Source organism: Scomber japonicus, chromosome 8 (genome assembly GCF_027409825.1).
Source record: "Scomber japonicus isolate fScoJap1 chromosome 8, fScoJap1.pri, whole genome shotgun sequence".
Classification (NCBI taxonomy): Eukaryota; Metazoa; Chordata; class Actinopteri; order Scombriformes; family Scombridae; genus Scomber; species Scomber japonicus.
This window is the reverse complement of record NC_070585.1, coordinates 15,256,554-15,475,493: the sequence shown is the minus strand read 5'-3', so window position 1 is coordinate 15,475,493 and position 218,940 is coordinate 15,256,554. Positions and strand designations below refer to the sequence as shown.

The following is a 218,940-nucleotide window of genomic DNA, read 5'->3' as shown; positions in this document are numbered from 1 at the left end:
CATATGTGGATGCTTGATGAAGTTGAAAATAGTTGAAATATTCAGTGTTAGGTTGAATTGCAGCCATTTCATTTGTGTCTTTTTTGATAAGAGAGGGAAAAAATCTTTGCAAAAGCACCAATTTATTGTTTTTTAGAGGCTTTAAGTTACATCTTGTGTTCTTCCTCAGTAGATTGAGTTTGCTATGTTGTCATGGACAGTTGTTAACAGGGGACATAAGTAAGGAGATTTGGTGACATGTTAATATGAACTTTTACTATTTTTCATTACAATAATAAACCTTGAAACTAAATATCTCTATTCATGATGTGAATAAGTTAAACTGATATATTTATTGTTTAACAGTCTTGTAATAAATGCTTATGAAATGTAACCTGTATGGCTGTTAATAGTTCATGGAGTTGATATATTGGACTGTATCATATTTTTAGATATTAACAGTATTTTTTCTATGTCAGACCAAATGTCATCTGAGTGATTGATGTCAGTGATGGATGCCTTTCTGCTCCTGTGAGGGCAGGGACAGTCCTCTGTACAGCTGGACAGTGACAGAACCTACTGAGAAACACATAGAGAGAGAGGGAGAGGACGACATGATGAATATTACTGGTGAACTTATACCAGGCTTTAACCACCTGATCAACAAGACACATCTTTCTCTTGACTTTTTGGAAGGATATATGACACTTCCCACAACTGTTTCTATTCTGATTTAGGAACTGGATCTGTGGTCAGTCTGAGACAAAACCAATCACTCAAACCAGTATCTTCAGAAAAGCTTTGAAGGTGAACATTTTGAAGTTTGAAGGAGTTGGGTTTTTTTGTAAAGCAGTGAGGATAATTCATTTTATATTCAGCTGTGATGCAAACATGATGATCCAGAGATGTATTTGTGCTAAAATGACATTTAATCTTTTCCTCATGAGAATAAATAGACAGTTTACATGTAAAACTACCAGCTGTTGTTCTAAAAAAAAACAGAATACGGCCTCATTCACTAAAATCAATGTTTTTTTTTGCATGTGTCTTATGTTTTCAGTTGTCCTGACGTCCTTTGACCATCATTAACATGAACTGAAATGCAGTAGAAAACAGCTGCTAGGTACTGCATGACTGAGATCAAACATCACTGTCACCTGTAGCTTGGATTGTATCTCATGTGTGTTCCACTTTGGACAAAATCACCTGCCAAGTGAAATGTAAATGTCAGTGTAGAATGTAGGATCCGAGTTTTGTTTGTCATATGCTAAATACTATGTCAGTAACTGTAGAGAAGTATAAGAAGGAAACATAAAAATAGGATTAGCTAACCCTAACCTTAACCAAGTACGTGACGATGTCAAGTTTCATTTCCTTTCCCCCTCTCCATTTATAAAAAGTGTAGCGGAAACAGAATTCTGTTTTTCACACCTTATTATCAGAGGTTGACAGAAAACATTTCAGGCTGATCAGTGTAGGATGTTCATGTTTTCTACTGAATAAAGTAAAGAAGTTGGTTTCAAAGCTGCTGACTGGGTCAACAGAGGCTGAACAGTGAGGAGACATGAAAGCTGTGGTTGGATTGTTGGTGATGCTGCTGGGAGTCTCTCATGGTGAGCTGTTTCACTATCTGACATGTTAATATTGGATTTAACATTTTGTGAGTAACATGTCATGCAGATATGACTTTTTATGCAGTTGTAGGATCAAGTACAGTGAGAAGCTTTTCAGTGACGTGCAATGCAGCTCAAACTGACTAGAGTCTGTGGTTTCTTCATCACTTCAAAATATAAATGCAGTCGTAGAGTCAATTGACAGCTGCAGCAATTTAAAACTGACATTTCTATTTTTCTTTGGTCTATCATGTTTTTAATAATTGTTGAAAAACAAATCAAACAAAAGAGCAAGAAACAAGAGCAATAGTATATTTGAGATCAATTTAACAGTAAAAAATAGTTAGAAACTAAAGATGAATCTATTAAATCAGAAATGTAAGTAAAAAATTAAATAAAACAACAAACAAAAAAACCTCAATTATATCGTGCTCATACTAACTGTGTGTGTATGTGTGTATGTTTTTGCTGGAAGCACTACAGGGGCCTGTTTCAGGAAGCAGGTTTAACAAACTCTGAGTTAAAACCTTAACTCTAGGTTGACCAACTCTGAGCTGTCAAACTCAGTTTCAGAACAAGTGATAACAGTTAGTTCAATCAACTCTGAGTCAAAGTAACTCTGAGTGAAGCTCGTACATGAGGAGATACCAAGCCCTCATCAATGGAGCACAGATAACATGATTCACCATGACAACAGGAGAAACAAAGGTCTCAGTCCTCCTACTTCTCCCCAAAGGAGTTAGAAATATTAATGAATACATTCAGATGGTGAGTATATATTTAAGAAAAAAAGCAATACAGTAGCAGCAGCAAAAGAACATGAGCTGATGTGGCAGAAAATGACTGACAGTCAACAGTGAGTATTAATGAAAAAAAAGTATAGCTCAAACAAGTGAGGCATTGATTACAAGCAATTGTGGTGTTGTTTAGCCTGCCCTACCTCATTAAACATCATTTAAATGCTACATTCAACATGATATATATTTCAGTAGGCTAGTTGATGAAATCTTCTAAGCAAAAAAGAAAGTCAATTTTTCAGCCATTCCAACACTGCCAGTATTTAATATTGTCTATTTGAAAGCAACACCTATGCCTTTATACATACAACACTACAAAAGTGTAAATGTTTAAGTGCAATAGTCAAGTTTAGTTTTATTTTTGGGCACTTTCACCTTAATTTAACAGTAGCTGGTATAGAGAGAAAGTTCCTCACTGGTATCAAACCAGCGACACTGTTACTACAAAGCATGCGCAGTAACCACTTGGCTATCAATCATCTTCAAATGCTGCGTGTGTGAGAGCCCGACAGATGGTTGCCTTGGAAACATGAACTTGAACAGAGAACTTGTTTTGAACTGAGAGCATGTCCATGTGGTGTCGTACAGACGATACGAGGGCTGAGAATATTGTTCAGATAAATTATCGATTGTACAGAAAAATGGAAACACTCAAACAGAACATCATCAGAGAATGATAAAACATCCCAGCTGGGTCAGATCACCCTCTGACGGAGATTTATGCTTCGTATTTGTGCTTCAATATTAACTGACTCTTTAAGAAAAGGACACACCATGTCTGACACCTCCTTCAGTCTGCGGGCTTCAACTAAAAAGGAGGAGAAACTCAGGGTTAGTTGAAGAAAACCTGCCAGCGAGCAGGTTAGGTTCACGGAGTATGTTGCCAGGGTAACTGACTCAGAGTTAAGCTGAACTGGTTTTGTGAAACCGAAAAACCAGAGTTTCCCTCATCTCAGGGTTAACTAACTCAGAGTTTTCACTGAACCTGCTTTTTGAAACAGGCCCCTGAAACAGGCCCCTGGACAGTTACACTCCCACCAAATTACGATGATTTATAACAACATTTATGGAAACATGAATGAATACATCTGGTAATTTTCAGAAATAAACAACAGGCATTTTATAGCTCACATGTCAACACTGATACTTTAAACTCTCCTTAGTGGTAGGTTCTTTAAGATTTGTGACTTTACAACACAACAACAACAACAACAACAACATTTTAGTTATTTTCAACAAGAACAACTTATTTATGAATAGGTTGTTCAAGAATGGATGAACTGGTGAGTCTTTGTCCCTCTTTCCTGAGCTTTCTGTTTCCCATTTGTACTATGGTTTTGCGCACCAATCCATCTTCATCTTTGCAAACATCTAGCACCCTCCCAATTCTCCACTGATTATGGGGCACCTCATCCTCTTTGAGAATGACAATATCTCCAATCTTCACATTACGCCTTGTAGAGTGCCAGCATTGTCTGAGGGTAATATTTTCTAGATACTCCTTCCTCCATCTGCTCCAGAATTGCTCTGTCAGGTATTGTACCCGGCGCCACCTTTCCCTGGCATATACGTCTTCCGCCACAAATTCTCCTGGAGGAGGAAGCGGCAAAGAGCTTTTCGTGGTCAGCAAGTGGTTTGGGGTAAGTGGCTCTAGACTTTTGGGATCATTGATGCTGTCAGTAGTGAGGGGGCGGCTGTTTACAATTGCCATCGCTTCATAGAAAAATGTTCTTAGAGAAGCATCATCTAATCTTCCAGCACTCTTGGAAAGGACCCAGCTTAAAACACTCCTAACTGTCCTTATCTGCCATTCCCAAACCCCTCCCACTGGCATCAGGTACGTTCATGATGAAATCACAATGCTTCTCTACCAGGTAAGATGTCAGCCTGTCTTTATCAACTTCTGTTAAAGCTTTCGTCAGCTCATTTTTTGCTCCCATGAAATTTGTCCCTTGGTCTGACCTGATTTGTCTTACAGCTCCACGAATAGCTATAAAACACTGCAGTGCGTTTATGAATGCATCCGTTGTCAGGTCGTCCAATATCTCAATGTGGATTGCCCTTGAGGATAGACAGGTGAATATCAGTCCGTACCGCTTATTCTTTTTACGACCCTGCTTAGTCAGATGGCAGTAACCTAAGATCAGACGTGTGATCACTCCATTTTTGGTAAAATTACAGGGTGTTTCAAGGTGTGAGGCAAGGAGGCCTTCTTTAATCACCTTCCCACTCTGAGAACACTATCTTGCAATACTGGGTCAAGCTGGAACAACTGATGGTTCTGTGGCAGCTTACCACCACTCAACATATGTATGTCCTCTTTGAAGGCATCCTTTTGTGCTCGCTTCACAAGAAGAAGACTGGCTGTCCTTTTGTCTTCTACATTTATGGGATCTGACATTTTGCGAAACGCTCAAATCTCTCTAGAAAGGAAGCCCAGCAGGTCAAACACTGAAGCGACTGTGGAGAGAATTCCCTGCTGTGTTGCTGGCTTCTCATCCAGGGTGACATTAAAGGAGAATGTATCACTGTTCACACTCCACTTCACTCCCAACACCGTGTGTATTGGGAGTTCTTCACGACTGAGATCCACATCCTGTACTCCACTAGCTCGTTCACTGTCAGGAATAGACTCCAAGACTTCTCTGTTGTTAGAGATAAACTTGTGTAGGTGTAGTCTGCCCTTTGCACACAACTTTTGCGCTTCTTTGACTAGTTTGATGGCTGTGTCCACATAGTCTACGCTGATCATCCCGTCATCAACATAAAAATGTTTCTTGTAAAATTGGCTGCTGCGGGGTAATCTTCTCCTCCTGGCTTGCAAGGTACTTCATTCCATAATTCGAGCAGCCTGGAGAAGATGCTGTTCCAAACAGATGTACCCGCATGCAATACTCTTTTGGTTCTGTTTTTGAATCACCGCCTTCCCACCACAGGAATCGTAAGTAGTCTCTGTCCTCTAAACTTACATGAAACCTATGAAACATTTTTTCACCGTCACAGATGAGTGCAATCAAGTGTTAGCGGAACCTGCAGAGTACTCCTGTCAGTCCATTTGTGAGGTCGGGTCCGGCTAACAAGTGATTATTCAGAGCTGTGCCATCATACTTGGCGGAACAATCAAACACAACCCTGATTTTTTCTGGCTTTCTAGAGTGATATACTCCCTAATGAGGAATATACCAGACAGATCCTGCTCTGGGTTGGTTCTCAGCTCTTTCTGCATCCCCGTCTTTAAAGACATTGTCCATGAACTTAACATAGTCATTCTTGAATCTGGGATTTTTGTCAAATTTTCTTTTCAGCTGCTTTAGCTGCACCAGAGCCAGATGCTTATTTTCTGCAGTTGTGGGCATGTCTTAAAAGGGAGAGGCATCTCCAAGTGTCCATCTGCATTCTGCTTTATTCTTTCATTCAGCAACTGCATAAACTGTATATCATCTTGTGATATACTCTTTTCCCCAGGGTTAGTATCTTTAAAGTCAGCTTCAAGGGCTCTGATGACATCGGCTCGTGTCAAAGGTGGAAGTTCTTTGACAGAGACACAATGGCACAGACCTGTCACTTCTGTTGACTTTGTGACCTGAGATGAGTTGCCAACGATGCTCCAACCCAGGTCCGTTTTGATACCATACGGCTCAAAGTCACCTCCTGTTATGACTTGTCGTGGGGCCAAGGCTCTGGGACAGTCATAGCCTCTTAGCGCGCCTCTTGAACCATGCAAATCACTTTCTGGCTGTATGTCTTCTCTGTAGCCACATTGTCGTTCTCTGTTTACATCTCTTCTCATACCCATAATACAACACCCCTCCCCAAACACTGGCCCCTTGACCTATGACCTTAACTTTCAAAATAAAAGATGAAATTATTCTCCAAACAAAATAAATACAGAGATGAAATCTGTCTCCCAGACAGTTACATACATAGAACATTGTTATGGTTTTAGTAGAAATGAAATGATCACATTTGTGATAATAACATTTTTTAATAATGTATTTTTCTATGTTTCCAGGTGTTGAAAGTCACTGTGACGGCAGACAGGATGGAGCTCAGTGTTATGGAGCTCTGGGAGGAACTGTGGTGATCCAGCTGATGGACAGTGCGTCAGAAATACTGAGATACCAATGGTTTAAAAACAAAACATTAATAATACTTGATGTGAAAAATAATAAGATTGTGTCTAATCTGATGGAGGACAGATCTGTCTTTACTCACAGTAATGGAGCATTTAGGATAAATAATCTGAACCGGTCTGATGGTGCTGAATATGAACTTAGAATCATGGATTCAAATGGAAAGGACTCAGAACAGCGGACTCTTCAGTTGTCTATTCAAGGTAAATAACTTACAATTTAATTTGTATTATTCACAATAAACCAAAAGATTTATCATTTGAAATAAAGATAAAACAATTCAAAATACAAATCATGTTGGGAAATGAAACAACACTTTTACACATACTACAATACAAATACTATTTCTTCATTTTACCTTTGTAAAAAATATAAAATATTTCAGATGAAATACTCAAAGTCTTCTGCTGTTACATAACTACAGTTTAACGCTGCACTTCCTGAAGCTTTTACTTGTGTACTTCTCTATATGAATTTACATTGTAAACACTGAATATGTTTATGGCCACATTAAACAAAAGTAATCTGTGTGTGTGTCTCTCAGCTCCTGTGTCCTCTGTCCGTCTGGCCTCTGAGTGTCTGTCCTAGCGAGAGATGAGCGTGTCCTGCTCCTCTGAGGGAGGAGCAGGACACGCTCATCGCTTTTTTCTAAATGAAAAAATGCTCTACAGGGAAATAAACTATTAACTAACAGACCTGTGTAACACCAACTGTGGTCTGAGACAGACAGAGCTGTTTTTGTTTTAAAACATGAGTTTATATGAAATATTATGATGGTTGTTCATTTAGTAGAAATGGAATTATCACATTTGTGATAATAACATTTTTTAATAATGTATTTTTCTATGTTTCCAGGTGTTGAAAGTCACTGTGACGGCAGACAGGATGGAGCTCAGTGTTATGGAGCTCTGGGAGGAACTGTGGTGATCCAGCTGATGGACAGTGCCTCAGAAATACCGAAATACGAATTGTTTAAAAACAAAACATTAAAAATACTTTATGTGAGAAGAAATATAATTTTGTCTAATCTGATGGAGGACAGATTTGTCTTTACTCCCAGTGATGGAACATTTAGGATAAATAATCTGAACTGGTCTGATGGTGTTGAATATACACTTATAATCCTTGATTCAAATGGAAAGATATCAGAACATCGGACTCTTCAGTTGTCTATTCAAGGTAAATAACTTACAATTTAATTTGTATTATTCACAATAAACCAAAAGATCATTTGATATAAAGATAAAATAATTCAAAATACAAATCATATTGGAAAATTAAACAACACTTTCACACATACTACAATACAAATACTATTTCTTCATTTTACCTTTGTAAAAAATATAAAATATTTCAGATGAAATACTCAAAGTCTTCTGCTGTTACATAACTACAGTTTAACGCTGCACTTCCTGAAGCTTTTAATTCTGTACTTCTCTATATGAATTTACATTGTAAACACTGAATATGTTTATGGCCACATTAAACAAAAGTAATCTGTGTGTGTGTCTCTCAGCTCCTGTGTCCTCTGTCCGTCTGGCCTCTGAGTGTCTGTCCCAGGGAGAGATGAGCGTGTCCTGCTCCTCTGAGGGAGGAGACAGTCCTCAGTACAGCTGGACTCTGAATGGACACACACTGACAGACCATCAGCTCCTCTCTGGAAGTAATGAGACCAACATCATCACTCTGAAACAAGATGTGTCAGGACTCCTGGTTTGCTCGGTCAGGAATCACATCAGTAGTGTCTCGAAAGAAGAGATGATACCTACCTGTGGTGAGACACAACGTAACTAGAAATCAACTTGATAATTAATGATCATACTGTACATTATTCACTGTTGATCTTTTTGTTTGCCTTTAGGCTTCATATTCATCAACTGTACCTCATCCAATGGGACAAATATATCACAGTGGGTGTACGCAGCCAATAACACCCTGTGTATTGAGCCAACAACACCTCCAATCACGAGCACAGACTCTAAGACCTCCACTGAGGGTAAGGAGACAGTGAACTCTCCCTGTCTTGACAGAGACACTGTGGGTAAGCACAGTGACATTAAATTGTCCATTAAACCCTCCACTCACATCACACATGCCGATAACAATTGTTTTTCACCAAACAGACACTGCTTGTTGTACTTTTTTTTAGTGAATATAAACTTTGTTGTCAACGTGCAAACCTGACATGTGATTTTTGTGTCTCTGTATCTGAACAGATAACTCGCTGCTTATATGTAGTTTACAAGCAGTTGTGGGTCTTTTTCTGTTAGCTCAAACAGACTAGAAATCATCCGTGGTTTCTTGATCACTTCTAAATATAAATGCAGTCGTAGAGTCAATTGACAGCTGCAGTAATTTGAAACTGATGTTTCTGTTTGTCCTTGGTCCATCAAGTTTTTAATAAATGTAAAAATTCAACAGTAAAAATGACAGTTGTTAGATACTAAAGGTGAATGTTTTAAATGTTACTTTTAGGGTGAACGTAGGCAGAGGCGGTCCTGGCTAGTTTTGCGCCCTGGGCGGACCGACTATTGGCGCCCCTCCCCACAAATCCTTCATCACACAAAAAATAAGATAAATAAATGAAATATAGTATGTAAACACCAAAGTAAATTACACACATCCGTCATCATACAAATGAATAAAATAAAATAAATGAATGAAAAATACTAATAATTAACGTAATCTGACAGACTTTCACCCTTTTTACAACTGGCATTAAAATGTTTTCTGGGTGATTAGATTGTTATCAGGGAGTTCTTGACCACATGAAAGTGCAGGTGTAAAGTTATTTATTTATTGCATTTTCACATAACCCAATAACTTACATGTAGCTATAACGGGTCTGTATTAATTTCATAAATGTATTGCTATTTATTTGGAAGCAGCAGTTTGTGTTGTGTGGCCTGGGATCATAATCATCACAGGTCAGTCTATCCCCCGCCCCCCTCCCCCCTTTGCTTTTCCGCTGAGAGTGAGACTCACTGACAACCTGCTCACCATAGAAATATATACGTACGTATATATGTCTATGCTGCTCACAGCCTCTGCAGTCGCAAGTTGATCCCCCCCTTTGCTTTTCCGCTGAGAGTGAGACTCACAACCACAACCTGCTCATAGCCTCTGCACTCGCAAGTTGACAACCCCCCCCCCCCCCTTTGCCTTTTCTTCTGACACACACAACCTGTATACGTGACTCTCAGCAGCCAGTTGACGTGATAATAGAGGCGCCTCATCGCCCACTGAAATGAGCAGTATTAGTCTAGAAAACTGGCGATTTTTTTTTGAGGGCGCGCTTTTCTTTTTTTGAGGACGGACTTTTTTTTCCTTTTTTTGAGAGCGCTCGTGCGCCCCCAAGTAGATTGCGCCCTGGGCGGTTGCCCACATTGCCCATAGCAAAAACCGCCACTGAACGTAGGCAACTTCTTTCCTGAGGATTCAGAAATTTAAGTTAAAAAAATTAATAAAATAAACAAAAACACACTCAATTATATCATGCTCTTACTAACTGTGTGTGTTTTAATGGAAGCACTACAGGAATTAATGAGGGTTTAACTTAAGATGTGTTGTGTATCATTTTATACAAATTCCCCATAAATATATAATTTACTATTTTTGGAAAAGTTTAGATCTCAAAGAATAAAGCTTTGTATATGTGTAAAAACATACAAAATGAGTTTGTGATGAATATATGAGGTTAATTTAGTAACACTAGACTAATCTAAATGACAAAATGCTCTACAGGGAAATAAACTATTAACTAACAGACCTGTGTAACACTAACTGTGGTCTGAGACAGACAGAGCTGTTTCTCTTTTAAAACATGAATTTATATAAAATATTATCATGGTTGTTAATTCAGTTATCACATTTGTGATAATAACATTTTTTAATAATGTATTTTTCTATGTTTCCAGGTGTTGAAAGTCACTGTGACGGCAGACAGGATGGAGCTCAGTGTTATGGAGCTCTGGGAGGAACTGTGGTGATCCAGCTGATGGACAACGCCTCAGAAATACTGAAATACGAATTGTATAAAAACAAAACATTAAAAATACTTTATGTGAGAAATAATAAGATTTGGTCTAATCTGATGGGGAACAGATCTGTCTTTACTCCCAGTGATGGAACATTTAGGATAAATAATCTGAACTGGTCTGATGGTGCTGAATATGAACTTAGAGTCCGTGATTCAAATGGAAAGGAATCAGAACGTCGGACTCTTCAGTTGTCTATTCAAGGTAAATAACTTACAATTTAATTTGTATTATTCACAATAAACCAAAAGATATATCATTTGAAATAAAGATAAAATAATTCAAAATACAAATCATGTTGGAAAATGAAACAACACTTTCACACATACTACAATACAAATATATTTTTTGTAAAAAATATAAAATATTTCAGATGAAATACTCAAAGTCTTCTGCTGTTACATAACTACAGTTTAACGCTGCACTTCCTGAAGCTTTTAATTCTGTACTTCTCTATATGAATTTACATTGTAAACACTGAATATGTTTATGGCCACATTAAACAAAAGTAATCTGTGTGTGTGTCTCTCAGCTCCTGTGTCCTCTGTCCGTCTGGCATCTGAGTGTCTGTCCCAGGGAGAGATGAGCGTGTCCTGCTCCTCTGAGGGAGGAGACAGTCCTCAGTACAGCTGGACTCTGGATGGACACACACTGACAGACCATCAGCTCCTCTCTGGAAGTAATGAGACCAACATCATCACTCTGAAACAAGATGTGTCAGGACTCCTGGTCTGCTCGGTCAGGAATCACATCAGTAATGTCTCGAAAGAAAAGATGATATCTACCTGTGGTGAGACACAACGTAACTAGAAATCAACTTGATAATTAATGATCATACTGTACATTATTCACTGTTGATCTTTTTGTTTGCCTTTAGGCTTCATATTCATCAAGTGCACCTCATCCGATGGGACAAATATATCACAGTGGGTGTACGCAGCCAATAACACCCTGTGTATTGAGCCAACAACACCTCCAACCAGGAGCACAGACCTTAAGACCTCCACTGAGGGTAAGGAGACAGTGTCAAACATATCACAGTGGTTGTTTTCAGCCAAAAACTCACCCTGTCTTGACAGAGACACTGTGGGTAAGCAGAGTGACATTAAATTGTCCATTAAACCCTCCACTCACATCACACATGCCAATAACAATTGTTTTTCACCAAACAGACACTGCTTGTTGTACTTTTGTTAGTGAATATAAACTTTGTTGTCAACGTGCAAACCTGACATGTGATTTTTGTGTCTCTGTATCTGAACAGATAACTCGCTGCGTGTATGTAGTTTAAATGCAGTTGTGGGTCTTTTTCTGTTAGCTCAAACAGACTAGAAACCATCCGTGGTTTCTTGATCACTTCTAAATATAAATGCAGTCGTAGAGTCAATTGACAGCTGCAGCAATTTGAAACTGATGTTTCTGTTTGTCCTTGGTCCATCAGGTTTTTAATAAATGAAAAAATTCAACAGTAAAAATGACAGTTGTTAGATACTACAGGTCAATGTTTTAAATTATACTTTTAGGGTGAACGTAGGCAACTTCTTTCCTGAGAATTAAAAAATTAAAAAAAATAATTCAATAACAAACAAAAACACACTCAATTATATCATGCTCTTACTAACTGTGTGTGTTTTAATGGAAGCACTACAGGAATTAATGAGGGTTTAACTTAAGATGTGTTGTGTATCATTTTATACAAATTCCCCATAAATATATAATTTACTATTTTTGGAAAAGTTTAGATCTCAAAGAATAAAGCTTTGTATATGTGGAAAAACATACAAAATGAGTTTGTGATGAATATATGAGGTTAATTTAGTAACACTAGACTAATCTAAATGAAAAAATGCTCTACAGGGAAATAAACTATTAACTAACAGACCTGTGTAACACTAACTGTGGTCTGAGACAGACAGAGCTGTTTCTGTTTTAAAACATGAGTTTATATAAAATATTATCATGGTTGTTAATTCAGTTATCACATTTGTGATAATAACATTTTTTAATAATGTATTTTTCTATGTTTCCAGGTGTTGAAATTCACTGTGACGGCAGACAGGATGGAGCTCAGTGTTATGGAGCTCTGGGAGGAACTGTGATGATCCAGCTGATGGACAACGCCTCAGAAATACTGAGATACCAATGGTTTAAAAACAAAACATTGAAAATACTTGATGTGAAAAAAAATAAGATTGTGTCTAATCTGATGGAGGACAGATCTGTCTTTACTCCCAGTGATGGAACATTTAGGATAAATAATCTGAACCGGTCTGATGGTGCTGAATATGAACTTAGAATCAGTGATTCAAATGGAAAGGAATCAGGACAGCGGACTCTTCAGTTGTCTATTCAAGGTAAATAACTTACAATTTAATTTGTATTATTCACAATAAACCAAAATATTTATCATTTGAAATAAAGATAAAACAATTCAAAATACAAATCATGTTGGAAAATGAAACAACACTTTCACACATACTACAATACAAATATATTTTTTGTAAAAAATATAAAATATTTCACATGAAATACTCAAAGTCTTCTGCTGTTACATAACTACAGTTTAACGCTGCACTTTCTGAAGCTTTTACTTGTGTACTTCTCTATATGAATTTACATTGTAAACACTGAATATGTTTATGGCCACATTAAACAAAAGTAATCTGTGTGTGTGTCTCTCAGCTCCTGTGTCCTCTGTCCGTCTGGCATCTGAGTGTCTGTCCCAGGGAGAGATGAGCGTGTCCTGCTCCTCTGAGGGAGGAGACAGTCCTCAGTACAGCTGGACTCTGGATGGACACACACTGACAGACCATCAGCTCCTCTCTGGAAGTAATGAGACCAACAACATCACTCTGAAACAAGATGTGTCAGGACTCCTGGTTTGCTCAGTCAGGAATCACATCAGTAGTGTCTCGAAAGAAGAGATGATACCTACCTGTGGTGAGACACAACGTAACTAGAAATCAACTTGATAATTAATGATCATACTGTACATTATTCACTGTTGATCTTTTTGTTTGCCTTTAGGCTTCATATTCATCAACTGTACCTCATCCAATGGGACAAATATATCACAGTGGTTGTTTCTAGCCAAAAATTCGCCCTGTCTTGACGGAGACACTAACCCTAACTGTCCACTCACATCACACATGCCAATAACAATTGTTTTTCACCAAACAGACACTGCTTGTTGTACTTTTGTTAGTGAATATAAACTTTGTTGTCAACGTGAAAACCTGACATGTGATTTTTGTGTCTCTGTATCTGAACAGATAACTCGCTGCTTGTATGTAGTTTACAAGCGGTTGTGGGTCTTTTCCTGTTAGCTGGGATTTGGATCTATTTTACTTGGAAGAAGAAGAAATACAAGAAAGCTGAAACCTCCACCGTACCACCAACGATGGACCATCCAGAGGACTCCTTTGCAATGGTTGAATTGTGAAGTTCTGCATCTGAATGTTAACTTTGTGAAACTATCACGATAGTTTTCTCTGCTCACCTTCTGCAGTGATTGGCCATGTGTCTGTGTAGCTATAAATATATAAAATGTATAAAATGTAATTGTAAAATCTTTCACCTGTTGTTAATCTTTAAAAACTATTTCTGCCACAGTGTTCACAGCTCAGCAGCTCACTGTGAACCTTCATGAGCAAATGAGTGTCAGCTGAATTGATCACAGTAACCTAGGCTCTAGTATCACAAATGGAGCCTAATTACACTTTTTTCTCAGGTCACTTCAGTAGTTGTTGACTTGGTGAAAGTGGGCTCAGTGCATCTTTTTTTAAATAAAGATTTAAAAGTAAACAGACTTGTTGTGAAATCATCAGTGTACTGCTGCCTTTAGTGATAAATCCTACAGATCTGCACGGCTCTGCCTGTGATCATAGAATGAAGAAGACATTTGTGTACTTTGTAATGTAAATCATTTTTTAGAACTTGTGTTTAGATTTTTCTTTTCTGTCACTGCATTAGTGCTGAAAATATATTTTAATAGGAAAGACTGATGTGTGGCTTTGCTGAAATGATATGTACTGCATGTTGATCTAATTACAGCAACAGTGGTGTAACCATAAAGGACAGTTTGTACATTTAATCAATTTCAAAATACATCTGCTTTCTCTTTTTTCTGAACATCTTGTCAAAGTGTTTCCAATGTAAATGAGAAAAATGTAAGAGCCAGAAGTATGACTCATGAATTATATCTCATTTTTACAAATGCTTGGTGAAGTTGATAGTAGTTAAAATCTTCAGTGTTAAGTTGAATTACAGCCATTTTATTTGCAGCTTTTGACATATTTAACCAAAACAAAAATAAAATCTTTGCAAAAGGGACAATGAATTGATAATTTTTTTAGATGCTTCGTTGTCATGGAGATTGTTCAGTTGTTAACAGGGGACTGATGAAGGATGAACTTTCACTATTCTTCAGTAAAATAATAAACCTTAAAGTTCAATATCTCTATTCATGATGTGAATAAGTTAGATATATTTATTGTTTAACGTAACTTGTATGGTAGTTGCTAATTCATGGAGTTCATATATTGGACTGTATTATATTGTTAGATATTAAAAATGTTCTTTTCTATGTCAAACCAAAGATCATCTGAGTGGTTGATGTCAGTGATGGATGCTTTCCTGCTCCTGTGAGGGCAGGGACAGTCCTCTGTACAGCTGGATAGTGACAGAATCCACTCAGATACACAAAGAGAGAGAGGGAGAGGACGACATGACAAATATTACTGGTGAACTTTAAACAAGCTTTCAACCACCTGACCAACAAGACACATCCGACTTTCTCATGACTTTTTGGAGCATTACGTGACACCTCCCACAAGTGTTTCCGTTTTGAACAAGGAACTCGACCTGTGGCCAGTCTGAGACAAAAACCAAATTGTTGAGGTCATCAGAATAAAATGGTGTGAATTATCTTATTTGTGATCTGCAAAACAACTGTGAATGACAGATGCTTAAAATTTACATAATTTGTCTTATACGTCTAATGTATCAGTTATGGTAACTTCAGCAAGAACAGTTTGTACATTTAATACATTTCAAATAAATCTGCTTTTATCTTTTTTTCTGTATTTTTCAGTGGTCTGCTTATTTTGTTCTCCTACACTCTGGATATAAGTTCTTAATAGAAACGGGACTTAAATATTAGTGCTGAAACCCAGAGACTAAATTTTACTGGTGTAAAGAAACACTTAATACCACCATAAAACACTGATAACTTAGAAATAGTTTCTATTTAATGTTACCAATGGACTTTTTCATCATATAAGAAACATTAATGCTTCATATGTCATATACTGTATTAATTACAGCAACAATGAAGTGTTCACACCCAAGTAGCGTTGTAATTGCTGTGATGTAATTGTGTGTGTGTGCATGTGTGTGTGAGTGCATGTTGGATCATTTGTGATTTTGATACACACATTGGTACATACAATGGCACAGAGCCAAAGATGACCTTGTATTGAGTTTTTATATAGTGTGTCAGCCACTTAGGGATGGGGGGCTCATAAAGTCCTGTAGCGGGGGTGCGGGGTGGGGGCTCATAAAGTTCTGTAGCCCAGGGGCCTCCAGTGATGTTAATGCGCCCCTGAGCAGGAGGACCCAAATGCAGCAGACTGAACTGGAACTCGGGACTAAAATAGTTACTGAACTAACGAAGGCTGAAGTGCAGGTGGGGAGATAAGTGGAGAAGCTCAGGTGAGTGGAGTGAGGTGATGAAACAGGAGAACAGACAGCTGATAGGCTGAGGGAAACACGGGGAGCAGGCCGGGGCAGATGAGACTGATGCAGGATAGGTGTATAGGGGGGGCGGGGGGAAAAACAGACTGGGGAGGAGCAACGAAACACAGAAGGAAAATCAGAGCAACAGAAAGTCATAAACCACAATCCTCTTAATAATAAACTGACATACATAAAACCAGCACAGAATACACATGAATGAAACTCAAATACACAAACAACACTACAACCTCTCTTATCTGTAATAAAAAGAAAGCCAACAATCATCTTAATAAGTGAGCTGAGTATAATATGAGAGAGTACAGACCAGAATGAAAACAAAGACACACTAACCACACAGTTTAGCATTACTGATAATAGGTAGAAAAGTCTGGGGGCCTCTGGAGGACTGGTGGAGAATGGCAGCTGGTGACAAAGAGCCAGACTTTGACATTTACAGTAGATGTTGACTGTTTTACATATGTGGATGTTGATGAAGTTGAAAATAGTTGAAATATTCAGTGTTAGGTTGAATTGCAGCCATTTCATTTGTGTCTTTTTTGATAAGAGAGGAAAAAAATCTTTGCAAAAGCACCAATTTATTGGTAATTTTTTAGAGGCTTTAAGCTACATCTTGTGTTCTTCCTCAGTAGATTGAGTTTGCTATGTTGTCATGGACAGTTGTTAACAGGGGACATAAGTAAGGAGATTTGGTGACATGTTAATATGAACTTTTACTATTTTTCATTACAATAATAAACCTTGAAACTAAATATCTCTATTCATGATGTGAATAAGTTGAACTGATATATTTATTGTTTAACAGTCTTGTAATAAATGCTCACGAAATGTAACCTGTATGGCTGTTAATAGTTCATGGAGTTGATATATTGGACTGTATCATATTTTTAGATATTAACAGTATTTTTTCTATGTCAGACCAAATGTCATCTGAGTGATTGATGTCAGTGATGGATGCCTCTCTGCTCCTGTGAGGGCAGGGACAGTCCTCTGTACAGCTGGAGAGTGACAGAACCTACTGAGAAACACATAGAGAGAGAGAGAGGGAGAGGATGACATGATGAATATTACTGGTGAACTTCGACCAGGCTTTAACCACCTGATCAACAAGACACATCTTTCTCTTGACTTTTTGGAAGGATATATGACACTTCCCACAACTGTTTCTATTCTGATTTAGGAACTGGATCTGTGGTCAGTCTGAGACAAAAACAATCACTCAAACCAGTATCTTCAGAAAAGCTTTGAAGGTGAACATGTTGAAGTTTGAAGGAGTTGGGTTTTTTTGTAAAGCAGTGAGGATAATTCATTTTATATTCAGCTGTCATGCAAACATGATGATCCAGAGATGTATTTGTGCTAAAATGACATTTAATCTTTTCCTCATGAGAATAAATAGACAGTTTACATGTAAAACTACCAGCTGTTGTTCTAAAAAAAAAAACAGAATACGGCCTCATTCACTAAAATCTATGTTTTTTTTTGCATGTGTCTTATGTTTTCAGTTGTCCTGACGTCCTTTGACCATCATTAACATGAACTGAAATGCAGTAGAAAACAGCTGCTAGGAACTGCATGACTGAGATCAAACATCACTGTCACCTGTAGCTTGGATTGTATCTCATGTGTGTGCCACTTTGGACAAAATCACCTGCCAAGTGAAATGTAAATGTCAGTGTAAAATGTAGGATCAGAGTTTTGTTTGTCATATGCTAAATACTATGTCTGTAACTGTAGAGAAGTACAAGAAGAAAACATAAAAATAGAACAACTAATTATACAGATGGAGGAGATAAGGAAGTCTTGGCAACATAACGACCAGTAAAAAAAGATGGTGTCTGGCTTTTTGTCCGGTGAGTAGCTAAGTAAGTGACAATTTCAAGTTTCATTTCCTTTCCCCCTCTCCATTTATAAAAAGTATAGCTGAATACAGAACTCGGTTTTTCACCCCATCTTATCAGAGATTGACGACTGTTTTCTACTGAATAAAGTAAAGACGTTGGTTTCAAAGCTGCTGACTGGGTCAACAGAGGCTGAACAGTGAGGAGACATGAAAACTGTGGTTGGATTGTTGGTGATGCTGCTGGGAGTCTCTCATGGTGAGCTGTTTCACTATCTGACATGTTAATATTGGATTTAACATTTTGTGAGTAACATGTCATGCAGATATGACTTTTTATGCAGTTGTAGGATCAAGTACAGTGAGAAGCTTTTCAGTGATGTGCAATGCAGCTCAAATAGACTAGAAACCATCCATGGTTTCTTGATCACTTCTAAATATAAATGCAGTCGTAGAGTCAATTGACAGCTGCAGCAATGTGAAACTGATGTTTCTGTTTGTCCTTGGTCCATCAGGTTTTTAATAAATGTAAAAATTCAACAGTAAAAATGACAGTTGTTAGATACTAAAGGTGAATGTTTTAAATTATACTTTTAGGGTGAACGTAGGCAACTTCTTTACTGAGGTTTCAGAAATTTAAGTTAAAAAAAATTAATAAAATAACAAACAAAAACACACTCAATTATATCATGCTCTTACTAACTGCGTGTGTGTGTGTGTGTGTGTTTTTAATGGAAGCACTACAGGAATTAATGTTCTTAAGATGTGTTGTGCATCATTTTATACAAATTCCCCATAAATATATAATTTACTACTTTTGGAAAAGTTTAGATCTCAAAGAATAAAGCTCTGTATATGTGTAAAAACATACAAAATGAGTTTGTGATGAATATATGAGGTTAATTTAGTAACACTAGACTAATCTAAATGAAAAAATGCTCTACAGGGAAATAAACTATTAACTAACAGACCTGTGTAACACTAACTGTGGTCTGAGACAGACAGAGCTGTTTCTGTTTTAAAACATGAGTTTATATAAAATATTATCATGGTTGTTAATTCAGTTATCACATTTGTGATTATAACATTTTTTAATAATGTATTTTTCTATTTTTCCAGGTGTTGAAAGTCACTGTGACGGCAGACAGGATGGAGCTCAGTGTTATGGAGCTCTGGGAGGAACTGTGGTGATCCAGCTGATGGACAACGCCTCAGAAATACTGAGATACAAATGGATTAAAAACAAACCATCAATAATACTTGATGTGAAAAAAAATATGATTTTGTTTAATCTGATGGAGGACAGATTTGTCTTTACTCCCAGTAATGGAGCATTTAGGATAAATAATCTGAACTGGTCTGATGGTGCTGAATATAAACTTATAATCAGTGATTCAAATGGAAAGGACTCAGAACAGCGGACTCTTCAGTTGTCTATTCAAGGTAAATAACTTACAATTTAATTTGTATTATTCACAATAAACCAAAAGATATATCATTTGAAATAAAGATAAAATAATTCAAAATACAAATCATGTTGGAAAATGAAACAACACTTCCACACATACTACTATACAAATACTATTTCTTCATTTTACCTTTATAAAAAATATAAAATGTTTCAGATGAAATACTCAAAGTCTTCTGCTGTTACATAACTACAGTTTAACGCTGCACTTCCTGAAGCTTTTAATTCTGTACTTCTCTATATGAATTTACATTGTAAACACTGAATATGTTTATGGCCACATTAAACAAAAGTAATCTGTGTGTGTGTCTCTCAGCTCCTGTGTCCTCTGTCCATCTGGCCTCTGAGTGTCTGTCCCAGGGAGAGATTAGAGTGTCCTGCTCCTCTGAGGGAGGAGACAGTCCTCAGTACAACTGGACTCTGGATGGACACACACTGATAGACCATCAGCTCCTCTCTGGAAGTAAAGAGACCAACATCATCACTCTGAAACAAGATGTGTCAGGACTCCTGGTCTGCTCAGTCAGGAATCACATCAGTAATGTCTCGAAAGAAAAGATGATATCTACCTGTGGTGAGACACAACGTAACTAGAAATCAACTTGATAATTAATGATCATACTGTACATTATTCACTGTTGATCTTTTTGTTTGCCTTTAGGCTTCATATTCATCAACTGTACCTCATCCAATGGGACAAATATATCACAGTGGGTGTACGCAGCCAATAACACCCTGTGTATTGAGCCAACAACACCTCCAATCACGAGCACAGACCTTAAGACCTCCACTGAGGGTAAGGAGACAGTGTCAAACATATCACAGTGGTTGTTTTCAGCCAAAAACTCTCCCTGTCTTGACAGAGACACTGTGGGTAAGCAGAGTGACATTAAATTGTCCATTAAACCCTCCACTCACATCACACATGCCAATAACAATTGTTTTTCACCAAACAGACACTGCTTGTTGTACTTTTGTTAGTGAATATAAACTTTGTTGTCAACGTGCAAACCTGACATGTGATTTTTGTGTCTCTGTATCTGAACAGATAACTCGCTGCTTGTATGTAGTTTACGAGCAGTTGTGGGTCTTTTCCTGTTTGCTGGGATTTGCATCTATTTTACTTGGAAGAAGAAGAAATACAAGAAAGCTGAAACCTCCACCGTACCACCAACGATGGACCATCCAGAGGACTCCTTTGCAATGGTTGAATTGTGAAGTTCTGCATCTGAATGTTAACTTTGTGAAACTATCACCATAGTTTTCTCTGCTCACCTTCTGCAGTGATTGGCCATGTGTCTGTGTAGATATAAATATATAAAATGTATAAAATGTAATTGAAAATCTTTCACCTGTTGTTAAGCTTTACAAAACTATTTCTGCCACAGTGTTCACAGCTCAGCAGCTCACTGTGAACCTTCATGAACAAATGAGTGTCAGCTGAATTGATCACAGTAACCTAGGCTCTAGTATCACAAATGGAGCCTAATTACACTTTTTTCTCAGGTCACTTCAGTAGTTGTTGACTTGGTTAAAGTGGGCTCAGTGTATCTTTATTTAAAAAAAGATTTAAAAGTAAACAGACTTGTTGTGAAATCATCAGTGTACTGCTGCCTTTAGTGATAAATCCTACAGATCTGCACGGCTCTGCCTGTGATCATAGAATGAAGAAGACATTTGTGTACTTTGTAATGTAAATCATTTTTTAGAACTTGTTAAGTGTTTAGATTTTTCTTTTCTGTCACTGCATTAGTGCTGAAAATATATTTTAATAGGAAAGACTGATGTGTGGCTTTGCTGAAATGATATGTACTGCATGTTGATCTAATTACAGCAACAGTGGTGTAACCATAAAGGACAGTTTGTACATTTAATCAATTTCAAAATACATCTGCTTTCTCTTTTTTCTGAACATCTTGTCAAAGTGTTTCCAATGTAAATGAGAAAAATGTAAGAGCCAGAAGTATGACTCATGAATTATATCTCATTTTTACAGATGCTTGGTGAAGTTGATAGTAGTTAAAATCTTCAGTGTTAAGTTGAATTACAGCCATTTTATTTGCAGCTTTTGACATATTTAACCAAAACAAAAATAAAATCTTTGCAAAAGGACCAATGAATTAATTTTTTAGATGCTTCGTTGTCATGGAGATTGTTCAATTGTTAACAGGGGACTGATGAAGGATGAACTTTCACTATTCTTCAGTAAAATAATAAACCTTAAAGTTCAATATCTCTATTCTGCCCTACAAAGCAAAAAGGCAGTAACTACGCAGAGTGCAGAACTGAGAAAAATGACTTTAAAGCTATGCGGTTGTCCAGCCCAAGTAGTTGTAGGTAGATTAATGGACATGTGGCCGTTTTGTTACTTTATATTAGCTTATTCTTTGTAAATATTAATCTTCATATTTGATTTGATGTTTTACCCCTATTTTGCAGTTACTGTATTCTTGCTTTGTATTACTTACCAAAAATGTGGCACCATACAAAGGAAAAGGGCAGTAACTGCAGATTCTTCAAGAACTATTTTGTCACAACTTGGGCTCTAGGTGTGTTAGATACACTGTATTTGGACTAATTGGAACTATTTGTTTTCCTGAACATGAATATAACAAACTCAAAGTAATTTGACCATTTTAGGCCACCCGGAAGCTGTTCTGGTGCTGAATTTGCTGCTTAAAGTATCTCACATTGCTAAGCTGTATCAAGGCCCAAATGGGGACAATTTATTTTGAATAGGACCACATTATTATGTGTAAGTATTCGATTTATGTGTATCTGGGTGTGTTTCTGTATCTGTAATGTATCTGCTATACATATAACAAATCACATTAACGTTAAAGCACTGCAAAACAACTCCAATTCAACAGAGCAAAACAAAATAATTTTGCCTTGATTTTTCTAAGGCTTTTCAGACTCTTGCGAAGATAACTAAGATGAACAAGTTGATGATTTTATGTGGTGCAGTATATTATATATTACAAAGACAACTCTATCTCTACTCTAACTCTATCTACAATAATCATTGGATTAGGAAATAATACATAAATTGATGAACACCTAAAACGATTCTCTTTGTAGTAGACCTATCATTAACATTTGCCAACAATCAATAGTTAACATATTTAAAAGATTGAAATATCTTATCTCAAATGTGTGTTGTTATGGAGAAAAATGGTAGTCGTTTGTACAGTAACTGCAAAAAGCCCTAGTAAAACAAAGCAAAAGTACAGTAACTGACATAAAAACAAAGCAAGAATACAGTAATGTCAGTTACTGTACTTTTGCTTTGTTTTACTAGGGCTTTTTGCAGTTACTGTACAAACGACTACCATTTTTCTCCATAACAACACACATTTGAGATAAGATATTTCATCACATAACAAAGGATGCCTTGAATGTAATGAAAATGATAATAACTCATTTTCGACCAAAAATGCAGTTACTGCCTTTTTGCTTTGTAGGGCAGTATTCATGATGTGAATAAGTTAGATATATTTAGTGTTAAACGTAACTTGTATGGTAGTTGCTAATTCATGGAGTTCATATATTGGACTGTATTATATTGTTAGATATTAAACATGTTTTTTTCTATGTCAAACCAAAGATCATCTGAGTGATTGATGTCAGTGATGGATGCCTCTCTGCTCCTGTGAGGGCAGGGACAGTCCTCTGTACAGCTGGATAGTGACAGAATCCACTCAGATACACAAAGAGAGAGAGGGAGAGGACGACATGACAAATATTACTAGTGAACTTTAAACAAGCTTTCAACCACCTGACCAACAAGACACATCCGACTTTCTCATGACTTTTTGGAGCATTACGTGACACCTCCCACAAGTGTTTCCGTTTTGAACAAGGAACTCGACCTGTGGCCAGTCTGAGACAAAAACCAAATTGTTGAGGTCATCAGAATAAAATGGTGTGAATTATTTTATTTGTGATCTGCAAAACAACTGTGAATGACAGATGCTCATAATTTACATAATTTGTCTTATACGTCTAATGTATCAGTTATGGTAACTTCAGCAAGAACAGTTTGTACATTTAATACATTTGAAATACATCTGCTTTTATCTTTTTTCTGTATTTTTCAGTGGTCTGCTTATTTTGTTCTCCTACACTCTGGATATAAGTTCTTAATAGAAATGGGACTTAAATATTAGTGCTGAAACCCAGAGACCAAATTTTACTGGTGTAAAGAAACACTTAATACCACCATAAAACACTGATAACTTAAAAATAGTTTCTATTTAATGTTACCAATGGACTTTTTCATCATATAAGAAACATTAATGCTTCATATGTCATATACTGTATTAATTACAGTGGCTTCATGATTATATACTTCAATACACAGTATATACACTGGAAATAATATATCTACAATATAAATGTCTCATTCAATCTCTTATTACTTAAAAGATAGAAAGATTTCACATACTTTGTACCTGGAAAGTGTTTTCATCATAATTTATGACAAATGAATGGGAAGAATATGTAACAGACTGAAGAGAAGTGAAAAGATCTTTGTAGGAAAAGTGGTGTATGTGGTTTATTGTCTTGTCTTGGAGGTTGGAGCAGGAGCAGGGGTGCATTAATGAACGGGCTAACCTGGGTTACAGCCCCAGATCCTCCACCATGGGGGGGCCTCTAAAAATTGAGAATAATTATGTAGGCTAATGAACACTCGACCGTAACGCACATGACGCTGCACTACAGTGACATCTGGTGGTAAAAGTGATAGGGATGGTGCGACACCGAGAGGCCCCTCCCCTCCTCCTCCCATATCTTTCATTTTTATACAATGTAACAAAATCACACCATATATATCCAACACAGCTTAGTAGATGGCACACAAAGCGGCAGGCAAGACGACACATAGACTAATAGTTAGCAACAATGAAGCGCTCATAAAGTTCTGTAGCCCAGGGGTCTCCAGTGATGTTAATGCGCCCCTGAGCAGAAGCTGAAGTGCAGGTGGGGAGATAAGTGGAGAAGCTCAGGTGAGTGGAGTGAGGTGATGAAACAGGAGAACAGACAGCTGATAGGTTGAGGGAAACAGAGGGAGAAGGGCGGGGCAGATGAGACTGATGCAGGACAGGTGTATAGGGGGACGGAGGGAAAAATAGGCTGGGGAGGAGCAACGAAACACAGAAGGAAAATCAGAGCAACAGAAAGTCATAAACCAAGAAACACAATCCTCTTAGTAATAAACTGACATACATAAAAGCAGCACAGAATACACATGAATGAAACTCAAATACACAAACAACACTACAACCTCTCTTATCTGTTTTCTATGTCAGACCAAATGTCATCTGAGTGATTGATGTCAGTGATGGATGCCTCTCTGCTCCTGTGAGGGCAGGGACAGTCCTCTGTACAGCTGGAGAGTGACAGAACCTACTGAGAAACACATAGAGAGAGAGGGAGAGGATGACATGATGAATATTACTGGTGAACTTCGAACAGGCTTTAACCACTTGACCAACAAGACACATCTTTCTCTTGACTTTTTGGAAGGATATATGACACTTCCCACAACTGTTTCTATTCTGATTTAGGAACTGGATCTGTGGTCAGTCTGAGACAAAAACAATCACTCAAACCAGTATCTTCAGAAAAGCTTTGAAGGTGAACATTTTGAAGTTTGAAGGAGTTGGGGTTTTTTGTAAAGCAGTGAGGATAATTCATTTTATATTCAGCTGTGATGCAAACATGATGATCCAGAGATGTATTTGTGCTAAAATGACATTTAATCTTTTCCTCATGAGAATAAATAGACAGTTTACATGTAAAACTACCAGCTGTTGTTCTAAAAAAACAGAATATGGCCTCATTCACTAAAATCAATGTTGTTTTTTTGCATACAAAAAGACCAATCAGTCTTGCAGTTTGTGTCTTATGTTTTCAGTTGTCCTGACGTCCTTTGACCATCATTAAAATGAACTGAAATGCAGTAGAAAACAGCTGCTAGGTACTGCATGACTGAGATCAAACATCACTGTCACCTGTAGCTTGGATTGTATCTCATGTGTGTGCCACTTTGGACAAAATCACCTGCCAAGTGAAATGTAAATGTCAGTGTAAAATGTAGGATCAGAGTTTTGTTTGTCATATGCTAAATACTATGTCGGCAACTGTAGAGAAGTACAAGAAGGAAACATAAAAATAGACCAACTAATTATACAGATGGAGGAGATAAGGAAGTCATGGCAACATAACGACCAGTAAAAGAAGATGGTGTCTGGCTTTTTGTCCGGTGAGTACGTGACAATGTCAAGTGTTATTTCCCTTCCCCCTCTCCATTTATAAAAAGTGTAGCTTAATACAGAAGTCTGTTTTTCACACCTTCTTATCAGAGGTTGACAGAAAACATTTCAGGCTGATCAGTGTAGGATGTTCATGTTTTCTACTGAATAAAGTAAAGACGTTTGTAAGAAAGCTGCTCACTGGGTCAACAGAGGCTGAACAGTGAGGAGACATGAAAGCTGTGGTTGGATTGTTGGTGATGCTGCTGGGAGTCTCTCATGGTGAGCTGTTTCACTATCTGACATGTTAATATTGGATTTAACATTTTGTGAGTAACATGTCATGCAGATATGACTTTTTATGCAGTTGTAGGATCAAGTACAGTGAGAAGCTTTTCAGTGATGTACAATGCAGCTCAAATAGACTAGAAACCATCCATGGTTTCTTGATCACTTCTAAATATGAATGCAGTTGTAGAGTCAATTGACAGCTGCAGCAATTTGAAACTGATGTTTCTGTTTGTCCTTGGTCCATCAAGTTTTTAATAAATTGCAGCAGTTCAAAAAATTCAACAGTAAAAATGACAGTTGTTAGATACTAAAGGTGAATGTTTTAAATGATACTTTTAGGGTGAACGTAGGCAACTTCTTTCCTGAGGTTTCAGAAATTTAAGTAAAAAAAAATTAATAAAATAACAAACAAAAACACACTCAATTATATCATGCTCTTACTAACTGCGTGTGTGTGTGTGTGTGTGTGTTTTTAATGGAAGCACTACAGGAATTAATGTTCTTAAGATGTGTTGTGGATCATTTTATACAAATTCCCCATAAATATATAATTTACTATTTTTGGAAAAGTTTAGATCTGAAAAAATAAAGCTCTGTATATGTGGAAAAACATACAAAATGAGTTTGTGATGAATATATGAGGTTAATTTAGTAACACTAGACTAATCTAAATGACAAAATGCTCTACAGGGAAATAAACTATTAACTAACAGACCTGTGTAACACTAACTGTGGTCTGAGACAGACAGAGCTGTTCCTGTTTTAAAACATGAGTTTATATAAAATATTATCATGGTTGTTAATTCAGTTATCACATTTGTGATAATAACATTTTTTAATAATGTATTTTTCTATGTTTCCAGGTGTTGAAAGTCACTGTGACGGCAGACAGGATGGAGCTCAGTGTTATGGAGCTCTGGGAGGAACTGTGGTGATCCAGCTGATGGACAGTGCCTCAGAAATACTGAGATACGAATGGTTTAAAAAGAAAACATTAAGAATACTTGATGTGAAAAATAATAAGATTTTGTCTAATCTGATGGAGGACAGATCTGTCTTTACTCCCAGTGATGGAACATTTAGGATAAATAATCTGAACCGGTCTGATGGTGCTGAATATGAACTTAGAATCATGGATTCAAATGGAAAGGACTCAGAACATCGGACTCTTCAGTTGTCTATTCAAGGTAAATAACTTACAATTTAATTTGTATTATTCACAATAAACCAAAAGATATATCATTTGAAATGAAGATAAAATAATAAAAAGTTATGTTATTACTGAAACTCATTTTGATGATATTTAGAAATGTTTGTACTGTAGATTTCCATCTAGTGATATTCCAGTGAAAACCATGTATCTCCAAATTTCCAAATCAAATTCCAAACAGTTTTAACATCTCTAAATTTAGTGATTTAGATGTTTTTACATAAAGTACAGGATTAATATCACTTGTTCCTTCGTTTATATGAAACATTTTATAATTCTTAAGTTTAAACAATTTTCACACGATTGAAATATGCATTTTCAAAGGTTGATGTTTTGGAGATATTTGGTTTTCACTTTTGTATAGGTACACTGAATTTAGTAACTTTTGAAAAATTGCAGTTTTGTATTCAAAGTTTTTTACTGACAAATTATTTGTATTAAATGCCAACACGTGATTTTACAATATTTAAAATGCTGGCATGTGAATATGACTGAAGTCTTAAAGTTAGAAAATAGTGACATCATATGTTTTTGTGTTTCTGTTTGATCAGAATTTAATATATATAATATATGTTTAGAGTGTTGTAAAAACAGTAATTTGACACAGTGTTTTAAAGGTGTTATACTGCCCACTACTGACTGCTTTTGTAACATGTTTTTTGTTCTGAAACACGTGAAACAACAATATAGTCTATTTTTAAAGGGTGACAAAATTGAGCTTCATACAGGAAACATAACAGAGTAATATTGTAACACCACTGCAGGTCAACAGTGCTATGCGGCAGTGTGAATGTTATCTTAGGGTGTGTTTCCGTAAAAATGAGGAACTGAAGCAATCAGTAGAGTTAAATAATCTTTTCCATGTAATGAACAACACTTAAAACAACTGTTACATAAACAAAAAGCTCTTAAAGTGAAGTTGACAGTTATAATAATTCAAATATTTTCTTATACTAAACACTTTCAAGTACAAATTAATGGTCAATATGTTGAACAGCTGTCATCATCGAATCCCAGTTTGATGGCAGAATAATGTTTTGTTCAGTCTGTCCATCAATTAGGGAATTATGGCATATTGCTGCTTTTCTTGAACAACAGATCAGTATCAATGACCAACTAACCTTTATGTCTCACATGGCCTTAATTCGTCAGTACTCCCTGTACAACATCAGAATAATCAGACTCTTCCTGTCTGAGCATGCAGCATAACTGGGGCTGGCTCTCATAATATCATGCATTGACTATTGCAACTCGTTACTGGCAGACCTCCCTGCATGTATGTTCAGACCTCTGCAGACGATCCAAAACACAGCAGCTATATCCTCACTTGTTTTATATTAAGTCTCTGATGTACATCACTAAATTGCAAATGGTCTTTAAGTTGATCAAGTTCCTTAATTTTATATAACGTAGTATTTAACTGTTTAAACTTCAGTGTTTCCTGTGTAGCTTTTAAGTGGAACTGAATATTATTCTCCATCACTCAAATACAAGCTTGCACTCTGCATAAATCACACTGTGTTTTTATGACTGGAGACTTCAATGACTTTATCTGAATTTAAATAACAGTTTGTTGTGTTTTTGTGTGCTCAACATGCTGTTATAATAATGAGCTGTCAGTGGGTTCGAGGACATTTGAGAGGTGGAGACAGCATGTTTCAATTAAATCTGACTTATCATTGATTTTGAGATGAGCATTATGTGCTACAATATGTAATATATATACTTATTTTGTCTAAATGGTGATATAGAGAGACAACAAGTTTCACAGTTTCACTTGAACATAATATGATGTATTTTTGTGACTATTGATTATATATTGGACTTTTCTATTGGAAAAGTCAGCTTTTCAGTCTCAAATCTTTTTTTTCAGTAGGAAGGAGGGACATTTCTTTTTCTTCCACAGAGTCCAACACACACATACGAAGGCTCTCTGTCATGTTGGAGCTAAAAAGAGAAGTGACACAAAGAACCACTTCCTTTTCCCCTCTCTGCCTCTAAAAAGATGAATATAAACGACGCTCTGCTTGGTCAAAGTTTCCACACATTCTCCTCTGAGGGTAATTACATACATGATTGTATTTCAGGCTGATCGATGTAGGATTGTTATGTTTTTTACTGAATAAAGTAAAGACGTTTGTAAGAAAGCTGCTGACTGGGTCAACAGAGGCTGAACAGTGAGGAGACATGAAAGCTGTGGTTGGATTGTTGGTGATGCTGCTGGGAGTCTCTCATGGTGAGCTGTTTCACTATCTGACATGTTAATATTGGATTTAACATTTTGTGAGTAACATGTCATGCAGATATGACTTTTTATGCAGTTGTAGGATCAAGTACAGTGAGAAGCTTTTCAGTGATGTGCAATGCAGCTCAAACAGACTAGAAACCATCCGTGGTTTCTTGATCGCTTCTAAATATAAATGCAGTCGTAGAGTCAATTGACAGCTGCAGCAATTTGAAACTGATGTTTCTGTTTGTCCTTGGTCCATCAGGTTTTTAATAAATATAAAAATTCAACAGTAAAAATGACAGTTGTTAGATACTAAAGGTGAATGTTTTAAATGATACTTTTAGGGTGAACGTAGGCAACTTCTTTCTTGAGGATTCAGACATTTAAGTTAAAAAGTATTAATAAAATAAACAAAAACACACTCAATTATATCATGCTCTTACTAACTGTGTGTGTGTGTGTTTTAATGGAAGCACTACAGGAATTAATGAGGGTTTAACTTAAGATGTGTTGTGGATCATTTTATACAAATTCCCCATAAATATATAATTTACTATTTTTGGAAAAGTTTAGATCTGAAAGAATAAAGCTTTGTATATGTGTAAAAACATACAAAATGAGTTTGTGATGAATATATGAGGTTAATTTAGTAACACTAGACTAATCTAAATGACAAAATGCTCTACAGTTAAATAAACTATTAACTAACAGACCTGTGTAACACTAACTGTGGTCTGAGACAGACAGAGCTGTTTCTGTTTTAAAACATGAGTTTATATAAAATATTATCATGGTTGTTAATTCAGTTATCACATTTGTGATAATAACATTTTTTAATAATGTATTTTTCTATGTTTCCAGGTGTTGAAAGTCACTGTGACGGCAGACAGGATGGAGCTCAGTGTTATGGAGCTCTGGGAGGAACTGTGGTGATCCAGCTGATGGACAACGCCTCAGAAATACTGAGATACAAATGGCATAAAAACAAAACATTAATAATACTTGATGTGAAAAAAAATAAGATTTTGTCTAATCTGATGGGGAACAGATCTGTCTTTACTCCCAGTAATGGAACATTTAGGATAAATAATCTGAACTGGTCTGATGGTGCTGAATATGAACTTAAAATCATTGATTCAAATGGAAAGGAATCAGAACAGCGGACTCTTCAGTTGTCTATTCAAGGTAAATAACTTACAATTTAATTTGTATTATTAACAATAAACCAAAAGATATATCATTTGAAATAAAGATAAAATAATTCAAAATACATGTTGGAAAATGAAACAACACTTCCACACATACTACAATACAAATACTATTTCTTCATTTTACCTTTATAAAAAATATAAAATATTTCAGATGAAATACTCAAAGTCTTCTGCTGTTACATAACTACAGTTTAAAGCTGCACTTCCTGAAGCTTTTAATTCTGTACTTCTCTATATGGATTTACATTGTAAACACTGAATATGTTTATGGCCACATTAAACAAAAGTAATCTGTGTGTGTGTCTCTCAGCTCCTGTGTCCTCAGTCCGTCTGGCCTCTGAGTGTCTGTCCCAGGGAGAGATGAGCGTGTCCTGCTCCTCTGAGGGAGGAGACAGTCCTCAGTACAACTGGACTCTGAATGGACACACACTGACAGACCATCAGCTCATCTCTGGAAGTAATGAGACCAACATCATCACTCTGAAACAAGATGTGTCAGGACTCCTGGTCTGCTCGGTCAGGAATCACATCAGTAGTGTCTCGAAAGCAGAGAACATATCTACCTGTGGTGAGACACAACGTAACTAGAAATCAACTTGATAATTAATGATCATAATGTACATTATTCACTGTTGATCTTTTTGTTTGCCTTTAGGCTTCAAATTCATCAACTGTACCTCATCCAATGGGACAAACATATCACAGTGGGTGTACGAAGCCAATAACACCCTGTGTATTGAGCCAACAACACCTCCAATCACGAGCACAGACCTTCAGACCTCCACTGAGGGTAAGGAGACAGTGTCAATTAGACCCTCCACTAATATCACACCCTCCAATCAAACCAGCTGCAACAAAGATGACCCATGGTGCATTAGTAAGTGAAAACTAACTCTGCTGCAGTGGATTCCTTTATGTCATTTTCTCTTTTTGTTTCGTTTATGTCTACATAAAAAACACCATTAAGTCATTAATAACTTTAATTACTTTGGTTACTGACAGATCTGTTTGTCTCTTGTGTCTTTTATCACTATAGCAACTCATCTGCCAATAATTGGTGGAGTCCTCACAGCGTTGGTTATTCTGTTAATCATGGGGGTGGCAGTTGTCTGCTCTCAAAGGAAAAAACAAAGCAACAAACCTAAAGGTACAACGTTTATTTCTCCACCACTCATAGATTATTTGTGGCTACTTAAAAGAATAGATTGACATGTTAGGAAATTGACTGATTCGCTTTCTTGTTGAGAGTTAGATGAGAAGATTGATATCAGTCATATACTCATTAAATATCAGCATTAGCTTAGCAAAAAGGAAAAAGGCGAAACAGCAAACACCTATAAAGTTCAGTCATTCACATTATATCCTCTTAATTTGTGAACTTTAGTGGCGGAAGTATTTCTTTTGAACCTTTTTGACTGAGTCAGACTGGCTGTGTCCAGTCTTTATGCTAAGCTAACTGTCTCCCAGGCTATCACTTCATATTCAATATACAAAAAGCAGAGAGATATCAATCCTTTAAAATCTACTGCCCAAAATGTTAAATAATTTATAATCCAATGTTTGAACTTTAGTATGTGCACTCAGGCAGTGTTTAATGTGTTCCTCCTTCCACTCTGCAGAAGAAGAAGATGGGCAAGAACTGACCTATGCTGAAGTCAATGTTGTGCAGCGGCAGGGGAGGCAGATGCATCGGAGGGAAGAGACAGAGGTGGAGTATGGCCAGGTCAACTTTTCAAGGCGACCTCAGTCATCTGTTGTTCCCACACAAGATGAATGTGTGTACTCTGAGGTCCGTAAGAACAAGTGATCTGCAGTGTCCACTATTTTTTTTTTTTTTTTACAAAGACTGTTAAAGGTGGATGGAGGAGGTTTTTGTTAAGATGCCTTTCTCATCTTTATTTCATAAGAGTTTCAATGAGAACAGTACAAGCCATCAGAGTTTATGGGTATTATTATAATTATTCATCACTTCTACTGTTCTCCTGGGTTATGGATGACATCAGTATCATTTAGGATGAAAACCTAGCAAAGGAGCTCAGGTGCATCACTTGAGCGACACTTTGACTTTTTTTGTATATTAATGAATATATTTTTTAAATATATATATTTAAATCCACTTTTTTTATCTTTACATGATGTAATATATTTTCTTTTCTAATTTATAAGCATATTTACATTTAATTAATTGTTAAAACACTGTAAACTTGCAGTACACATATTCTTACAGTGGTTTATGAAAGGTTTTGTTATGTCTGGTCTCTTAGGAAATGTCAATTTGTTTCCATCACGTAAGCACTTCTGCTTTTTCTGAGGTGTGACTATTTTATCTTTATTTATTACAGGGTGTTCAAATAATTTGTGTCAGTGGGTGAAATATTCCTTTAATGCAGGGATAAGTATGAATGGGTTGTGTTGTCCTGCTTACTCTTACATTAATGTTACAGTACTTCACAGGGAAATTTGTAGATGGAGAAAAGAGTTGTTTCATTGCTAATTATATTATGACTTCCCAGAATTGCTTTTGTTTTAGGTTTGAATTACCAGAAAAAGAGGAAGACTTTTTTTAAAACAGTGTATGAATGCAGTTTTTTTGTGCTGCTTTATTAAAACAGGAGAGAAGTGAGAGAGCCAAGAGACGGGTAGTGGAAAATTCAGTGTGGTGCAAAAGGAAATAACATTTCAGTTTCTTATCAAGATGTGCTTATCGTTTCGCACCATCGAGTTATGTTTCCTATATTAGCATGACGTGCTTCCTATGTCTTTGTGGATTGCAATTAACAAAGTGCCTTACGAAACTAAAAGCTAGATATTTATATTTCTTTACTTTTTTAAATTAAGAAATTATTTGAATAATTCAGAGCTTGAGTTGTATAAGCACCAACTTTCAAATCTGAAAGAGAAACAAAACCACAACGTTGGTAACTTAAAATCTTTATTATCCTGTGTTAACCACCCTCTTAAGACCTATAATCAGACTGTGATGTAAAAATTAGCCAAATTCTCCTTGTACTACTGTGCAATTCATGCGTTCAGACCTAAAAGAGGGTAAGCCTGACTGCACAAGGGAAATTATGAACACTGAGGGTAGCAACTTCTTCAATCTCATGGTGAACATTTTGGAGAAATAACTTTACATTCCCACACTTGTAAATAGATGCGGGTAAAAACTCAGTTTCCTTGAATCTGCCAACTGCCTTTTGGCATGGGTGTGACTAAACCTTTGATCCCTTGTTTTTTCCAACACACCATGGCCATCCGAAACATGAAACATGACCCATTCATATATATATGTAAAAAAAAAAAACTTTTTAGAAAATGTCTTTCATCAGTAATGCCAAATTTAATTTAATTTAGCTTGACTTTCGTTTTGTTCAATGCAGTATTGTTTTTTGTATATTGCTGTTATTCTTCATCTTCGTGTCTTTATCAAAATGCTTTTTAACTTTGGTTGAGCTTTACAAACCAATGTGAATTTTGGATATTTTCTTCTCTTTTTCCATATAAAATGACATTTTGTGTTTAAATCTGGCCTAAGCAGTTTTACTATTTACCTGCCATGAGTTTAATCAAAGATAGAGGTTACATGATTGATTTGATATGAGAGTTTTGGGGTTAAAGGTTGATGGCCATTCAGCTGATTCACAGTGCCATAAAATGAGCATTTATGAGCGTTTTCGTGCTCTAAAACAACCACCTCAGATAATCTTTCAGTTGAACTCACTTCTTAAAACACAGTTGAACTTCTGACTGACATAACCTACTGAGCAAATAATTGACAGCATAAAGGCAGGATAATAAAGCTGCCCCAACAATCTGATATCCTTTAATCATCTGATCAAAAAGCAATTTCTACTTTGCTCAATACACTTATTATGTGTGTATACTTATTGTATTATGTTTAATATGTGTGTAACACAAACGATCCAAAGAGATTTGACTGCTGTACTTGAGCTCTGAAAGGTTAGACTGTACCACAATTCAACTTTTATTTTTTACCCATAAAAAAACTGGTGGTTTTATTCTTGTCATGACCCATTCATGTGATGCTACTTTACCATGCCAAAGTTATATAACTATAAAAACCTAGGGGCTCCAGTCCATTCGATTTCTAATTGAAGGAATGCTTTGGCTTTGGTTTAATATTCATAGAATATGTCAATAAATTGTAGGATAGGTATTTTAAGCAGTGACCCATATTTATTGTATAAATAAAAAATAAAAAAAGGTTAAAAATGAAGTCATTTCAGGACGCAATTTAATTAAACTACTTTATTAGTTAAGTAAGTTTGTATGGGGTAGATATATGCCATTGGTACATTTCTTCTGCATAAACTTATCAAGCTTTCCTTTGCGGAAATGTTTAATCAGATTGGTGATTGTGGTCAGTGCTAATGAACAGAAAATGCATACCAAATCAATACACTGCTGTGTTGCTCTCATATAACGTTCAGTAAAACCTATTTTACAAACAGCAAGACCAGCATAAAGTTCAACTTTAACAAAGAAAAATATGACTGCATTATTTTAACAAGCATTCAAAGTGAAAACAAGGAAACAGACAGTTGAACAAGGTTAGTGGCTCTTTGGATTACTTTTACAGCTACATTTAGATTTGACACATTGCCACGCATTGTTCCTATTTTTACCAGAAGATATTAATGTTCTATTAGGTATGGTACAAACTCTAAAATTTAGGACATGCATAGGTTATTATTATAAGACAAGATAAGCAAGGACCAAGCTAGGCGTCCGTGTTCATCAGCATAAGGTACTGTAGATTATGAGTCATGTGGTTCAGTCTGCAGCTTCTTTTCAGGATGTGGCCTAGCACTTCTTCTTATTTCTGTCATTTTTAAACTGTTCTGTTTTTTGCTATTACAGCATAAAAACATTATGGCTCAAAAGAGAAGGAAAAAAAAAATCTTTTCACCAAATGTTTTTCCATGTCATAGTATACACCTACTAAAAAATAAATGCCAAATGACAACATTGCTGTTTTCATACCAAAATACAACTGCTTTTACTGTATTTGCTAGTTGTTAGCATTTCTGTACCATCGCTCCTCCTATCATGCTACATACAGTTCCGTATAGCTGCCTTTTACTCCCCAACCGAAAGTGTACATGTTTTTGCTTTACAATGTTACATCCTGCATCGATTTTCAACATAGCAGCAACAAACGTAACACTTTCTGTTCTGTTTCCAGTAAATACAAAGGGTGATGTAAAATGATGAATTAGCATCATTTTATGTTCCTAAAAGAAAGTGTCAGGACTGTTTTAGTTTAATAATCTGCATCATTCTTTTCTATTTTTATGCTCAAGTATGATTTGGACCTTTGACATACAGTTAGAGCAATCTGAAAGAGAGAAAAACAGAAGGACACACTTCCTTTTTCTCGCAGATGTGGCATAGATTAGAATGTGTCAACTAATAGTGTATCACGCTATCATTGTGATGTGGGCAAAAACCGTTAGAAAAAGAGGAAATTACAAAATTGCTTTTAAATTGTGGCTTACACGTAAGCCACACTATACATTAAATTCCTGTGAATGGCAAATGCTCATTTCAGGCAATCAGTGCAAGAGACATGCAGTGCTTGTCATTGTAAAAGGCAGGTACGGGGTACATCATTATAACATCACATTGATGTGAATCATCTTCATTCATTCTATGGTGAACTTATAAAAACAAAACAGAAAAAACACTATGTACATTTCCCATGCTGCATCAGTCTTTCATACAGTACAGGATCCACCTAGTATTTCTCTGATATCGTATCAGACAAAATGTTCCTGCTTTGGCTGGCTGTGATGTGGGTGTCAGTAGGTCCTCCCAGCACGGGTGGGGTAGGCGTGGTAGTAGAGGCCTGCTGGGAATGCTGCAACTTCTTCCTGTTTATCTTCCTCTCTTTGGCACGTCTGTTTTGAAACCAGATCTTCACCTGAGCCACAGATGCGAGATGCATGAGAGATCAACATTGAAAATATATTTATTATGTAAAAACTCTTATTGTGAGTTAAAAAAACATCCATAAAAACAGAAAATACTGACTACTGAATACTGTCTTGCCTCATCTGGCCTCATACTTATTTCCTTCCTATTTCCTACTTTTCAAGAATGATTTTAGTTGCAGCAACAGGTCGCCCTAAACTGTGGCTCGAATGACCAAAATGGGTGGGGGCTGAAAACAGTCATGAGACTCACGACAATAATAGCATCATGAGAACAAGAGTGACACTTGCACCATTAACCCAACAAAATGGTTTTCTACTGCAATGCTGCTGTTTCTTTTAAAGCAGTAAAAACAAGAACAACAAAAATAGCATCACGAGAACAGAAGTGAGGGTTTTACCATTAACGTAATTTCTGCAAAACTGGGGCTTTTTGGCAGCTTTGCATCATGTTCTATTAAAGTTGCTGCTGTTTCTTTCTAAAACAGGTTTTTCCCTCTATATGGGATTTCTGAAGAACTCTGAAAAGCTTCTGTGTTGTAATTATCTCAACATGAGTGTTGAAATAGGAGAGATGTACAAAATTACCTAAAACAAAAAAAGTTATTAGCCAACATTAGCCGACAGGAGTAAACAGAGCATTAGGTCTATTTTCAGCTGTGGATTAATACACACTTGGTGTTCGAGTGTGTATTAATGTCAATGGGAAGATGTACGTGCACTGACCATGTTCATTGTAATAATTTTAACAATTTAATGTTTATGGCAAAAAAGATTAAGCTTTATCTGGTTAAAACAATACCTGTAGGGATCAATTTATTGTCGACAATAAGAAAAATGCTGAATATTACCATATTATCTTTTCACCTGCTTTTCATCCTTTCTGTGCTTTCTTCCTCGTCCCTACCTCTTACCGTTATGCCTTTAATTCATTTGCTCCAGCCCTCTCACCTGTCTTTCGGAGAGGCCCAGCGTCACAGACAGCTCAGTCTTTCGCCTCATTGTGATGTAGCGGTTGCACTGAAACTCCTTCTCCAGCTCCATGCGCTGCTGGTCAGTGTATACTACTCTGTACTTGTCCTTGGTGCGAGTCTTCCCTGCTGAATCACATAAAATAAGCGTGAATTAGTGAAACTTAAATTATTGATGTGTAGATGTGTCAATTATTCCTTTGTATTTGTCTTCATTCCTACCAGTACTGCTAACAGGAGTGATTGTAGTGTCAGTGAGTCATGTGCGGGGCAAGTCGCGACCTGACAGACGACTAATTTGAAGATGCCTGGTGCCATGTTCAAGTTCAGGCGCCACTTAAAGCCTCATCAACTCTATTAATCATACTAACTATAAGTAAAGACTCCCCACTGCATTGCTTCAGTGGTTCTCCTTATCGGCATGAGTAGTGTGTCTACATAGGTGTTTACATAGGCAGGACACATTCATGGACACACATGTTCACATACACACTCCCAGGGAAGAGTGAGTCAGAGTTATTGATCTGAAATCTTGACCATGTGACAGCATCGATCATGGCCGAGCAAAAGACACACACACACACACACACACAATTCTGTCAGGCCTAAGAATTTGCCTTCACACTTGGTTTGACTTCTGCAGACTTCCTGCATTGCCAGTGTTATCTAGCCAGTTTGTCACCCTTTTGCACCCACCCAGTGGACAGAGAGGGTGGGGAGCGTCACTTCTGCAGACTCCACGGCCTCCACTGTTAGCTTTGCATTGACATCTTATGCCTCACTGGCGGAAGGGAGAGGCGAAAGGACTGATGAATGTGTGTGTGCAGTCAGTCTGACTTAACTGTGTCTACATGTTGAAATTGTCCCAGTCTATGAAACTGTTTTTTTGTCATCTGCACACCCACTGCTGCAGTTTAGTTTGTCATGTGACAGCATAGAGGAGTGTAATAATTAATAACCAAAAATGATGTTAGTTTAAGCCTCCTTAATAGTAGATAGACTATATGACCATGTTTCTTGTTTGTTTAACTTGTTAATTTGTCTGATTAATCCAAGATAGACCTTTAAACAATTTGTGACAATGGTTGTCTGTGTCAAAAACTAGTAAAACAAAATGAAGTGTTTACATTTTTAATGATATGGTAACAGGATTATTTATAATGCACCTAAGTATTTCATTGCATAAAGCCTGCAATAAGTCTCACCTCTATGTCCAGTACATTACAATGTTTATCAGTAAAGAAGTCCTACCTGAAACGGACGGTCTGATGCATTCATGTGGTTTTCTGCTGGGGTAGAAGGGGTCCTGGCCGGAGATAATGTTGTAGGGGGTGAACGACCCCCCTCCAGCTGCGGTGGGCGTGCCGCTCAGCTCCGGGGAGGTGAAACTAACCTGCCCGGTGCTGGGGCTTGACCCCGGGAAGCTGTACGGATACTCCTCCCGGGGAGCGTAAACGCTGTTCCAGACACTTGTCGACGGGTCGGCGTGACGATAACCGGTGAAATCATAGGTAGGCGGGATGTACTGACTGTTCAGTGACAGTGTCTGAGCCGGGTGTCTGGCCGGCTGTGAGTTGGGGTACATACCGGTGTCTGACAGGTAGGGTGACTCTCAGGTGAACCTCAGTGAATCAAACCAGCTGGCGCATGTTAGGCCTCCGTGGTTTATTCCCAGCAGGATCTGGCGCTCTGTTTTCACTGCAGTCTAAGGTTCAGGCTTAGAGGAGCAAGACTACACACCTTTATAGATTTACTGCCAAGGAGTTCAAAAGTATCATCTTGACGTCACGCTTTACCTGAGACCCACCTGCCTGCTCGTTTTGGCGACAAGAGTGCATTGACCCTAATTTACCCAGTCTGTCCTTAATCATTTTGATAAGGCCATGTATAAAAGAAACCTGTGTGTGCACGCGCTTGTGCACATGTAAGTGTTGAGCTCATGTGATTTCCCGCACAGAGACTGTAAATGAAAATGTGATTTGGCACAGTGATCCAAAAAGTATTCAGATCCTTTAAGTAAAAGTGGCAATGAGAAATATTACAAATCTTACCTAAGTTGAATTACAAAAGATAAAAGTATTGAGCAGAACAGCCTCTGCAGTAGTTCTTGCATATATTGTGTTTATAATAATAATTCCTGATAATTACTTTGTGAGCAGCATTTTTATGTTGTGCATAGTTGAGGTGGAGCTAATTTTAAGTGATACTGTTAGGTAGTTTAATCTTTAATAACACATTTGATAAGATATGTTATATATGTAAAATGTAGTAACATGAAAGTACTAACATGAAATACCTAAAAACTTTGGTTAGGTACAGTTTATAGGCTAAATGTACCTATTCATCAATTGGTTTACATGGTTGTATCAATCCAGGTTCGTGTCTGTGTGTGTGTGTGTGTGTGTGTGTGTGTGGAAGATGAGGGTTGGCATAGGGGGCATGAATATTATATGCATGTATTTTGCATATTGATATGTTGTGTGAATATCTGAATGTTTCTGTGTGGAATAGCAGGCTCCATTGGGACAATACAGACTATCTATGTATCTAATGTGTGACCTCCAAGAGGGGGTGTTGGTTGATGGTGTCCCATCCCATGTGTCTTTAACAAGGACAATACAGCTGACTTCCCCTATTCATTATCTAAACAGGATATTTTCAGTAAGATACTGGTGATTTTGTTATGACTTTTTATATGATAATTGTTTAAAGTGACTGTCTCTATGGTGTGACAGTGAGCTTAAGAAACCAGGGGAAACAGATGCAGTATAGACAAAATAGTATTGATGATTTCGGCTTACAGTAAAATGCTATCTTTAATGTATAATCTTTAACAAATATGTGGAAACTGATTACGTTTAAAGTGTAGAGGCAGGTAAGTGTTTTGTCCAAATTGGTTCCTGCTCACATTGACCACTTGAGGGCAGCAACAAATTAAGTACTGGCAGGTAACTTACCCTCTTCCTTCAGACACAAATCTGCTGTTTCAAAACTTTTCAATAATAAGCACAAAGTTTATTTTAAGCTGATGTACTGAGAATATCATGTAATAGACTGTATATTCCACTTGTCAAGCTCATCAGAGTCCATCTAGATATAAATCTGCCAAACATTCATAAAAGATTCATGTTAGTGTATTGGTCAAAACATCATTATCAGCTGTCAGTTGCTAGCATGAAGTGGGCTCATGTTAATGGAGATGAAAGTGCTGCAGGCCTGAACATTAAGGCAAGTGCAACGTAAACAGTGCATCACACAAATGTTGGATATACAGTACATGGGATCTTAGCAACCTAACAACTTGGCTAAAAGAAAAGGAACGGGGAGTCAGCACTTACAGTATGTATTACATAATACTTTAATGTACAAACTTTTCTGCACAAACTGTCTGGTCATAATCCAAAAACTGGCACTAAAATGTCCTTAAACATTCAAATGCCAGAAAAGATATACATAGTTTAAGTTTAAAGCACTTCTCTGCTGCTACAGTATGTGCCAAAATGAACCCATGAGCTTTTTTCAGACATTATAAATCTGTAATATTTGTCTAAATGAGGGGTTGCTGTAGGGAACAATCCATGTATAGAGATTCAGTTTAAACAGTGCAGTGTAAACAGTGTTCCCACTGGTCTCCTTGTAGCTGGCGAGACGTTCAAGTTCACTGAGGGGGAACTAATAAGAGGTTTGTATTCTCTTTTCACCAAATCTAAAAGCTCACATGTGTTAGAAAGAGGGCTGCTTTAGGTGCCCAGACACACCCAGGGCTTTCATCTTCCACAGTCATGTTTCCTCTTACAAATACAGTCCACAAAAAACCTGCAAACAGTAATCATTAGGCTCCCATAACATTTCTATACTGAAGATCATGCTGCAATGAGACAGTTAGAAATTGAAAGGTGGATAACTTCATGTCATTTTGATGCTGATAAACAAGCAGGCATCTGCCTTCTTTGCCATCATGATGTGCTCATAGAAAAAAGAGTTGTGATTGTGTAACTCACTGCATCTCAACAGTCCCGGTTGTTAAACTGGCTCTTGTTTTTCTTCCAAATTCAGTTGTTTAATTGAATAAAGAGTGGGAGGTGGTATGTGCACACTCACCCACTATGTCCTGAGTTCAGGATCGCCTAATTTATAAAACAGGTCACAAATTTTGATTTAAGTAATGACTGCAGCAGCAGAGCAATATTTTATCACACAGGACTGCATCAGGTTACTGTTAAAGGTGCACAACATTTCTTTTTGGAAATTGTTATTGACTCCTTAAAATCAGATTAGTCAAATCAGCACAATGAAGAGATAAGAGAGTAGGAGAAAAGGAGTGCAGTCTTATGTTTCCCGAATCTGGATGTATAAAACACTTTTTTCATAATCAGTCTCTACTTTTAGGGAGTAGGGAAGTAGAACAGATTGGGACATTTTTTGCCTTTATTGGTGAGGACAGAAGAGAGAGCTTACAGGAAATGAAGGAAGATAGAGAGGAGTGATGACATGCAACAAGCATGGTCAGTGTCAGGCCACCAGGACAGTTGATTTTGGTTTTGTCATATTATGTTGGTCCTTTTACATTTTAAATAGATCCAGTATGAACAGAACTAACAATTACAGAAAGAAAAACGTGCTGGTATTGATGGGAGCATCTGACCACTGTTTTAGGAAAGACTTGAAAGAATTGTGAAGTGACTTTAAAGTTACTATTTAAACAAATTATGATGATTATAATTATTGTTTGTTTGGTTTTTTTTGTCTGTGTTTTTGTGGCTCAGTTTCAGGTTTGGACCACAATGACATCTGAATGTCTTGAGGAGCATCTGACTCAAATCCTTTATCAGTATAATTTGTAATAGCTCTGACTCCAGATCAAACACTTCATCCATCTTCATCTATCAGTGGTGAGTAGGGTTCAGCTGAAGGTCCAGGCCTAAGCCCGGTGTTTACGGCATCTTGTTCCCTACGTGTCTTTTGACTGGAAGACACTGAGCGATAACTTCCAGTTATATCTAAAGAGCAAAACACAAATAGTGGAGCAGAAAACACATAGTAGTTGCACTGGCTGCACTCCAGCTATGGCAACAATCCAAATCAGCTATGATAGAAAAAAACACTCTTGTAGTTGTTCAGATAGGCTGAATAGACTGGGTATTGTTGCAGCATAATGATTTGGAGTCCAGTTTGTTAAGTGGTTTGCCACTCTGTCAAGCGGTATGAATACACAAGGACAGCTGCCAAATATAAAGCAAAACACAGCCCCTTGTTTTCTCTTTCACCAGCACTTCGTAATACTTTGCCAATGCAACAACATCGAGCCATGCTGAAATTATAAATGTTGATAAAAATGCTTTTCTATCTTATCATTCTTGAGATATCAGATATTTCTAAGCAGTGTCCTGTTGGAGCTTTGGGTTGCTGCAGGATGTTTAGATAGTGTGTGTCTTATCTCCAGCTGATAAGAGATTGTGTGTGGGGGAGTATTTGCATCCATGAATGAAATGTCTACTACTGCTGGATTATTACCTATGTCTTGTGGCAAGATTTTAATGGACTTTGCAAACACTAAAAATATATGAGAGTCGATCCATGGAGTTAAATATGGTGGATTTATTGCAAAGAGGTGTTAATTACATAAGGTGGGACTGTCCTGTGCGGTGTTGCTCCCCTCCTATCTAATTACTGGGGCTTCACTGGCTCTCTAATTAATGCTAGCAGGGCCTTTAGATTTGCCCTCACAATTAGAGGAGAGCATGGTTATAGTCCAATTCAGCCCCTGTTCCCTCCTCCCCTCTGTCTGCACCCCGCTCCCCTTTCTTAATGCCCCGGAGTCCCCTTGTTAGAGAGAAAAAGGCCTTCGTCAGCTGCAGATTTGTGTTATGAATCTCAAGCCATCCAGTCATATCCTGGGAAAGGAAGAAGTTAGGAAGAGGGCCAATACAGAAAACAGATCTGCACGGCATGTGTTTGAAAGAGAGAAAGAGGAACAAAAGAAAGAAGACACTTACGTTATTTGTACTGAAAAAGAAAAGAGAAGACAAAAAGAGATGGAACATGTGAGAAAAACAGGTTCACCCAAACTTTAAATCCATTTTCTCTTTTACACCTGATTCTAGATGTGAAGTTATTTTCCTGAGAAACTGAGACTTCCATGTTTGTTTCCAAAGCAGGCTGCTGTGAGCTCTGCCAAAACCTTTTTTCTCTCCCCTGGACCTCTCACTCTCTCACTCTTTCTCTTCCTTTTTATTGTGTTTGTTGTTTTATGGAGGGTTAGATGCGGTCCAGATTGCTGTTGCCAATAGAGACAGTCTCTGTTCACCTCCAGTTGCTCGCTGCTCCATTCATAAACAAATTACTCCAGCTTGGGACCTCTGAGCTGCTACCTAACAACAACAAGCAGAACTCGATCTGTATTTTGAAGTTTTCTCCCTCTGCTTTTCCCCACTTCACTCCTTTTTTTTTGAAACTTCCCTCTCTTCCTTTTTGCTCAACTCCCCCTTCATAGTTCCCTCCCTCTTCTCCCTCCCTGCTCACTGTTACTCCAGCTTCATCAGGGCCAGACCACTGACAGTCTCCTCTGTGTGAGTCTGTCAGGGAAGGAGCTTGTATGTCTTCCCATTGAGAACACTTAAAAAAACAAACTTATAGCACTCTTTAGGAGCTTTTTCAGAGTGTGAGAGAGGAGAGGATACCCCCATGGTTCTGTGATTTGACTAAACAAACAGCCGGGCTCAGCACAGTGCCTCCTCCAGCGGACTCCCGGGACAGCAGAGATTAACCTCGAAGCCCTTTGACTCTGAACATCTGAGGCATCTGTACATCTGAGGCAGCAGTCCCTGTAGAGAGAAGCCGCTGGAAATCTCTCCTCTGACTTCAGAAGGAGGACACCAACTGCTGTACAGAGAGGAAGCAGAGGGAAGACCTGTCTGTGTTTCTAGGATCACTCTGAAGGTAAGAGGTCTTACTTCTCCCTCACTGTCAGGGATTTTACTTTTAGTCACGGCTGCTTGGCAGCTGTTGGCAGGAGTCAAGATGTACTGTACAAAATGGTGAAAATTCACTTAGCCTGCATGGGAAGCCCTCTGTGACAGATTACATTTCACAGCTGTCTGTCACAGAGCAGACCTCATCCTTACAACACTGGACTAAACTGTTAAGATGAGCAAATATAAATAGGTGTCACATAAATGTCTGGTATGACCACTTTAGCTGGAACTTTTGTTGTGTGAAACTGTTGCTAGTCGTCAGTGTTGAGGTGGTAATGAGTCTGTGTTGGTGGAATTTGCTACCCACATGTGTGTGTACACACTAGGGATTACAATGTGAAAGAGTGTGAGCAACCTGTTCAAACATCAACATGGTGACAATTTGCTTCTCTGTCCATAGACACCTTTTCAGTCTTTACATGGTGAAATTTTAACAATGTTTATCCTCTCGCTAAGACAATATATCCAACAAGGTAACCCGGGGTGTCCACACACACACATACACGCACACACACACACACACACACACACACACACAACACACACACACACACACACACACACACACACACACACACACACACACACACACACACACACACACACACACACACACACACACACACACACACACAGAGTGGGCTTTATAGCATAAGCTGTTTGTATGCTCCCCACTTTTTGCTCCACTGCTAAAGGGCTTGTTTATACAGCCCTCCTCAGTCACCCTGAGTGAACCGGCGGTCCTCACCGCTAAACCATCAGTCTCTCTCCTCCCTTGTGAATGGCCCTAACAGAATCAATCTTCTCTGCATATCTCAACCCACTGAAAAGCCATGGCTGTGCAGTGATATCAGACCTGGCATCAGTCACTGTCACCAGCATCCTCTTTAACTGTGGATGGATCCAGTTAGTGGCAACACATACAAGCTCATGTAACAGCGATTTATAGCTTCATGCCTTGGTCACCCTTTTGTAAATGTAAATCTCTCATAAACCAGTGACTCGGTCTAGTCTGAGGAACGTAGACATAAACAGTCAGTTGAAACATCTCTTTGCATTTATCACAGGAGAAGGTTTTAGTACCTGGAATGAGTTACATTACAGCAATGCGAGCTATTTCATGGCTGAGACAAATGTGGCATGCATGTCTTTTCACTCTAATCTGCCATATGTTTTGCACCTGAAAGCGCTCCCACTTCCCTACCATGTACGGTTGCTGTGGTGTTTAGTTGTGGGGTTGGTTAACTGCACATCAATCTTCCGTATCCTGATGACCTTTTTGATATCAGAGCATCTGAATTAGCATCAGTATCAGTTGTAATCTAAACAATGTTGGCATGTGTTTTGTGTTAACTGCTCTCCTCCTCTACAATTAGTTGTTTTGTTTTTTTTATCTCCTCTGTCCATCTTGTTTGGAGATGGCTCTGTGATATTTTGGTACAGGCATTATCTAGTGCTGTTATTGCAGATGAGCTGTTGGAAAATTGCATGCATGTCATATTCTTACTATCAACCATCATCATGGTAGACTATTGCATTCATTGCATTCATTTCATAGTTTTACCGCCAGCAGGATATCTCTTGCAGAACATTTCACAGAACCTTAAAAACACACCCTGACAATCTTAACAGGGGGATTTGTAAAAGAAACTGAAAATTCATTTGTCTCCTGGCTGGTGGGGATTTTTCTCTCTGTGCGTCAGTCTGCTGGTATGTGCTGCAGAAGAGCTGTTCTCCCCCGGCCCTGATGCAGCAAGGCCCAGTCGGCTCCATTCCCCTGGCCCAGACCTAATCCTTCGTCATCAGCTGTTTCCTGGCTCTCCGGCCTCACCGCATGCCAGCCGAGGAAATGTGCTTCACATTATGACCATGCAGAAAACATGCCAGAAGTTTGATTCAGCTCACATGTGCTTCGGAGTGGCGATGTGTAACAGTTTGAGCTCCGCAACAACTTTTGAAACACACTGATCCCATTCTGTCCTCTTGTGATTTATCCTCCGTTGGCTCAACACACAGCTGTTCAACAACCGTGCTCTGTAAACTAGTGTGAAGTTGTTTACATCTGGATAAAGTTTAAAAAGGAATTTACTCAGACATCTTATCACGTGATTATACTTATCAATGTATGTATGTTGTTTTTGATATTTAAAAATAGCAGCGTCTGACTCATTCTCGGGTGGTCGGCTGATTCATAATTCATCACTCATACTTTTTGACTGAGCTGTTTTCTGTAATATGGTCATCAGCCACATGCCCCTCTATAGATCACTGCTTCTTTACTGCTCCCTTATACTTTTATTTGAGACATATAGCTTCAATTAAGAGCACTAAGTGGTGCTGCAATACAGCATCCTGTATGGCTCAACGTCCATCTGGGCTCCCCCCTCATTCCCTCCTTCTTTCCCTCCAACCCACTCACACAGAGCTGACAGGCAGCTGCATCTCATCTTCAGTCAGAGAGCACAGCCACTCCTGCAGGACAACTAGTGGAGGAAATGTTTTGTTTATAACACCAGACTTTTAGGAGGAATTCAGACAGAAAATGTAAAGAAAGGTGTCATTCTCACACATGTAATACAGAGAAATTGTCAGTGCAGTACAACAAACCGAGGCACACAATTTACTCAAGTCCACTTGTACACGTTTGCCCATAAAGTTGGAATAAAATATTTTTTACCTCTTTCCATGAAATGATTGTGAAAATGTGATTTATTCTTGATAGATAAAGAGTATATATTCTCAAAATTGTATTGATCAATCTCATTACACCCGGTCAAAGGTGATTACTGATGTGTATATAAATATAAAATAAAAAGAGGAATGTGTCTGACAACAAAATTATTCCAACTTTATGGGCGACCAGGTACATGAGTATTTCCATTTTATGCCACTTTATTTTTTCACTCCACTACATTTATTTGACAATTTACTAGTTATTTTCTGAGATTAAGATTTGACATACAAAACATATCAAAAAGTATGGTGTGTTGTTTAAAGAGTTACCTCTCCAGAAGCATTGACATTAATATAGATATGAATTCAAATAAGCTTACTCAACCAGCTACATTTTGAAAAAGGGGGTTATATTTACTTATCAATAATAATGATCCAATTCTGCAAATTACTCCTGTACTCTTTACTCCTTTAAACACCCACATTTGTCTGCCAAAGTTAAAACAGTTTCAGTTATTTCACAAGAGATTTCTGTTTGTTTGTTTTTGCCTACTCTTCGTGTTGATTTGAAGAGGGCGGGGTTCTATTGGAAAATTATGATATCATGTCGGTCAGTGCAATCAGAGTTGCAGCATCTTAATCAAAATGCAATGACAATTTGTGTTTATTTTGCCACACAGAACAGATTATCTGTGTTTTCCACTGTTAAACTTTCAATAAATATAATCTAAATTGTTTTTTATTTAAAATTTTAACTTCAGTATTTCACATTGTAGACTAATAGTTGAGACCAAGTTTTCGGGGTCTTTAAATACAATTTTAAATGCAGGACTTACTAAGACTGTGTTACTTAAATAAAGGATTACAAGGATTATATATTACTCTATTTATAATATTATACTATTATAGTTTACTGTATTAGGAGGATTGGCCTCCATCAGGTTCTTTTTAGGCACCACTCTTTTTCTGTGGTCCGTGCTCTCCTCGCTCCAACAAAAAGATACTGGAATTGGTGATACAGTGCAGTAAGACTGGAGGACAAAGAAAAACAGTCTTTTGCTTTTACAAGATAAGAATATTCCACACAATGGAAAACTGAGACTAATTCAAATTTCTTCACTTTCTCTGTTTGCTTCAGCTGCCTTCAGAATTAGCATCTATTAGATACATTGATGTTTGTGTCAAAAGCATAGCCTCCGATTTATTATCGCTCATGTATGGGAAATTATACTTAAATATTAAGAGCTATTTTAAGCTTATTTTAATCCACTCTGATAATGTCAAAGTTAATCAGTAAAGGTGATAAAACTTTTGCCAGAACTGTACAAACAATAGAAATCACCCAAACTGATGCTTCTCTGTCGCTGTTATCCCTCCTTTCCCCCCTTCCTTCCAGCTTTATCGTATTTAGAGAAACGAGCAGCTTTTAAATCCAGTCAGTCTTAATTGTGTTCAGCTGTTTCTGTTTCTTTCTTTTTGAGGGGGTTGCGGGTGTGTTAGAGCCAAGGGACTGGAAGTGTGTGTAGGCGTCCTCCATTTCTCACGAGGTAGGTTGAGGGGCTCATACCCTCCAGTATTTGTGGGCCGGCCGGTGTGCAGAAAGAAGGAGGGGAGGTGGGGTGTTGCACCGTACAGATGGATTGGAAGGTCTTAAAAGAAAATAACATGGGAGGATGTGGTGCTGCTTATGCTAGCAACTATATATGACATCCTTTTATTTCCTGTGAGCACCAACAGTTTGCATTGGCTGGGCTTTTGTTTTTTAAGGTATGATCATTGCACACATACCTGTACTACATAACTACTGGTGAAGGCTTTTAAAGAACTACAAAGCACATAAATATGTGTAACTGGTAAAAAAAAAAACGTAAAGATTTACTGCTCGAGGAAAAGAGGAACATTTACATGACTTCAATGACTACAGCTGCTTTAATTTTCTTTTTTTCCCCTTCATTTAGGTTCTCAAATGAGTAGAAAATTAGATCATTAAACCAGTATCAAACACCAGCCACATCCAAGGCTATCATTCTTCAACTGTCAGTTTTACCCAGAAGCTCTTTAGATCCCCCCCACCACCACAACAAACAGCATTTACAACTCAGTTTGAAAGGGAGCAAACCAAAATGCACAGTTTCCCAAACATGTGTTGCCTCAGCATGAGTACAAAGTCATTTTGGTTGCTGAGGCAAGACCACTCACAGTCACTGTATCCTAAAGGTGAACTGAGTAAGACCAGTAGAGGGTTTATGTGCAGACGTATTAGAATTAATTTCATTGCAGGTAAATCTGATCATGCAAAAGTGAGATGGCTTCAGTGCTGCTTTAAACTCTCAAATTACAACATACAAACAGCTTTCTGCTGATTCAGTTTTCAGCGTCCTGTGTCCAGCTGTGAAACTGCAGCCTCTTGTCGAGGGCTGGTGAGTGAGCCAAAAATCCCGACAAACTGTTTCTGTCAGATATTGTAATAACACATGATGAAAACCTCTCTCCAGCCCCAGCCTGTCCAAAAAAATATTTGCCAAAAATATAATGGCACATCATTTTGTGGGTTATTTCTGTGATGTTCGTATATTCCGTTGTTTTAAAAAAAAACAAGACTGTAAGACTATGAAGTGACTTAAAGCAGCAGAGGTTGAATTTGGATCAAATTCCTACTTTTAACATGAAAAGGGTCAGTCATAATGATAGACCCACAGTTATCACCCTCAGCTCTACTAAGCATTTTAGTGCCTTTTATCTTATTGTCTTGGTTTTATGGACCACAACTTTACTGTTTGGACTCTATCAGTAACAGCAGGCAGCTCTTTGCAAAAAAAGCTCTGATGAATCCACTGCACACTGCTTGCCCACCAGATGACAGACAAAGTTAGCAACTAGCTAACAAGCATACATGAACATTTAGCAACTAAAAATACCAAAAGAGATGGTTCTGTGCCAATGTTGTGTTTACAACTTGTTCTGCTGCCCCCAAGTGGTTAAAAATTCATAAAATCAAAGTTTTAAACTAATGTCGTGCGCCACCATGAGTAGAAACAAAACAAAAAGCTAGCTGTGTTGCAGTGATATTTTTACATAAGTGAATGTTAACATGCTAGAGGTCTAACTGTTTTCTGTCTTTTACAGTCTGAAATATGTATCATTATGATACAAACACAGGCTTCATAAACAGGCAGCACACCTACGCATTTCCTGCATACAGTATTCACATATTTAGACAGCGTGTTGGTGACATTTATGCTATCCCAGCTGAGGTTGCTTTCGACTCATGAGCCTGCAGTTCATCCATCATTATTACAGCTCTGCTAATGTACAGTATGCATATAAGTCATGTTGTGGGGCGGTGAGGCCGCCTGGGGTGGGAGCAGTGCATCGTGGGTCTGTTGCCGAGGGACCAGAAGGTTTCCCTCAGGGGGGTTTGTCTGTCCAAGACAAGTGATAAAAATGGACGTTTGTTTTAACAAAGACACACAGGGTCATTTTTTCCCACAGAGCTTGCCAAATTCATGCTGTTCAGAAATACGTCACGAAACCTTGACATCCTTCTAAAAACAGTTAAAAAACTTGGATGACGAATATGGCATGTACATTCATTCTGCATTGCAGCTATTCCAGTACATGATTTAGTACATGTCCTAAAAGAATTGGTCAGTGATAGTTCATAGTCATAGCTATAATTGTTTGCTTTGGAAAAAACTGACCACTAAATTGGAATTGTTTTTTTTGCAGATCACAGCTTCCTGTACACTTCAGCAGAGTAAACATCACTGTCTGTGATGTAAGGCTATGCATGCGCTCCTTCTGCTGTCCCACTCTGTCTGCTTTGATGTGGTGTTTCTTATAAGTTGTATCCCATATGTCTGCAAGCTCCCCTTGCTGTTTTTTCCACTGTCTGGTGCTGTGTGCAGTATTCTTGTGGTGTGCCGCTGGTTTGTCATGCTTTGTCATTGGCAATTTGCATGTTGATTTTTTTTTCTGTTTGTTTTTTTCTTTTTCTAAACTCTTCGTTCTTAGTTTTCATGCTTTCTGGTTGGGAGTTTACATCTTTTCTGTGCAGCTTGTTATTTAAAGGTATTTTCTTCTTTGTAGAAATTTCATTATGTGCAGTTGGCCGTCCACTCATTGTGGCATCTTTTGTCTCCGTCAGTTTCTGGTTAGTGGTGGAGGTGGTCTGCTATGTCACTGATGCATCACTGCTTTACACCCACACAAGACCAGAAATTTTCCCCATACAGGAAGTCAGAGCGCTACAGCTGCTCTTCGGGAGGCTTTTTGGACATCTTTCTTTTGTTATAAATTGCACTTTTTTACTTCTTGTTCCAAGTGCAATCTTCCCCCCCCCCTTGGGACTCTATGAGGCAAACAGAAAATGTGATTTGGAAAAAGCAGTTCCCACCTCAACACAGACTGCTTCATCATTGCCAGATGTTTGAATCAAACATGCAGCTACAGTGTATATATATAGATAATCCCAGAAGTAGGATTACAAACTGCTGAGGGACTTGAGTTTACGCATTTGAGCTGTATCCTGAAGCTGTGCGTGGGCTGCGTGCGTCCCGCTGAGGTCGATTTTAGCATTCATTCTCGTTACTGGTGACACTTTGAGTGCTGCAGGGTTGTTTATGAAAACCAGGAAGGGTCAATCAGCCACCAAATTCCCAGAATCGCTGAGAAAAACCATGGGATAACAGTTTATCCATCATGGTGATTACTGTGCCATCACTTACATAAACACTGGTTCTCTCTCAGACCTCCACGGTCATTGCAGGGATGGAATATCCCATTTCAAAGAAAAAAAAAGACAACAATAAACATCTGTGTTAGAATAATGTTTTTCAGATCCTTTAAGTCATCCTATAGACCCTCTACAATATCTTATGCTCAAGAACAACCTGATTTGATTTATGGATACTGTCAATGTTTCTTACTGTAAACTGTCTCAAACATCATGTTATTGTCTTCATGGTTTAAGCAGAAATCAGCTTTGTGTTTAAGGGGCCATGCTGCTACTAAGTGTTTTTAATAAGTGGGAAAGAAAGTCACTGCAATGCTGCCAAACCTTCTTGACAGATTCACTAGTGTCCTGACCCTTTTAATGCCTCATAACATGCTCTGTTCCCTATGTGCTCAAAGACTGGACCAGGACACAAGAACAGCTGTGTTTAAAACTACAATACATTTAATTGTCTCCTTACTTAAGAGGAGACACTTGAATCTTGGATGAATCTACTGCAGTAGCGTCCACTCTCTGAACTCTTTTTGAAGTGGTCTACTGGCTCCTTTGGCTCTCTGGTCCTAGTCAGCACATCCCATTTTAAGGGTCAGATTCCTTCAAAGTCCCCCACTGCCAATCTGTCAACATAAAATCTCATCATATTACAAAAACCAAACATTATTTTTCCGTCCCTTTCAAAGACCTAAAATAAGACTTGAATGCACCTATATTCTTGTTCAACAAGGAAGGTTTTATGGTGTTTGATCTCAGAAGTATTAATATCCTGCAGTAACCCTAATGTAGCTGTTGTTTTTAGCAAGAACAACATCAGCAGCCAGTCACAATAAGATATTTTAGTTCTCATACTGCCAAGTCTTTGGCGTCAACATGTTTGGTTGTTGTCTCTCAAAGCCATCATCAGTGACACTAAGGTTATTGGTACTCCTAAGTGTTGATGTATGTTTTCCTAGTAGATGGTCCCTCGTTGCTGGGGGCCCTCAGGGATGAGTGCGACCCCTCTGCTCACACCATCATCACCAGCAGGGTCCCAAGTGTATCAGCGGTCCTGGGAAAGTTCCAGAGAAGTACTGTGGGAACGTGAACTGTACAGTCACCAGCGACAAAAAAAAGAAGGGGGGAGAGATTTGTTTGTTTGTGTGTGTGTGTGTGTGTGTGTGTGTGTGTGTGTGTGTGTGTGTGTGTGAGTGAGAGAGTGAGAGAGTGAGAGAGAGAGAGAGAGAGAGTGTGTGTGGGTGAAGGAATGGGGGGTTGGGGTATAATATAGCGTGTGCCTGTGTGTACAGTATGTGCGCTTTAGCATATGCTGTCAGGCAGTGTGTGCCAATAAGGATGTGTATGAACTGTGACACAAAGAAAAAAAAAGTCCACCCCACTCTCTCTCTCTCTCACTTGCTTTCCATCTGTCTCTCCTTCACCTCTTTTTATTAGAACCAGGAGGCGGGGGAGGAAATGGACTAGTCATGTTTTTGGAGCAACTCAAGAACTCTTCGTTTTGGGAGCGGAAGTGCCGAAGGCAGTTAATTTAGAGAGACACTGTGTATCTGGTTTGAGTAACCAGCTTTGGGTTAGTCATAGAACTTCTTGAAACTGACCACCATTTCCAAACTAATCAGGTCATGAATCTCTTTAATTATCCATTAAAAGATAAATAACTTCAATAGAGTTTATGTTGTAGGTTCTGATCTTAAAGGTGATGCTGGCAAAGAAGTTCCACTAACAAAACTGAGTAATTTCAGATAACATGGAGAAATGTAATCTTAAAAACATGTCTTCAATTACATAATGTATAAACATAGTCCAAGTTCTTAAAATAGAGATTGTAAAATTGGATTGCATTATCAAGTAAAAACGCTAAATGGGGCAAGATTTCTCAAGATACATTTCACAATTTTTCCACTGGCTCTCCTCCTTCACTTCCTCCTCCACCCTCGCTCTTCCCAAGGCTCACTCTTCCGCCCTCTCCGTCTTTCCCACCCTCTTGCGTAGAGGCCTGTGATCCATCCTTAACTGTTTCCAGACGTCTGTGTGCTGCAGGCCTTAACCCCCATCCCAAACATAACAACAAACCACCCCTCCCCTCCTCAATCATTTTCTCTGGCTTCTGACTTTGCAGCAAAATTCAAACATTTGAAGTTCTTGACAAATGGTGCTTAATGTTGAGGATGTGGAGGATGATAAGCATCGGTCAACTTTGACCTTGATAGCTGTTGAATAAATTCTGAGAGGCTGATATCAGCTCAGAGTACAACTTGATATCCCATTAGTATTACCAAACCATTTCAACCTTTGAAAACCCTAAGTATACTTCTGCGTCAGTGGCTTATGCGAATGCCCTCATTTTCACTGTTGTTTACACCAAAACCAATTAATGGCTCAGCACGGTGCTAGAATAACTCGGACGCAGCATTGTTGCTAGTGAGTGTGTTCCAAAGCTGCACACAGTGACCCGTTTGTTAGTGGGCAGAATGCTGGTGAACCAGGAACAATAAGAGCCAGACATTGTCGCTCTGTCCTGGTGCAGCAAGGCATCAAATACCTCCAGAACGAGCTGCTTCTGCACCTTAGACTGTGTGCTGGCCAGAAACCATTAAAAAACAAGCTAAATACTTTGTCTTGTTACTGCTTGTGTGAGTAGAGCAGAGTTTGAAGTCATTTTCTGTGATTACAAACAGATTGCGCTGACATGCAACTCTCCCTTAACCTTGCCCCCATGAGGGCAAGGACCCATTCATCATGATATAAAGCCCAACTCATTTGGAGAGATATGCTGGTGTTGTGTGGTAATTGGGTTGAACACAAACTAGATGTTCATGCCGTTTTGTTCCTGAGTTTTACTAAATGTTTACATTCATCACAAAATTATATTTTCTGAAATATTATTCAAGACAATGTGTGAAGCAATATATCTCCAAAAAATCCCACTCAAAAATGTTTTCTGCTTATTGTTGCTTCACATGGTTGAGCTTCATGATGCAGATTGATGAATATGCAGAGCATAACACTAGAAGGGTGTTTTCAATTGTCTGTTGAGGTGGAAAGTTTCTCTGTGCTCACATATTATCTGAGTTTAAGATACAGTATGTTTCTATGAACATGTTTGGTGACATCAGAACTAGTTTGAAAGCCAGTCAAGGTCCCGCATGCATTTTCATTTAAAAACCACATCAGACGCACGTTATTATTCAGAATATTCTTATGTGACTTATAACATGTATTATTTGATCTGTTTGTGTGCAGAATTGTTTGAAGGCATCCACTATGAGGAGTGTCACCATCTGCACGCTCCATCTGGCCATCACAGTCACAGGTGAGAAATCAGTTTCAATAAATAAGCAAAGAAGGAAAATCTGTAACAGCACCACAGGTGGTTTTGCAGGGAAATCTGGAGTGTGATGCCAAATGTAGGTAGGCTATTCCACACAGAAAGAAAAGTAATATTGGCAAATAAGTTTTTTCCTTTTTATTACATGCCAATTTTCACTTTTTATGACTGAAAATAGAAATTGGTCAGTGAGGGGAAAATGTATTTCAAAATGTTTTATTTCCTTTACAGACAATACAGAACCTTCCATCTTGCCTGTAGATAACAAAACCTTGATGTAAAGGACAACTGATACATCCAAACTGACCTCTGTCATTTTAAATACATTTGTCACTGACAACGTGTCATTATCCTCCCGCTTACCCACTCCAGACAACTCATATCCTTCATCATTTAAAGAAAGAACAGGATCTGGCTTGTACTGTTGATGTAACCTCTGACCTCATGCTGCTGTCCTTTTGACCTCCAACCTGACCTCTTCCTTGTTGTGTCAACCACAGCTCTCCTGTATCTCTGCACTGAGTCATGTTGCTTGGAGATCTCACCTGGCAACACAACGCTCATCCTGGCTGAGGGCTCCCAACTCACTCTTACCTGCTCTGGCTCAGAAAAGACAACTTGGGAGTTTAAGAGGAGCGACGCGTCGACTTCTCTCAGGAAACAAGATGCATATGATGGTCACTATGACATCAAGCAAATCAGCACCACGTCTAGCGTTTTGAATGTATGGCAGTTGACGTGGAAGGACACAGGGGTTTATGAGTGCCTTGATGAAACCACTGATGAAACGAAGGAGGTAGCGGTTTTTGTCCCAAGTAAGACCTGGTTTACCCTTGATTCTGTGACATATTTTAAAGACTTAGTGGGTTTTGTCAGTTGGAAATGTTACAGTATCCCATTCACAAAACAGCCAAAATGGTTTATACAAAATGCAAAACAAATAAAAGCATGTTTCTGTCTGCAGATCCTGACGTGTGGTTCATTGGGAACGCTCATGGTATGGTGACAAAGACCAGTGAAGAGAGTACCATACCCTGTGTGGTCACTAACCCAGACATCAATGTCACCCTATATGACAGGGACACTGAACTCCCCGTCAAGGGGCAGTATGTTCCTACTGAAGGGTTTAAAGCACGGCTGGAGGACAGGACCTACGTGTGTCGTGGGGAGCTGAACGGAGAAGTTAGGGAGTCTGATGCTTTTAACGTCCTCAGTGTTGTTGGTAAGTGTTCAATTAGAGAAACAGATCTCCCTAATTTGTGCTGAAACGCCACCTAATATTTGCAGAACTCACACACACACACACGCTCACACACACACACACACACACACACAAACTGTTGATTGAACATTTGATCAAATATGCTTTGGTCTACCTACAACTCTCATTTGGAAGAGTTGCTATTGGAGGGTATGCAGGAGTTCTTTTAGTGAGGTGATAATAACCTAAATAATAGACATCTGGTCCCAAAGTTTGGCTAGCTAGCCTTAATCCTAACGACTAGGGTACCCACTTTTTGTCATATCCCACAGGTGCTTTATTCCATCATTACAATTTTTCATGAATTGGTGTATCAGTTTGTTTCTAAAGACTTCATATCAGTGTTTTCTGTTTCTGTATTAATTAGTGCTTTTTACTTACCAATGTATTGGGGATCTGGGGGACCCCAGTATAAAGCACCCAATTTCACCCATACATTTTTAATAGATGGAACAATTTATTGAGTTATCGTTTGCCGTGTGTCCTAATTTAAAATATCACACACAACTCTAGTCATGAGTCATTTCCCTAACTCTAACGTAAAAATGTAAAAATGTTGTGTTAAAAAAATGTTTTTTAAGATGACCGACTAATAATGTTTTGAGAAGATATAAGTTGACATTTTGCTATGATGGTTATTTTGTCACATTATTAAGATTCTTGTATGTTAAATATGTTGGCAGGATGAGGGTTAAAAACACACTGAACAGTGCAAAAGAAGAAATTTGAGGAACATTTTGTCCTTTTGTGGAGCTGTAAAGTTTTTGTTTACACAAGACAGCTACCAAGTTCAGCTTTGACTCATATTGTGGTGATTAGATATTATTATTATATGCATATTAATATTATTTTTGAACAATGTAATGATTGATTAGTAGTTAGGGAGTTGAATGATCACCACCTCCTCTTTCTTATCACCCCCACACTCTCTCTTCCCGTACCAGTCCCTGAGGCCATGGACGCCTACATTAATGCATCAAAGACCGTTCTGAAGAAGGGAGAACCGCTGACAGTAAACTGCACAGTGCCTGGAGTGGAGCTGGTGACTTTTTTCTGGGATATCCCCAACAGAGAGGTGAGTAGGAGTGGAGCAGAACAAGTGCTTTTGTTCAGCATTCCCTCCGTGATCATTCTCAAGACTCATGGCCGAGCCCAAATTGCATCAAGATGTAGAGACACACCTCAGTTTTTAATCCCCCTGTGAAATTCTACTCAGGACATATGGCGGTTGGTGTTGTGATAACTGGTTCTTAAATGTGGAAAAATAAAATGTGGGTTCATTTTTGAATCATTATGAAAATTCTCTCTGCAGGTAATCTTACACCACTCTGTTGCTCTGTTGTACTTTACTAAGGCGTTTGACCAAGGGACTACAGATAAATGGTCTTTTTACTCATGTATTACCATGTGTTTTATTAATTTGCACTGTCCCGTCTTAATTAAAATAAGGTAAACAAAAAAAAAGATATCAGCAAACTTTTGGCAAATTTCCTGACATTTTTACTGAAAATAGTGTTACTTAAGATGGAAGCTTCATCATGTTTAATTGTATCAATGAAATGTGATGAAGCTGCTGGATCAGCAACTGTGTGGTAGTATCTAGTGGAATATAAATGTAAACAAAAAAGCATCTTGTTTCATAAAGCCTCACTGTTCAGATGTTTGATCACTTGTACTTGATTAATACTAGGTGTGATATTAAAATGATTGTTTTCCTCTGTCTTTGAGGTTGAGCCGGAGACAGTTGTCTTGTCTGCCACAAACATGCGGTCCAGTATAATCTACCCAGTTGCCACAATAGCCAACAGTGGAAACTACATCTGCAGTGTCCATGAGGGGGTCCTAGATCTGACTGCCTCTACTAGCATCAACATCACTGTGCTTGGTAAGTCTCACACACACGCACACGCACACACACACACACACACACACACACACACAAAAACAAACTTCAGACAGGAGATTATTATTATGTTTTGCCCACAGAAAGAAGAGTGCTTATTATATAAACCTTTGAAAATGAAGGTGAGAGAAGCACATCTTTTGAAGGAAATGAAGATCAGTTTTATTTATTTCTGTTTGAAGTGTAGGGTTAGGGTTAGGGTTGCTCACTTTATTTATGCCATGAGTGAAAACTTGAAAAAATTAATCATCAAACTAGGGGGCACAGTACTCTACAGGTAACCAAATAGCATTTAAGTACATATTAACTTCAATCATTAACATATAAAATAACAATGTAATGCAAGCTCAGTAACATACAGTACATTCAGCATCTAAACAATTAAGCCATCTTACAGCAACTGAAGAGTCATGAGGATTCATCATACAGAGCTCTCCCTCCTTATTCTGTCTCCTGACAGCCATTGACGGTGTTTGGGTTTGTGAATGCTTATTCTATCTGCAGCGAGGTGTGCTATGTTTATGAAATCCTTGAATAGCTTGAACCGCCATGCTCCTTGCAGACAGGCAAGGACAGTTTAGTAGAGCCTTTTGGACGTCTCAGTGGAAAAGACACATATTATCTGGGCACAGAAGTTCAACAGTGAATAGCAGCACAGTCCACTGTGTCCAGTCTGGTGTCAAGTGAAATAAGATGTCACACAATAATAAAATGCTGCATGAATACTTGGTTGATTTAAGTTGTTTCATCCAAAATAAATAAGATACAGTGCAGAAGATCAAGTGTACGGTATGTACAGTATGTGGCTGACAATATGAACATTTGCCCCTTCAGAGCGAGGTTTTGTGGACATAAGGCCTGCTCAGCGACAAAACATTTCAGCCAAGGTGCAAGAGAATGTGGAGTTGAGAGTGGAGATTGAGGCCTACCCTCCCCCTCAGGTCAATTGGAGCAAAGACGGCACCATCATCAAGGGAGACAAAATCATCAGAACCAGACAAGACAATGAGATCAGGTGAGACTCATTAGCTGAGATTTAAAATACCCTACATACCATAAAGAAACTAATGACCATATACACTTTGATATATTTAAACAAGTAACACTGGACTTTTGTTTGGGTGACAGCCTCTGGAGGCGTCTAGCTCTTGTCAGTCATCACCAGATAAGGCTTTTGCAGAAAGAAACACAATGCTCTCCAGAGGGCAGGACTCCATCCTTCATCACATATGAACCATAAACACAAGATCCTGTCAGAAGTGACAAATATTTTTCAGGAAAAACAAAAACAGATCATGTTTTAGTTGGAGGACCAAGCACATAGTCCAGAAGCTAAAATTTTAATTTTCAAAATCATTAATCAGAAAACTTTATTGTCCACATGGCAACAGAACCATGCACATAAAGCAAAAATATACATGTAGCAAACAAATATAGATAGCATTAAAAATAGACACATATACACAAAGACCATGTAGAAAATCTGTAATTCTTTACTACAGACTTGATCATTTTACATATTATCAAAGATGCTGATTCACAGATAGAAAAACTAGCCTTCTTTCCACAAACACGCTAAACTTTTCTTCATTATTTCTTCCCCTCAGGCATGTCAGTATTCTCACTTTGGTGAGAGTGAGGACGGAGCAGAGAGGACTCTACACTGTTCTTGTCACCAACGGAGATGACACAAAGGAAGTGACCTTTGACCTGGAGGTGCAAGGTTAGGTTCTGTTCTAAGAAATGTAAAATTATTACAGCGTAGAGGCAGATGTAGTTCTTTTTGCCCACAGGACTCATTACTGGTCTTGAAACAGACAAATCAGGCACAGACTTTATTTTTATCCATGTCAGAAGTGATTAATGACTGTTGCACCCCCTGTGTGTAGTTCCCTCTCAGATTAAAGACCTGACTGACCACCACCTCCCAGGAAAGAGACACTTGGTGACCTGCTTAGCTGAGGGGGTCCCAACCCCGATCATACAGTGGTACAGCTGTGACAGCATGCTCAAGTAAGTCGCACCACCCCTTCATCAATGCTGAACCATCACACAGTGAACACTAGGGGGCTGACCATACATAGGAGTTTATTTTACTTTCAGATTCTGTGCATCTGCTTTGACTTTACACTATTACCAGTGATTCCACCTGCTGATCCCATGTCCTGCTGCAGGTGTAGCAACCAGACAGCGATATGGCACCCACTGACACCAGAGCCAGAGGTGCTGAACATCCAGACAAACGTCAGCTATAGTAAGACTCATAAAATCAGCCAGGTGCGGAGCCGCTTGACCTTCCACAAGCCCCAGCAGGTCACAGTTCGCTGTGAAACCAGCAATCAAGCAGGGCTCATTGACAGGAGAGACGTCAAACTGGTATCCAGCAGTAAGTGCCATTTTAGTCATCATCATGAAATCATGATAATAATTTTTAAGTAAAAGAAAGTAATTTAGACATGAGCTTGACAAACACTTGGTGGTCAAGCTTAAAGCCTTAGTTGTGAAGTTTCAGTTCTGAAAGTTTATATTTTATAAAACACACTCTGTAGCTTCCATCAAACAATAATACTGTCTATGTTGTTGCTGAGCTATAAACATCAGTCCTTACTCCTCTGTTGAACATATTTCTTTCTTCTAACTATAACATTCTCTAGTAAAGTATTGCCAAAGTGTAGTTTCATGCATGGTCAGAATTTGAGATAACTTGGTTAAATGTGGAGAAATATGCAGCATGTATATGCTAAATGAAAAGAAACAAATCCAGGGTAATGTTCTGTGTCCTCTTGCCTGTTGCAGCTCTGTTCTCCCAGGTGGCAGTATTGGCTGCAGTTCTAGCCTTAGTGGTCATCATCATCATGTCTATCATCATCCTCATCGCTGTGTGGAGGAAGGTAAGACAAACAGATTCATGTTAGCCTGTTTTCGAGTTTCTTTTTTTCATATTTTTTTATGTATGGTGAATGAAAATGTTGAAAATAATTTTCCTCTTATGTATGTGTGGGTTTTTTTTTCTTTCATTTGTCTGTGCTGTTAGAAACCTCGGTATGAGATCAGATGGAAGGTCATAGAGTCTGTGAGTCAGGACGGGCATGAGTACATCTACGTGGACCCCATCCACCTGCCCTATGACCTGGCCTGGGAAATGCCCAGAGACAACTTGGTTCTGGGTGAGTCCTCAGCCAGACAGAGCTGGCATTGGTCACACACTGATGCTAACAGGGGCCAGTGAAGCCCACTGAGACACTGTATATGATATTCTACAAATGAGCTAGACCTGACTCAAATGTGCTACTCGTAATATGCAATTAACAGAGAGTGCAGTCATTAGTCTAATCAAAAATATTGCCAGTTTTATATATACATAGAATAAATACAAAATGTGTGTGTGTGAAAAATATTTCATGCCAATTTTCTATGATAAATAAGGATTTATTTATTTTTTATTTTATTTTTTTTTTTTTACAAATATCCGGTGATCAGTTATCTGTAATTAGTTAATTAACAAACCTGTCAAATTAAAAAAAAGTACTTATAAATAACTAAATAACACAATTGATAAATATGTAAACTAACTTTTCTTTTTAGGGAATTTGAAAATACAGGTTTTGAAAGGAAAATATGAAGCTATAAATTAGAATAGATTTTGAAAAAGGAAATTAAAATCTTAAAAACTGAGTACAAATGTTTTGTTTAGTATGTTATTGATTGATTGGCTTTTATTGTTTTTCATCAATCCTTCTTTAAAAGGTCTAAGGTCCTTAAATATCAATGTAGCTTTTTACTTTGCTTTTTGCAACCTAGACAGATTTTTGATTAGTAGTCTTGTGCTCAGGCGAGAACAAACTGCCATCACCAGGTGACCTTAGTGCTGTGGGTGGTTTGGGTTGTCTGGGCGTACAGTAGTTGAGCCTGGAATACTAAATGAGGTTTGTTAAACCGTCTTCTTGGCTGTATTCCCACCACATTTACAAAGCTCTTTTTAAGCTTTTGTCTCTGATGACATGTTGTTGGTAGTCAGCTGCTCTTTACAAAGCTTCCCAAACCCACTCAGGACTACCATATGACGACACCTTTGTAAAAAGGATCTGGACTGTCATATATAACCTGCTTCAAATCAGTTTATAAGCTCACCTTTAATGAGAAAACAATAAAAATGTGTTCAGAGTAATATTTATTGAACAGAAATGTTCTCCCTTCCATTTCAGGTCTAATGTGTGCTCTATTCAGACTTTGTCTTACTGAGCCCTTCTTTGTGTTTCAGGTCGCACTCTTGGATCGGGAGCCTTTGGCAGGGTGGTCGAAGCAACTGCATATGGTCTCACCCATTCCCAGTCCAGTACAAAAGTGGCAGTGAAAATGCTGAAATGTAAGACATACAACGCAAAAGCACAGTAGAAAGACATGTGTGAACAATGCAGAGACCACAGTTGAGTCTCCTGCATAGCTGTCAAATATTGTGACACCAGTGCCATATTCCTGCGAGAACAGAGAGAGCAGCACCCAGCTGAGATTTAGTCTGGTTGCCAGCCTGGTTTGGGTTTCAGCCAACAGGTCATTGAGCAGTTTGGCAAGGTTTCAGTGTGTCCTGTTCTCCATATGTTTAGGTCTCCTGTTCTCATACCGCCTCACTTTAAAGCGAATATATTATGCTTTTCCTTATTTTAAATCACATATATAATGTTACAATGTCAGATATTTATATTAAACATGGCAACATTGACAAATGACAAGATAAACTTCTGTAGAAGTAATCATTGTAACCAAAAAACACCATCTTCAGACTTTTGTGAATGCTCAGTTTTCCTCAGTTTCCAGCATTTTGCATTGTTTTGGGTTTTGTCAGGCTGAGCCATGACTCGAGTCAAGCTGGCACGCTGTGAGGGTTTTTCTATTACACAGCATTGCAATGTAAAATAAATAGTTTACCTGTTGGAGGTGTGCTGGTGTCAGATGCACTTTATCAAACATCATTATCACTGTGGCTGTTTCTGCTTGAACTATTCCTCCCTGTAATACTTCTAACTGATCCACTAAACAAACCTTCAAATCTTGTTGTTTCAACTGGTTTTTAGCATCTCTTTTAACAAATCTCTGCTAATTCGGTGAGGAATATGTTTAATTTCCTGTAAATGTTGCAATTTAAAAGCTTTTAATGTGAATCAGTAAAGCAGGAAATGTTGGGTTTGCATTTTGGGTCAACACACTCTTTTGGAATGTAAATAATGTAAACCTACTCTAGTGAAGTTCCCAGACTAAAAATATGGAGCTGGAACTGAGCATAACACATCTATTTCTCTTTCTGTCTTTATCCAGCCACAGCCAGGAGGAGTGAGACTCAGGCTTTGATGTCAGAGTTGAAGATCATGAGTCACCTGGGTCCTCACCTCAACATTGTGAACTTGCTGGGAGCTTGCACCAAACATGGTGGGTACCAATCCAATCCAATCCACATTTATATAGCATGATTTTGACAAACACAAGGTTTTCCAAAGTGCTGCACAACAAGATCAAACACAATAATTAGATAACACAATAGAAGCACAATAAAAAGTAAACAATAGAAAGATAGAAAGATATGAACATAGCATTATATTTTGTTTACATAATAACAGTCCCTGAAATCAGTGGAGAGGAGTATAAAAAAGGAGGAGAGTGTTTTCTTCACAGGAAACACATTTTATTGTTCAGTTGGCTTGACATATGGAAGCTCATAGATGAATCTCTATTTCTTTTGTACTTTGAATCATGAAACATTCACCATCAAAATTACTTGCTGCTATGGCAGGAAAAGAAAATGTAATACTCACCGAATTCTGACCTCCTACAGAGAGTATGTGATGTGTTTCCAAGATAAAATTGCATGTAATGCTTTTTATATTAGATTATGCAGGTTTGCATAAAGTAGTGAATGTTGGAACTCACTTCAAAGTTACAAAGTGCAGAGTTGTTATATTTGTGCAATTATTTTGACAATTAAACACACTGCACTGTTTCAGAATGTCAGCCAAAAATATGAACAAATGCCCACAGTTCATGGTGTATAAAATAGATTTTGTCTGTCTTGTAACATTTTGTTGAACTGCTGCTCTATAAATGTCATTTAGACTGAAACACTTAGTTCTTTGTTCCATCAAGTGATAAATGTCTGCCCTACATCAGGCATCTATGCATGATCCAAATCTTTAATTACATTTTTTAAAAACCTTTTTATTAATCACTGTGGTGGTAATGTCATTTATACATTTAATAGCAGCGCTAGTAAAAGTTATTTGTATTTTACAAAACCCTGTTTAATAATGAAGTCTTTCATTTTATTTAAAAAAAGAACATCTTGAATAAAAACAAGTGTATAACTAAGGTATTCAAAAATCATAACATAACATACTGAAATGCATGACTTATGACATTAATTGACAAATCTTGAATATTTAATAAAATGTAAACACATTTAATTGTTAATAATGAACCCTCTTATTGTTTTAATTATTGTAAAGGCTTTCCTAAATATTAGAATCGAGAGAACCATTACTTTTCCTTTTTTTGTCTGTTTTTGGCCATTGCTAAATTTAATTTAATTTTCCTCTGTCCTTGTAATCCACCAATTAGGTCCTCTATATCTGGTGACTGAGTACTGTCGTTATGGTGACCTAGTGGATTACCTGCATAGAAACAAGCACACCTTCTTGCAGTACTACGCAGAGAAGAACCAAGATGACGGCGGCCTCATCTCAGCCGGAAGTACTCCACTCAGCCAAAGGAAAGGGTGAGAAGAACAAATAAGACACAACTGTACAAAGAAACATTTTGTACAGCATATGTCGGGGGAATCTCTCTGCTGTCACATACCAACAGATTTCTTTTGGATATAAAGCTTTATATGATAAGGGACCGTGAATAAATATGGATTTAGGTCAGTACATTCCATGTTTTCACACTCTGTGTATCTCTGCAGCTATGTGTCATTTGGAAGTGAGAGTGATGGAGGATACATGGATATGAGTAAAGATGAACCCTCAGTCTACGTGCCCATGCAGGAGCAAATAGACTCCATCAAGTATGCAGACATCCAGCCCTCTCCATATGAGTCTCCCTACCAGCAGGACGTCTACCAGGAACAAGGTTTGTTGTGTGTCATTGTTGATGTAAGTCTGTAGACTCTCTCGAGTGTTGACAATAATTAATTTTCCGGTGTTATGAATGAAAATACGTGTGAAGAATTTTGCATGGTGAGCCCAAGAAACAAAGCGGGATAAGATCAACTCAATGTACACTATAATCTAAAGCCAACCAATAACCATCTGCCTGCAAAACATGTGGTCACTAAGGAGAAACTCTGGAAAAATCTACATTTATGTGTGGAAAATACCATTTTTAATCATTGAGCTGGACATAGCCAAATTCATGAATTGATTAATTGTTTTAGCTTCATAAATCAATAATACAGTTTTCTTTTTGATCAAAGAGCGGAGAGAATGTACAGACAAATGTTGGAGCATATAAAGGGCATGAGCTTCATTTCAGTCCATGCAGTCACAGGACAGCTGGATTTTCCCCAACAACAAGACAATGTCTTGATTCATGAGTCGCACCTCACCATCTCCTCTTCTCCTGATTGTTGTCTCACCTTGTCATCATGTTTAGTTGGCGATAGATTGGACCTGGTCATCAGCGACTCTTCCACTCTCACCTATGACGATCTGTTGGGCTTCAGCTACCAAGTGGCAAAGGGGATGGAGTTCCTCGCCTCCAAGAATGTAAGATAATTAAAATATCAAATCTGTAGATTCAGCAAATTTGTTTCCATTCAAAGGAAAAGTTACACAATTTAAGAAATACCCTTACTTGCTGTCTTGCCACGGTTAAATGAGAATATACCACTTCTCACTCAACAGGAGACAGTTAGCTCAGTGTAGCATAAAGTCAAGAAACAGGTGGAAACATATGTTTGCAAAGGTTAAAAAAAATCTAGTAACAGGACTTAAACTAAAGCTTACAAATTAACACAAGGACAAAGCCAAGAAGTAGTTATACCATTCCTTGAATAACAGGTGTGATTTAATTTTGTTTAACTTTATTCCCTAACAGTGCGTCCATCGTGATCTTGCTGCTAGGAATGTCTTGATCTGTGAGGGCAAACTGGTGAAGATCTGCGACTTTGGCCTGGCCAGAGACATCATGCATGATTCCAACTACATCTCTAAAGGCAGCGTGAGTAGCAGTCATGCAAAGATCAAGGATTAATAAACAGTAATAAGTTGTATGGTAGCTCTTTGACCATGATTTGAGTTGATTGTCTGATTAGATTTAGCTCTTGTTCTTGTTGAGTTTGAATGACAAAAGAAAATAAGGTAATGTATCAATCTACTAAAGGAAGGGCTCTCTGTATGTATGTCCTTTGTGTATATCAAGAACCATTCATCTGATTAATGGTATATGGCTCGCGACCCATGGTAGTGCAGTGTCGAATTTGGTGCAATTGGATACGGGGTACGCCTAATGTTAATAAACTTTGACTATACCAACGACTAGTGAGCCACTCCACTCTGTGCAGTGGTACGGCAGAGCTTCAGTGCTCTGCAAACTGACTCCAGTGTGTCATGAAGAGACCAGACATGAGTTGGTAGAAAAGTACTCTAAAAAGAAAATAGACGGCAAAAACAGAGCTTTTAATAAAGAATGGACATGCTTACCCAGTGTCTAGACAGAAAGTGAAGTGTCAGCAGCATGTTAAGTGGAGCAGCACCAGCAGCAGCCATGGACTGTATAAAAATAATGGACATAGACACTGTGACATCACCCTTTGGTTTGTGGACTCGTGTTTAGAAGCCTTGAGTTTTGACGTTTCTTTCTTTCATTTCTTCTTTCTTTGGAGATGAAGATAGTATTTGTCACTGGAAATGTTACAAAAAGCAGGTTGACAGGCTGAAGTGAAAAAGGTGATATTAATTAACAAAAATATAAAGAAACAGGCAAAACAAAAACAAACTCAATCTGCAGCATAGTATTTTACTAACTGGAACACACCACCTGTTCAGGAAAGTATGGTGGTGAGCTACACAGACACTAGGCTTTCAAAGTATGCAGAACACCACACAATTATAAGCACTGGATTCTTATGTTACTGCTGACAATAACAATCTACCTTAAGCACACAAACAGTTCAACCAAACGTCATTTACTTCAGAACAGTTTTACCGTTCATTTTTCCACATCCTAACAATGACCAGTCCTTCACTGCAAAGCTGTATCCACTGCCCACAACTGAGCTAAAAGATAAACCAAAAATATCAGCCAGTGTATTCACTTAATAAAAGACCGTGATCAAAAACTGAATGGAAACACTGACGGAAAATAATAATGATTTAACGTGCCAAACCATGATAATGTTGATGAACAGGGCCTAGTGAAACGGGAGAGGAGCAGCTTGTGTCATAGATGATTGTTTTAAGTGTATCATAGATAAATATACAGAAAAAAGGGTCCATGGAGCTACAGTGTTTGCAATAAATAAATAAATAAATACCCTGCAGACTGGACTGTTATAACCCTGTAGACAATCTCACTTTAAAAATTCAACTTTCTCACATGGAGTGTGTTTTTCCTTCATTCAGACCTTCCTGCCCCTGAAGTGGATGGCACCAGAAAGTATTTTCCATAATTTGTACACAACCTTGAGCGATGTGTGGTCATATGGCATCCTTCTTTGGGAAATTTTCACACTGGGTGAGTCTAAACACACAGATGCACACAAACACAAACACACACACAGACACATACGCCCTAACCCTAACCACTACTTGCCTAACCCTTCCTTATCCTAACCTTAACCAATGACCTAAAGATCAGCTTTTGTCCAATGGAGGACATACATTTTTGTCCCCAGTTGGACTGACCATCCCCAATCAACTGGTCTTCAGTCTGACATATGTCCCCTTAAGTAGACTAAGTCAGAAACGTACACACATACACACACACATACATGCAAAAAGAAGCCAGAACTCAAAGTCAAAAGAGGGATGGCTCATGTAGGTCACACTGAACCTAACAAGCTTCACCTTTTTTATTAGTTTCGCTTCATGAAGTCAACACTCCTGGACTCCTCCTTTACTCCTCTTGCAGATTAGGAATTACAAAAAAACAAGTTTGCAGGAGTATAAAACGACAAGAAAATGAAAGTATGAAACAAGGCTATAGCAAATTTCAAATTCCATGTCTGATTGCAAGTGCTAACCAGTTTGTTTGAAGACTCATATGAGGTCTAAATCTTATTAGGCACAGTCAAGCTTTGAAATCAGTATTTCCTTGCTGAGGGTATTGTGAGCTTATTTTTTTTAAAAACCCTCTTCCCACGATTTTTTGAAACTACCATGAAAACAAAGGGGACAGTTTATAGCATATGCACCGTAAGCCTGAGTGGTTGCAAACAAACTCACAATCCAGCCTCTGTAAGCGATAACCAAAGATTCTCTGTGCTTCCCGGCCTCAGTCTGACATTCATTGGACTTTTCAGACCCATCTTGCTCTCCGATCTGGGTCAGCACGACAATTTCATTGCACAACAAATGGGATTCAAATGATCATTCAGTGCCATTCTTATTGGAAAATAAATAAAATTGATTTAACATCTTTAATGTTTTGTTATTTCTATGAAGGAATCGTTTTTAATATGCATGAGCTCACACGCCTTGTTCAGTTAAGATTTACTTTAGATGTTGACTAAGTTCAGGTTTCCAGTCTGTACATGGTGTCAGACCATTAGATTAGCTTCTAAATGACCTGAGATGCTTTCTGCAGGTGGGACCCCCTATCCTGATCTGCCCATGAATGAGTTGTTCTACAGTGCTTTGAAGAGAGGCTACCGAATGACCAAACCTGCCCACGCCTCCGATGAAGTGTGAGTGTCGCCTCAGTTGATATCACCTCTCCAAGAACTCTGACATGTACATTACGATTGAGAAATGAACTTAATTATGTTGTTTGTGTTGCAGCTACGACATCATGAAGAAGTGCTGGGATGAGAAGTTTGAGAAGAGGCCTGAGTTCTCCTTTCTTGTGAACAGTGTGGGGAATATGCTGACAGAGAGCTATAAAAAGGTGATGCTTCAGCTCTCTCATTTAAACTATACCGCATCTATACTGAGTATTCATGACCTTTAAATGCTACTTCATTTAGGCGTGATGTTATCCCATTCATTAAGTTATCCATATACTCACTAATTCACTTGCTCACAGTTAGCTTATCTGCCTCCTAGTGGCTGATTAGAGACCTGTAATCATAGAGACATATAGAGAGTATATTTACTCCGTCTCTATGATTACAGTACTGTATAAGTATGATTTTAAGGCCCGTGTGCTTAGTATTTCCATTTTCTGCTACTTCATTCTTCCACTTAACTACATTTCAGATTGAAACATTGTACTTTTGATACTGCTAAATGTATTTGACAGTTGTAGTTCTTTGCAGGTTCGCAAAGGTTTATACCAATCAATGAATAATGATGCATATTTATAGATTAAACCTCTCAATAGTACATACAATTGTTAGTTCCAACTGCCATATTAATATGTATAAGAGTATTATTACATTATTTCAATAGTAATGAGAATCCAATGATATAATATAAATAATAATATATTACTCTTAATGGAGCCACTTTTTATTGATACTTGAAGTATATTTATAATACAGAAGTACTCTTAGAAACTGTGAGTAAAACTTTGAGTACAGGAATCATAAGGGAGTATTTTTACACTTTTTATACTGATATTCCTAGTTTTACTTAAATAAAAGATATGAGTAATTGCTCTTTTTATTTATTTATAATAATAAAAATATTATCAACAACTGTACATATTTTTACAGTGTGATATATACTTAAAGGATATGAGCTTGATGCTAATTGTCTATGATGCACTTGTACTTCTTAGATAACTTTTTTGTATTGAATTTTTAAATAGAAAGTATACAATGTAGGTATACATGTAAGTTACAGTATAACAGTAGTACAACACATACTTATAATTGTTGAATAAAAGTCATTAAGTACAACAATTTAGATGCACAACATTCACATAAAGTTTTCTTTTGAAATTAAGATATAAGAATATACAATCAGTAAAACTGAAAGGAAATCAGAAAACCTGAATAATAAAGTAGATAAAATAAACTGCTATATTAGCTGTGATGTAAAATGTTTGATGTTCATCAATCAAACTATTGTCTCCTCACAACAGAGATACAGCCAAGTCAACGATAACTTCCTGAAGAGTGACCATCCGGCAGTCGCCCGCACCAAGCCCCAACTCTCCTCACCGTTTCCCATTGCCAACCCAGCTTTTGGCTCCCCCTCGCCCATCACCTTCCCTGTGGATCCCTACAATCAGAGCTCCAGCCCTGGAGACTTCAGACAAGAGGCAGACACTCAGGAAATCATAACTTCATACAACGAGTACATCATCCCCATCCCAGACCCTAAGCCGGAGGAGGCTTATACAGAGGAAAGCCCTGCAAGGTATAGAACCACTGAAAAGATGCTTACCAATGCCTACAAATGCTGGGGTTGCAAGAAATATGAGGATGTATTTGCTTAACAAGACCATTTTTTTCCACCACACACCCACACATCCAGATGTTGAGTGAGACAATAACTGTATTATGGACTGAGGCATGAAGACATGTTTTTATAGAGTATATAAACACGCAGCAAAGTAAAAATGTCTTTGAAGGCCAAACCAATTTTTTTGGTATTTAATTCCCTTATTAGATAGCACCAATAAAGAGACGACAGGAATAGGGAGAGAGAGAGAGAGAGAGAGAGAGAGAGAGAGAGAGAGAGAGAGAGAGAGAGAGAGAGAGAGAGAGAGAGAGAGAGAGAGAGAGAGAGAGAGAGAGAGAGAGAGAGAGAGAGAGAGAGAGAGAGAGAGAGAGAGAGAGGGAGAGAGAGAGAGAGAGAGAGAGAGAGAGAGGTCCCAATCCCCACATACATTTTTGTAAAGCAAATTTCAAGCATATTCACATACAGTATATAATCAAATAGATGTTTTTTCATAATCCATAATTAACACAGATGTAGTTGTTTATAAACCCTGCTAGTCAGATTGAAAGTGATGAATGTGTTTTAGATTTCGGCACCACAGTGATTCTTTTGGGTACATCTGGATCACAGATTGTACCTTTAACATTATGGTTTGGATTTGATGTCTTTGGCCCCTTTGTGAAAGAAAACAGAGCAGCACTGTTGTCCAGGACCACAGACTGATATCCATGAATAGCTCATGGACACATCAGGCTGCATCTTAATGTCCCCTACATGGGCCAGTCATTAATAAGCTTATTCAACAATCATCCCTCTAATTTTCTTTAAGGATTTTTAAAGTTATAGCTAGAGCTGAAACCATTAATTAAGTAATTGAGTAATAGTAATTCATCAGCAATTATTCTGATAATCAACTAATTGTTAAAGCTTTTTTTGGTGAAAATGTTTAATTGTTGTTTTTTGTTGATTTGCTGCATTTGTTAATCTTATGTGATCATTAACTGAACCTCTGGGTTTTATATTTTAATAGGTCAAAATAAGAAATTTAAAGGTGAACTTTTTATTTATTTATTTTAGACTAAATGATTTACCGGAGTAAATTGACAAAATGACGACCAACAATAAAAATGAACATCAATTGCAGTTATGGCTTTCTGAGTAAGAAAAAAAAGGTTTTGTTACTTCCATGAAAGGCAATTTATTTAAGTCTTTTAAAACTCTTTTAGGAAGAAGTAAGCAGATGCTGCTTAATATCCTAAAGAAGTAAGAAGTACTGCTATACATTACTAGGACAAAAACATCAAATGATCATAGCTGCAAATTCATTCATCCCACTAATTTAGTGCAAGTGCAAAAATATACACAAGTGCAACAGATACACATGAAGAACTCAACATTTAAGTTTCACTGACAGACTTCCACTGAGCACCTAGTCCAGACTTAAGTGTGTGCTTGAGTGTGTAAAGTATTGTATATGTTCACTACGTATTTTCCACAGAGCAGGCAAGTGCACATTTTCTGATGGCATTTTACACATGTCAACATTTCAACACGCCTCTGAAGTGTAACAAAGTACATGAGAGCTAGTCACAGTAAACTCTATACAAGCAACTGTATTGGAAAAACTTTTCTAAGCCTTTATTTATATAGCGCATTTCATACACAATGGTAACTCAATGTGCTTTACATAAAACAGAAAAACATGTTATTTGAGAAACATTAAAACATACAATTAAACCCCCCACCCTCCACACCACACACTAATAATAAAAACAAAGTACAGACAAATAGAAAGAGAGAAATAAAATGCTAGAATAGAGCATTAAATATAAGATTGCAGCATAAAATAATAATTGTAATCCAAATGTGTTTTGTGATGAAAAATTGAGAAAAGATGACAAGATCAGTACCAGACATTAGTGTCTGTTCGTGACTCATACGTGACTAAGTGCAGCTTTGTTTCCCTGAACTCAGCTCTCTGGCTCTGGAGGAGACAGACTCCATGTCGCAGGACACGACTGACACCCTTCCAGAAGAGGACAGACTGGAGGAGACCAGCGAGAGAGACGCTCTGCTGGGCTCTTCTGGGACACCTGAGGTAGAAGACAGCTTCCTGTAGCCACATGTAGGATCCTTGTGAATATTTTCTGGGGCTTTTTTGTAAACACTCCTGAAAAAAAGGGAACATGACTAAACTAGAATGTAGCAAAATTGAGACTGAGCAGGCAATCTTTGTATGTCCACTAAGCACTCTAAATGTTTTACCCTTTTTTGCCCTCTATGTACCTCTGATACAGAACAATTAAAAATAATGAGCATGATGCTATCCAATCAGTGTTGGAAACTTGCCAGGATATTAATACGGTACTCTTCTTCTAGATTCAGTTTATTATAAGCACAGATGTCTGATACAATGTTTTTAGATGTGCTTCATTTAGCTGTATGTTGGTTTTTTGGTTCTTTTTGTTAAAGAATAAAAAGCAGTGTTCACGAATGGTATTATAGTGAGAAGTGGGTACTTTTTTTGGGTGTTTTTTTGTAAACTAGAGTGAATATGACAGGAGTTTGAGTTTAAAAGGTATGAGTTTTTATATAAAAAAAACAATAAAAAACAAAAACCATAAAGAAATATACTCATAAAAACAAAACACCATCCAGACAGGAACTAAATCAACACAGCCTCCTTGTATATGCAATTTTTTTTCATTTTTTGTTTAGTTTTTTTTTCCAAAAACATGAAATGCAGACAGATTCTACATGCACTGTTTTAATATGAGACATGGCGCCTTTGTAGTACAGGTTTCTTTTGTGAGAACAGTATGATTTTTTTTTTTTTTATCTTCTGTGAATTTTGAATATCATATTGATTTTTGAACTGGCTTAATTCATAGTTATGTGCCCAATTTGCACTTTATGTAGAAGAACGTGGATATTCATGTTAAAGATATATATGTACACTATGTTAAAAATAACATGCAAATTAGAATCACTGAGGACTTCATGATATGTGTATGTGTTAAATATTCATGATATGTGTGTATGTTACAGTGAATATGACACCAAGTTTCTGTGATGACTCTTAAGTGACAAATATTACTTACAGCGTATCACTGCCTGAGCACAAGATGGCACAAATGAGTGCCTTTGTATAGATTGGATAGGACAGATTTTTGTCTTGCAGCTACTGTATTGTTGCTTGCTAATGCGAAGGGCTACTGTTGTCAAAAAAACCTAGATAGCCATATGTGTACATGTACCTAAAAATTACACTTTCTGTTTTCTGTTGCATTGTATAACATTCACTTACACAATGTCTACTTTGAACACTTTAGACACACAAATTCCAAGTATTTCTTATTGCAATTTTAAATGCACAAGATCACTGTAAGCTATGGTACCAAAGCTCAACTTTATGTTGACCAATGTATTTTTATATGTGTCCTTTTGTATGTTGTAAATGTGACAATAAACATGTATTATCGTATTATGGAAATGATTAATCTTTTATGATGACAATACTAAAATAAAACAAATAAAAATACTAATTATGGTGGAAAAGAGTTCCTAAAGTCCCACTAATATCAAATTAAATGATTGTCTTACAGACAGTGATGTCCAGCTGAATCTTCATATAACTTCGTCTCAGCACCAGTCCTTTCCACCATACCTATAATGACTTTTCTCACTCTGCACTGTCATATCTCCCTTCTCTGATTTCTTTGTCAGATTTCTAAGAGTCCTTTGATTTTCCTCCCATCTCCCACGCGTCCACACTTTCCCGGCTAGAAAAGCCTGGCAGCCATGGTTCAGCAGTGAAGGAGGTGATTAGTCTCACCTCCATGGATGTCTTAGGAGAATTGCTCCTTTCTGTGGCAAATTGGCACTGACTCATTAATTTGTTGAGCTTGATATGCTGATCCGCCTCTCCGCACACTCGGCTCCCCCCACCTTCCACTTGCTGTCTGAAAGATTGCATGTTTGCTGTGTGACTTCTGTCTAAGAGACTGTAAACAAGCAGAAGGGAGAAGAAGGGCAGAGGCAAACAGAAAGGGAAGAGGGGACTCTTTTGTCGGCTCTGGATGCTGGAAACATCAAACTCAGGGAAGTTATTATACCCCTCTGTTAAGCTGAATACAACTGCAGGTGAGTACATTTAAAATAAATGAATGATGCTTCCACACTGCGTGATGATTCAATGTAGTGTGTAGGTGTAGTTTATTTATTAGTTTTATTAATTCTTTAAGTGTAAAAATGGAGGACTTCCTCAAAGTGAGTCATACATTTCCTGAATTCAACATACACAAACCAAGACAACAATATAGCAGAATAGATTCAACACTGCTCTGACCACTCAGAAAAGAGAAGCCAGTGAGGGACATGACAGATAGCACGTGTTTGATGCGGTTTTCTCATTTCTCTCTCCTACATTACAGAGAGAAAGCAGAGTGTTTGGTAGCTCTCAAACACATCAAGACTCAAACTGCAGGTTTGAAGTTGATCCAGGATGCAGTCCTGGCTCACGCTGCTGCTGGGGGTTGTGGCCTCTGCTGCTTCAGGTAAGGCATTGTCAAATTCTGGCTATTAAATATGCAGCTGCAGCGTAGTTAGTGTCTTTTCTTTTCACTCTGGTTTTTTCTTTGCCTAATTTTGTAGTAGAATCTGACTTTAAAGTGTAATAAATAATCTGAAACCAAATGCAAATGACGATGAGCTAAAGCCAAAATAATATATGAGTGAACTATTTTAGCATTTTCAAAGGACAGGCAATATGTGGTTTCAAAGTTTTTTCAAAAGATTTTTAATTTGTTTAATTTTGGATTAAATCTGAATGTTAAAGTAAATTAAATTGCAGTAACTTTTTTAAAATTATAAATATTATTTGCACTTCACCTCACCAATTATTCATACACTCTAACACTCTAAAAATATCTGTATAAACTCTATGATTAATATTGGACGTTTCATGGCATAAAACTCGTGGTCATTGCTGCTGAGAAGAAAAAATGCTGCATCTGACTCTATTGTGCTGAGTGAGCAGGACAATCATCTGCAACGTTGTTTGTTTTTTTGGGTGTTGGGTGTTTGGGGGGCTAGTTCAGATCATCTCAGCTGCTAGCAGTCTATGGCGAGTGGATTGTGACCATGGATGCGTAGAGAAAAGTGGATACAGCGTTAGAGGCAGGGTCCAGAATGGGGATAAAATTATTAAATCATGCCGCTCTTCTAGACATTTGAGTCATTGAGTTGTGACACTCAAAAAAAAGAAAGAAAAAGAATTACAGATGTTTCTTTTACCATGTAAGTTCATCAGAAAAAGTTTTTTTGGGCTCCAATACCATCACGTGACGGACCCGAAAGTTGTAATTATACACTTTGGTTGCTATGTCCAATTGGCTTCAAAGCTTGGGGCTCTTCCTGGAGGCTTGATGGTGTCACCATTACCTACATGTGACATTTACTTACTATCATCTTTTGCACATTACATGCACATTACTGCTGTGTTCACGGCAAATAACAAATACATTTACAAATGCAAACTTTACATACACACTGCATTTGGGGACATTTACTCTTAGTTTTAATGATTATTTTGATGGTTACTGCATTAAAACTATTTTTGGGTTGTATGTAAGTGATTTAATTTATAAAACATATTTTTAAAAAACCCATAAAAAAACAGCCTAAATCTTAACTCAACCCTTCTTACCACAGCACCATATAGTCTACCCCCAAAGTCAGCTGCATGCATTGTAATTACTTTTAATGTTATTCTTATGTAAACCACACCTTGAGTTACAATGTATCTAATGGCAACCAGATGACATACAAATTAAAAGCCCCTCAACATTATATACAGTAATCTAGATTTTGAATGCCACATACTGTATATGACTGTGTATTTGCATTTGAGAACATAAAAGCATCTGTTGTTTGGTTTAATTATGGCTGAATTGATTAGCTTTTCTTTCTGTTGAAAAACTGTATGATGTGTAATTGGTGGTCATTTTGAGGTTGGATGAATAGTACATTTAGATGATTGAAGAGGGGCTGACTGCAGTGCTCGGTCAGGATATTCTGAACTGAAATACTGATTGAAACTACATTACAAGGCTTGAAACTACATCTCTCTACATTATTTTGTGCACTGTAGTGAATAGAAAATGCTGAACATGGAGTCTCAGTTCTGCTTCAGACTTTTAAAACAAACTGTTCAAAAACCTACAAGGAAACTATTATGACCGCAAGTGCTCCATTAAATGAGCAACACTAGCAAGTTGAGAAGAAAGGTCTTCTCAGTCTCTCGAATAACTTTAAGAAATAAAACAGAAGCTGTCCAAACCCCACATAAAGCTTAGATGTAATGATGTGTCAAGTTGAGGTACATAAGCTTCCAATTTCTCAACAAAGTCATAAAAGAGAGCACTGTTCTTCATAACTAAAAATCTTTTCCCTTAGGGGTCCGTGTCTTTTTAGCCTTTTCTCCCTCAAGGATGTCTGCTTTTTCGGTACAGACAATATTACTCCCTTTTCATGACTATAATTCTTGAATGTGTATTAATGTGCATCTCTCATTTCTAGCAGCACAACAGTAACAGTTATTTACAGTTTTTCCATATTCTAACCTCAGTCTCAAGATAGCAAGACTGTAAAAAGCAGAAGTGAGAAGGACAGAGGGATGTTTTTTAGGTCCAAGTCTTCAATCTGTTTCCTGAATTCACCAGAATATTTCCAAAATAAATCTGAATCCCAAAGCAGATGAGACAGCTCTGAATTATCTTAATATGACCAAAACAACAACAAGAACTTTGGCAATAAAGTCTATTTTGACTAATTGCTCTCACACTTTTCTTGCAATGTGTTTTGTGTTAATACATGTATTCTATCATTCATATTTTCATTTCTTCTCAGTGGAATGGAGGCGTCCAGTGATCAAGTTCAACTCTAAAGTGGTGGGTCCTGAGGTGGTGGTCAAACCTGGAACTCCTCTGGATCTGAGGTGTGAGGGTGATGGGCCTGTTAACTGGCAAACAAGACTTTCCAAACATAGGCGCTATGTGTCCAAGGGCAATGGGAACATCCGCACCTTAAAGGTGGAGCGTCCTTCTGCAGAATTCACTGGAACATACAAGTGTGTTTACACACAGCATCGTGAGCTGACCTCCTCAGTGCATGTGTACGTAAAAGGTGAGCTCGGAGAAAAGAGAGTCCTACTGTTTTGTGTACAGAACAGAGGGACAACCTTCCTAATGTTGTTTTGTAAGTGCTTGGGTGGATCATTGTTCACACTGGTTGTACCGTTCTGTTCGTAGATTTTATAAAAACTCAAATTATTCCAGTGATCTATAGATGCTCTCAATTCTCTTCTCCACCAGATCCAAATCGTGTTTTCTGGACCAGCAGCACATCTCTGCAGGTGGTGAAAAAGGAGGGTGAGTTTTACATGCTGCCCTGCCTTCTGACTGACCCATCAGCCACAGACCTGGGCCTCCGTATGGACAACGGCACCACTGTACCACCAGGAATGAACTTCACTGTCGACCGACACCGTGGTATTCTCATCCACAGCCTCCACCCCAGTTTCAATGCAGATTATGTCTGCACAGCCAGGGTCAATGGAGTGGAGAGGACCTCCAAGGCCTTTTCCATCAATGTCATTCAGAGTGAGACAATTTGATTGTTAGGAATAATTGATTACAACAGTCATCAAGTTGAGTGATATGTGCATCCAGTTTGACACTCATATATGATTTTCTCTTTCTCTAGAGCTTCGTTTCCCTCCATATGTCTTCTTGGAGACAGATGAGTATGTGCGCATTGTTGGGGAAGAGCTCAAGATTCGCTGCACCACACACAATCCCAACTTCAACTACAACGTCACCTGGAAATATGCCACCAAATCGGTCAGTGTGAGGAATTCTGGGAGTCCTCTCTTGACCATGACAATATTCATCATTTTAACAGTTCTTTTTCCTCATATTGTTTTCAGAAACCAACTGTAGAGGAAAGGGTTCGCTCCAGTGGAGAAAACCGGCTGGACATACAGAGCATACTGACCATCCCCGCTGTGGACCTCGCAGACACGGGGAACATTTCCTGCATCGGCACTAATGAAGCAGGGGTCAATAGTTCAACCACATACCTGCTGGTTGTAGGTGAGCCACAGACAAAGACTGTCATGATTGATTCATTCAAGAATTGATCATTTCTAACAAACTTTATTCTCATGAACAGATAAGCCATACATCCGACTGCTGCCACAGCTGTCTCCAAAGCTAGCCCACCAGGGTCTTTCAGTTGAGGTGAACGAAGGGGAAGATCTGGAGCTTAGTGTGCTCATAGAGGCATACCCTCACATTACAGAGCACAGATGGCACACCCCAACATCTCCCAACACGTCAACGCAGGAGCAAAAGTTCATCCGATACAACAACAGGTACAATGCAGTCTCATGTTTCAGCTGCTTACTTAAAAAAAACAATAAAATGTACTACAGGAAGAGGAAGTTACTCTGGATTTGAAATCTGCTGTCAGTGCATATTGGGTGAATTTGACAGGGAACATTAAGGTCATTATATTTCCTCAGGTCATGAAACTGTTGCTAGAGGGAAGAGCAGTGTTCTTTTTTTATTGTGGCGATGATGCATAGGAAGCGTCTGAATTCAAACCACAGAATTAGTCACTTCACATTTTGTAGACATTCCTCTTTTCCTCTGTTTAAAGACCCTTTATGTTTTGTGTTTCCCACCATCAGATACCACGCTACTCTGCAGCTGAAGCGAATGAATGCCCAGGAACAGGGCCAGTACACCTTCTACGCCAGAAGTGACTTGGCAAATGCATCCATCACATTCCAAGTCCAAATGTATCGTAAGTGGTATATTCAACACAAATCAAAGCAGTAAACACATTCATAGTGGTGCAGTGTAATTAGGTTTTTCTTGAATAAAAGGAACATTTCTTCTTACTAACCAGATAATTGATGTTGGTCTTTCTTTTCCCTATTTTTACCCTCACTGGTAGAGAGGCCTGTTGCTGTGGTGAGATGGGAAAACATAACAACTCTGACTTGCACTTCATTTGGCTATCCTGCCCCCAGAATCATTTGGTACCAGTGTTTTGGAATACGGCCCACGTAAGTATTACTGCATAGGGGGCTGTGACCGCACGTACAATTTTACAGCAAACAAGGGTGTAAAAGTTTAGTAGTGTTCATGTAAGAGTGTGTGCCTTCGTCTGACCGCATATTTGTTTCAATGAGGCAGGTGCAATGAAAACACCACAGGGATGCAGATGGCCATTCCCCTCCAAGCTCCAACGGTGGAGGTCCAGAGGGAGGAGTATGGGGCTGTGGAGGTGGAGAGTGTCCTCACCGTGGGGCCATCCAACCGGAGGATGACAGTCGAGTGTGTGGCCTTTAACCTCGTTGGCATCAGCAGCGACACGTTTGCCATGGAGGTTTCTGGTCAGTATTGGATAATTGTTCACTTTCAGGATCTGATCACAGTTGTTATTGTACGGTTACATGGATGGAGCTCAAACCAAATCTAATATCTGGCTTATAAAATGATGTTCTCATGGTCAGCTGCTCCCTTTCTTTGGAAGCTGAATATGTTGTAAAACTGTGCAACTCTATTTTATGTATAGATGTATTTGCAGCCATTTTAATACATTTTATATATTTTCTGCAAATGCAGACAAATATCTACACAAATTTCCAAGAGAGACATTAGATAAATGATCTTGCATAGTACACAGTCAGTCTATGAGTTAAATTATGTAGTAATACTTATCTTTCTGTAATTGCACAGACAAACTCTTCACTTCCACCTTGACTGGAGCAGCAGGCATTCTGGCCATCCTCCTTGTGCTTTTGGTTTTTCTGTTTTACAAATATAAGCAGGTAAAGCACACTTTCATTGCAAAAGTAACCACTATATACATTGTGGTAGTACAAATTATATTTATATTTATATATTTATGACATCCAAATAAAGACATTGGTTGATACAGTGTTTTCTCTATATTTTAATCTTCAGAAACCAAGGTATGAGATTCGTTGGAAGATCATTGAGGCAAGAGATGGAAACAATTACACCTTCATCGACCCCACTCAGCTGCCTTACAACGAAAAGTGGGAGTTCCCACGAGATAAGCTCAAACTTGGTGTGCATCATAGTTTTCCTAAATTGATTCAAATGCACGTAAATGTTCACATTTTGAATTACCTGCCATTTTTAGTAATTATAAATTTATTATATATAGAAATGAATAGAATATTAGAATATAAGATATCCATACAATAATAAGTAATAACAACTAGAAATGAAAATGTAATTACTTTCTCAAATTTTCCATCCATCCAGGAAAGATTCTGGGTGCTGGAGCTTTTGGGAAGGTCGTTGAGGCCACAGCCTTCGGTCTGGGAAAGGAAGACAATGTGATGCGTGTGGCTGTGAAAATGTTAAAAGGTAAGACGATGTTAAGATCTTCGATTGAACAGAGAGAACATTGTTTGCATGAGCGAGTCAGAGTGACTGGCAAATCTGAAAATGTTCCAGATAACGTGAATAATATGTCTGATTTAGGCATCACTTAGTTTAAAATCCTAAAACATTTGTTTCACATGATCAGGTAGGATGATGGTATGATGACAGTCAGTGTTGTCTGTCCCTGCAGCAAGTGCCCATTCAGATGAGAGGGAAGCTCTGATGTCAGAACTGAAGATCTTGAGCCACCTGGGACACCACGAGAACATTGTCAATCTACTGGGAGCCTGCACCTATGGAGGTAAGCATTTAGTTTTCCTGTATTTTGTTTGGTAAAACTCTCATAAAACGAAAAAAAAATGTGTATATGAAATTTCTCAGTCATGCTGGTCATGGAAAATGTAGTGTAAAGAATCCATTTGCATGTAAACACGTTTTCTTTGTTCAGAGGGTCATAGCATAGTGTGTTTCCTCATCAGGACCGGTGCTTGTGATCACGGAGTACTGCATCCTTGGTGACCTCCTGAACTTCCTTCGCCAGAAGGCAGAGACATTCGTGAACTTTGTTATGAACATGCCAGATATCATGGAGAAGTCGAATGACTACAAGAACGTCTGTAATCAGAAACAGTTCATTAGGAGGTAAATCACAAAAAATATGAAGTCTGAAACATCCACTCAATGTTGTCTGTCTCTTCTGACATCCTGCTCTATCTTTTTCTTTTCATCCAACAGTGACAGCGGGATCTCTAGTGCGTCCTCGAGCAGCTACTTAGAGATGAGACCCAGCCAACTTCCAAACATAGAATCAACTCGAGGTAAAATGCTTTTTGACTCAATCTCAGTTGAATTTACACAAATGCATTCAGTATGCAGAAGCGTGCTAATGAAAAGCGTTCTTTGTGTGATTCATTTCCCAGAATCTGTGTGTGAGGAGACTGGCGAATGGCCGCTGGACCTTGATGATTTGCTGAGGTTTTCCTTTCAAGTGGCTCAAGGACTTGACTTTCTGGCTGCCAAAAATGTGAGTGGTATCATCAGTATAAGGATACAAGTGCACTGACATCTAAAATGTGAAACACTGCAGCAGCTACTGTCCCTAGAGAGTAGACCATCAAGTTTCAGAAAAAGGCAACCACATTGTATGAAAAAATGTTGCGTTTTATAAATGAAGGGTGTGAAATCTGTTCATAGGGGGGTGATGAGGGGTATTTCCCATCACATTCTTCAACATTCACTTTGCATTTGATCATAATTTTTCACACCACATCAAGACGCACTCCATCTACAGATGTTATTGTCTTTTATGGTGCATGACCATACACAAACTGTGCGCCTGTGTGCAGTGTATTCACAGAGACGTGGCTGCTAGGAATGTTCTCTTGACCGACCACCGAGTCGCCAAGATTTGTGACTTTGGCTTGGCGCGTGACATCATGAATGACTCCAACTACGTGGTGAAGGGCAATGTAAGTAACATGTCAAAAAATCAACTAGCTATACCGTTGTTAGATGAACAATTACCTCACATTAGCTTTTTGTCCTTTTGGCTTTGTTTTTGAAGGCGCGTCTGCCAGTGAAGTGGATGGCCCCAGAGAGTATTTTTGAATGTGTGTACACCATCCAGAGTGATGTCTGGTCCTATGGCATCCTCCTGTGGGAGATCTTCTCTCTAGGTGAAAAGATAAACCCAATGTTGCCTACATTTACTCATATTTGTTCCATCATTTGCTCTCTAAAATAACATCCTTCTCTATCAGGTAAGAGTCCTTACCCCAGCATGGCTGTGGACTCGAGGTTCTACAAGATGGTGAAACGTGGATACCAGATGTCTCAACCAGACTTTGCTCCACCTGAGATGTAAGCTTCATACTTGAATAACGTAAAGCCTGGTGCATACAAAGGATGTTTTTTGCCCACATCCCTTTTGTGAACATTGTATGTGTACCAGCCAATGTTAATACTCTAGTTAGTGTCACCTGATTATCAGTTGAGTTTTACTAGAGTATCAAGTGACTCTCAGCTGGGTTTGTACAGTTGAGTCAATAGTAATAGGTGCCTTATTATCAGGCATTCAACTCATCAGATTAGTGGTATTAATGCTAGCAGCTGCTAACATGTAGTAACCAATAACTGTTTAAATTGATATAAGTATTAGCAATGCCTGAATTATAAAGATAGCTCATCCTAAATTGACTTTAACACTGTGCAGTTCAAATAGCATGCTTCCCAAATGTTCATCATGACTGAACAAAGATCCCTTTTTTCTTTGCCAGTCTTCCACCCTATCTGACATCTGAAATAACTGACACATGAGGTAACCTCATGAAGTACTTCCATTATTCCTCTTTTTAATTTACTTGCTTTGGGTTATCTTTTAACCCCAAACTCAAAACTTAACAAGCCACCAAAATGAGAAAATAAAGAGGGTGTTTTTCCCAATATCTCAGAGGGCCCTAACATCTGTGTGTGCTGATTTGGCGTGGCTGTCACACCACCCGGAATAACTGTGCTGTGGAAACGGAGAGGGACTAAATCTGAGTCAGGGCCCAATCATCTGTTGTTCTGCTGTGAGTCAGGCCTCAGTTCTGCCTGTTAGCCACATGATCTCAAAGCTAGGAACCCATGTAACTGCTATTTCACGGCAGCAAAATGAGACTGGAGGGGCAGGGGTTCTTATGAACAAGTCTCTCTTATTAAACTGCGTCACCACCTCCACCACCGCCTTTCCTTATTTGTCAAATTTGGTTTTTACACCACAAAGTTGAAGCAGTTTTTAGTGAAATACAGTGGAATGTAAATGCCTGAAAATTCAGCAAACAATGAAGGCACTCTGTCTTAAACAGATCTGTTTACTGTCAGCTTTACTCAAGCATGTTTCACGTCTGTTTCAGCTACATGATCATGAAAATGTGCTGGAATCTGGAGCCGACAGAGCGTCCAACTTTCAGCAAGATCAGTCAGATGATAGAAAGACTACTTGGGGACCAACCTGAGCAGGAGCAGGTGAGTTGTACTGTATGCGGCAAGCTATAAAAGTTTGAGTCTGGCTTTGCCAAAACTATCTAAGGAATCAAACATGTGATTCTTCAGCAAATATGTCCTCAGGAAACCTTCTTTTTTCCACTTAATTCTTCTGAAGAGACAACACAGGTTTAGTTGTACTGACAAACCCATTAAATTAATTTTCTTTTCTTTTCTTTTTTTTCAGATAAAATCTTATTTGGGTGTTCAAAAAAAAATATATATATACTTAAGTGATTCTGTCACTAAAAACAGAAAAATCCTCTGCTACATATTAGATGAATGCCATCAAATGATGCTTGAATTAAAGGATTATTTCACTCATCACACCATTGTATCAAGACAGAACAGATAGAGATTTTGGCTGTCTTGGATCAAATTTCACCATCCTAATTGTGCTTCTCCACAGCTAATTTACCAGAATGTGCAGCAGCAGGTCACAGAGGGTGAAGTGTGTGATGAGCCCAAGCTCTGCGATGGCCCCTGTGACCAGTCTTGTGACCATGAGGAAGAGGAGCAGCCTCTGATGAAGACCAACAACTATCAGTTTTGTTGAAAGCTGTCCTTACCAATCAATCAATAAAGCAATCACACATTAAAACAACAACAACAACAACAACAACAGAAGCATGGGATCAGCTATAGTTCATGGCTAAAGAGCCACAGCTTCTACTGCCGGACAGTTGCGGAGAATCGACTTCACAGCTATTTTTTGCCTGCCGTGCCTTCTTGCCAGACAGACAAGCAGCTGCAGCAAGCATGTGACTTGCTTCTTTGCAGACCATGACTAGAAATTGCCACGTCTAACACAGACTGCAAGGCATGAAAGGAGGAAACATGTCAACAAACCACACAAGCATCCAAAGCTGTATGCCTACCCTTTCCTTAACTACTTACTCCCTATGTGGACTGTTTATCATTACTTCCATTTGAGGTATCTGTATGATTCGCCAGAAATAATCTGCTACAGTATATCAAGAGGAGTTTGTTTGTTTTATTATATATTGTACACTATGTTTATTATAGTTTTTTTTTATTACCCTCCTTGAAAATGAATGTCATGTTTGTCAGCAGGTTCAGTTCCTTTTCATCAATTCCGAGCATATAAGGTTTTTCTCAGAGGAAGCAAACCCAGCAGTCAAAAACAATGAATCTGAAACTAAGTGAGCAACTCATATTTATGTGCTGTAACCAAGTTATGTTTTATTTTCTGATCATCTTAATTCAGAATCCTAACAGTGTTTTTTCCCCCCCTGGTTTAAATTAAATTGACCATGGTCAAGGCAAAGAATCATCATGTTGTTTTCCTCTCTGCGCTTTTGGTTATAGCTGTATTTCTTGTGACACACTTACAGTATGTGTCAGTTGGCGGTGGCAACATGTGATTGTTCCACTTCAATCTAATTAATTATCCAGTGTTCCGTGTGATTTAGGAGCAGGGAATAGGCTACAAGTGAGCTGAGCAGGGAAATCTGTGGACCAGTTATGGATCAAATGAACAATGTTTTACAATGTGAACGTTTTTTTTTTTTTTTTGTTTTCTTTGTTTGTTTGTTTTGCGTAGCACAATTTAATCTTTTCATTTCCTGTAGCATTAGACGAATGTTAAGATGTAAGCTTCACTGATGTCTGTTATGTAGCAGTCAGCCTACACTGCCAACTGTATGAAAATGTTAGAATAAGATATAAGCTACGTGAGAGATAAAGACTGCAAATATATGCGACTTCAGGCATTTCAAATGTGCTTGCATCTGAGTGAAATGTGAGTGAGATGTCTAATAATGTATATATCTCATGATGTAAATCAAGAATTATCTTTATTTTCGCTGAAATGTTGTAGAGTAGTAAATCAGTGTTTCATACATGTGTTGTGTGTTTCCGTGCAAATGAGACAATCAATGCAAAAGCTGCACATTAAATCACTGTAAAACTGCAGAGGCGTTGAATAAAGCTTTACCATTGAAGCTCCAGAGTCTAATGTGAAGTTTATATGAATACATCCTGCTGCATTTTGATGTGAGACATGAGTGTGGTGGCCTTGATGTTCTCTCCTTACTTCCTATTTTCTATTGGATATTGTCCAATCTGCATTTCCTCTGGTTAATTTCCCACAGTATCTGTCATCATTGCACAACTCTAAAGTTTTTTTGGGGAAGTATTCATCACACCACTGAGACTACAGAAAATCTAAAGGCTTTTCCTCCTTTGTGCAGTTTTAGCTAGAATAATATTGCTTTTTTTATTAGCTCATGTCTCTTAAACACTTGTTTTTATTTAATGAGAAGTAAATTCAGTCTCTGTTCCAGTGTCTACCAAGAAACTGAATTATTGAATTTGAGTAAAGTATAACATTCCCGTCAGTGCTGAGTCCTACTCTACTCTTTCCCTTTTTTCTGTCCTGTTTCACTTCATCTTAAAATATGTTTGTCCAAAGAAAGATCCCTAAGCATTTCTTAGCAACAGCACAGTCTTGGGCTTCGTGTTGATGTTTGTCTTCAATATGCTGGTTGTTCTGGTCCGAAACATTGCATTTTATTAGATAAGTAATGTGCAGCTCCATAACGAACTCCGTGAAAAAATGAAAGGTCTGTGTTGAATAGTTAAAAAAGACTGATAGAGTCAATTCAGTTAATTTAACCTGTGTGATAAAGCCAAGAATATCCTCCCTCATGTCAAACAAGTGGAAGGCATTATTAGTTAAGTGTTGGGTATCAAAGGTTTCAGGTCATTGTGACAAATGTTACAATTCAGTCTTAAAATATCAATATAGTGACATATAACCAGTATTTTAAGCTAGCTGGTCCAGCTTGTGCTGAGCCTTACTTTACATTTTTGGGTATTTTCAACTGTGTAATATTTCCCTTTGACACAGTTTACGCTCAATTCCTGTAAATCCGCAATCCCAATGACATTGCTTGCGGCACCTCTACAATTAGAGGTACTGTTAAAAATGTTGTTTTTTATTGCAGAGTCCAAGCTTAAAAAAGACAGACAAAAAACAGAGTGGAAATGGAAATAAAAGGAATAGTGTTAATGTTAGCATATCAGCCAATATAACTAGCCTATATTTGGGTTATGAGGGCAAGACAGTGATTTTTATATTGGATCTAATTCAACAGAGGCATGCTTCTTAAAGGGTTAGGGTTACAAAAAGTTCTGCAAATGCCTGACTTTACTGTATCGAAGGTTTCTCTGCTTCAACTCTCATCCATCTGTCCAAGTCTTCACTGTTAGGAGCTCTTGCGTTCTGTGGCGTTCACGATAACCATGTCATCGATGGCATCTGAAGCCTCTTTTCATACCACATGACTGGTACGGGAATGTTAGTAATTCTGCCGGGTAGTTTGGATGAAGACATGAATAAGAAAAGACTCATAGTAGATTAAACACGATTGTGTTTTTCCCCTTCACTGCTGTTATAAATTATATTTGTGGTCAAAGTCCAGTTAAAAGAAGCTTAATCACTTTATCGCAAAGTCTATTTATATTTATTTGTTGCATCAGCAGTTTAATTTAAAGGTCCAACTATTTGCAGACATTGCAACATTTTCTTTATTTACGATACACTTGGCTGCTGTAATATCTTTTGACCAACAGATGTCCTTATTGAATACTTGAGGTTTCAGTAAATGTGCAGATTTTCAACACAGCACTCCAAGAGTCTTGTTAGTGCACCATTAAGCTTAACATTAGTGACCAGTCCTAACAAACTAAAAAACAATCATCAGATTCATTTCTAACGCACTTTGTGCTGCAGGTATTCTAGATCTCTTCAGTTTGCGCTCAGAGGCTGGCTGCTGATTGGTTAACTGGAGTTGAGACAATTCATTGAATGCATCCTAAACTGGGTCTCTGTTGAAAAGATATTTTGAGCCTAAATAAAACAAAGGCCACAGAGTTCATCAACACATTAAGATACAGTACAATCAACAGACACACGTCATCATCCCCTTTTAAAAGCAAACCTCAGTCCAAAAGGCAACAAGTGAGAGGTAAGAGTATGAAACATAAAGCAGAGCTGTCTCATAAAAACAACAATAAATACAGCATTGGTAAACATTTATATTCAGGCAAGAAGCAGCTGAGTTATTAAAAATCCTGTATACATTCTTTCAAGTAACAGGAAAACATAACTTATACTTTCAAGTGTATGTCTCACACACACACACACACACACACACACACACACACACTTAACTTACTGGTTAAAAAACACAAAATACTTACATTCTTTTAGTCATTTGAAGTGGTAAGTTTTGACAGTCTCCATTATCTGTGTATTTATTTTTACACTGACGTAGAAATGGTTATAATGACCTTATAACCTGCAATCTGAAATGTAATTCTTTAGTTTCTGACAACTGCACTTTACATGAAGGTCCACTTCTGCCAAAATGAACACACTTTATCCATATTCAATATATAAAATCTGTAAATTCAGTATAGCTGATCAAATATGCTCCCTCACAGGCAAGCAGTCCTTATTAACAGTTAAATACTGTACAGCACTAAAACTCTTCATTATTCAGTTTCCATAGTCATTGGATTAGGGTAAGGGTTAACACCACATCTCTCCCTTCTGGTAGTACTTTCATCTCTCTTAAGGGCACTCCTCTCTTTTCAGTCAGTGATTTTTATATTCCGTCCACCCCTCTACCTGCATGTCAATCCATCTGTCCATCCTGATATTTTTTCATTCAGGCAGGACAACCTCATATGTAGTCTCTGCCCCCTCCTCTTGTTTCTGTCCCCCCGTATCCATTCCTTCATCTTCCTCTGTGTTGATCTGGGCCACTCCCAGTCGGTACAGCGCGTCTCTGATCACTACCTCTCCAGGTTGGCAGGCCTTCACCACTTGGTTGATCTGATCGTTCACAATGTCCCTGCTGGAGAGAAAATCCACCAGACGGTTGAAAAGGTAGTAATAGGCTGTGTTGTTGAAAACCACAGGTTGCTGCCGTGCATGGCTCACTGAGGGACAGTCCTCTGGTTTCTCTGTGGAGTCTTTCTCAGCTTCATCTGTCTGTTTATCCTGTTCTAATCCTTCCTCCTCCTCTCTCTCCAGCTCAGCCACCAGGCTGATGTAGGGCTCCAGGTCTCTGCAGAGGGCAAAGGAGTGGTGTTCTGGAGCAAGGGGTTCATGGGCCTGAGACGCTCCAGGAGGATGCACCAGCCAGCAAGAAGAAGACTTGGTGATGGGGTGGACATGCTGGTTCTCTCCCACCAATGACTGGTCAGCGCTGTACAGCTGGTCCTCCAGCTCAGAGCACGACACAAACTAAAGAACAAAAGAGATGGTGGATTTTTGGATTAAATTCAACTGCAATGCATCCAACTAAAATGTAACTTTTAGGACATGGACTAACACTAAGAAAATTACCATTTTCTGTTTTATAGCTTTAATGCGTGTAAACAGTAATGACCCTGAGATTTCTTTTTTCAAGCTACTTTTCAATTATATATTTGAATATACTTACAATTTATCTGTTCCAAAAAAATTAAATACTAATAAGGTCTTTAATTAATTTTGTTTTCCATTTAAAAAAGCACATACTAAAGTTTCTCAACAGATAACTAAATTTGATTGAAATCACTCACCACAGGCTTCTCAAAGGGGTCAGAAAAACAGCCTTGGTTCCTGCCCCACATCTGGGCTGCCAGCTCTGGGTACTGCATGTCAGTGAACAGAGCCACCTGACGAGCGCAGTCATTCACGTAGACTGGGGGCCAGTAGCGTGAGGACAGCAGCAGGTCAACATGGTCTCGAGCCGTCTCTCCTCTCACCAAGTACTTAGAGCCACAGACCACCTGAACACAGGGAAGGGACAGACGTGGACAATTGAAGACTGAAAACCCTTTTAAAGTTTTGCAGAATAACAGACTCAGTGTGATGAATAAAAACTTTTGAAGCTTTAAAAGAGTTTCAAAAGTTTGGTGTTTCAAGTAGGACTGGTTTACAATTTCAGTTTGAAATGCTAAATTTTGAACAGTATCACACACAGAGCTTTTTGGTTTGGTTTTGAACTGTCAAGTCAACTCATGATTAGGATGACTAGTTAAAACAATGGTTGTGCTGCTGTTTTTACCTTGTGGGGGCAGACCTTGGTCAGCTTTCCAGCAGTGAGGTGTTGAGGGGGCTGGGGGGCCGTGGAGAGACCACTATGAACAAGCGTGTACAAGGAGATGAGGGAGGCCAGCAGCTCATTCTAACACAGAAGGAGAGACCAAGGAGGCTTTTATTTAAACAAACTCCCACACAGATTTGAGTATCTTATAGTAAGCAAAGATAAGATGAACAAAAACATGGAGTAATGATTAAGAAAACATTCTGTCAAACTATTTCAGGTTTCCACCACAGAAAGCAAGCTATCTTCCTAAAATGGGTTAGGGTTAGGGTTAGACATTTAGCCACTATCAGCCTCAGGGTAAAGGGCAGGGGAGGGAATTTCCTGTGCTGTAGACCAATAACTTATCACATGATTGGTGTGTTTGCTTGAACAGCAACACTTGTATTTTTGCTAACTTTTTGCAGTCAACATGTTTACTTTAACATTAAAAAGCTAAAAGGTGCTTGCATAATAAGCACAAAAGCCCAGGCCTCACACCTTGTTAGAGCCTGGGGTGATGTTCACCCCACAGCGGTCCAGTATTGTTTTCAGCTCGTCCTCACTGTGATCTTCAATCTTGTCGAGTCTCAGCTGACCGTCATGAATGAGACGTACCAAAACTGATGGATCTCCTGCAACAGTTAAGCAAAAGATTACATATCAGGGATGGAGACAGATTTCTGACTTCAAAAGAAAACCCTTTTCAAGGATTAACAGTAAGTGTGTACAAATGCTGAAATGAAGTCGTAGTTTATAACACACTTGTACCTGAGGGCTTCTCTGTGTGTGCCAGGACTTTATCCTTCTCTGTGTTGATTACAGTGGGGCTCCTCATCAGTGGGGGAATGAAGGGAGCAATAATAGAAGCATCTACCCGTGTGATGGGGATGTCTGTGGGGAAAGCTGCCTGTTCGATTGCCTCACTTTCCATGGTCAGCCAAAAGTCATCCACGTGCACCTCATCCGAGATTGAAAACTCAGGCCATGTAAACTACAGAGAAGAATAAAACGTTATCACTGCAAAAAAGCTCTGTAAGTGTTTTAATTACAATCTTTTGGTCTGAATCTGTCACCTCCACATTCTTGAGCTCCAGAACATTCTTTGTGTATCTCTGTGCGATCTCCAGCTTTGGAGCGACGCCACAAATGCCGCAGATCATATCGTTGTAATCTCGCACTGTCAGACACTCAAAGGCCCAGTAGCCACTCAGGAGAAGCTCTTGAATTTGAGATGACTCATCTGGATTCAGAACGTGGACTGATGCAAAGACAAAAACAGAAGTGATAAAAGTGCCATTCAAAAGGACTAAATTGAACTATGATGGTAGCAGCATCATTGTGGTCCCAGAGTAATCCACAGTGTTTACCAGGGTGATTGGGGACATGGTCCAGTAGGGTCCTAGCAACCTGAGAGGGTGGGAGGCCCAGTTTAAGATTGGCCCTGATCTTCAGAAACAGGTCAATACTGACCAGCAGTTTGTTCCCAATGTTGAACAAACCTGTCAACAAACAAAACAAATCCACAGAAAGAACTGGTTATAGGTCACACAGCCGTAAATATCTTGAAAGAACTGTTACCATTAACTAACTGACAAATACTATCTCATGCAAATAAAGCAAAAAAATGATGAAAACCCTGTAAAAACCTGAACAGAAAGAGATGATAGTGACGCCATTAAGTACTGCCTCATTAAGCAGCTGAATATCAGAATAAACCAAGCATTGATGTGGTTTCACTGAAATTCTTCTGTTGATATTTGCTGATATTCTCCTAAAGCATGTAAAACCGTGTGACCTGCATTTACTGCCACGAAAGGGGGTCACGCATTATTAACTGTTGTGGTGCCCCCTTCTGGCCAAGGAACATTATCCTGAATATGCCCAAAATGAATAAAATGATCTTTTGCTTAAATTTAGGTCATATCTAATCAGCAGAGGTTATATATATATATATATATGTCGGGGCATGTTGGAGAAATGGCAGGAAATAAGGGGGGAGAAAGATGGGGGACAACATGCAACAAAGATCCAGAATCAAACCACAGAGCAATGAGTGTAGTTTTGAAGGGTAAGATAAAGTCACACACATGATTTCTTAGAGTTTACCCGCAATCTCAACTGTTGTGTTGATAACTCTGTCTCCTGACTACATGATGAAGGACAACTAAACATAGGCAACAGAGAGCTGTCTGCCATGGGGAACTTCACGTTTGACGAAAAGTTAAATGAACAATATAGAAGACACAAGGGTTTGTTGTCAACCAAAAATTAAACGCTGTTTACCTGGATGCAGGTCAGTGAAGCTGTGCAGGGCCAGACACTGAACGTTGAGACACACCTTGAGCTGGAGAGAAGCCGTCTGGATCAATGTCTCAGTCAGCAACCAGCAGTCCTCCTGTCCTGCAACAGTACTACGATGTGCACACAAATACGGACAAAAAAAGTGCATTCATTAGAAAACCAGACATCAACACAACATGACTGCTGAAATACAAAAACAGAAGTACAGAAATGAAGATGAGCTTGTGATTAAATGTCTGCTTAATTATCTAGACCTCGTTATCCCCATTCCTATCTACTCACCTCTGATCTCCTTTGAAAAGAGGGTAGTTACACTGGCTACAATGAGTAGCTGCTGATTCATAGAACTGAGGCCAGCCAGACTCGACCAGCGTCTCTGCCTCAGTGCCGTCCTCCTGTTCCTGGTCCCCTGGCTGAACCAAGACAATCTGAAGACTGTTGAGCTCCTGGATGAGGGTCAGCGTCTCCTGGAGCTCAGTCTCGCTCTCGGGAATAAGAAGGGAACGGCGCAGTAGCTGCAGGGTAGACTGGCGCTGGAGGTCTTTCTGAGCAGTAGTCAGGGCCTGGTATGGATCCAGCAGAGTCTCAGACTGCAAAAGAGGGACAATATGAGAACAATTGATCCAAATTCAATTATTGAAGCTTTTAAAGAGGGACGAGGTGAGAGGTTTAATAATCAACACATTAAGGTGGGGACGCGCAGGTGGTCGAGTGATTAGAGAGCATGCCATATACGCAGCCGACCCTGGTTCGAATCCCGATCGGAGGTCCTTTGCTGCATGTCACCCCCCCCCCCCCCCTCTCTCCCATGTTTCCTGTCTGTCTACTGCTTAATAAAGGTGTCTATGCCAACAAAATCTTTAAAAAAAAAATCAACACATTAACTCATTGGCTGTCATTGACATCAATTATGTTTTTCTCTCTTTCTTTTGGTACCTTCGGTGTTTACATAGTCATAGAACAAAATATTCAGTGGGTCTTGAAAGATCGGTCAAAATGCTGGCAGTATGGGGCTCTGCTCTGAAAATGGCTGGCAGCCAATGAGTTAAGGTGAACAAGGAGCAAAAAATATCTAACAATAAGCAATTAGCAATAAGCATGCCGAGGGAGAAATACAGTGCTACCACGGTTATTAAAACTGGTAAGAGAAGAAAATCCGAATAGAACCTAAAATACAGTGAAACAAAATGACATAAAGAGAAGAAACAGACTATTAAGGATGAAAAAGATGACACCAATTCTGAAAACTGCAAAGATGAATGACTTCATATTGCAGACCAAAGAAGCCAAGATTTATGATTGCTAAAAGGCAACTGCTCACGTTTGTGTTGAGACTCAAAAAGGAGGTCAAGAGGTCAGAGAAACAGCTGGAGATTACAGTAATTCTACAGTATGTGAAGGAAGTATGCTTTCACCTTTGTTCCTTTGGTGTTCCTCTGCGTCAGCTCGCAGCCACATTTAGGGCACACTGCAGGTTTGTGTCTGTTTTTATACATATAGTCACAGAATGGGTTCTTACAGCGACCCCTGCCTCGAGCTGTAGACAGCCCCAAATCCTAAGAGAAGAAAGAAGACCAACTTATCAAAAAATGAAACGGATTAAATTATTTTGCAGGAAAACACTGAAGAATTTCATTAAGACACAGCAGTAAAACTCTAAATTCGAGCAAGCTAAATTTAAACAAGAAACAGAAATATACTAACAAAGTTGGAGACTGTGTGCTGTTTGAAAGGCACGACTGACACGATATTCACTCTCCTATCAGTCAGTGAAGCAACAGGCTGACTTCCTTCTGCTTCAATTGGAGGATCCTATGAAAAAAAATATATACATTGAGTGAGGACACCTAATGAAATCTGTAGTTTTATTATCTATTTGTGTGTGCTTGTGTTTTTACCTGCTTGGCTGTGGTTGTGACTGCCTGACCAAGCTGTTTTAAGGTGCTGGGTTTGAGACCTGTGAAACTCTCTCGCGGCACTGCGGTTGCAAAAAGAAAACATCCTCATCAGAGAGCAAAAACCTCAAAGGTACAGTCCCCTCTACAGACATCTCACTTCCTCTGAGTGTAACCAAATACATTCATAGTGGTCTGCACTTCCGAGTGGTAAGCACTGAATGAACATACAATCAAACTGTATGCAAGCTAGGACTAAAAAGAAAAGTCTCATTAAAAAGCAAAAAGCAAATGATGCACAATACCAGAGGAGGATTTATTGTTGTTTGCAGTTGGAAATTTTCCTTTGTCAGGTGGGACAGTTATGATCTGGAACAATGCTCGGCCTGGAAATACAGACACAAGCAATTATGTTAATTCATATTAGCATGGTCTATTTTAACACTGCAACAGAACATTACCCGTGAACCGTATGTCTTATCTCACCTGTGCTATAATAGGCAGGGAGGATGGGTCTTACAGGTCTCTTCTGCACAGCTGCACTGCTTCTGCTTTGACTTTGGGCTGTCACACTTTTCACACTGTCTTTCAGTTGCCTATTCAATGAGAGAGGGAAAGTATGTTGACTCTTATACAAGCTGTTGTCAAACTTAGGATAAAAACATTTAGTAAAATCATTTTAAGAAGGCCACTGTGTGTATTTATTGTTACTGATATGCTCACTCTGTTTGTTCCTGTGATTTGGTGCCGCTGCCCTCTGGTGGCTTTACAGCTGGAACTGCACGCTGCTTTTTGGCACACCGTTGAACTTGCCCTTCTTTTTCACTCCCAGTGGTGTTTGTTTTACTGATAGCAGCGTTCCCATCCTGAGCACAGAGCAATGTAGGTTGGCAGCTTTCCTTAGACTTGGTTTCAGCTTTCTCTGGCAATTGCTTGGATGCAGCTTCTTTCTCTTGTGTTTTCTTTGCCTGATATATAAATGCAGCCAAAATTACTTAACCTAAATGGCAGGTCTTAATGACATTTAATGAAAAAAAGAGATACCTCTGTATGTTCATGAAAGATTCAACATCACAAAATGTTTGTGCATATATTTCTTGATACTTACAGCAGGTATCCATTTGCCACCAAGGTGGCTCCCACATTCAGGGCATGTCGGTGGTTTGTGGCGGGTAACATACACAAAAGAACAGCCAGGATTTAGACACCTCCCTCGACCTCTTCTGGTGTATGTCTTCACAGACTGCAACAAACAGGCAAATGTATAAATTCCTGTCTATCAACTCTTTTTACCACAGCCACTCGTGTGATTTCTCAGTTTTTTCTTTTGACTTTTTTTCTGTGTATTCTGTGCTTACTAATTTAGTATTGACTTTTCTAAGCTGGGTGGAAAGTGTGGGTGCTTACCATTTTATACGAAGAAGTAGAACTTCGTTCTGCACTGGCTCCTACAGAGACCATCATTACTGGGCCCACAGAGCTGATACCTGCCAAAGACTTGGGCTCCAGCAGGTTCTGAAGTGAAATGAGGAAAAAAATGTGTCACTGCATTAGTAAAAACAGTGTTTTAAATGGTGAACCTTTCTGCCACAGCAACTGTTAGAAGGACATTCAATTCTTACCTGGGTGGGTATGATGGCAACCACCTGTGCCGTTTCCCCCTGTATTTGCTGCATCATTGCCCCGCCATAACCGCCACCAGCAACTCTTGTCTCATTTCCTTTCAGTGAGACCATGTTTGCTTTAAGGTTAACAGCACTCTGTGAGACTTGGGCATCTGTGGAAGCCGGGGCTTTGGAGGAGACGGAGGAGGACGAAGAAGGTGGGTTTCCTTGTAAGGTCGTGAGAAGAGACGCTGCTGCCGTTTCCTCTGCTACATCATTGACAACAATAAGTTGCTCGGAAAGTTCTACTTCACCAGCCAAGTTGAGAGGTTGAAAATGAGGCTCTTGGGCGAGAGAGGCAGAGGGCAAACCTCCCTCCACTGGAGGATCAAGAGACTCCACGCTGACCTCTGGCTGAGAGAGCCCTGGCTGGTGATTCGAGGAGCAGCCTTTAGCCAAGAGGAAGTAGCTGGCTCTGGGGAGGATCTTGCGGAAGCCTGGCAGGTCTTTGGAGGGACTGAGAGAGGACTGAGAGAAAAAAAACATGGAGAGTAATTGTGAAATTATTGTAGTATACACTAGTATGTACATTAGGCTGATGCAGATGACAAAGATCCTCTGCTATGATAATTGAGGCTAATGACTGGGTCACTTCACTCTGTAGTTACATGAGCCAAATGTATTCATTACAACTGAAATCAATCAAGTTGACAGCGTGAGTGCTCTGCGGTGCATAATCATAAAGAAAAACTAGAGCTAAAGCTCTATCTTATGAAAACCTGTTAGCACCTGTGATGGGAATTCTTATTATTAATCTTCTCTGATACAAATGAGCAACTATGTTATATGATTAGGTGTATGTGTGTGTCATCATCTGCTGACCATGACACCACTTATGTTACATGAAATGCAGATTGAGTGAACATCATTGAACACTGAGTGAACATCATGTATGTTATAATCTACTGACTAATCATTGTCCTGATTGTACACACATTATGACATAACTATTGTGCTTACATCATTCTGATGGTAGAACAAGGTCATCCTTTCACAAGATAATGTATTGTATATAAATCTGACAATTTCCTCTGCTCTGGGCTCACTCGTGCCATCTCACGCTTGAGACAGCAAGGAGTCTGTTTGCAGACAACTGAATAAACTAGAGAAAGACAACGAATGACTTTGTGACTTTCTTGATACAAAATACTGCCAGAACACACCATTATTAATTTACGGCTGTGCATCCTACTGACACAACAGTTTTATCAGAATACATGTTAACGTCTCTACAGTTTTTATATGTATTAACCAGGAGAGTTTAGCAGATGAAAATGAGAGTTCCTGTAATCGGTTTATCAAAGACTTTCATAACTCATTGTTGGGTACTTTTTGATTAAGGTGACCAGTGATTCTTAAATTAAATTAATTTGTGTAAGCATTGATGAGTTTTAATGGGTAACAAACCATGATTCAGATTCACATTCACATGGAAAGTACTCTCAATGGGCCAGATGCAAGAACATGTTCGTATTCTTTTTCTTAAATCTGCCATATTTTTTTCATAAGTTGGAATTTACGAGGGTGCCGGATTCATCAAACACTCGTATCACCAGGAAACAGTCGTAAATGACATTCTTGAATATGATGAATCCCACCTGTTGTAAATTAATGCACGTTCCTGAGAATAGTAAATTAACATGAATGAGGCCCCTCAAAATAGGTTGTTCTGATTTTTAAATGAGGAATTCTTCTTCTGAGTACTTTTGAAGTTTAATCAGGAAGTTTTATTCTGAATATATATACTCACTTCATAAGCTACACCTACGCACTTTTATGAAATCCAATACAACAGCCCTGCCATGACTTCTACTTTTACAAATCTTATACATTTCAAGTTTTTGTGACATTGTCAGAAAAGCGATAGTTACACTTTATGTTTATTATGTGAAGTGGCCAGTGAGTGTATAATCTCCATGAATTTTCAGTCACCTAGATAAAAACAAACTAAAAAAAAGAGTCAAGGATGTAGCTTACTGTATCTATGCCCTCTTTCTCCGACTTGGCCTTCTCGAGGTAGTAGCTTTTCTCAGCTACGCTGAGCCTTTTCCAGCTCTCACTGATACGCTTGTTGATCTCTGACTGTGGCAGATTAGGGATTTCTTGTTGCATAATCTGATGGACATCAAAGTAGTATAGCAGGTAGGCAGACCTAAAACAGACAGATAACATGTCTACAGTCAGTATGTGACAATGGGCCAGAATTGTAGGCTCAGTCTGTTTTGGGCCGTACTTAATGCTGTGAGATTTTGACAGCTGGCCTTTGGGCTATGTAAATTACCTGGGTTTCTTAGGTTTCTCCACATTGTCTTCCTGAGCTTTGCTTTTCCTCTTTTTTGGAGGAGTCACTTCCATTTGGTTGTAGCAGCTCTCCCCCTCCTCAGTCACTTTCACCACCTCATACACCTTCACTTTCTCCATGACTTTCTCCAGATTCCTAGAATCTACAGACCAGTCTGAAAAATAGTATGACATTAGTTTGTGGTTCAAGAACCTTCTTGAAGGGTTTATGAGGTGGTGTTGTATTAGAATACATTAGTTTTAACTGAAGTGAAGTGAACAATAAAATTATACAATAAATATAAATATATATAATATAAATATTACAATAAAAACTGTAGACTGTATCTATATAACATTACATGATAATATGCATTTAACACCATCATTAGTAAATGTTACAGTGGTGCAGCAGTAAAGCATAATCGTGCAACGCCACTCTTCTGTGTTGTGATGAAAGCACTGAATTTCTGCAGTTTAGGATAGCTGAGTGGGTAAATCTCAACTTATGAGAGGCAAATAAAAATACTTTTCAATGTTTGTCTGATAAAAAGCCACTTAAAGTAGGACAGCGTAACTGAGCTGGTACTCTGAACAAAGAGACATAGGAGGACAATGTCTTGATCATAATAACATTATACTAGACATGCGAAGACATGCGAAGGACTGGCTGAAGGGGCAATAAAGCGCTAACATGTTAAAAACACTGGTTAAACGCAGCTTTAATGGCGTGTGTTTATACTGCTTACACGGTCAGTGGTTTATCCAATGAAATGCCTCCTTATTGAAGCCTTACCTACGACAGGCCGAGGCTCTACAAACTGCTCAGAAAGACCTTTAAAAGACGCCAAAAAAGTCGGACATGGTACAGACGGTAAACAATACTGAAATGGGTATATGCTTCATATCAAACCTGAAATTCACGACGCATAAATGTCTGTAAAGTATCTCCGTTTGTCGTCGATTTGTGGAAGAAAAAAATTACATGGCGGTTTGTTGCTATGGTCCTAAACCAATCAAATGGCGGAATAAACAAGGATGGGCCAATCACGGTAGACGTTTTTGACACGTGAAGGTAACGCTTGCGTCCTGACTGTAGACCTTCGGAATACAGATAGGTGCAGTTCAAGTGCTCAGTAAAGTTCACTGATCGCATGAAAAGAATCAGTGGTTAAGTGACATAAAGCTCATTCCGTAAAATAGTCACTGTTTCAATCATGGTCAACGTTTTTTCTCTTTATAGGATTCTTTAACAGCTAAAAAGAGGTTTCTATTAAATCGGAAGGGTGGCGTTTTATACTAAAGCAGATCTATCCTCTTAAAGAATACTGCTAAAAGTTACATATTTAATCATAGGACAGAGACATTAAAAACACATGTCTAAATACACAAAGGTGAAGGCAGCAGTGGCAAAACAAGTGTAAGTGTTTTTGTTACTGTCGCCGTGGCCTGTGCGCCCGGGTATATTTTTCAACTATCCGCGGGGCCATAAACACACCGCTACACACTCAGACCAAACTAATCGCACCAGCCAAAATATGCAGCCCAGGCGTATGAGCCGAACACTGATAACCCCACTGAGCAAAGATGGCAAATGACAAGGTGAGTGTCTTACTGTGCTCTGGCTGTAATTGTATTATTTTCACGTGTCTCGTCAGATGACAGCAGCTGCAAGAGGAGGCCGAAGAAATCCTCTCAGCAGCGGTTTGCTCTTTGCTAAAATGAACGTTTCTGTAGCGATAAACTCTTCTTACGCTCACTTGATCTGGCTAAGTTAGGGTGCTAACAGCTAGCCAGCGAACTTAAACTGAACTATTTAACTCTCATTTAACTGTTCTGTCAGAGAAGGACTTTATGCCAAATTATATCAGTAACTTAAAGATTGTAGGCAGTGTTGTATAGCATCGTTAGCTATCCTAATTGACATCAAAGTCGGAATTTTCAGTTTCTTGATTCAAAGGTGAAACACGGTTTCTATTTTAGGATCCACTGAAACAGTTGAAAGATCTGACACAGCTCAAAAACCAGCTGGAGGAGATCCAAAGGCGAGTGGAGAACGAAGTCTCCGTGGGAATCCCTCAGGTAAGTTATCATTGTGCTCCTGATAGCTGATCACATGAGGACATCAAGTCACAAGTTGTTTTCAGATGTTCCCCTCCTCTACCAACCTCTGATGGTTTTTTTTCAGTGATAGTTTTGATGGTAAATGCAATAAATGTTATTCTCATGAGGAATGTATATAATGAAATTAAAACATATTTCTCCTGACTGAAGGCGATGAACTAATAGAATAAAGAGAATCACACAATATGAGACCATCTTAATTTAAATGCTCTTTCACTGTCATATCTTTGCACTTTGCTTAGTTTTATCATAGGACTGTCTTATCGACCCCCTTGTGATTAATTTGTGTTGTTGTATTATTGGTAATATGATGTTTTACCACTGACAATATTACCCTCCTTAGCCTTTATTTAACTAGGTTAAAGGTTAAATTCTCCTTTTCAAGAGTGAGCAGTGAGAGATTCACATTTGAGAAATTGGAACCAGAAAATTAGACTTTTTTTCTTATAACATGACTTAAATCAAGTAGTCAGTAATCACTGCAGCTCTAGTTGGGATTATTTAGCCATCTGTCCTTTCCTGTGATGGTACAGTGCTGTAAACTCTGCTGTCTTGCTGTTGTAGGGAGGCTCAGTGTTGGGATCTCCATTTCTAAAGGGCTTCCTGGCTGGCTATGTGGTGGCTAAGCTACGCTCCTCTGCCATCCTGGGAGTGCTGCTGGGAACAATCACTGGCATCTATGCAGCACAGAACTATCAAGTGCCCAATATTGAAAGGACTGTGAAAGATTATATGAACAGCTTGAAAAAAGGACCAAAGTAATTTGGGCTGACTACTAGTCTTGCCAGTTGTACAACGGGCACAACCAAAACAAACACTGCTGCAGCTGCTGGCTTGTGAGCGGCCTGTTACAGAACCATCTTCAAGATTTCTGTGTAGAGTGAACTATGGACATGATATAACTGAAATTTCATATGGGACTCGGACTGAAAGACTTTCTTTCTCTTTTTTTTTGTTTGTATTTTTGTGTAAGTTTCAGATTCACTTAAAAACAGCTCTTCATTTTCACTTGTTTCTGTTCAAAGTTGATACAAGATGTAAGACTGAAAGGTTTTAAGGTTTGGTCCCTCAAATTTCATAACTTGTCTTAGTTTTGTTGCTGCTGTCTAAATCCGTTAGATTTTGAATTGGTCATGTGTAAAACAGGCAGTATATTCCTGCAAATGTGTCCCACACCTTTTATTGTCATACAGAGAATTATGTATCTAAATATTTTATAATTGATATTTAAATGATTGAGCTTTATAAGATTAAATAGATTATCCTAAAGTAAGGAGTTTTTGCACTATAGCTAGTATTCAGATTTGTTAGGAATTAAAAGTGTTCATTTTGCATCATTGAGGATGATTGTGATCCAGAATGTGGGGAGCTCTTCCCCAGTGAAGTACAGGAGAAAGTGTGTTAAGAGGCTTCAGTGGGGCGTCCTCTTGGTCTTGATGGTACTCATCTATGGCTCTCATGCACCACTCATCACCCTGACCAAAGTAAACGGTCAAGTCCCTTTCGACCCCTCCTCATGTGTCGTCATAATTGAATTAATCAAACTCCTGATCTCTCTGGCGACTCTTGTTCTAACTGGGGGTATATCCGCCTTACATTCTTCTCCACCTGTAGTCCTTGTGGCTCCATATGCAATCCCTGCCATACTTTACGCCCTCAACAACAACCTGGTAGTTGTTATGCAGGACTACATGGACCCAAGCTCATACCAAGTCCTCAGCAACCTAAAAATTGCCTCCACTGCCCTGCTGTACTCCTTTTGCCTGGGCAAGAGGCTCAGGCGTGGTCAGTGGTTAGCTTTGGGGCTCCTCATGGGAGCTGGTGTGTGCCACAGCTACAGCAGCCTGGATCTAGGAGACCCTGACAGAGATGAAGTGGAGCAAGGCCCAAAGCTTCATATTACAGCTTGGGGGCTTTTCCTTGTGCTAGTGTACTGCTGTGTTTCAGGGCTGGCAGCAATTTACACAGAGAGGGTGCTGAAGAGCCAAAAGCTGCCCCTCAGTCTGCAGAATCTCTACCTCTATATGTTTGGTGTGGCCATCAATGGGCTGTCCTCCTTCTCTGCTGTAACAAGTGAAAAGAGCTTCCTGGAGGGATACTCAGGGGCGGTTTGGGCGATTATAGCAGGGCAGGCAGCTAACGGACTCCTGATGTCTGTGGTGCTAAAGCATGGCAGCGGGATCACCAGACTGTTTGTCATTTCCTGCTCCATGCTAGTTAATGCTCTGTTGTCCTGGGCCATCTTAGGGCTGCAGCTCACTCCTTTTTTCCTCCTACCAGTTTCTATGATTGGACTGGCAGCTTACCTTTATTACAGATAGTGGAGTCTTCACCAAACAAATCACAAGGATCAACTGACCTGAAACGAACTCCCATTACAAACTGTTCATCTCCCAGTTCTTGAGATTTTGTTTCAAATGTGATTTTGTTTTCTGCCTTCTGTCGATCTGCCTTTTTTAGTCTAATTTTTTCATCCAAAATCCAACATGTGTCTAATTTGTAACCATATTACCATGTCATGTCAACTGAAGCATAATTTGACCATCTGCATCACATTTAAAGGTCCAGTTTATAAGTTTATTACAGTATTGCAAGTACATTGAAATAATAATGCAAGTAAAGATAATTATATGTTTCAGTTACACATTTCTGAAGAATGCTGCTATTGTCATCTTGATGTTTTTTTGTTTTTTATCACATTCTCTACCAAGAATAATATTCAAAGATAAAATAAAAGTGTTCAGTGTGTTAACTGTGTGATAACTAATAAATTGTTTAAACAGTTTTATTTCTCATCACTTACACTCGAATTCATAAACATCTTATCATCATATATTCACTGCTGTTGGGATCACAGTTAAGCTTTAGGATCACCTCGCACAGCTAGAGCATCCTTTAACTCTCCCAGTGCTGTAAAGACAAGTAGAAGGAGTTAACATGCAGGTGGAAGGAACTAGCATCTCTTGGTATTCCTGTCACATACAATGTTAGAGGTTAAGCTTTATTTGTAGTATAACCTCCAGTCTGGTAGAGGTTGAGAAACATATACTGACCTTTGTGGAGTTGTTTGTTGTCAGCCTGCAGCTGCTGGTTCTGGGCAGACAGGTAGACGGCGTCCTGCACGGCCTCCAGCAGCACACTTCTGTATCTGCCCTCTGACATCTTCCTCTGCTCCTCACATACCTGACGAAACACGCTGAACACCTGACGAGCAGAAAGGGAGATAATTGTATAAACACGGGTGAAGTCAGAGATGCTTCCTTTATTTAAATATTTGGCCCAAAAGCTGTTCAATTATCTAATTGAGGTTTTTTGTATCAGATATCTATTATGAACAACCTCTTTTTCCTGATGGTATGCACAGTCTGTGTCCCTGATACAAGGTGACACTCACAAAATTCACTTTGTTTTATTGCACCCATTGCTGTCCCATTTTCAGATTTAATAAAAAAATTAAAAAAAAGACTTACTTGATGTCATGGCCGGCTTACGTAAACCTGACAGAAATGTTTCAAACTGCAGTGACCTGTCAGTGTGGTAAAATATGGACTATAATTATGTTGCCTCCAGGCACTGAATCAGTCAATACTGGGACTCCAGAGGAGATATGTCAGAGCTGCATCACGGCAGTGATCAAGCTTTATGCAGATGTTATCATGAGTAAGATTTCAATATATTGAGCCATGCAAAAAGAAAGCTTATTGAAGATATTTCCCCAATAGTTATGTTGAAAATATCAATGTTATTTTACATGCTGTAAACACCAGAAATGATAGTAGGATACTAAAAAAACATCACTAGATAACAGAGATCTAAAAATGAAACATTTGCATTTAAAAATGTTGTCAAGTGTATTGTTACTAAATGTCTCTAAAACTCTCTAGAATTCTTGTATTTCACAGATCAGTTAAAGGTGCAGTGTGTAGCATCTGGCAGAAATAGAATATGATATTCATAAGTATGTTTTAATAAGTGTATAATCACCTAAAAATCAGAATCGTGTTTTCTTTGCTATAGCATGAGCCCTTTATATCTACATACAGAGCAGGTCTTCCTCCACGGCCACCATAGGTTCTACATGTGCAGAGGGGTATTCAGTTGGTTGCAATCTGCAACCTCACCACTAGATGCCACTAAATCTTCAACATTGGACCTTTATTAAATGTATATACGTATACAGTCTATGGTATATATATATATATTTATATATTGATATAATTGTGTTTACTGTGCACATGAGGAATGCATATGTAAACATTTGATTGTATTTTCACTCCTACTCCTGACCAAGGAGTAGGAGCTGAGACCAATTCTTGAAAGTTAGAAAATGTTATGCATGGCACTCATTCTTAAATCAGTCTAAGTGTAAAACAAATTTCAACATACTTTAGACCAAAATCTTACCCTGTGTAGCTTCATACATACTGACCCAGGTGTTCTGATTAGCAAAACGCATGCAAACACATTAACTGTCCATATGCAGACCGAATCACTCTTACTATCTACAGAGCCTAAAGTTCTCAGTATCCATCCCTGATTTCAAGCATAGAACAACTTTAAATTCATATGATATTCATTTCCATTATGCTACTTCAAAAGAGATCAGCAAAAGCAAATAATAAACTAATTAATGAAAATGTATTATTACTTGAGTCAGTGTTCTCTCACTGACCCAAAAAACCTCTCACCTGCAGGCTCTCCTCCCTCAGACAATGTAGCTCTGCTTGGTGTTTGTGATATTGATCCTGCAGGTCTCTCTCAGCCTGCTGGGCCTCAGCGCGCAGGGCTTCTATCTGCAGCACCAAGACCCGCCTCTCTCTGGTCAGCACCCGCAGCTCTCTCTGGGGGTCCTCTGTCTAGCAGATGAATAAATGAAACCATAAAAAATGCAAAGGAATAACGGAATTAAGTTGCAAATGCCGTGGTTTCCACTCTGCACAATAAATCCAGCCTTGCATTAATTTGAACTGACTCAGCACCCTCTGCTAAGATAGATCACAAACTGAATAATGTTAAACAACAGTATATCTCATTATCTTACTGGTAGCTGTTGCTGTGCCAAGTCTCGCTGCATCGTCTCCACCTCTTCCTGAATTAATCTCCCATGGTCCTCTTTAAGTTGCCTCCTCCGCTCCAGGGCTTTGCTGTACTCCAACTGAGACTGATCATTAAACTGACAAAATAAATGTCTTAGTGTGGGTTGCTGGCTGTCACTCACATAAATCTTATCTATATGTTTAACAGGGTATGCACAAAGACTTGTACACAGTCAGTCAGATGCATGGGTGTTCTGTATAGTTAAAATGGCAAGATTTAGATACTTGATGGCAGAGGTCAGATTTCTCTGCAGCAGCCCCATTCTTTGCTGTTTCCTCTTCGAGAGTCTCCCTCAGCTGATTTATTCTTGTTACCCTGTCCTGGACTTTCTCCACATTCCCTTTACCCTCTGAGGAAATGAAGAATACACACATAACACAAGTCATGGGTTTCCCTATATGTAAGAGTCGACTTTCTTTTTTTTTTTTTTTTTAAATCAAGCATATTACCTTTGATGTGATCTTCCATTTCCTGTCTCAACTGTTCCTGTAAATATTTTAAGGCGTCTGTACTCTCTCCGTGATTAACGCTGTGATCTCCAGTAAAGTGCCAATTGCTATTCAGGGACTGAAAGCTCTGCCAAAGCAAATGCAAAACATGGTGCTCACTTCATCATGTTGGAAAAACACGCTTTTTTGTGTCTGTTTGTTATCGTTTGCCAAACTTGTGTGGAAAAGTAATCTGTTCACATCTGTTAAAACCTTAATTTTGTCTTTCATCTTCTGTGACTTTTCCCTCCTCTTCTCCCATGACTGATCTTTCACAATCTGTTTGAGAGATCACAGGATGTGTTTCAGTTATGAACTCAGTAGAGTCCCTAAAGCAGATGCTGTTTAGTATCAGTGTCATCCTACAAAATATACCTGCAGGTTTTGGACCAGCTCTGCTAGCCTGTAGGTGTTGTGCACTGCATTTTCCCCCTGTGACATCATTGCATTTCTTACATCCATGATGCAACCTCTGATCTCTTGCTCAGTTGCCTTCGGACACCAGCATCCAATAGCAGCCTTAGTTACCAAACTACTCACTTTTTGGGCAAAGGCTAAAGCAGAGGGTGTCTCGTCATCTAAAAGACCCACATGAGGAGGACAGTCAGTTTTGCATCAATAAGTCACCCACTTTTATTTGAAAGGATTAAGCTTTGATAAAGATGGTGTGTTTGGGAGCAGTGGATCTTACCTTGAGGGTGGATACAGTAGATAAGAACCGTCTTACTGTTTCCTGTTAAGGCGTCATTTAGGAGGAAAGGCAGGAGCTTGTCGGTTGTTGTGGCCTCATGTTGGATTTGGTCTACAACTTTCATCAGTGGGCTGACTCTGGAAAGTAATCAGCTGTTATGACTGAGTCCAACACACACTATGGATTACAAGATGCTGCTACCAGTCCAGTTATATGGTATTTTAATATTCCTATATGTTCAGAGTTTTGCTCTGTGGTCATCAGTACTGTATGTGACGAGACAACAGGCTGGAAAAATCATCTGTACATGCTAGAAGTTGAAGCTGTGTAAAATTCAATATATATAACTTAATATAAACACTTTGTAGTACTAATCTTTATTATATGCTGTTTTTGCGCGCATATACAAGAAATCAATACTTTACTGTCATATACTAACAGGAAATGATGAATAGCAGTCAAACAGCCACTTTAGGATGTTATTGCTAACCTCACAAAGTGGCAGCAAAATGTTTTTATTATTCAGTAGCTTAGTTATTTTTTGCTTTCTGAGGTGTTACTGGAGCTGTTGCTCCACTATTAACACTTAGTTTGAATGTTTTCTAGCTGTCAGTAGCTCTGCAATGAGTGTACCTCAACACACACTTAAAAATCAAGTTTTCATCAAGTGTGTATACTGACTATTTAGAATGTAATCTTTTGGCACTCCTCCAGTGTGAACAGACTACATACTTAAAAACCTGCTTAGAATAATTTTGTTGTATGGATTCTGGACACGGGGTGAGTTGAAAATTGTCGTATTCTATGTAGGATAACTGTGGACCATGTGTTCATTTTAATCTTACATCAAGCTGCCAGATTCATTGAAGTGGTTGGTACAATAGAAGAAAATGACTGAAATAGAGCCTTTTTGTGGCAGAAAACATTGCAATGATTATATTGTAGATGGCCCTGTCTATTCAAGTGTCACAGTAAGTCATGACTGTGTGACAGTGAGCCAGCATGCACAACACCACAGCCCATCCTTCCTTCCTTATTATATTGATGCTTATACATACCCTTGTAAGGTACGTTTTAGAAAATTGTATGAAAAGGTCAAAATAGTCTTTTCATAAGTCCTGAATGATTGTTTTGAATGTTAGTCATATAACCAGCTCACAGGACAGAGTTATACCAGAGACATAATAATGACTTCAGTACCAATCCGTTGTTCAGGTATTTGGCAATGAGCCTGATGGTTCCCACAGAAAGAACAGTTTTTAAACACGTAGCTGAACATTAGAAAATTATTTTTAGTGCCTCTGTCCCATGTAATGGATAGGTTGCTGTATAACTGACCCTCGGAGGTCAGTCCTGCCGACTCCTCCTGTCAGGCTGAACAGCTGCAGTCTGCTGCGGCAGACCTCGGACTCCACTTCCTCTGGGTGGTATTTTCTCTCAACAGTCACTAAGAACAGGGAACTACATCTGTGAGAAACACATGCCATGAACAAGTAACCACAATCCAACCACTCATGCAAGAGTACGACACTTAATTCCATTGTGTTTAACCATTCAAGGTTATTCAGTAAATGGATTACATAATAAGAGTTTATGTGACCTACCTACTGGAAATGGACCCTGCACTGGCCTTCAGTGTTTCTCTGCATGTTTCATAAAGAGTATATGCCTCCTGTGCTGAGTCCACACACACCTCACTTAAACCTCCTATAAGACTGAGACAAACAGGTGCACATGAAATTTAAGTGTTGCCAGCATAAAGCATTTCAATATGTATTTATTTTTACTGCATGAAATCACCTTCCAAGGACTGGGTGCATCACAAGTTTTAGAGTCTGTCTGCTGGAGCTCAGGAGATCCACAGCACTGCCATCTGGATGAAACTGACATCAAAAAACATCTAAAGTTATCCTTTATCATATTGTGCCCATTATGATTTGTGATTATGTTGTTAAATAGAAGGGCAGACCTGAAGGAATGACACAGAGATGAGCAACGTCTCTTTCACTTGTGATGACATGTGACTAAACAGATTTGTCAAAACCTGCAATCAGAGTCAAGATTAACAGTAAGAATATATAAAAATTGTCAGAATTGGTTGTAGCTTTGTTTTGGTCTCCACCTGTTTGATGATACTTTGGTCAATCAGAGTGCTCATCCTCTCAGTGGAGGCTCCACATATAAGCAGTGCTCCATTATAACCACTAGATATGGACTCAGTGAGAGGCTGCAGGAGCCCAGAGTGGAAATTCTGTGGATTAATATTCAGACTTTCAGCTTCTAGACATCACATCAGTAGATTGAGGCAGTAGAGAGGCTTTGTGGAGTAACTCAAATTAAAAAAAACACATTGGTATAAATCAGAGGTCACAAGGTCCTCTGTACCTGTATGCTGTCATCAGTCACAACTTGGTCAAATAAGAACGACTTTTTTTCCTGTTTGAGAAATACATACAGGATTTAGAGCCTGGAGAGCAAAAAAACAGTACAGTAAATGGCGACAATGACTTGCCATTTTTTTACCTCATCATTCCCTGATATGTAGGTCACAGTATGTCCATCTTCACCAGTAACTACACAGTTTTTACCCTCTGAGTGCACAAAAAGATACAGAACAGAAGTTTTCAAAGTGAGAGGCAGGCTTGACCAGGGGGATTCCAAACAGGGGAAGCTCAGTGAATGGAAAAAATATTACATTAGCTATTACATAAGTTATCAGTAAGGTCATGTAGAATAGCCTTACTATGTGTGATTTGGTTAAAGAGTCAGTTCAGAGATAGTCAATCTGGGGAATTTTACTGGTTTTTCCCATTTTCACAGACACTAATAATTGCCATAGGACAGACTTCTTCATGTATTTGGTGTAGTCTGAAGTTATATTAAACAGCAATGTTACATTATCTTGGCTCAATTGTTGAGTGTCTATGGGATCAAATATTATAATCATGATCCCATCCAGGCATCCAGGAACTGAGCAGAACTATGCAAGTAGACTGATAGGGTAAGCTTTGTCTGAGGAGGCCCACAGTCACAGACTTTGAAAACCTCTGACATTAGAAACACATCTCTCTAATGATACCATAGAAGATTTATAGATTTTACATTTTCCCTCTTGCTTTACCTGGAACTGTAGTAAGTACAACACCGACTCTCACTGTTTCACCTCCCTCAAACAGCTGCAGAAAGATGGAAATCAGTCAGAGATCACCACCTGCCAGTCTTCATTCACTTAAATTCTATTTTTTGTCATTTTTACAATGTAACGGTTGTTAAAATAATTGGTACTTACAGGTGCATTCATGTTCCCAGTGTCCATCCTGTGCTTATGTCTACCATAGCTGTTCGGTCACCTGGATTTCATTACACTGAGCTGAATTATTAATGAGACAGAATCTACTTTCACTGGTTTAAGTGATCAGATTACGGTTACCAGGATGGACAGAGAGGTCAAAACCAGTGGTGTGCACAGGCTTTTTGAAGGGCAGGGGCGAAAAGGAAAAAAGGGCACATACAGCACATTCTCGCCACTGAAGAGGGCACTTTAGCATGCATATTTGCCACCCAAGAGGGCAGTTGTATTTGTGCACACCACTGGTCAAAACTGAGGAATAACCATCCTAGGTCATTTTGAATCATGGAAAAGTCACAGAACTGGTTTATTCTTTATTAATTTTCCATTTTATTACAAACAATGATGTTTTGTTGTTTTTCTAATAGTGGACACAGAAGCAAAATACAGATGAGAAATCAACAGTGAAACAGTATATATTGAAACATAAGGTAATTGAAGGTAGAGTCTCAACTGCGACAGTGGTGGAGCAGGCAGGCGTGAATGGAACTGGGCTCAAGGTTGTGGTGAAGTGAGCAGGCAAGAAGAGACTGAACTGTGGGGCAGGAAGGCGGGCTGATGTAGACCTAAGGGACAGGAAGATGTGGATTAGATGAGCGTTCAGAATCAGTTGAAAACAAGTAGAGAAAGCACTGTATTTGTGAACTGGATTGGTCTGAATGTTACCTCATAGGTGAACTGATGAAGAGTGGAGTTTGGAGTCAGGGTAGATATACTGTTGATTCTTGACTAATGGATTAGTTGCAGGTGGGTGGATTGATTGAGAGACACAACCAGTGACAGACAAACAAGGAACAAACCAGATAGAAGAGGGAGAGAAAAATGGCCAGAAACAACCTTGGCATGTTTACGGCAAACATTAACGAAAAGAAATCAGTCGTGAGAATACACCAATAAACACCATCAAACAGAGAGGAGAGCTGTGGTGGGGTGTCCCATTGGGAGAATTTACACACATTTGAAGAGAAAAATGTGTTACAGGAGTCCCATTCTCTGTTACTGGAGTGGCACACACAAATTCTTTGGGCCAGTCCTCCACATAAACAGTGTATGAGTTCAGGAAGGTGACAGTCTCTTTCAGGTCACAGTCACACTGATAGGGGTTCCTACCCGCATGGAGGATATCCAGCTGCTCCAGTGAGCTCAAACTGTTCCCTGTCTCATGTATCAAGACGGTTAGCTGGTTATTATCCACCTTTAGCTCCTGAAGTTGGGCCAAGCTTGCCAGAGAGGGGATACGTTTGAGGCGGTTGTTAGACAAATCAAGCTTTTTTAGGGCCTGCAGTGTGTTATTGAATACTTCCAAATAATTATAGCTAAGATCCAGCTCTTCCAGAGATGTAGATAATAATGAGTTAACCTCAGTGATCCCTGAGTGAGATAGATTGAGCACCCTGATCGGCGCCACCTCCTGGAGGCAGTGTGGATAGTGGAAGATGGAGAAATTATTTCTGCTGACATCAAGTTCAGTGAGGGCAGGGGTGAGACTCAGGAGCGTGCAGAGAGGCTGGAGGGAGGTTACGTTGCTGCCACTCAGACGGAAAGATGTGAGGTACTTGAACGAAAGAGAGGAGCATTGTGATATGCTCTGCAGGCTGGTCCAAGAGAGGGGGTTCTCCGACAGATCCAGATGAGTCAGGTTCCCTAACATTCCAGCCCAGTAGCACTCAATCTCAGCCAAGCCAGAATCAACAAGACTAAGAGATTCCAGGGAGCCAAACAGCCAACGGTGGAGCACCTGGAAAGAGGGCTGGAGGAGTGAGGGCTCCACTGTTAACTTGTTCAGATGAAGGTCTTGAATTTTAGATCTGACACGTAAGGCTGGATATAGCAAAGGTTGGACATCTTCTATAGTGGATGAAATTAAGCTAATGCTCCTCAAGTTAGACAATGTCATAAATGGCAAAAGTTTATTCATAAATGGAAAGGAAATTGTGAGGTTGTTAAAGATTAATTTATTGATCTGGATGAATGTAAAACTAAATTCTTTATCGACGACTATTCCAGATTCATCCAGTTTACCATCTTTCAGTTCCACTTCCGAAGCTTGAAAACAAAGAAAACGTTGTGGGTTGCGGATCACATCTATGTTGCATTCACAATGAGTCCCATCCTTGTTTACGCTGCAAAGAGAAGGGGCCACTTCTGAAGTGACAGCGAGTCCCAAAAGCAAGAGCAGAACTACTCTCGTGGCAGGCAGGAGGACAGTCAGTGACATCTGAAAATATCAAGAAAAGAAAGAAAAAGTTATATATCACAGCTTTAGTGTGACTCTTGAAGAGCTTTTTGTAGCGTAAGGCTCTAAATAGAACAAGACATGATTTTGAGTGCCTGCTTGTATGAGTTTTCTGGTATTAGACTTTGTACATTGATGACTAAAACATACAAATGCAGAATCGGTGTTGTTTGAATGTTTTGAATGTTGAATGTTTTTGAGTGGAAAGCTGTTTTGTCTATTACTATTACTATTACTATTATATAGTATCCCCAGCCATAAGACCATGGAAATCACAGCATCCCCACCCTAATCAACCAACACTAATTAGCAAAATGCAGGAAATAAATACCCACAAAATGAGCCATAGAAAAATCTAAATTACTCTCTATTGTATTACAAAACTGTAATAAAAAAATAAAATAAAAAAAAGAGGTTAGAGATATGCAGAACAGCAACTAAAATGTTTCCTTTTCCAAAATGTTATATAATTATAAAATATCCAAAGCTACATCTAAACATGCATTTCTGTTCTGAAAGGGTAAACAACAATGGAGAGTATATCTTTAAGTCACTTACCCTTAATCAGTCAGTTGAGCTGTAGATGTTTGCGTGTTGCAGAGTGAGTGGCTAAGTGAGAAGTGGAGATCTATACTGTATTTATTCTCATCTGAATCACTGATTTTCTGATGTAGGTATTACCACTTCCTTCCTTTTTGTTGGTTTAAAGGGGCGTTAACAGAACTTCCTCTGACCACTACTAAACTTCCCAAATTGCAATTTTACCCATCAAATGTTGTATGTCATCAGTACTAGGCAGAGAAAGAGGAACCAAAACTTGGTTACTCATCAAATGACGCAGACAGCTATGCATCCCTAAGGACAGGGATGTGCACAGACATTTTGAGGGGCTGTTGCTCTAACCAAAAAAAAAGGCACTGCCCACCCTGATTTTAGGTTTCACCTGGTCATTTAACTAACCACTTAACAATTTTAAGTGCTTAACAATTTAAAATTTGTAAATTTGTAATAATTGTAATTTGTAATAGTTTTAAATTCTAAATATTAATGAAATAATAAAAACAGCATGTTGTTTGTGTAAGCTAGCATATTATTGCTCATACAGGTTCTTGTAACTAGGTTAAGCAACAATATGATTTTGCTTCTTGAGCTTAACACTACCACAGTCCTCACATGGTTGTTCATTTCACTACTTAACAACAGCAGAAGCTTGTTCCTTTGAAGAAACATTTTTTTAAAAAGTGAAAACCACAATATTCAATCTTCAAACATAAACTATTTGAAATCAGATGATTATGAGTTGATGTTATATTCATCATGTAAAGTAAAAATTCAAATGTAGATTTAGCAAATTTTAATAATTAGAAATTTAATATAAACCAAGTATTTGATTGTACTTATATGACCATAAATACATTGCCAGTCCAACAGTTCTTATCATTTCAATTCCAAACATCTGACTAAATCATCAGCTTTCATCCCTCAATGCAGATAATGCACTCAGACAGTGTAGCCAGTTGAATTTTCATGAACACTGACAATGGCTTCAATCAATGATTCCTGGTGAAGCCCAGGACCTAGACTTGAGTAGGGTATATGTAGTTTTGTATGTAAAAATATGTACTAGAACACAGAAATTACATAAAGGATTTCAAGAAACATCTTCTTCACCTGCTGGTCTGCTGGTCTGAATTGAGCTCTGTAAAGTTGCACTGCCCTGTGCTGCCTCCCTCAGCTCTTTCTCCCGCTGTTGGAGTCTCCTCTTTTGAGAGGGCATTGTAGCCTATAAGCACTTACAATTAACATTAAACACCTTAATTAAGCCACATTTGAACCAATTTGAACATTACAAATGATCATCTCATAATGGGGTGAATAAGAATATGAATAATAAGGCGACTATCAGCAGGGCTGCATTAATGAACGGGCTAACCTGGGTTACAGCCCCAGGGCCTCCACCATGGGGGGGCCTCTAAAGATTGAAAATAATTATGTAGGCTAATGAACACTCGAACGTAACTCACATGACGCTGCACTACAGTGACATCTGGTGGTAAAAGTGATGGGGATGGTGTGACACCGAGAGGCCCCCCCCCATATCTTTCATTTTGATACAATGTAACAAAATCACACCATATATATCCAACACGCAGTTTAGTAGACGGCACACAAAGCGACAGGCAAGACGACACATAGCCTAATAGTTAGCAACAATGAAGCGTTCACACCCAAGTGGCATTGTAATTTCACCACATTTACAGCAATATTTGTGACCTTACAAATATATTAAATAGTTAAATCTAAATATTAAATGTTACATCTAAATGTTAAATCAAAATAAAAATCTAAATGTTAAATCTAAATGTTCGGGGTGAAACTAAATATTTAGCTAAAATGCAAATTCACGCTGACGGTAACCGGAAGTACCGAAATAAAAGCGCAAGATGGTCAGACTGTGTTTATAGAATTAAAAAAAACGAATTCACATCAACTTATTGGGGAAATGAACACTTAAACATACATTAGCATGATAATAACTACGTAAAATAACAAAAATCATGTTTGGAGAAATTTCATTTGACGCAGGATTTATGACCTGTACTACAGGCAGCACTTTGGCCAGCACGATCCTGCCCCCGCACCCAGTGAACCACTCCACTTGTCTTGCGTCTCGCATGGCCCTTCCAATGTTTTCGGCTAAATTGCCGGACATACTGACATGATGGTGACGGATCAAAACCAAACTCTTCTGTCCATTAGGCCTTTAGCTGGCTGCGTTTCCATCAGCCATCTGAAGCGGAACAGAAAGTAAAAATGGGTTTCTGCTTTGCTGATCGGGCTCTTTAGGCCTACTTTAATTTGATGATGAACACAACCTTGATTCAATCTGGACCGAGTGCCAGCATGTGACTTTGCAACTTTTGCCGTTGCTTAATAATGATCTATCAACATGTATGAGAAAAAAGGGACGGACAGGCGGTTGTAATGTTTGTAGAGGAGAATAATGAGACATTAGAATTAAAATACTAAAGGACAATTCAATGTATAATCATGAAATCTAAGGTTTTTTGAACTGAAGATGTCTTGAATGTGGAGGTGAATTAACTGTTTACATGAGTGAAATCAGAAACAGATGCCAGTAAATACAGGAAAAAGCAGCATCACGGAATCTAATCATCTTAAAGTTTATTAAGGCTTTATTTAGCTGTAAAGTTAAACAATTATGTCATCTGAGACGACCATGATATTAGTTTATCATACACAACATTGCAAACAGTGTTGTTAGGAAAACTTTATTTCACCCTCATAGAAAAATGACCTCCTCCTACGTTCACAACCTTTAAAGGGCTGGTGCACCCAAACTACACACTAGCATTTTCTCATTAATTTCTCATAGTATCTAGTCATGTAGACAATTTTGGCTTTATATGGCCAGCAGGCTTTTGTTTGTACCACTTACAGCATTAAAAATACATTATATACAAACAGTGTTCCCATTGCAGTAATCCAGAGACCTCACTGTGGATAGTTTTCGTCTGAACTTCTCTCCATAAAGAGAAACAAACCGTATAAAATCGGTTCATAGTCAGGTCTGTGGATTATCAGAATAACAGGGGACACTTTCTGGAAAGAATTTTGTCTGTTTACATTTTTAAATGTGATTTTTTTTAATGCTATCTGCTCCGCAAAGAAACATCCACTCCCCTCCTTTGTGTTGGGTCAAATAAAAACAGAACTATCTCCATGATTAAATACTACTGGGATAATCAGCTTTTGTCACTTAAAGCATTCATCAGAAGCAAACAGCAATATTCACAAACAATATACTGTAGATTATATGAATATGCAGGTTAAATGAGAACACTCCAAAGTTACATCTGAGATGAAAAAGCAGTTTACTGTAACAGGCCACTATTGATTTGATGCAGCCAGTGAAAAGGTTTAAATCAAAGAGAGTACATTAAAGACTGATCAGCAGTTAGCTCTTTTACTGAATGAGAGTCAGCAGCTAGCTCAAAGTAATTATGCTTGTGACGATCACTTGACGATCACAGTTTGCTTCACTTGCTTGCTTGCATTCACTTATCTGGAAAACAAAGAAGAAACACAAGTGATTATGTGTAGCATGTTTAACAAAATGTTAAATCTTTTCAAAATGTTGTAATCTTTCAATCCGCTAAAATAGTTAATTTTATGCCCTCACCATCAACGCTGATGGTCTTCTGCATCACCCTGGGTGCAAACATCATGCGACGAGGATAGGTGCCTAAAATGAACACAAAAAAGAAGAAGAAGAAGAAGAGGTGATTCAGTTTTTTTCATCACTCATGACAGCCTTGCATGAAAAGCTTCAGATGCACGTTTGGATCAAAAGTTTTGGAATCAACTTCTACCTCTCTGACAGTCGGGGCGGCCGCGCATGGTGGTGCCCTCGATCATTGTGCCGTCCTTGTCGACACACCAGCAGAAGCCAGTGGCGTGCCAGCACTGCATGGGCATGTAGTTGCCCTGGGCGTCACACTGAGGCTTGTAGGCGCCGATCTTGCTGCCACCAGGTGCTGCCTCCGTCTGGCATTTGGTCATGATAGATAAAGCTGAGGGATGGAAATAATAAAAAGGATGATATTAAAGGCATGTTTGGTTTTAATTGCTGGTGACTGTAGTACAGAGTTGACAATAGTTGTTATTGGAGGTTAAGTGTAGAAATAAAAATTCCCCCGTTAAATCTCTGTTTGTAAAACTGGCTGAAGTTTCACCATGAGCAGAAGAGAGGAAAGTCAGAAGAGAGGAAATGTAATGTCTTACATTAATAGTGTCATGGTAAAATATTACAAACATAGCCCATAAACCTCCAGCTGGAAATGTAGGAAATCCTGTCATCACCAGCAGAGGGATCAGTGCATGAACTAAATGCTCAAATATAAAGGAGCAGATGTGAGAAAGTTGCAGTAACCTGGCTGAGCTGTGGGTGGTGCAGGCTTCTGCTGGGCCATCTGGAAGAGCAGCCAGTAGCGCATCCAGGTCTCAAAGCTCTGCAGGGTACAAAATGTTTAGAAACCATGACTAAGAAGATAATTAAAATGTATTCATTTCTATTTTCATCTTATTAGTCTCCATTTGAGCGTGTGAATAGGCTTCACCTTCCACTCGCTCTCATTCATCTGCTTCTCCACGCTCTGCAGGTTGGCCAGGAAGGTCTCGTTGATGTGTGGCAGCTCGGAGACCTGCGCAAAAAATGACCTAACTTAGCAATCAACAAACATCAGCGAAGTGAAGACAAACATATTACTGAGAGCAACATACCTGCAGGAGATCCTTCAGCTGTTTCTCCACACTAACAACAGCGATGTCCTGCAGTTTCTGGTGGGAGAGAACGGAGGGTATTAAAATAATATCTACTACTTTCGGATTCAAGCAGATGCTATTTATTATACACCATTAAAGGGAATATTTTAAGACATAAATGAGATGGTTGCTGCCACTTAGACATAGTGGCTCTCAGATTTTTCAAGGAAGGAGGTGTAAACGTACTGCCAGAGGAGTCTTCTTGGGATCCTCATTGGAAGTGAAGTCCATCAGCAGAGGGAGGCTGTTCATTGGCATGTGCATCCTCATCGGAGCAGCAGCTGGGAAAAAAGCAGAACTGATAATTAGCTTGGGGATTTCATCACTTTAAAAATCAATCTGATTAAAACTATGACAAGAGATAATCATTTAAAAAACTGGAAAAGAATATAATGGAACCTTGTGAGTAAATTAGAAGGATTTAGGTTTTTTTTGTAGTTTTACTGAAAATGATTTAAAAAGAAAAAGAATTCACGCTCCATCAATAAGCAGCAATACTTTCACTTCCCTGTTGTCTGTCTCTGTTCCTGAAAGCAAATTCACTTCCCTCTCTCCCTCCTCATTTTTACATCCTCCTCCTCCTCCTCAGATGAAGATTATTTCCCAATAATGACACACTCCCTTGTTTCATCATAAGGAATTTATTGCCCCTTTTTTACCCTGGGATGAGCGGGTCAGCTGTTTGCCCATTTTCTCTGAGTTCCTCTGCAGCGAGTGGATCTGCTGCTTCTGGTCAAACACCATGTAGGCGGTGAAGACCTGGCTGGCCAGCAGCAGACATGCCAAGGTTGTCAGGCCTGCCACCTTCAGGGCACGGCTGTTGGATCCTCTGAGAGAGTGAAAGAAATGTATGCGTCACTTGAAGAGCATAAAGCAGTGAGAGGGGGGTATATGGGGGAGAAGAATATCACAACACACAGCCAAGTTTAGAAAAATTAAGAGTGGGATTTTACAAAAAAATACAGAAGTAGTGCATGGTATTTAAGTAATTTGAAGGGGATTTCCTAGCTGTGTGTGTCAAAGCACTGGCCTTTTGTTTTGACACTCATGCCCGAGAGTCCAGAAAACAAAAAAGCCCCATATGTAAAACTAAAATCCTAGTAGTATCCATTTACAAAGAAATAAAATCCACACAAATTCTCCTTAATGTTACATAAAGTAACAAAAGCCTTGAGAGAAAAATATAAACAGTGAATACAATGTTTTTCTCTGCTGCTCAATATCAGCCAATAGAAAGTGATCATCACTAGTTACTAGGCAGATGTCTTCTCCAGGTGCTATAAGGAAGTACACATCCAGTCATTATTTAGAGCCAGTTTAAAACAATCAAACACGTATTCAGTTATTTTTTTTCTTTTAAAAAGGCACAAGACCTCAGTAACTGTACTTTCTCTTATTTGATAAACAATTTTGTTCAAATAAAAAGTGAAACTTCAACCCAGAGACTTTTTAGTATTTCCTTGTACTACATGTAAATCATATTTTCGGATGTCATCATTTTTATTAAGATATTAGTTCTAATTTGTCTTAAAAGGTCAATTTTAGAAAATCAGATTTCTGTATTACAGCACTATAGGAAGAGTTTTGAGGGGAGACAGCAATCTTCCTTTATTCCTCACATCGAACTCAAAAATATGTTTCATACACTGGAGATATTGTGGGCTTATAATAGACATACATCATATTAATTTAAAGCTTATATTATCTTTTCATATACTATAAATATTTTTCTTATTTTTCTTATATATTTTTTATTCTGTTGTTAACTATGAACCAATAGCAGTGACAGCATCACCAGTTACTAGGCAGAGCATATCAGCATAGGTTTTGGTGTAAAGGATGCAAGTTACAAAAGATGCTTAAAAAATGTATTAAAATCAATAAAATATCAAGTTATTTTACATATAGTTATAAAACAATACCTACACAAACTTGTTATGCTATACTGAGTAATTAACTGATCTGAAAAAAATCCTGATAAAAAACACATTTAAGGATAATATAAGCCCAACCAAAAACAATATTCTGTTACAAGACTTAAACTGACATTGCTGTATTAACTTATAAGTTTTAAATGTGATTAATTGCTCATTTTAATTCAGCTCTACGTAGAGGAACATGCACATTATTGGTAAATATTACATTTAGGAGCTACTACTAAGCAAACTAAACAACTGTTAGAATAAGTAAAAAAGTTCATTTATGATAGGATCCTCTCACCCTCTGAGTGTTGCAGGGGCAACAAGCACCTCTTCACTGCCTGCCAGGCTTCCTCTGGCCAGGGGAGCATCTTCTGGAGACTGAGCCATCTGTTTTGGAAGTTTCTCTGCGCTCTTCAAAGCAACAAACTGAACCAAGTCAGGGATGTCAAGAAGATTAAGTGGCTTGAAAATGAGGAAGAAAAACCAGACAGGTTCATAAGAAAGGTATGGGATGTGGAAAGTCCCTCTCATCAAAATGCTCTGGGAGGGCTCAGTGCAGCTGGGGCTGTCTGATTGGTCAGAATAAAACACCATCACTTGTTGATAGAGGCAGACCGTAGTGAAAGGAGTGCGAGTGTATTTATGATCAGGATTTCATCTTAATGTGTATGGTACTTTATTTGCAATTATTCATTTTATTGTTAACAGGGTGTTGCTGTTAAAGATCATACGTACTTATCTGACTTAACTATGAATAAAGTTGAAATTAAATAAATTCCAAGGTAACATTATCTAGTCAATACAATTATAAACTCAGGCTTTCTTGTGCTGAGATTTATCATAGTTTATTGTTCTTTTGGATCCTGATTTGTTATTACCTTGACAACAACTCTTCTTTTTGAATATTAATAATAATAATGGTTAATGTTCTTAATGCAGCAGTTCATTAATGGTCATTATTAATATTGGTAACTGTTTAGTACCTGGAACAAAGAAGTCTTCTATGGCAGATTTTTGGTGGATTCCCAACCAGGAAACAACCTGACCCAGATGTTAAATATGCATTTGGTTTAGGAGAAACAGCAGGGGAATAAATAAGGATAAATTCATTGTATTCTTAAATAGACCTTTGCTTCATGCAATCTTAAGAGATTCAGATTGTTTGGTTCACGTAGCTCATCACTAAGTGAAACCAAAAGATAACCTGATCTTGCTTTCGGCCAGATGACCGATACTGACATTGATTTAAATTTGTAGAAACATCATTTCTGCATGTCTGAGGATAAAAAGACTCTTCTTTGAAATATAGAGTACATATGATTGAATTCAAGTTTGTGCGTGACTGACAAAAGAGGAAAGAAAACATGTGACTACTGAAAAATACAGTGGTGTTTTATTTGCAAATTAAAAAGCACTGACAATATTAGTTACACTGTAAAAATTATTGACAACAATTACAAATCTTTATCATACAGTCCAGGAGATTAGTACCATCGTTGCTGTTATGTGTTATCACTTAATACTTTATATGGTGAGACTCAGTACCTCTGTACAATAGTTGGCAGTGAGAGGACATGAGAGGAAACAATCTTATCGACGCGCCTCTGTACAACGCGTTTAACCAAACTCCCTTCAGCGCTGACATCTCACACCATGGGAATGGGCTGATGGAGAGTGTAAACCCAAACACATTCAATAATTTAGGTCTACCAAGGGTTGCGTATTATGTACATTACAAAGTCAGGAAATAAAAGGACCACCATGTGCATTGTTATTACATCAGAACATTGTACAAAACTATTGCAATAAGAGCAGCTTCTTGTTATCTATGCTTGACATCTAGTCGCAGTGGTAACACCTCGACCCACCAACCAAATGTCTGTATGGTCTCACTGGGCATACTGTTGGTTCGCCTGGCAACTTTACACGTTTTTCCCAGAGACAGCTTTTTTTTATCCCCCGAACTCATTTACTAAATGAAATGAAACAAAACAAAATATAATACAAAATATACAGTTTTGACAAAAAAAACAAACAAAAAACAAACCCAATCTAAAAACTGAATTGAAATGCACAGTCTTGTTCTGTACACTATCTGAATCTCTCGGACCATATAGTCTTATTAACATACAGTAGCTAGCTTATGATCTTTTTCACAGATTGTAGTAGGATCCTTTTTATTAGTGTGCTTTCCAGTAACCTGTATGTCCAGATTCGATGTTCACTTGAGTGCCTTTAAATATTGTGCTTTCAACATCTATCCTTCTGTTCCTGCTTTAGCCAATTCACTTGGTCTGAACTGACTAAAAGAGGAAGCTGAGCTGAACACTTCAGCAAACCAGACTACTGTCCTGTACATCTGCCCTGTAGGAGGAAACTGAGCTAAAATGTTTAGTTTTGGTACATTCTACAATAATGCATTGCCAACAGCATTATAAAAAACGTTAAAACAAAATCTGTGTAAAGGAAAAAATAAAACATAAATCTTTAAAAATAAAAAACAAAACCCTCAAAAAAGTCCATGTGGTAATATTTTAAAGATTCTGTCCTGACACATCCTGTAAATGCGATAACTAGATTCTACCAAGGCCTATCAAATAAGGCTACAACATGCAGCCTGAGTCAAGACTCCAGATGTCCCATTTTCCTCACATACAAACTTCACTTATCACAGGCATTTGCAACAAATGTCTCTCTGTCAGTCAGTCTGTTACCTATTACAGTCAATGTTACGTTGCCTGTTTTTAATGTGCTCCAAACACCACAACTCATAGCTGTGTGATCAATTCTTCCACCTGTTTTCCAGAGTTGAATCTGTGGCAGCCTTCAGGCTTTTTCCTTCCTTTGATTTTCAAGATGAAGTTCATGTGGCAAAGAGAAGGTTTGCTTAAGGAGAGCAGGGATGTGATTATTAAACACTGACGGTCCCTGCTGTACGTCACTGAGCCTTCCCTTCTTCTTCAGGACACAGTGGAGGCCATCGTTAAGGCTCCCATGTTCCTGTTTAGTCCTGCAAGGAGGACATCTCGAAGCTCAGGGGAGAGAGGGGAGCGCTATTAGCTGCTGTTGGCAGCTGTGCTAACTAGTTAGCACTGATGCTCTCCTCTTGCTTACCATCCAGAAGATCACAGTAAGTTTTGAGATGCAGCTGGGCATCGCATCCTATCCTCAAATCCAAATATATTTTTGTCACTTTCAAAAACCATTTGGGATCTTCAACATTGGACACTCGGCCAGTGTCTCCCCCCTCTCCCCCTGCAGGGTCGAGCAGTGGTTCAGGATGTGGAGCTGTGGTCTCTTCTGGTAGTGTTGCTACCTGGTGTGGACCAGCTCTTCTCTTAGCCAGCTGGGCAATGGCTGACCCATTCGGTAGAGCAGCTTGGACAGCTCAATGTTGTGATCCCTATAGTACTCCCTGAGGAACCCCTGGGACTGAAGCAGAGATAAAAAGGTGTGATGAAACCTCATCAAAATCAAATACTGTAAAATAAACAACCTATAATGAATGGTAGAATGTACATTCTCATACCTCAGGGTCCATATCAGGGTACCTGCGTCCTTTACTCTTTCCCAAACATTTTGTCTTTCCTCCCTCCAGCAGCTGACACCAGAAGCCTTTCTTAGGGTCAAACCTGCACATAATAGATACATAAAAAGATATATTGTGAACCAGCAGAATACTCAATTAATAATTCAAATTTAAAGTCACCAATTAAACATTCCTAGAGTCAACTTTAGATAATATTTTAGAGGATAATTTGGGTTATTTTGATAATCAAGAGTTGAAACTGATTCCAACAAGTTTACCCTGAAGTAACTTTGTTAAAACCGGTTTGGTCACATTAACATCTAGTGAGCAGTGACTGGTTGTTGCCAGCTCCAATGAACCAACTATGTAACCCACACAGTCTAAAGCTGTAAATCAATCCCTACATTCATGTGTAAAATTAGCAGAAAGAAGCGATTAGACTGTGAGTGATTTCACATGAAGGTGGAAACTCACGCTAGAATCTTGTGGTAGTTGATGATGTTGGCCAGGCTTAAAAACTTCTGGATTTTATCCATGACTGAGGCAGGCTCAGTCTTTAGCATCTGTCCGTCCAGGACTAACAGCTGGGTCAGACACACAAACAGTAGCAAACATCAGAAGAATAACAATGACATTCCTCACATTAAAAATCATGATGAGTTATTATCTTTATTACAACTTAATTTTTTATATCTCTGGTACAAGAAAGACATATTTACTTTTTGCTGCTACAGCAGCTTAAAAGTAGTCAGTAAATCTTGCATGTGCAGATGACAGATTTGACCAGTGTCGGGTGACAGTTGCTTGTTATTCACCTCTGTGTGTGTCCCTCATAGGCAGTTACCATTTTCTTATGGTCATATGGATTTAAAGCATCACCAGTAATGGCACACAGAGGAGTAAAACAAGCATCCCTTACCTTCTTAGGAACAAAATGCCTGCCAGCCACCCATAAAAATTGATTTATAAAGTGGGGGAAAGTTCTCAGATCCTGACATGAGCTAAATCAGAACATTAGCTACACACTGCCCACTAGTATGTGTATGAATACACATGGTACCTGGCTGGAGTGGTAGTAGTTGAGCCAGCGCTCCAGGTGAATGGCGTACCAGCCTGGCACCAGACAGCGATTCTGGAGAACCCGTAGTTTGACTGGTGCCTCGTGGCCTGCGGTGATGACATCATGGAAGGAGTATTTCAACGCCACCGGGTCATCATGGGCTCTTTGGTGCTGTTGGAAGACAGAGAAGAAGACAGTCATTTAAGGACATTTACTGTATCATAGCTGTAATCCAGAGCATCCAGTCACTGTCTACCTACGCTCAAGAGAAGGCTACAATGAATTCTTTATTACCACAGAACAGTGGTGTTTAATCTTACACTGAATTATTTATGTAGTGTCGTGTTGCCTATGACAGACCTGGTACCAAGAGTAAGCTCTGTCAGCTGGGTTGATGAGGATGGTGATGATTTTTGCTTTGGGCAGGAGAGCCGCAGCCCTCTGAGCAGCCACCTCAGAGTCGAAGTAGTTGGCACTCTTCTCAAAGTAGTAGTCTGAACTGGTGTTGGAGGGCAGAGGGAAGTACTCCATATACCTGGCACACAACAAACACAAAAATACAAAGTGTTACCGGCAGCCATAGTTGACTGGGTCCAATTTGCTCTCTGTGGATAAGGATCATTTCTCTGCATGCTGTGTGGGTGATCGCCCATGTGCAATAGCTTGGCACACCTAATACAATAAATGAATAAATAAATAAATAAAACATTTAGCAACACCACTCAGTGTTAATATTTGGACAGCCCACTCACATACAGACCCAGCCTGCCAAGTAAATTTTGTGTTGGATTCTTTTCAGGTGCTGTGATGTGTGAAGCGGTTGGTTCTCATTGATGCAGTTTTCAAATCAATTAAACCTACAGGAAACTCAAAACTTTGTGAATGTGCACTGAAATGTCAATTGTGTTGGTGGTCTCGCTCCTAGAAATGCCATCACTTACTGGATGTGCTCTTGTGAGTAGGCCCCCAATGTAATTTGCATTTTTAATATGGCCTTCATGATTTCATTTGCATAGAACAGAAAAACCCCTGTCTGCATTTCCCTGAAATAATATTTCTTTTGAACCAACTTTGAGGTTTTCTGTAGCTTTACACGGTGTGCACAGTACATAACATATACTGAAGATGTGGGATTAACAAGATTTTAGATGTTTCCTGCACAATAAAGTGTCAAATGGCTGAATTTATGTTCATTAGGACTACATTGGCCATAATTCATGTACAGTGCATCTGTCTTCCATAAGTGACAATATAATAACTAATAATAACTAAATTATATGTTTTAAACATTACTGATAAATTGTCAGCTGCAATATCAATCTATCTTATATACAAGCCAGAAAGATGTTTATGCATAATGAGAAAGTGATGAGAGTCAAAGGGAAAGACTGCACAGACAAACATGAAGCAAAATGAAACTCATTAATTACATGATGGGGGCGTTTCTGAATATATGATGTAATACGTTGCTTGCTGCTGCCATATGAGGGTTCTTACCAGTCGATGCCTCTGTGGTAGTTGTGCCCATTGAAGAACTGGATCTCCTCAAAGGTCTCCTTACTGGGGTAGTTACTGGTCAGATCAGGGTGCATGCCAAGAAACAGGTAGAGTGCTGTTGTGCCTGAGAGGAGAGAAAGAGTGAGTGGATTAGGCAGGAGGGAGAAAATGAAGAAATAGAAAAGAAGATTACCATGTACCTGGCAATGCAACTACAAAAGCAACAGTAAGGTCTGAAAATAAATCACAGTCTAACAATATCATCAGTGACTTACTGAGAACAAATCAAAACCTCATTTGAACCACAGAGAGCACGACAAATGACATCGCCTTTGAATGGAGTTGACACGTCAGATTTAGTTTCCAACTATGTCCTGTAGGGGGTGTTGAAGCACCGTGTCTCACCTGTCTTCTGAGGCCCGATGACGAGCAGTTTGGGGAAGCGGTCACATGTTTTCTCTTTGGACCAGATGTCCTTGTGCCTTTTGTCCTCACAAGGATCCTGGAGCCGCAAAAAAAAAAAAAGATAAGATAAACAAGGCTTTGTTTTAAGTCTGGTTCTGACAAATTGCTAACAAACATGTAATGTTACAACAAACACTAATATATTTAAAAAGAGCAAGAGAATCAAGGTTGATATTTAACTCAAATGTTCTCCAGGTACAAAGGTGAAAAAAATATTAGGAAATGTAATGACATCCATCAGTTAAAGTGTGTTGCTCATTACCAAGTCATACAAACAGGGTCCACAAATATATTGCTACAGGTATAAGCTAAAGCACCTTATTTTAAAAAGGAATAGTACATAAAACAACAGTATTATATGATTTGCACCTTTACAGTGTCCTTACAGAATTATGGTATACAAGTAATGGGTGCAAAATTTAGCATATCTGTCAGACAAACAAAAAAAAAAAAAAGTTAAATATGCAAATTAAAGTTATCTTCATCAACATCATCTTGTTTCTCACCTGCCAGAGTGGATCTCTCTCAGAAGGGAACAGGCTGAAATATTTCTGGGCCAGCTGCACAGGCGGCAGAGTCTGCATCTTCAGGTTGGTCCACGTCTGGACGAACATCACCAGACTTTTAAAGGTGTACAGGCCGAGGCGATCGTTCCCGTAGTTGGACAAATGGGTCATGAAGATACTTATCTGTGAACAGAAAGGAGGAGAGCGTAAGAGCGCTAAATTATTATTCAATATGGTGGAGATGAGTTGGGGGTTGGCTGCGATTTACATTTTTTAAAAACCAGTTCATCGGTTAGGTTGGACAATGTCACTGATGACTAGCTACTAAAAATATGTGGGTGGATGCTTCCCTTTCAGGCCAAAAAAGATTGACATTAGGAAAAGGGGGATAAAAAGAAAAAACCAAATGATGAGGAATTTGCTTAAATAATGCGTGTTATATCCATAGTTTGGTTTTGATTGGTTAGACATGAAGAAAGATGCAGTCATCTGCAGAGTGTATTGGGTGATAGCTATTTGAAGGGACATTTTTATCATCTCAAGAGAAAACATGGTGACGAATATGAAAAAAATGCTTTCTGGTTCTGATAAAAGGGGCTTTCACAGCAGTGTACAAAGAGAAACCCCAATGCAGACATTACTGCATGAGTCACAGAGTAGTCTTTGTCCCACCCCTGCTTTAAAATTTCAATTTACACCACCACTTAAATGGGTTTCCAAGTGTGCAAAACAAATGCTGTGCTGTATTGACTCACAGGGTTCAGTAGAACAGTGAGGAAGAGTTCTCCTCCATTGATGAGCTTGTCCAGTTCATTAGGACTGCCCGGGTAGTCTTTGTAGAAGATGGTGTGTGTGAAGAGACCACACGTCTGCCTGGGCAGCACCTGTGATATAAACAAACACAAAGTCATCAAACTGAAAGTGGGAAATAAAAAAAATCACACACAAACACACAGAATTACAAACAAATGCACTCCCACTCCCACTCCCCCACACACACACACACACACACACACATACACACATACACACACACATACTCATGCACACACACACACACCTGTCAGTACTCCAGGCGGTTACCCCACACATTGTTTGCTTTCAATAAAATTCATATTATGCAGCTCATCTAGCCAAAGCAAACCTCTTATTCACTCTGAGTCTATATGGAAATTCATGGAAATGCGTATACAGTTTGGAGTGTCTGGGGAACTGAATATCAATCATCAGTAAGCAGTGGAGACTGTCCATTCAGACTGCTCTATCTCAAGGACGGGAATAGAGCACTGAGACCACACAGGCTGTCTGAATGCCAACACTACAAAGGAACCAGACTGAGACTGTACTGTTTCCTATCAGCACTGAAGGTCAACCTGGCAAAGAAACAGATAAGATGTTTTTTTCTCTATTTTGAACCTCTTGAATGTAATCTATTCAACTTTAATTTTCCTCTCACTGTATTGTTCAGTTGCACTAGCTAGCGCTGTGAAGCAGAATAAAGCGCAACATTTTTTGGGGTGTTGACATTTTAGTGATTGGTTGTGTGCAGACACTTGTAATGCTGTTGCCAGAGATGTCAGTCTTCGTTAAGGTGCTGAGGCCTGCAAGGCAGCTCTACTCAGACAGGTGTCTCATGCTAGACTGCTTCACTTGACTACATTATCATCTCACACTCCGTAGAGGAAAACAACAGTCCAGCAAGACTAATGAGATGATTGTCTTTCTTAGGACTTGTGTAGCCTGGGTGAAATATCGTAAATGAAAATTAGAGTCTGCTCAGAGTCTTTGGGGGCAATCTCTAAAAAGCAGAGGCAGAAAAGGAAAGGAGGATGATTGGCAAAAGCAGGACGGAGAGTAACCGCTGGCCATCAGAGAAGAGAATGAATGAATGAAGAACAGCATATGTAAATTATAGAGAAGAACCCTGAAAGGGATTATTGGCTTTAAAGGTAATGGATGTTGAGAAGCCAAGTGGAGGGAAAGCAGGGGGCCAGAGGTAACAAGATAATGAGGCCTTATGGATGCTTGGGTGTAAGTGCTCTTACGCTAATGCCGCTGTGGATGAAACCTCGCCGGAAGCGGGCAGGCTTCAGGTGCGGGTACTCCTCTGTGCTGGTCACCTTGATGCCCCACACTTTCTTCCAGGCGTCATACAGCTGTATGTGGACAGGGTAGACACCTGAGTGGTGGGGTGCCACCGCATAGCCCATGTTAGTGGGGATCCCATGCTCCTGAACAGTGGGGGAAACAGGAGAGAGCGTTAGGAGAAAAGACTGGAAAATTTTAATGGTGCAGTCCATTAATACCCTACATGTGAAAAAAACATCACACTTTTCCTCTGTCTGCTGGTTTGAAGACATAAAATTAGATGGATAACTAAAAACTCCTTCTAAATTTAACTTAGCAAAACCTCAGGAAGAGTGACAGAGGGATCCCTCTTCTAGGACTGACATGTCAAAGATCTGATCCGACCTTTGGCCCCCTGCGACTCACCATGGCAAATTTCTTGTTGAGCAACATCTGCTCAGCCAGCACGGACTGATTGTGGAATAGATGGGGCTGCATGTGGCTCCACATGTGAGGGAACCACCAGAACTCCTTCACATAGGAAAGCAGCAGGTCATCTCCCAGGTCCTCCTCATCAGATCCTGGACACGAGACAGAGGAAGAAGGGATGGAGGAGGGGGGGGGGGGGCAAAAAGCAGGTGATGAAGGAAGGAGTTGGGAGGAGGGAAAGAAAAAAAAAGCATGATAGTTTGAGAGGAAATAGAATAGAGGAGATAAAAATGGGAACAGTGACAAAGGCGAGGGGAAGGTAAAACAAGGTCAGTGATGAGAAAAGGAGGAAATGAAAGTCAGAGGAGGAAAGTTAAAAAATATTAGAGTGAGACATGAGGGAGAAAAGCAGGAGAAGAAATAAGATTAGGGCATGAAGTACAATAAGAGGAGTAGAGAGATTAAAATAATATGAACCTAAACTTTACAATCTTTACAAGTGTCATCTATTTCAGATTAGTGCCTGCTCTTATCCCTGCTTGACTTAAAAGAGGCAAAGGTTCTCGTTACGGGCCGTTTCTTACCAGCATGAAAGAATTTCCCTGAGAAGCCCAGATTGAAGGTAAAGTTGGGCACATGGGTTCGCAGCTCCCTCTGTGTCTCCAGCAGGGCCTGAAACAGTAGGAGGAAGGGAGAGGTAGTCAATTGAAGATGTGCTCGTACTAGTGCACGAGTGCATTAATGAGGATGCATGAACACCCAGGCGCACACGTGCCCACATGCATATTTCATTCTGCAAGGTTCTTTCGGTAAACATCCAACATCCACTCCCAGTTGCCTCACTCCTCTCCTTCATTCTGTTTGATATTTTGCTCTCCTCTGATTCGGGTGTTTGTTTCATTTGATCTCCACGCTGGATGAGACTCCCAGCACACACCCTCTCTCACTCGCTCAGATTTCTCCATCTTGTCAGTGTGATTCGTTCCTAAAAGCTAGCTATTGCGCTGCTAGTGAGGAGGCCTTGATGCTTCTTCCATAACTTCTTCTATACCCTATGCCTCCACATGTGAAGGGGGGTCTGTTCAACTCTGAAGAGATGCAAGCAAAGGAGCTTTTCAACATTCTTTGTATATCTCTGGGCCCCTGAAATATTCATTGCTGTGGAGCTTCTGTGACAGTGTGAGCACTGGGACCTGTCAGCTTTGAGTGGCCTATTGGGACGAATGCATTCAAAAGGAGAAGTGGAGGGAGAAGAAGGGCTTTCTGTGTGACTGGCAGAGGATAGCACATGCTATATGTGAGGCAATACCTATATCTCAGCAAAGGGACAGTTGAGAACTACTGGTTGATGAATACATAATTGTGTTCAGTTTATATTTGGATAAAGTTCTTCCACTCTGAAACATGCAAAGACTCACCTTTACATCAGGCACCTTCATGCGGGTGCCCTCCTTGCCCACAAAGATGTCATCTATATCCACCAGGATGTAGCGCTCCAGGGACAACGAGAGCCTCTTCCCCGTCAGAAAGGCCACAGCATCCACAAACACCAGTTTGTGCAGCCAGAAGACCAGATTATTCCCGAACAGGACCCTCTGAATACCATCATGGAGCCCCAAGTCCTGCACCACTGATGGGAGCAGAGCAGCATTCTGCCCCATCGATGCAATGCTCTCAGCTGATTGGGTCTTGGCTAGCAACACAGGCTCATATGTAGAGTGGTTGGACTGGAAAACAGTCCAGTCATCCCCAGGCAGAGGACCTGGCAGGGGCTGCCCAGATCGAGTGATAAAGAGCAAGGGGGACTTGGGGTTGACCGTGCAGTCCTTCAGACCCAAGTTCGAGTGGAGGAAAAGGGGGAAGCCTTTCAGCTGCGCACTGAGCAGACTGTTTTCATTGGCCTAATCAACACAGAGACAGGGAGAGAAATCACACAGATTCATCATAAACCGTGGTGATGAAGACAGAAATGTATTGCATATAATTCCCCAATTTCTCCAATCATGTGTGAAATAAGGAATGTCAGGCCTACTCAAATGTGAAGGCATGAGGCAGCTTCTACCTGCTATGCTCAATCATGAAATACTCTGAGATTGCAGTCAAAATGAATAACCTCCCGCTGTGTCCTCCAACATTCAAAGGGCTGAGGGCTTTGTGATTATTCATTGAAATTTCTCCTTCCAAATTTGTCATTCTCTGATTCTCTCACATCTCTGCAGTCGTGGATACAGAAGTCCTTTCACTTGCACTTTTACTGAAGTCTTACTTAAAATGTCACCAGTGTCTGTGTGCATTAGACACAGCATCAGAAAGCTAACTATGACATGCACTGTGAGATGTCCACATGATGCCTGCTGATTGCTTGTTCACTGTTACCTGTAGAGCTGAAACAATTATTTTATGGCTGCAACTAATAGTTATTTTAATTATCAATATCTTTACTGTTCTCTTGATTAATTGTTTGGTCTACTAAATGCCTGTCCGTCACAGTCTGTCCAACAGCCCAACGTGATGTAATCAAATTGCCTGTTTTATTCAACTTATTGTCTGATATCCAAACATATTGAATAAACTATCACACAAGACCCCAAAATGAGCAGTAATTTCTCACAAGCAACATACATTTTGGCCATTTACTACTTGTAAAATTATTATTCAGACTAATCAACTAATCATTACAGCTCTAAATTATCTGATCAATCAATCAGTTGATCGACCAAAAAAGATCATGTAAACTGAGTATCTTTAGGTTTTTTTTCCCAACCAAAAGTCCAAAACCTCAACATGTAATTTGGGGATTCAGAAAATTGTAATGGGTATTCTCACTATTGACACCTTTCAGGGGAAAAAAAGAATGCTGAGAAAATAAGTTAGCTGCAACCCTGCAAACTAGTCTGGATTCTGCAACACACAGCAATAGATGAGAGTTAAAAAGAAATAAGACAACAATGTCAGTTGCTACGTATTGTTTAAGCATAAATGCATAATAAATATGATCCATTACCACTTTGTCATTGAAATTGAAAGCAAACTACACATTACAAACTATGAAATACTTCTAATTGACTTTAAATATATCTTTGACACAGTTACTACAATTTCTTCTCATGGGTTCTTCTGTTGGCTCTGGTTTTGGCTCTGGCTTTGGTTCAGATAGCAGAGCACTGACGTGTGTCCAGGTCATTGGGATGCACACCCTCACTCTTCTTCCTACTCTCCCAGTAGATGGTAAATCCCACCAGGCTTTCCTTACCTTCTCCTACAATGCCTAACATTCACTGCCCTACCATCCATGCCTCCACCTCTCTTTCTATATTCTTTCCATGGCTCAGAGATGGTGATTAAAACCATAAGACCTGAAAACTGGCCTTGGGCAAACAGGCTCAGTGAGGGATTACTGAGAAAGAGAAAGAAAGAGAGAGCGGTAGAAAGAGGTAGAAAGGACGAGGACTGAAAAGCTAGAGAAACTAAAACAAAGAGAGTGAAAGAGAAACAAGAATGAAAGAGGCCAGGTTGCAGAATAAATAAAAGCAAAATAAGAGATAGAACATAAAAGAAACAGTGCAGTGTGATATTGAACCAGGCAGGTCTTTCCAACCCTGTGAATCCTGTCTCCTTAGAGACGATACAGCCAGATGGACAGGGCAGAAGGTGTGAGTGAGAGGAGGGAGAGGAGAGGAGGGAGTGTGGTGTTGTCCTAACCTTGAAGAAGCCAATGATGCCCACTCCATATTCCACACAGTATTTGTCCAGCAGCTCTCGGTTCCAGGCGTCCAAGTTAACATACTTGAGAATGTTCTCATAAATCACCAGTGTGAAACGCCCTCTCTCTTTGTCTGTCAATGTGGGCATGTCCCCTTTACCGGGAGAGATCTCAGTCCGGTAGCGGAACCGGCCAGACTCCAATATGGCCACAATCTCCTGACCCAGTTGAGAATACTGGCTTTCCACAAACACCAGAACCACAGGATCTGTCCTGGCCCCTCCAGGATCCACCCCGGGGCCACCCGAGACGCTTCGCAAGGGCAGAAGCCGGGATGGAGTGACCCTCGGGTCATCGGAGTCGGCGGATGCTCCCTCTGCCCCGGACACACCCCCTCCCGAGGGCTCCAGGTCCCGCTTGACGCCATACAGGAAGTAGGCGGAGATGAAGACACTGACGGTGCAGAAGATGAAGAGGAGGAGGAGTGAGGTCTGCAGGGGGAGGAGACGGACCAGCCGACGGAGGCGAGTCATGCATCCCAGCATCGTCTCGTGCCACACCACTCCGCCCCACAGGCCCAGCAACACGCCTTTGGAGACAGTCTCTCTCTCTCGGTGTGGGTAGAAAACGGTGAGCAGGGATTATTCACAACAAAGTCAGTCTTGCTATGGAGGTAAATACAAACGGCATTAAGGTAGCAGCTGAAGCAGCTACTGGAGAAAGAAATGAGACGGTCTCACGTTGGCTCTCCCTCATATTGCAGCACTGCTTATGTCACCATGGCAGAGAAATAGAGGGCCTTGGACCGCTGGTACACACTTGTGCCTCAAAGGGAGGGCTAGCAGGTCGGATCACTGGTGGAGAAAGATGATGGAAGACTCCATCACCTGTCCATCATGTGAACCTGCCAACCATGTCCTGGCTTGATTTCGCACCGTCCTTTTGATTGGAGAATGATCTCTTGAGGAAAGGAAGGTCACACAGGTCATCTCAGCAGCACCATTCCCTCAGGATAGAATCTCCTGACCTAGAAAAACAGCAACAAAGAAGAAAATAATGTTAAAATCTGAAAGCATTGCATGGGCTCCTATAGAACAAAGGACATATTGCACGCTTTGGTTGTGTGGGTTTTGCGGTGTGTGGGAGATGTGTGTGTGTGTGTGTGTGTGTGTGTGTACTGCCAGTGCCAGCACTCTAAAAGTTCATTGCGAAGTAGTCCTTGCATTCACCTACACAAAGTGAGAGCTGCCAATTCCTCCCTAGACACACACCTAACCCCTTAGAGCGCAAACATTAACACACACACACACACACACACACACACACACACAAAAAGTCATTTGCTCATGCAGCCTCCACACAATCAATAGGCTGAATGTGAGTGACAACAAAGCCTCGAGGCGAGCCAATTCCCTGATTCAGTCCAGTACAACTGTGTGACTGCATACAAGTGAAGCCATCACCCGCGGGGACACTCGCCTTCTATTTTCCTCAAATCCCCGAGACCAAAAATGGAGTGCAGGAGAGGGGAGGAAAAAAAACAAGCTGATAGAAGGGAAGCGATCCAAGAACAGAGGAGTGGATGACAGTGACAGACAGAGCTGGCAACAATAGGATCTTTTACTCCAGGAAAGAACCCCTTATCACACTCAATATACACCTCCCATACCCTCTGCAGACCTATCGTAATATACCAGCCCTTTAGTCAATCTCCATCAAGCCAAGTGTGAAAAGTACAAGATGCAGCATGGGAACTGGTGTCAGCTAGTCCCTTATGAAAACATAATTTCTCCATTTAGAGGCATGGTGGAGAAATGAGACAGAGCATCATTACCTTTGCATGGAAATGCTCCGTCCATTAAGCTGGAGAGCTATTGAGACACACACACACACACACACACACACACACACACACACACACACACACACACACACACACACACACACACACACTAGAGTCACAGCCCTCTCAACCCAAAGACATTAAACAGAGGCCACCAAACCCATCAAGACTCATCACACACAAATCAGACATAAAATGGATTTGATAATGCCATCAAAGGGTTTATCAGTAACACTATAAACCAAGCTTTAATTAAATGTGAGTAACATTAAAAATACAAGAGAGGCCATACGGTGCTGCTCAGCACAGTGGATCACATGGGCAACAATCATCCAGCTGACTTTAGTGCAATCAATAAATTATTGATTTTTCACAGCCTGATAAGACAGAAACTTCAGATCATTCAATATATCATTAAAAACACAATTCCATATGGATAACCATTTTATCATCAGTTATCTTTAATGTACACACAGTATTAAATGGGGAAAACTAAATGTCCCCTTTAATGTTATCAAGGTCAACTTTCTGGCAAGTAGCTCTGCCCCTTCTTGCCTTCCAGCTAAGCTTAACGGGATGCCTAAATCTCACTGCAAGTACAGCGGAAGAAAAAATATCACACTTCTTTCTCTCTGAGTCATGTCCAAGTTTCCTCTTCACAGGGAGGCTGATTCTAATGTAAAGAGAGGCCGTGAAAAAACAGTGGGCGTTGAGAGAATGTATCGCAGCCGAGCAGACAAAAAAAACCCCAATAGCCCTGGTCGCTTGAAGTCCCCTTTCTGTACCTTGTTTGTTCATTTCTGAAGGAGCCACAGTTCATGCCATTGCATATCAAAGTATGATTAGCCACAGGAAGTGATGGCTGCTGAAAACAATGAAGCAGAAGAGAAGATAAGGGACACAACTTTTAACACGACACTGGGTCCTAACAGTTTTCAGGCTTCTGTGGTGAGGCGTTTTTGCTGCCCCTTTAAGAAACCTCTCGCCTTATCATGAGGTTTCTCATCAACAAGTTCTGGTGATAAAGGCTGGATGATGAGTCAGTTATCAGTAATTGACTTTTAGCAGAATCTAGGGCTGCAACTAATGATTATGTTCACCATGGATAAATCTGTTGATTGCCTTTTTGATTTAACAATTAGTTTTTGGCGTGAGCCTAAGATGACTCCTTCGAACTGTTTGTTTTGTTTGATCAAGAATCCAAAACAGAGACAAATTACTTTGACAATGATATGAAAATAGTTATGAGCAGCAAATCCTCACATTTGAGAATCTGGGACCAGATAATGTTTTGTAGTTTTTCCTTGATAAGGGACTTGATTATCAGAATTGATTTTTTTGTTGATCTGCTAATTTATGAACTGTTTCAGCAGTAACAGAGAAATATTGTGCTGATATGATCATAACATAATTTCCAAATTCCTGTTGCTAAAATTAAGATTTATAAGGCTAATTCAATTTTTTTTTCAAGATTTAGATGCAAAGTGATATAAATTATCTTTGCTAATGGTGCAATACTAACATCACCCTGCCACAACTTCTAAGAAAGAGGCTATCTCAAATTCATTCTCTGTTAATGTTTAATCAGAATGAAGACGTGTTATCTTTGGACAACCCTTTCAGGGAACAATAAGTTCCTCCCCGACTCTAATGACACCGTTGACATGCAATGGTAGCAGATTAAATGGTAACAGATTAAATGGTAACACAACAGAAACAGAGCCCTCTCTTCTTGCCCAATTCTCAGCAGCAATGACCGCCTCCTAATGTTGACCTACAGACTGTGATACAGAGACCTACCACTGAAGGGAGGGAGGGGGAGGGAGAGGGAGAGGGAGAGGGAGAGAGAGAGAGAGAGAGAGAGAGAGAGAGAGAGAGAGAGAGAGAGAGAGAGAGAGAGAGAGAGAGAGAGAGAGAGAGAGAGAGAGAGAGAGAGAGAGAGAGAGAGAGAGAGTGTATGATGATGAATATGGGGGATATGGACTGAAGGCTTTGAGTGTGAAGTTACAACGGTGAGATCAGGCAAACTAAATAGAGAGTACAATACATTAGACTATAATGAGGGTGAGGATATGACTAATGGATCTCAAATGCCTGCACACCCATCTCACCTAATGTGTCTTCTACCCTTTGTGCCATGTACACCTTCATAGAAGCCAACATCTAACCGCGAATATCTCTATACTCCAAAATAACAGATGCAAAAATGCAGAAGAGGAAGAAAAGAGAACATGAATATTTCATGTTTAGAGGCTGATGAGAGGTATAGCCAGCAGACATATCTGTAAGGTAAAGAGCAGCCAAAAAGTGCGCAGAGACCCGGGTGTTTCAGTCTGCCAGAGAGAGTCAGTGTGTTAACTCATGCATAAAGGAGAGGCAGATGGAGACTAATGCATATCCGATAGCCAACCTTTTCCTTCTCAATGATAGAAAGAGCTCTGGATTAGCATGAGCTCTATAACTGCACACGTGGACAAAAAAAGTATCCCTAAATAGAGGTGGCAGACAGGCCAATAAGAGTGAAAAAAATAGGCAAAAAAGGGACAAAATCAGAGCAAAGAACAAGGTGATCAACTACTATACCAGATCAGTGAGAGAAATTCACCTGAGGGCGACAATCAATCTCAAAGCTTTGAAAACAACAATTAAAATACCCCCTTGTTTTTTTTTATAGCAGCTGAATGATGGTGACAGAATGAAGCGGTGGCATAAACATTAGCTGGTGATGGCAGAAAGGACAGACTAATGCTTTTCCTCTGGGTGGGTGGTCATTCAAACCTGCTCCCTCTGCATCATGGGAAGCAGGCCAGAACCATACTGCTAGATTAATGAGAGACGATGAGGAACAGGGGGACTGAGCCCGGTCCTCAGCTGTAACAACTCTCTGGATAAACAACGCTAAGGTTGGCCATATGTAGCCTCACATGTCCTGTTCTTGCTTTCCCCTCCCTCCCCAACACTGCTTCTGCGCTTCTTTTAATGTGTGAATAAGATTAAGCATCCCAGGATTTGTGAGGAGAGTCAGTACATTAATACTGTCAACCAGACTCGGACTAGCCGTAGGTGATCCCTTCACCAAATAAACTTTTAAAGGAGAGCTCTGAGGCCCTCAGGACCCGAGAGTGCCCCCTTTCCCCCCATTTTCTGCCCCTCTCCTGATCTGACCCCTTGCCGTTGACTGACAGAAATAAATGATGACCCTCTGTGTTCAATCACCACAGGCCTTGGCAACCGCACGTTCACCATGGTAACGCCAGAGCTGCATCATGTTCAGAGGCAACTGCAGGCAACTGTGCAAAAGGAAATAGAGGGAGGGTGGTAATCCATAGGACAGTCATTAAAAGGCTACTGTTGTTGTCACTTTTTGGTCTTTGTGTGTGCATGTGCCGAAGTGGCAACAGACCTGTGAAGATCTACAATCCAAATCATCTCACAACAAAGCACACAACCCTTTGTTTGCATGTGTTCCTGAACAAATATGACTCAGCTTGTGCAAACAACATGGCCACAAAAACAAGTATGGCCTGAACATCTGAACTGTGCAGAGGGGCATGGGTCAAGGTTAAATGGGTAAGAATGAGACCAGTGTAATCCTCTATCTGTAATCCTGTTAATCTCAACACTGCAAACAGTACCAAATGTGCGTATGTCAGCTCTGTCACTGTGCAAGATGCCTTGAAGGGATTAAGAAATGAGACACAATGGAGTGACAGAAGATCCAACAGTATGTTGGGAGAGAGATGAAAATGTTATGTGTCATCCCTCTGAGTCTGTCCCAAACCACTAATGTGTTACTCATTTAGAGGCCTGAATGTACAACCAAAGGTGATCAATTCTGAATCTACTAAGAGAGATGTTGTGACCATCGTCAATAGCTACAAGACCACTGCGTTGGAATTCTCTACCAGGCGCAGTAAGAGGTAAAGCTAAAGCAAATTTCTCCATTTGCATTCAGCCTCCTACCCTTTCTTGCGAGAGATTAAACTTCAAAAAGCGAGAATTTTCATATTTCTTTTGAAGCACGTCTATGGCAATAAACAGACACATGAGAAGAGCAAGGACTCGCCTTCTTAAAGAGGGTACATTTATAAGCCACAGACGCAGGGTTTTTTTCCCTTTTAAGACAGCCTTGGCATTCATCAATATAGAATCAATCAATCTGAAATATGAATTCCATTTTATGCATCCATTGTTGCTGCTGCGATTAAAGGCTTAGGCTGTGAAATAGCGTGGAATGTGGTGCTGTATCCTCACTCCAGCTTCCGCCTCCCACCCTTCAGCCAATCTGAATGCACAAGCAGGCAGCTTCATTTTAGCTGCAAACATTTACACCGACACTTCCTCTCCCTCTGTCTCATCAATTCATTTCACGCCACTGCGTGAAGGACAGTGGACTCGGGAGGGAAATGTAGTTTTGCCTTCTAATTCTCCAGAAAGTGACTTTCAGACCATTTCCCCTATCAAACTGTGCGGCTGAATTATCACATCATTTTTCAGCACCTCAATTTACTGTCCCAAAGACTGAGGCAATTTCACACAAGGAAAATGCCTTTCCTCAATTCGCCTGTGCCCCTCCAATTACATCTCAAGGCCCTACTTGAAGATCTCCATCTCAGCGCTGTCGTAATTGAAATGATTGCAACGTTATTCGTTGACACAGTAATGGGACAAAGAGGCAGACACATGTCCTAAAAATCCAGACAAGGGAGTGCAATCTTTTCTTAAGACCTATTAGGAATAGAATGGGAGGACAGCAAAAGTGCGTTCAAAGACAATTAGAGAGAATTGAGGCATTTCTGCACCACTACTGTATGTTGTCCAGCAACAGAGAAGAGCAAGATCCCACACCCTTAAACTTCCATTAGAGGGATCATGTCAGATCCCATCACACCAATATCAGCCTCCATGATGATAATCTGAAAAGGCACTTGCATAATGGCATGATTACACATTCATATTATGTGGGGACGATTAGGACTGAGATGAATAAAAACACAGGCCAGAGAATAAAATATACATGGCACTCTCAGAATCTTTTTCATCTTCAGCTCCCAAACCTCCTGTCTTCTTAAGATCTGGGATCTCAAGCAGGAGCTATAAGGGCAGGGGGCTCTGAGAATGGCAGGAGTGTAAAATGGATTACCTCACAGTAGGAAAAACAGCTTGGATGAGCTGTGTGAGCCATGGGAAAACTGTGGCAAGGTGGAGATGGGGGGTCATTAGGAAACGGTGGAGCCGAGATGGAGACTTTCCTCAATGGTATTACTCCCCTGGGCGGTGGGTAGAGTGGCGAGAGTGAAACCAACACCTTCATCAATAGACTCGATCACCTCAATGCAGGACATAAAAAGCACTGCGCGCACACACACACACACACACTCCCCACCCCTATCACCCACTCCTGCTGATAACCACCGGCAGCTCGCTACCACAGTATATCTATTTATAGACACTCTGTGCCCCATTTACAGGCATGGGGACACTGGATCTGTACAATAAAACACAGTTGAGAACATGGAAGACATTATTTGTATACAGTAGACCTTTATTAGCAGCTGGAAAAGCACATAGAAAAGAGAGGACACACAGAAAATACTGCTGTACACTCCATTAGGAGGGACAACCAGAGCCGTTATCATTCGCAAATGACAACATGTCCAAAACAGCCAATGTGTCATGTCTGATTAATTACTAATAATTCATGTTAATTCATGATTTCATGCTAGACCGATTAATCCGATACATAATAAGAGAATAGACTGATTAAGCCAATGAGAGAGAAATAATTGACCCCACTTTGGAGGCTCCACGTATGATTTCATCTTTGAGTGACATCACACACTATTAGCCAGCAGCCACAGGAAAGCAGATCCTACGGTGTGTGCCATTGAAATACATAATAATTTGCTTCATTCGTCTTTTTTCAGGGCTTGACATCATGCATATGGATGTCCTGTGGGGCTTAAATCATGCCAGTGACATGTTTATGTGTGGAAATTATAGGAACCTGAAGCAATCAATAACCCTCCTCTTGGGAAAAAAATAAAAAATAAAAATTACAATGTACACTACTGAGAAAAGTCTATTGGATTTCTGCAGGGAGAAATAGGCTTGTAGTGCCTCAGACAGCAAACGCAAGGCACAGGGAGGTGGCGGCAGAGGGAGGACGGGGTTGATCATTTATCATTTTTGTCAGTCCTGGTAGAAAAAGGGAGGTGGTGCAGGGGGGCTTTCATATAAATTGTGTGTAGGTGGAATCAATGTGGCGTTGTTGGTAAGAGCAGGGAGGGGCGCAGGAGCCAGATCAATGCTGGTGGGAGTGACTGTTTGTTCCCATTGTTTATCTATCGTCATTTCAGGATGCCGGTGAAGGACAAGGGAGCACAGTGGGCAGCACAATGTCTCCATTGGTACTGAGGATTCGTAATGGGTCTCTCCTCATTCAGACAATAGCCATCACTCAGAGGTGAAAGTCATACTGCTCATGGATAAGTCACGTCTGTGTGAGTGAGTGTGGAAGTTGGGGGGGAGGGGGGGTTATGAGAGAAAAGGGGCAAGTAGAGATAACAGTACTTGTTGTCAGTGTGTTTTCACACTGCAGGGTCTGCCGATCACCGTGGGGAAAACCTATCGGGGCACCACAGAATCTCTGACTAAAGCACAACACTTTTATTAAGTCTTTTACACCTGTAGTGGAACAGCAATAACAGATTTGCTGACCTGACGTGAACCAGAGATACTATCAAACAACAATGTTCATGATGACCGCAGATGAATAAAAGAAAACGATCAAACTAATAATAAAATCCCCAGGCATGCTGTAAATCTGGCTGCGGCACACACATAAACAATATAACTGTCTAATCTGCTCGATCAATCTGGAGGAGACTGAAACGAAACAGCCGAGCAGAGGATGTATCTTGGACTGTAATAGGGATAAGTACAATACCTGCTCATGAAATGATGATGAGATAGATTCCAGAGGCCGCCCACTGAATTTCAGGTATTATCATTCCCAGGGGAGCCCTGCCTCTCCACTCCCCTTTCCCTTTCTCTCCCCCTCCTTTTTACACCTCCCTCTTCCATCTTCCCTTCTTTCATGTCCAGATAAGAAACGGCCCGCACTGATCTGACTGTGATTCGCGCAGCAGAAATGCGTTCCCATGGGAATATCATGGTGCAGAAGAATAGCTGACACAAGAGATGAGATTCTGTTGTGCTGCCCATATTTTTGCCTGTGAGATCAAACCGATAGGATTTTTCCTCCTGCATGAAAATGTGCTCATAATCATTAGCCTGCTTTCAAAGCACAATCAAGAACAACAGATAAATGGATGGAAGTGGAAATTTGTCTAGAGGGCTGTGTACAGTATGCTTTACATAAACAAACAGTGCACACTTGACACGTGCCCTCGTCATGGTAATTGTAGGCACTAAATGTGTGAAATTTCAAACTGCAGAGAAATGCCCAGGCTCATGATTGGCTTATCACAGTAACGATAATTACACTCCTAATTGTAGCCCCAGTCATGAATCCTATTACAAATTCTGTGCTTTTTTGAAGCTGAGGCTCAGCTACAGCTTTTCTCTCCTGTCTCTCTTATACTTTCTGCCTCATCCACTGATTAAAACACAACTACAGCCCTGCAGTCATGGTCCTTTATACTCTACACTTTTCCAATGTGGCAGCTTTCAACCCCCTTGGACTGTTTCTTTGCTGTTTTAAGAAACAGACATTAATTTTACCGGAAAAAAACATGGAAGCCAATTTCTACAAACTGAGACAAATAAAAGTATAGATATAAGGCTTATTTTACATGCAAATTGCTGTATCTGAAATTGCTGTGGATTCAACAGCTAATTAGACATCTTTCTGTCAAAATCTAGTCAATGAAGACAAAGAAACATTGAAAACAAACAAGAAAAATCTGCACTGATTTATCTCTTGTTGTTGAGTCACTAAACTTAATCTAGCACACCTGTGTATCCACTAGGAGAAAGCAGTCCTTAAGAGCATCTCTGCAGAAGAGAGCAATGGTGTGAATGCCATCCTGAGGCCTGCGGCAGCTCTGAAGGAGCTACAGGGTTTTACGGCTGAGAGATGGCAGACAGTGTGTATTCAACAACTGTTGCCTGGGTGATTCACCAGTCGCAGTTTTATGGCAGAGTGGCAAAGAGAAAGTCGCTGTTAAAAAAACTGACATGTCAGTTCATCTAGCATTTGCCAGAAGGCATGTGGGAGAATTTGAAACAAATGTGAAGAAGGCTCTTTAGAATGATGAGATGCTGCTGGTGTAAGCCAAACACTGTACATTACCAGAGACTCATTATCCACACCATGAAGCCTGCTGCAGTCTGACACAACACTGTGACTTGGAAGATGCATCACCAGTAAGACAACAATCCCAAACATTAAGCCAAAGGCTACATGGGATTGAATTCAAACAAGTAGTGTTAATGTCCTGAAGTGGCCAAGTGAGGCTCCAGACGACCTCTTTTGGTTTCATTTATAGAGCTTTGTTTTCTCCTTCATCTTACACAGCTCAGTATCTGTTGATCAGTATGAAATGTCAAAAAATGGGGGAAAAGTTTTACAAAGCACAGAATGCAATCTAAAATGTCTTCTTTTGACAGAACCAACAGTCTATAACCAAAAGATAAGTTTACTGTCACAGAAGACTAAAGTAACTTCCCCTAAAAATCACTCAGTCTAGACAATCAACCAATTATCACAATAGTTTCTTATTAATTTTCTATGGATCAACTAATCAATTAGTCATTGCAGCTCTCGCTGATATATACTTAACATGTACATAAGCCTGACAAAGGCGTCTCTACTAAATACTGACTTGAAGGGGAGTAATACTTGTGCAATCAATTCTTAATTTAGGTTATTTAGGTTGTAGAGCTACATTTAAACTTAAACATAAATAAGTATTTAGAAAAAAGATACAATAAACATTAAGTGATGAGTTTTTTCAGGCGTTGTACCTGCCAGGTTTTCTATCCCCTCACTCTCTAGTCTCCCTGTGTTGCCCAAAATAACACTCTGCCACAGTTATCCCTCTCACAGTCTTAGTCTTAACTGCTACTGCTACAGTCTCCGTCTATGTCAGCCCCTCACTGAAGCGCTCTACCTGTCCTCAGCCGAGGTGCTTTCCCATACTCCGTTCCTGTTGTGGACCAGAGGGTGAGGCATGTGTGGGTGTCACAGAACTGACAGGTCTATCTGGGCTCTGTCTACTGTGCTGGCTCTTCCCATTTCCCCTCTTCACTGCCGTCTCTGCAGCTGCTGTGTATCCTACCATGACACCAGAAGCACACACACGCACACACACACACACACACACACACAGAAGGGTTGCTGGTGGTCAAGCCGCCAGCCAGCACAAGGCTGCATGCATGGTGCATGTCCTAGAACACTACACTAAAATCTAAACAATATTTCATTTTATCAAAGAGGGAAACAGGCCAACAGAGAGAGAGAGGAAGAAGTACATGTCTATTTATGTAACAAGAGAGCTTTGTTTTTTACCCTGTCAGTTCAAGGAAAGCCTGTCAGAGTTATGTTGTAAATGCCATTGTGTACACACACACACACACACACACACACACACACACACACACACTGACATGTAATGTGTATATGTGCGCACTCATGCAGATGTGTGCATGTGGCTCGGTGGTGGGTTACCAGTCCAAACCACTGAATGTAAAAAATAATCAATGTAGCCATCATGGCGACACTCACTGGTTTGCAGACTCCTGTTTTGAAGTCTTGAATTTGGCATTTTGACCTCTGCCATCTTGGAATTTTGGAGCCAGAAAAGACCATATTTGGACAATAAGGTGGAGCTACGCCTATACTCTGTGAATCTGAGGTTACGCCATAGTTACAGTGGGGAGAACAAGTATTTGATACACTGCCGAGGTTTTCCCACTTACAATACAATACAAATGAATTACTTAAAAATCATACAATTTGATTTTCTGGATTTTTGTTTTAGATTCTGTCACTCACAGTTGAAGAGTACCTATGATAAGATTACAGACTTCTATGCTTTGTAAGTGGGAAAACCTGCAAAATCGGCAGTGTATCAAATACTTGTTCTCCCCACTGTATGTTACCTAACCAACATTGTCGCTGTGGTAGTAACCTGCCTGTGACCGCACCAACCTGTCAGCCAAAGTGGCCACGCCTGTAATTATGCATAAATGTAAGCCCTCAAGCTGTAAAGACTGATAATTACACCTTGAGGTGGACCAGTCCATGCTTTTACTTGAAGCGTTTCCCAACTACTGTGTTAACAGTGTCAGTGCTGTTTATTTCTGCTGTAAAGATGGGCATATTAACATGGGAGTGTATGAGAATTTACTCGCTTTTGGGGCCAGAGTTGGTGCTTCCATGTTGGCTTCATTTTTCAGCCCTCAGTATTGCCACTTGGTCCAAACACCCAATCCAAAAAGCAGACTGTCACATAGTGTGTTAGCCTTGTAAAATCTAAAATCCATCTCCTGTCATCCATCCATAACAGGCCAGCAGCTGCCAAAGTCAATGTGGTTCAGACACACGCCATCATCGTAAACCCTATGTAACACATTTCTAATTTGATACGCCTCTCAGCCATTTGCTCTCCTGAGCCATTTCCACTCTCTCACACGTGATCAATTTATGCACACACACATACTTCCACACACAGATTGGTGGCGTGTTTGTGCTCCCCTCTGGCTGTAACAGGTGTGCTGACGGAAGTGGGGGGTAGGTAAGTAGTAAGCTGATCCAGCCATGAAGACCAGCTTCCTTCTCCACTCTTGCCAAAACATCCCTGGTCCCACTGCTATCCTTCACCTCCTGAAGGGAAACTTCCAATCACTCCAGAAGATCAATACACCCTAGCCTCAGGATATGAGGCTCTAAAGCTAACTAGAAGCACTTAAGGAGAGGGGAATCTGTATTGATTACAAAGGGTTAATGAGACCTGGTGTGCTGGCTCCGCTTTTTTTTCTTTTTTTTTTTTTGGAGATTGCGCGATTCGATCAGTTAATTGATACAAATTGGTCACACGTGTCCAACTTGACTGCTGTTGAGGATTTAATACAACTATTCTACTGCCTGTGGCCTTGTGTTTTGACACGCAACAGTATACGCAAAAAGTGAAATAAGGCTGAATGAAATAATGATGCTAGCTCCTCAGTCAGAGGAGAGTACTGTGCCACAATGAATCAGTGCAGACTGAACTAGATGACCAGAAAGAAAGCAAACTGGTAAATCTTTTATTTGTACTGCAAGTAAAAATACTGAGGAGGAGTACGATAAGATTCAGGATGCCATGACATATTTGTTCCAATATCAATTATTCATAAACACCTTTTCTAACCCTTTAATTATACATCAGCGTTAGAATAACAAAGGCTAGAGATGCTCACTTTGTTCCTGCTCGCAAAGGCCATGACAAAGAAACCGGATGGGGGAACTTTAGCCTTTAGGTACAGGTTGGAGGAAGACGGAAGGAAAAAGGGCTTCAGGCTGCTTTGCCCTGCTGTCGAACTGTCATTTATGATGTGTCCGCCTCACCCACTGTGTGATCAGAGATCAAAGGGTTAACTGAAACTCTGGCCTATAGCCCTGTGCTTACATTATTCAACAGCTTGTTACAACAGCCTGCTCCCTGATCTCACACCCAGGGAGACGGAGCTGGAAACTCCAGGGAGGGGAACACAAGGGACGAATAGCCGGATTAAGAAAAAGGGATGACAGAAGCAGGAGGCTGGAGAGAAGAAAGATAGGAGAGAATGAGGGGTGGACCTGCAGGATGTGGAAAAAAAGCTGAGGCATGGAGAAAAAAAGCGACAGTCAATGCGATGAAAAGAGGTATTGAGAAAAGGGAAGGATGAGAAAGTGGTGAAAGACAGAAAGAGAGCACAGGTGGATGAAATGGAGTGGGGTTGTCTGTCCAAATATGGTTGTTGCCAGGGCTGACTGATCAGAATCACTCAATATGGATGTTTAACCTTTGACCACCTATCTAACTTGTAAGCATTTGTTAACATTTTGTCAAGGGAAACACTGTACACATCTACACTATGTTGGCGTTTGGTGTAAATACAGGTGATTCTTCCAACAATGCAAATAAAAATTTGCTGATTTTGTCTGCTTGGATTTGAAAATTTGGTTAAGATACATTTGATGGCTCCTCCCTAACTGTGACGAAATAGGCTAGCCTCTGAGGTCTATTTCATGTATCAGCTACCATACCAATATCAAAACACTGGTTAAGTGTACCCTCAGTTTGAACAGATTGCTGGTAGCATTAGCAAGTCTGACGTTGTGATACTCAGAACAGTGGTGTACAAATAACTCAAAGATTTATTTATTTTCTGTGGCAGTCAACAGAACACATGTGCCCGCCTAACACCGACTATATTCAGAGCTTAAAAAGATAATCAGGGCTGACGGCTGTAACATTGTCTATGATAAACAGCAGGGCTAGGGTCATGTATTGACAATCTCCACAGACACACAGGCACCAGAGAGTCTCTTGTAGTAAAGCCGCTAGCTCAGCTACAACCAAGCAGGTAGTTCTGGGTCTGAAAAGTGAAGCCAGTACAGAAGTGCCTTAAACTTGCATTTTTTCTCATGGTCAGCAGGGGGCAACTCCACTACCTCCAAAAAGAAGAACTTCTCACTTGATTTATTACCTCAGTAAAAAACTTTCATAATTAATTTATTGTCTCAATCAGTAGTTTCCAGTCTTCTTCAACACAGAATGATTTTCTACATTATGGTCCCATTTACAGCAGATTACAACAGATGATCAAACAAGGTGGTTTAGGGTGTGGCTATCTTGTGATAAACAAGTCTCTACCACAGTGAGGTGTGAGGTCCTCCTCAGCAAAATGCCAAACCAGAAGATTCAAAATGAGAGACCACAAACCAATGGGTGATGTCACAATGACAACGTCCGTTACTTTTTATAAAGTCTAGGTCTACAACACAGGCACCACACAGAAAGTTTACAAAGCGCCATGCATATGCTTCTAGTGACTGTCAAAGCAGGAATCTCCACAGTCATACTCTCCACTTCTCTACTGCATTTTTCAAATATGCTGGGATGAAGAGAGGTAGCAGAATCAACAAACAATGCAATTTAGTTACATTTCAGATCTCAGAAACATAATGGTGATGGAAGCTTTCCTGACAACAATGTTTAAATCCATTGCTTTCTATCATTCGTCATTCTCAATAAACGTAAGCTGAATATCAGCTTGTCGTGTCGTCAAACAGGTAACATCGCAGTTACCATTGGATTTGGACATCTCTGAAAAGACACACACACATACACACATACACACACACAAACAAAACAACAAAGCAAAACAATATCAGATGAGCACTGAACTGACAACGACCATGTTTTGGGAGCGCCCTGTTTATAGTCCCAGACTCGCGCCGCTGCTCAGTGAGCGGGCTCCTTTGTTCATTAATTGATTGGCCTCCCCTGCTGGGCCTCAGTAACTAGGTTACACAGATCCATGAAAAGAAGAGGATTGCTGCCCGCCCCCCCACCCCCGGTGAAAGGCGGAGGATAGATAGACGACTCCAGGGCAGAAATCCGAGTGTTAATATAACTAATGGAGTGAGGACGACAGTAACTTTATTGAAATCACCCTCATCTAATTAGAGCAAGCAGCTGATGAGAGCAAAGAGGGACGGGAAGAAAGGTTGGATTCCATTATGCAAGGGTGATGTTACTGTTGTACGAACTGAATGGGCGATGCTGCGGTAAGGTGAAGTGATGGCTGTGAGATAGAGACCGTGTGATGTTCATTACCCAGCTGTCACAGACATATCTTTCTTACAATCAGACTGACAGGAACTTGTACTGAGCTCACTCTGTCACCTCTCCTCACAAAGGAAGGGGATTTTGCTGAACAATGTGGACAGGTTAGGTAAAGTGCTGAGGAGATGGTTGTGAACTTCCAGATCTGGAAGACTTTCAGTTGAACTGAAGCACTTGGCTTTCAGCACCATGCTACTTGATAAGACTAAAGGGCAGTCCACACTGAGAATGATAACTATAACAATAACTATAAATATATTAGAATCACCTTCAGAGCGATTTGATGAACGATAAAAATACTGGCTGTCAATCAAAATCCTTATTTATTTATTTGGATAATTATTCATTATTATTATTTTAGATCGGTCCTAATTATTACAAAGATGCTGGAACTTTTTTTCTCCATTATAATGTAAAAAAAACTAAGTTAGCAGATCTTTGTAAGTGGATCTGTGCTCATACTGTGTCACTGCTGCAGCGGTGCACTTTTACACACACCGCTTCAACATCTGCTGCAGGTCAGTCTGGTCTGTAAATACTGAAACATCACAGCGACTCATGTCTGAAATCCTTCTGATCAACACACTGAATCAGCTACCACCTCTGAACTCTTCTGCTTTTCTTTTCATTTCTCCGTACAACATACAGTAATAACAGCTCATCAATAATTAGCTGCAGACACAGCTGGAGTGCACAGCGAGTACTGGACACCGCTGTTTACAGGATTGCAACGATCACAGTATGGACGGCCCTTCTAGTTATCTTTAGAGCCGGTTCAATATGACTCTAGTTAATTGGGACAGATCTGGATGGAACACAGCAATTTTACTCATATGTATACCCAAACAACTGTGCCAAAACCCTTTGAGGATGTGGTCTCAGTCTGGTCCTCAACAAACTATGGACAGTTTATTTGTGCTGGACCATGATCGAACTGTGACCTGACCTAACAACAAGGCATACTCTTGCAAATTTAAGCTAAACAGCTCCTCTAGCCAGGTGCGCTTTACATACTGGGATGAGGATGAGTGAAATTAACTGTTGACAGCTGACCTCAGACAAAATACCATATCCAAAAAAAAAACCCTAACAACCAATCAATGTATTTGAACAACTCTCACACAAGAGGTTAAAGGACCAGTATGTAGGATTTAGTGGCATCTAAGTGGTGAGACCGCAAATTGCAACTAGGGCTGTGCAATGTGATATCTTGCGATGAATTTAAAAAAAAAGTTTCATATTATGCTCTTTTGTTTAATGTGTAGTGTCACTAATTCCAATCTTTATGGCAATATTTTTCATCATTTGGAGTCTGTTTATCTTTTGTGCCAGTTGCATTAATACATTCTTCTTCTTGGCTTTTTAGTCATGAAGCTTTTATTGTACTAGTAATATAACTAGAGAAGACCATACCAGAAAACATTTATTAACTGAATTTACAGAAATTGTGCTGTATTGTGATATGTATCATTATCTGGAAATAATATTACCTGTATCAGGATATTACATGTGGTCATATTACACAGCCCAATGTTTGGTTTGTCTGTTCTGAGCTACTGTAGAAACATGGCAGTGCAGCATGGCAGCCTCCATGGAAAAGGACCTACTGTTTGATTCTTATTTTCATATGATTATACACACAAATTAAAACTTACTCATGAATATTATATTCCATTTATGGCAATATTTCTGCCAATAGATCTGCCTAAATCTTACAGACTGGTCCTTTAAAGATTGGCTGTTAAGAGGAAGCCTGTTTTGGTTTTTTGCAGTGGAATAGAGGATCAAAAAATTGCTAGAGGCTGAAACTGGATGTTTACAAGCAAATAGGCAATCCAAATGAATTAAAACATTGTTAAATAAAATTGCCCCTGCAACAGGACCACCATATTCTAAATTCAGATTTAAAGAGGCATGGAAAACTCCTTGCAAACAGTACATTTCTCACTTAGCTCTATAACTTCTCCAGTAACAGAGATGGAGACATGCTGGGCCCTTCCTGTCTGCACAGGGCACAACAGCTGAACCAACGGTGGATCTGCCCTGCATACTTTAGAGGGGACAAATTTCAACTGCACAGTTTGTCCCTCAGATGACAGGACTGACCACCCTTCAATAACAGAGATGGACATGGGTGGTGGCCAATATGGCAAATAATGACAATATCACACTGACGGATATGGGCACTGTGTGTTCTAATGACAATCAATATGGGGAAGAGCAGTGTGGATGTCATTGGACAGGTCAGGATCCAAAACAAAAGTCAAACAAGGCCTCAGGCAGTCTTGGAAAAAAAATCAGTATGACGCTGCACAATTTTTTTGCTGGCATAAGTTGTTTTCAATCCACGGGGGTGTGACGGCTCGCAACATAATCTTAATATATTATTTGATCCTCCCACCCCCCCAAGCGATGCAGTCGTACTGCATTACGAGCCCCAGCGAGGCTCGAGACCCTGAGCGGCATAACAGTTGACCACTACTCACAAGAGTTGAGTCCCAGGTCACATGAGGACAGCACAGCGGAGATGAGGTTAATATTACTGTCACCAGTAGCCAGAGGGAGAGAGAGTAGCAGAAGAGAGGAGAGAAAATGAAAAAGAAATCCAAAGCATTTCACTTGTATTCCTTTAGACTCCAAATTACCTACTCTGCAAATTGCAGGGAAAAGGAAGTCCACCTCCTCCCGACAGCCCCTTTAATGGTGTTGTCTTTAAAGCCTTTATCACTAATTCATTACTTCTGATCTTCCAGCAGCAAGGGTTGAAGCTTTGTCTTCTGTCTAATTGAGAGCCAGAGGCTTCAGGCCCTAATCAGTCAAACCTACTAACAGCTTTCCTCGGGGGAGGATGAAGTCAAAAAACAGCCTTATTGTACCAGTAGGCCATTTACTATGTCTGCAACTTCAAATTACTTTAATTTCAGATGCTCCAAGATGGTGATTTGTGGAGTGGGTAAAATGCCAAGCTATAATGAATGTTAAGGTTTCACCAAGTTGTCCCTTGTCAGAAAGTGGATGCTGTCATGCAGCGTGACATTCAAAGAAAATGTCATATGTTTAAGACATGTTTTCTTAAGTAACTTTCAGAACTTTCGAAAGGGGGACAGTGGCATTTTCTTTCTTTGCATCAATTCCCACTGAATCCGTTCGCACCCAACTCTACCCTCACATATGGAAGCATACACAAGTCTAATTGGCTGTGTCGTACCCCTTGATGACTCTGCCATTTCCTCTCACTAGGAAGATTAACCACCACAACACTAATATCAGCTTCCGCATTAACACAATTAGGTGAAGAGTGAAATGCAAGGCATGTTGTCACATCTCTGCGGCTTCATTAGGGCACACAAAAGACAGCTTGACGACAGACAGGCCGCTGCGTCTGCAGGTTGGGGAGGCACTGAGCAGGTGTACTTAGTAACCCAGACTGTCGCCATGGGATGTGGTTAGAGCTTGTCCTAGATAACACAATATGGCCAGGTTTATTCATGGAAGTAGAGGTCATAAAAAGCGCTCAAAGGCTACTCCTACCTGAACCGCTGCTGTAGTTTTCACTTGGCTTATCTGTTTACTAGAGCAAAGCAGTGAGCACTGAAACTAACTATTTAAATATTCTCTTAAGTCTAAAACAGGACTTTGGGTCTTTGTGGTGTTAATAACTCATATTGATGCATATTTTCAAGCTCCTTATTTAGCTGACATAGCAAAGCATACTGTACTGTGTCTTCTGATAACATGGGTGTATGAATCTTTCAGGCCAGAGTGAGACCTGTGCATCTAAGTGATTAGATTAGACATTCAGTAAAAATCCAATATTATTAGGCCAATGCTAACCACTGCTGACATGACTGAAGTGAGGATATGATTTTTAAGTCAGGAGCCTGTCTCAACATTCTCCCAATCCACCAAAAGTATTTGAGTATGTATGAGGTTCAGTGATGAGTTTTGAGGTGAATATCAAATCAAAGAATGCTAACTCAATCTTTCTATGGCAAGTCTTCTCTGGAGGCTGAAACTCAAGAAAAGCCAGAAAGAAAGGCATCCATACAGTTTGAAATGGGGCCTGTTGAAGACAATCCATTGTTCCAAATGGTTTCCAGATGCTCTGTTGCATTTTCTGACCACGGTTTGTCATTCTTTCAGTTAGTCTTAAGGGGCTTACTATTAGTTCTCTTCAGCCAAGTCACCACCCAATGCATCCTCGGTGAGCAAGTTAACTTGCTGGACCTTAGGGTATGATTGTCTTCCGCTCGGTTACAAGAAATATTTAAACAACTACTGGAAATCATGTTATGCTGAGAAGAGAACAGTGCTCACATAGACATACTGAGTAAAACCCACTATTCCCCACGGTAAACATGGTGTTTAATAAACAGCATGCTGATGCCAAGAATAAAATTCAAGAAGAACGCTGAGTATTTGTCATTTCCTGTTGTTTCTGTTGTTTTTTTTGGCAGGTTAATCATCAAAATTACATATCAGGCTTAGAGAGACAATCTGAAAAACAACAGGTATTTTATCTGCATGATATTACCCCCATTACAAACATTATATATTATGAAACACAACCACTTATACTAATAATGTTAATCAAAAGGCACCATTTGTCACTCAAAAACATGTAGTGGCTCCATCATTAAAACTCAAAAAACTGAAGAGAAACCTGCTATAATTCATACCGAGCATCTAAATATGACCTACCAGTATTTTGAGATGCCATTTTGTTTAAATCACGAATGTAAAACTGAAACTCTTAGACAACAAATTAGAGGATAAAAAAAATAACTGCAACAATTCTCATTTATTAATTGTTCCATCAAGATTTCCAAACATTTAGTGGATCTAGTTTCTTAGATATGAAGACTTTGTTTTTCTTTGTCACATAAATGTAAAAATCTTAAGATAAGATGAAATGTAAAGTAATTTGAAGACATCGCCTTGGGCTCTGTGAACTTGTGAAGAAGTTTAGGCTATTTTCCATCATTTTACACACCAAACAATTCTTTGATCGAAAAAATGTTGGCAGATTCCAATTGTGTGCACTGTGATTACACCCGTTATGCAAATTTTTAAATACCTGCTTTGTCATCAAAACCCAGTCTGAAACCCTAAATACATGCAGCAAAACACGCCATAATTGATTCCCATCTAGCTATAGTAGAAACCTGTGCTTTCTCCCATGTTTTCTTTCAGAAATAGATACCACAGTGACAACATAAAGTCCTGCTATGTACTATAATGTTGGCAAAAATATCCAGATCAGCCTTCAAAAGTGGATGTTGCTGGATCCTTATGTGATGTTTTCATTTAGGCACTCAGACCACCTAACAAGGTTTGCTGGTCGGGAAAACAGTTTTTTGCCACACGAAGGATACACACATACAGGAAAAGAGAGATATCCGTATGATCGGATAGGCTGTCAACCGACATCAGAACACACGGCAGATATTTACAGCTTTCTGGAAACATCTGTAGACTCATACAGGACTGTCAGGCAGGCAGGGTAAACAACATGCTTACTAGCATCTCACACCCCCATGCTAACCAGGCCTGTCAATCACAAGAATCAGGCTAGTGGCTGCGGTTCAGATGTGGATGAAAAGCGCCTGTGCAACGGATGGTACAATAGCACGACAAGCGGCTGTGCCACAAGAGCACAAAATATGGCAATTTACAGCAAGTAGAGTTTAAGACTCAAAGAAACAAACAAAAACACAACAAATAGTTAATTGAGATGTTCTGCTCAAAGAGCTGCAGCAGATCGTTTCGTGATAGCTTGAGCAGCAAGTTCAAAAATATAAAACAGCAGAGAGAAATCTGCAGAACAGTAGCATACAGAGCAGAGAAGAAAACACGCAGAGGGGAAAACAAGAGAGCTAGAACAGAGGAACGCTAACAAAAGACAGAAGAACATAGTCGGAACACAGCGGAGCTTGAGCACAACACACCAGAACAGGCTGTAATTGTGTTGTGCGGGACTGACCCCAGCGCATCCCAGCAGGCATTGCATGATGAATGGGCCTGGCGATGACTACATCCCACATCCCTCCTCCTCCTCCTCACATGCTCTTTTCTCTCCCTCTCTTCTCTGTTGCCACTATTAGCCCTCCTTCTGTCCCTCCCTTTGCTCCCCTCTTTCCCCAAAACCACACTCTATTCAGCTGCTGCCATCCCACAAGATTAATTTGCATTCAGTGCACTTAGTCCTCGTATTGTGTTCTGACACAATGACATATTACAGTGCACAGCATAGTGAGCACACCTATTAAACATATAGTCTAGCTTGAGGGATGATGCTTTTTTTGCAAGATGGTTATGATAGAGTACAAATGTGTAGAGCAAGAAGCGTGAGGGTACAGCTTGATCAGTTTTGAACACAGAGGCTCTGACACACAAATCACAGTGGAATCATTACAGGAACAGTTAGATAACCTCGATTAATGATTCACTAGACCCAAACTAATAAACTGGGTCAGATTTTGTTAGCAGTGGTAGCAAGAGCAGAGGGACCTTCAGGTTAGGCCGCGTAAGAAGAAATAGTAGCAGAGAGAGCAAGATGGGGAGAGAGCGAGAAAAAGAAAATTAAAGAGCGAAAAAAAGGCGAGAGAGGTGTTGGTGTTACTCCACTATAGACCCTGAGGAAAGAGACAGTAATGCATGGAAAATGGGCTTTTTCCTCCAGCTTTCTTTGCTCCTGTTCTCCTTCTACTGTTCCATCGTGCCAACGTCCAAGGGGAGCAAAAGAGGGAGACCAAATTTAATTTGCTACACCGTCTCCAGCCATCACCCTTTGCGTCTGGGGGCAAAAGAAATGGGTTCTGGAATTTAAAAAGATGAGTGAAATAAAGAAATAAAACAGGGCACTCAAGAGAGGGCGTTAGAGACAATAGCACAGAGGGTGGTGGAGAGAAATGAGAACAGAGTTTAAGCGGAGCTGAAGAGGGAGGTGGAGGGGGGGGGGGGTGAGGGGCAGGAAGCTGGGAGAGCGTTATGTGGGCCAGATATTAACTGTATGGTTATCATAAACCAGCTCAGAGGCCTGGCCATCTGGGGAGGCCACGGGGTTACTCAAACAATCAGATCAGGGCCCTGATAGCAGCCACTGCTGACAGTACTGCATCCAAACATGGAGGTGGCTGAGGGGTTAACAACCCATTACCTCACCCTGCTGCGCTCCCTTAGGGGGAGACACCGTATGAGGTTGTGGTGGCGGTGTGCAAGTCTTCCTCAGAGCCTAAAGCACACCTTTGGGCTGTGACTCAACAAAGGGGAGCTCAGCAGAGTGACATCACCACAGAGACGGTGCCTGTGTGCGGGAAGCAAGTGGGAGACAAGGGCGTGGAGGATGGAGACTGGAAAGGCTGTGGACTATGTGGGAGTCACATTACTCCCCTCGAGCTCTTCTCTACCTGTCACATAAGCACTTTGAGCACTCAACAGTAAAGCCAGTGCCTTGACAACTTCAAACGCCTGCTTTGCTGGGGTAGATCAGAGGCAACGGAGGGATAAAGGGAAGAATAAAGGAAGAAAGAGGATTCTAAAAAGCACCGGGCTTGCTCAAAGTGTAGCTTCAACATTGTATTGTGGGATGTCTTGAATTTCATTATCAGATTCTTGACTCAAATTCATCCACTTCTCAGTTCCACAGTAGAGGAAGGAAAAAAAAAAGATAAGGGGGTGAGGGGGTGAGGGGCTGTGCTCCGGGCCATTGAGAGCCAATGAGTTCTGGTCAAGCTGCAGCAGAGAGTTGGGGGCCATTATAGGGAGAAAACAAACATGGACCTCTGGCCAGGCACAGTCAGTGCGGCCCAGACACCTGTGTCCCATTCACCAAACATATCCGGCCACTTAACACTTCACAGAGGGGGTAGGGTGTTGTTTGTGTTTGCAGGCTTGCACACCCCACTATGGTTCCTTTAGTTTTGCTTCTTTACCCAAATAGACTCTGAGCCTCTCTGTGAGGACCAAATGCTTGCGGCTGTAGCACGTCCCACTGAGAGCAGCCAGCCGTTACACCACCTGACCATCACAAGTGACCCTGTTCAAAGCTGAACCTCCTCAAGAAAACTGGCCAAAACCTGGCTAAACAAAGCTCATTCATCCTGCTGTCATTTGCAGTCTCCAGCCATCCTCCAGTCTAGGTGCCCCAGCTGCGTCTGTACTGACCTGCGGGTTTCCAACACCTGTCCTGCACACACAGGGACATGCGCATATGCCACACACTCTCTCTACCACCCAGGATGGATGTGAGACAGCAGGACGGGCCGACATGGCACCGCCTCGGATCAGTGGAGGGGTACACTTGGAGCTGCCAGCAGCTAAACCTCGGGTCGGCACCAATACAATTCTTTCCACCTCGGCAATTTAAAATGGAGAAGAGGTATGCCATCAGCTGTGGCCAGTTTGTCACAATGGATTCTCAATGCCCCGATAAAATTTAATGAATTGAAATGGAGATGACCCATAACACTGGCAATGCACTCATAGTTTCCATCCAAAGATTAAGCTTGATAGCGAGGCTGAGCTGCGATGCTTTGTTTGCAGCAAGGCCAAATGCACTCACAGATGGGAGCCGACTGGGCACCAGATGACTTGTGGTGGTGGTGTGGCGTGGTCAGCTTTGGGGCTAAGAGACAGGGGATAGAGGGAGAGAGAAGAGAACAGGCGCACTGGGAGCCAGATGTCCTCCTAAAGTTTACTCAGTCCTGGTGGGATGCCATGACGCGCTGGCCTGCTCGGCTCTCAAGTATCAGGAAAGGGAAGAGGAAGACTGTGTCACAGACACGACTGTTTTTATGTTGCACTGTTGTTCTTGCTAACAACTGTCTCTTTTATCATAGCCGAACGAAGGAAAACTGAGACCTGAGTGACCTAGTGTAGGTGTTCGCTAAACATCGCTACCCATCATGACAGCGCTGTAAACACAGACACTCGAGTCGGAAAAAGAAAACATGATTTTAAAGAGAGCATCAGGTCACAGCTGTGATCTTGTTTAAGCGTCATGAAGAACAAGTGTGAGCAAAGACAGCTTCAGTTGTTAGCGAGATATGGACGCAGATTAAGCACTCTGTTGTCACTTTATTAGGAACACCAAGTGATATGTGCTAAAGCAGTCTATTACAGACTGACGTGTGGTTATTATTTTCTCCAACCTAAAACTAAATACTAGAAACACCTTTTTGGTCTAACAATATAATTCAACAGCAACACAAACAACTTCCAAAATTACACTTCTCTAAAACAGTTTTAATAAATATTGACTATAACCTTTATGAAAATATGACTATGTGTACTTAATTGGAACAGTGTATTTCAAACAGAGCTGCAACGATTAGTTGGTTAATCAATTAGCTGATCAACAGAAACATATTCACCAGCTATTTTGATAATTGAAAAAAAGAGGCCCAAATTCTTTGATTTCAGAGATTTTTCTGTTTTCTAAAGTCTACGTCTAAAGTGTTTTCTGTAATTAAAAAAACAAAAAACTTTTGATTGTGGACTATTGGTCATGGCATAAAAACATCCTGGGCTTTTTCACAATTTTATGACCAAACAATCGAGAAAATAACTAACTTGTAATGAAAACAATTGTTAGTCATTGTTAGCCTTATTTTGATCAATGCTTACCTGACACTGATAATAAAAAGGTTCTGTGGTGTGTGGATATTTTATATATATACTTAATAAAAATATATAATTAATCATAATTTCAGCTTTGATATTACACTGAGAAAAACTAAAGAACATTCTTTGCTCCAACTTTCCACCCACACATTGAGTTACGAAACTCACTAGATTGTAATACAGTTTGTTTCCCAAAATATGCAAACAGCTCAGCCTTTCCATTTACTCATGTTGTATACACCTACATAAACAAAAACACTGTATACAAGTTGTGGCACACATAACTGAAGGAGTACACGTCATTGCTTCAGTAGGTGAGAAAATGAATGTGTGTGGTATCTGTGGTGTGGTCAGAGCCAGCTGAGGCCACCAGACAACTGAGTAAACAAACCCAGCCCCCTCTCCTCCACCTGTCTGACCTCCACACTCACATCAGTGACCTTTTAGCACTAAGCGATTGGTCTTATGATACAATGAAGTCACAGTGCCTTGCAAAAGTATTCATACCCCTTGAACTTTTCTACATTTTGTCACGTTACAACCACAAACTTAAATGTATTTTATTGGGATTTTATGTGATAGACCAACATACAGTAGCACATAATTGTGAAGTGGAAGGAAAATGATAGGTGGTGGTGTTTTTACAAATAAAAATCTGAAAAGTGTGGCATACATATGTATCCAGCCCCCCTGAGTCAATACTTTGTCCAACCACCTTTCGCTGCAATTACAGCTGCAAGTCTTTTGGGGTATGTCTCTACCAGCTTTGAACATCTACAGACTGCAATTTTTGCCCATTCTTCTTTGCAAAATAGCTTAAGTTCAGTCAGACTGGATGGAGAGCGTCTGTGAACAGCAATTTTCAAGTCTTGCCACAGATTCTCAATAGGATTTAGGTCTGGACTTTGACTAGGCCATTCTAACATATTAATATGCTTTGATCTGAACCATTCTATTGTAGCTCTGGCGGTATGTTTAGGATCGTTGTCCTGCCTGAAGGTGAACCTCCGTCCCAGTCTCAAGTCTTTTGCAGCCTCTAACAGGTTTTCCTCCAGGATTGCCCTGTATTTAGCTCCATCCATCTTCCCATCAACTCTGACCAGCTTCCCTGTCCCTGCTGAAGAAAAAGCATCCTCACAGCATGATGCTGCCACCACCATGTTTTACGGGGGGGGGGGGGGGGGGGGTGTTCAGGTTGATGTGCAGTGTTAGGTTTCCGCCACACACAGAGTTTTGCATGTAGGCCAAAAAGTTCAATTTTGGTCTCATCTGAACAGGGCACCTTCTTCCACATGTTTGCCGTGTCCCCTACATGGCTTGTGGCAAACTGCAAGGGGACTTCTTATTACTTTCTTTCAACAAAGGCTTTCTTCTTGCCACTCTTCCATAAAAGCCAGATTTGTGGAGTACACGACTAATAGTTGTCCTGTGGACAGATTCTCCCACCTGGGCTGTGGATCTCTGCAGCTCCTCCAGAGTTACCATGGGCCTCTTGGCTGCTTCTCTGACTAATGCTCTCCTAGTCCAGCCTGTCAGTTTAGGTGGGCGGCCATGTCTTGGTAGGTTTGCGGTTGTGCCATACGCTTTCCATTTTCGGATGATGGATAGAACAGTGCTCTGTGAGATGTTCAAAGCTTGGGAAATATTTTTATAACCTAACCCTGCTTTATACTTCTCCACAACTTTATCCCTGACCTGTCTGGTGTGTTCCTTAGTCTTCATGATGCTGTTTGTTCACTAATGTTCTCTAACAAACCTCTTCACAGCCTTCACAGAACAGCTGTATTTATATTGAGATTGAAGTACACACAGGTGCACTCTATTCACTAATTAGGTGACTTATGAAGGCAGTTGGTTGTACTGGATTTTATTTAGGGGTATCAGAGTAAAGGGGGCTGAATACATATGCACACCACACTTTTCAGTTTTTATTTGTGAACACCACGTATTATTGTCCTTCCACTTCACAATTATGCGCTACTTTGTGTTGGTCTATCACATAAAATCCCAATAAAATACATTTCAGTTTGTGGTTGGGACAAAATGTGGAAAAGTTTAAGGGGTATGAATACTTTTGCAAGGCACTGTATATATTTCATAAGGTTTCTATATGCTGAGAGTACTATTTAAACATACACTGACATGACACTTTATAACAGATTGTTGTTGTTTTCCTGACCCCTGCTCAAAGTTCCTTAATGTAAATCAATGTATGTCAAGAGTGCCTGACACACACACACACACACACACACACACACACACACACACACACACACACACACACACACACACACACACACACACACACACACACAGAGCTATGGAAAAAAACCAAATGGCTAAATGGACAAAGTGGAAAAAAATCTAATCATATCCAATGACTGATAGCACTTATGATGAGGACGGGGTTAGAATATCCCACAGTGAAGTGGTGCGTTCCCATTACTGCATCTCTCCATCTCTGAAAATGGCTTCATTAACAGGCCAGTGCCGAGAGCTCCCTTGCTGAGTGTATGAACGCGCTGTACCCCAAGGGTCCGTCGGAATGGCTGAGGTGAAGTCCATTAACAGCCGACAGCTTGTTTTTTGACCACTAAATAAAACAGGGTATTTTTCTATGTCTGCAGTATAAATAGCTATGAGCTTAGGAGTGAGGGAACACAAATTTCTAGCCTTGAAAACTTCCACTCAGAGAAGAATAATTGAGCTCGTCGATTCAGTTGCTGATACTGCATCATCACGGGTGTTGATCTGGAAAACCCCAGAAGAAGAGCAACGTAACACAGTTCACAGAAATGCACGGACCTAGAAAACAGCCTCATGCCACAACAGAGATCAGTGAAACAAGATGTAATAACTTTTTGGTTATTTGTCAGAAGTAACTTATTTGTAAATGCTAAGCCTTAGCTAGTGTAACCGCCACTATGGGCCTAATCTGATTACAATAAAGTGTAATGGACTTAAGACAATTGAGGGGTATTCCAACTGCGCCATTCTGGATCAGTGTCACCTAAATGCCCAAAATGATGTAAATGTCTGTGTCAAAACGGTGGCAAGAGCTGGGCGGGTGTTGAGCAGAAGAGATATAAAAACCAGGCTGCATTCTACTGGGGATAAATCCATATCTCAAATAACCTGTGCAGCTTTTCTGGCATACTTCCTGATCCTTCAGGCAACCAGAGCTACCTCTAAGCCCATGACATAGCTCTTACTTTCCCAGCACTTAGGCTCCAATCATGTGTCATCTGATGAAATGCTACACCCTAGTCACCATTATTCGTCTGGATACAGGAGCCTCTGGAATGTATCGGATTCCTGCCTCAGGGGGTAGGCACCTTGGAAACATGGCCCTACCTCCACCGGCTTGCCTCTCCCACTTACCCCCCCTTTCCCCTTCCCCTTTCTCTGTCAGTCTATCTTTCCATTCAGCAAAATTCCACGAGAGGCCTACTAGATTTACATCGCCTCATTGCCCGTCTGACATGTGCTCACATTTTTTGACGTACATCTCACAATAGGAGGACATGCGAGGCACAGTTTAGAGTTTCATAACTGTTTTCTGATAGTCTCCTGACTCTTTTAAGTCAAAGGGTAAACACCACAATGAACATCACCCTTTGCCCAACCACTGCAGGGTCACACTACCATAACATGCTAGGAAGCCAACACTGGAGCCAGAAATTCTAATTAGGAAATTATTTTCTTCTCTGGTGCACCCATGGCACAGCCACTCTCAACCGATCTCGCCTCACCAGAGAGCAACAGTGTTATGTCGTGCCATCCTCAGGCCTGTAGTATTGACAATCTCTGAGTCACTGGCCTGCGTAATTCAGTCTAGGGAATTATGACAGTGGAAAATCATTTCCCTGGGCCGGCATAGGAGGCCATGGCTAATCGTTCAGTAATCTGATCTGCCTGCATACTGTAGCATTCAGCCGCACGGCTAGCCTAGCCAGCCAGTCACACATGTGGACACCCCTGTTGCCTGCCAACTAACCTATCTGATGGAGGATTGCACTACTCAAAAACAACTCTCCAGGTTTTCCCGAGGATTACTGATGCTATCAGATCATTTGCTAATACTCAGTTGTGCTGTGCTGTTTGAAATGTATTTACTCTGTTCCTATTCTCCAATACCGCCTGCGATAGCACAGCCTAAGCCAAAAAAATGCCACAGCTACATTCCAGGCGGAAAAAAGACATTTCAATACAAACTACTTTGCAGCCTACAAATGGTATAATCTGCCTCTTGCATTCTGCTATATTAATCCAAAAGCTTGACTTAATGAGGAAACATCTGAGTTTGTCTGTCAAACAGCGTTCTATTTTGGGTACAATTCCAATTAGATTCCACTATCTCGTGGAGCCACTGCTGTTGTAGTAGTATATGAATAAGAACCATAGGGAGCAGTAGGCTACTGTGGCACAAAGCATTGCTTATACCCAGCAGAGAGGGCTGGGGGTCTCGAGTTTTGGAAAAATGCCTGGCTTCGGCCCCACTCTAAAGAGAGGTCAGGCCCCCGCACACTGAGTATGGCTACAAGGGGCACTGACATGGAAAAATACAAGAGCTGGCATGTTGTTGGGCACTGCAGTTCCCAATAGCCTACAGTTACCTTGTGTAGCATTATGTGTGATGGGATAGCTACTGTGGTACAATTAAGTTTGCATTCTCTTCAAGGTAGATTTAAGTAACAATAAAACCATCTGTGGTGTGATCGATGACAAACAACATTCTACTTACTGTTTCCACGCTCAAGCCTAAAATCTAAAATGACAAATTGTCTGTGATCATGTCTCATTCTGATAAACGCCCAAACACTGTTTGGTGACATGATCTGTCAAATACTGTCATGCCTACAGTATTTTATCAACCTCCATGTGTAGGCATTGTAGCTGAGCTGCAGCATTTCAGAGGCATATCTAAGTGAAGAGATGCTGATATACGATCAAATGGCTGTGGCAGCAGTGGCAGCCTTCATCAACTGAAAGCGCTAGATCACAGCATGTTTGGCAGCCAGTGGGAGCAGTCAGATGGAGGGTTAGAACAACCAGACAAACAGTTGGCATGGATAAATAGAAAGCAACTTAAGATTCAGCTCTCCACAAAATTGACAAACAAATGACAGAAACCACAGTCTTTTTTAATCTAATCTGCAAATGGAATAAGCCCTACATTTTTTCCTTTTTTTCTACACAAACGCGCATTGGGATATGTGATAAACAACACATGGGTTGGGAATGGGAAGAAAAAATATGAAGCACTGGTCAAATAAATCTCACGATGCATAAAACCAGAAGGACAGTACTTTTCAGCAACAAGAATGTCTTCTGCAGCTGAGGCGAAATGCAGGGAAAGTCCTTATGACTTTGGCAAACGCATTCTGATCGTGAGTCATTCTCCTTTAGTAATCTCTTATTCACGTAGGTGCACGCTCACATGCGCGCACGCCCCAAGGCAACAGATTTCAGGCAGGTCTGGACTGCCCTTTCTGCTACAGAGCAGAGTCAAATGTTTATAATACTTAATAGATGCAGCCATCATGGTGGAGAAAGACATTTGCTCCAAAAAAACACCACAAAGAGTAACAAAAGGGACTGATGCAGTTAAAATTGACTGATCATATGTAGAAAATTCACTGCATCACTGGTGCATTGTACAATAGCCAAATCCGAGAAGGGGGGGGGGGGCAAATGCAAGTGGGTACATGTATACACCCCAAACTGTCCTACTTTCTCAAAACTTCATTTGGAAAAATGATTTTGCAAAGTCAGCTGTTTCTATGCGTTTCCTCCCACAAACAGATGATTAATTAATGCAAAGCTTTTAAAAATCTTATTAGTACCAATCAGCCTGCAGGTGATTCCTACAGGTAAGCTACATTCACTACAGCCTGATGCATCATCTGTCCTAACACAAAATCCTGTCACCATTGGTGATAATTAACCCAAGTCCCACATAATAATCTGGACAAACTGAGTTGAAGCAATCATTGCATTGCTGTGGAGATCTTTTGTCCACCTCTGTCATGTGCAGTGCTATTAGATTAGGTGGCAGACAGCTGTATCGACCTTTAATTATATTTTGCACACAAAAATCGTTTGGCCTTTCCAAGTCCTTCAATTGCAACAGACACATTATTACACTATAACATTTGGAGGTGAAGTGCTACATTGTTGCCGCATTCTTAAAGCTAATTTAATGCGAGCATTTGGTGATACTCTCTCTGTAGGCTACGACGCACCCGCTACAAAGTTAGAAAAACAAGTTGTCGCTGGTACTGGACTGCATTACGGGATATGGCTGGATAAAGGAATTCCGATATAAAATCACAGACCCGAGCAGCCGGACGAAGCTCTATCCTGGGCACAAACTTCGAACAAATAACGTTAGCCTCCTCTCGTTGTTGCCGTATGGACGAGCTGGAAGCTGCACCGACCCTCCACTATACCGCCGGGGCTTTCTGTTTCCAGCCTGGGGGATAGTCAGGCCGAAAAACTGGCCTCATTCTCCGTCTGCGCCAGACAACATTCACTAGCCTGGCCTGGGAGACCGAGCGGCGGGGCTCTCGGTCGTTCTCGCCGAACATGTGAGAAAACACGGCGACGACGAGACTTGTTGTGTTGTGTCAATGTAGCTACTCACCTTGTCTGAGTCTAGGTGAATTTGGGACAGTGCAGGACGGCTGCAGTGACTGCGAGGTTGAAGCACGCTGGGCGCATGTCGTCGTCGTCGTCTCGCTTTGCTGTCGGCCGTGATGTGGAAGCAGCACAGCGGCTCGGAGAAATCGGGAAATCTGAGAATGCCCCTCTCTTTCTGCAGCTCTGTGCACCGGCAATGGCCCATAACTGTCGATAGGAGGCGCCAGTGCAGCGCATTTTTTTTTTGTCTCTGATATGCGCATACATGCATATAGCCTACAACACACACAAGTCCTCAAAGAAATCACTATGCGATCACATTCCTGCCGGGGTTCATCTGTGTCTGTGCTCTTCAGTAGTGAGATTACAGTGGCCTTGAAGTGCTGCTCACTCTACTCGGAAATTAATTGCGCAGTGATTTTGGGATTATATCCTGAAAGTTTTTTTAAATTAAAAAAAAATAATAATTTATCTTTCATTGGAATGGGTGCACAGGGGTGAGTGTGATTAGTCACCATTGTGCAGATTACACAACAAGGGCCCATGCACAGCATTGTTTTCAAAGGACTAAACAATGGCCATATAAATTAAGTCTCTATTTCCTAATGAAAAAAATCAATCCAATATCCCTAGAATATTACTATGGGAATAGTATCGTTGGTACTCAATCATAGTGACTTTATAATACTCATTACTGTGACTCTACGGTTCCACTAGAGGAAAATATTTTTTAAAAATATTGCTCAAATGAATGGACACCAGCCTAGAATTACAAGGCAACTGGGCTTTACTAATCATAGTTAAATGACAACAAATAGCCTAAAAATAGAAATGAAATATGATTATAAATGAACTGGAATAGAAAAAATATATAGTTACTCAAATGAGAACTAATGTGACAGTGCAGCACATAACAAAGAACACAGACTGAAGTGTTAACACCAATCTAAGAATAGCCTTTAATTTCTTGAATGAAGTTTGGAAACGTGGAGCAACAGTGAGGTAGTACCTACACATCCTCTGACCTTGTGACTCATGAGGTTGGTGATTTTGATTACAGAGTGGTTAAATCCAAGACAAAGCCGCCCTTCAAAAACAGCTTTGGCTGTCTCCTCCACATCACATGATAGAGGAGACAGGGTCACACGACTCATTAGACAAAGAAAAGCGATGCCCAGAAGGTTTACTTTGGTGTCCCACTAAACATGGGGCACAAGACAGACTGTGCACCCTGCTGTAAGGGAAACAGGAGGAGGCAGAGTGCAAGTCAACCCTTTTTCATGGAAATATGATCATTTAGGAGCAAATGATCTGTTAAAAAAATCCCATCTAATAAGCACAGAGCTATTGATTCATCAGAAGTGACAAATGAAGATGTTATTTACCTAAAAGTAGCTTATAATTACAGCATGTTTGCCTATCTGACCTCCTGGATGGCGGCTTCAGTAAGAAAGTATACCAAGCTCGTCAAGCCTGCATCTAATCCGTGTTCTTTGACTCTAAAGCCTCACCTTGACCTTAAATAAACATTAGTTACTTAATACCAATCTGTTATCTCAAGCATCCTCTGCCCCACTAATTGGAGTTTCACACAGCAAAGACACTTTGACCTGAATTAGAACAGGTGGGTAGCTGAACTGTAAGTGGACTACACAATTGGCTTATAAGCTCTCTCACACAGCCGATCTGTCTCTCACTAACACACACATACAGTAGTGGAGGAAGCATTCACATCCTTTGTCATTTCAATCATGTCATGATGTCAGTGTGCATGCATTTAATCCCCACTATAACACATATATTCTTTGTAATTTACTGTCCCTTTCTTTCTTACACTTTATGTGTATTGTTTAATATTCATGTTTATTGCACTTTCTGGTGACAGCTGGACCACACTGAACTCCTTGTGCTTGCTTCTTTAATAAATCTGATTTCTAACTCAAGCGATAATAGTATTTCTATGATGTAAAAAAACTGTTTAAACAAATATGCATTGAAAACTTTATATTCTGAGGTAATATAGACAAGTATTGTATTAAACAAATAGAATTATGACTATGAATAGCCCATCTCAGAGTGTTATCATATTATTGAATAAGTTATTAATGTATTACTGTTGCATTTACATCGTTGTACTTTAGCTGGAGTTGAACTGTGAAACTGAATTTCATATAGCCTACATAATATTGATTGCATGTCAGTCTGTTCTGGGAGAAGGATCCCTCCTCCACTGCTCTTGAGTTTTTTAGGGAGATTTTTCTTATATGAATCAAGCGTCTTAGCACAGAGGATATTGTAATTGCTGTACAAACTGAGGAGAATTGGTGATATTGGGCTGTGCAAAAAAATGACTTGACTTATAGGCCTATGCTTGACATAAAAGTAGCTACAGTTCAAGTAGCCTAGTACAACAATGAATTTAAGCGCACACAGAATCTCTTCTCTCTTTACTTCTTTATAAATGTTAGACACCAGAACAGTTACCTAAACTGTATTCTGTGTTGCTTCTTTGTACCTGCTTCATAATTATAGTGATGTTCAGTATATCAATATATTATCTTGAAATAGGGCGACACCCTAAGGTGAAACGTGGCTTTCTGGCGCGTTGCATTGTGGTCTGATACCTCCGGTGGTGGCCCGTTTGGCTCAAAATGGCGACATCACTGGGCTCCAACACCTACAACAGACAGAACTGGGAAGACGCGGTACGTTTCATTGGCATTGTTTATATAGCGCAGAGACTGTCGCTATAGAACATGTACTTCAAGTTATCTCCTGGGAGTTAACAAGATGACAAAATTGACCCAGTGCCACCAACCCGACCAGATTGCTAGGCAGCTAGTTAGCCCTACTGCTAAAGCGTGGCTGCTACCTCCGTTAGCATGTCTGTGCTTATCCGCATTAACGACAGCGTGAATGCGTGAAACATCATAATTTGTATCTGCAGTGTCGTTAGTGGGCTTTAGTTGACGTACGCTAGATATCACTTGTCTTACAATGTCGGGCTATTTAGATTCAGCGGTTAAACACGCATTGTTGTGTCAGCTTGCTAAGCTAATGTAGCTAGCGCTAGGATGCTATCAACAATGATGTGACGTGACTAGCGACCAATTTCTAGTCACAATTGAGAAATGTATAATCGAGCCGCTCCGTCGCATTGTTAAGCATCTAACTGTGACTGTGTTGGATGGATGTCGAATTAAATGTTATAAATTGGACACTAAAAGTATCCGCTATCCGCACGCCATATTTTATTCCTAGGATGGTGAAGTCATGACCCCTTTTCCTCTGTCTCTGATTGGCTTGTACGTAGACGTCGCTTTGACCGCTGGATCATACGTCAGCGTCGCCTCCATATTGGACCGTTCAACACTGCCTGTAAACAAACACAAATACTGCGGTTTTCTGCATAAAATGCACTGTTTACATCTCTCAACCGACTTCATTTTTATATTTCTAGAGTCTATGACCTACGTGGAGTACAAAAAAGTTACTTCTCGATAGTTAGGCTATAATTTTCCAGATGCTCGAGAGGTGCGTCAGGAGCTGAATTCATTGTCAGAAGTAATTGAAAAAAATAACGATCGTCAAGCATGGATTTGGCTTATTGTCCTTAATCTAATTTAATGTACATGAAATAACGTTATACTGTCATCGTTTTAGCTTTTATTGTGCTTCACTCATTCATTCATCTTTGCTAACCAATGTCAGTCCTCATGTCTAAACCAAGCCAACCACAGACATGTGAACCCAACCAACAAAGGCAACGAGTATCAGCCAATCAGAGGCAGAGCAGGGCGGGTCATGACTTTGCCGTCCTAGGAGAAAGAAATTGGCTAACCGCACAGGTCCAATTGTCTTTAGTTTATATTGTCTGAAAAGCTCAACAGTACATATGCATACATTACAATGCAAAACTCAATGCATACAAAGCAGCATGATATGAAATAATAAGCACCATTTAAATAATAAGCACCAAACACTGCTTGACTACTTGACTGATCCCTCTTTAAAAGCTGTTTCAGTCTGAGTTTTAATTGGTGTCGTGGTCTATTTTGAGTAAAGAGTTTTCACATGTTGATCCAAAAAGCCGCCTGTCCAAGTGAGGATTTACGAAAGGGCACCTTTCAATTCCCAGGAGAGACACCTCATGTCACTGATTATTACTTGAGCTGTGATAGTGTTCATGATATTAATGTTGGTTATTGCTGTGGGGATTTGTATTATTTATCCAAGCAATATTTGAGTTGATTTGAAGTTGACAGATATCTGCCTAGTTTAAAATTTGTGCATGAAGCAACTATTTTTGTGGCTCTACTATAAAAGGTAACAAATCAGTTTCCTCTCTTGAGCCATGACACAAGCCGGCTTTTGGCCAATGTTAGTTTTATCAAGACACCAGAATATAAACTTGGCAACCGTAGACTATGTAGTTGACATTCGTGCTACATGAGCTGCTCATATTTAGATGTTTGGCTGATGCTGTAGACAGGAGCACTCACTTGTTACTTTTAATAATATCTCAGTAACCAACTTATGCAGCAACATACTTAAACTTTCCTGCAGCACACTGTTCAGTCACTTGTCAAGGAACTTATGTTATATTTCACTTTCCAAAAAATGATAAAAGTGATATTTTATTTATGTACGTATTTATCTAATAAATTTACAAACCACTCTTGAGTGTTTTAGTGGGTGCTCTGTTGACTCTCGTCCTATCACAAGCTATGTAATAAGCTGAACCAGTGATGGTCTTAAAATGGCATATCGCTGATTTATAAATATGATAGGAGAGATCTATGCTGTGTCCTGAGCATTTACAAATCTGCTGCAACACTGAATTGACCTTCAGAGACTAAATAATGTGTCAAGATGGTTAACTAAAGTTTGTTCAGCCATGTAAAGACCAGTCCAGTTAAAAAACAACAACATAAAAACAGACCAAGGAATGAATATGGACAGTTGTAATAAAAATCTAGAGTTTTGTTTTTCAGTGTAATAGAGACTTTGTGAATACAGATGTTGTGTTTTTTATTTATTTCATCAGAGGCCTTGACCACAAATGTGGAAACGGCAAACATTAGCACAGTTGTGTGTTGTTTAAAATCACCCAGAAGCAAATATTAACAATTGTGATACAAATGAAAATAGTTCTGTTTTCTGTGTAATAGAGTTTTTTTTTCGTTTGTTTGTTTTTCTTTTTACCTAAGTCCTTGGGCTACAAAATGTGAAGATGGTAATCATTTGCACATAGAGTAATAGGAAAAAAATGTCTCAGACCCCAGAGGGTTATGGCAAGGTCGTTTTATAAGCAGCGAGCACTTGGACTGAAACAACATCCTTCAACAGATGGCAATGTCGGTCCCACAGCACTCAGTGTATTCACACATGCAACTTCATCAAGGTGCAGAGAGTAGCAAGTAAAATAGAGATTGTAGGTCAAGTTACAGCTTCAGACACTTATATCTGAGTGCTGATGGATGATGGTATGGACAGATCTGCTGCTTTTTTTTTTTTTTTTTTTAACTAAATGAGCATCTGCTTTCTTTGTCTTTCAGGATTTCCCAATTCTGTGTCAGACATGTTTAGGAGAAAACCCTTACATCCGTATGGTGAGTGAGCATTAATGTCTCATTGTAATGAATTTGAGGTTATCTTGTGTTTTTTGTAAAGTTGACATAATTCAGTGTGTGTGTTCTAATTTATCCATGCTTTTGTTTTACAGACCAAAGAGAAATATGGGAAAGAATGCAAAGTATGTTTTATAAAATACTTCAAAATCCTGATCTTGCAACACACAACATAATTTGAACTTATGTAACACTATTTTCAAAGTAAGAATATTTGTACTTTTTTTTTCTCCATTCTTTGCCAGATCTGTGCTCGACCCTTTACCGTGTTCCGGTGGTGTCCAGGAACACGGATGCGTTTCAAGAAGACGGAAGTCTGTCAGACATGCAGTAAAATGAAGAATGTTTGTCAGACATGTTTGCTTGACTTGGAGTATGGTGAGTCTGTGACCGTTTGTTTCTGATTTGGCTCATGTACATGTTTTATGTGTCTCTCTCCATCAAACAGTACCTATCTGAGTTTAACCCCCCCCCCCCCCCCCCCCCCCATCACATATTGTGTTTTACAGGTTTGCCCATCCAGGTCAGAGACACTGGCCTTTCTGTTAAAGATGAAGTTCCTAAGTCAGATGTGAACAAGGAGTACTACACACAGAACATGGAGAGAGAGGTATGTTTGATTTTATTGATGCCTGCAGATCAGTACAGTGGTTGCTGGACAGTGTTGTTTTTTGTTTTTTTTAATCCCAGATCTGAGTTTTTAAATATTGAATATTTGTTGAGGCAATTATTTTACATGAACTTTTACCCTATCTTTTTTAAAGCTATATACTTTAGCTTACTGTGCATACTTGGTTTACAGCTCTGCAGTTAGCCAATATTTATACAGGTTAAGCAGTATAAGCAAATAAACCCTGTATTCTAGCTTTCCTTTTAAGAATTGCTTATACTATTTTGTGTGGTGTAGGCGGTTAGGACAGGATTTAGTTAGACTGTCTTCATCTCTGTCACCTTAAAGTTTTGCTTGACCTGTAACATCGTAATGAGTCAAATCAGGACCTCCCTCACTAGTTCATATTCCTTGCTAATATTGGGATTTTCCTGTCATCAGCCCCTCATGTCTGTTTCAACCTCTGTGTTCTCAGATAGCCAATTCTGATGGCACACGGCCAGTGGGCCAGCTAGGTAAAGCTCCCAGCTCTAGTGATATGCTGTTGAAACTGGCCCGGACAACACCATACTACAAGAGGAACCGTCCACACATCTGCTCCTTCTGGGTGAAGGGAGAGTGTAAGAGAGGAGAAGAGTGTCCCTACAGGTGAGGGCCACTTCACACAACAGCTAACTGTTGTAGTGCCTTCAGGGCTCAAACCTGGTGCTGTGATAACATCCAGAGTTTTACATGTATCTCTTGACTACTAATTACTATAATAGGCAAAATACTTTCTGCTTAGAATCTCAACTGTATGTTGTAGCTCTGTGTGAACATTTTGTCTTTGTGGTTTCACAGACACGAGAAGCCAACAGATCCTGATGACCCACTTGCTGACCAAAACATAAAGGACCGTTATTATGGTATCAACGATCCAGTGGCTGATAAGCTGCTGAAGCGAGCCTCGACCATGCCCCGACTGGATCCACCAGAGGACAAGTCCATCACCACCCTCTACATAGGGGGTCTGGGAGATACTGTTACAGATGGAGATCTCAAGTAAGGCTTTGGTTTCCTCAGAAACTCTTGTATCACTTCCTACTGCCAGTTTTGTTTTGTTTTTTAAACTTTGATTCAAGTGTTTTAGGTCATTCGAGCTGGTATTTCTGTTTTCTGCAGGAGTCACTTCTACCAGTTTGGTGAGATCCGTACCATTACCATAGTCCAGAGGCAGCAGTGTGCCTTTATCCAGTTTGCCACACGGCAGTCGGCTGAAATGGCTGCTGAGAAGTCCTTCAACAAGCTTATTATCAATGGACGGAGGCTCACTGTCAAGTGGGGAAGGTAGGAAGCTGATCCAGAAGTTAAACATATTAACAGCAGCAGTCATTCAGTGTATGGATACAACCCAAAAAATGATGAAAATTCTCAGCTTCTGTGTTTTTCCAGTATGTGGAGCCATTTATGAGGAGATAGAAATATTTATAGTAATTTTCTTATTAAATGCCAGGTGGTGTTAGAAAGTGACAACCTGACATAATGCTACTGTCACAGTCACAACTTATAGTCAAATGTTGAATGCTGTGCTTTTGAATTATGAATTATTAAGAGTTTTACCTCACAGAATTTAAGAAGGGAAGGACACTTGAAATTTTCGATCCTGGACACACTTCTGCTGCTACACAATTCCGTTGTATTTAACAAAGTAAGTGATGTTATTTAATATACTGTATATAACTGACTTGGTTTGTTCCTTTAGGTCTCAGGCTGCAAGAGGAAAGGAGGGCATAAAAGATGGTGTTAGTGAGATGGGTACCAGACTTGATCCTGTACCTGGGCTGCCTGGAGGTAAGTGCAATCACGCAAAAGAGTTGAAGTGTGTGTGTGTGTGTGTGTGTGCGTGCGTGCTGAGAGATCTAGCCATGTGAGCATTGTTTTGTTGAAGTTAGTATTTAATTTCCAAATTCTATCATTTTATTGTTGATTCCTTCACTTCACTTTCTGATGATGTTTAAGATCATACCTATTGGGATTGATGGTGGAAATCAAGATTGGAATTATTGTGGACATTCTTTTATTTGTCTTTAATTCTGTTTCTCTTTGTACTGTAGCTTTACCACCACCACCAGCGCTTGATGAAGAGGCTCCTGCAAACTACTTCAACCTGGACCCAAGTACCTCTCCTGCTGTCATGAACATCGCTCTGCCCCCACCTCCAGGCATCAACCCGCCTCCTCCTGGTAAAATCACAGCTATAAATAGATGCTGCTTACACATGTATAATGTTTATGCTGCATAGTGAATTGAATTGTATCAAATATGAAGTAAATGTAATAATCCTAATTAGTTTATTGTTGGATTAACTGAAAATTGGAACTGCAATCTGTTATGTCTTGAGTGAGAATTAATAATTAATTCATACATAATCCTTTTTGGTCCATCAGGTTTCGGTCCACCAATATTCCACCCCATGGGCCCCATGGCTCCACCTATGCCCCCTCCCATGAGCATGAGACCTCCAGGTCAGATCCACTACCCCTCCCAGGATCCTCAGCGCATGGGTGCTCATGCTGCACACGGCTCACGCCATGGCGATTAGCTGCCAGAGTGGAATCGTGCTATTATTAGGTGTTATTCTTTTCTTTACATCAGTCCTGGTCTGGTGCTTTCATTTGAGATGCTGTTGGTGAGCCTGAAGCCTGCAGACAACTTCTGGTAGAAATACAGGATAACATCAGATTTGTTGTGCCACCTGCAGTGCTGTGAATGAATTGATGGAACACCATCTGTCTGGAAAGAAAACCAGCATCTTACATGAAGACTTTGTCGCTACTTGCAGTTATGAAAGTACTACAACAGAACAGCATCCAAACAGTGGACGTTAACATGAGTACTGGCCAGTGTGATCAGAGCCATATGGTTATAAAGGGCTCCTATGGTGGGAGTTGTTGTACATATGAAAATGTATGCTTTAGGTGAAACTTGTATTTGTCACATTGCTTAAAGTATCGGGGAGGGAAAATCTGAGGGCTTTTTAAATCTGTTCATTTTTCAGTGACATTGACCTTTTTGTTTTTTTTTTTATTGACACAATCTTAATATTCCACAGCATAATGACTTAGTTTATTGTAAAGCTTTCTTTGATTGTTGTTTTCACTTTTCATTAAAATGACTAAATTGTCATTCATCATCTCAGAGTGTACATTATTCAGCAGTATTCATGCACCTTGGTGAGGGGAGATACAGAAATGTGGAGCCACAGTGTTAACAGAAGGGGGGTCGGGGGGGGGGGGGGGGTCTGGTCATCGACAGGATAAGATACTGCAAAGAGCAAAAGAAGGATAGGCAAGAGTGATTGGCCTGTGGCGGTGTTGTCCTGCCTGGACTCGACTGTGGTAATGAACTGTTGATTCCATTAGCCTGAGTTTGCCTCAGCTGGCTAAACCACTCAGCAGTAGCAAAACCACTTGCAATATCATGCAGGAGTGATTTAGTTATTTATTTATTTTCCCTCTCTTCTGCTGAATCCACAAATAAACGGATCTGTGTAGGAGGCGAGGAGCAAGCAAATATCAGTCTTTAGCTTATCAGTCCTTTTTCATAGTTGGTCGGATTCTGGGCAGTAATCGCCTCCCCATCCCCGGGGTGCTCTGTTGAAGTTGGGCCGCCGACACATTCTGTCCAGAGCCTCACCGGGCAGGTTTTGGGATTGAACTGCCTCAAAGCCAATCACTGGGATCACCCTCTTGCTGGCCATAGCCCCACCAAATGGCATGGGAGATCTGAGAGACAAAGAAGAGTCCTTACTAAGTGGGCTGAAAGCATTGTGTTTCATATTCCTGGATCAAGTATCACATGGCTCACACTCCTTCCCATAAAGGGGGAAAACCTTCGGAGGGTACATGATATCTTGCCATCTCTGATTTAACTCTATGTCCACTGGGGATTTCAGGATGACTGTGTGGTGAACTCAACCTCTTCCACTCGTATAGCTGCCCTAACCATTAGTTGAGTTCAGATTTAATTAAGGCTTCATAATACCTTAATAATCTTTAGGGTGTAAACAGATCCCTCCACAGGGGGTACACATCCAGACTGTCTGGCAGAAAGCGAGTGACTGTCTGAGTTTGTCTTTTATATATTCTCTGTTTCTCCATCTGCCCAAGCTTAACCTGTGTTCTCCTTCACCAGTGTGACGCAATTCCTAGTGTGCCATGAGAAAGGTGATTCCCGTTCGTGCGCAATCAGTCTTGTGTCGGGGCATTAAAAACTCGCAACCCCCCCCTCACCCCAGTGGATCATCTTTCAAGAACCAGGGTTCAAAATAGCTGTCACGCAGCTACAGTCCAAGGAGGTGCAAGCCAAACACTAGATTATTTTTCAAACTGTGGAAAGATGGAGTGGAGCCGAGGGAAGAGATGATTGTGATGGATAACATGGTTAGGTCATCTGCTTGTCTATTTGAAGATGGGTGGGTCTCAAAGCCCATGTTCCTCACAGAACAGGATTTATTCACTTAGTCTGGGTGGACATGTCATTCTCTAGAACTACAGACTGATGCTATGTTCCCCAAGTTCTCTCGAGACACATCTGTTTGTTTAGTTGAACTGAAACTCAACTGGAAATGCAGATATGAAGATGGGATTGTACCTGTTGAAGCACCTGTAGTTGGCAATCTGTGGGGCCTGGGGCAGCTGGGTACTGAGGGCAGCCAGGAGGTCTTCCTTGTCTCCCAAAGCTTCCGTCCAAGGAGAGCAGTAAGATTTGGGGATTACTGTTGTGTTGAATTTCTCATGAGGAATTTCCTTCAGAGGACCAGAATATCCTAACAGGGGGAAATAATTCAACATAAGGGCATACATTTCTTGGCAAAGTGATAGCTGTGTTTCTTCAATTGTGTGCTTTCAATCCCAACTAAGCAATACCTACAACCCTCCACCCCCCAACACACACACATACACATACACACATTGAGAAAAACGATTAATCCTTGCACTTTTGGAACTAATTACAAAACCCATTAACTAAAAAAAAAAGCAATCCCCAACAAAGCACAAACAGATCTAATACGAATAAATCTCTTTGATGTCATTCCTGTCAACAATAGGAACTACAGTAATTAGATCTCAGTGTGAATCCCAGATAATAAACAGAGCTTATCCCACTGTCAGTCACACTGTAAGCAGTGCCTTCTGTCTGGCCGAACACACAACAGCATTCAGCTAAGATTCTAACAAAAAGAAAAGATAATTGCTTTCTGCATACTGCCAACTCTCCTGACACCGGTGGAAATAAAACAAACTCATTTGTTCACATATGAAAAGTGAATACTAGCAGAGCACAGTGTCCATGCATTGCCCAAGCATTGCACTGACATTGCTCAAGCATTTGCTATTACACTGAACTAGTCCTATGGCTTGTAGAAGTCTGTGGCAATCCTTCTTTTAACCTAATGCATTAGCATTTACCTGGAGCGAGGACATCGGGACTGCCTTTCTTTGCTACAGTCTTCTGAAGGTTCATGACCAGGCTATGCTTACCCGGGATGGAGAAAGCCTGGTTCTCTTTCCCTCCCTGTGGCCCTTGGATGATCTGCGGGGGAGGAACGGCCTCTGGATGGGCCTGGGAAAGAGACCTAGTTAGACTTGTGTGAATGTAGTTACTCCCCAAATACTTTGCTTCTGAGATTTTAGTCATGAAGTTCATTTCAGTTTACTCATCGCTCAGTTTGTGAAAACAGCTGCATAATGTCTTCTGTGGCTCCGGAGGGAGCTTCCCAAAGTTTGACAGGAATCAGAGCTATCTCAGCTCGGCCTTGAGACTTTTTATCAGAAAGCCTAAAGTATAAATTGAAGATTTGCAAGGAGTGGGAGGCATTAAGGAAGCATGGAGGAAACTAATAAAAGATGCTACTGTATTGCGTTACAGTGTATCTGAAGCTTGACTTATGCGAGAGACTATATGTGAGGATAACCAGGCCCCTTTGGCTGAAATCTCTTTCGGTTATCTCCTTTCGGTTATCAGCCATATTGAAAATAAAGTTGGTACATATTCAGGGTGTAAACTCGATCTTGTTGCTATAATAGTTTTTTTTGTGGTGAAAGAAAACCTTCAAAGAGTTTTTAAATATCTTTAAATATACAAATGACCTTTTGATTTACACACTGTGCACTCAGTTGTAGTAAAAATGCAAAAATGTTAATTACAAAGCAACACTATCCCTTCTTCTAAATTCAGATATTCATAGTTTATGAGTTGCTAATAATGCTAAAACCCACATTTAAACAATACTTGTTTTCCATGTTAACATATTTTTGGATGCCTTTGTCCACACGTCAGGGATCTGCAAAAAGGGGTTGAAAAAATAAGTCTCTTATGGGTCCACTAATTTTGTGAAAAGGCCTGTAACATCTTCTCTTACAGGGGTCATTTTTTATTCATCTTCTTACAATGGTCATTTTGCTTTTCTTAATCTGTTACCCGTTCATTAAGGTGGTAGGAAGTACGCAACTCCATTAACTATGGTTATGTGATAAATCCAGCACACTAACAGGCTGCAATTAAGCATTAACTTAATGTCAGAAATACAGGTTGATCATTTTGTCTGTTCAAGTTGCATTAAGTGCAGTGGGTATAAGTCACTGTGTATTATGTTCCGTCCCTGTCAGCACCTTACATTGACAATGTTGTGAGAACCATTAGCAGCGTTCTCCACTGTGAACCTCTCCACCCTCTTCTGTCTCTCCTGAAACATGCGAGAGCCTCGATTAGATGGAAGATTGAGCTCCTCCATCATCACATCTCTTGGAACGCTGATCTTCTTCCCCAGATTCAGACCCTCTGGCACAACATGACACATAAATGGAAGTGCTTTAATAAGTGATTCTGCTGAATATTGCCATGCATGTTGAAAATTGCAGTATTAGAATAGAGAAATGTATTTGCCAGAGGTTTGTTCATTGACTATTCGTGCTGTGTGGCATGGCATGAGGTGACTCTTACCCTGCATAAATACATCATGACATTAAATTGTGAGAGAAAAAGCAATGACAGCAGCAACTTCCAGACATTTGGAAAGAGAAGAAAGTAACACAGACTAATAAGGACCTTTGGCAAATCATAATGTCTCCTCTGATCTTCTTGTTTCTGTCGACTCAAACAGCTGAGGGGCACCCTGTTCAAAAAGCTAAACCATGTGTAGCATCACTAAGTTGGAATCCACACGGCGTTTGCTCAGGGTCTCTGCTCATGTTATATCATGGCGCAGCGGGGGGGCCTGAAATAGCGTCGTGATGATGTTAAGGGGTGTGTAATGTTTGTTGTGGTCCAGGGTTGCATGGGTAACTGGGCATATAAATAGGATCTTTGGATGAAAGACTCATGTAAGAGCGGATGGCCCTCTTTCTTACAAATGATAAGTGTTTGGAGGAGTCTGGGCATACGCCACCCTTGAGGAGCTGCCTTTGATCGGCCTGTGTTAAATTCACTGGTGGGAGTCACATTTTGCTGAGTTAAGGGGACTCGGTTTCAAAGCCTAGCTGGCAGACAGCGTTGGAAAACAAACAGTGTGCAACTAGGATGGTCCCTGCTGGAATGTTTGGAGAATTTCAACAACACACATGCACTCCTGGGATTTGGGTGTACCACACTGCATGTGGACTAACACACTTTGATGTTTGTCTGTATAACATCTGACAGACATGGCTGTAATCACAGAATGTAGCAGTTTGAATACGAGTGTACACACACAAGTTGTTGACGCAATGTGTAAACCAACATCTGTACATCTGCAGTTCTACCTCATTATGTATGAATGTGTGTCAGTTCAGTACATATAGACTCACCTCCTCTGGCCTCCTTTGACAGAGCCTTTGCCTGCAACATCCTCAGCTTAGTGGTGTCATCCAGGCCTGATTGCATCATCATCATCATTGTCCTCTGATAGATACAGATGTTTCATATTATTTATATTCCAGGCATTTTTATAAATAACAACTTGTTTTTTGATGTTACTTCCACTTTAAAATACCGTATAATCTATCACTGCTTCAAAAATATCTTCTGATCTTGTGGTAAAGTAAGAAAAGAAACTTCTAACAACTTACTTACTTATAATTTAATTATGTTTATAAAATTATAATTCTTCTCATGTTTTTAATCCTCTTTTTCAATAACTTCACCTATTAGTAGATCAAAAGTTTCACATTGCAGGCAATGAATAGTGATGTTTTAAAGCAGTCTCTCCAGCATCACAGAGCATTATAGCAATGTTTGATTTCAGCTGTTCCCTCATTACCATTTGTAAAAAAGATATTTTTTCTCCTTTAGGTTTAGAACATCATGAGACACATTATTTTTTCCCTGCTGATGATGTGTTGTTGCAATAGTAATTATGTGTCTTTACTGCCCTCACCTTAGTCCTTACCTGTGTGTCCCACCTGTCCGTGTGTCGGGGGTCGGATCCGGTCTGGATGGCAGTGTGGTTTATCCTGCACTGGAGCCGGGATGCTTCCACACTCCACTCTCCACTCTGACACTCCTCAGCAGAGAAGGAACAGTCTGTATAAAACTCCCAGGATGCCTTGAGCACTTACCTCACTGGGTTATTTTAGCAGGGGGTAAAGTGAGGGAGGATGGATGGAGGGAGTGTTGGGGTGGGTGGGTATAAAAGGGTGATTAGGGGGAAGGGGCAAGTATAAAGATTTACATCCTCTAGCCGCTTTGATAATAAAAATCTGATCCCCTCGTGTGTGTGTGTGTGTGTGTGTGTGTTGGGGGGGGGGGGGGGGGGGTGCATAATAACAGCTGTTGCCCAGACAGTGACACTAAACTCTCAGAGAGGCCAGGCATCCAACCTCTCTTCTGCAAAAATACACACAAACACAGTTTGTACTTCTATTTTCTCATCTTTTTTCTTCTCACTTTTCTTACAATGTGATATATATATACTACTGTGATTACTTACTTGCTTACAAATACAACCACCTGTGCTCCCCATGTACAGCTATAAATTGATGGGGTCACTGCGATCAGAGGTTGTGGTTCCGTTTACCAGTTTAGGGTCAAAGATTAAACTCTTTGGCAGTTTGTTCTTCCATTCTGGTTGGTGTTAGACCGTTAAATGTCCTTTTCTTTCACACTGCTGTGTGTTATGGATATCCTACACGTCTTTTATTACACACTTGTCAGACAGATTCTCATAAATAACAATAAAAAGTTTTTCCCATTGTTGTTATTTTATCCGCCAGCCTACCAACTGCTGAGAAACTTGAGTTGTGATTTCTGCATAAACCCTTATTTTGTGCCACTCTAGAAGCAATGCCCTTTAACTCTATATTTGGTTGCCCTTTTTGGACTCAAGTTAGTATTTATTGAGCAGCTTTTTCCCCCACAAATTGATTCATTGAGCACAGCGGAAGCCCAGAGGAAAAAAAAACTTTTCTTTATCCCTGTTGAGATTGGATATCGATTTTGCACCTGCCCTGCTCCACAATACCCCTTTCCCCTAGTGGGGAGCCTCTGGCCTCAGAAAGAAATGTGGAGTCATTCTGAGTCGTGGAAAAACATCTGCAGACACACTTTGGAAGTTGACCAGTTGTTTGGTATAAGAAACAATATTGTATTATGGAGAGAAACCAGAGTAGGTGAGTAGCCTCCCTTTAACACTTTTGTTATATCACACAAAACCTTAGTGATTAGAATCAATCTATGCACTTTCATACATGCAGTTATAATTTTCAGTATCTATTAATAATTCAGCGATTTTAAAAGTGTTTTTCTTGAAAGAACAATAGCAAGAATATAGGACAAAGTCCCGTCATCTGTGCTTGAGAGGTGGTTCCTGTGGTGTGTTCATGTCACATAGAGAGAGGTGCATAGCCACCAGGAGCTGACAGCTGACACAAGAACAATAGAGGCCCATTCAAAATCAGGGGCTTGTGCAATAAGAGTACCTTTAAAACTGTTTGCCAAACCTTATTTGGCTGGCTTGTCTGAGGAAATTCAAAACTCCACAGGTAGATTTGAGAGCAGGAGAAAAATATCACAATGCAGTTTAGCCTTAGTATAGCTTCATGCTGAGAGCTACAGGCATTAAAAGTCAACTTACAAAGCTGAAAAAGTTATAATTCTAAACTTTTCTTATTCACTTGCAGGTGCCTTTGGGAGGACTGTTGGAAGTCAATCAGTTGGGGAGCTGTCTTTGCAGTGCTCAGTGTGAGCTTCAATCCAGAGGGAGACATTATGTACGGACTGCTGTGTGAGAGTCTTCATGACTTCATCAAGGAGTCGTATGGAGACGATGTGTGGAAGCTGGTCAGAGAGAGAGCAGATGTCAGGTTACACTCCTTTGTCACCCACCAGGTATTTCTGAAATCAATGATAACACATAATACTGAATGTACGAGTAGATTAAAGTGTGCTGTCTTTGATCATTCAAGTTAAGAACAGTCAACACTTTTTTCTATCCGTGTCTGAAACTTGTCTAAAACTTTACAGTCAATATATTTCTACATATGTGTACATGTAGGTGTACAGCGAGAGTGTGATTCCCCGTATTGCAAAGGCAGCCAGTGGAGTGACAGGCACGCCCTACAATGAGCTGATGAACTCCTGGGGAGTTTACTTCCTGGGCTTTGTGGGGAAATACGGCTATGACAGGATCCTCAAGGTGAGAAAAAAATCTCAGACTCGAAACTGTCAAAACTGTGCTGTCTTGTGAGAAAATTACTACATGCTCACACTGTGCTATGGTAATGTCTTGACAGAGTATCTCATATACGGTATACCGTTCAACACTAAATCTGCCATCCTAGTCGATCTAGTCTAAAATGATTATTGTGATTACAGGCATTGCCTTTTATGTAGTTCTTACACAAAGTAATAAATAATATGTAACTGTAGTACATATGACTCAGATTCTATTAAAGTTAGTAGAAAATTATGACTTTTCATACAAATTTACAACCATTAAGATTTTGCACATTTTCAAAAATCAGGTGTGATCAATGATTTATAGAAATAATCCAGTATAATTATCCATGCAAACATTGAAATTTGGTGTATTATTAACGGTTTTGCAGTAACTTATGTCCAGCCCTTATCAATAGAAAAAATGCTATTTTTAATGTTTCTCTGGAGCTGTTTGGAGAAATTATTAAAAAGAAAAAAACATTTTCTCATAAAACACTTTTCTGGGAAAATAGGAGTAAAAATATGAAATACTTTTAAAAGGAGTCTGGCGATTTAGTATTGGCAAGATATTCATATTTTTATTTCCTAGTTTTGGTCCCCCTCCATAAATGGTGGATCATAGACATGTTACATTTGAAGTCTCCAAACGCAAACTAAGATTAATTTCTCAGAGTTGACCTCATGCCACATTTTACAATAGTTTTTACAGCCTTTTGACATCCCATGATGAGTGAGCTGACCATTTTATATTACAGTGGTGTGTCTCTTTAAGAATATTATGATATACAACTTATTATAAGTAGGGAAGATGTGATGTGCCATCTTTTGTCTCTGAATTCAGGTGCTAGGCCGTCATGTTCGTGACTTTGTCAATGGCCTGGACAACCTTCATGAATACCTGCGCTTTAGCTACCCAAAAGTGCAGCCCCCAACCTTCTTCTGCCAGGAGGAGTCTGCCACTGGAGTCACCCTCCACTACAGGTCTGAGAATTTGATGTAGGATGTGGGTTGATAGACTATCGGGGATCAAACATAACAGTGGACTAAGACCAGAGCAAAAAGACCGAAAGCTGTGCCATTAATCTCTGTAGAAAGATATTGGATTTTGTTTCTCCTTTGTGACCGGCAGGAGTAAACGTAAGGGCTACCTGCACTATGCCATGGGTCAGCTGAGGCAGATGGGGAAGCAGTTCTATGACACAGACATCCATGTGGAGGTGCTGTCTGAGCAGATGGTGGGAGACTACTCTCATGTCACCATGAGGTACACACACACACACACACACACACACACACACACACACACACATGTACACACACACACAGGTGCGTACAGATCCTCTATACTCAACTTTAGAAAGTGTATTTATCTGTATGTCCATGCAGGCTGAACTTTGACAACTCGGCTTACCGCTACATCATGAAGGAAGATGAGGAAGAGCAGGAGATTCTGCCAATTACCTCAGACTTCTTCTTTGAGGTTTTCCCATTTAACATCGTCTTCAGACAGGTAATAGTTTTGAGGTGCATTTGTAAACTCATCATGGGCAGTTAATAAATTAAATAAAAGTGTTCAATTCAGAAACAATCCTGGTAATTCCCTGATTCTTTAGGACATGGTGGTGCACAATGTAGGTTCGGGCCTGGCCACAGTCTTCCCTGATCTGGATGGGAAGAAGATCAATGATGCTTTTTTGCTAGCTCGCCCCCTAGTGGAGTTCACCTGGAACATGGTGAGACTTCACTTCACATGGGGGCAAATTTTGTTTAACCAAGCTTCAGTGCAATTAAGGGCAAACTACAACTTTAACATTTTACAATAAACAAGAATGGATCAAATTTAAAATATTAACTAATAAGTTTTGTGGAACAATATTCACAGATCATCTCCCACCCCAACAACCTGTTTGAGATCATGTCCAAGGAGCCTGTGAAGAGAGAGAGAAACCTCCACAACCGAGTCCAGAGTAAGAGTGGGAGCCATGTAAACACTCACAGGGGTGTGTGTCTAGTGGGCAAGGACTCGCTGATTTGTGGTCAGATCAGTTTTACTGTAGTCACTTGCAAAAGACACATTCAATTTCAATTTTGATTAAATAAGGAACAGAGCAGGTGTGCAGCAAAATGGCTGTCTGTTGTTTTGTGAGAGCTTGAAAAGGAATATTTAACCTTGAATGTAGTGCTGGATTAATGTAGATAGTTCAGGAGGTCCCACAGTTACTGAAATTGAATTGTTTGATGTCTTGATTCAACTGCAATTAATTGAATTCAGTGGAGCTGATCCCAGCCCTGGTGGTCATGGATGAAGGGTGTAAATGTGTATTTTAGGGTCTTTGTTTCAGGCTCTGATAGTTTACCTTGTTTTCCACAGATTCTGACTATGAAAATGCCAATCGCTCTGCTGACGTAGATGTGGAGCTCATGGCTTTCCAGTCCATCATTGGAGATGATTACAAAGGTCATGACCTCTCTATTATCTAAAAATACATACAGTAAGACCTGAGTATACAGACAGTGAACTAGTCAGGCTGACAATGACAAAAAAAACAATGATTAAAGATGCAGACACATTAAACTACAAAAGAAACCTATTTTTAAATTCATTTGGATGACATCTTTAACACAGCAAAGTTATTATCTAAAGCTGAAATCCAGGCTGAAACTCCTCTTTAAATGTTTGTCTTGTTGGCATTTGATTGTGCTCCGCTTTTAGATGGCAACAGCGCTAATGCAATGGAGAGCTGGGGTGATGGTAGCCGCTGCTTGAAACTAAAAGGACAAATGAGATACATGCCAGAGTGGGAGTCCATCATCTTCCTGGGAACCCCTGTGTAAGACCTTCACACACAAACACACATACACACACACACACACACTTAGACAAAGATCTTTATTAAAAAGCTGCAGTTGAAAAGTAAAACACTGAAAAAAGCAGCAAGCGCTAAACTGAATTACGAGGCTGGAAATAAAAGCCTGGGCAGTGAATCAAATCAGGGGCCCATTCTAACAGCACTTACCATGCATGAAATGAGCTGCTAATTAGCTTGTAATCAGACAGTGCAGCTCTTGTGAGCCTAATGGGAACCCATTTGCAACTGAGAGTGTTTTCCACCAAGTACATTACCAAAACATCTCCCTCCTCTTCTAAAACATTTTGATTATCAAGCAAAAGCACTTATGTCTCTATTGAAAAAAACTACTGAAATGTAAATGCCATATCACACCTCTTCCATTACAACATTATATTTTTGTTGCCCAATATTATAGACACCACTGTTGTGACTAGAATCAATCTCTGATTATTTCAGTACATCTTATTAATTGCTCTGATCTCTCCTTGCTCTCTCTTTAACTGTGTGTATGTGTGTCTGTAAATGTGTAGGATGGAGAGTCTAAGTGCTATGTTTAAGACTGGCCTGTACATCAATGACCTGAGCATGCACGACTCCAGCAGAGACCTGGTGCTGGCGGGCACGCAACAGTCAGAAGAGCTGAAGAGAGCTCTCATACAGGTTCACTGCACCAAAGTGCAGCTTCATTTTATATGTGTGATCAGCTCACTTGTCACTCTGCATTATGCAAAATCGCTCTGAAGCTCTTCTTTCCGTCTAGCAGCCCCGGAGCACCTACCGCCTGCAGACCTGAGATGAAAGAAAGAGATTCAGACTTAGTGTTTTTCTGTCCCCATTCCCTGTTACGAATGCAGGAGCAAAAGAAGTCCAGTAAGCTGGAGGAGAGCATGAAGATGTTGGACTACGAAATGAAGAAGACTGATGACCTTTTGTACAGGATGATTCCCAAGCCTGTGGCAAAAAGGCTGCGCAAAGGAGAGCCGGCTGTAAACACTTGTGAGGTCAGGAATGGAGAGCAGAGATGACCCTAAAAGAATAACGTGTGTGTTGTGACAAAGACAATATGCCTCAATACAAGAATTAAAAGTAGAGCAATCTGCTGGGAACATGTCTGACTAAAGACCTTTGTTGCATTTCTCTCTTCCCTCACTATTTCTCTACTTTGAGCTATCAAATGTGCATCAAGTACCTTAAAAATATCAATAAAAGGAAGGTGGAGCAATCTGTACAATACCAAGCATAGTTCATGTCAAAAACAATAGAAACAACTGTTCTAGTGCTTCAACATCTGCTCTTCTTTAACTCACATACACCCAAGCACCCAAGTCTTGTTTTTAGTCTCATATAAGCAGATTTTATTTTGCACCCATCACAACTTACAAACTCTAAGGCTTGAGGCATTTTCTTGCCCACACTAGATAGTAATGTAACACACACATTCATATATTTATATAAATCCTAGAATTTCTTACTGCTTGCCTGGGCATGCTGGATCATATAGGGCACACTGGAGATTTCATGCTATTATGTGTGTTTGCAGTACATCTACTTGCTTGCTCGTCAACTATGTTATCACTTCTCTCCCAGGTGTTCCCAGATGTTACTATTCTTTTCAGTGATGTGGTGGGGTTCACCCGCATTTGCAGCCACATTACCCCAATGCAGGTGGTCTCAATGCTCAACACTATGTACACTCTGTTTGACACGCTCAGTGAGAAGCACAGAGTCTTCAAGGTTTGAATCTATGTTTTTTTTTCTCTGTAATGTGCTTTCAATGCAGTATAAGTGCTGCTGTATATGAACTGCTGCCTCTCTCCTTTCCAGGTTGAGACCATTGGAGATGCCTACATGGTGGTAGCTGGGGCTCCAGAGAAGACCAAGTATCATGCCCATAACATCTGTGACATGGCTTTGGACATGGTGCGCTCCATTGATCATCTGAAAGATCCCTCAAATGGCAACAACATACAAATCCGTGTTGGTGGGTTGAATATGTGTGGATGTGTTTGAGTGTTTATGTCAGTGTTTGACTGAGTGAAGTGACCTTTTGCTGTGGTTTCAGGTATTCACTCCGGGATGGTTGTTGCAGGTGTGGTAGGGCATAAGATGCCACGTTACGGTCTGCATGGTGACACGGTCCACACTGCGTCTGCCATGGAGAGCAACGGAAAAGTACGGAAGAATGAGAGAGAAAATAATGTTAAAAAAATGTCATAATGTGTATATATAACTTCTGAAGTTTGTGAGTGGTCTCTCTCTGTATCAATCAGGAGATGCACATCCAGCTCAGCAGTGCCACCTACGAGCACCTGAAAGGAAGTCACTTCATTTTTGAAAGGAGGGGCATCATTACTATCAAGGTCAGGGGTCAAAACCGTTACCACAGCAACTGGTACCCACCACATTAATTGTATTTCTTCAGCTACTAGGACTATATTTAAAAAATGCTAATTACTTGCTGGAGGAAATATGAGTAACATAGTGAAAAGGCATACTACATGTTATCAGCACGCTACAACCTTCCTGAGACCCAACACTGAGACTGTAACTGGTGTCAGTGGAATTTGTGTATCAGCATTCCAACAAATATTTATGAATTTTAAAGAAATATAAAATAATAATAACTCACAATGTTTTGGCTCTGGGGAGCTAGCACACTTAGTATTCAGAGCTGGTAATTGCAGCTTGCTTGTTGATTTGCCAGTCTATTTATCATATATCAGCGGGTCTGACTTTGAGACTGTACATCCAGTGATAATGCCAGCAAAGTGACTCCCGAAGGTTTCTGAGGCAGTTGATTACAGTTGCCAATCTTAAGAGAGCAACAATTTTTCATCAGGGACTTTTGGCTATTGAAAATCTGCCACTTGCCTTTTTACTCCCCCACAGTAGAGAAATTGTGCCTGTGAGCACAACTTTGAATATGTGTGCATATGTTAGTCATCTTTATAACAAACTCCAGATCCCTCTTTTACCTCTTCCTTCATCTGTCCATCTTTTAGGGGAATGTTGAAATTGAGACCTACTGGCTTAAGGGAAAGAGAGATAAGGATGGGAATGCTCAAGCAGCGTGTCCTCAGTTTGAGACCCAGACCATCAGTAAGGCCATCAGCAAGGCCACCATCTCAGGGCCTGAGGCCACCGGGGATGAGGAGGGACTGGTACGAATTTAGCCAGGACGGTCATGCTTGGCTTGCACACACTCTCATTTGCTTTATTGCCATCATTGTCATCTCTGATTCTGTGAGTTCTCCTTCTGTCTTTGCCCCTAGGTTTTCCCACTGGTTGCAGGGGAGGATGAGGATGATGTCAAGTCCATTCGCTCTCACCGAATAAAGATGGAGATTTCAGGCCATTCTCTGGAGGAGTCAATGGAGGAGTGCCGGGTGGAGGAGATGTCTGTTCATAAGGTGAGATGAAATATCTGGTGCCAGAAGTGCTTTTAAATGACTCTGTCAAGGAATTTGATGAATGAACAAACACTTTTAATGACACACATTTTATTAAACCGCGATTGGTTTAATGTTTTGATGTAATTAGCTGCTAGTGTTGTTTTATTGTTGCTTTTTTGTGATAAAATACACCTGTTTCTTCTCCAGTCCCATTATAAGGATGCTTTGCACGATGGCCTCCAGGATCCTCTCCTGGAATTGGACTCGCCTGAGTCCAATGGCAGAGACTCCATGATGGAGTCCCATGACAGTTCCTGTGACTCCCGCTGCTCCAAGAGTGCCATGTGCTCTGTATCATGAACTGTGACATGCTAATGGTGCCCAAACGCCAGTTGATGCTATAGCCAGTAAATCATATTTACTACTGTTTCTAAAGTGCTTTTTTATGCCTCACTCAAGCACTGAATGTTAGGCCACATAAGAATGCTGTTATTTTGTCTTTTTGACCACTGATGCTAGAGGTAAAGAAGAGTTTTTGTGTTGATCCCAACACAATCTCTAATGATGTTATTTGTGTATGGACTAGTTTGTACTGCTTTAAATTTCCAGTGGCCTCCAAAACTCTGACAGTATAGAAATCAACCGCAGCCAAGAGTGTTAATCGCTTTGAACAGGTGTGTCAGAGCTCTGCCAACCAAGAGTGAGCAGATCTGTCACCAATTAATACCTCACACCAGCACCTGAAAGCCACTAAAAAGTCAACACTGGGAAATTTGCTGTGTACTCTTTGTGTAATTTGTTTTAGCACCCAGAAGTGTTCACTGCCATGTGGTTCAGCTGGACACAAACTCAATTATCCCCTGTACTGTTTGTTGTGCTGCACCTTGTAGGTTTGACGTCTTTTTTTGTCCTGTGAAGAAATGACTCTGAATCTCGCCTCCATTCCTCTCCTTGCTCCCTCCTTCATCTTGCATGTCTGAATTCATTGTTCTATCAAGTCTGTCAAATACACGCAGCCACGGTAAAATGTAAACGCTTGTCAGCTCAGTGAAAATAAAGAGAGATGACTGCTGAGCTGTGTGCCAGCCTGTTTGTTGTTTATCTTGTCACTCAAAGGCATTGGCATTCAGATTTACATTTACATTTGCATATATTTGGCACCTTTCTTTCCTGAACACATTTTTCTTTGGAAACATGGGTGTGTTTTTATTGTCTGTATGTGTGCTCATGTGATATGTAAAGTATGTGCCTGCATGTTAGTTCCAGTGAACCTAATATCAAACAAAGTCAAGTAAAGTCAGGTCAGTTTTATTTATATAGCAACAAATCACAAGTTATCTCTGAGCACTTTTCACATTGGGCAGCTTACAGACCATACAGAGCCCCAACATTCCTCCATGAGCAAGCACTTGGCGACAGTGGCAAGGAAAAACTCCCCTTTAATGGGAAGAAACCTTGAGCAGAACTGTACTTTAGGTAGGCGGACATCTGTCTTGACCAAAGAATACTTATTTTAGCTTCTAAATGTATTTTTGGTGATTGTTCACAAATCCTGCTCCAAAAATAAATCAATATGAATTCAACTCGGTTTACAGGTACTGTGACAAACATCCACTAAACTAAGAATACTGTAATTCTTACATTATTACATTGATAGACAGTCAAATATCAACAATCCTGGTCCTAGTTAGACAACATTCCCAACTGACTGGCCATCAGATGAGCTTAGCTTAAAGGTGGCATCCTCACGATCTAGACTGCATCTATTAGCTGGAGGTGAGTCTTTAGTTGACGTACTGATGGAGCAGTGGAAGCACAAGGCGTAGAAGAGGGTCAGCAGGAGTAGGAAAATGACCACACAAAAAATGACCACAATCAAAATTGTGTGCACTTGCATGTTCACCTCCTCCCATGGGAGCAGTGTGGTGGTGGTCAGGAGGCTGAAGGTCTTCTGGGTGACGTTGAAATTTGGGGATGGGGTCACTGTGAGTAAGTCTGGTTGCATGGAGGCCAGGTGGGCAACTTCTGCCATGATAGGAGGAATGAGTCCCCTAAGTGATTAAAGAATATTTTGTTAAATATTGTTTTATAATTGTCTTATGAAAAGAATAACATGAACAACACACTAATAAAATATAAGAATCATTTTGAGATACTCAACTAGTTGGTCAAGTTCGATAATTATGTTTAGTGATAATAACGGATGAAAACTTCATGATTTGTATATCACATTCTTAACAAAATTGTCTTTCCAATGTTCATCCATGGTAACAAAAATATAATGTCATTATACATCAATTTTAAGTACATCACATCCATATATTTAAAAGCAGCAGGTTCATTTCCTTCCTTACACACAGACAATCAAACATAGATGTTTCTTTTGTTCTTACCTGGACTGTGTTGGCGCAATTGTGTGTAGTCTCTCTCTCTGCTGGACTCAAGGGTTTCTTTTGATGAGCAGAGGTTGGGAAAGAAAAAAGAAATGGAGGAAAAGAGAGGGAGGGATGGACTGGAAGAGATAGGTAGCTGATAAATCAAGAATGGGGGAGTGGGGGGGGGGGGGGGGGGTTGCCATGGAAACACTTGCTGTGGGGCCACTAGCAAGGGAGTGACATCATATCGTTAAGATTAAGAATGCTTTTTAAAATCTTTAAATGCATGTATTAGGAGATATTTAATAGATGATAGTGGCATTCATTTAGGATATGACAGATCTGAGGTACAACCCTGCAGCCTAAGGACAGTTTAGTATTTACAGGTTGTAACAGGATGCTCTTCTAATGTTTTCCAGGCATAAGACAAAGGATTTTACCCAATCAACCTGTGTCTTTGGAAAAATTAGCAAAATTAGTGGAACAAGTGCATGTCAAATCACTTATTTGCTAAGAGAGGAGCCTCATCACCAGCCCTGAGATTAATCAGGCTGTCTAACACTGCCACCTGTTGGTTACAGAAGCATCACTGGACAACACATTGTAAAATGCAAACTCATCTTGCCAGCAGCCCAGCTTCTGTGCCGTCTGGTCCTTTCAATCGGCCATAATAATCCTTTAGTAAAACTTGTGATTGGGCCTACACCCCCTGCTGAGCTCCCTCAACGGGGAATGATGCCTAAAAAGTGCTTTAGGACTTGTTCCAAATTTAAGTTGCCATGGAGATGACTCAATTAAAGTACAGATTTTCTGTCATTTCATTAACACCTATCAAGTTAACCAGAAAGCTGTTTTGTTTAATCAAAACATGCAATATCATATGAAAGAAGAGAAAAAAATGTTCAATTGCATACTTTCATATAGAGGGGGACACAGAACAAAGCCTGCTAGATGATGTGATTTTAGAGTGCTTTCAGATGGTTAATTATGGCTCCAGACAATACAAACAAAAGATCCATTAAACCTAACTGAAGCTGAGAGGAGCCAAAATGGCTGAATGGAGGATTTAGCTGACACCAAGGTCAGTCTAAAGGACAAATGTGTGGGCCTCCAAGCCTGGAGGGTCTTCTGATTGCTGTTATCCCAGAAGAGATGGGCTGTCTGTGGGTAAAGACTGAGGAAGTTTATAAGAGTCAGTTATCATTTTGTTGATCTCAGAATGTGAAGAATGATATTTCCCATAAGTTCTCCCACAAAGTAGACTGTATATCTGCTGGGAAAACACATGGAGCTCACAGCTGGACTTGAGATGTGCCACGTGGTTAACTACTACAAGAAGACATCCTGACAAACTCTAACAGATGTGCACATTGTTGCAGGAGACTGCGTGCCATGTTATAGTCCCAGAATTAACATATGAAACTAAGACTTTAAGGAAAAGTCTCCTGCTGCAAATTAGTCAACCTCTCTGCATGTAATTCCCTGCAATGTTTGTTCTGCTGTGACTTGAAGATTTGATATCTTGTTCTGCCATGCAAGAATATAATTGTAAACACTCCTCTTTCTCTTTCTTTCTCTTTAGTTGTCTCTCTCGCTGAACAGTGGAAGTGCTCATCGTGGCGTTGAAATAAAACAAGATGACAGCCTAGAAAGAGCGGATCAGCTTCTTGTCACTCAGGGAAGCGTTTGCATGCGCATTCATATGTTTTCTGTCATCCACTGACAGTTTTTCAAAACTATTATTTCACCATAAACATTCCTGTTGGGATTGTTTGTGTATGTAGCCATGCACTGTGGTGCAAAGATGGTGATGGCTACATAAGATCAGAAAACCAAAAAAAGCAAAATAGCACAAACGACTAAGTATTTTATTGTCAAAAATCTCAAAACACATATTTTACACTCACACTGACCTGGTGTCTGTGTATCTGACAAACCCCAAGAGTTCTACATGGCTACACACTCATCTTGTTTTTTTTCTGTATTCAAGAAAAGCACACAGATTCACCAGACAAAGGATCCTTGTGACGAGGGGAACAAAAAAATACATTTTGATGACAGTACAGTGATTTATAAGTGCCTAATTCAGAAATTTCTTTAAATTAGCTACATTTGCAAAATATTCATAAAAATGACACAAATTGTAAAAACAAAATTATCATTCAAATCTGTTAGGGGGACAAGGATCAGTCATGAGGTGTATTGACATTAAATGAGGTGAATTCTTTTTCTTCAATGCCTCATGTGAAAATAATGTTGTTTGGGATGCTGGTTCACTTCTTTTTCTTCTTATTCACAATGTTGTTGCAAATCCAGTTCATGCCATCCTGTCAGGGTAAACAAAAACAAAATTATAATCTAGATATTCAAAACAATTAACAAAGTCTTGCAAGTTACTGATAGAAATAAAGTCTTAATAAAAACATATCAGACTGATATTCAGTTTTAAGTGCTTAAATAGGTCTCATTTGCAGTGGGACTAGGGTCTGACCTGAACTCCCTCCCCGGACACAGCTGAGCAGGCCTGAATCTGCCACTCACGGTCCCGGTATGTATGCAAGTTGAGTCCCTCGGCAATCTCACTGGCTGGTGATGCTGTGGCCAGATCCTGCTTATTGGCAAAGATGAGCACTGGAACGCCCTTTAGATTCTCCTCATCGATCAGCTCGGACAGCTCCTGCATACACACACACACACACACACACACACACACACACACACACACACACACATGTTTAGTTCTTTCTATTTTCTCTTACAGAACAATGCACTTCATATATATTACTTTTTCATTAAGGGTAAAACTCACCAGTCCCGTCTCCTCAAACCGCTTCTTGTCTGCACTGTCAATAACATAAATCTGAAAGAACAAAAACAATAAAACTAAACTCAATATTTGGCTATTTGCATGGTAACCCCAGAAGCTGCCAGTGACTCTTGGGATTAGCATATAACTGCTGAGAATTAAAAAATATATAGTTTTCAAATCTTTCCAAAAAAGTCATAGGGCCTGATTTACTAAGATCCCAAATAAAGTGTACTAAATTGCGTGCACAGTGCAATAGATTGCACATTTAGTTTGCATGCATTTTGTGGGTGATCAAAGAATAACTTCGTAAATGAAAAAAGGTGCAACAGGGTGGAGACGAGCAGAAAGCTGCAAGCGCAAAATGAAATGTGATCAGGTTCTAGTGGAAGAAGTTAACAAATATATTGAGTTATAACAAAAACTGATATTGCCAGAAAAAACCGACATATGGGAGAATATTTGTGAATATTAGTAAAACCAAAAATATTCCACTCCAAAATATTAACACTTGTGGAAAAACTCCATCCTGTGTGTATTCTGTCATTGTGCCTCCGTCTCTTCCTCTCCACAGTGACAAAAGTCATCTGTGCTCAGTGAGCAGCCGGTTAATACCTGCCCTTCAAAGGTTTTATTTATAGATGCAGTTAGCCTCAGAAATAATACCTTCAGGTTTGGTAAATCACAATGCATGTGCTAAATAACATATTTGCATTTTCTCCTCCCTGTATTTTGCACACTGGGGTTGAAACGCCCCATTTTACATATTCATTATGGCAAATGTACTAAATGGACAGCGCGTATTATCTTACACTGTTGAAAGACGCAAACCTCAGTGCACTGCGTTAGTAGATCAGCTTGCACATTTTTTGCGGGGGATGTCAAGTTTGCACACGTTTTTACACACTCAAAGTAAATCAGGCCCATACAGTATTAAAGTTTTTGCATAATAATTCAAGATACAATCATAGTGCTAAACCTTTGCATGTCGTTTTATATATAACATTTTTTGTCCAAATGTATGCATTTTATCAGGATTTTGTGCTTCCATCATGGGCTTTTTGATATATATGTCCAGTGAAGACCTGTGTGGACCCCAGGAATTGACTGATAGATTGATTTCATTCAATAAATTAAAATGTAGTACTGGAATGTGAATACGCTACTAAAATTCAACAGGGTATCGCAGTAAAGTCCCCTGACCTTTTTCCATTGCTGTCCTGAAGTCTAGGCTAGGAGGCACGCAGGAAAAGGGAGTGACATGTATGTGCTACTTATCACATTTTTACACAACTACACCTAAAACAAGGAAGACTTGCAACCACTTTGTACAAGCTTATGGGGATTCAATTAAAATACATATCAGCTGTGTCCCAGGAGAAAATTACATTTGAAATGATTCAAAATCAGTTTAATCACTCACCAACAGGTCTGTGTTCTCCAGGTACTTTTTCCAGAAGGGTCTGATCTTCCTCTGGCCTCCAATGTCCCAGACATTGAGTTTCATGCCATGAGAGGCAACACTCTTTATGTTGAAGCCCTGAAGTGAAACACATATTGTAGCTGGAGTTACTCTTCTTCCTGTCAGTGCATTCAATTTAACACAGTTCCAGAAAGCTTTGCAAATGTACCAGTGTACCAGAACACAGGTGTATGTATTGAATTAATTACTTTGTCTCTGTATTATATCGTTGTTATGCATCAGCAGGAGTCCAACATGTGCTCGAAGTATAAGGAAATGATCACTGTGTTAATCTGCTGCTTTTTTCATAACACAGCTCCTTTCTGTTTTAGTCGGCAGGGTTGTATAACAACTTCATCCTGAGGGCAAGCTGAGGAGCAAATCTGAGGATAAGACTGGGAGGATCAACCGCAGTCTATGTGTTTATGTGTCAAGTCTGATTTGGATTTGTGGTGACTATTGCCATGTCGTACTAGACTGCATCCTCTATGACTGGAGTCTGATGAGCTGTCAGATCCATCCAGGACCTGGCAATACATCTGGTTTATGTCTTGTCTTGTGAGAGTAATTCTAGGCTATTAGATAATCATATTAGAGGTTAGACAATCCTGTCGGAAGAGGGTGAGAAGAAAGAAAAAGATCTCATGGCAACACAAGGATCTTCTCAGAAAATGTGTTGAGAGCATGCAAATCAGGAAGGTCACATAAGGCTGTGGCTTATCTCGTGGTGATGGTTATTTAACATAGAGTGTGATCTAACCTCCTCACGTCATTATTTTACTGATGAGTGGTTACAGGGTGTGTTGCTGTAAGACCAATCATTTCATTTCACAGTGTGTTAGAAAAGGAAAGGTCATCTGAATCTCATTACTTTGAGTGAGAGCGTGCGATGGTCCATCTGGTTTCACAAGATTAGATACAATCCCACTGTGCTTTATAAAGTGGGACTACAGTACTGTAAAAACACTAACTGTCCTATGAAAAGCTGAAATCACAGAAGATCACTATGATTGTCAAAAAGTGGCATGTGCTTTTTACAAATTGTGCTGGTCTTTAAAGAACAGCTGGTAAGTTATTGGTTAACACAATACTGACCAAATATTTATGGCAGATTGCATACTGTATATCTAAAATACACTTAAGGATGAACATCAGGTAATTGTTCCTCAGCTGTTCATAGTAAGACTAATTCAATCAAAATGAAGGACATTTGAGTGTTCCACACATCTGCGAGCATGTGGTGTGTCTTGTTTAATTATGCAATGAAGTAACCAACTTTCCTTGAGGTCATGATGTAAGAGTGTGCGTGAGGTTTTAACTTCCCCTTACCTGTGTAGGCGTGATGGTGTTCACATCCTCAGAGGCGAGGCTCTTCAACAGGGTGGTCTTGCCAGCATTGTCCAACCCCAAAAGCACTATCCTGACCTCCTGCTCTGTGGATCCCTTCAGTTTCTCGATGACAGAGAGTAAGCCCTGCATAATGGGATAAGACAAGACAATGTTTGACCAAAATTTTACTATATACTATACTATCTTATTTCCTTCTCCTTGATAATACACTTTGAAACATCCAAGATTATATCAGAGGGTAAATGGAAGACAAACACAGTTCTTAGACATACTTTCCATTTGAAAACTGATGAAAATCCCACTGACCTCTTTCTGATTTGAGGTCAAAGCTCCCCTTACATACAGCATTGCTGTGCACATCACCTACCTCCCAACCCCATTCTGTTGCTTCATTTAGAAAAGCACAAGTGTTGATTGTAGCTCCATTCATATAAAGGTGCATTGGTTAATGTGATTAGTCTGAAGCAAGGTTGCGCAACCACACAGACTGTGCTAAACAAAGACGCACTGTAGCTTTAAATACGTGATTCCAGGTAAGAGACACTCTAGTGTATGAGTGGTTAACCGACAATCAAGGTGAATTAGAGGTTCAGTTTAGATGTCTATTCACAGTTATTACTCTATGCCAAGACTATTTGACAAACCAAGGAATTTATATAATCCAGGTATCAGAGCAGAGTTCCATCCAGTTACAGACAAAACAGTAAAACACTTGATGGTAGATACTTTTGGAGTCATAGTGACCTGTGAATAGTTCTGTTTATCAAACAAATGCTGAAGGCTCACATTTGCTTTTATAAGTCCTGTGCTCCAGATCAGGCCACTTACCTTTTGAGCTTCTCCCATGGTGGCGTCTTTCCTGTTGCTTGGCTGAAGGGCCGCAGCTACATTCTCCAGTGAGGCTCACACAGATGTGTTAGCTATCCAGGTCACCCAGGTTAGCTATCCAGAAAGGTACCAACAGCCTCTTGCCTTTTCCTCTGTTCCTCCTCAATAAACTTGAGTGGGTTCAGCACTGTGTGTGTATGTGATTGTTATGTCTACCTGGGCGTCAATTGCTCCTAACTGCCGCAGTGGAGTTAGCAAGCAGGAAGAGGGGGAGGGTGGATGGGACCAGGATTAGGAGGCCAGAATTAGCCCTAGTCATCCATGCAAAGGCCACCCCATCCACCCTCCCCCTTCCTCTGTACATCCCTACATCTCCACTTTGCAGTGGCTTTACCTGGATTATCCCTTAGCCACCTGCTATAGGAAGAAACTCAATAGACACACTCACACACGGATATTATAGGAGGGGGAAAAAGGACAATATTCCAAGAATTTTGCCATATGGCTGGGGTGGGTGGGTGGGTGGGTGTCTGCAGAAAAAACAAAGACAATCTGTAGCATGAGGATTGACAGTTTGCATGGAGTTTAACATGTAAACTTCAAAGGATTATATCATCTTGTTGAACCAGGGAATTTATTTCTGTGTTCATAAATCAACATTCAAATCCCACATCCAGTCCTCCTGGGTAGCATTATCATCCCATATATCCATTACATGACAGCCTCTATAAAGCTGCTATCTGTGGGTCGTCTGTTAGTGTGTGTTACTGTGAGCAGAGCATTCAGTGGGATTAGTTTTAGCATGCCTGTCCTGCGTTTGGATTAAAACATTTCTAGGCTCTTTTCGTCAACTGAACAGGCTTTCTGGTCACAGGGCGTGGCTAACGTGAATGCTGCGTTACACAATTGATCCAACCTGGTCTGTAACTGGCTGTAGCCTACATAAGCCTGCCACCTCACCTGATCACACACACTTAGCCTCAGTCAGAGTTTAAAGATATTTTATTTGCATATCAAATACAACACAAGCAAATTCTGAAACAATATCAGTATTCATCAATTTTGAATGCAATTGAGAATAGAATAGAATAGAATAGAATAGAGAATAGAATAGAATGCCTTTATTGTCATTATACAAAGTACAATGAGATTTAAGCTTCACCATTAAGTGCACACATTAAAAAGACATAAAATAAACATTAAATAGATACAAAAAATATGTACAATAAAAGTGGTGCTGTAAAGTGGTTCTTATTTAGGCCTCTCTTGGAGTGATTGGAGCTGGACCACTCTGCCCAGCTTGCGCCCTTGTGCGATTCATCCTCTCTTTGCTCTTAACTGCAGAGAGAAAGAGAGGAAAGGTCACACTTAATAATAATGTAGCCTGCATTGAGATTTAAAATCCGATCAGCTCAGACAGCTGATTCCTTAATTGACAGTATGCAAATATTAGTGGAATAGTCTGACATTTTGGGGGAAAAAACACTCATTTGCTTTCTTGTTGTGAGTTAGATAAGAGGATCAATATCAATGTAATGTTTTTGTGGTAAATATATAAGTGTAGCCATCAGCCGGTTAAGCTTAGCTGAGCACAAAGACTGAAAACAGGGGGAAACAGCTAGCCTGGCACTATCTAAAGGGAACAAAATCCACTAACCAGCACGAAGCCCACTGATTATCATGCTTTTATCATGTTATATCTTTACTCTAGACATGAACCACAAACCAGTTGTATTAATCTTCTTATGAGACACAAGAGAGCAATCTCTGAACATGTCAAACTATTGAAGCCCATTATTTGTACACAAGTGAGTAATGCAGACCTACAAGATATTAATATGAGTTACACTTAATAAAATATACAGTACCAGTCAAAAGTTTGGACACTTTTCCAATGAGAAGTGACCAAATGGTTTAGACACACTCTCTTATTTGGGAAAATGTGTCCACATTTCTAACTGGTAGATTACTTAATTTGAGAAGGCAGAGGTGTTTCACATTAATTCTCCAATTCTCTATCTTTATTCTCTGCTTGGGTTGTTGTCTCTTACTGTTGTCTCTTTTCAGCTTAAACTTCATAGCCACCCCCATTATCACAACCATGGCCAAAGCTGAAACGCCACAGATAACCAGGATCACCACACTGTTATCTGGATGAAGATACACAGACAGTTAAAGAAGCAGAAACAGGTACAGAAACTGACAACATAATTTCTAGATAACAAGTTGACAATCATCAGTAAAAAACTAACTAAGTAATGTGTGGCTGTGTGGAATCTACTTACTCTTAACATTGACACTGTATGGCAAAGATGTGTAATTGCCACATGAGCTGTACACTCTGCAGATGTATGGGCCTGACTTTGATGACAACACTTTTTCAACGGCCAGCATGCTTTCATTTTGGTCTTTCAGGACCTTCCCATCCAGCTCCCACTCAAATGTCACCCGAACGATAAGATCATGGACGCATGTCAGAGTGATGTCTTCACCTTCATCTATGTTGGATGCAGTGCTGTTGATAGACACCTGAAAGTCTAATAGGCAGGTGGGTAAGCAATAGTGATAGTGTTATGTTATCAAATGTGTCATCATATGTGTTTCAGTGTACTGCAAAAAATGTGGATATTGTTACCTTTTTTGCATTGTGAAGAAATATTTGAAGGTACTAGTGAGAACATAAAACATGAAGAAGAGTAAAGACAGTTACAGTCAGCATTTAAGTTATAATAGAGCACATGACCAGAATGCAGATGTTCATTATATAGGAGGATTTTTCTGAGAATATGAATGGACTTATTGAAATTAAAGTAACAATCTTGAGGATCTCTGTTATGTTCTCTTTGGCAACTCCTATGGTGATAAGTGATAATTGTGGGTGTGTTTTTTGACCTCATTTCTCAGATATATAAACAATGTTGCCTGTGTGGCATCAGTCGGTTGGCACTTGGCAACACTGGCAGAGCACAAAAAAAAAGTATGATACTTAACATACAAGTGAGTTGAAGACTCACTTGTAGGAGTTGAAGAGAAGGGGTCTAATTGCAGCATTGTAGATTTAGATGACATGCCCACTTCACTACATAACCCATCCTTGATATTCTTCCCCTAACGGCATATTACACTATTAACACTCTCCACCCCCCCTATATTCTTACCCTAACCTTAACCATCTCACTCCTAATGCCTAAACCTAACCAAGAGGGTATGCCATGTGATAAAGTGGGTGTGTGGTGTAGAAAACTGAAGGTCCACAGAAAGGCGTATTTAGGGAGATGAGTGAGTCTGTTGCATTAACTCTGCCTACCTGGCAGGTGATGGAAAAGGCATCACTAACTGCGCAACTTGTAATTTTCCCTGGGAATGTTGCCACTGACACCCAGTTCATAATACTACAAATGCAATAGCTTTCACTAGTGGGCCAGAGGCTTAATCATCATTGAGTTACCACATTCAGCGACAGATAGTAACTTAACAGTCATTTATTTAAATAAAAACCTTTTAGGTTATTACTTTAAGTAAAACCTTCAGTAATAAATCTGTTAAGACTCACATTCATTAACATTTTTTCCCCCAAGTTGCCCATGTTTGAGTCAATCTTATTCTATGGTCACACACCACCTTCAACTACTGTATCAAATATACTGTTTTGCATGTAATATCCACAGAATCTATCTTTAACATAAGAAAAAAGAGGTCACTAACCACTGATGCAGGAAGAACCATCCACTGGGCAGGATGGACAACCTACAAGGAAAACAGAGATTATGAACATTTTCCCTTTGTATCTCTCACAATTATTGAACGGCATATATTGTTAAGGTGCATTAGGTGTATAAGCTGCATTTTGTGGTATGTGAGATGTTTAGTTTTTGGTTTTTTTTACCTGCTGGAGGTTCTCCTGTGGTGTTACATTTGAGACAGTCGACAGCAATACATGCAAAGCTAACATGAGCTGCAATAACAGAAGGATATGGAGATGTACAGAGCTGAATAAGCATACATATTCAGAAAGAAAGACAAAAACACATAGTATATAACTGTAAAATCACGAGGCTCCTTACCGCCAAACAGATGGCCAAGTACAATATATAGGAATATCTTTGCCATAACCATTCTCTTTTAGAAAAGATTCATCAGTCATCAATAGCTGAATGAGACAAAGAAAAAAAATCAAATTAAAAGGTTGCAGCATTTAAACTAATTAGAAGGAGCAGTTTTCATAGCACTGTCATGTTTTACATCTTTTACATGTGGTATTATTAATAACTGTCTTGCTAAAAAAATATATTATACAACTGAAATGTTTACCTGCAGTGGTGTTGCTTCCCCAGAATTGAATGATGATCTGCTCTGCTTTGCCTAATGTTTCCATTGAGGAAGGCACAGTATAACTGATTGTAAACACTGATACCAATGCAAATAACTTTATTCCTGGAACTCAGTGGGAGGGAGTGATAGTGAAAGATGATGGTTTCACTGAAGCTGCTTTTTATGTTGTTGAGTGACATTCAGGCTGAAATGGTGGGATTTGTACGCTTGTTACACACAGAGATAGAGAAATAAACAGAAAACAGACAAAAATAGACATATGGAGGTATACTGAAGCACTGTCTGTCATCAACAAAAGTTTACATATGGAAATTAGCCAATGCTGTGACGCACATAGGGATAACTTTGCATGGAATTTTGGAGATATCAGAGATTGAACATTCAGGGGATACAATATTTTCTCTTATGGATGGCTGTTATGAAAAATATAGAGTTTTTATTTGCAGAATGGCCAGTAGAGAGTGCTGCTGATCATCTGTATTTTTCTATCCTTTTGAGGTTCATGAGGTGCTACAGCCTGTTCCAGCATGCATTGGGAAAGTGACAGTGCATGGGTGTCTGGACAGATTGAACACATTCACACTTTACAGACGGGAGGAAAGCATGGTTCCAGAGAAAGCTCACATAGACACACGGAGAATATGCAAACCACACAATCTAATTGGTTCAAGGATTCAAATCACCTCTGAGCTAATGGCCTCTCCTTTCAGCGATAACTGCAATGAAATGCGTGTGTATGTAATAAACTGCAGACCTACTGTAGGGCAATGGTAGTTCTGTGTACACAATGAACAAGACTAGAGTTATTTTGACTGCCTGCAAAAACTTGTTGACAGAGAAATAATGAAAAAAATACATATCCCTCTATCTGATTTCTTTTATCCACTAAAGAAAAATGAGCAAATTATCCATAAAATGGCGTGCTGGCAAAAATGAAACTATCCTCCCAATTGCAGTGAGTTTGGTTTTGAGGAAAGTAAACCACTGAGACAATAGTGTTGTAAATTGTAAACAACAAAAAATCCCTTCTCACTTTTTGACTTTTGCTTTCTCACTTTTCAGTGTTAGGGTCAGTAATATGGTAGCCATAAAACTACTTCAATGTTATGTTTATTTGGGTATAACGACATCTTTCTTCTGGCACCACTGTTTTTGTGTCCCTACTTTCATTTATGCATCTTTGTTTTCCATATGATCAGCATTAATGCCCCCTTTTTGTCAGACTATCAGTCATGTTGCTTTCTGTCATAACCCACTTTTGCAGTTTTGTATACATAAAATACAAAAAATGTTCTTGGTTAAATTTGTAGTGTTTCTAGAGCATCAAACAAATAGGTCCAAATTAATAGGATTTGTTCAAAAATATATTGTTTACTTTGACTTTTTGTTCGTAGGCTTAGTACATTTTAAGTTTGCAGTTCTTCTGTACTTGAAAGTACAGAAGAACTGTTGCCAATACAACTAGCTGAATATACCCTATTCAAATAGAGCCACACAAAGCCTTTACAAAACCATTTTAAGAGCCATGCACTTTAACAACCAGGGGAAGCTTTTGTCACAGTTATTTCCAATGTTTAAATGTGTAAACTATAATTTCTCCAGGAAAGAAATTAGCACCATTAATCAAAATGTCCTGCTTCACCTGGGGTCGTTACCTAGAGCATGTCAGGACTCAGGGAAACCAATCAGGTAAGATTAAAGCTGTTAATTAACTCTGACCTGTAGACCTTCAGCACACATCTTGTTGCCTCTCTTATCTTGACCTAAGTGTGTCTATTTTCCTGAAGATGGTAGCTTTCCGAGGAATTTATCATAGGTTCTCCTACCTGGTAAAAGCTGCAGCACAAAAGCAATTGAGAAAACATGACAAATGGTGCATCATAGCCAAAGGCATGTGTGATGACAAGGTATGACAATCATTTTCATACTATCTATTTGGAAAGTGCATATCTGTTGATCAGTGTTTGGCCATACATAGGGTGCTGTAATTGACAAATAGTGAACGTTGTTAACCTTGATGCAAATATATGTTGTGAATTGCATTCATTAAATTGCTATATCTACATAATAATTTTAATAAACTGATGAGCTAATGCTCTGTGTATTAGGCCTCTGTTCAAATTGTTTTGTTCACTAACTAATATCCTTGACAGTGTAGAGTTAGATGTTGAATTCTGGCTAAAAAAGAGCCTGTAATTGTGTTAGAGTTGTGAAGTTAATACTCATTGTATTCATACAACTGTCTCAAAGACTTCCAGGTAAAATGAAACGTCTCTATGCCAAAATGAAACAAACTTTGAAAAGAGTCCAAGTGTGTGGAAAAAAAAACAACCAAAAAAAATGAAATGCAGAAGTGCATCTGCAGCAGGGTCTTATAATGGTTGTAAGCTGTGTCAAGTAAGTCGTAGTACAGTGACTGTACATCAAACACAAATAGTGTGCATCTGTCTTGTCTGTGTTCCCACATCAGTGTTTCTCAAGACGTGGGCCGAGAACAGTTTGATCATAGTAACCATACTTCCTCTTTTGTGGCTTGTTGCTATGGCAAAGACTTCCCTTCCAAGCAGGAAGTGACAGGAAGACCCAAGTGAAGAGTTTTTGAGTGAGTGTGTGTGTGTGTGTATGTGTGTGTATGTGAAGAGTGTGCATCATATTTGGGTGGAGCACTCCTTTCTGTCCCCTGATAGTGTGCACACATCGCATAAGACTTTAGTTTAGTCTGGTGTGTGGGCCACCATGGCGAAGAATCTTAATGCTTTAGGAATCCCCGTTGGCCACATGGTAAGTTAATAACACTTTTGGTTTCGTTGGTTGCTGAATCTGTCTCTTAGTTAGTTAGTTTATTTATGTAAAGAAGGCACTGCCAGTCAATATGGAGCATGTTGCAAGGTTTCATGAACTGTTACACAGTGGAAAGTTGTTATGTTTCAGCCTACATTTTTATCTTTACTGATACTATTAAGTTGACATCCACATTAATAGCTTTTCTGTCAAGTGGAATGGTTTCTTGTATTGGCTTGTGTTGTATTGTCTCCGCTCCTCAGCAGTGCCAGAACCAATCAGGCTGTGTGACTACAGTTGGTTGCTACTGAAAACAGACTGGGCCTGCTTGAGTCAGAGGCGGAAACCAAGCCGTGCCTGTTTGTCAATCTGTCGTGTGTAGGCCGGGTTGGCTCAGGTCTACTCTGTGTGAGACCACAGCTTTTCTTGAACTAGGATGGCTCTGGTAAAGGTGTTACTGTATCTAAATATGTATTTAATAGAGGCTGAGAGGACCTGGATGCTGTTGTGGTTTAGGAAAGGGACTGTCTGTGCTTTGCATTTTGAGTGATCGGAAATGTTCCTATAATTGTTGCTGCAGACTCTTTCACAATTTCATCTCTCCTTCCAATGGTTTACAGAGAGTCCTGATCCTTAGATATTGTTCTTGGTTGCAGTGTACGAGAACCTAAGCTTCTCAGTAAGATGCTGATGATAAATTAGAAAACTGTTGAGGAAGTATGTCTGTTTTCTCCTGTTGAATTCTTCCTGTCCTGACTCAATCCTGGGATGTCTATTGGTTGGCACTGCCATGTGTTTTCATGGTTAGAGTCCCAGTGAAGTTCACACCTGCAGAAACATCTGGCCTATATGAACCTTATATGGGCCAAGTTAACACATTATTAATGGTCATATCCTGCTTGTGTATCAAGTTTTTGTCTATTTCTACATAGAAGATGCTTTATACTGAGCTGAGATGACTGTCGAACTGTCTCTCCCAGGACTTTGGTGTTAAAACTTCCTAAACCTTGTCTGGTTATGGCAAAAGGTTTTCTCACATTATGGTTGGTAACTATCTGTATGACTCAGCAGTTGGCTCATTCACTTTTGATTTAAATATCCTGCAGCATATATCAGAGAGGAGTCTACTGTAGATAAGCTGGAGTTAGTGTTAACAGCCTGACATTAACTTACCTAAACCTTCAGTTTGTATTTAATATATTTCGCAAACCCGACAAAGAGCTGTCATAATGTGGCAAATTCAACTATATCTTCTATATAGAAGATACTAATCTATCATTGGCCTTGTCTTGTGTGTGTGTGTGTATGTAGACAAATGCATTCATATTTACACCTCTGGGCAATTTTAGAGTCTTTGAAGGAGGAAACCAGAGTAACCAGAGGAAACCCAAACTGAAAAGAGAACACTCAAAGTTCATGCAGAAATACTCATGGGCTCAAACCCAGCTCCTTTTTGATGTTAGCTACTGGGCCACCTCTAAATTAATAATTTCTTTTGTGTCATTCTTGGAACTAAACATCCTGTATCAACAGATACAAGTAACCTGCAGATCCTTTTTTTTTTTCTTCAAATATCTCCTAAGGGGTTTTGGATCAATATCAAGGTTCCTTCGTTATGTTATGCTTTTATACAATCTCTAAAAGCAACTCTTAGCTCCCAAAAAGTTTGTGCATTTCCTAAGCATTGACAGATGACTATGAATGTCTTTGACAAGCTCTGAAAGCTGAATGAGAGCCATTGTCATCAGTGTCACAACCACTTCCTGCCTTGGCTGATTGCACTAACCCACTGTTACATACAGGAGAAAAACAAAAGGCAAATAGAAAAAAACATGCAGCTGGTGTTCACATTTCACTTCCTAAATGAATGCATGTGTGCTTGTGGTTAGCTTCTGTTGCTTAGGTTCTGTGTCTAATAAAAGTTAAAGAACACTTTAAAGCTTGTTCAATGCATTGAACATCTCCATATTTAGTTTTGTGGTTTACTGTATTTTGCCTCGCTTTTCTTTTGTTTGTGTTCATTTGTATAAGCATTTCACATTTCGTAACATTTATGGATTCTGAACACACCTCCTTTTGCTTCTGTATGGGTTTTGTCCTTAAGTGCCACCACAGAATCAACACTTCATATCAGTGATCAACTAAAGAGTAGGAATAATTTAAATATAATTCCTATTTATTTTAATTTTGAGTCAAGTTAATATTCAATTTCTCAGCCACCACCATATTAGGAACTATGAATGATAATTATGATAATTAATAATTGAGCCTCACTCAAATGTTTTCGGTCTTATCAGATGTTTCTTAAGTTTGTTTAGTGTTGTGCTCTGCCTTATCTCCACCCTCTCTCTCCCTCTTTCCTCACAGAGCCAGGCAGTGTCAGATGGAGGTAAGCATGAACAGTCAACGTGCACACTGCCACGCTGTACAACTCACATTTCTTAGAAAGGGACATGTCCATGCATGACATGAAAAAATATCTGATTCAGTTTCATTCTTGATCATGCCTCTCTGTGCTGCTAAATGGGTGTGTTTGTGTCTGGATGTGTGTAGAGTTGAATATGTCTGCACGGGGCTGTGGAGGCAGTAGCTCCAGCCTTCCTGGGACTCCAGGCGGAGAGGGTGGCTCAGCCAACGTACTGAGCTGGGCTGTCTCATTTGAAAAATTGTTGGAGGACTCCATTGGAGTATACTACTTCAGGGTGAGACACACTCAGCACACATGTGCATACTGTGAAAGTGATTTCAGTAAATGTTAATATTGACGAACTTCCTCTTACTAGGTGTGCCGCATGTGTTCATACTCTTTGTATGTGTTTCTCCACAGGCCTTTTTGAGATCTGAGGTGAGTGAGGAGAACATTTTATTCTGGCAGGATTGTGAAAAGTTCAGGAAGATTCCGGCCACCTCCATATGCAAGGTATGAAAGCTTTTTTTCCCCTTTTTAAAAATAAATAGAATAAAATAAAACTTCTCCACTTTTGATTCATTGTGGTGTTTTTGTACTCTGCTTATGCTCCCTTTTTCATAAATTACTTTCATTGTAAATATTTCTTGAAACCTATTTTTATAGGTTATAGCCACTTGGTTGCTAGTTTTCTCTAAAGTTTGACCTGATGTTGTTGTTTGCCTTTAATTTTGATATTGCTTCATTTATGTTGCAAAAGATTTTATAATTTAGTCACTTAGTTTCAAGTAGCATTAATCAACAACAACTCAGTAAAAATTATACATTTACAATTGACCTGACAGGTGAAGTATCAGACCTCAGCTTGTGAAAAGCTAAGATGTTTGCCTTATTTTACACTGTCACTCTGTTCAAAACATTGCTTGGCAACATGAAGTATGGAAATTGACATTGTTTGAGTGTATGTAGTTGCTCAGCTCTGAGAAATGAATAGCCTTTCAGTGACTTTTTGATTGCATTGCTTGCAGTATGTGATGGTTGAGAAGGTTGTTTTTTTGAATGAGTTACAGGATGTGGCTAACACTGCGTCAAAAAATGATCATTACATTCTCAGCTAAATACTTGCTTGTCAGTGTGCTTTTGGGGTTTGTATGTGTTCTGAGAAATTATAGTTTCATAATTAAATCGTTTTTAGTCTGATGGAGCTATTTTGTTTGCAGCTAAAGGAAAAAGCTCGCTTCATCTATAATACCTACCTGTCTGAAAACGCCCCCTACTCAGTCAACATTGATGACACAGCCAAGACAGAGGAGAAGGACCTGAAAGAACCCACAACTGATATGTTTAACAAGGCTCAAACACAGGTCTGTTTGGAGCCCACATTCCCAATTCAGCAAAAAAAGTGACATATAGTTGATGTCCTGGTTTACTGTGTGTATCACTGTCTCTCCAGATATTTAAGCTGATGAAGATGGACAGCTACAGGCGCTTTGTGCGCTCTCCTCTTTACCAGAGCTGCACCCTAGCAAGTGTAGAAGGCAAGCTTCTACCTCAGCTCTCTATAGAACCTGCCCGCATGGGATCCTTGGAGGACATGGCCACCAGAAGCCCATCCTTAAGTGACAGGAAGGTAGAGTGACAGCAAGAAAATATAAGAAAAAACAACAGGGCGCTTGTTTACAAAACCTTTTTTTTCTTTAATGTGAAATTTTACTTTTCTGTAATGACAAGTCATCAATGCCTCACACAGAACAAGAAGTCAGACAACAAACAAGGGGGCAAGAGTGCTTCAGAGAAACATCGACAAAAAAGAGGCTCCTGGGGAGGTATAGTGCCTTTCACATGGCAGATCTTCTGCTTCTAAAATAAGCTTTCATGTAAATCCTTTAATTTTATCTCACAATCTCTCCTTGTGGTCTTTTCTTACGCCAATATCAATAGACACATCCAACACCCATGTTTCGGCCTCTCAGAAAGAGTCCCATATGCCGATCAAATCGACCAGCAGTGTGGAGCTTGGCGCACTCTACAGGCAAATTCAGGTCAGTACATTTGTACATGGAACTTGTACTGGTCAATGGGGGGAAAATGTGACTTTAAGATTTATGAGTATGTACACATGAATGATAAAGATTTTCCGCAGTGCATTGTAGGAGAAAATCTGTCAGAAAGGGACAGTCTATGATTTGTGAGAACTATTTCCCACTCTTATGTACGTTTTTCTCTTCTCTCTCTGTGAAGAATGGCCGATTGAGTCCCCACTCCTTAGAGTTGAGTGGAATTGGGAGCCGGTATGGGATGGAGGGGGGCTATTGCTGTGTCTACCTACCTGATGGCAGTGCCTCCTTGGCCCCCACACCTAATGGCCTGCCCATCAGAGACATGCTGGCTAGCCTGTGTGAGAAGAGAGGCTTCCCGCTGAAAGATGTTTTCATCTACCTTAAAGGCAAGGACAAGGTGAGCGCTTAGCTGCTCTATCTCCTGCACATGCTGGGAAATTTAAAAAAAAATAAAAAAGCTTTATATTAAGAAGCTGTTCAAGAATGTCTCCCCAAAGTTGTTTAGCAACAGGCGGTATGAGAAAGATGACTACCCTCTTCCTGTTCTAACACATCCCCTCACTGCCTCATTACACAGTGTTTTCATTTCCAAAAACTTTGTCAAATGTATTTTAAAGTACTTCCACTTAATGGTGACATCTCTGAGAGTTCATTTCTCTCTTGCCTGATACATGCTGTTCTCTTTGCAGCCCTTATCACTGGACCAGGACTGCTCTGTACTGAGAGATCAGCAGGTCTCTCTTGAGCTTAGGGTGATGTTTGCGTGAGTCAACTGTGCCTCTTCCTTCATTTCCTTTTTTTTTCTGTCTTTGCCACCCTAGAAGGCTTTTCACACCCACATCCCCTCTACAGCATGCCACTTCTCACAGTATTAATAGAGGAAAGTCCTTGTGTTAACATGAGACATAAACTGGTTCTCTGGCCAGTTATCATTTAGTTTATCAGGTGTCAAATTTAAATCAAATTTGGATTTGCTGTAAAGATGTGATTGAGTAGCAAATTTCTCTGAGTAGTCTTTTCCTGTCCAGATTTTAATTGTGTTCTACTACTATTCCACTGCATACAATTTTAGATGTACTGTCTTGTTACTGTGAGTGTATTGAAATGTTTGTGTATTTCAGGCTGGACAATACCTTGACTGGTAAGACACTGGGCATCGTGGCGAAGTCCAGTAAGACGCTGCAGGAGGCGCTCTCTGCGGTGCTACAGAAACACCACCTTAAGCCACAAGAGGCCCTGGTTACCATGGTGAGTGAGTGAGTAACTGAGTGAGTGAGTGTCTTGTAATTACCTGTGTTGTGGATGGACACAATATGACACAAAGCTGATGGAGTTGACACAACATTGAAGTTGAAACAACATTTCGATGTAATTCACACACACGTCATTTTTAAATGTACTACGTTTTAAAAATTCTGTCCATTTGTCCTGCAAGCACTCATGTCTCTAATGTATCAATGTGAATTTTAATATTTACATCAAATCTGTAACTCCTGAAAATTGAACTTACATTACACTTATATTTTGTGCAGTGGAATAATTGACTTACCAATGCCCTGATGTGGGGTTTTCTCTGTGTTATGCATAATTTTCTGTCTGGTTTTGATGTTTGTCGTTTTAGGTCGAAACTGACGAGCCCTTGAACATGAGCGCCACTGTATTCAGACTGGCCAATAAGAAGTTACGGCTTGACAAAATCAAAGGTTAAAACTCTTGACCTTTTTTTAAAATGTTCTTCTCTAATGTTGGGGGGGAGTTTATTGAGTTTACATCATTTACACAACTACATTGCTTCCCCAAAAGCATCCACCAGATGAAAACAAACTTTATTGGCCAAATAAATAAAATTGGTTAATTCAAATCAGATAAAGGTACATCTTCTGTTAGTGTGACGTGGATGATACGACTATGTGTTGTGTATTTTCTTGTGACTGTTGCCTGAACCTTGGCTGTGTTGTCTTATTCATTTAATAGTTTCTTTAATGTGTCCTACAAAGTGTTTCTGCATTTCTTGGCTCTTGCCTACTCTTGGCTGGCAGGGAAGAGGGTCTTTTCAATGTCCATTTTACTGCCCTGGTTTTTACGTGTCACTGTCTGCTCATTCCTCTTTCCCCTACTCCGATTTCTTTGTGTGCGAGTCTCTCTCACTCTTCATCCTTTTTCTGTGGGGCTGTGATGTCGGAGTCCATTTGGTTTGTTGAGTGCTATGTCGCTTTGAGTTCGCTCACCTCGCTTCCTAACTGCTGAGAAACCAGGACCGATTTCACTTTGGATCAGTGCTCTCAGCCTCAGCTCCACTGGCTGCTGTTACCAAAAGTAGAATAAATTTGATTAGAGTAGCTGTATCCAAAGAGGACCAGTTTAATTCTTGTCAAATATATTTCATCTGGCTGTTGTAAGTGTTTTACACAGTGGGGAAGTTCATCATCAGCAGCCTACTGACTACTCGCCTACTGGAAGTGAAAGCTTTTGTTTCCACACAGTAGTAGTAAACTGAATTGTATATTTGTTTGGTTTCAGCAGGAAGAGACCAAAGCAACACTTTCAGAGCCAGTGGTATTGCTGCAGCCACACAGGTGAGGTGATACTCACAGACTGCCAAACAGGAAACTGAACTGTAGTTGTATGCTATGGGGGGAAAAAACCTACAGTATGTACATTTTCCCCCTCTAGTGTGTGATTTGATTTAATATATTGGTGATAATGAGAATTTTGACTAAAGGGATTTCTCAGTCCTTCAGAGAAGTAGAATGAATTCCCTTTTATTACCTAAATATATTATTTAGTGGCTAAATAAGAATATAATAAAGATTATCGTTTGAAGAACAAGACTTCTGGATACAGCCAATAGTCTTGTTTGTTAATAAAGTAACATTTCTCTGATTAAATGAAAAGTGAAATCCTTGTGATTTGTAAAAAAACAAACCAAAAAAAGCTTTCACTGTGACTGGATTTTCAAACCTATCAAACAGTCTTTTAACATACCGATAAGCTGGAATTGGTGTTTATCATCTGTCTTGATTCCAGACAGGAGCAGTGATTGCAGCTGGTCTGGAGGCCCGATCATCACCGCAGACGGCGAGATCAAAGCATCAGCCCAAGCCCAGTAAGAACCACGACATGGATGGTAGGACACCTTAGCAGTATCTAGGAGGGTTGAGTAATATAGACAATAAGATATCAATTTGGTGAAAAACCTTGATTTTTATCCATACATTGAGGATGTACACTCATTGATCACTTTATTAGAAACACCTCTGCAATTTCATGCAATCCAATTCTCTCATGTATGTGTTATGGCAGAGCTGTTATATTGGATTGTATTAGATTGCACAGATATTCATCATAAAATGCTCAGTGAGTGTAAGTATACAATTTTGAGCTTAAAAGTTCATTTTTGATATTGGTAACAGCAGTTCGAGACAAGAGATTCTCAACACAAGGTCCGACACAAAGGAACTGGACCTCCATGTTATCAAGTTCCTCAGCTGTTAACAAAACCATCTCAACACAAGGTATACAAGATGTTACACAGCTTTACATCATGTTGCATGATCTTTCTCAGCAGATTGAATTAGAGAAGAGATAAATAAATAAAATGCTGCGACCAGTGGACAAACTCATCTGCTGAGTAAAATTGTGTGTTGTGACTGAAAGCTCAGGAACCACTACTTAAAGGAACTTTGTGGTGAGATTGTTTGCCTGGTGCTGTCTACAACAGAGGTGTCCAAATCATGTGGCTGCAGGTTTTCATTCCAACCAGTCAGGAAGCTCACAAGGCTTGACTCATTTAATCAACTGATCTCAGTCTTCAGACAGTTGATTGGCCGAATCATGTTCTCTTTACTGGTTAGAATAAAAAACCTGAAGGCACACGGCCCTTTGTGGAATAGTTTGGACATGTCTAGTCTACAACATCAAGAAGGAACTTTCATGCTCAGGTGCCTCAACTGAATTTCCACAAAATAAACTAAATTATGATATCAATCTACATTGCTCAACCCAAGTATAACACTAGTGTAGGATCATATTAACTATTACCTTTTATTAAACCTGATTTCGAGTAGTGGGTAAGTAAAAGCACGAGGACAGCTTCATCAGAGGAGTGTGTGTACTTTAATGTCCATACATCACTTCACTGTATGGCATATCACTCCACCCAATCTAAACTACCCAAGATACAGATACAGAGATAATACAAAGTCAAATCATCATATAAAACATCCCAACACCCAATATCAAAATATTCCACAAAACAAATCTCCATTAAAATAATCTATTATCTAGCCAGGACAGAGTCTGATTTATTTTTATTTCTTAAATGACACAATCCTTTTCTTATATTTTTAAAGCTTTATCTAATGAGGATAAATGTCTTTTCACAGTAAATACTTTAAGGTAGTTTAAAGAATAGGATGAGGTCATCTGTTTATTTGAATGAATGCCAAACTTGGCATGATCTCGTGTGTGTGTGTGTGTGTGTGTGTGTGTGTCAGGGCTTCTGGACATGCTGTCGAGGGCTCAGTGCAGCAGGGTTGATGACCAGCGAGGTCTTTTAACCAAAGAGCAGCTGGAGATCCCTTCGTTCCTACAGCTGACCTTAGACCAGGGACAAGACACAGAGCCAAAGGAGTCCAGTACAACCAGATCTTCCTCTGCAGAAGACTCAAAAGAGAAATCAGAAGTCAAGACGTCACCAGCTTCTAGTTCAGAGGAAGTTGATCCCAAAGACATGAGGGAAACGACACTGTGAGACTTTTTTTCATCATGTTTGGGTTGGACAAGGATATGATCAACAACAGTCTGTGTTGCTGATCATGTCAAAAGACAGAAACTCATTTTTAGTGAAAAAAATGGTCTAGCACTTTTTATTAATTGTTTACAAATAAGCTCTGAATCAGCAGTGTGCTCCCATCTCTGCTACTAGTGTCCTCTTGAGGCAAAATATAAAAAAATAAAGATCATGGCAAGCATTTATATAGTGTCATTTTGAAACACTACATCCCCATGGAGAAAGATGTTTGCTATGAATTGTTTAATGTATCCAAAAATGTTTGAAAATAAATTTTAGCTCAGCAGTTAAGCCTGAAACCCGTATGTTTGCTTCAGGTTTCCCTGACGTTTGAAGCTGTACAGTTTGAATTGCAGTTCACATTGCTGGTCTTTGTCACAACCTTATGTTGCAGTTTCCCTTATCTTTACACTCTTAGCAAGAACATGTTTCTGCACAGGGCTGTCCAATGGAGGTTTGAAGTGTGTTGCACAATTGTGTGTTTTTTTTAATTTTTATTTCAATTAAGATTACTCATTTTGAGTGGAGATGAATTTTAATATTTTAAATGACTGATTTCTGTTTTGTTTGCATACTTTTGATTTATAATGTTGTTTATACATTTTATTTTGCTGTGATGGCACTTAAAGCCCTGGTCAAGTCTTGTTTTCTGTCACCTCATTCATCTCAGGGTCCTTATCATTAATTAATTATGCTGTATTACAGCGGGTACAGTTGTTTCTTAAACCTATCACACAGGGTGTATCAAAAGAATTAAAGTGTATAATGGTGAAATATGATCATTCCGGTCTGAATTTGTTGTAGGGAAAAGACTTGAGGTTTCATCTTTTAGTCACCAGTGAAAATATTTAATTTGTCAGGTCAGGTTCCTGCCTGACAAATGCTACGTGACTTGGTTTTAAATGTATTACAGCCAAAGCCCTGCTGCCCCAGTAGAGTGGCTGTATGAGTCATGCAGTGTAATCTGGTCTGTTCTGTATCTATCTGAGTCAATTATAACTAGGTTTGATTACATTATCCTGTGTGTTTGGTGTACCGTGGAAGGGAAAACTCCCTCTAACAATGCCGTCATGCAATGATGTCATTTTTGCACTGTGACGGGGGATCAGGGAAGTGCCGTGATTGGCTCCTCATCACAGGTTTGTAGCCAATGACTTGCTTCATCTGTCTATGGACTTGTTGCTGGAAGGTGCTTTTCAGTTGAGGAGCCTTCAAGGACTATTATGCAGTGTATTTGGCTATTGTATGGGTTACAAAACAAATTAGATGAGTCATAGATGGATTCATCCACACGGGTGATGTCAGCAACATGCATATTTCAGAATATGACAGTATGAGGTTTTGGGAAGCATCCCATTCCCCTACCTTGCCTGTATCATTACCTTGTAGATGTAAAATTTAATTAGCCTGTGATCATGAACAGAGCTGTATAAGTAAACATACCTGTTTTTCACATCCCAAGCTGGAGACGATAGCATACGAATGACAATTGGCACACCTGGTGTTACATACATAGGCCTCTGTGTGTGTGTGTGTGTGTGTGTGTGTGTGTGTGTGTGTGTGTGTCTGTCTGTGTCCATTCATGCATGAGTGGTGCGTCGGTGGAGCTATGAATGGGCAGAGAGGGGTGTGCTCTTGCAGGCACCATAGCAGCAGTGAGATAAGGAGTGCCATCTACTCCACTGCACGTCTGTACTGAGAGAAGGAAAGCGAAGGAAGAGGGAGAAAAGGAGGTGAGTGTCTGAATTTCCCCCAGGCATTTCTTTCATATCAAATTTTTTGGAGGCGATCGCCACACTTGTTCAATCTGTAGATGTGTCTGTCTGTCCTTTCTCCCGGTCTGTCATGATTCATTCTCTCCTTCTGTCAATCATTGTTTTCCTGTGCTTGATGAAATGTCTCATACTGAAAATCTCACATTTTAGCAGTCAGGTGGAGTGCTGGTGCTTTTTCCTCTCTCTGTTTTGTTAGTGAGAACAGTTATTGACTGCTTTTAGTTTGAGCCTAGTTTCATGATGTAGTCTATTTTGCATTGAGATGGATAACAAACCCGTACCGAATATGTGGGAGTGTTTATTTTCTGAACTCAATCGTCTGCTTATGGGAGCTCTTAATGATACTCACTGTGCCTTTGAGAATCCTATAAGTGGTGTTAAACAAAATTAGATCAATGCACGCACACGACTGTGCACTGAAAGATTCTGTTCTGCTGATGAAGGATATAGTCTTTGCTTAGTTTATTAAAAATGAAAACGATAGTGGATCCATCAGAACTGACTCACTTATCAGGTGAGATACACACGGTCGGGTTGTGATTCAGGATTAAAGCAGCTCTGTCAGTTCACTACTCCAACTGGGGAAATTTGTGTTATGTGTGTGTCACACCTGAGAGTGCCAGAACAGACTGCCCATCACGATCAATTACAGGACATAATGTCTTGTCACTGAGAGCTGTCTTCATGTTCTCTTCTCCAGGTTGCTGGTGCAGTTTCTGTCCTCATGCTCACCTTTGTGATCTCATTACCTCTATATGATTTTCATTATTATTATTATTATTATTATTATTATTATTATTATTATCATACATTACATGAGCATATGAGCTACTGTGATTAGCATATTCATCACAGATAAAGGCAAGGCAGTAACATCAGCGCAGGACTTCAGTTTCATCTCCTGGACTGGATAATTATGATTAGCTGATCTAAGAGTTGAAAATATATCCTGAATTATCCTCACTCAGCTCATTGATGACAGGATATTTTCATTCTTTGTCATCATTTCTGGGTGAAAGAATAAAGGAACTTTGACTTCCAGCTATAGGCACAATTAGAAGGGAGTGTGTTTCTAGCAGGTAGTCATTTGGCAGATGGACATACCAGTCTGTGGTGAAATGTAAGAGGACAGCTGGGAGTGATGATGTAGATGCAACCTGACTGTTCTCTTTTCTGTTCTGGTGAAATTCTTTCACACACACAGAAAATGAGCTTGAAGTTCATGATACGCTCTGCCTCTCACTTGGGGAGTTAATTAGTGTTGACCCAACACTCAAAGATTTGCGCAGGGCCAATCTTGGTCTCTGCCAGTGTTATGTATTCAAATCTTCAGAACAGATTTGCCTCTAATGTAATGCATATGTTCACATCAGCATTTCATTTTGGATTTTAAAGGCTAAGTACTCTTTTATTGAACTTTTCTACCTCGTGTTTATCCTTCTCCTACTGTAAAGTGATTATGGGAGAAAGAAAAGGGTTGAAAAGACTGCAATGCAAAATATTATATTTGCCCATTCTTGCAGAAAGAGTTCTTGAGTAGCTTTTAAGGCAAAGGTCTCTGCATTGCTTTTGTGTGGTGTGCCCATGTCCACGTAATAATGTATGAGCATTTTGTGCATTTGTGCATTTGTGCATGTACATGTTTCTTCTTTGTATGCATACCACAAAAGCCGTAGTGTTTTTTGATGTGTCACCTTGGCTGCTTTTGGTTTCTCAAAGCCATTGGGCTCTTTTACTTCGACTACAAAGGAGATGTACTTCCACCCGCCTCAGTCTAGCCCTTGCAGTCCTCCATCTCTTTGCCTTGCCAACAATGCAGAGATTTCTTATCCCAAAGATGGACAGACAGTGACAGAGGAAAGCAGGGAAAGAGGCAGGGTGAAGCATGCAAGGAAATTACTCTCATTTGGGTCATTTCCCTCAGTGAGCTGGTCAGAGAGAGCACTCAGGACTCACTGAATGCCTGCCATGCAGAGATTATCCTCCCCAGTCCCTCAAAGGGCTATAACACACATTTTAGAGTAAGTGCATGGAGCACAACAGCCTTACCCCTGGGTGTGCCAACTGACCCAAAATGTGTGTGCATAATAGGCCTTATGTATAAAAGAAGCAGGGCAGAACTCCCCTGGGTCTTTCCCACCGGTACATATCATTGAGTTGTGTTAGCGAATGTAGCTAGCAGGTTGGCCTTTTAGAATATCACATGGAGTCCCCACAGCACCAAAATGTGTCATTGCCTTGACTGCTGACGTCAGTTGTCACAGTGGGTGAGTGGGTTCCTGTCTGTGGGTTCCTGTCAATCAGTCCCCATTCATTCTTTATGAGCCCTGGGCTGAATGCTTCCTGTAGAGATCAGGTCAGGTGACATTGTCAATTGAGTCAGATCAGCGTGTGACTTTCTATGTTTCATCTTATCTTGGCTATGTGTGTACATCCTTGTCTTGCCAGGCCAGATCTCAAGGGACTTGTTAACATTTTTCCCAAACTCACTGTTGATTTGCTTTAACTTGTTTTCATGTCTCTGTCATATTACAGTGGGTATAAATACAAAAAAAATACACAATCATAATTGTTATTATCATATAAGTTTTTCTTTAAAAGTCTAAGGAATTGGATTCATAATGATGATTTGACAAAATCAAATAACCAAAAAAAAAAAAAAAAAATCAATAAAGCTACATTGTGTGACCCTTCTCAGCTCAGTTCTTGCTCAGTTGAGATGAGAGAAACACCAAGTAAGTGAATGTTTTGTCAAAAAATGAAGCTTGATACTTGACCTATTTTTGACCTATGACTGTATTTAATTATCCATTGATGCATTATTGGTATTACTGGAATTACTTATTAGGATTCATTAGCAGATTTAATGGCTTAGTCTTAGCTTTCCACTGAAGTAGACCATGGGATTTGGCTGCAAGCTTCGGAAGCACCACATAAGTGGACCCATTGTGGAGAATTATTATTATAACTATTTCCAAAGTCAAGAATGTAATTTTTTGCTTAAAATACTTATCATGCAAAATTGCATTATGATAAGCAACACCATTGAACTACATCTTGCCATGATGTGGTTCAATGACATGGTCTACCTTGCAATAGAGTCTCATCTCTGTGTGTTCCTCATTTAAAGGCTTGTCAGAGCAGGAAACCCGTAAACCTCCCACACACTGAAGTGTTTTGATCTAATCTAACTGGTCAGTTGTCAGACAGAAGCAGGCATCGACAGGCAGTGCTAAGATCATTGAAGTATAAAAAGCACTCTCCTGCAAATTGACCCAAACCCAGAGGTGTTTTGTCCCCATCCACCAGGCCTCCCAACACCAGCTGTGGATCTGGCTGTGACTGTTGGTTGGTGTTTATTGAGGCCTTTCAGTTCTGCATGAATCAGTTTTTTCCCCCCTGTATGCCTCCAAGTGTGTGTGAGGGTGTCAATATCTCTCCAGCTCCA

At 39.8% G+C, this 218,940-nt stretch overlaps 14 protein-coding genes across 16 annotated transcripts; 7 read left to right on the top strand and 7 right to left on the bottom strand.

Moving 5' to 3' along the window:
• Positions 1–36,453: 36,453 nt before the first annotated feature.
• Positions 36,454–39,330, bottom strand: cdx1a (caudal type homeobox 1a). Its single transcript, XM_053324022.1, has 3 exons — positions 38,997–39,330; positions 37,726–37,874; positions 36,454–36,764 (listed from the first exon to the last, which is right to left on the bottom strand). The coding sequence occupies exons 1-3, from the start codon at positions 39,328–39,330 to the stop codon at positions 36,579–36,581; spliced, it is 669 nt and encodes a 222-aa protein (XP_053179997.1). The 3' UTR covers positions 36,454–36,578.
• A 4,975-nt stretch (positions 39,331–44,305) lies between these two features.
• On the top strand, positions 44,306–73,924 carry pdgfrb (platelet-derived growth factor receptor, beta polypeptide). Its single transcript, XM_053324023.1, has 24 exons — positions 44,306–44,684; positions 55,365–55,434; positions 55,950–56,264; positions 56,414–56,671; positions 57,655–57,789; positions 57,878–57,879; positions 58,439–58,595; positions 59,448–59,628; positions 60,221–60,336; positions 60,503–60,626; positions 60,788–60,999; positions 61,410–61,504; positions 61,648–61,780; positions 62,875–62,979; positions 63,927–64,037; positions 65,220–65,376; positions 65,566–65,732; positions 66,255–66,367; positions 66,699–66,821; positions 68,225–68,336; positions 69,408–69,507; positions 69,602–69,707; positions 70,848–71,125; positions 73,124–73,924. The coding sequence occupies exons 2-24, from the start codon at positions 55,386–55,388 to the stop codon at positions 73,266–73,268; spliced, it is 3,294 nt and encodes a 1,097-aa protein (XP_053179998.1). The 5' UTR covers positions 44,306–44,684; positions 55,365–55,385; the 3' UTR covers positions 73,269–73,924.
• A 1,229-nt stretch (positions 73,925–75,153) lies between these two features.
• Positions 75,154–86,624, top strand: csf1ra (colony stimulating factor 1 receptor, a). The gene is made up of 22 exons (XM_053324209.1): positions 75,154–75,292; positions 75,583–75,705; positions 78,059–78,334; positions 78,523–78,810; positions 78,914–79,050; positions 79,137–79,302; positions 79,382–79,583; positions 79,902–80,017; positions 80,171–80,282; positions 80,413–80,612; positions 80,959–81,050; positions 81,187–81,313; positions 81,514–81,618; positions 81,827–81,937; positions 82,116–82,278; positions 82,372–82,454; positions 82,557–82,660; positions 82,983–83,105; positions 83,201–83,312; positions 83,397–83,496; positions 84,531–84,642; positions 85,070–86,624. Exons 2-22 carry the CDS (start codon positions 75,654–75,656, stop codon positions 85,214–85,216), a joined length of 2,928 nt encoding a protein of 975 aa, XP_053180184.1. The 5' UTR covers positions 75,154–75,292; positions 75,583–75,653; the 3' UTR covers positions 85,217–86,624.
• Positions 86,625–88,475: 1,851 nt separating this feature from the next.
• hmgxb3 (HMG box domain containing 3) lies at positions 88,476–99,048 on the bottom strand. Its single transcript, XM_053324196.1, has 20 exons — positions 98,909–99,048; positions 98,605–98,779; positions 96,586–97,095; positions 96,371–96,478; positions 96,072–96,206; positions 95,687–95,931; positions 95,450–95,559; positions 95,269–95,349; positions 94,967–95,046; positions 94,773–94,880; positions 94,484–94,624; positions 93,351–93,658; positions 93,051–93,178; positions 92,135–92,266; positions 91,841–92,025; positions 91,536–91,758; positions 91,266–91,399; positions 90,747–90,866; positions 90,259–90,468; positions 88,476–89,938 (listed from the first exon to the last, which is right to left on the bottom strand). The coding sequence occupies exons 1-20, from the start codon at positions 99,046–99,048 to the stop codon at positions 89,354–89,356; spliced, it is 3,858 nt and encodes a 1,285-aa protein (XP_053180171.1). The 3' UTR covers positions 88,476–89,353.
• A 1,446-nt stretch (positions 99,049–100,494) lies between these two features.
• On the top strand, positions 100,495–101,796 carry LOC128363256 (SLC35A4 upstream open reading frame protein). The gene is made up of 3 exons (XM_053324206.1): positions 100,495–100,509; positions 100,891–100,989; positions 101,596–101,796. The coding sequence occupies exons 1-3, from the start codon at positions 100,495–100,497 to the stop codon at positions 101,791–101,793; spliced, it is 312 nt and encodes a 103-aa protein (XP_053180181.1). The 3' UTR covers positions 101,794–101,796.
• A 538-nt stretch (positions 101,797–102,334) lies between these two features.
• slc35a4 (solute carrier family 35 member A4) lies at positions 102,335–103,691 on the top strand. Its single transcript, XM_053324204.1, has one exon. It carries the CDS (start codon positions 102,375–102,377, stop codon positions 103,350–103,352), a length of 978 nt encoding a protein of 325 aa, XP_053180179.1. The 5' UTR covers positions 102,335–102,374; the 3' UTR covers positions 103,353–103,691.
• Positions 103,692–103,888: 197 nt separating this feature from the next.
• si:dkey-201i24.3 (chromosome-associated kinesin KIF4) lies at positions 103,889–110,608 on the bottom strand. The gene is made up of 17 exons (XM_053323568.1): positions 110,597–110,608; positions 110,429–110,483; positions 109,831–109,898; positions 109,693–109,743; positions 109,430–109,534; positions 109,108–109,190; positions 108,912–109,022; positions 108,646–108,774; positions 107,308–107,444; positions 106,992–107,194; positions 106,818–106,895; positions 106,578–106,704; positions 106,353–106,477; positions 106,073–106,204; positions 105,720–105,887; positions 104,085–104,235; positions 103,889–103,941 (listed from the first exon to the last, which is right to left on the bottom strand). The coding sequence occupies exons 1-17, from the start codon at positions 110,606–110,608 to the stop codon at positions 103,889–103,891; spliced, it is 1,788 nt and encodes a 595-aa protein (XP_053179543.1).
• A 5,453-nt stretch (positions 110,609–116,061) lies between these two features.
• On the bottom strand, positions 116,062–120,643 carry cd74a (CD74 molecule, major histocompatibility complex, class II invariant chain a). The gene is made up of 9 exons (XM_053324205.1): positions 120,459–120,643; positions 118,898–119,067; positions 118,425–118,519; positions 118,197–118,253; positions 118,034–118,117; positions 117,847–117,925; positions 117,287–117,487; positions 117,097–117,159; positions 116,062–116,979 (listed from the first exon to the last, which is right to left on the bottom strand). The coding sequence occupies exons 1-9, from the start codon at positions 120,545–120,547 to the stop codon at positions 116,972–116,974; spliced, it is 846 nt and encodes a 281-aa protein (XP_053180180.1). The 5' UTR covers positions 120,548–120,643; the 3' UTR covers positions 116,062–116,971.
• Positions 120,644–121,531: 888 nt separating this feature from the next.
• Positions 121,532–165,734, bottom strand: LOC128363249 (bifunctional heparan sulfate N-deacetylase/N-sulfotransferase 1-like). The gene is made up of 15 exons (XM_053324198.1): positions 165,371–165,734; positions 133,416–134,443; positions 131,132–131,614; positions 130,298–130,385; positions 129,711–129,865; positions 129,263–129,448; positions 127,973–128,101; positions 127,218–127,400; positions 126,652–126,748; positions 126,247–126,370; positions 125,110–125,284; positions 124,750–124,920; positions 124,164–124,273; positions 123,690–123,792; positions 121,532–123,592 (listed from the first exon to the last, which is right to left on the bottom strand). Exons 2-15 carry the CDS (start codon positions 133,959–133,961, stop codon positions 123,473–123,475), a joined length of 2,670 nt encoding a protein of 889 aa, XP_053180173.1. The 5' UTR covers positions 133,962–134,443; positions 165,371–165,734; the 3' UTR covers positions 121,532–123,472.
• Positions 165,735–167,991: 2,257 nt separating this feature from the next.
• rbm22 (RNA binding motif protein 22) lies at positions 167,992–174,765 on the top strand. Its single transcript, XM_053324202.1, has 11 exons — positions 167,992–168,071; positions 170,925–170,978; positions 171,092–171,121; positions 171,242–171,374; positions 171,506–171,606; positions 172,082–172,254; positions 172,447–172,647; positions 172,768–172,932; positions 173,348–173,436; positions 173,700–173,828; positions 174,033–174,765. The coding sequence occupies exons 1-11, from the start codon at positions 168,018–168,020 to the stop codon at positions 174,185–174,187; spliced, it is 1,284 nt and encodes a 427-aa protein (XP_053180177.1). The 5' UTR covers positions 167,992–168,017; the 3' UTR covers positions 174,188–174,765.
• Positions 174,766–174,883: 118 nt separating this feature from the next.
• On the bottom strand, positions 174,884–179,547 carry LOC128363257 (myozenin-2-like). Its single transcript, XM_053324207.1, has 5 exons — positions 179,433–179,547; positions 178,265–178,428; positions 177,057–177,210; positions 176,239–176,413; positions 174,884–175,370 (listed from the first exon to the last, which is right to left on the bottom strand). Exons 1-5 carry the CDS (start codon positions 179,518–179,520, stop codon positions 175,187–175,189), a joined length of 765 nt encoding a protein of 254 aa, XP_053180182.1. The 5' UTR covers positions 179,521–179,547; the 3' UTR covers positions 174,884–175,186.
• A 2,283-nt stretch (positions 179,548–181,830) lies between these two features.
• LOC128362722 (soluble guanylate cyclase 88E-like) lies at positions 181,831–188,305 on the top strand. Its single transcript, XM_053323567.1, has 16 exons — positions 181,831–181,950; positions 182,117–182,257; positions 183,122–183,261; positions 183,410–183,544; positions 183,667–183,790; positions 183,894–184,013; positions 184,163–184,253; positions 184,327–184,333; positions 185,004–185,111; positions 185,663–185,792; positions 185,987–186,133; positions 186,720–186,866; positions 186,957–187,113; positions 187,195–187,304; positions 187,403–187,492; positions 188,135–188,305. Exons 1-16 carry the CDS (start codon positions 181,831–181,833, stop codon positions 188,303–188,305), a joined length of 1,938 nt encoding a protein of 645 aa, XP_053179542.1.
• Positions 188,306–193,172: 4,867 nt separating this feature from the next.
• arl3l1 (ADP ribosylation factor like GTPase 3, like 1) lies at positions 193,173–197,363 on the bottom strand. Its single transcript, XM_053323566.1, has 6 exons — positions 197,346–197,363; positions 196,497–196,640; positions 195,129–195,245; positions 193,709–193,759; positions 193,391–193,576; positions 193,173–193,226 (listed from the first exon to the last, which is right to left on the bottom strand). Exons 1-6 carry the CDS (start codon positions 197,361–197,363, stop codon positions 193,173–193,175), a joined length of 570 nt encoding a protein of 189 aa, XP_053179541.1.
• Positions 197,364–204,342: 6,979 nt separating this feature from the next.
• rgs14b (regulator of G protein signaling 14b) lies at positions 204,343–214,482 on the top strand. 3 transcript variants are annotated; one of them, XM_053324201.1, is made up of 15 exons: positions 204,343–204,458; positions 206,832–206,847; positions 207,012–207,160; positions 207,286–207,378; positions 208,086–208,229; positions 208,319–208,495; positions 208,616–208,691; positions 208,807–208,907; positions 209,107–209,322; positions 209,615–209,688; positions 210,047–210,173; positions 210,547–210,628; positions 211,446–211,501; positions 211,953–212,052; positions 213,422–214,482. In XM_053324201.1, exons 1-15 carry the CDS (start codon positions 204,414–204,416, stop codon positions 213,676–213,678), a joined length of 1,713 nt encoding a protein of 570 aa, XP_053180176.1. In that variant the 5' UTR covers positions 204,343–204,413; the 3' UTR covers positions 213,679–214,482. The 3 variants fall into 3 exon arrangements, with proteins under 3 accessions (XP_053180176.1, XP_053180175.1, XP_053180174.1); XM_053324200.1 differs by having other exon boundaries at positions 206,826–206,847; positions 211,449–211,501; XM_053324199.1 differs by having other exon boundaries at positions 206,826–206,847.
• Positions 214,483–218,940: the final 4,458 nt, after the last annotated feature.

Bases quoted from the DNA above. Each gene is read 5' to 3' on its own strand.
- LOC128363257 (XM_053324207.1), bottom strand. From the start codon at position 179,520: ATGATGATGATGATGCAATCAGGCCTGGATGACACCACTAAGCTGAGG. The intron at 176,414-177,056 runs GTAAATGCTAAT...TCCCCCTGTTAG, and splicing joins TCCCGATGTCCTCGCTCCAG to GATATTCTGGTCCTCTGAAG. The intron at 175,371-176,238 runs GTACAATCCCAT...TTTGTCTCTCAG, and splicing joins AACTACAGGTGCTTCAACAG to ATCTCCCATGCCATTTGGTG.
- LOC128363256 (XM_053324206.1), top strand. The intron at 100,990-101,595 runs GTAAGTTATCAT...TTGCTGTTGTAG, and splicing joins TCTCCGTGGGAATCCCTCAG to GGAGGCTCAGTGTTGGGATC.
- rgs14b (XM_053324199.1), top strand. From the start codon at position 204,414: ATGGCGAAGAATCTTAATGCTTTAGGAATCCCCGTTGGCCACATG. The intron at 204,459-206,825 runs GTAAGTTAATAA...CTTTCCTCACAG, and splicing joins GAATCCCCGTTGGCCACATG to AGCCAGGCAGTGTCAGATGG. The intron at 208,908-209,106 runs GTCAGTACATTT...CTCTCTGTGAAG, and splicing joins CACTCTACAGGCAAATTCAG to AATGGCCGATTGAGTCCCCA.
- arl3l1 (XM_053323566.1), bottom strand. The intron at 195,246-196,496 runs GTAAGGGGAAGT...GTTTCACTTCAG, and splicing joins ACACCATCACGCCTACACAG to GGCTTCAACATAAAGAGTGT. The intron at 193,760-195,128 runs GTGAGTGATTAA...TTGTTCTTTCAG, and splicing joins TGGAGAACACAGACCTGTTG to ATTTATGTTATTGACAGTGC.
- rbm22 (XM_053324202.1), top strand. From the start codon at position 168,018: ATGGCGACATCACTGGGCTCCAACACCTACAACAGACAGAACTGGGAA. The intron at 171,607-172,081 runs GTATGTTTGATT...CTGTGTTCTCAG, and splicing joins CACAGAACATGGAGAGAGAG to ATAGCCAATTCTGATGGCAC. The intron at 173,829-174,032 runs GTAAAATCACAG...TTGGTCCATCAG, and splicing joins CATCAACCCGCCTCCTCCTG to GTTTCGGTCCACCAATATTC.
- hmgxb3 (XM_053324196.1), bottom strand. From the start codon at position 99,048: ATGGAGAAAGTGAAGGTGTATGAGGTGGTGAAAGTGACTGAGGAGGGG. The intron at 96,479-96,585 runs GTAAGAATTGAA...ATTTCACTTCAG, and splicing joins TTGCCATCATACCCACCCAG to AACCTGCTGGAGCCCAAGTC. The intron at 93,179-93,350 runs GTGAGTAGATAG...TGCACATCGTAG, and splicing joins CTTTTCAAAGGAGATCAGAG to TACTGTTGCAGGACAGGAGG.
- pdgfrb (XM_053324023.1), top strand. From the start codon at position 55,386: ATGAGGAGTGTCACCATCTGCACGCTCCATCTGGCCATCACAGTCACA. The intron at 68,337-69,407 runs GTGAGTCTAAAC...TGCTTTCTGCAG, and splicing joins TTGGGAAATTTTCACACTGG to GTGGGACCCCCTATCCTGAT. The intron at 69,508-69,601 runs GTGAGTGTCGCC...TTTGTGTTGCAG, and splicing joins GCCCACGCCTCCGATGAAGT to CTACGACATCATGAAGAAGT.
- LOC128362722 (XM_053323567.1), top strand. From the start codon at position 181,831: ATGTACGGACTGCTGTGTGAGAGTCTTCATGACTTCATCAAGGAGTCG. The intron at 185,112-185,662 runs GTAAGACCTTCA...GTAAATGTGTAG, and splicing joins ATCTTCCTGGGAACCCCTGT to GATGGAGAGTCTAAGTGCTA. The intron at 186,867-186,956 runs GTTTGAATCTAT...TCTCCTTTCCAG, and splicing joins AGAAGCACAGAGTCTTCAAG to GTTGAGACCATTGGAGATGC.
- slc35a4 (XM_053324204.1), top strand. From the start codon at position 102,375: ATGATTGTGATCCAGAATGTGGGGAGCTCTTCCCCAGTGAAGTACAGG.
- LOC128363249 (XM_053324198.1), bottom strand. From the start codon at position 133,961: ATGCTGGGATGCATGACTCGCCTCCGTCGGCTGGTCCGTCTCCTCCCC. The intron at 131,615-133,415 runs GTTAGGACAACA...TGTGTTGATTAG, and splicing joins GCATCATTGGCTTCTTCAAG to GCCAATGAAAACAGTCTGCT. The intron at 129,449-129,710 runs GTGAGTCGCAGG...CCCACTGTTCAG, and splicing joins TCAACAAGAAATTTGCCATG to GAGCATGGGATCCCCACTAA.
- si:dkey-201i24.3 (XM_053323568.1), bottom strand. The intron at 106,705-106,817 runs GTGAACAGATTA...TTGCTTTGGCAG, and splicing joins AAATTAAGGTTTTAACAGAT to AGCTTTCAGTCCCTGAATAG. The intron at 106,478-106,577 runs GTAATATGCTTG...TCATTTCCTCAG, and splicing joins AATGGAAGATCACATCAAAG to AGGGTAAAGGGAATGTGGAG.
- cdx1a (XM_053324022.1), bottom strand. From the start codon at position 39,330: ATGTACCCCAACTCACAGCCGGCCAGACACCCGGCTCAGACACTGTCA. The intron at 37,875-38,996 runs GTAGGACTTCTT...TATGTGATTCAG, and splicing joins CATCAGACCGTCCGTTTCAG to CAGGGAAGACTCGCACCAAG. The intron at 36,765-37,725 runs GTGAGAGGGCTG...TCTGTGGCTCAG, and splicing joins TGGGCCTCTCCGAAAGACAG to GTGAAGATCTGGTTTCAAAA.
- cd74a (XM_053324205.1), bottom strand. From the start codon at position 120,547: ATGGCTCAGTCTCCAGAAGATGCTCCCCTGGCCAGAGGAAGCCTGGCA. The intron at 119,068-120,458 runs GTGAGAGGATCC...TCACTCTCTCAG, and splicing joins GCCCCTGCAACACTCAGAGG to AGGATCCAACAGCCGTGCCC. The intron at 117,488-117,846 runs GTTACTGCAACT...TCCATCCCTCAG, and splicing joins ACCACCCACAGCTCAGCCAG to CTTTATCTATCATGACCAAA.
- csf1ra (XM_053324209.1), top strand. From the start codon at position 75,654: ATGCAGTCCTGGCTCACGCTGCTGCTGGGGGTTGTGGCCTCTGCTGCT. The intron at 79,584-79,901 runs GTACAATGCAGT...TCCCACCATCAG, and splicing joins TTCATCCGATACAACAACAG to ATACCACGCTACTCTGCAGC. The intron at 83,106-83,200 runs GTAAGTAACATG...TTGTTTTTGAAG, and splicing joins ACTACGTGGTGAAGGGCAAT to GCGCGTCTGCCAGTGAAGTG.